Below are 288,358 nucleotides of genomic sequence, written 5' to 3'. Positions count from 1 at the left end.
GCTGCCCTACCTCCAGGCCGCCTACATCCATGGCTTCCTCTTCCATTGGCATCAGGAGCACAAGATATGGCACATTGCCTCCAGTCCTCCTTCTCTCACGCGCATTGTGAGCTTTCTTCTTGTGCAAGCGCATAAATTAGCATTGTCACTTGCCCATCATAGACATACACCATGCCTATTCGTGGGAGCCTCACTGTCCATCATGGCACCACAGGGATGCCTTCTGCCTTTGGCCATTCAGTACTGACAGTGCAGGGGTCAATTCTGACTGACCAGTGTCCTCCACAGAGAGGCTATCATGCATCTGGCAGTCAATGCTGTTGCCTGGGCATTGCTACTGACTGGGTGGGCACCTCCTTCTCCAAATTCATGTTCATCTTTTGTGTCATTTAAGGCTGTGAGCTTAATGTATTCGCTGCACTCACCTTGCCAGACTGCATCAGGTCATTAATCCTCTTCCTGTGCTGCAGCCATGTACATGTGAACACCGATGGCTGCTCACCTCCAACTTGATCTCCTGCCATGCCCCCTTTCTCTGCCTAGTTGGCCTCCTCCTCTCCCGGGGGAAAAGGAATTCCTTCTGAACCCTTGCTGCTTGCAGGAGCACCTCTAGGGAAGCATCAAAAAACTCGGGCGCCACCCTTGCTCTGGCTGCTGCCATCTCCCAAACACACTAGTTGTTAGACCTGCCTCTCAACCTCCTCCAGTGCTCCTGCCTTTCAATCAGTTTCTGGCTGACTTTTAAATTTGGCATCTGCCTGACATGACCCAGTTCTTGCCCCCGCCTGCGCTGCCTAATTGGCCAGCTCCGACATTGCTGGCTGTCAATTGGGTGGCCCCGACGATATCACTGTTTCACTTCCGCCCCTTGCCCGAGTGGGCATGCCACCCGCTTTACGTCCTGGTATTGGGATTTTGTTGTTGCGGCAAAAACTAGCCCTCTGGGCTGAATTTTACGCCGCCCCAGAGGGGCAGATGGTGGCTTGGGGGCAGATGGGGTGGTGTAAAATTAAGCAGGAGGCTCCGGGAGGCCTTCTGCCCTGCTCTTGCCTCTGGCCAACTTTACGGCGGTTGCATGGGGGAAACGACGTGCCCACCCAAGGCCAATCAAGACCTTTAAATTACCACTTAACAGCCACTTAAGGGCCCTCGCCCGCCTCCACGGGTATTTTACCTGTGGCAAGTGAGCGTGCTGGGAACGTGAAGGGCCGCCCAGCAATAACTGCCAGCCTTTCCGCGCGCCGGGGAGGTGCCATGGCAGTTGGCACAGTGTGCCCGATTGAGGGCTGCCCCCACCTCCCATGCCACCCCCAGGACCCAAGACACCCCACCTCCCCCCAAACACCCACCCTAGCCTCACCAGGGCACAACCGATACACCTGGTGAGGCATGACCAACTTACCTTCACTCCTGGCTCCATGTCGTCGGCTGGGCTGCAGTCCCAGCAGTGGCCACCGCTCCCGGTGGCACTGCTGGGACTAAAAGCTGCCAGCTCGCTGATTGGCCGGCAGCTCACTGAGGCGGGACCTCTTCCCTCAAGCAGGTAGAAGTCCCGCCTCGGGACATTTAAAGCCCGGGGACCCATAAAATGGGCTAGCTGGAAGCAGGTTCGCCACCGACTTTTACGTCGGTGGAAAATTTCCGTCCACTTTAGGTAAAATCCAGCCCACTGTATCTGATTCTGTACCTCAGTCTTTATTTACGATGGCAGCCAAAATGTATGAATGGCAAATGTGAGTACAGGGATCAGTTGGAGACAGGGTAACTGGAAATATTTGGCTGTGTGAGGAAGCCTGGAGTTGTGAACTCTCAGGGCTGGAGAATACTGGACCCAGAAGTTGAGCACAGGGCACTAGCAACAAATCACAGCAGAGAGTAGAAATTGGGAAAGTACCATAGAATGGAAGGAGAACACCAAAATATTTCAGGAGGTGGGAATGGATTTTGTTATGGGCCTGGAAAATTGTGCTTCTTCACAGCACAGGAAGATAGTGTATGTGCACGTGATGCAAAAATTACACAAAAGGAAGGAAGATTTGTGTTTTATTTCAGCACATCCCAAAGAACTTTATAGCCAGTGAATTATTTTTGTGTGTCGTCACTTGTGTTTGTGGACAAATGCACCAACCAGTTTGGACACAGCAAGGCCCCACAGATGGTAGTGTGATGTACGACCAGAGGAGACCCCAGTCAATAAAGGACCCGTCAGAAGGGAGCAAAATGCAAGGCCTATAATGATGGAGTAGCGGGATAGTACAAGTGGAGGAAATGGAAATTTGTTGTAAACATGGCAATTTTTTTGCACAATGTACCTTTTCATTTTTTGTGAATGGGAATTTTATTACAGCATTGTGGTAATGAATATTTGTGTTTTTGATTGGTTGTATTTTAGTGGATTAGGAATTTGAGCCAATCATCAAATTTTATGCATATGTGTAACACTTTTCAAATCGTACCTACACACCACATGCATACAAGGCACAAATGGTAATTATATAGATAATAAATGATTAGGTTTTTGTCTAATGATAGAGATGCATGGTCAAAGTTCAGTTTCCTGTATCAAATCAATAACCCATGTTATGCACAAAGCAGCATTGGTGTTACTAGAATATGGAGAAATCAAGCAAACCCATATATTTATTCTGATGTATGAACATGGAGTCAAAATGACCATCAATAAATGTACCTCACTAACAAATTGTGTGCAAGGTAATGAATGACAATCCATCAGGATTATGAATTTTATTATCTTCAATTGTCTGCAGTAAAGCAAATTTATATGCATGTGTAAAATATTCATTATTCAGCAACTTTAATAACTTACTTTGGAATTCATTTAGATTGAATAAGTAATCAATTTATTGTTTTTGATCTGACAGTCTAGACAATAATATTTGAAACAAACCAAGCTGAAGTAAATGTTACAGCCTGAAGTACAGTAAGTATATTTTTATATATGCCTTTAACATGTAAAGCAGTCATCTATTGTGATTGCACCTGACTCATTCCACATTCAATCTATCATTATCATATGGAAGAATCAACTATAATGTCATTTATTCCAATATGTTTGAAGCTTAGTTTGACTTGTTTTTCTTCCAAAAGATGAGATATATTTTCCCATTGAAAGTTGACACGAATGACAATACACTATATTTTCGGAGAAGACATTCTGTATTTTTTGCGGAATTTCACCTTGGTGCAGAAAGTTGGTCTAAACTTTATGAAAAATCAACATCAGGAGAAATGTTACAAGCAGTGATTTATAATGACATGGAAAGCCCTACCAGAAGCAGCGGCAGGAATAGAATCGATAACTATTAAAAAAGAAGTGGATAAATATTTGATAATAAAAAATGTAAATGACATTGCTGTTGTGTCAGAACTCTGTCCAGTCCACTGGAGAATTTCCCTAGTTTTTTTTAGATTAGGGATACAGCACTGAAACAGGCCCTTCGGCCCACCGAGTCTGTGCTGAACATCAACCACCCATTTTATACTAATCCCATATTCCTACCACATCCCCACCTGTCCCTATATTTCTCTACCACCTACCTATACTAGGGGCAATTTATAATGGCCAATTTACCTACCAACCTGCAAGTCCTTTGGCTGTGGGAGGAAACCAGAGCACCCGGAGGAAACCCACGCTGACACAGGGAGAACTTGCAAACTCCACACAGGCAGTACCCGGAATCGAACCCAGGTCACTGGAGCTGTGAGGCTGCGGTGCTAACCACTGCGCCACTGTGCCGCCCTAGGTTATTACATCAACACTGGGGATGTTTAAACTGTGGCCCATAGACCAATTCAGGTCAATGAGCCAAAATATGGTCTGCAAAGTCCAGGCAACTCCATCCATTCGACTTACACTCCTGCTTTTTACTTTTTAGGTTACCTTGTTTGAATATTGTGAGTATGAAGGTTTGGAAAGACATGTTCTGAATGCTACTGCTTGATTAGTGGAGATTTTCTGCATCAACACCCACTTTAAAGGGCTATGGGGAACGGAACTAAATGGATTGTTCTTTCAGAGAGCCAGCACAGGCACAGTGGGCAGAATGCATAGTTTCCAGAATAGTCTTGTATTGCATAGCCCATCTCCATCTCACTCAGCTGTTATCCTTTCTCCTCATTGTTAAGTTGAGGCTGAGTGCTCGAAATATATATTTAAAAAATAGTTTACTCAGAAGTAAGTAAAGCAGATATTTCACATGATGTGAAACAGAGCCATTAGGCTGGTTCCTAGTGCTAGTGGTCTGAGCCCTGAGAAAAGACCTGGGCTTTTCTGCCTTGAAATGAGGCAGCAAAGAGATAAACTTATAGAAGATAGTAAATTATATTCAAAACATAAATCTGGATAATCACTTAACATTAATTTTGAGAATAAAACAAGGGGCCATAAAAGTTCTCCACTAAAGGACAAATTGAGGACTGATATCAATATTTGAAGTTGGTTCTGGAATAGGAATACCCTGGAATCATTTAATTGGATGCCATGATAGGGGACTTTAGAGTCATTCTGAACAGATAAATTAAGATATGCTGAATGGCCTTCCTAAATCATAATCATCTTGTGGCCTTATGGTAAAAAGAATCATGTTTCAGTCATTCAAATATAAGCCTCATTATTTCAACAATACAAGCTACAATTTGAGAAATGTCTGAGTTGCAAATTCATCCATTCCACAGTTTGCTACTCTTTATGTAGCTCATGATAATAACATCCTGAAATATGGACAGCACATTCTTTACCTTGTCTCAGGTAGAGTTGAATAATTGCATGCCCCACTACAGTGCCACATAAGTCATCAAAAGTACCATGAGTCCTATTTCACAATGACATATCTGATAATTTAATATACTCTTCATATCTTCATACATTTGGCTATATCAAATGCAACACTGTTAACAGGTACGCCATCAGATTTCTTTATTCTCAAAGACATAAAATATAATAGCTGATTAAGCTTGTAAGGTCAAGCCAGAATCATTGTCCCCCATTATCCTTCAGATCCGCTGGTTAGGATGCCACACCAAAGCAACGGGCTGCAGAAAGTTGGAGCAGCCAGACTTAGGCAGCAGACTTAATATGTTTACTAATTCTTTCAGAGACCTTTGGAAAAAAGAGTAAAGATTTTTATCTTTACCCTTTGGGTGGAGAGCAGAGAGGAAAACTGGGTGGGGAGGATGGCACAACTGAAACAGAAGACTTCTAATTTTCCTTCCATTAATTTAACTGGAAGGAAAATCAGGCAGGTTCTGTTAGGGATGTGCAGTCATTCCCACCGCCATGTGCGCTCCTCCCAAGCAATGCTTAATATCCAGGTGGTAAATACAAAAATTTACTCCCAGATGCTTTCAGTCAGTCAGACTGTTTCAAAGAGGCTTTTGCAATGCTTTACCCTCCTCCTCTCCTATTTGATCTTCCAAATCCACGATCATGGTGACCATCAGAAGTAGAATCATTTCCAGGAAGAATAAAGGCACTGACAGAAAAGTAATTAACTTTTTCTTGACACAATAAAAGGAGGAAACTCCATTAATTGATTCTGTTTCCTCTCTTTTAGCCTTAACCACTAAAACTTTCAGTTTATTCTTTTGCAGAGGACAAAGATTAACACACCATCCTTTAATTATAGTAAATCGATCCAGCCTTAATAATTGAGCCATCTTTGCAACCAATCACATGATTAATGGTGATTAGTGAATTGATGGTTGAATTATGACAGCACTTCCTTGTCAGCATTGGAAAAGGAGATGCTTAGTGCCGGTGAATAATGTGAAGCAAAATTAATTTTGACAGATTATGCAACAAATCAGCAGGTTTTTTATTGCACAACATTTGTTTTGTAGATCCTGCAGAGAAAGGCTGGGAGGATTATCAACATAACCTCGAGATCTTGATAGGTTCTGACCATCCTTCAATCTGTCCTCCACTCATCTACTGGTCTGTAGCTTCTTGGGAGACACAACATGAAAAATAAATAACCTTTACGCACATTTGACCTTAATAAATTTATGACATTATTAGAATGATATTCTGATGAGTGGAGACCAAGGCAGGAATTTTACCAGCTCCTTGGCGACGAGAGGCGGGATGGCTTGCAAAATGGTACGGGAAGGCGTCGGGGTGTATCCGATGTCTTCTCACCGCCATGCCATTTTGCCAGCGGTGGGAAAGTTGGCAGGAATGCCACCCATCAGGAGCCCAATTGAACAAAGAACAAAGAACAGAACAGCACAGGAACAGGCCATTCGGCCCTCCAAGCCTGCGCCGATCTTGATGCCTGCCTAAACTAACACCTTCTGCACTTCCGGGGACCGTATCCCTCTATTCCCTTCCTATTCATATATTTGTCAAGATGTCTCTTAAACGTCGCTATTGTATCTGCTTCCACCACCTCCCCTGGCAGCAAGTTCCAGGCATTCACCACCCTCTGTGTAAAAAACTTGCCTCGCACATCCCCTCTAAACTTTGCCCCTCGCATCTTAAACCTATGTCCCCTAGTAACTGACTCTTCCACCCTGGGAAAAAGCTTCTGACTATCCACTCTGTCCATGCCGCTCATAACTTTGTAAACTTCTATCATGTCGCCCCTCCACCTCCGTCGTTCCAGTGAAAACAATCCGAGTTTTTACAACCTCTCCTCATAGCTAATGCCCTCCAGACCAGGCAACATCCTGGTAAACCTCCTCTGTACCCTCTCCAAAGCCTCCACGTCCTTCTGGTAGTTTGGCGACCAGAATTGCACGCAATATTCTAAGTGTGGTCTAACTAAGGTTCTGTACAGCTGCAACATGACTTGCCAATTTTTATACTCTATGCCCCGACCGATGAAGGCAAGCATGCCGTATGCCTTCTTGACTACCTTATCCACCTGCGTTGCCACTTTCAGTGACCTGTGGACCTGTACACTCAGATCTCTCTGCCTGTCAATACTCCTAAGGGTTCTGCCATTTACTGTATACCTCCCACCTGCATTAGACCTTCCAAAATGCATTACCTCACATTTGTCCGGATTAAACTCCATCTGCCATTTCTCCGCCCAAGTCTCCAACCGATCTATATCCTGCTGTATCCTCTGACAATCCTCATCATTATCCGCAACTCCACCAACCTTTGTGTCGTCCGCAAACTTACCAATCAGACCAGTTACATTTTCCTCCAAATCATTTATATGTACTACAAAGAGCAAAGGTCCCAGCACTGATCCCTGCGGAACACCACTAGACCCATCCCTCCATTCAGAAAAACACCCATCCACTGTTACCCTCTGTCTTCTGTGACTGAGCCAGTTCTGTATCCATCTTGCCAGCTCACCTCTGATCCCGTGTGACTTCACCTTTTGCACCAGTCTGCCATGCGGGACCTTGTCAAAGGCTTTACTAAAGTCCATATAGATAACATCCACCGCCCTTCCCTCATCAATAATCTTCATCACTTCCTCAAAAAACTCAATCAAATTAGTAAGACACGACCTCCCCTTCACAAAACCATGCTGTCTCTCGCTAATAAGTTCGTTTGTTTCCAAATGGGAGTAAATCCTGTCCCGAAGAATCCTCTCTAAAGATTTCCCTACCACTGACGTAAGGCTCACCGGCCTATAATTTCCTGGATTACCTTTACCACCCTTCTTAAACAAAGGAACAACATTGGCTATTCTCCAGACTCTGGGACCTCACCTGTAGCCAATGAGGATGCAAAGATTTCTGTCAAGGCCCCAGCAATTTCTTCCCTTACCTCCCTCAGTATTCTAGGGTAGATCCCATCAGGCCCTGGGGACTTATCTACCTTAATGCTTTGCAAGACACCCAACACCTCCTCCTTTTTGATAATGAGATGACTGAGACTATCTGCACTCCCTTCCCTAGGCTCATCATCCACCAAGTCCTTCTCCTTGGTGAATACTGATGCAAAGTATTCATTTAGCACCTCACCCATTTCCTCTGGCTCCACGCATAGATTCCCATCTCTGTCCTTGACTGGGCCAACCCTTTCCCTGGTTACCCTCTTGCTCTTTATATATGTATAATAAGCCTTGGGATTTTCCTTAATCCTGTTTGCCAATGACTTTTCATGACTCCTTTTAGCCCTCCTAACTCCTTGCTTAGGTTCCTTCCTACTGTCTTTAAATTCCTCAAGTGCTTCATCTGTTCCTAGCCTTCCAGCCCTTACAAATGCTTCCTTTTTCTTTTTGACTAGGCTCACAATATCCCGTGTTATCCAAGCTTCCCGAAACTTACCAAACTTGTCTTTCTTCCTCACAGGAACAATTAAGGGATTTTGCCAGTAGTTGGGGGCCCAGCACCAAGCTGGCAGATCACACAGTTCAAACTGGCGGCCTCCCAGTGGGTTCCAGTGGGGTGGGAGCACTCCTTTAGGGGCAATCCATGGCCCACGGAGAGGCCCCCCAGCGGCAATGACCGCTCCTGTGGCAGTGATGATGCCGCGTGCCCTCATTGACCAACTCTCCAACCCCCAATTGCTGGCCTGCCTGGCCATCCGTCCCCAGACCCCACTTACTTGTCTTCAAGTGTGCAGAACCATCGCAGCACCCTCATCCTACAGATGCAGCCCCAGTAATGACCACCGCCAGCAGTGGCGCTACTGAGGCTGCTGAACTGCCGGCAGCTCTTGGGGGCAGGCCGCCGTCCTTAATAGAGACAGCAACCCTGGTGGCGGCCACTTAATTGGCCACTGCCAGGAAGAGGCCTCTCTGGGTCCTGCTGCCGGCCTAACTGTGGTCGCCTCCCGCTTTCGGCCCCAGTGGTGGGGCCTCAGCTGTCCTGGTAAATTTCAGCTCCAAATCTTCAGCCTGTTTATGATGAGTTATTTCCAAAGGTTCATGTTAAACTGAATGATCCCTTGCAAACAGGCTACAGTCGCTTAATGACACCATTCAAAATAAGCCTGAATTTCTCTACAGTGTCTTCCTTCCATATATTGCTCAATGGTCTGTTGAAATATTATGTTCATTCACAGGCAGAGGCACAGCCAGGCATAGACAATCCACACAATAAGATACCTTTTTATGCAAGGTGGCAAGGTGCTGATTCCGAAGATTCCTTCTGAAAGAAAAGCTTGCATTTACACAGTGCCTTTCATATCCTCAAGACATCCCAAAACCCTCACGGCCAATGAAGTACTTTTGAACTGCAATCATTGTTGTTAAGCCGCAGATCAGCCATGATCTCACTGAATGGCAGAACTGGCTTGAGGGGCTGAATGGCCTACTCCTGTTCCTATGTTTCCAATGTAGGCAAGCATGATGGCCCATTTATATGCAGTAAGGCCTCACAAACAGCAATGAGATGAATGACTAGTTAATCTGTTTTGCTGGTATCAATTGAGGGATGAATGTTGGCCAAGGCACTGGAGGCACTCACTCCTGTTCTTCAAAATCTGCCACAGAATCTTTTATGCCCACTTGAATGGGAAGATGGGGCCACTGTTTAACATGTAAACTGGAAAACAGTACCACTGACAATGCAACAGTCCTTCAGTACTGTACTGAAGTGCTAGTTTAGATGACATTCTCAGGTCTGTAGTGGGTCTTGAACTCAGGACATTGTGATTGAAAGAAGAGCATGTTACCAATAGGCCAGGCTGAAAGAAGTTATCTGAAAGAAATACATACACATAAATATGTGTTATGACAACACTGTGGTCTCTCCCCTGCCAGGTATGTGAGTTAGGTTGACTTGGGGCTGACAAAAGCCACTGAGCGCAGTCTCTCCCCTGCTAGACTACAGACAGTGAAACCCACTCATGAGCATCAAATCGGTGCCTCCAAAGGTAGATACAGCACATTGCTCATACTGTATGACCCATTTCATGGTGGATGTACCCCACTGCCTTATGGGCGTCTCGGGAGAGACCAAGGCTAAGGGAGTAAACCCTAACAGAAAATCCGGAGCGGAACCCCGTAGGCGGTCATGTGTCACCTTTGGCATGTTTCCGGCAGTTCCTGCAGCCATACTGGTGCCAAACGTCGTGTCCTGCACTCCTTTGGACCCCACCAGAAAGGCCGAGAGGGGGGTTTTGACGACTGGGCAACTCTCAACCTCCATAAATTTGCCCAGGCATGCGCCATGGAGAGGTCACTCCATAGTTGCCTCACAGCGACTGAAACAACACGGAAGGCGCTGCTTCACAAACCACTGACCACCTCCAGTCGCTTACCCATTGTCTCTCGAGACAAGGAGGCCAAAGAAGAAGAAGAAGAACACTGTGACAGTCCTACATAGAACTACTATTGAATTTATTTTGGGATTGAAATATCTCACAAAATAGTCTTGATTGATACAAATCCAGAATCATTATACTACTAATGCTATCATTTAAAAGCAGATAATAAATTCAATTAAAAGAAAATTTTAAGTAATTAATATACTATGCCATTATTATTAGTGATATCCATAAATGACAAAGCTTCTCACTATAGTTGAGATGGAATAGATGAATGGAAGATGACAGATTGTAATAAAATGAAATTATTACATTTCTGATCTTTAAAAAGCACATAATTGGTCTACTGATGACTGATCTTACAAGGCATTCAACTGCAACACTTGAGGCCTGATAATTGTCCAATTCATTGGTGCATATTGTAACTTTGATAGCTTATAATTATCAAGAGCAGATGTTATCTGATAGTAATTATTTATGATCACAATACTTTCAAATCATAGAAAGAGATTCAGCCATCATTAACATCCCTTTTAAAAATGACAAGGAATTGTACCGATGTTAATTTTTTGAATTTTTTATTTAAACAATGGTTATTGCTGACTTCATCAAAAGTGATGTTGAAGGTGGTATTAAACATGACAGCATCAGCAAGCTGAATTAATAGGCACATTGAAGCTGGAGTGCCTCATTGTTAATGATTATGGGCCCTTTGTGCAAGCATAGGGGTGAAAAGGAAGTTGTGCAAGTAAATAGGCATTAACTCTGTTCAGTTACTCAACTTACCTCAAGCAATATATTAAACCTATCTTGCCTGCGGAAAGTTGAATAACTGGAGACTGATGGTGAAATAACACAAATTTGCAATTCTAACAACTGAAAATGAGACACTTGACCTGACTAAATGAGCAACATAATCTTTTTTCCATTAAAGGACATAAATTAGCAATTAAAGTCACAATGTAAACCACAATTCACTGAGAATGAATTATTTGTTTCAATTAAGTAATAAATGAAACGGAAAGATGTGTCTTTAGGAAGCATGAAGCCCGAGGGTAGAAAGCATTATCCATCTGTGTCCAGTCTTACTCCAACCATTCCTTCAAAATTGAATTACTGAATATTAGAAAATGAGCAATCTTTGCTTGTTTATGCCCATCTAAGGTCATTAGTGAAGAAGTTGTACATTACTCCATAACTGTGCAGTGAAAGCAGGTTATGAGCATTTTACATCAGGCTTGAGGCTAGGAAATTTGTATCTTCAGCCTACAGACTGGTTTCCTGTGGACCTACAGCTGGTAAACTGTCTAGCACAGTGGTAGAGGTGGCTTGTGGGTCTCAAGTAAAAAAAACTTGATGGTTTTACTAAACCCTCAAAAAGTATTCCACTTAGACTATTACTTTCTTCAAGAACATGAAGGTTTACCTTGAACACAAAGGAAACCCCTGGACTTTTCTTTTCCTTTAAACATAAAACTACAAACATGTACTTGAACAATCATATGTTTCCTACATTACAACAGGGACTACACTTTAAAGTACTTCATTGACGAAAGGGATTTGTGCTGTCCTGAGGTCATGAAAGGCGCTATATAAATGCATGTCTATCTGTATGGCTTTTATCCTTTAGTTGTTTAATGTTTGATCATATTATTGGTGGTGCCTTACATTTTCATGGCAATTATTACATTTACAAAATACTGTGTTATAAACACTGATAGTATATTATATTATGTTATACAGCCCAGTGACATCGCAGGGTGTCTTCAGGTCTGCTTTTCTTTCAGAAGTGAACTGGGCTTTCCTGAACAGAGCTAGATCTTGAGTAGTGTGTCCAGTTCTGGTCATTGAGAAATAAGAAGGCAGTGCAGAGAAATGCAACAAGGCTCAAGAGTCTGAATTATGAGGAAAGACTGGAGAAATCATAGAAATTTACAGCACAGAAAAGGCCATTCAGCCAATTATGTCTGCACCGGCTGACAAGTAGCCATCCAGGCCAATCCCACTTTCCAGCTTTTGGTCCATGGCCTTATAGGTTACAGCACTTCAAGTGAATATCCAAGTATTTTTCAAAATGTTATGAGGGTTTCTGCCTCTACCACCCTTTCAGACAGTGAGTTCCAGATTCCCACCATCCTCTGGGTGAAAAAACTTTCCCTGGAACCCCCTCTAACCCTGCTACCTCTTATCCTAAATCCTGGTTTTGGACCCTAATTATGGACCTAATAGACCCTACTCTTTCTTGAGTTATCCTCTAGTTCTTTATGTATTTGTAAAAAATCTTTGGATTGTCCTTGATTTTACTTGCCAATATTTTTTCATGCCCTCTTTGTTTTCTTAATTTCCTTTTTAATTTTACGCCTACACTTTTTACACACTTCTAGGCTTTCTGTGGTATTGAGCCCTCAATATCTGACATAAGCTTCCCTTTTTTTCTTTATCCTCTCCTTTAAATCCCTTGACATCCAGGGGGGGTCTGGATTTGTTAGTTCCACCATTTTTCTTTAAGGTAATATACTTGCTCTGAACTCTCACTGGGCTGAATTTTACCAGCCCCTTGATGCTGTGGGTCATGGCAGGGGGGGCCGGTAAAATTCTGCGTGGAGAGGCCCGCCTCGACCCACAACATCGAGAAGTGCCCACTACATATTTCCGGTGACGGGGGAACCTCAGTGCGACTCCCCCCACCACCCCCCACCCACTGTCTGGCGGCGGACCCTTCATCTGCATATTCAAGTGAACAATAAAGACATGTAAATTAACCTACCTGCAGGCGGTGGCCAACCCACGCCGATTTTACAGCTGCCGGTCGTCCTTCACGTGCCTTTGGAACTCTGTACAGAGTTCTGAAGCGAGAACCTGTGGGGAGGGGGGAGGAATATAATTTTCAGGGTGGGAGGGGTGGGGAGCGGGGAAATCACTTTTTATTGGATGTGGGGATGGTGGGAAGGGATTGAAGGGCAAAAGTTAGAAGGTTGGGGAGGGGGATAAGTTCAGGTAGGAAAAAAGGCAAATGTTGGTCATTTCAGGCATTGGGGAAGGGCCTCCATATCTTTCTTATTTGGGAACTAAAAAATCCTAATACTTTACCTTTAAAAATTAACCTTACTTCTAAGGGTTTAAAGCCCTTTAAAAATGGCGCCAGGTGCCGTTACTGGGGATGCGGCGGCCGCCCGCTCTATGACATCGGGGCGGCCACTCCTCCGCCTCTATTTAAATCAACCCCCGTGCATAATAGTGTGGGGGGTCAGGGATGGTGCATCCGCGCAGGATGAATGCCACCATCGGAGTGCGGCGCCGCAAACTGCGGCAAACTCGTAAAATTCAGCCCACTATCTCTTCCTTGAATGCCTCCCACTGATCTGGCACTGATTTACCTTCAAGTAGCGTTTCCGGTCCACTTTAGCTAAATCACATCTAAGCTTAGTAAAATTAGCTTTTCCCCAATTAAAAACATTTATTCCTGATCTATCTTTGTCCTTTACTGTAACTACCCTAAATCTAACTGAATTATGATTAATTCCACCAAAGTGCTCTCCAGCTGATACCCCTTCGACTTGCCCAGCTTCATTCCCTAAAACTAAGTCTAGAACTGTGTCCTCTCTTGTTGGGCTTGCCTACGTACTGGCTAAAAAAGTTCTCCTGAATGCATTTTAAAAATTCTGCTCCCTCTGTGCCTTTCACACTAATTTTATCCCAGTTAACTATTAGAGCAGTTGAAATCCCCCACTATTAAAGTCATAGAGTCAATTTACGGCATAGAAGGAAGCCATTTGGTCCATTGTGTCCGTGCTAACTCTCTGCAGAGCTCTCCAGTCAGTCTCACTCCCTCGCTCAATCCCCATAGCTCTGCAAGTTTAGTTTATTTTGGTGGCCATCAAATTTCCTTTTGAAATCCTTGATTGTTTCCACTTCCACCACCCTCGTGGGCAGCAAGTTCCAGACCATTACCATTCGCTGCATTAAAAAAGTTCTTCCTCACATTCCACCTGCAACTCTTCCAAAACCTTCCAATTTTATCCCCTAGTCCTTGTACCAATGGTTAATGGGAACAGTTTTTCCTTGTCTAACTTATCTAAGCCTGTCATAATCTTGTGCATCTCTATCAAATCTCCTCTCCACCTCCTTTGCTCCGGGGAAAACAACCCAGCTTTTCCAAACTAACTTTGTAACTAAAATCCCCCATCCCCTGAACTGTTCAGGAAATCTTCTCTGCACCCTGTCAAGGATTCTCACATCTTTCCTAAAGTGTGGTGACCAGAATGGGAGCAATACTCTAGTTGGAGCCTAACCAGAGCTTAATAAAGGTTCAGCATGACCTCCCTGCTCTTGTATGCAATACCTCTATTTATGAAGTCCAAGATCCCATATGCTTTTCTAACCACTCTCTTAATATGTCCTGCCACCTTCAAAGATTGATGCATATGCACCCCCAGGTCCTACTGTTTCTGCACACTCTTTAGAACTGTGCCTCACCCTATTCCTTCTGCCAAAATGCATTACCTCACACTTGTCTGTATTAAATTCCATCAGCCACTTGTCTGTCCATTCTGCTAGCCTAGCTATGTCCTGTTGCAGGCAGTTTGTATTATCCTCACTGTTTGCCACTCCTCTAAGTTTGGTATCATCAGCAAATTTTGAGATTCTACTCTGTATTCCAAGATCCAAGTCATTTATATATAGCAAAAAAACAGCCGTGGTCCTAGCACTGAACTTTGGGGAACACCACTGTCTACCATTGTCCAGTCTGAAAAATAACCATTTACCACGACTTGCTGCTTTCTGTCCTTGAGCCATTTTGTATCCAATTGTACACTGATTCTCCTATTCCATGAGCATCAATTTTTTTTAACAGCCTTTAGTTTAGTTTAGAGATACAGCACTGAAACAGACCCTTCGGCCCACCGAGTCTGTGCCGACCATCAACCACCCATTTTATACTAATCCTACACTAATCCCATATTCCTACCACATCCCCACCTGTCCCTATATTTCCCTACCACCTACCTATACTAGGGGTAATTTATAATGGCCAATTTACCTACCAACCTGCAAGTCCTTTGGCTGTGGGAGGAAACCGGAGCACCCGGAGGAAACCCACGCTGACACAGGGAGAACTTGCAAACTCCACACAGGCAGTACCCAGAATTGAACCCGGGTCACTGGAGCTGTGAGGCTGCGGTGCTAACCACTGTGCCACTGTGCCACCCATAATGGGGCACTTTATGGGGCACTTTATCAAAAGCTTTCTTAAAATCCATACAAACAACATCCACCACATTCCCTTCATCAACTGTCTGTGTTACTTCATCAAAAAATTCAGTTAGATTAGTTAAGCATGATCTGTCTTTTAGAAATCCATGCTGGCTATCCATAATTAATTCAAACCTCTGCAAGTGCCTGTTGATTTTTTTCCCTGATTATTGTTTTGAAAAACTGCCCTATTGTTTTTGCACTTCTCAGAACCTTAGGCTTTTCTACATAGACAGGTGTTTGAGAGATGATGACACATAATTTGCTGCCAAAATAATGGCAAGGCTAACAGTACTTCCATTATTTATGTGCAAATACTGCAGCAATTTCGGGCAAAGGGCAGGTGCAAGGTTAAATGTGGAAATCCAATAGCTGCTAATCAAGATGCACCACTCCGCTGTCGGTTCTGCGAAAATGGCATCTCACTGTTTGCCTTACCATTGAACTTGCTGTACTTGAGTGTAGGATATAAACGAAACTCACCACAGATAGTTAAGTCTTTTCATTTCAGTCGAAAATCCTTTTAACGGTGTGATAAGTGCTAATTACGGCCAATTAACCTTTCTAATGCTGAAAATGAACTATTTCATATGTGAAGTCTATTGCTTCACGTTTTAGTTATTATTAAATATTTTTAAAATGTCTAATTTTATTTTTTTTTAGTTTTCCTTTCTGTTTCTTTCTCTCAATCCAATCTTTCCTTCCATCTCTTTATTTCTCTTTCTGTACCTATTTGACATTGAATTCACCCACTTTAATTTACACTTCCTTGACAGTCCTTGTGCAGCTAATATTACGATCCTTCAATTTGATCGGATAAGGAGATGCAGAATTGCTTGCCCTGCTCAAAGTCCCAGATTCCTAGTTTGCCTCACTGTGAAGTGATCAGCTCACACTTTCAGCAACTTGTTATGCAAAAAATGTAAAAACCTAAACACACAAGCGCAAGTCTAACTAATGGCTGATGCCGTTAGATTAATTCCTACAGCAAATTATGGGCCAGTCTTATCGAGATATGGAAGATAGTATCTGTTATTTCTTTGAGATCTTCTTGTATCAGATCAGGGGTGTCAAACTCATTATATATGGTTGGCTTAATTCACTATCATGCCATTTGGCATGGGCCACATTTAACAAAAGTTATTAAAATAGAAAGAGATAAAAATAAATCATGTTGGTACCTACTTATATTTAAGATTTGATTTACTGCTATTGCTGCTCACTGATACCAGGAATCAGCCTCTTCTCTGTTCTGCCACCATGCTTGAACATCTCTCACTTCTTGACAACCAGAACTGGACACTGTATTCAAGGTGTGGTCAAAGCAGAGAACAATAAAGTTCAGTCATTAGCTCCTCTGCATTATTTTGGCTCTTGTGTTTTGTTATTCTATTGGCATTGTTGATTGCTCATGTTTAGCCTTGGTTTACCAAGACTCCAAGATCTCTTTTAGTTTCATCCTTCAACACCAGTCACAGAGTGCCCATGTCATCCATTCTTCCTTCTATGTAGCACTTTGCATTTGTCTGTATTAAATTTCATCCACCGTTGTTCTGTTTGCTTACATATTTTGTTCAACCCATTCTGTAATTTCTGAGTTGTTTCTTCTGGTTCCACTGTGCCTCCTAATTTGGTATTATCTGCAAATTTGATCACTTTGCATTGAGTTTCTGAATCAGGTGGTTTATATAGGTTGGAAAGAGCAGCGGTCCCAGCACTGAGCCCTGAGGTACCCGACACAATTCTGGCACTCTAAAATAACATCTTTAATACATACACCATGTATTTGATGATTCAACCAGTTCCTTCTCTATTCCCAAGATTTACCCTGTATTTGCACAGTTTTGTGTTTAATTAATCTCCTTTCCTTCTGGAACTTTGTCAAAAGCCTTTTGGAACTCAAGGTACACTATGTTGTTCCCTTGGGTTGTCATTTCCTCAAAGAAGGCAACATCAGTATGGAATGTCATTGTCTAGATTTCTTATATTTTGAGCACCAGAATGAGTTGTATTAACCATAAAGTAAGTAATATTGTAACAGAATGAGAGCAGGACGATGTGTGTGAGCTTTAGGCTTCTGACAGCCATTTATCTGCTACAGGGGTAGAGCTTCAAGAAATTGTATAAAATGTCAGAATGACCAAGGCAAGGCGGTATAGTTTTAAGAAACTGTTGCCCTTACTTGCCATTAATCAGGAATGAGTCCCAGCCTGCAAGGGAAAATGGCAGGAGAATAGCTCAGTTCAGGAGGAGGTTGGAGACGGGGGAATTGAGTGTGTGAAGGTGTAGGCTGGAAAGTAATCTTTGTTACTGTTTTGTTCATTGCTGCACTTAAAGACACAACTGACATGGGTAAATAACCCTCACTTGTTTTATGCTCTATTCTGTGTGGCTAATTGACAATTGGGTACAAGGCCTGCTTTAGTTTGTTACAGTATATTCTGTCCACATATATATTTTGTCCAACTCATTTTGTATTTTTCAAGTTACCTCGTCAGAATCAATTTCTCCTCCTGCATTGGAATCATCTACAAATTTGACCAATTTGCATTCTGTTTCTATATCTTAAGTTGTTGATATCAATTATAAACAGCAGTAGTCCTAATATAGATCTCTTGTCTACATCATTCATCACTTCCTCCTACGTACTAATTCCACTTTCAATTAATTTCTTAATCATTCCCAAGGTTTATAGCATCCCCACCAGTCTGAGATTAACTAGCAGCTTTTCATGTTGAACTTTGTCACATGCTTTATTGAAAGTTCAGGTAAACTGCAGCTTTTCACAGTCCGCATGGAATATTACTTCCTAGTACCTTCCTGGTGTTCATTGACTCCCTCACAAAGGCCATCAATGCCTCATTTCTTCAGCATAGAAACAACCCTCCTTTGCAATAGACTGAATCAAATTTAGCCATCGTTCCAGATTTCTTCTTCCTGTCATGTTGACTTTTACTAGAACACTAATTAATATCGGATTTCCAATAGTTCTAAACTTGAAAAGAAAACGACAAAGATAGAGGGCTGAATTTTACCTGCCCCCCGACGTCAAGGGTCATGGTGGGAGGGCCCAGAAAATACTTCCGGGAGAGGCCTGGCACGGGCCTCGATGCCGGGAAGGCCCTTCCCCATATTACCGATGGCAGCAAGACATCTTGGTGGCCCCCCGCTGCTCGGCAACGGGAACATCATTAAAATATGTTAATCTTTTTAAATTAACAAATAAATACTTACCTCATCACGCCAGCCATCCTGCTGCAATATTCTGGACGGTTAACGGAACTCCTGCACCTTCGGAGCACTGTTCGGAAATCCAAGGCGGAACACTGGTTGGGAGTGGGGAGCAGGTAAGTTATCAGGTTGGGGGGTGGGAATGGGGAAAACCATTGCAATTGGTGGAGGGGGTGGTGGGAAGGCGTTGAAGGTAAAGGGATATAAATTTTGGGGGTGGGAAGGTCAGGATCACAAAGTAATCTTTTTGGGAGGAGAGGGCAATTAATAAATTGTTTAGTAATGGGGGGGTAGGAGAGGGGATTGAAACTTTTATTCAATTTTGCACTTTAATTTTAGCTTTAAAATTTAAAATTAAACTGAAGGGCATGAATCCCTTTAAAATGGTGCCAGCGCCGTATGCCATGGCCAGGGACGGAGCGCCCACCCGCTCCACATCATCAGAGGCGGGCAGACTGCCCCGGCCATGTAAATGAGCCGCCACGCTAAATATCACCAAAGTAGAACAAGAGACAAGGAGCCAGGAAATTGGTTGGAGGTTCCTCTCACTGAATCTCTGCCGAATGTGCACTGTGCATAGCCTTTGACCAATCTAGAATGAGATAGTTTCATTTAAATATTACAAGGACTGTCAATAAGATGTAAATCCACTCAGAAGGTTTTTTGTGCTATGTGACCAAATATACTTATAGAATTCAGGACCAACCATGTTATAGGCTGACAAGATAACAGTTTTTAAAGGAGAGCAGTTGATTTGGGCCATATATTGAGTGAAACTTAACTTTTGGGCTTGTGACAGATAAGGTTTTTGTTATAGATTTTTTGCAAATCAGATTTATCATTGCTGAAATCAAGTTTCTGGATGTGGAAATTCCAGTGGGTATTTATCTCTTTTTATGTTATTTGGAGGACGGAAAAAAAGTATGAAAGGAGGAATACAACTATTCTTCATTCACACCAGAAGTGACTCTCTACAAGTTGAGTTTATAGATACAGGCACACCTAAGTGGAAATGTCAAAGGTGAACTACCATAAGCAGGGAGATTGTGGCAGGATGGTGCAATCTGCTTGCAGGCAACATCCACTATCGTGAGGATACTGCCAATAGCTCATTCAAAGCTACCATTTGGGACTTCAACAAGATCAATCAATCCACAGTGCAAAAAATTTACATTCAGATGTAGCATTAGGACTTGACTTTGCTGCAGATTATTGGAGACCACACAAAGGTTTGGAAAACCAAAGGCACTCAAGTGGATTAAAACTGCCCAATCCCATACCTGGCAAGAGTTAACAGGCAGGTTTTATATATAACTTTATCCAACTGTTTTTAACAACTGCCACTTCTTTTTCCAGAGATAAACACAGGCAATTCTTTTTTTAAGCCCATAAGCCATAAAGCTTTTCTTTGTTTCATTCAGTAAGTTGAAACCATATGCAGTAGCCCACACAAATCCAACAAAAGCCATATTTTGCATCTATAGAAGTTCAATTGTTCTATTTAAAAATAAATCATGGTTATAAAATTAAGTAATGGCGTTTGACCAACTTTAGCTTATATATTGTATATCAAAATCTGAAAGGAGAACAAAAGTTTTCCACAACATTTGACTCTACATTATTGTATTTAGCAGCAAAGTTGCTAGAAGAGAAGATTTCAGCAATGTTTCACTGTTACCAGATTGGGTCAAGTCAGCAGATCACCTGTATGTTTCAGAGGCACTTGAATAATTAATATGAGAGTCCATACATGCGCAAATACTGTTCACAATTATCCAATTTAATTATTTGCAGAGCTTATAACTTATATAATCTTTCTATTTAGGGAAAGGGAGATGTTGTGATACTGCTTTAATTGCTTTCATACTGATTAACCTATGACTGAATATGTAAATAGTTTAATATATATCATCACAGGAAGTGTTGCAAGTAGACATGTGCTACAATAGTTGGAGCAGTGTTAGTCAGCAGGTATCATGTGTATTGAAGAGTTCTCCTGGAGTCCTGCTATTTTTTTATTAAAGAACCCTTTGTTTAGTTTACCAATCGTTGTTATCGTGTTTGGTACATTTGCATTAACAGCCAATAACACAACACAAAGTAAAACAGCAAAAGTGGCACCCAAGCTGATCTGATGGATCGGAGCTCCAAAGTGGAGATCAGATGTACAAATCTCAAAAGTTGTCAAAGGTACCTCTCAACACAAGTACTGTGAACAAAGCCTTTCACACCAGCAGACAAGAAAGCAGCTGTGAGGTTTCAATACATATTGCCCTGCATACTACCCCATCTCCAATGTCCCTTTAAAATTAAATAAAAGCAAATACAAAGATATGGGCTGGAATTTGACGGGCGAAAGGCCCCATCCACCTGCCGAAAAGTCGGTGGCAGGCCCGCCTCTGCCGGTCCTGGGGAGCCACTGCTGGGACTACAACCAGCTTCAGCAGGAAGAGGAAGGACGGCCCATGAAAGAAGGCAAGTTTTGGGGCCTCGCTGGGGATGATTGGCTGTACCCTGGCGAGGCAAGGGGGGGTCAGTTGGGTGGGTGGGGGAATGTTGTGCATTGGGGACCGTTGACCTTTGGGGGCAGCCCTCCATTGGGCACAGGGTGCCCAACCATGAGGGCCCCCATCCCGTTTTACCCGGCCATGTTCTTGGGGCCTTTGCCACCCACCCACCGCAGGTAAAATACCAGCGGTGGTGGGTGGAGGCCCTTAAGTGGCAGTTAATTGACCACTTAAGGGCCTTGATTGGCCTGGGGTGGGTGGGCCATTTCTTGCTGCCGCTACCCCATGTAAAATTGCAGCGGAGGTGGGAAGGCGCCGGGAATGGCACCCCCACCTCCCACTCAATTTCCCCCCCCCCCCTCCTCCCCGCCACCAGCCCACTCATTGGGGGGGCCATAAAATTCCAGCCATGAAAGAGTTAGGTAAAATAGACAGGAAAATTTGGTTAAAAGGTAAGGTGGTAGATAAGCAGTGGCAGACATTTAAGAAGATATGTCATAACTCTCAACAAGATATATTCCATTGAGAAAGAAAGACTCTACGAGAAGGATGCACCATCCATGGCTACCTAATGAAGTTAAGGATGGTATCAAATTGAAAGAAAAAGTGTACAATGCTGCAAAGATTAGTGGTAGGCCAGAAGATTGGGAAAATAATAGAAACCAGCAAAGGATGACTAAAAAAAAGAGGGAGAAATTTGAATGAGTGTAAACAAGCAGGAAAAATAAAAACAGATAGTAAGAGCTTTTACAAGTATATAAAAAGGAAGGGAGTAGCTAAAGTAAACATTGGTCCCTTGGAGGATGAGACTGAGGATTTGATAATGGGAAACAAAGTAACAGCAGAGGTCTTGACCAAGCCTTTTGTATCTGTCTTCATGGGAGAAGACACTGAAACCATCCTAATAATAATAGAAAATCAAGGGGTAAAAGGGAGGGAGAAAAAGTACTAGGAAAACTAATGGGACTAAAGGCTGACAAGTCCCCTGGACCTGATGGCCTGCATCCTTGGGTCTTAAAAGAAGTGGCTGCAGAGATAGTGGATGATTTGGTTGTACTGTTCCAAAATTCCCTGGATTATGGAAAGGTCCAAGCGCATTGGAAAACCACAAATGTAACGCCCCTATTCAAGAAAATAGGGAGACAGAAAGTAGGAAACTATAGGCAAGTTAGCCTAATGTCTGTCATTGGGAAAATGCTGGAAAACATTATTTAGGAATTGTAGCAGGACATTTAGAAAATTATAATACAATCAAGCACATTGTTTTTTTCAACATAGTTTTTTGACAGGGAAATCGTGTTCGACAAATTTATTATAGTTCTTTAAGGACAGTGTGGACAAAGGGGAACCAGTAGATGTAGTGTATTTGGATTTCCAAAAGGCATTCGATAAGGTGCCACTTAAAAGGTTACTGAACAAGATAAGAGCTCATAGTGTTGGCGATAATATATTAGCATGGATAAAGGATTAGCTAACTACCAGGAAACAGAGATTCGGGATAAATGGGTCATTTCAGGTTGGCAAACTGTAACTAGTGGGGTCCACAGGTATCAGTGCTGCGGCCTCAACCATTTACAATCCATATTAATGACTTTGCAGGGGATTCTCTTCTTCACTCAAAGACACCCCACTACACTTGAGTTCATGACACCAGAATTACAAATATATGATTTGAACAGAATAACCAGCAAGACAAGTTTCTTCTGATAACTCACAATCACTTTATTAAATTGTCAACAATCCTTACAGAAGGGTTACACTCAGCAATCACAAGTTACAGTTACAATTACAATTACGTGACCCAGGACTCTGTCCTGCTAAAGGCTAAACATAGGTTAAATTCCCTATTCCTAACTTAATTTCCTGACTTAATACTTACAATTACCCCTCGGTTGGTCTGCTGATGGTGTTTGTAGGTCCCTCGGTGGAGTTGACCAAGCTCTACCATCTTCCTTGATCGCCTGCAGGAACAGTAACATACTCCAATCGCCGTGTACATTTATACATTTCTTGCTGCTGACTGAGCCATCTCGTCTCCAAATTTGGCAATGCTACAACCCTTTAGTTCTGATTGGCAACTTATGTCCTTCTTGATATTCCTTTTTTTGAAAAAAAAGTCTTCAGCGAAAGACACCTTTACCTGCTGATAATCGATTTCAGGAAGGCCAGTCTTTCACACCTCTTCAGTCCTTAGATTTACACAGTACTTGAGCCCGTCTCCTTCTATTGTCTGGTCCTTAAGGTCATTGGGTGCTAATCCCTTCTTCTATTGTGGTTGCAAGACATATATGCTTATTGTGCCCTTGATTTTTGACTGGGCTATCTGACTGTCTGTTTCCACTGAAACTTGTAACTTCAGCAGAATCTCAAACAGGAGTTAACCCCTTGTTGTCCTTCAACTTGGATGAAGGGACAGAGTATATTGAGTGTATTTGCTGATGATGCAAAGATAGGTGGGAAAGCAATTTGTGAGGAGGATGCAAAGAATCTGCAAAGATAGGTTCAGTGAGTGGGCAAAAATTTGGCAGATGGAGTATAATATGGAAAAATGTGAGGTTATCCATTTTGATAGGAAGAATGGAAAAGCAAAATGTTATTTAAATGGAGAGAAACTACAGAATGCTGCAGTACAGAGTGTTACAACCAGGTGAGAAAGGTGTCCAGGGGTTCTCTCTGGTTTGGCCGCGACAGGGTTTAATTTTTAAAACACCATGTTTTAGCTTTCCCTCAGTTGGCTAGAAAGCTGGAGTGTGATGCAGAAAGATGCCAATAGCATGGGTTCAGTCCCCGTACTGGCTGTGGTAGTTCATGGAGGCCTGCCTCCTTGCCTTGCCCTATGCTTGCAGAGTTGTGACCATCAAGCTATATATTACTCTGTCGCTCTCTAGTGATGAGAGATGCCTATGGTCCTTTCAGGCAACAGCTAGAACAACAACAGGGCATTGGTGAAACCACACCTAGAGTACTGTGTCCAGTTTTAGTTTCCTTATTTAAGGAGGGAGACACTGCAGTGAAGACAGTTCAGAGGAGTTTCACTAGGTTGATTCCTGAGATGAAGTGATTTGCCTTATGAACAGGTTGGGCCACATACTCATTGGAGTTTAGAAGAATAAGAGGTGATCTTATTAAAACATATAAGATTTTGAGGGGTCTTGACAGGGTAGATGCTGAGAGGATGTTTTGTCTCTTGGGGCAATATCGAACTTGAGGGCACAGTTTCGGAATAAGGGGTCTCCCATTTAAGACAGAGATGAAGAGGAATTTCTTCTCTCAGTGCATCGTTAATCTTTGGGATTCTCTACCCCAGACAGCAATGGAGGCTGGGTCATTGAATATATTCAAGGCTGAGTTAGGCAGATTTTTGATCTACAAGGAGCCAAGGGTCATGGAGGACAGGCAGGAAAGTGGAATTGAGGCCACAATCAGCATCCATGATCTTATGAAATGGCAGAGCAGGCTCGAGGGGCCAAATGGCCTACTCCAGCTTCTATTTCTTATGTTCTTATATTCTTTCCTCTCCAAAATACTTGAACATATTGTCATCTCCCAAATCTGTGTCAATCTTTTCCAGAACTCTATGTTTTAATCCCTCCATTCAGGCTTCTGGCCATGCCACAGTACCAAAACAACTCTTTGCAAATTCACAAATGACTTTGTAACTGTGACAAAGGTAAACTATCCCTCCTTGTCCTTCTTAACCTTTCAGTTTTTGACATGGTTGACCACAACATCCTACTTCAACACCTCGCCACTGTCGTCCAGTTGGGTGGAACTGCACACGCCTGGTTCCATTCATCTGTACTGGCTTTTCTTACTGGTCCCAGACCATTACCTCTGGTGTCTCCCAATGATTTATCCTTAGCCCCATCCTATTTATCACTACATGCTGCCCCTTGGCAACATAATCTGAAAACACAGTGTTAGTTTTCACATGTACTCTGATGACATCCAGCTCTACCTCCTGCTGCACCACCCCCCACCCCCCCACTTCACCCCCCCAACCCCCACCTCTCTCAACTCCTCCACTGTTGCTAGAGACTGCTTGTCTGACATCTAGTACTGGATGAACAGAAATCTGCTCTAATTTTTTTTTGATTCATTCATGGGATGTGCCCGTCGCTGGCCAGGACAGCATTTATTACCCATCCCTAATTGCCCTTGAGAAGGTGGTGATGAGCTGCCTTCTTGAACCGCTGCAGTCCATGTAGGATAGGTACACCGACAGTGCTGTTAGGAAGGTAGTTCCAGGTTTTTGACCCGGCGACAGTGAAGGAACGGTGATACAGTTCCAAGTCAGGATTGTCATGCTAGGCCCCCACCTGCCAAGAATGAGGCACATTAATTTTGTAATGAGCATTGATTTTAAACTGGTACTCAAATAAAGAAAGGAGTTGTTAAACAGATCATCCGTGACTGAAAAATACATTTGCATATTAACAGATGGCGATTGGAACGACAAAGGACCATTCCCTGACACGTTCAACCCACAATGGACCTTGATCACCAGATATTATGTGTAAGAGCAGCATTCCAGAGACTGCTAAGGTGATACAATCCAAGACATGGTCAGACCAGTTAGTCACATGACTAACCTGCTGGGCAACCTGGTTTTTCTGAATTGTACAGTTTGAACTGAGAATGTCTGTTTGCTCCTGGACTGAGAAGATCTCTCCTGTCTGCTCCCATTTATTTCTCACAAGCCTCTGAATCCACTGCAGACACATGAACTCCAAGAGAGAAAAGTCTCCTAAAGCGAACAAATTTTAAGAAGAATACTGGACCCCAACGAAAAGCAAGATCTACCTGCAATCAAGGACTCTACAGTGAGCTCAAAGAACCGTAACAAAAACTCTTCAGATATTGCCTCAAACTTTTCCACTTTATTTTTCTTCTGCTCTTTTCTGTCTCTATTTGCATTGGAGTGCTGAGTTGGGTTGCATTGGAGTGCTAAAGTGGAAGTTTTGTGACTGGGGAAGTTCGGTGAGGAGAGAGCGAGGAGCTCCTTTCATTTCCTACCTGTCCTCAGAGTGAGGGGAGCCGAGAGTTTCCAAAGAGCACAGATGACTGGTGAGTAAGTCCTGGTGGGTATTTTTCAAAGTGGATTGAATTGTAAGTCATTGTTTAAGCAAGACTTAGTTTTTAAAAAAAAATTATAATAATCTTCTAAAGTTTTAAATGTAAAGGGTTTAGTCATGGCAGGAGAGCTTAAAGCCGTGGTTTGCTCCTCTTGCTGCATGTGGGAAACCAGGAACATTTCCAGTATGTGTGCAGGAAGTGTGTCCAGCTGCAGCTCCTGGAAGCTCGGATTTCAGAGTTGGAACGGCGACTGGAAACACTGTGGAGCATCCGCGAATCTGAGAGCATTGTGGATAGCATGTATAGAGAGGTGGTCACACCGCAGCTCAAGGGACTTGAGGAAGGGAATGGATGACCACCAGGCAGTCCAAGAGAAACAGACAGGCAGTTCAGGAGTTCCCTGGGGTCCTGCTTGCAAATCGGTATTCCATTTTGGAGGCTGATGAGGCTGGTTCCTCCAGGGAGTACAGACAGAGCCAAGCTTCTGGCACCACAAGCAGCCTATCTGTACAGGAAGGGGGAAAGAGAGGAAGAGCAATAGTAATAGGGGATATAGTCAGGGGAACAGATAGGCGCTACTGTGATCGTCAACATGACTCCAGGATGGTGTGTTGCCTCCCTGGTGCCAGGGTCCGGGATGTCACTGAACAGCTGCAGGGCATCCTGAATGGGGAGGGCGATGAGGCAGAGGTCATGGTACGTGTTGGTACCAATGACATAGGTAGAAAGAGGGGTGAGGTCTCGCATCAAGAATTCAGGGAGCTAGGCAGTAGACTAAAAAGCAGGACCTCTCGGGTTGTAATCTCTGGATTACTCCCAGTGCCACGTGCTAGCAAGTATAGAAATAGGAGAATAGCACAGATGAACATGTGGCTTAAGAGTTGGTGCAGGAGGGAGGGTTTTAGATTCCTGGACCACTGGGACTGTTTCTGGGGAAGGTGGGACCTGTACAAGCGGGACAGTCTACATCTGAACCAGAAGGGACTAACATCGTTGCTGGTGGGTTTGCTAGTGCTGTTGGGAAGAGTTTAAACTAATTTGGCAGGGGGAGGGGATGCAGACTCCTAGCAGAATAGGGACACAGCTAAACACAGGAAAGCGAACAAAGCAGAGGGAATACAGCGGAAGTAAGTTTCAAGGGAGTAAGACCAGGATGGATGGCCTCTACTTTAATGCCAGGAGTATTGCAGGTAAAACGGATGAGTTAAGGGCAAGGATTGACACGTGGAATTGTGATATAGTAGCTATCACGGAGACAATGTTGAGGGAGGGGCAGGATTGGCAGCTCAATATCCCGGGATATAGAATCTTCAGGCGAGACAGAGGAGGGGATAAAAGAGGAGGGGGCATTGCAATATTAGTTAAGGAGTCAGTTACTGCAGTAAGGAGAGATGATATCTTGGAGGAGAGATCAAATGAAGCTTTATGGGTAGAGTTTAGGAATAAAAAAGGGACAGCCACATTGCTAGGTGTTTATTATAGACCCCCAGATAGTCCGCGGGAAATTGAGGAGCAAATATGTGCGCAATTTGCAGAGGTGTGTAAAAATAATAGGGTAATTATATTAGGTGATTTCAACTTTCCCAACATTAATTGGGATAGTCATCGTGTTAAGGGATTAGATGGAGTGGAGTTCTTAAAGTGTATTCAGGAGAACTTTTTAGCTCAATATGTAGAGGATCCAACCAGGGAGGGTGCAGTGAGGACCGAATTCTGGGGAATGAAGCCGGACAGGTGGTTGATGTGTTGGTGGGGAAGCATTTTGGTGATAGCGACCACAACATGTTACAATTTAAGCTTGTTATGGAGAAAGAAATAGACAAGTTGCAAAAAAAGGTTTTGGATTGGGGGAGAGCGAATTTTAGTAAAATAAGGCAGGATCTGGCCTAGGTAGACTGGAAAGAGTTACTTGTCGGGAAATCTACAGAAGAGCAGTGTGGGGCATTCAAAAAGGAAATGGGGAGGGTACAGGCCCAACATGTTCCCTCTAGGGTAATAGGTAGGAGCAACAAGCCCAGTGAACCATGCATGACCAGAAACATTCAGGGTACGATAAGAAGGGAAAGAGAGGCTTTTAGCAAATACAAGGAGTGCTAATCAATGGAAGCATTAGTGGAGTACAGAAAGTGTAGGATGGAGCTTAAGAAAGCAATTAGGAGAGCAAAGAGGGGATATGAGAAAGCTCTGGCTGGTAAAAGTAGGGAAAATCCCAAGATATTCTATAAGTATATCAATGGGAAGAGGATAACCAGGGAAAGAGTAGGACCCATTAGGGACCAAGGGGGAAATCTGTGGGTGGAGCCAGAGGACATTGGTAGGGTGTTGAACGAATACTTCACATCTGTCTTCACCCAAGAGAATGAGGATGTAGATATGGAACTTAGAGAGAGAGACTGTGAGGTTCTTGAGCAAATTGTCATAGGGAGTGACAAGGTATTGGAGGCTTTGGAAGGCTTAAAAGTGGACAAATCTCCAGGTCCAGACGATTTGTATCCCAGGATGCTGTGGGAGGCGAGGGTGGAGATTGCAGGGGCTCTGACCCACATTTTTAATTCCTCTCTGGCCACGGGGAAGGTGCCAGAGGACTGGAGAACAGCTAATGTGGTCCCACTATTTAAGAAAGGTTGTAGAGATAAGCCAGGGAACTACAGACCAGTGAGTCTCACATCAGTGTAGGGAAACTATTGGAGAAATTTCTGAAGGAGAGAATCTATCACCACTTGGAGAGGCAAATTTTGATTAGGAATAGTCAGCATGACGTTGTCAGAGGGAGGTCATGCCTTACAAATTTGATTGGATTTTTTGAGCATGTGACCAGGTGTGTAGATGAGGGTAGTGCAGTTGATGTAGTTTACATGGATTTCAGCAAAGCCTTTGACAAGGTCCCACATGGGAGACTTATCAAGAAAGCAAATGCACAAGGGATACAAGGTAACTTGATAAGGTGGATTCAAAATTGGCTTAGCTGTAGGAGACAGAGAGTGATGACAGACGGCTATTTTAGTGACTGGAAGCCAGTGTCCAGTGGCGTACCACAGGGATCTGTGCTGGGTCCCCTATTGTTTGTCATTTATATAAATGACATAGATGACTATGTGGGGGGTAGGATCAGTAAGTTCGCGGATGACACAAAGATTGGCCGAGTGGTTAGCAGTGAGGTGGAGTGTCTTAGGTTACAGGAAGATATAGACAGGATGGTCAAATGGGCAGAAAAGTGGCAGATGGAATTTAACCCTGAAAAGTGTGAGGTGATACACTTTGGAAGGAGTAATGTGACATGGAAGTATTCAATGAATGGCCTGACACTGGGAAGTTCCGAGGAACAAAAGGACCTTGGCGTGTTTGTCCATAGATCTCTGAAGGCAGAAGGGCAGGTTAATAGGGTGGTGAAAAAGGCATATGGGACAATTGCCTTTATCAATCGAGGCATAGATTACAAAAGCAGGGAGGTCAGGTTGGAGTTGTATAGAACTTTGGTAAGGCCACAGCTGGAGTACTGTGTGCAATTCTGGTCGCCACATTATAGGAAGGATGTGATTGCATTGGAGGGGGTGCAGAGGCGATTCACCAGGATGTTGCCTGGGATGGAACATTTAGGCTATGAAGAGAGGTTGGATAGGCTTGGGTTGTTTTTGCTGGAGCAGGGAAGACTGAGGGGTGACCTGATCGAGGTGTACATGATTATGAGGGGCATGGACAGGGTGGATATGGAGCAGCTGTTCCCCTTAGTTGAAGGGTCAGTTACGAGGGGTCACAAGTTTAAGGTGAGGGGCGAGAGGTTTAAGGGGGATTTGAGGAAGAACTTTTTTACCCAGAGGGTGTTGACGGTCTGGAATGCCATGCCTGGGAGGGTCGTAGAGGCGGGTTGCCTCACATCCTTTAAAAAGTACCTGGATGAGCACTTGGCACGTCATAACATTCAAGGCTATGGGCCAAGTGCTGGCAAATGGGATTAGGTAGACAGGTCAGGTGTCTTTAATGCATCAGTGCAGACTCGATGGGCCGAAGGGCCTCTCTGCACTGTATTATTCTGTGATTCTGTTTGCACATGTGTATCACATATGCATGCTAGCGTGGGCACATCGTGTATGCGTAGGCGTCAACCGAATTAGAGTTTAAGTTTAATAAATTTCAACTTTTCTTCTTTAAACCTAAGAAAACCTGTTTATGCTGGTTTCTTTGCCTGATAATTGGAAAGCGGTGACAAGGATTCACCAAGGGGGAGCTAAAAACAGTGTGTTTAAAAATAAAACCCTGTTACAGTAAGACCAGGTGAAGGCTGAAAGGGAACCCTAGACCTCTTTCTCAACTGGTCGTTACAGGATGGTGTGTGGCTTGGAGGGGAACTTGCAGGTGGTGATGTTCCCATGCATCTGCTGCCCTTGTCCTTCTAGGTGGTAAAGGTTTTGGGTTTGGAAGGTGCTGTCAACGGAGTCCAATTAAACATCAGGAGGATTGAAACCATTGTGTTGGGTCCCTGCTACAAGCTCCATTCCATAGCTACCGAATGCATTGCTCTCCCTGACAACTGTCTGTGCCTGAACCAGACCGTTAACAACCTTCCTGTCATATTTGATACCGGAATGAACTTCCGACCACATATCTGTGTCATCACTGGGACTGCCTATTCCCACCTGCACAGTGTTGCCTGACGCCACCTCTGCCTCAACTCGTCTGCTGCTGAAAAAGTCATTCCTGCCTTTGTTATCTCTAGACTTGACCGTTACAATGCACTCCTGGCTAGCCTTCCACATTCTACCCTCAATAAACTTTCCATCATCCAAAACTCTACTGACCATGTCCTTACTCATTCCAAGTCTCATTTACCCTCACCGCTGACCTACATTGGCTCCCAGTCAACAACTCCTCTTTTTAAAAATTTTCATCCTTGTTTTCAAATCTTTCCAAGGCCTTTCTATCTCTGTAATCTCCTCCAACCCCACAACCCTCCAAAATATCTGCGCTCCTCTAATTCTGGCCTCTTGATCATCCCCAATTTTTATTGTTTCACCATTGGTGGCCATGCCTTCGGCTGCCTGGGCCCTAAGATCTGGAATTCCCTCCCGACACCACTCTGCCTCTCTACTTCACTTTCCTCCCTTAAGACACTTCTTAAACCCTACTGCTCAGCATGGTCTTATGTGGCTCGTTGTCAAATCTTGCTTTATAATGCTCCTGTGAAGCGCCATGGGACATTTTATTACATTAACAGTGCTATATCAATACAAGTTGTTATTTTTGTCATATCCTCAGCCCCCTCAATAGCCACTGTGTTCTCATCTTGCTTTCACTGATCCAGGAAACCTAGGAAACCGATACTCATAGTTAAACTGCAAAAGCCACGTTAATATCACTGTAATTCAGCAATTAACATATTGAAATTGACAACCCACCTCTCTCGAGGAGCTTATTTACATGCAGCCTAGCGCTGCAGTTAAATGCAGAAATCGTCGGTTTGGAACCGGCAAATATTTGGCCTGTGACTTCTTCCCTTTGGACAGAGGGATCGTCATGGCCAGCACATTCGTCTCCTTTCTCAGTGAATAGTAACAGAAGCAGGAAACATTACCACACTGCAATATTTCCCAAAATAGAGGAGTCATTGATAGCAGCCGTGTGGCTATTCAAGCAGCAGCCTCCACACCTCTCCTGACACACCACTTTTTGACCAGTGCACTGTCAATCACCCAGTGCTACCTCTGCAAACTCACTGACTGCTTGCTCTGGGATATGTGTAGCTATGCTGTTGCTTTGGCAAAAGAGACACAGGGTGCTGTGAGGTGCTAGTTTCTCCTGCATCAGTGACAGTGCTAGCATGCTCCTGTTATGGGCTCACAATGACAGAAAAAAGAATACATTGTTAAAATATTGGCTCCAAGACACATCTTCCAAACAACCTCACTTTACAGCATAATGACCATGTGTGATGTTTGTGTGATTGTGAAGTGGATGAGAAGGAAAACAAGACATAACAATGAAATGGTACTAGCCCTGAGCTTGGGAGAGGTCTGACACATATTTTCCCTCATCTTTCCATGCCCTTATATCTAAGGATATCAAGGATGGCTTTCTCTAAGGGAGTACAAAGTTTGTCACTTCTGAGCCCAACAGTCGTTCTGGTCTATTCCTCTGTATTATGTGCCATCTTGCCAGGCAAGCACAGAGTGAATCTTCAGATGTTGTAAGTTGAAAGAGTATGTACCTAGTAACAGATGTCCTCAGCTGTAACCTCTCCTGTATATCAGTGACTAACATTGCATTATTCAGCCACGCATATTAAAGTACTTTCATGTGGGAAGCCCTTTGACAGCAGAGTGTACTAAGGCATGCAATTGTAATCTGCAGCTGCAGTATGGATATGCACAATGATGAAACAGCTGTAAGCAATGCTTCATGTCATGCATTCTTCTGCTATATACCTATCAATGGTACTGTTTCTCTACAAAACAACAGTTATTACACTTCTAAAGTATTTCATTTACTGTGAAGTACTTTGGGATATCCTGGAGTTGTGAAAGATGCTACATCAATGCAAGTTCTTTCTTTAACAATTGGGAGTCTTACATTGTCAGCTTTTTTTTAGCGTGTTATCTTCGTCTACATCTGTTCTAGGATCCTGTAAGTAGTTCACACAGCATTGACTTCAGCCACCACCTCCTGCCAGATATACTGTTCTGGGAAGGAGCAAACAGGGCGACTCGCTTCACATGCCCTTCATGCTGCAGCACCTCTATTTTGCCGGTCATCTAGCAGAGTATTCAGATACAGAACCGCTCTTATCACTTGGCCCCAAACTCTTCACCTGCCTTCACGTTTATTTTGGCTGCCACTGAGTTTTTTGCAGCCCTTTATTTGCTCCATACTGTCTTTGTAAAGCAGAAAAAAATAATTTCAATTTATTGAGAGCCTTTGTAAAGGGTGAGCGTTAACTTTAAAGGGTCGCATTACTTTAATTTTTACCAGCAATAGTTTAATGGTTGCTGAGGTGCAATTTCTCACTCATCTCTTTGACGAGCTCCTAGAGTCACACCTATTATGAATCAGAAGCTCTTTATAAGTATTGACAGAGGCCTGAACATGGACAATTTGCTATAATTAGATTTCCCCATTCCACCCTGTGTAAATCCCTCTCTGTTCTGTTCCTGCCTGTTTTGTAGCTATTATGGAAAATCTTACCCATAGAGCAGCTCTCAAGCCCATATAAAATAGACTTTGATGGCAAGCAGCACAATCACAATTCAAAAGGTAGGAGATTGCACAAGATATTCATGTGAGTAAGTGCCCACAAATTCTGGAGCCTGAAAAAAGCTGTGGCATGAAATGTGCACAAAATACAACTAGCTCATTGAAAGAAGGAATTGGATGAATATCTTACCAAAGGCCTCTTCATCCAATTTTCCAGTCCCCTGTTCCTGATCTGTATCACAGCTGATTAGAAAGCCTTCCTATATCTCTCAAAGCATAATCCAATTCAACTGGATAATCACACAGGTTTCATCTTGCTTTCATGTTGTCCAGGCCTCATCCTTATTTTTTTGAAGATGGATACTCATGTACAGTTCAGTAAGTGACACCTGACCTCTGACATCTTGCCCAAGTGACAGTTTATCATGTAATGTTCTAGATAGTGGGTACCACTGATCTGCCACACTGCTTTTAAGTACACACTTCCAACTGTTGAGCAATTAGGAGCTGCTCCTGTCCTAGTTCTAGTACAACAATGCAAATTATCATAGCCACTACTGTCAACCTGTGACGGGCTAGCTCAACATATACTGATTGAATCTGGGATCTTCCTGTTCTGTACAGATCAATACCACCTAGTGCTTTTTTAATTATTTGTTTGTGGGATGTGGACATCACTGACTAGGCCAGCATTTGTTGCCCATCCCTAATTACCCTTGAACTGAGTGGCTTGCTAGGCCATTTCAGAGGGCATTTAAGAGTCAACCACCTTGCTGTGGGTCTGGAGTCACATGTAGGCCAGACCAGATAAGGACGACAGATTTTCCTTTTCTAAAGGACATTAGTGAACTAAATGGATTTTTACAACAATTGACAATGGTTTCATGGTCACCATTAGACTAGCTTTTTAATTCCAGATTTATTAATTGAATTCAAATTTCACCATCTGCCGTGGTGACATTCGAACCCATGTCCCCAGAGCATTAGCTCTGGATTACTAGTCCATTACACCACTGTTGATCTATCAAGACTTTCTGTGCTCGTTTTTTGTCTGGAATACCAGAATATTTGTCCAACGCTATCCTGGTACACTGACAAAACAAAATCACCTCATCATACAATAGAGAAAATAGGGTTCATTTTACAATTCCCCAAGCCACCTGTGGGGCCTTGCCTGCAACCAGGACATAGCTGAAAATTGACAGGTGCACTGCTCACAATTCTCCATCCATTAATTTCGACAGGCAGAAATTTGTGGGGACTTTAATATCTAAATACAATGGTGCTTATTGAACACTGGCTAGACTGAATAGGTATCTCTTTAGTGAGGCTTCATATCACTGATTGTCCATCTAGAAACATGAATATTTAGTATACTCTGCAGATACTTTGTTCAAAATTTTAAAAAATTAATCTAAGTGGAGCAATTACTGAAGTTCAGTACTACATTTATGATAATCAGCATACTTATAACTCTCATTAAAATACCAGATGGTTAGTTGGATGTTGGAGCACTTGAAACCCATTAAAATTATAGTGTGCAGGCTTGTCTTTGATATCAATATAAATATCACAATAAACCAAATGGGATGTCTTTTTAGCCTTTCATGTTTCCCAGGGAGGATATATCCTCACAGTATTTTCCAAATGTTTTTAGTACAAGCACATGCCACATTTCTGCTGTAGAAAGTAACAAACAGATTATTCAGGCTTCCTTGCTGTAACTGTAGATCTGGGATGAAAGAAACAGTTTTTTTTACAATTTTCTGTTCTCAGTTTCTTTGTTATTTTCTCACCTCTTTTAGATTCCCTTCTATGCTTGCAAAATTCTCCTTTCCCTCTTAATTAAAAGAGTTGGGTGAGTGATAGAGGGGTGACAATGTGGGGGCAGTGGGCCCCGATCTGAAGGTTGTTTGAAGTAAAGAGAATTTGCTTCAGTCTGCTCCTAATAATGTCTGCAACATTCTCAGTTAGTGAACAGCCCCCAGTGTAGAAAATAACTGTTAGGAATGAAACCTCTGCAAGGCTTATTTAGGTAATAAATACTTTTTTTCATTTTTAAAATGTTTCTTTTTGATTCCATTTGGTCATTTACTGGAACGAGCCTCTGACGAACTGGCCTTTTCAGTGACTTCTTGGTGTAAGTTGCACAGCTTCCCACCCTCCTTTAATACTAGCATTTGATATCAGTCCCAAACCTCTCATTTCTGGCAGTGAAATATAGAGTTGGCCCAGCACTGAGAGCAGCTGCTGCCTCTGCGTGCCTTCAGGCTACAGGAAATGTTACGTGGCTGAGAGTTGGCATCACTGCTTTTTTTTTGCTGTACACCTGTACAATTGGATTTGGCCTAAGCTCCGCACTGCTTTTTTGTTCTGTTTTCTACTTTTTTTTATTTTTACCACTTCTAAATTACTGTCACAGTTTCCTTTACTTTGATGTGATGATGACCGACTTTCAGGTCTCCGCCAATGTTGGATTGGGTTGCTACTGGGGAGCTCGTGGGAGGCCTGGAATGACTTGCACTCTCATTCTTCCTCTCTCTATGTAAATACTTAGCCTTCCTTTGGCACCTTCCCTGCAGAGATGAGCTACTTGCTTCAAGGGGAACAAGGACACAAATTTACAACACATACTCTGCCACTGTACCAGCAACGAAAGTCTGGAAGCACAGTAAATGCTGTCCACTTCAAATTTGCACTCAAATATAGCTAATCTAGTGTCGTAGTGTTTTGAAATTGCAAATGTATTGTACTTTGTGTACTCTAGCTCCTGTAGAACACACATGTTAGCAAACAGAAAGTGAAACTAAGGGAGAATAAAACAGGAGCCTTTGTGTTCAGCTGCTGCAGTCTTTGTCTCTCCGTTTTTGCCTCATACCTTATACTAAACTCGGCTAAACCTCACTCCAGTCCTGAGGACATGACAAATGCCACATAGCACTGCAGTAGAGCATTCAGTTGTTCTCTGGCTGTCCAATAGGTCAGCCTCTCTGCATTGCAGCTACTCCAGATTCATTTGAGAGCAAATCAGTAATGAAATTTATCCCAGATTTACTCAGGAATAAAAGTTTATTCTGGGAGAACAAAAGCAAAATACTGCGGATGCTGGAAATCTGAAATAAAAACAAGAAATGCTGGAACCACTCAGCAGGTCTGGCAGCATCTGTGGAAAGAGAAGCAGAGTTAACGTTTCGGGTCAGTGACCCTTCATCTGAGAGATTTGTTCTTCAATGTAATGTTTTATTTCCTGGAGTTCCTCACTATTTATATTTCAGGAATGGGTACATAGATTTATAAAACAATAAAATAAATAAAAATAAGACCTCTTCCCTCTCTACTTTTCTTTCTTTTAAGTTGCTCCTTAAAACCTATTTCTTTGAAAAAGCTTTTGGTCATCTGCCATAATATTGCTTTATGTGGCTCAGTGTCAAATTTTGTTTTATAGTGCACTTATGAAGTGCCTTGGAACCTTTTATTATGTTAAAGGTGCTATATACATAGAAGCTGTTTTGTTCTTGTTGCATTTATATAGCACCTTTCATGACCTCAGTATGATTCAAGCACTTTGCAGCCAACGAAGTACTTTTGAAATGTAATCATTGTTGTAATGCAGGAAACATTATCTAAAAGCTACACAAAATAAGTATATTTGTTCCAACAGCATCCTGTAGGTTTCTGGTGCCTTTACATTTGTATGGGTGATGTTTGGTGAATGTGCTTTTACACATAAGTTATGTAAAATTATATTTTTGTATTATTTCGCAGATACTGAACCATCAAAGTTGGACTGGATTTAATCTAGCCAGCAGGAGCAGGATTGGAGGCAAGGGGAGGCTGAAAAATTGGGAGGGGAGACACTTGCCCAGAAACCTGACGTTGTGACCTGGGTTCTGGGTTTTGTCAGCGGTGGGAAAGGTCCGAGGCAAAGTTGTCGCTATGATGTACTGGGAGTGTAATTATAATTGCTAAAAAGGTATTTACCATATATTTGCATTGGCTGGACTGGGATTAATTGAGGAGGTTTCCTATTCAGTGAACAGCACAAGGGGATCGCATGCCTTCAGATCCCCAACCATTTCAAGGTGGCAGCATCAAGGCAAGGCCTTGGTACCGCTACGGGAAGGCAGCCATTAGCAGTGTTGCATGAATCCAGAAAGGGGAACAGGGGGGTGCGGCAGTCATTACCAGACAGCGGTGCAGCCTTCACGGAAAGTGTGGGTGCAAAAGGGGTGCAGGCCTCAATGCAAGGCACCCGAGCCATCTTCCGCTTAATATGGAGATCCAAAATGGACCGTGTCCAGAGGGACACGATGTTCAAACCTCTAAATAAAGGGGGAAAAAACGTACCCAACGTCGCCCTCATCCTGATGGCCACCTTTGTGTGTGGCTGCATCAAGCTGCGTGTAGAACCCCAGTACGCAAACACCAAGTGTTACTGCGTGCTGAGGTTCTACCTGTCCCCGGTGTTACAAAGGATGGGTCTGGCCACATTGCTGTGGAACGCTCCATTCAGTTGGTCCGTGCTATACCACCTATTCTTCATGGAAAAGTATGTGCAGAAAAACACCTTTGACTACGAATCCATCAGGCAGTGGTCTGTGCGGAATGTCCTCAAGGCCCTACTGGAAAAGGAGACGGTGGATCCTTTCGGATGGTTCCCCGAGCAGACTGCCAAAGTCATTTGGCGGAATGCCTCATCACCAGAACTTTCAAACAAGCACCAAGACGTAGCTTGGCTGGTGGTGAGAAGGGCCCGCCCGTCAGATCCTTCTTGCACGCCCAGAATCCCACCGCCTCCGCACACTGCCGTTGAGGTGGGTATGGTGGGTAAAAGACTGTTCCCCACCTCCTTCTGGATTGTGCTTTTGCAAAGCAGGTGTGGAAAGAGGTGCAGTGGTTTTTGTCGAAGTTCCTCCTGAGCAGATCTGTAACACAGGAGTCTGTGCTCTACGGTCTGTTCCCAGGGACGTACACCAAGATAAACATCAACTGCTGCCGGAGGACCATTAACTCGGTGAAAGGCGCCCTTTGGTCTGCCCGAAACTTGCTGGTCTTCCAGAGCAAAGAGTTGTCCACGACCGAGTGTTGCAGACTGGCACATTCCAAGGTCCAGGACTATGTGCTGGGGGACGCACTAAAGCTTGGAGCAGCCACCGCAAAGGCTCAATGGGGAAAGGCCACTGTATAAGGCCCTCCCACCAGAGTATACCGAGGGTCTGGAACCTGTGCAAAACCTCTAGGGTATATGCACTAAAATATGGTTTCGCTCTGTAATGCAAATGTACATTGCATGTCAAATCAAATGGTAAGATTTGTGAGGCAACTCACTTTCTGTATCGAAGGAAACTGATTTCTTTTGCACTTTCCGGAATGTTACCTTGGAACTGGTTTGTATGTATTTTTCTTTGCAGATTTTTATGAATAAAATGTATTTTTGGAAAAAAAAAGGTGGGTGCAAAGGAGCATTAGCCCATGATCAGAGTGGAGTGGCCAGGGGAAGGCTCCAAATGCAAGGCCCTCTCTCTAGGTTCAGTGCACAGGAAGGGGAGAGACCAGCTGGAATGGGTCTCATACATAGTCTTTGTAGATCCCTGCGCTGTGCAGCAGAGACACAGAAGGAGGCAGGTGCCAGGCGGCTGCTGGACAAGCTGGTAAAGATTGAATAAGGGAGCCGCAGCAGCCAGCCTCGCTATGAAAGGCTTATCCACAGCAGAGAGTGTACCAGAGTCACCTCAGTTACCTCCGGATTTCCAAGCAGCAGTGTCAGCGAAGACGGTGGTTCTCCAGGGAGGCTGTCACCGACTTATGCACCATACTGCAGGATGGCCAGGCTTTGATGGACATCCTCTGCCCATGAGCCTGAAGATCACCGTGACACTCAACTTTTATGCCTCCGGCTCTGTCCAGGGTTCCACTGGGGACATGTGTAGAGTTTCCCAGGTAGCAGCCCATTGCGGCATCAAGGAGGTGACCAATGCCCTGTTCAAGAGGGCTGGCGACTATGTGCAGTACTGGACAGACCCTGACAGTCAGGCAGAGAGGGCCTTTAGCTTCAGGACCATTGCTGGATTCCCCCGGGTGCAAGGTATGATAGACTGCATGCATGTGGCCATCAAAGCTCCCATGGACCAGCCAGCTGCCTTCACCAGCAGAAAAGGCTTCCATTCCATCAACATTCAACTGGTCAGTGACCACCGAAAGCATTTCCTGCAAGTGTGTGCCCACTTCCCAGGAAGCAGACACGACACCTAGATACTTTAGCAGTCCCCGCTGCCACAGCTTTTCCAGCCCCCACTCGCCTTAAGGAATGGATTCTTGGGGATAAGGGCTACCCATTGAAGACATGGCTACTGACACCTGTGAAGAACCCTCGCACTGCAGCAGAGGAGAGGTACAGCACCTGGCATGGCTCCACCTGAGCATCCATTGAGCAGGCCATTGGGATGTTGATAAGATTCTGTTGCCTGGATCGATCTAGTGGAGCCCAGCGAGGGTGTTGAGTATTGCTGTGGTCTGCTGTGCTCTGCACAATCTAGAACTGAAGCGAGGGGAATGCCTTGCATCAAGATGAAGCCCTTGCACCAGAGGTGAGGGCCATTGAGAGATGTGCTAGGGAGGCTCGGGACAATCCCATACATACCCGTTTCTGCTACCATGATGCCCATTCCAAGGAACTCGGTTCATCATCATTGTATTCTGCATGTCATTTCTTTCTTATCACACTCCCGTGCCTTGCGCCGAGGTTCACTAGGCACATGCACAAAGCTGAGAAGGTGACCATACGTAGCCTGCCCCTGCATTGGCAACACATTGAGGGAGCCAGCATGAAGATGGCATCTGACAGGGCAGCAGGGAAAGCATGAGAGATTCTCAGCAAGGAAAGTGACCTCCATTTATTTGAACGTTTCAATACCCAATAACAAGATCAAGTTGCACACACCTGTGAAACTCCAAGTGTGTCTAGGTGCTCTTTTTCATTCGCTTTGGTGAGCTTCTATGATGTGCTCCCCCTGCACTGGCAGCTGAGGTTAAGGTAGGCTGCTGAACGCGCAGCCCCGTGGCCTGGGATGACTTTGGTGGGCATCCACTGGCTGCCTGTGGCTTGGAGGGCCCTGTCTGGCTGAGGGATTCCTGGACAGGTGCAGGAGCTTCCTCAGTCATCACAGCCGCTGGAGCTGGGGTCAGAGGCGGAGGAGCTGAGGAACCGGTGTCCACACTCAGAGCACCCTGAGGTGAGCTCCCAGATGTGGAGTCAGCCTCTCCTCATCCCTTGCATGGCTCACTTGAACCCCCCTGCTGACCATAGATGTCCCCCTCTTGCCTTGTCACTGCTGCGTTGAACTCATGGTCAAGGTGAGTGTATGCAGGTCTGCGTGCATCTCTGGGATCTGGTTCTCCAGGAGGATCGCCAACCTCTCAATGGAGGAAGCCATATGCTATCACGCCTGAGACATGGCAGCACTCGTGGCGTGGATGGCCTTTTCCACTGCCCACATCTGTCAGGTGTTCCCTTACCTCTCTCTGCTACTCCAGCATCTTCTGCACTGTCAACGCCATAGGCTCGTCACCAGCTCGGGGTCAACATGGGCAGGTCTCCCACAGTCCTCCAAATGTCAGTGGCCTCGCCTGTCAGAGCCTCTGTCGGCTGCTCGGACACATATGTGGTGCTTTCACCTGCTTGTGACCCTGCATCTAAGCCCAAGCACATACCCACTGAGGTGATAGTATCTGCGCTGGTGGAGGGTGCAGGGGAAGACTGTGATGGTGCACCCTCTGAGATTCTTTCTGTTTATCCTCAGAAGACAACGGGATCCCAGAGGCACCAGCAGATGATCTTCCCTTCGACATGCCATGACCCATATGAGAAACACAAACATTTAGGGGCTCTGCCGCATGGATTTGCCGATGCCAACCATGCATGTTGTGGTTTCAAGAAGGGCGTTGGTAGGCACATGAGCACAATGGGCGGACATTCCAGTGTCTCAGTCTGCTATGGATCGGCTGACCTGGGAGCCCACTAGTTCCAGGGCCTCTTCCTCTGCCGGATCCAGTTGTGGGATGTCCTGGATCCAACCACCAGACTTTGCCCTTTTCCTAGTGTTTTGGGCCATTTTCTCTTGTGACTGAAAGACGGACACTGTTTGTCTTCCGATGGAGACCAACAGGGCACTTGATAGAAGATCGCTGGTTGGCAAAAAGTCATAGAGTCATAGAGTCGTACAGCATAGAAACAGGCCCTTCGGCCCACTGCGTCCATGTCGACCACAATGCCTATCTATACTTATCCCATCTGCCTGCATTAATTCCATATCCCTCTATGCCTTGCTCATTCAAGTACCTGTCCAGATGCCTCTTAAATGTCGCCACTGTTCCTGCCTCATGTCCCCTCTCAGCCTCCTTCGCTGCAGGGAAAACAGACCCAGCCTATCCAATCTCTCTTTATAACTCAAGCCGTCCAAACCAGGCAACATCCTTGTGAATCTTTTCTGCACCCTCTCTAGCTTAATCACATCTTTCCTGTAGTGTGGCGACCAGAACTGCACACAGTACTCCAAATGCGGCCTAACCAACGTCATGTAACAACTGTAACTGTTACAAAAGCAGAAAGTATGCATAAATGGGTCCTGTTCTGCTTGGCAGAATGTGACGAGTGGAGTCCCGCTGGGACCTCAACTTTTTACAATTTATATCAATGACTTAGATGAGGGGAGCAATGGCATGGTAGCTAAATTTGCAGATGACACAAAGATAGGTAGGAAGGTATGTTGTGAAAAGGACATAAGGAGGTTACAGACTGATATAGATGGGTTGAGTGAGTGGGCAAAAATCTGGCAGATGGAGTATAATGTGGGAAAATGTGAAGTTGTTCACTTTGGCAGGAAGAATAAAAAAGCAGAGTATTACTTAAATGGAGAATGACTGCAAAATTCCAAGATGCAGAGGGATCTAGGTGTCCTAGTGCAGGAGTCACAAAAAGGTAGTATGCAGGTACAGCAAATAATAAAGAAGGCTGATGGAATGCTATCCTTTATTATGAAAGGAATTGAAATAAAAGTAAGGATTTATGCTTCAGTTATACAGGGCATTGTTGAGACTACATCTCGAATACTATGTGCAGTTTTGGTCTCCTTATTTAAGGAAGGATGTAAATGCTTTGGAGGCGGTTCAGAGGAGGTTTACTAGATTGATACCTGGAATGAGCAGGTTGTTTTATGAGGAAAGGTTGGACAGACTGGGCTTGTTTTCACTGGAGTTTAGAGGAGTGAGGGGAGACTTGATTGAAGTTTATAAGATCCTGAACAGTCTTGACAAGGTGGATGTGGAAAGGATGTTTCCTCTTGTGGGTGAGTCCAGAACTAGGGGGCACTTTTTTAAAATTAGGGGATGCCCTTTTAGGACAGAGATGAAGAGAATTTTTTTTCTCTCAGAGGGTTCTGCGACTTTGTAACTCTGTGCCTCAGAAGGTGGTGGAGGCGGGGTCATTGAATATTTTTAAGGTGGAGGTAGATAGATTCTTGTTAGGCAAGAGAATCAAAGGTTATCGGGGGTAGATGGAAGTGTGGAATTCGAGACACAAACAGATCAGCCATGATCTTATTAAATAGCAGAGCAGGCTCGAGGGGCCGAATGGCCTACTTCTGCTCCTAATTCGTATGTTCATATGTTCTGGTGGCAGCACTTTGGCCCCTGTTGGGGGCTCCTGAATGCCTCCTCCTCACATCTGCTCTTTAGGGATGTCCAGGGGGCAGGCAAGGACAGAAGGCCGGCTGTCTTGGAGATGCAGCCATGTATCTGACATAATCTGCTGTTGCCTCAGTCCCTCGACAACCACATTGCAGCCACTCCCTGAACATGTCGTGCTCTCTCTCATGTGACCACATGCAAGCCCCAAAGATGAGATGGTTATGGAGGACTCACCTTGGCAGAGCAAAGGAGCTCATTTGCCCTCTTGTGGCACAAGAACACAAAAAATAGGAACAGGAGGAGACCATCTGGCCATTGAGCCTGCTCTGCCATTTAAAACAATCATGGCTGATCTTAGGATTCAATTCCACTTTCCCGCCCACTCACCATACCGCTTGATTCCCTGCAAGACCAGAAATCTGTCTATCCCAGCCTAAAATGTATTCAGTGATGGAGCATCCACTACCCTCTGAGGTAGAAAGTTCCAAAGATTTACAACCGTTTGAATGAAGTAATTTCTCTTCATCTTAGTCCTAAATGATCGGCCCCTTATCCTGAGACTGTGCCCCCGTGTTTTAGATTCCTTGACCATGGGAAATAAAGGCTGGAATTTTACACCCTGGAGTGGGAGGCTGGGGGGGGGGGTCCTTCCTGACCCCCTCCTGCCTCCATTGCAAATTTACGCAGGACAGCGGTGGCAAGAAATGGCCTGCCCGTCCCAGGCCAATCAAGGCCCTTAAATGGCCAATGAGCTGGCACTTAAGGGCTTCCACCCGCCACCACGGATATTTTACCCTTGACTGGTGGGCGGCTGAGGTCTCAAAAAGCCCGCCTGATGAAACAGGTGGCCTTCTTGTGGGCTGGGGGGCCCCTCCTGATCGGGCACCCTATGCCCCATGGAGGGCCGCCCCCGAAGCCACAACCGCCCCCAATGCACAACACGCACCCGCCCTAACTGACCGCCCTTGCCTCGCTGGGGCCCGACCAATTGTCCCCGGTGGGGCCCTAAAAAATTACCTTTTTTTCCAGGGCCGTCCTTCACCTTCTTCCAATAGTTGGGTGTAGTCCCAGCAGTGGCCACCGCTCCCAGTGATGCTGCTTTGGCTGGCAGCTCCATTAGGCAGGACTTCCTGCCTCAATGAGGTGGAAGTCCCGCCCAAGACCAATTATGGGCCTGGGCATTGTAAAATCTGATCTGGCTCCCCAGGCCCAGTGGAGGCGGGCTCGCCACCGACATTTTGGCCAGTGGATGGGGCCCCACCGCCCAACAAAAAATTCCGGCCAATCTTTCAGTGTCTACTCTAACTAGCCCCTTTAGAATTTTATATGTTTCAATTAGATCACCTCTCGTTCTTCACAACTCCAGAGAATACAGGCCCAATTTACTTAACCTCTCTTCACAGGACAATCCCCTCATCCCAGGGACCAATCGAGTGAATCTTCACTGTACTACCTTCAATGCAAGTATATCCTTTCTTAAATGTGGAAACTGAAACTGCACACACTATTCCAGATGTGGTCTCACCAAAACCCTGTACAATTGTAGCAATACTTCCTTATTCCTGTACTCCTTGCAATAAAGGCCAACATGCCATTTGCCTTCCTAATTGCTTGCTGTACTTGTATGCTAACTTTCTGCGTTCCTTGTACAAACACACCCAAGTCTCTTTTAACATCGGCACTTACAAGCTTCACACCTTTTATAAAATATTCTGCTTTTCTATTCTTACGACCAAATTGCTACACTTCACACTTCCCTACATTATACTCCATCTGCCATCTTGTGGCCCACTCACTTAACATGTCTATACCTCTTTGCATTCTCTCTGTGTCCTCCCCACAGCTTACCTTTCCACATACATTTGTATCATCAGCAAACTTAGATACATTACTCTGTCTCTTCATCTAAGTCATTAATACAGATTGTAAATAATTGAGGCCCCAGCACTGATCCTTGCAGCACTCCACTATTTACTGCCTGCCAACTTGAAAATGTCCCGTTTATACCCACTCATCACTTCTTGTCTGTTAGTCAATCATCTATCCATGCTAATATATTACCCCAACTGCATGAGCCCTTATCTTGCCTATTAACCTTTTGTGTGGCACCTTATGCCTATTGGAAATCCAGGTATACTACATCTACTGGTTCCTCTTTATCTAACCAACTAGTTCCATCCTCAAAAAACTCTAATACATTTATCAAACAGGATTTCTCTTTAGTCAAACCATGTTGACTTGTTCTAATCGTACTGTTTTTCTAAGTGCATTATTAAGACTTCCTTAATAATAGATTCCAGCATTTTCCAAACGACCGATGTTAGGCTAACTGGTCTGTAGTTCCCTGTTTACTCTTTCCCTCTTTTCTTGAAAAGCGGTGTAATATATGCCAACTGGACCCAGTTTCGGAGGATGACCTCATGGCTGCTGACCTCCTCAGCAATCTCCATCCAGGCTTGCTTGGTCAGGCAGGAGGGTCTCTTCTGCTGGAGAATCCACAGGCAACCATCACTGAACCATGGGGCCACCCAGCACCTTTTGCCTGACATGCCTCTTGGCTTCCACTCAGCTCCTGGTCGCATGAGGCCATGGTCAGCAGCCACAGGAGTAAAGCAGCAGAGGGACTCCAGGCAGGGATTGCCAGCAGCACAGCAGCAGAGGGACTCCAGGCAAGGGGGACAGCAGCACAGCAGCAGAGGGACTTCAGGCAGAGATTGCCAGCAGCACAGCAGCAGAGGAACTCCAGGCAAGGGGGTCAGCAGCACAGCAGCAGAGGACTCAAGGCAGGGGGGACAGCAGCACAGCAGCAGAGGGACTCCAGACAGGGACTGTCAGCAGCACAGCAGCAGAGGGACTCCAGACAGGGACTGTCAGCAGCACAGCAGCAGAGGAACTCCAGGCAGGGACAGTCAGCAGCACAGCAGCAGAGGAACGCCAGGCAGGGACTGTCAGCAGGACAGCAGCAGAGGAACTCCGGGCAGGGATGTCAGCAGCACAGCAGCAGAGGAACACCAGGCAGGGACTGTCAGCAGGACAGCAGCAGAGGAACTCCAGGCAGGGGCTGTCAGCAGCACAGCAGCAGAGGAACTCCAGGCAAGGGGTCAGCAGTACGGCAGCAGAGGAACTCCAGGCAGGGACTGTCAGCAGCACAGCAGCAGAGGAACTCCAGGCAGGGACTGTCAGCAGCTCAGCAGCAGAGGAACTCCGGGCAGGGATGTCAGCAGCACAGCAGCAGAGGAACGCCAGGCAGGGACTGTCAGCAGCACAGCAGCAGAGGAACTCCAGGCAGGGACTGTCAGCAGCACAGCAGCACAGGAACTCCAGGCAGGGACTGTCAGCAGCTCAGCAGCACAGGGACTCCAGGCAAGGGGAGTCAGCAGCTCAGCAGCAGAGGAACTCCAGGCAGGGACTGTCAGCAGTACAGCAGCAGAGGAACTCCGGGCAGGGATGTCAGCAGCACAGCAGCAGAGGAACTCCAGGCAGGGACTGTCAGCAGCACAGCAGCACAGGAACTCCAGGCAGGGACTGTCAGCAGCACAGCAGCAGAGGAACTCCAGGCAGGGACTGTCAGCAGCACAGCAGCAGAGGAACTCCAGGCAGGGACTGTCAGCAGCACAGCAGCACAGGGACTCCAGGCAAGGGGAGTCAGCAGCTCAGCAGCACAAAGGCACAGCAGCAACAAAGTCAGTCAGTAAAGCAGCAGTTTGAGCAGAGCTGGTGGTGCTTTAAATATGGTGCCAGCACCTGCATTTGGTGTCTCGCCGCCTGCAGCCGTCCTCCAATGGGACGGGCCCCGTGTCTCCTGCAATCAAATGGGCCGGCCACCGTGTGATCGCAGTCGGCTAGCTGCACACATGATGAATGGCGACGCCACCTTCATCCGGTTCTGCCGCCAGGACCCGCGACAGGCTGATAAAATTCAACCCATTAGGAGCAATGGTGCAATCATAATGGCTTTTATCCACAAATACATACAATGATCCAGGTGTCAGAATTGTAGCTTCTACACTGGAGGGTCTGGGACCACTGACAGTTACATTGTAGGTCAGGGACTTCCCTGTAAATGAGAAGCCGTGCTGGCAGGGCTGTAGTAACTTGTCAAGTGGCCATTGTTTAAGTGCAAATCTACAAAATGAGAGGGAGCATCGTTTTTGACTGTTGGGAACAAGGCAACTACAGCTACTCTTCACCAGACATCTACCCACAACCTTGTTAATTGTAAATCAATTTGGTGTTAATCAGGTGGTGGATACTAACTGGGGATTCACCTGTGTTCATATATATAGGAGCAGGCTGAAATTGTGGTTGTTGGATTGGAGGTGTATGATATGTAACGTGTGTCCCTGAAAATCAAATTTGAAAGTGGACAAAAACTGGACTGCAGTTCAATCCTTCACCAACTTGCTACCTGATTTCTAATGCACCCTCCTCTGCAGGGGTCATTACAAACTCATAGGCCTTGGGTTTCTGTTACATTGTGTTGGTTTTCTCAGCAAAACATCGAGGATTTTTAAACGGAAATTATGTTCAGTGTAAATCGAGTTCCAGCCCCATCCACAAAATTGGCGCCATCCCCATATCAAATTAAACAATAGCAAGTTTCCGCTAATTGCATCTGTTTTCAGGCTTTTGAGAAGGCTTTTAAAATTTAACTTTTTTGGGGCACAAAGACATTAAAAGGCACATTTTAAAAGCTTTTCAATACTTTTTTAATTTATGAGGAAACTGACTACTGTGCATCAATGCAACGAGTGTGTTGTTCTGTATAGTTTTTTAAAATCATTTTCACTTATTTAAAATCCGGTTACTCAGCATTTTTTATTCGCTCATGGGATGTGAGTGTCACTGGCAAGGCCTGCATTTGCTGCCCATCAAAATTGCCCTTGAGAAGGTGGTGGTTAGCCATCTTCTTGAACCACTGCAGTCCATGGTACACCCACAGTGGTATTAAGAAGGGAGTTCCAGGATTTTGTGACAGTGACTGTGAATGAACGGCGATACAGTTCCAAGTCAGGATGGTGTGTGACTTGGAGGGGACCTTGCAGGTGGTGGTGCTCCCATGCATCTGCTGCCCTTGTCCTTCTAGGTGGAAGAGGTTATGAGTTTGGAAGGTGCTGTCGAGGAGATTTCGTGAGTTGCTGCAGTGCACCTTGTGTATGGTACACGCTGCTGCCACTGTGGTGGTGGAGGGAGTGAACGTTGAAGGTGGTGGATGGTGTAAGAAATGTGGATTCTGTCATTTTTATTGGCCTTTTTATATTTTTTTTGTATTACGAATTTTATTTACTTTCATACATATATATATGTATATGTTTTGTGTAAGCTTTTGGTAAATGAAGAGTTAACTTTAGCTGTGTATCTTACTGGAAAAAACTGCTGCTTGTATAGTTTGAGTTGACCAGAATTACTTCATGATTACTTTGGTAATCACAAGATATCGAAAACTATGTAACAAGCTGTGATCAAACTGTGACAGAAAAACAAGATGAGACCCGTCGGAAATGCATGACTTAATAACATGAACAGTTAAAGGGAAAGAAAAGAACAGATATTTAAAACTATGTAACAAGTTATGATCAAAATGTAACAGAAAAGCAGGATGAGTCCCGCCAGAAATGTGTGATCTCAAGGTTATAATGAATTGTTTGTACAGATTAACCTCATGTTTTGTGCACATGATCATGATTAATATACAAATGGAAGTACTGACAAATGAAATGGCAGTACCAATCAAAACAGTGATATGTATGAACCTACCAATCAGTGCACAGGAGGAGCCATTGGCTACAACGAATAAAGGACAGACCAGGAGGGGTTTGGTGCACAGATTTGAAGAAGAAAAAGGGAGAGACAAGAGGAGTCACGAGCTGTCTGTGCCACTAGAGCCAGTGGAGAGTAAAGGCCATCTGGACTAGGATATTAACTGCTTTGAATTTGTTAAGTATTGTTTTTAGCCTTAATAAATCATCCTGATACCACGACATCTGGTGTCTCCTTGTCCAAAGTCTTATTGTCTGGTCCAAGACCAAATTATAAGTAAAGTCCTTAATCTTACATTGGCACCCCAGATGGGACCAGACTAGGACTTGGAATATTTGGTGTTAGTGGGTAGGGACCTTGGTAGTGTTTGACAGGCCATCATTCACGCCAGGGAAGGAAAGCCTCCGGATTGTGGGATCAGTAGAACCTGCCAGTCAATTAAAGGCGAATGAAAAGATGTTAGGGAAGAACAAGAATAATGTTCTGTCGACATACAAAGAGAAATTAGATAATGCGCCAGATAGTGAGATCCAGATTTTGTTGACAGAATGTTTAACAAAGGGAGAGAGCGCTCCCTTCGATGAAGTAGTTGTGTTCATTCAAGGGAGAGTGGACAACAAAAAGTTGAAAGCAAAAAAGGCAAGAGATCTACTTGCCTACGGAACATTTCATTACGCTAATATAAGTGACAATTGGGCACAACCAAAGCAAACTGAAATAGAGAATTTGAAACAACAATTACAAGACTTACAAGTGCAGAAAAATCAGGAGATTAGTCAGTTGGAAAAACAAGTCCAAAGTTTAATAATAGACAAGCAGCAAAACACAGCGATGTTGCAGCAGCAAAGCTTTACTTGATAACAGGTTCATTCACTAATGGTTAAATGTGAGCAGCAAGAGGAAGAATTGAATACTTATAGTAGGGAGAATGTAAAGCTTAGACATGAATTAGAGGATGCTCGGGGTGCCCTAAGAGAAGCTGTCAGGCAGCCATTTAAGGAGGCTGACCACTCCCATGCCAACTTAAAATCCTGGAACTGGAGGGATAATTAGGGAAACAAGAAACCTACATCTCCGCGGTGACAATGGCAGACAAAGTGGGAGATGATAGATTGGAATAGCTTAGCCAGTAAGGCAGCCCAATACAGCCATCGTGATGATTGGCTCAAACCCGAGACATCTGCTGGATCCCAGGTTTACCCTGGCCCTCCAGTGGCAGTGGTAGCAACCACAATCACTTCTGGCAGAGATGGTGATGTAATCCTTAAAGAGCGATGCTCTGCTCCATTGACCCATACCTAGTTGCAAGCCTGTGTACATGAGTTAGGGGCCATGCAAGATGGGGGTGATCCCCTTGAGGTTAATAGACACTGGGCATATTTCCTACAGGGTCACTCAGAATTAGAAACGGGAGATTGGAAGCATATCCTGCTTCCTGCATGTGACCCAAAATTGGAGTCCAATCTAGAGCACGCTGTCTATGATGCTTTGACTAGCCCCAATGCCACATTGACCCATATCCTAATGCCTTTGGTCAAAGAGCTATTAACATGGCCGAAGCATTGCATCAGACCAAAAAAAACGTGGGCTGTTTTATCCTGAATGGCATTGAGCTTTTTGAGTATTGTTGGAGATGCACGCATCCGGGCAAGTTGAGAGTATTCCATCACACTCCTGACTTATGCCTTCTAGGTGGTGGACAGGATATGGGGAGTCAGGAGATGAATTATACACCACAGAATACCCAGCCTCTGATTCTTGTAACCACATTTATTTATATGGCTGGTTCAGTTAAGTTTCTGGTCAATGGTAACCCCCAGGATGTTGATGGTGGGGTATTCACTGATGAACGTCAAATAGAGATGATTAGATTATTGTTGGAGATGGTCATTGCCTGGCAATTGTGTGGCGTGAACGTTACTTGCCATTTATCAGCCCAAACGGAATGTCATCCAGGTCTTGCTGTATGTGGGCACAGACTGTTTCAGTGTCTGAGGAATTGTGAATGACACTAAACACTGTGTAATCATCAGTGAACAGCCTCACCTCTGACCTTATGATGGAGGGAAGGTCATTGATGCAGCAGCTGAAGATGGTTGGACCTAGGACACTACCTTGAGGAACTCCAGCAGCGATGTCCTGGGACTGAGATGATTGGCCTCCAACAACCGCAATCACCTTCCTTTGTGCTAGGTATGACTACAACCAGTGGAGAGTTTTCCCCAATTCCCATTGATTTAATTTTGCTAGGGCTCCTTGAAGTCATATTCGGTCAAATGCTGCCTTGATGTCAAGGGCAGTTACTCTCACCTTGCCCCTGAATTCATCTGTTTTGTCCATAATTGGACCAAGGCTGTAATGAGGTCTGGAGCCAAGTGTTCTTGGCAGGATGACACTTTCCATCACTTTGCTGATTCTTGAGGAGACTGATGGGACAGTAATTGGTCAGATTTGATATGTCCTGCTTTTTGTGGATAGGACACAGCTGGGAAATTTCCCCATTGTCAGGTACACGCCAGTTTTGTAGCTGTACTGGAACAGCTTGGCCCAGGGACATGGCTAGTTCTGAAGCAAAAGTCTTCAGTATTACAGCCCGGATGTTGTCAGCGCCCAAGGTCTTTGCTTTATCCAGTGCAATCAGCCGGGTCTTGATATCACGTGGAGTGAGTAAAATTGGCTGAAGACTGGCATCTGTGATGCTGGGAACCTCAGGAGGAGACCGAGATGGATCATGGACTTGACACTTCTGGCCGAAGATGGTTGCAAATGCTTCAGCCTTATTTTTTGCACTGACCTGCTAGACTCCACCATCATTGAGGATGGGGATTTTTGTGGAGCCTCCTCCTGCTGATAGTTGTTTAATTGTCCACCACAATTCACGACTGGATGTGACTTCAGAGCTTTGATCTGATCCATTGGTTGTGGGATCACTTAGCTCCATCTATAGCATGCTGCTTCCACTGTTTAGCATGCATGTAGTCTTATGTTGTAGCTTAACTCAGTTAGCATCTCATTTTTAGGTATCCTGGTGCTGCTCCTGGCAAGCTCTCCTGCACTCCTCATTGAACCAGGGTTGATCGCCCAGATTTCTGGTAATGGTAGAGTGAGGGATATGCTGGGCCATGACGTTACAGATTGTGGTTGAATACAATTCTGCTGCTGCTGATGGCCCACAGCGCCTCATGTATGCCCAGTTTTGAGCTGCTAGATCTGTTCTGAATCTATCCCATTTAGCACAGTAGTAGTGCTACACAACATGATGGAGAGGGTCCTCAATGTGAAGACAGGACTTTGTCTTCACAAGGACTTTGAGGTGGTTACTACTACCAATACTGTCAGGGACAGATGCATCTGTGACAGGTAGATTGGTGAGGACAAAATCAAGTGAGTTTTTCCCTCTTGTTGGTTCTCTCCCCACCTGCGACAGGCCCAGCCAAGCCGACGTGTCCTTCAGGACTCAGTCAGCTCAGTCAGTAATGGTGATACTGAGCCACTTTTGGTGTTGAACATTGAAGTTTGCCACTCAGAGTACATTCTGTGCCCTTGCTTCTTCCAAGTGGTGTTCAACATGGAGGGGTACTGATTCATCAACTGAGTGAAGGCAATACATGATAATCAGCAGGAGGTTTCCTTGTCCATGTTTGAGCTGATGTCATGAGAGTTCCTGGGGTCTGGAGTAAATTTTGAGGACTCCCAGGGCCACTCCCTCCTGACTGTATACCACTATGCTGCTACCTCTGGTCAGTCTGTCATGCTGATGGGACAGGACATACACAGGGATGGTGATGGAGGAGACTGGGTCATTGGCTGTAAGGTATGATGGTGCATATGACTGGTGGACAAGACACTCTGATTAGAAATGCTTAGTTTTATGATAAACCCATTTTCAGCTTTATTAATAAAACTCCATGTTACTACTCCTAAATATATCAAGGCATATTTTTAATACTAAAGATTTTTTTTGAAAGTTATTTCGTAAAGTGCTGCCCGATTGTGTTGGTGCATGGAAGATATGCAAATGAGTTTGAGCAGAAACTTGTGTAAAAAAAAATGGGCTTGATGGGCCGAATGGCCTCCTTTGGTGCTGTAACGATTCTATGACTTCTTAAAACTAGTACAATTTTCAGTACAATTTGCTCCTGGCCAGATTTGCTTTTTTAAGAACATATTTGCTTCATTACAGAGAGAATGAAATTCTAACCATTAACATTTTAAATAAGATTGAATCTACTGTTCTGTGTTCTGGTAAATCTCCCAGGCCTGTGCCCTGGAGGCTTCCATCCAACAAAAATTATGTTTAACTTTTATATTCAATGAAACAGAGCTGCTTTTGTTTTCGACCATTTGTAGCCATTGGTAATTGACTGATAGACTGCAAGTGTTCGAAATATGAAGTTATTTTGACTATGTCCTTTTACTGGGCCTGTAGGTTGCTCATCCTTGGGTTTTATTGCACCTAAGACGATACAGGCCAGGCCCTGTCCAGTACCACTTTGAAATCTGTCACGGGGACATGTGCACAAAGTGGATCAGACTGTCACTGTGAGGAACTGGCTAGTCTTTTCTTGGCACGTCGCAAAGATGGGTAGTGGAGGGGAATTTCCTCAGTGGTTTCTCCCACTTTTTGCTGTGATTTCAGGAAGTCCAGCGAAAACCTCGTTTACAAAGTAAACCAGGTTTCCACCGAACTTCCATCCAAATTACATTAATGATTCGAGCCCCAAGTTTATTCACCCTAGTGTAGTTGGGCTGAAAACATAAAAATAATTGAGGCAGACTTCTTTCTTTTGGGCCTCCTTATCTCGAGAGACAATGGATACGCGCCTGGAGGTGGTCAGTGGTTTGTGAAGCAGCGCCTGGAGTGGCTATAAAGGCCAATTCTGGAGTGACAGGCTCTTCCACAGGTGCTGCAGAGAAATTTGTTTGTCGGGGCTGTTGCACAGTTGGCTCTCCCCTTGCGCCTCTGTCTTTTTTCCTGCCAACTACTACAGACTATGAATCCATATATCATAATAATCTTGCAGCACTGCACAATGCCAGTTTTTCTGTACGGAAGTTGTTATGGCCTGGATCTTCATTAATTCAATGGGCCGGATTTTGCTCCACTGAGCCCTGCTGTTAATTAAGCTTGCACTTTCCCATAGACTTTCTGAGGGTCTGTGCACTGCAAGTTGCTGTCAGTGGGACATCAGGGTGGTGATAACAGACTTCTTACAGCCCACCATGTTACATGATCATAAATCATAACTAACATCATCTCAAAGAAAATTGAACTTCTTGTTAAATCGACCTCCTGGTGCAGGGTGCAAGTCAAGTGTAGTGGGAGATCAAATTGGCATCTGGGACCTGTGCGAACAGGGCAAGCAGTTGTGTGTCTCTTTAACTAATCAAATTGAAGAACCATAAATGAACAGTACAGAACCTGAACTGGGAAGTGTTAGTCAGAATAGTGAATTCAAAGTTAAATCATGTATAGAAAGAAAAATTTAGAGAGGAAAAGAAAAATTGGATTATGTGAGAGAGATAAAAGAGAAGAAAGAAAAAGTTTTAAAAAAGCCTGTTATTTATATTAGCTTTTTAAAAATCTCTAACAAAATTAAAAGCTGAAGGAATGAGACGCCACACTTGTAAAAATTAATTTTCAGCAGCAGAGAGATTGTTTGGCAGTAATTAAGACTCATCACTCTTTTAAAAGGGTACTTACACTGCAATGGACAAGCCCCAATTTTATGTGGTGAGTTTAATCTGTATCTATGACATCGGTGGATTTGAATGAGGAGTCAGATGGTGAGATGCCTTTTCCGCACAGCTTATGGAGGACCGTTTCAACTTCGACAGCAGCTTCTGGATCTTCATATTTAACTGTGCATGTGTGCTCTCCAGGTTGGCGTGTAGGTAACAGTAAGGGCTGTTCATATTGATATGCCACCCTCACTTGTTAGTATCAACAATTGTAGCCTACAGTCATGGACTGTTGGATTCTCAAGGGCAATTAGCGATGGGCAAGAAATGCTGGCCTAGCCAGTGACACCCACATCCCATGAAGGAATAAAAGAAAATACATGCAGGAATGTAAATAACTCAAGTTAAAATATAAGTATATGATCATGAAACCCATTGTTCAAATAGATTGAATCTTGCCCATCAATATATGGATGGAATTTTACTCTTGTGGACGGGAGCCATCCACTGACTGAAAAGTTGATGGCGAACCCGCCTTCGCCTGGTCTAGGGATCCGCTCCGCATTTTGCGCTGCCAAGCCTTTAATTGGTCTGAGGCAGGACTCCCATCTCATTGAAGCAGGAAGTCCCGCCTAATGGAGCTGTCAGACAATCAGAGGGCTGGCAGCTCTCTGTCCCAGCAGCGCCACCGGGAGCAGTGGCCACTGCTGGGAGTGCAACCCAGCCATCGCAAAGACAAAAGCAGGTGGCTCTCTGACGATCAGGCGCCCTGTGCCCGACGGAGGGCCACCCCCACTTCCCCAACGGCACCCAGCACCCAACACGACCGCCCCCCCAACACCCGTCCCGCCCAATCGACCACCCGTGCCTCACCAGGGGTCACTGACCTGAAACCTTAACTCTGCTTCTCTCTCCACAGGTGCTGCCAGACCTGCTGAGTATTTCCAGCATTTCTTGTTTTTATTTCAGATTTACAGCATCTGCAGTATTTTGCCTTTATTATTGCAAAGAAGATGTTTGGGAGCCCCAGAATCAAGATATGTTTCTGATGCCTCGCCGGGGTGATCGGTCAGGCCCCGGCAAGGCAAGGGTGGTCGATCGCTGGGATCGGGGGGGGCCGTGTTGGGTGCTGGGGATGGTTGGGGCAGTGGGAGCGGCCCTCCGTTGGGCACAGGGAGTCTGATCATGATGGCCCCCCGCCCCCAGGCTGTCAGAGAGCCACCTGCTTTTGTCAGGTGGCTTCTCTCAGGCCTGGGCCACCCGACCGGCTACGGGTACAATCCCTGTGGCGGCGGGCGGAGGCTCTTACATGGCCACTTAAGACATGATTGGCCTGGGGTGGGCAGGCCATGTTTTGCTGCTGTTCTGCATAAAGTGGCAGCAGAAACGGGTCGGGAAGGGCCCCCCGAGGCTCCCGCTCCATTTTATGCCCACTCCCCGCCTACGCCACCTTCCCGCCCACCCCCGGATGAGGACAGAATTTTAGTCTGCTGTCGTCCCATCACCTACCTCTACAGTTAACTGAGACAAGGCCGGTATTCTTTGCCCATCTCTACTTGCCCTTGGGAAGTGATGATAAGCCCCCTTCTTGTACCATTGCAGTCTGTGTGGTGAGGATACTCCCACAGTGCTGTTGTAGGATTTTGACCCTACTACGATGAAGTAAAGGTGATATATGTTTAATCAAGGTGGTGTGTAACTTGGAGGGGAGCTTGTAGATGATGGTGTTCCCATGCACCAGATGCCTTTGTTCATTAAGCTGGTGGTGCTGTCCAAAGAAGCCATGAGTTACTGCAGTGCATGCTGTAGATAGTACATACTGTAGCTACAGTGTGCTACAGTGGTAGAGGGAATGAATGTTTAAGGTGATGGATGGGCTGCTGATCAAGCAGGCTGCTTTGTCCTGGATGGTGTCGCGCTTCTTGAGTGTTGTTGGAGCTGCACTCATCCAGGCAAGTGGAGAGTATTCCATCACACTGCCTTGTAGATGGCTTTGGGAATTCAGCAGTTGAACCACTTGCCACAGACTACCTATTCTATTAGAATCAACATTTATGTGGCTGATCCACTTGAGTTTCTGTTTCAGATTTCCATGATAAACTACTGCTTGGGTGAGGTAAAGAAGAAATTGTTTACCATTAGAAACAACTGGACAAAAGCAAGGAGGAACACATTGAGGAAGATAATTTTAGGATTCATTGCAGATTGGAGTTTCATAGATAATTTCAGTTCCTGGAGGCACGAGGAAAACCTGTTTCAAAAACTACTCTCAACCTCCTCTGTGTTCCTTCTGGGGAATGTTGATGGCCCTGATATTTATAGGGAGATGGGAAGGGAGTGATGTGGGGGCTCAGGGCAACCAAGAAACCTGGATATGCAGGTAACATGGAGGTCCTGAAACATTTAGCATCAGGACCTCATTCTTTTCTCTGTTTCTCGGCACACAGTCAGTCAGATTGAGAGCTGGTTGCCTGTTGGGCAGAAACGCCCATGCTGATAGGCCACAACAGGGGAATGGAGAAGAGGGAGGAAGCAGGGTGAAGATTGCAATGTGGGAGAAGATTGTGGATGGATGGTCTGGGGATGGGGGGGTGGTGGCGGTAGATTGTGGATGGATGGTCTGTGGGTGGGGGATTGTGGATGGATGGTCTGGGGGTGGGGGGGTGGCAATTGTGGATGGATGGTAAGGGGGTGGGGGATTGTGGATGGATGGCCCGGGGGTGGAGGATTATGAATGGATGGTCTGGGGGTTGGTGGGGAGGATTGTGGATGGATGGTCCGGGGGTGGGGTGGGGGCAATTGTGGATGGAAGGTCTGGGGGGTGGGGAGGGGGGATTGTGGATAGAAGGTGTTTCGTCTTTATGTTGTTTCTGGTTCCCAGATGTTGGAAAGAATCACACTTTAAACTGGTTCACCAGGATGTTGCCTGGTATGGAGGGCGCTAGCTATGAAGAGAGGTTGAGTAGATTAGGATTATTTTCATTAGAAAGACGGAGGTTGAGGGGGGACCTGATTGAGGTGTACAAAATCATGAGAGGTATAGACAGGGTGGATAGCAAGAAGCTTTTTCCTAGAGTGGGGGATTCAATTACAAGGGGACACGAGTTCAAAGTGAAAGGGGAAAAGTTTAGGGGGGATATGCGTGGAAAGTTCTTTACGCAGAGGGTGGTGGGTGCCTGGAACGCATTGCCAGTGGAGGTGGTAGACGCGGGCACGATAGCGTCTTTTAAGATGTATCTAGACAGATACATGAATGGGCAGGAAGTAAAGAGATACAGACCCTTAGAAAATAGGCGACAGGTTTAGATAGAGGATCTGGATCGGCGTAGGCTTGGAGGGCCGAAGGGCCTGTTCCTGTGCTGTAATTTTCTTTGTTCTTTGTTCTCCCGAATTCATGATGGGCTGTAGCAGTGCATTCATTCCTGTGCCAGCTGACATTTCGATCTTTTTTTTTAGAGTTTTCGTGCTAGTCACTCAGTTTTTCTGTCTCTCTCTCTAGCACTATATTAGGTTGCTTTTCTCAATCTGATGCTTTTAAAAATGTTCTAGGTTTACTCACAGACACTCGCTGCCACCATGTTTCATCTTTATATTGTTTCTGGTTCCCAGATGTTGGAAAGAAAGACACTTTAAACTTGGAAAGGCTAGAGTCAGTCTTGTTTATTGCAGCACCAGGCTTTGTGCTGCAGAACCTGATTCCACTGGTTCTTGTGTTACATATAACATGACTCCCCAATGCAGCCATGAATGAGGTCCCCCACTGGAATGCTTACACATAGCTACTAGTTCCTAGCTTATTAGTTCCTAACACTTTACAGATAGTATAACAAGATATATTTTGGATGGTTTGGGGGTGGGGGAGGGCGGGACAGTAGGGTGTGGATGCATGGTCTGGGGGGGTTTGTGGATAGAAGGACAGGGGAGATTATGGAATGTGGGGTGGCATTGTGAATGCAGGATAAGATCGGGGTACAAGGCAGGGAGAAATCAGATTGCAAGGGAGATGGAAGCCGATTGCGAGGTAAGATGCGGGTTTGCTTCAGGGACGGTGGGGGGGGGGGGGTGGGGTGGATGCACTCCTGCTCCTCCTGGGACATGAGCAGCACTGGGAATGCATTTACCTACTGGATTCAGCCCTTCTCTCCTCACTTCAGTTGCTGGCTGTCCCATGCACATGGAAACCATGCTGGGGATGTTAAATTTAAAGGTAAGTAAAATTCAATTCAAAATGACCTCATTAACAGGTCGTAAGGACGTTACTTGCTGTGAAAAGTACCTGCCTTTAATTATTAATTTAATTAATGCTCCAACTGCATCGAGTAGTTTACTTGCAGGATCCAAACGTGCCACCACTAAACCTGGAAGTGGCCATGTTGAAGCCAGGTTGCGGTCGCAATCTAAAAGTAACTTATTTTAACTACTCATCCATGGTGCCCCCAACCCAATAGTGTTTGATAGTTAAATTCCCCCTTGATGTTTCATTAAAAAAATTATCATTGAATTTACTCACATCTTCCTTTCTAATACATACCGAATGTTTCAGCAATGACAGTGATTTACAGTAGCTATTTTAAGAAGTATGATAGACCCTTAACTCATGAATGCTTCAGGGTGTTTGAGTGAAAGAAAGCCTGGAACTCAATGATAGCATTAATGAGATGTTCTATTTATTTTATCACTGGTAGAAGCTGAGCATGCTTTCAAATGAATTCTGGAGCACTTTAAATTAACATCTCTGATTTTCACACGTGAATGATCAGTCCTCAGTGATCACTAACCACATCCATCAAACACTAGTATTACCATTTTGCACCTTTGTTTTATGTTATGTGTTGAAAAACATATTTGTAGCTACCAGACTGGAAGAAATTATTACCAAGAGAATTAAAGATCAAACATTCTGAAAGCAAAATATCCACACTTCACCTTTTGATATTACTAACATTATTATTTGACATATCCTTTAATATTAAGTAATAAAATACTTCATTTTCACATATTACGTAACAAGGGTGGTTAATTATTAATAGAATTAATAACATCAAAATTGGAAACCTTTTGCATCCCACACTGATAATTGCTATCACTATTTTGCTCTTCTTCATTCTCACCCTAACATTTTTCATATTCTTTTCGCTTTGCTTAGTTCAGTACTGCATCACATCTCTACCCACTGAGGCACTGGGGAGTACTTCTTAGTAATTCCATTCTCCAATGAAGGAATTATTGATAAAATATGTAGCTAACTCAAACTTACTTGAGAAAGAATAATGGGTTAAATATTGAAACTCAAACATGGGAAGAATTAATTATGGGCAAAGTTTCTACCTAACTTAAACTTAGGTAGCCAAGCAGCACAAAAAATGACGTAACACTGAAAAAAAAGTCATCTGGTTATTTACCCAAACTATCAGATAAAGGAAGGGGGTAACTTTAGTATTTTAGCAAAGAAGTGTGAAAACAAGAAAGCTACATTTTATGAATATAAAAATAGTCTTCTTCATCCCGGAGGTAGTGTGCAGTGTTATACTCCAGAAAGTCCGGTGGTGAGGGATAGAAGTGGAGCCGATCTTTAGGCACTTTATAATCATTTATTTACCAAGATACACATTATAAACATGCACCTCCTCCACCAACAACCACAGTTTCAGTCAGTTCCTTTTTATAAGAGCACAAATGAATCCCCAGAAATGCCCACCATCTGCCAACAATGAAACACAATTATGATGCAGGAGGATGACAGTCTTCAACACAGAAATACAATGGGCTGAATTTTCCCAGTCCTTTGGAAATGGGCTAGGAGGTGGGAGGGCTTTCAATATGGCGGGGGAAGGATCACATCTCACATCCGCCAGCATTTTACCAGCATCGGGAGGGGCTACCACCACATGGGACATCGCCAGGTAAACGCTGGCAACCTCCAAGTGGGTTCTGTTGTACACACAGAGCTGAACAAAGTTAAATATAGAACAGAAAGCAAAAGAACAGCAAAAGGATGGATATCAAATTTTACAACATGAACTGGAAGGCCATTGATATCCTATTGGAACTGAAACTTTTTAAATGAAGAATGCAGTTATGCTTCATAGACCAAGTGGTTACAGAACCAGAGAAGCAGGCTGTGAAAGTACTGATAGTAGTTGAAAATGAGGGGTTATACAAAATCAATACTTCTGGCTTAACTGAAGAGGACCAAAAAGATCCCGCAAAGATATGGAAAGTGAAGATCAGCTTGGACAAGAGTGAATTTTAGAATTCATCTCCCGGAATTGATGTCCTACAGCCATCAGCCACAGGAATCAATAGATCAATTTGTCAGTAGATGCCGTTGTAAGGGCAACAAATGTGATTTTTCAGAAACTGAGCTGTCTGAGCGAATAATGGAGCTGGTGATTGTCTCAACACCTATTGAAGTGTTCCAAAAAGACTGCTTTGGGAAAAAGAAAGGTCACAGCATTGATGCGTGGCTAGAAGGTGGCAGGAAATACGAAGCTATTGTAGCTAGACAACAGTATCTGCAACCATGAGGTGCAGCCAACAGTATTGCCACGGTAACCAGATCAGAAAAAGTAAGCAAGCTGTCAGGTAAGTGTAGTTTGTCCCACTCACCGCGAAGTTGTCCTTCATTTAAATGCAGGGGGTGGAATGCCCACCCCTGTTGATGTAGAGTGGCGGGTGCTCCATCCCCAGCAACGGCGTCCAGTGCCACAGCACAGGTACCGGCGCCATTTTTAAAGGACTTCAAGCCCTTCAATGAGATTTAAATTTTTAAAGGTCCAACTGTCCAAAAAATGAAATTAAACTTTTAATTGCACTTGGAATTCCATCTCCCATCCTCACAATGATTAATCAATGTGTAAATTGCCCTCTCGCCCCAAAAGAAACTTTTTCTCAGATCTTAAACTTCCCCCCCAAACTTTACTAACTTTGACCCTCAACCCCTTCCCACTATCCCCGCAACCAATAGGAGGAGTTTTACCTGTTGCCCACTTCCCCCGCCCCGAGAACGTCACTCCTCTCCCATCCCCATCACGAACCGAGATCCAAAGGCGCAGGAGTTCCGGCCATTGGCCGGAATATCGGCGTGGGGCAGCTGTCAATACAAGGTAAGTCATTAGTCATTAATTAACATTTATTTGAATATTTAAATTAAGTCTCCATCGCTGTGCGGCGGGGGGTCGCCACGAGGCCTTGCTGCAGCCGGTAAAATAGAGTGGAGCCTTCCTGATGTCAAGGCCTGAGGCGGGCTTCTCCTGGAGTATTTTCCAAGCACCCCGCCATGACCCCAGACGATGGGGGGGCTGGTAAAATTCAGCCCATTGTGTTGATGAAGAACTGGAAGGTTTGGATACTATTAAATCATGTGCCCAAAGAAAGTTAGCAAACACGCACTCAGGACTAAGATTGACATGGGAGCTAGTGCAAATAGCCTACCAGTGCAAATCCTGAAGGATATATACCAGGGTCGTTGGAAATTAATGATGCAACCGACAACTGCAAAGTTAACTGCATACAATGGGTCACCCATCCCTTGCAGTGGCACACTAACAATGCAATGCAGCGATGGCAAGTCAGCATGGAAACCATAAATATTTTACCTGGCAGGCACGAGCAGAACAGTAGTGGCAGGACTACCAGTGTGTAAGGATCTCAGCACGTGACTATGCACGAGATCACTGAGGTACCCATTACAGCAGAAGAGACCAAGGGTACCTGCATTGAGTCAGTCCACGACCTACAACAAATGTACCCGGACAGGTTCGATGCCATAGGAGATTTCAAAGGTGACGCCATACTGCACCTCAGACAGGATCCAATTCCGTCAATCGACCCTCCCAGAAAGTGCAGCGTGTGCATACGAGAAAAGCTTAAGCGCGAGTTAGGTGACATGGAACACAATGGCATCATCCATCGCGGGCAACATCACACAGACTTGGGCAGCTCAATTACGTGCGTACTGAAGAAGGATGGAGCAATCAGGGTATGTCTAGATCTGAGGCATCTAAACCTCTCCCTAAAGAGATGCCCCAACACTACAGGAATTGAATCCCAAGTTCACAGGAGCCAGATTCTTCTCCAAGTTGGATGCTAAACATGGATATTGGTCAGTACACCTAGCTAAGGAATCTCAGGAAGTCACCACCTTCAGAACACCATTTGGAAGATATTGCTTTCAGAGACTACCCTTTGGCTTATCTGTCAGTCAAGATCTGTTTCAGCAGCATATGGACAAAATTATAGAAAACATGTATACATGGATGGAAAACATGGATGCATATGCATTGCTGATAATATTGCGGTAATGGGCAAAACCAAACAAGAGCATGATCGAAATCTTCACTCACTGATGGTAAAAGCTCGTCGCGAAGGGATTGTTTTTAACAGCAAGAAGTACCAGTTGAATGTAAGTCAGATCAATTTCTTTGGCTCCGTCTATTCAGATTGCGGAATCCATCCTGACCCAGGCAAAGTTGAAGATGTAAGGCATATGCCTACACCACAAAACAAAGAATATCTACAGAGATGTCTAATTTATCTGACAAAGTATCATCACTGAGAGAGCTCTTAAAGAAAGACATACCATTTGTATGGCAGGAGGACCATCAGCATATGTTTGAGTCTCACAAACAAGCATTGTCAGCAGAAACCTGTAGCCTGCAGTACTATGGGCTGAGGAAGAAGGACAATCCTGGAAGCTGATGCATCACAGAAAGGGCTAGGAGCGTGCATCCTGCAGGATGGCACCAACTGCACTCGGGTCCAAAAGTTTATCCTCAGCACAATACAATTACTCTGGTGTTTGGGATCACCAGGTTCCACACCTACCTGTTCAGTAAGCAGTTCACTGTGGAACTGACTACAAACCACTGGAAATGATCTGGCGCAAATCATTAACAAGCACACCACCTCGACCACAGCGACTTTTAGTGAAAGTACTGGGGTATGACTTTGACATCTGCTGCAAATCGGGTACCAAAATGGTCACCTCAGACACACTGAGCAGATTGCCAAATCCGAACAAGAATGAAGAAGTCCCACTGGATCTACAACTAGACAGGATGGACATCGAGGTGGAAGATGTGCTTGAAATCGATTTATTGCATTTTGGTCAGCACAAATGTGACCAACTACAATCAGAAACAGCCAATGACCCCCAACTGAAGGCACTGTGGAGAGTCATCATAGAAGGTTGGCCCGATACAATAAAAGAGGTGCCAGAAACCCTCAGATGCTTTTGGCCTTATAGGGATGAACTCGGTATCTCGAGAGGCGTCACCTTCGGAGGAAAACAAGTGATTGTGCCCAAGGCTCTCCGACAGGACATCTTGTCACAATTTCACCAAGGCCATATGGGTAAAGAGCGAATGAGATGACTGGCACAAGGTACTGTTCTTTGGCCAGGGATTAACGGTGACATTGAAAGATTAGTGAGGATGTGCGAGGCATGCCAGAACCACCAGCCACAACAACACAAAGATCCTCTACACGCTCACGAAATTCCGTCAGTCCCTTGGTCCAAAATCACCAATGATCTATTTACCATGAATGGAGATGACTATCTTAGTCACTGATTATGTCACCAAATTTCCAATTGTCAGGCAGGTAAAAGACTTCTAATGTAGTTGTCACAGACCCATTGAGTGCCATATTCAATCTGTTCGGTGCACCTGAAGAAATGATTTGGGCCACAGTATACCGATAGACCTTTCAGGAAGATATGTGCCAAATGGTACGTAAACCATGTGACATCCTCACCACAGTACCCTCGATCTAATGGTCTTGTCAATGAATGGGTCACACAGTTAAATTGCTTATCCTGAAGCGTAGGACAACGAAACAAGATTTTCGTGTTGCCAGGTTATACCTCAGAGTTATACCTATGGATATGGGCTCACGTATGGGATCATGTTTGGCAGACAGGTGAGAACAATTCTTCCAAGCCATCATCTGTCCAAATTCTCTGAGACACTTCTCAAAAAACAAGGGAGAATGAAGATGGTGTATGTCTGACATGCAGGGGCGGAACTACCTCAGCTACACGTAGGACACAAAGTCAGGGTCATACATCCCACAATGAGAACATTGTTACCTGCAGAGGTATCTAAACTATGCAGTGAGCCTAGGTCGTACAAGGTTACAACATTTAACGGAGCAGTGTCGAGAAGGAACCGAAGCCAACTAAGAGAAGCGTGCAATACTCCAATTGCACACAGTAGACTCGAAAGAACACACTCCAGCGATGCGGATGTGACAGAACAACAGGACAACAACAAACACATTGACAACCCATCTGCAAGCCAAGAACAGCCAAGGGTGAAAACCAAACCTCCAGAAGGTTATACCGTAACAAGGTCTGGAAGAGTCGACAAACCACCAAAATGATATATGGACTCTTAAGCTTCTGCACTCATAAATTTCACAATCCCTATCCTTATACATGTAAATTTTGTAATCTATATCCCAGTATAGCTAATTTGATATTATCCAATTTTATGTTTTTACTTGTAGCATACGAGACATCTTTGGAAAGAAAGGGGATGTTGTATGATCGCTTTAAGAGTGATGTCCCTTTAAGAACTCAGTATGCTAATGAGCTAAGTACGAGGATGTAGTCATGTGACTAGAAGCCATCTCTCTCTGCACTGTTATACTCTGGACAAAGTTTCTGTATATAGATTGCTCTGTATTGTGTGTATTAATTTAGCTATAAACAAATCTTCTCGAGATCTTCAAGGAACTGGAATCCACGTACCTCATGGTGTTGCTCAAGATAACACAAAGAAACCCATGACAGGTTCCCAGGGCGAGGTGCCCTCTCCTTTGTGATGCAACCTCAGCAGCGACCACCGCTAGTGGTGGCACTGCCAAGTCTGTAGAGCTGCCAGCCCTCTGATTGGGCCGGAGCTCACGGGGGCGGGTTGTTGTCCTCAGTTGGAAGGCGGTCCCAGTGGCAAACTGTTAATTGGCCTCCATCGGCAAAATGCTGCCGCAGGGTCCCGCTGCCCTATGGGGCATGGTCGTGTCCCACTATTGGCCCCGGCGGTGGGACTTGATCGTCTTCTGCCAAATTCAGCCCAACCTCTCTTCCAGGAAACAGGTGTGAGGAGGTAACAAGTTGGAGGAAAACCGTCTCCATCAAGCAAAGAAGTTGACACAAGTAAAGAGAGGGTTGCACAATATTAAGAACAGAGGGCAAAGGGTTGAACCACCATGAATACAATGGTCTAGAAATTAATGTCAGTGGGTTTTGAACAGGAAACCATGCTGCCAGGTTAATTTTTCTGGCAGGATGAGGCCCAACTGATTTTAATCACTGGACCTCATTTAAATCCTGCTGGCTGACTTCCCACCCAGAATGGGTAGGAAATGGTGGAAGGGGCAGTTAATCACTGACAGCGGGTATGTGGCATTGCACAGGGGGCCTCATGATAAAGTGGGAGGATGCCAGATCCCAGCATCGCTCTCGCTTGGCCTGTTCTCAAAAAGAAAGTGAAACATCTTTTTTTTTTAATTGCCTTTTTGGGCCTATTCTGACCCTGATTCACTTCAAGGCCTGATGATGCCATCAGGATCCAACATATATATATTAAAACAAGAACAACTTGTATTTAATGTAATTCAATGTACTGTATTCAATGTAATAAAACATCCAAGGCACTTCACAGGAGCATTCTAAAACAAATTATGACACTGAGCGATATAGGGAGCTATTAGGTCAGATGATTAAAAAAGCTTGGTCAAAGAGGTAGGTTTTAAGGAGCATCTTAAAGGGGGAAAGTGAGGTAGAGAGGCAGAGGAGGGAATTCTAGAGCTTAGGGTCTTAGCAACTGAAAGCACAGCTAGCAATAGCGGATCGATTAAAATCGGGAATACTCAGGAGGCCAGAATTAGAGGAGCCCAGGTATCTTGGGGGGTTGTGGGGCTGGAGGAGATTACAGAGATAGGATAGGGCAAGGCCATGGAGGGATTTGAAAACAAGGATGAGAATTTTAAAATCAAGGCATTGCTTGACCCATAGCCAGGGTAGGTCAGCGAGAACAGCGGTGAAAGAAGAACGGGTGTGAGCTAGGACATGGGCAGCAGAGTTTACAAAGGGTAGACTGTGGGAGACCAGCCAGGAGTGCATTGGAATAGCCAAGTCTGGTGGTAACAAAGACATGAATGAGGGTTTCAGCAGCAGGTGAGCTGAGACAGGGATGAAATAGTGGTAATAGGTAGTCTTAGTAATGGTATGGATATGTGGTCGGAAGCTCATCTCAGATCAAATATGACACCAAGGTTATGAACAGACTGCTTTGGTCTCAGACTGTTGCCAGGGAGAGGGATGGAGTCGGTAGCTAGGGATTGGAGTTTGGAGCGGGGACCGCAAACAATGGTTTCAGTCTTCCCAGTATTTCCTTGGAGGAAATTTCTGCTCATCCAGTACTGGATGTCAGATAAGCAGTCTGATTATTTAGCAACAGTGGAAAAGCCAAGAGAGGTGGTGGTGAGGTAGAGCTGAGTGTTAAGTGGGTAGGGTTAAAATTGGCCCCATTGACTGCAGTGCCAGTGGTGGTGGATGGATGAGCAGTAAAGAGGACATTGGAAAAATAGACTCTGGCGCTGGCAAAAGCATGAGTAAGAGTTTCCACGATGGTGTAACTGAGATACAGTCAACAATCTTGTTGATGGATGGGAGATGGGGTTTGTAGCTCAACTCTGAACTGAACAGAACACCAAAGTTTTGCAAGATTGACTCAATTTGAGCAAGTGACTGGGAGAATGAGAGAAAGTTGGTCGTAAAGGCACACAATTTATCTTGGAGCCACAAACAATGGCTTCCTTGCAGGCACAACTTTACCAACTTCATGTCAGACAGGCAGTCATGAAACTCTTGCCTATTTTATATGAGAGCTATTTGTACCAGCAGAAAATAGCACAGTGCATATTTGAAATGGGAAGATCTTGCGACTTCAGTGCCTGCTTACAAGGTTACGGCTAGTGGAACCATCTCCACCAATCAGAAAAGTCACTGCATTTGCCAGTTGACCCATTCTGAAAATGAAGTAAATAACCAGAGATGCTATTATTACCAAAACCATTTTTAATCGTGCACACAATTATAGTACACAGATCCCCATAAGTGTTGCCGTTGGTATAGTATCTGTTTTATCTGTGCACCAACACTCCTGCCAGCCTTGAATGACTGAAGATTTCTCCTAAAGTCATGAAATATGCTTCTTTTTTTAAACATTAACAATCCACTTAACTCAAAGGATGGTGTAATATTTAAAGAAAAACACTAAGGAGTACCTTTCACACTGCAACAGAAATAGTCTGAAATGAATAATTAGAATGCAAAATGCAGATGCATTTTAGAACCTAGCACATGGCTGCACTGTTACTTTCATCAGCTTAGTTTATCAGGAATGCCACATGCAGTTGTTTAATCCCTCAGTGGCATCCACCAATGTTTGTTTAGCAACAAAGATCTTACTGTGGATTTTGAACAGCCTTATTGAGTTTCTCAGATATGACCGCTCTTTTCGATTCAAGTAAACAGAAACACGTTCTTTGTGTACCTAACCCTTTAGTCCTGAGTCTCACAAATGACTACTTAGTGTCAAGTATCTCCTTTCTTATGTCACATCTGAAGTGGGTTTCAATTCTGTTTGGAAAGAAACCAGATATGTGGGAGATCCGAATAAGACAAACCATGCTGAAATAATTTTCACAATCAAAATATATTACATAAAGCTTTCTTGGCATTTTAAAAAATAAATAGGTGTTCTACTTTCTCAGATGCGTGTGATAAAGTTGGAATGTTGATTGGCAGTAATTAAAACTCTTGTTGCTTTGGACTCAGAAAGATTGAACAAACGGAAATGGAGGAATAATTCTACCCCTCCTTTGGTCTGCCACACAGCCTGAATTTTAATTTCACAGAAATCGGACCATAATTGTTTCCACATGAAGTCATGGAAATATGTGAAGAACAGAAAAATTAGGAAGGGTTAAAGGTTGACAAAAATACTGCTTGTTGGGCCTCTCATCACAGGCTCATGTGGCTCTTGTTAGTTTTAGGAGTTGCTCACAGCAGGAGGCCATAGATCTCCAGCACCATCTCTATATTTTATGGATGTACTGCTTCTGCATTTAAAAGAGAAATGTTTGTGTTTTTACCTTGGGATTAGTAAGGTTCTGGATCAGTCCAGAAAGCACATTTTATTGTGTTTTATGCTAGCGGTCAAAGATTCTGCTGCAGCAGAGGAGATGGCTTAGTGAGTTTTGAGAGTGGGTAACTGCTTTGCACTGCTCTTTGAGAATCTTTGCACTGCTCTTTGGGAATTTCAGACCTCAAGGTGAACCATAGTAAATAATTATATCTTTTCCTTCTCCAAATTTTTAAAAATATTAAAACATGAATTGCAATTTGGAAAAAAAAAATCAATTCTCAGTGAAATGAACCTTTACAGAACTTGCCCAGATGGCTCAGTTGGTTAATTGTTTAGCCTCAAAGACCAGGAAGTTCCCAGGATTTGTTCCCCAATCAGTGCTGAATTAGTTAACCTTAACCAATGACGTGGTAGAAGGTGATAATATTGTCCTCGGTGCCCCCGGACAGGGAGTGGGGGGAGGGGGACAATCAGCCAGTGATCCTGCTCCTAATTGCTATCCAGTAAATCGATGAGCAAATGGACATCAGGTGAGGAAGGGGATCAGGTCTCTGTTTTAATAGAAGTTGACAGAAATGAAGATTGGGCAGAGTGTAAAACAAGCTGTTGATTGTCAATCACCCATTTTGCACTACCACGCAAGATGGAAGTATACCTTGCTGAATCCAAGGTTGACACACCTGAAACTTTGTTTTCGCTCTAGTTCTTCTTGTCTCCAGTCAGCTGAAGTTTCAGAAACTATACAGAGACTATCACTTCCCACCGTCCTTTACCAACATATAATTTGAAGTTGAATTTTACTTTTAATAGCCACTTTCATTGGCTATTTTATTTCTCTTTCATTAATTGTGCTTTGCTTGCTGGGGAGCTTCTTTACTTTGTGTAAGATTTGAAATTGATACATTATTGAAGTTGGAGCACTCAGTTGTGTTAATTCACTTACTCCTCATATAATCATGGTACCAAAATTAACATGTTAAAAAGCTTCCAGTACAGTTGTATTCTCATGCAAACTCTGTAGGGTTTATTTCATTTGTTACTTGTTTCTGACTTTGTTGCGCATGAATTACCAGGGGAACATGATACCACCAGATGAAAAATGTGGTGGTTGGGGGCTGACTTTCGTTGTGTGCCGGCCATTCACCTGTGCTGGATGCGAAGAGGCTCCGCCTCATTTAAATAGAAGCATGGAGCTGCCCACCCTCAATGGACATGCTGAGGCAGCTTGCAATATCAGGTGGGTCAGGGACCGCCCAGCTGGCAGCAAAATAAATCCTGGGAGTGGGAGGGGCGGGGTTTGAAATTGGTCAAGGGTTGTGGGTGTGGTAAGGAAGCTTCAGGTGACAGCAACCCAGAATATATTTGAGGGATTTAGAGGTACACACTTGTAAGTAATGTTCCCTCTAATTTTTCTTTGTTGTGCATAGCCTGTTTGTTGCACTGTGCAGTCCCTTTAAGGTTGCTGTGCAGCCGCACAGTTGTGCGCAGCCTCTTTGTTGCACTGCAAGGTACATTCCAGACTGTTGTGCTTCTGCACACCCAATGTGAACTGATGAACAGGTGAAATACCATCGACGGGAATGGAGATGGGTGGATGGGGTGGTGGGGGGGATGAGTGGCACACAAAATGGCATGGGGTGGTGTCGGGCTGCGTGCCCAATGTTGTCCTGCCCCCATGCAGGACAAGTTTAGGGGGGATATGCGTGGAAAGTTCTTCACGCAGAGGGTGGTGGGTGCCTGGAACGCGTTGCCAGTGGAGGTGGTAGACGCGGGCACGATAGCGTCTTTTAAGATGTATCTAGACAGATACATGAATGGGCAGGAAGCAAAGAGATACAGACCCTTAGAAAATAGGCGACATGTTTAGATAGAGGATCTGGATCGGCGCAGGCTTGGAGGGCCGAAGGGCCTGTTCCTGTGCTGTAATTTTCTTTGTTCTTTGTTCATGCCATTTTATCTGCAGTGGGGAAGTTGGATGACTTCCCTCCCCCGCCAAGGCCAGCTGAGCCAGTTAAATGGCTAATTAATGAACACTTAAGGGAAGCTTCCTGCCTCCACTCCCAATTCACTAACGTCGGCGGGGCCTGCTGCCTAGTGGTCTCCTATCGGGTTCAGTTGGGGGTTTGTCCCTCTTCTGAGGGCAGTCAATGGCCCACAGAGGGCCTGCCCCAGCAGCGATGGCCATCCCGGCAGCAGGGCACCCCCTCCACCCCCCCCACCCGACGTCGGGGTCTGTCTGACTGGCCGACCCCATTTACCCTAGTGCCGGGGTCTCCTCCATGTTTGCCACTGTAGGTCTCCTGCAGTACCAGTAGTGGCCACTGCTCCTGATGGCGCTGCTGGTACCGCTGAGCTGCCGGCCCTCTGATTGGCCAGCAACTCTGGTGGCAGGTGTTTGCTCCTTAAAGCTTTAAAGCTGACTGCTATAGAATTCCACTGGGCGGGGGGCAGGGGCGGGGTTCTATGTCCCAAGAGGAAGCACGGCAAGAAAAACCATGCGGGTTGCTTGCTGGGTCTGTCGGGGGGGGAGGCGTTCCTCGTTAAAAGGCACTTAGTGCCTAAATGAGGGACCCGGCATCGGGAACGAGGGGCTCGCTGAGAACCCCCCACCGTCCTTGCTGCTGTCCCCCTACACCCCACTCCCCCATGACCCCCACCCCGCAAAACCCCTCCCGCCCTGACCTACCTGTGGTCTGGGTCCAGCGCCGCTCCTCAGCCTTGGGTGGGTGCTCCACGGGCAGCAGCCACCGCCTCTGTGGTGGTGTTGCTCAGTTTAAGAGCTGCCAGATTCTGATTGGCCGGCAGCTCTCAGAAGGTGGGACTTCCATCGCCGGTGTCCTTGAATCATGTGGAAGGCCCGCCGCTGTCCAGTTAAGTGCCTAATTGGCACTTGATTTGGCAGGCCTCCCACAGAAGGGGTGACATGGGGTTCTCGGCGGTGCTTTTGCCAGAGGTTGAGAACCCCATCGCCCCGATAAAATCCCAGCTTCTGTTTCTTGCTCTACAGATGATGGCAGCATCCACACTTTTTTTCTTCTGAATAAGGGAAGCTTCCTCATAGCTGATTGTGTCATTAATATGGAAGATCATCATTTTCCTGCTGTGGCTCCCAGCTCCACATCCGCCTGCGTGTTGCTTTCATTCATTCATTCCTCTTTTCAGATAACTCATCACTGTGTAGTAGCATCTCACCCATCTAATGTGTTCAGGCACTTTGCCCGATCAGAGCTTAAACAGATTCTGTAACAATTGAGATCTGCAGTGGAGTCAGAGAAGCTTTCATCATTCATGTGCACAGCATGTCACAGACTATGCCCAGAAAGAGGTGGTTTAATAGCTCCAGAGAAGATTGCTAGTTTTTGCTGGACAAAATGAAATGAAATGACTGAAAAGTCAGGGGAAATGTTAGGAACTTTCAACATTTAATATGAATTCAACTTGCAGTGTCTATCACAGTTTGACAGTCAGTGTGTTGGCTCATTTTTCCAGGATGGATATTTTTAAAATTTTTTGGTTTTTTTACTCAGTTGATTAATCTCAATATTTATCATACAAATAGAACTCAATCTTTGCATTTCTATTTATATATTAAACAAATCCAAATCTCATTAGCCGTTAGCTGCTTGCCAGCAATCCTGTTTTTTTTTAGCTCTGTAGAAAATGCTGCAATCTGCCAATCCCCAACTAATGTTAACCATCCAGCCAGATGGAGATGGTGGCTAAAGTCTATGGACAGACAGGCTGCACCCCTTATTTGTAACTCCCTGTCTCCTTAAGTGTGGATTAACACAATACCTCTAATCCAACTTTGTTTTGGCTATGGTTCAATGTTTGCTAATGTATCACAAATCATTCAAAACCACATGAGAAGCACTTCCACAATGGTTACTTTGTATTAGCTACATTGAATCCTTTAAGTAAACTGCTGAAGGCTTGCAAATGAAACATACTCAGCGACAACGTGATTATGACAGCTTTTATATTAGAAGGTTGGTACAATGCCATATGTTATTGCATATGAGAGTTCTTATTAGCAGTTTAATTTCTAGCTACAAGTGCCAGAACAGCAGGAGGTACAGCAATAACATTGCAGAAGGGTTCAGGTGTATTTACACTTGTGATTTATGTACTGATGATTCTTTCACTTAAATCTTGTTCAAGGATACTGGAATGACAGGCAATGTTTCCTCTTTTATTGATTTCATTTTTATCCCTCTTCATTTCCTGAGAGTAATGCTCATGCCTCGGTTTGGTTCCAGCCACTTTCCACTAGCTCAGCCAAGCAGCCAGTCTTTGTGTACAAGCCTAGACTGTGTACATTGGCTGTTCAAGTGTCCCAGCTGGGGCCGATTCTGGCCAGTGCCACTTTGCCCACACAAACACATTTTCCAGTGGGAACCATGGCTTTTCCTCTCCTGGGCCCAGAGACACTTAAACCAATTCTTAGGCCTTTGTTGACAGGTTGTCTAAGACAGTTTCACTCAATACAGACGAGGGGCTCAAGCTTGGGACCTTCCTGGGCCGTGTGGATCCATGTCAGGCTACGTGGTTCTATTCTGTGAAATGGTGCGTTCACTCATTGAACAACTAAAGGAATCAAGGTCAATACTTCCAAACCCTCAAATTTATGCATTTCACAAGTAAAGAAAAATTATTGGAACACAAGAAAGTAAGGAACAGTAACGCTGTTTGGCCCATCAAGTCCATTTGTTCATGTAGACAAGCTGCATTATCACAGACTTCGAGTTATCTAATCTCCTGAGGGAGGTGAAAAACCACAGATTGTTTTATCTTAAAGGTTGTGTGAAAGAAACTTTAATGGCCCACTCAAGTTCACAATATAGTAATGAGATGCATTATACAAAATGATATTAAATATGTAAGGGTGTATCCATCTCAGCATTAACTCAACAAAAGAGGTGTCAATTTAGGCAAAGATCCAGCAATTGCTGCGTTGTCATAGCTACAAACCTTCAGATAAGGTAGTAAATCACGGTGCCGTCAGCCTGTTCACAACAGTGGGGGAGTTAGGATAGCTCTAAAGGAATTTTTATTTTGGTTGAAAAGACTTATCTTTCATTGCTGGACACCAGTCTTTGAAGAGCCTAAAGCCCAACAAAAATTTATTGATCTCAATCTTGAAAACTACAATTGATCTGACATACCCAGCCTTTTTGGGGAAGAGAGTTTCAGATTTCAACTACCTGCTGTGTAAAAAGGTGCTTCCTGATTTCACTCCTAAATAGACTAGCTCTAATTTTAAGATTCTCCCATCAGTTGGAAGAGTTTCTCTCCATCCACCCTGTTGAATCCCTTCAATATTTTCAGCATCTCGATTTTCAGCACCCCTCAACCTCAAAACTTTAGGGAATGCAAGCCAAGTTGACGGTACATGTCCTCATAACTTAACCATAGCATTTGTTTCATTCAACAACAAAAAAATCTTCCCTGAGATTCATTGCCCAAAATTAAAAACAATACTCCAGATAAGTCTAGTCAAAACTCTATACTTTCTCACTTTTATATTCCAACCCACTGAACACAAAGCCCTACATTCCATTAGCCTTTATGATTACGTCTTGTACTTGTGCACCAGCTATTAGTAATTTGTGTACATAGACCCCACATCTCTTTGCACCTCCACAGATCCTAGTCTTGCACCAATAAGAACATATTCAAATTTAACTTTCTCAGATCAAAAGTGGATGAATTCACATTTCTCCACACTGCACTCCATCTGCCACAGTTTTCTGCACTCACTGGGCTGGATTTTATGGACCCTCTGCCAGGAGCAGCGGTGGGCGAAAAAAATGCCACTGCAATCTTCCTCAATACGGCCCACAATAATATGCTGGTTGGTTTGCTGCCCCCGCCCCCCATCACATGGAGGGTGCGGGCTCTCCGACCCTGGCAATGACATCAGCTGCCTGTGTGTAGGCATTGGCGCCATTTTTAAAGTCCTGCTGGCTAATTTAAATGTTTAAGTTATACCCCCATGCCCCACTGTAGTGATTAAAAATCTGCCTCCCCTTTCCCGTCCCCCAATAACAATAAAATTAACTATTTGCCCTCCCCCCCCCGCTCCCAAACACTTACCTTCCACACCTTACTCTTCCCCCCCCCCACAAACTGAACAAAGTGCACAGGTCACCCCTTCCCACCATCTCTACACTAATGATGTCGATCCCCCTTCCCCACCACTGCGGCGCCTGCTTACTCCAGACGGGAAAGTGAAGGCGTGTGAGTGCCGGCCACCGCTCAAAAGATCGCTGCCCGACGGTAAGGTTGGAGTCAATTTTATTTAAATATATGCGTTCTGCTCATTTGAATAATTTAATCCAGGCCCCGTTGCCCAGAAGTGGCCGGGGGGGGGGGGGGGGGGGGGAGCCGCTATGGAGCCTCGCCGCCGCCAGGAAGATCGGGCCCGGCCCTCCCGGCATTGGGGTCCGTGGTGGGCTGCTGCTGGAACAATCTTCTGGCCTCCCCGCCATGGAGCCCGACGTTGGGAACTTTGTAAAATCCCAGCTCCTTAGTTTGTCTACATCCCTGTAATTTCCTACTACCATCTGCATAACTTACTGTGCCCCTAATTTAGTGTCATCTTCAAACTTTCATCCAAGTCATTAATATATATTGTAAACGGCTAAGGCCTTGGTATAGATCCCTGGGGTACACCACTTGTTCCCAATCAGAAAACGTTCCAGTTAGAACATTCAGAGAAATACACTCTGTCTCCTATCTCCCAACCAATTACTGACCCATGTCACAAGGTTATCTGCTGCTCTGTGCTCTTTCATTTTTACTAATAATCTTTTGTGCAGAACCTTATCAAATGCATTTCCCGAAATCCTTATAGGCAACATCCAAAGATGCTCCCCTATCCACCATGCTACTGACCTCCTCAAAACATGCACCTAGATTAGTCAGACATAACCCACCCTCCACATATCCATACGGATTCTCTTTGATCAGTTTATACTTATTCAAGTGCTCAGTCACTTTGGGCAAGATTTTGCAGAAGCAGTGGCAGCCCTGCTGTCGGGTTGGTATTCGGGTGGCCGGCGTGCTCAGGCAGGAGGCGAGACCTCCATCGCAATATTGCCAGGAGGAGGCAATTAAGAAATGCAGGCAGGCCTTCCATGTGCCAGCCCAATCAGAGGGCCGGCAGCTCTGGAGCCTTGCCAGTGTCACTGAGAGAGGTTGCCGCTGCTGAGGCAGCAAGGAGAACGTGAGGTGTGCCCTCAGAAAGGGGAGCATTAAATAAATCTTTACATGGGCCGAGCAGGCAAGGCCCAGAGAACAGGGGGGAAACCCCTGCAGCAGCAGTGTTAGGGCTGCAGGGGCATCATTTGCCACTGGCGGTCCCCTCCCTGCATCATGGAGCCTATGGCTTCAATGGCCTCCCTGAGAAGCTGCTAGGAGGTTGTCACTATGCAGCCTCCCTAAGCAGCAGGGTCCGCCCTGCCCCGCCACGGGCAAAATGACACCAGCAGGAAAATCAGCTTAAATTGGCCATTAATCATTCAAATTGGCTGCCTGCCTCTGTTCAGAGGGCAGCTCAGTCGCTGCCGTTCCCACCAGAAGGAACCTACCCCGGCGCCGGAACTTCATCGGGCAGCTGATCCAACCTGGCTCACCGTCACTTTACCGGCCACCCTATCCCCGTACCCACCATCCAGGGGCCGGTAAGATTCCACTCAGGTTCTTTCTTGATAGGTTCTAGTAATTCCTCATAATTGATGTTAAACTGACAGGTCTGTTGTTTTTTGGTTCCTCCTTCCCTCCCTTCTTAAATAATGCAGTGACATTGCAATTTTCCAACCCAAAGGCAGTACTTATGAATCTACAAAGCTTTGGAATATTATGACTAACGCATCTGTAATTTCCTCACCTATTTCTTTTAATACTTATGGGGTAGAACCCATCAGGTCCTGGAGATTTGTCTATCTGAAGACCCATTATTTACTCCATTACTTTTTTTTTACATATGTTTTAAATCCACTAAGTTCCTCTGTTTGACTTATTTTAGGTTCCTTTATTTCACTGGCATTTGTCCTCTTCCTTCACAGTTGAAAATGGATACAAAGCACTAATTTAACAAGTTTGCCAGTTTCATATTTGCATTGTAGTCTGACCTGCATTTGTCTTCAATGGGCCCACATTCTCCTTTCCCACTCTCTCACTCCTATTACATTTACAAAAACATTTGCTGTTAGCTTTTTTTTTCATGTGCCCTCATTGCACCTCTTATTTTCTCTGTATTGCTTTGTTGCTTTTTATAGCTCTCCCAGTCCACTGGCCTTCTACTTTTCTTTGCATTTATGTAAGCCTTTTCTTCCAGCTTGATACTGTCTGTTACTTCACTGCACAATTGCAGCCTTTACCTTTGAGATCACCATTGTCAGGAAGAAAGTCTGTACACAATACCTACCAGAGACCTACAAGTTCTGCTGTTCCTTAACTCTACCCATAGCTTTTCTCCTGCCAAATCATCCTTACTGAATTATAGCTACAATATCATACTCTTGAAGCTGAATTTGTGCTTCTAACTCACATTTTTATGCTGCATGCATTAGTGTATCGAACTCTTATTTGGGTAACTCAGGTTTTTGATGGCATGTTTCTTTCCTAGCAGTGAGAAGGGTAGGCCATCCCATTTGTTTAGATCTGCATATTTGTTGGAAATAGGAAAATATTTTTTAAGGCTTTGAAGGCTGCGGTTTTTTGAAAACATTGAGGTATTGGCAGAGCAGTTAGAAAATAAAGCAAATGCTTCTATTTATATAACACCTTAGCACATTGAAATATCTCAAAACTATCCCTCCTCATCCTTCTCGAGAGCTCTGCAACCTTTGACCTGGCCAACTACACCAATGTCTCTCCTCCATTGGCCAGCTCTGATTTTTACCTATCTGATCATAGCCAAAGCATCCCCACACCATTATTTCTTCTTTCGCATCAAAATGCGACAACTTGACAACATTTAAGCCATGAGGTCAGCTTCTGCATGTATGCTGATAACACCCGGCTATACCTCACCATTACCTGTCCCAAAGCCTCCACTTCCTCTGTGTTCCCAGATTGATTTAATGACATATAGAGCTGAATATTTTGGGGCCCCCACCCCTCCTTCCCTGTCCCCCTTGCCCCGCCAGCATGGCAGTACCCCAGCTCCATCCCTTGTGGAGGCAGGATTGGGGCCAGCAGGACTACCCACCCACACACAGTAGGCAGCCGATCATGCTCAATAAGGGCCCAATTGAGGCCAATTAAGGAGGGCAGCTGGAATTTTCCAGTCAGCTTCCAGGTTCCTGGACTGGTGGGGGCCAGTTTAGGTGCCTGGAGGCAGAAACCTGGAAGGCCTAGAGGCCTTCCCTGCCTGCCTGGGTGCAGGGAGAAGCCAAAGGTCTCCCTATAGAGAGGTTCTCCGTCCTCCCCTAACCCAATCCCCAACACCACCCCACCCGCACCCCCCCTCCGCCCCCCTCCATTGGTGCCCCACTGTGGTGGCCTGGCTGCTGAATCTATTTTGAATTAAAAATTTGAAGAAGTTGGAGCGAGGGTGCCTCCATGTTGAAGTGCCCTCTAGCTTACTTACCTTCCATTGCAGCCTGCTGCTCCTCTCGAGCTGGAAAGCCTCAGATTGACCCTCCAACTTTGAAAGCCTGCCTGCCAGCCTTACTTGGATGGAGAACTGTCTCCATACCAATTAAAGGGACACATCGAATCTCCAAAGGAGCAATTCGCTTAGTGCCATTCCCCCATCTTCTCCCCATAACCCTGCACATTCTTCCTTTTCATATAACAGTCTAATTCCCTTTTGAATGCTTCAATTGAACCTACCTCCACCACACTCTCAGGCAGCGCATTCCAGACCTTAACCACGCATTGTGTAAAAAAGTTTTACCTCATGTTACTTTTGCTTCTCTTACCCATTACTTTAAATCTGTGCCCCCTCGTTCTCGATCCTTTCATGAGTGGGAACAGTTTCTCTCTATCTACTCTGTCCAGACCCCTCATGATTTTGAATATCTCTATCAAATCATCTCTCAGCCTTCTCTTCTCCAAGGAAAACAGTCCTAACTTCTCCAATCTATCTTCATAACTGAAATTCTTCATCCCTGGAACCTTTCTCGTGAATCTTTTCTGTACTCTCTCTAATGCCATCACATCTTTCCTAAAGTGCGGCGCCCAGAACTGGACGCAATACTCCAGCTGAGGCTGAACTAGTGTCTTATACAAGTTCAACATAACCTCCTTGCTCTTGTACTCTATACCCCTATTAATAAAGCCCAGGATGCTTTATTAACCACTCTCTCAACCTGTCCTGCCACCTTCAAAGATCTATGCACAAATACACCCAGGTCCCTCTGTTCCTGCACCCCCTTTAGAATTGTATTGTCTCTCCATGTTCTTCCTACCAAAATGAATCACTTCATATTTCTCTGCATTGACCTTGTCTGTCCTTTCCACCGACTTGTCTATGTCCTTTTGAAGTTCTACACTATCCTCCTCACAGTTCACGATGCTTCGGAGTTTCGTATCATCCGCAAACTTTGAAATTGTGCCCTGTACACCAAGGTCTAGGTTATTAATATATGTCAGGAAACCCCAACCCAGAGCTTTGGATGAATTACAATTTCCTCCAATTAAACATTGGGAAGACCAAAGCCAATATCTTTGGCCCTCACCACAAATTCTTCTCACTGTCCACTGCCTCAGGTTGAGCCAGATTGTTCACAACCTAAGTGTTCTATCTGATCATGAGCTGAGCTTCCAACTCCATACGCTCTGCATCACAAAGACTTCTTTTTACCAGCACCATAATATCCATCTAGTTCCACCTCTGTAACATTGCCTACCTACACCCTTACCTCAATCTATTTGCTGCTGCACCCCTCATTCATGACAAATGGTCATCTCTAGACTCGATTATTCAAATATTTAACTCTGTTTCTCTATCCACAGATGCTGTCTGTCCTGCTGAGCATTTTCAGCATTTCTGTTTTCATTCAAATGGTCTAATATAAGAAACAGTATCAGGAGTAGACCATATGGTCCCTCAAGCCTGCTCTGTCATTCAATAAATTCATGGCTGATCTTCTGGCCAGTCTCCTATCCTCCATCAGCTCTTCAACATGTTAAACGTTGCTGCCCATATCCTACCCCACACCAAGTCCCACTCACCCTGTCCTTGCTCACCTGCATTGGCTCCTGGTCACCCAACATCTCCAATTTAAAATTTTTATCCTTATGTTTAAATCCTTTCATGGCCTCTCCCTTCCTTATCTCTGTAACCTCTTCCAGCCCTACATCCACCCAGATCTCTGCATTTCTCCAACTCTGGCCTCTTGTGTATTCCACCTCCCTATCCCATAACCATTAGCAGCCATGCCTTCAGCCATCTAATCCCGACACTCTGAAATTCCCTCCCTAAGCCCATCTACCTCCTTTCGGACCCTTTTTGAAACCTAGCTCTTTGGTCAAGCTTTTTGCAGCCCCTCCTGATATCTCCTTCTTTGGCTCGGCATCCACTTTTATCTGATTATGCTTGTGTGAAGCTCCTTCGGATTTACTTAACCATTTGAAGTGTTATGTAAACACAAGTTGTTGTTGCTGTTATTCAGACTGGCACACAAAGTATTATCACAAGGATAAGGTACCGCTCAGAATTAAACAGTGGGTCATCTTCAAGCTGGGGGAGGAGTGGTCATCCTTGAAGCAGAGCATTGTGGGGCCCACAGGTCATCTGGCATCAGCTACCTCACCATACAGAAGGTCCTTGGGAATACAACCATCTTCCATCCTGTGGACGTGTCTGATCCACCGAATAATTGCAACACACTTAAGTTGTTTCATGAAAATAACAGCTCTGCAATAAATTAAACTTTTACACTAATAAGTTAAAGCAACAGTAGGTACTTTAATAATATGAGCAAAAGTACATGGTGCTTGCTGCAAATTGGACATTTAATAAAATAGTTGCACTGACATATGACTGAGTATTAAAAATTGCAAACAATGCATTGGAGTTACAGATTGGGAATAACAGCACTGAGAGCAATAAGTAGTGACAGTGAAAATATAACTTTAGATTCTGAATTGCACTCAGCTTGGGAGTTCCTTGAAATGGTAGTTTTGAAAGTTTACAAACTATGAAGACATTATGGAAAGATGTTTGTGGTACCTTGGGGCCACTACTAGGCATAAATCTTCATGTTACACACAGTAGGTTGCAATCTGCGTGTCCATAGCCCCAGTGTGGTAATACTTATTAATGTAAAAACTTGTATACATTAGAATTTTATTTTAAACCTACTTCTATATATGTGCATGTAATAGTAGCATGTATATGTAGGACTACAAAAGGACAGCTAATCTTGCTCAGTTTGCAGAACAATCCCATCCTACAACAGTATCTAAACTGACCAGTAGAGGACAGTAGAGGGTAAGACCATGTTGACTCTTTGGTATGTGAGGTACACACCCGTTCTGTTTAAGTTAATTTGTTCTCTCCTTTTCAGCTCACACCAAGCCATAGGGTAACTACAGCCAAAGATAGTCAACCTGCTCCCAGACTTTCGTCTACCAAATTGACTCCTGACAACGCAGAGCGATCACAGACGCCATCAGTGTGTGAGAACATTTGCCAGCCTGCCAGTATGAATGCATGCATGACGACACCACACAATGATGTCCTCACCCGTCGATAGCCATCTCCATTCACCCGAACCAACAGTACCACCCTGCTCCCTCCCACCATCCCTGCTTCAATTGCCACTTCACCCTGTTCGATCTCCGCCACACTGCTGCCTTCCCTCAGCCACTTGTTCCCCCCCGCCTGCTTCCCCCCCCCCCACCCAGCTACTCGCTCCCGCCCCACTGGCCACTCTCCAGCCACCAGCAGCTGATCAGAATTGGGTTAATCTTGACTGCTTCTCTAATTAACAGACCTCCACTGCTCCCCAAATAAAACATTTTGCCTTCGCTCTATATGTGGCATGGCTGAGATTGGCAATGCATGAGTAAGCATGCTTCAGCTGAGATTTCTCATCCCATAACTTCATGCCACGGTTCATCAGAGCTTTAAAGTAGCATACACCACTCCATCCTGCAAATTTTGGGACATGTCACTTTTGTAAATGTTAGAATTCTGGCAACAGTCTGCAGATGGGATTCCAGAAGGTACTGGGGATAAAATTAAACTTCAATGAGGATACAATATAGGCGTTAAAGGATCACCCATCTGTTATACACTGGTTTTCCTCTCGTTTGAAGTCAATCGAAGTTAAACACCACCCTCACTTAATTCAACATCCTCATGAGCAGATGCTTCAATTCACAGAATATAGCATCTGAAATCCTTGTTGAAGGAAGTTTCACTGCACCTAATTCCCAGTCTTTATTAAGTAAAAATCCTGCATAAATGAACTTCCCATTGCTTTAAACCCTCAATCTCTAATTCTGCAGTCTTCTGGGATCCATGCTACATCTAAAACAAGTTGCTGGTGATGACCTAAATTCTATGATCTACTGCATTCAGTGCTGTTCCCTGCACTTCCACCTGTCTGAAGGGACCTTAAATTTTTTGAAATGAATTACTCTATAATTACTTAGTAAAGTAATTGAGAGGCAGTTGCATAATGTAACATTGAAGCTTTCACCTGCATCACAAGTTGAGATGTGGGAGATATCTGAAGGATAGCATAATGTAAGCAAAGCTAAGTACCTTCAATTAATGCTATTAAGACATTATAAATCATCAATCTATTTTGGGGAATGGGGACCATTTTGAACACTGACAGATTTAGCATCTATATTAAGTATTCCTATAAATGTTTAATCAGCTGGCTTTTGTTCCAGGCTGTTGATAAGTTTTGGGACTCAGGATTTTAGAACGACCTCAACAACCGCACTAACAGTTTTTAGGCCACGTATATTTTGATATTCGTTTGACATTGTGCTTCGAAGGCATGTTTTTAATTGTGATCGATAAAACGTCTGCCATGCCCACCCTCAGTCAACACACGTTTCAAATTCTAACTCTACTATTTTGCTCTTCAACTTTTTGGAACCAAAACTTTGCATTATTCAGTTTAAATATTACAGTGGCACTAACTAATCTACATGTGATCTCAGTTCACATTTGATTTTTTGATGATATGCAGAAATTTGATTTGGATTAGAACAATTTGGATTTGCAGCACATTCAGATTTTCAATTTGACAAGTATGAGAGGTTGGTGGCACAAATATTTTTTTGACATTTCTCAAAGGTACAAATGCCAGTCATTGGCTCTCGTCTTTGGATCCAAATTCTAATTTGGTGTGAGCATGAAATTTGAATTGGGCCTGCAGGCTGTCCAGTTTATGTTTTTAGTCCAAACGTAGTTTGAACTGTCCTGGCAAAGGGGGTGATTCCTGACCTTCACACCTATGAGCCAGGTCATTCCTGCCTGGTAAACATATCATCATTGCATCTCACCTGTAACTGTAAATTTAAATGTGAACCTGCTTCCGTTTGTGGTTTGTTTTATGCCATGGGTTTGGTCTATTGGATCTGACGACCTGGAAAACTGGTGAATTTATGGTTTATTTACCAATGACAGAGTAGTGCTGAGACCAAATTTCTCAGAACCGTCAAGACCATCCAACTGAAACAAGTGAACTTAGCAGCAAGGAGGAATAGCACATTGTATCATGTTTTCTATAAGTTGTTTTGCAAGTTCAAGATAGGTATATTTGTGCACTACAACTGCTATGTGTTTGAGGATGAGTTTACAATCCCAGGCTGAGGCTAGAATTGAGGTGGAGACCCCAGGTAGTAGAGATAAGAGGGATCTCAGAGTGGAATTGAGAGTGTGGAGATTTGTCTTGAGGAGTTTAAGGTGGACATAATATCAGATGCATTTTGCTGTCTCAACATGCATTCTCTATTACATGCCCACTTAGTCAACTATTGATGCACTCATGACTTCTACCTAGTCAGCAGAAATGTAATTTTTGGTCATTGAAGTCATAAGTAGACAAAAGGCCTGGATTTTCCTATGTTCCCAATCAGGTGGGATATTGGGGGAAGGAACTAGTGGAAAAATGAGGCAGTGAGGAGTACCACTGCCTCTCTGCCCCAACCTGGATTTTCCTCCAGGTGCCCCACCATGACGACTTCTCTAATCCTGCCCTTTGCAGGTAGATTATGGCAGGAAGCGTTGGGTCCTGACTTTTGCCACAGCTTCAGTCACCTCAGGGAGCACCAGAAGTGGGGTGGCAATAATCCCTGGGTCAGCAGCTCTCCCTCACCCCATCACTCTTTTTGGGGGAAAGTGCCCCTTACTGGGTGCCTGTCTCTCCTTCCAATTAGGCTACATACCCCTACCTTTGTAAGGACATAGCTCAGTCTGAGGCCGAACAGTAAAATGTACCTCAGATCTCTGTGGCTCCTTTAACCTTGCCTACACATTTGCTGGTGCTGCAGAGGCGGTCTCATTTCCGAACCACAGGAATTTTCCTCCTTTGCGGTGGTAAAGGGGCGGGAGTGGCTCCCACTTGCTGATAGAGATGCCACCAGGAGCCAATCCTGAAGACATAATGACCCCTGACCCAGGAAATTGGGTTGGATTCATGACATGATTGGAGCATTGGGTGGAAGTCCTCCTCTGGCAGGAAGAGGAGAATCCAGGTTCAAATCTTCTGTCTTTTTGCTGTTCAGAGGACTTGTTAAATCTCTTTGGCCTCCTTATCTCGAGAGACAATGGATACGCGCCTGGAGGTGATCAGTGGTTTGTGAAGCAGTGCCTGGAGTGGCTATAAAGGCCAATTCTAGAGTGACAGGCTCTTCCACAGGTGCTGCAGAAAAATTTGTTTGTCGGGGCTGTTACACAGTTGGCTCTCCCCTTGCGCCTCTGTCTTTTTTCCTGCCAACTACTAAGTCTCTTCCACTCGCCACATTTTAGCCCCATCTTTATGGCTGCCCGCCAGCTCTGGCGAACGCTGGCAACGGACTCCCACGACTTGTGAGCAATGTCACAGGATTTCATGTCGCGTTAAATATCTGCATAGAAAGTAGCTGTTACCTGTATAGTGTAATAACATAACACTGACACAAATTTGTACCATATGAATCTATATACTGAAGTGTACATGTGTTGAATACAATCTACCCTGATGTGATACTATGATGCACAATATAAAATACTGCTATTAAGTACATTTACTAGCCTTCAACATTGCCACCAAATTATAAACACACATTCTTTTTCCAAAATGGAAATGTGTGTGTATGTATATACAATTAGATATATAATTATGTACATATATGTAAAAAAAAGATTTTACTAGTAAATTGGTCCTTTGAAAAACCTTACTTAAAAGGTGAAGAAAGGCCCAAGGGGAGTGCTTTTCATTCAAAGTGTTCCATCTTTTGCAGAAGAAAATAATACTCACCATAAACATTTTGCTTTAAAACAAAAAGTATGATTATTGCTGGCCTGGAACTTGACTCCTCGTGAGCAAAGAGCATTCCCTGTAACTTCCAAAGCTGCTCTAAAGTGAACAACAGAAGGCATGACTTCAAACCAGCTTAAGAGGTGCCCCAGAGCCACCAGCCCCAGGAAAACAAGCGACTGGCTGCTTTGTAATCAATTCATCTTCCTGTCCCGCCCCACTCTTTGCTATGGAGCCATTCCAGGATGCTCCCCATCAATGATGTCAATGATGAATGGCCGAGCAAGCAGGAACATCTTCACCCAGGATTTCCATTTATTCTGAAGCATCAACGATATTTACGGCGCGCCTATTCTATAAAATGAGGGCGGCTTGAGTAGGGAGCACTTTGAACAAAGAGGACTTGTCCAAGACTTTCCTTCCTCTTTAATGATTTAAAAGGCTTTGACACTATATATCCTAGAAACAAACACTTAAAAGAAAAAAAAAATCATAAATCCAGACCATATGTCTTTTGTTCAGATTCATTTTTCAGTTTGCAATCTTCTCATTTCAGATTTTGAATGCGATTAGGAGCAAATTCAGTGAGGAAGCATTGGAAAAGTTCCATAAAATGTTTTGCCTGTGATGTTACTCCTCCACAGCTCTCTTGCTCAGAGCTGTTTCTTTGTCCTTATTTGGGGTTTCAGTATGGATACTGTTTCTGTTTTTTGCCAGCAAAGCAAGCGAGCCAAGTGCAGAGAAGCATTGCAGCCGCTGCACCTCCTCCAGTACAGTAATAGGCCCATCCCAACTGACATGTACCTACAAATAAATAAAAACTGTGTTAATTTGAGTATTGTCGCTTTGCTTCACATTCAGCTTTCTAGTTAAAGATGTACACCTTCTAAAACAGCCACAGCTGACATGTTCTTCATGGACTTTTTAAAACTCCTATTTCAAGGTCTGCCCACAGAACTGAGCTTTCCAGAGAACCATGGGGCTTGTCACATGCTAAGTTCCCAGTCACAGACACAGAATCCTGGATAAGTGCAGAGTGAGGGAGAGGCCAAACACTTCCTCATAGGTAGGGAAACTGGAGCCTACAAATTACTGTTGGAAACATTATTGTACAAATACTTAGCACACTCACATCAAGTTCTTCTCTGTTGTCCTAATGGAAGAGGTTACTCTTTATTTTACATAGGCTAATCCCTTTGTTAAAATAGCAGATAGAGGCATTAATATGATTGTGTTAAGCAATCTTGCATTACATTACCATGAGGAAAAACAGGAAAGGTTGCAGCTGGGCAAATGAACTCACTGGTGGCCCCTGGAAGCTGAATAGCAATGAACTCACCCACGGTGTGTTAAAGGTTAACATTCCAGATCAAGGAACTAACAAGAGGAGCTTCTAATAAGTATTAGTGTCAGCTTGGCTCAGTTATATGACTCACCTCTGAACCAGAAAGCAGTGTAGCCTAGTTCTACCCCAGGAACCTACAAACTAGTCTAACACTTCAGTGCTCCATTAAGCGAGTGCTATATTGTTGGAAGTGTTTTTGATCCAATCTTATGTGAAGGCTTGGCCTGCCAATTCAATTCATTTCAATTTTTTGCTGTTCCGATACCCTGGCCAAAATTCATCCCTCAAGCAATACCACCAAAATAGCTTAATTGATCATTCAACAACAGCAACTATTTTCATTTAAATAGTGCCTTTAAAGTAGAAAAACATCCTAGGAGAAGATATAGAAAAAATGGACCAAAGGAGGTATTAGCAGAAGATAACCAAAAGCTTGGTCAAAGAGATGGGATTTAAGGAGGGTTTTAAAAGGAGGCACTGGAGGTGAATAGCTAGAAATGTTCAGGGGTGGAATTTCAGAGCATGGGACCTTGTCAATTGATGGACAGCAGCTATTGGTAGGATAAAGTGAGAAGGCATGCACAGAAGACTGAATTCAGAGGAACAGAGAGTGGTTGTAGGGCTGGAGGAGATGACAGAGGTAAGAAGGGGTGTGATTGGATTTAAACACATGAATAAGAACATAAAATTTTAGACACTAGGGAAACTGCGAGCCAATGTATGTCAGCAATTTAGGCCATTTAGAATATCTCAATGCAATCAGGCAGAGTCAACATGGTTTTGTGAAAGAGGAATCATGTTGAACTAATTTACTGGAGTTCTTTGAGAGGTAACAAGCAACGTGGATAAAGGGGACCCTGTGGATGTGGTGTACTTGGATTTCCAGGAGGCATTTGATAAGGTACCACATCAAAGGTTACTAAACAAAATAAGAGCCCATGGTGTAGGGGTAACATATTAGCATGGATAGAGGATTGGTTAGCTAACAGGAAACAGAGAGTAGGCATAAATGGGTCGTTTTCGGGTTGGCAAGCTGTAACTAGTGGAGTGCCACAGGGATCAGTACTGGGGCCTCAACAATTTACAATCTATATCAATGACTTGGATGAGGGGACAGAATGTATGGTTGCTAAATTTTCTGATGACACAAAGATAGGTAGGATAGAAAGTTGTGAAGAGGACATAAGGAGTCTACAAAGAGATATAGATAGGTTAAGTGAATGCGCAAAGATATGGCAGATGGAGTATAATGTGGGAAAATGTGAACTTGTCCACTTTGGCTGAAACAATAGAATAGCAACATATTATTTAAATGGAGAGAGATTGCAGAACTCTGAGATGCAGAGGGATCTGGGTGCCCTAGTACACGATACACAAAAAGTTAGCATGCCAGTACAGCAAGTGATTAAGAAGGCAAATCCAATGTTGTCGTTTATTGCAAGGGGAATGGAATATAAAAATAGAGATGTTTTGCTAGAGTTGTACAGGGCATTGGTGAGATCACATCGAGAGTATTATGTACAGTTTTGGTCTCCCTACTTAAGAAATGATATAATTGCATTTGAAACAGTTCAGAGAAGGTTCACTTGACTGACTCCTGGGATGAGAGGGTTATTTTATGAGGAAAGGTTGGACAGGTTGGATCTGTATTCATTGGAGTTTTGAAGTATGAGAGGTGATCTTATTGAAACAGATAAGATCCTGAGGGAACTTGACAGGGTGGATGTTGAAAGGATGTTTCCCCTGGTGGGAGAGACTAAAACTAGGGGGCACAATTTAAAAATAAGGGGTCTCCCATTTAAGACAGAGATGAGGAGAAATTTTTTCTCTCAGAGGGTTGTGAGTCTGTGGAACTCTCTTTCCTGGAGAGCAGTAGGTAGGGGTCATTGAATGTTTTTAAGGCAGAGGTAGACAGTTTCTTGAAAAAACAAGGGAGTTAAAGGGTATCAGGGGTAGGCAGGAAAGTGGAGTTGTGTCCACAAACAGATCAGCCATGATCTTACAGAATGGCTGAGCAGGCTCGAGGGACCGAATAGCCTACTCCTGCTCCTAGTTCATATGTTCGTATGTATGTAGCAAAGGACGTGGCTGATGGAAAGATGGGAGTAAGTACAGGATAGGGCAGCAGAACTTTGGATAAACTAAAGCATAGGGAGAGTGGAGGTTGGGTGACCAGTCAGGAGAGCAGTAGATTACTATAGTCAGGCATCAATGAGGGTTTCAGTGGTAGATGAACTGAGATGGAGATAGAATCAGGTGATGTTTGAAGAGGTGAAAGTTGACACACTTTGTGATGGAGAGGATATGGGGTGGAAGCTCAGTTCAGGGCTGAATATGCTGCAAACAGTCTTGTGCAGTCTGAGATAGGAGGGAATGAAGTCAGTAGCAAGTGGACAGCTTCAGTCTTCTCAGTCTTTGGAAGCAAGATATTGTGCCTCAACCAAGACTGGAAATCTGATAAACAGTCTGACCCTACAGAGGCAATGAAGGGGTCAAGAGAGATGGATATAACATAGGGCTGGGTATTGTTGGTGTACGTGTTGAAGTTGACCCCATGTCTCAGATTTAACTAAGGTGCAGCATGTGGATAAGGAAGAGGAGTGGCGGACTCCTGAGGTGATGGTGTGAGGATGGGAAGAGGAGCCATTCATCTCATTGCTGTTTGTGGAAGCGCAGTGTAAAATTTGGCTGGCCCATTTGCGTACATAATAATAGTGCCTACATTTTAAAATCAATTAATTATCTGTGTATTTCTTTCAGATATCCTAAGGATGTATATAAATGTGAGTTCTTTCTTCCCAATAAGGAACACATTCTAGACTATCAACTCGGTTCAAGTTTTAGTTTAACTAATGCAATCTTCATAACAGATAAATCATAGTCAAGAAGCACTAACTAACCAGGAATATTTTGTAATTGTTTTGTTACCACACCTACTCATATCATGACCTCCCATATAATTGGTAAGTTTAGGCAATCCAGACATGCTACTAATTAAATCCTCCATTTGGAAAAGTTCTACTGTACTCTATTCAAGGTAGATTAGCTGAAGAATTAAACATATCTTGGACCCACTAACGTTAAAGTCCAGATTTGTTGGGGTGTTTGTTGCCTCATTGTTCACTCACAAAGTGTTCCTGGGTGAGAGATCAGGCAGGTGAGCCAAGCCCTGGGCTCAGCCAGTGCTGGTCAGTAACTGGAAACCAGGGTATGTGTGGGAGCATCTTGTCACCTCACCACTGGGTCAATCCCCATCACGGTACTCCGAACATAGCTTTGCCTGTCAGGAGTACATAACGGGACCTTGGGTATGTAACAATCACAATTTTTAAAGAATAGAAAATCATGTCGGTGGGAGTTCCTTTCACATTTCCAATCTGCATTCTTTGTGGGCAAAAACTTACTCCTATGAATCCTCCCAGAAAACAGCTATGATTTCAGAGAAATAAATGTCGCCTATATTTTGACCCCAACATGCAATGGGATTTGAAAATGGTTTATAGCTATGCAAAGACTCTCTGACTGGAAGTTCAGTCTTCTTACCTAGCTCGAACTGATCTGAGAGATTGCTGCAGGTCTGCTGCACCTCTTCACTATTCCAACCCAGGGGATAAAGGGCACAACCCGAGCCAATCAGCAGACCTGGTGAATAAAAAGGATAAATGTATTGGTTAAACATTTAAACTGGGGGATAAATACGCACTGTAATATCGATACCATACTGAAAACCCAACAGCACACAGCATAAATACGCTCATCATAACTAGTACCTGTTACGTGATGCACCTCACTCCATTTGCATTGATGCTGCCAAGCTTCAGACCATCAAGTGACAGGACAATCAAAACAAAATGGTTGGACATTGGCAATTAGTGAAATTGTCACCCAGCAAGTTTGTTAGAAACAATGACATCAAAGGAGATATCTGGGAACTGGATTTGACTCTATCCACTTTGATGGAACAAAATTCTGCTCTAAGTGTCTATGCAAATTAAATGCACGATCTCAATTCAGTACCCTTAGGTTTCAGCACAAAGTTACCCTCACAGGATTGATAGATCAGTTTTCCAAGAGGAGATTCGTTGCTTTGGATTGGCGTAGCCAAAGCAAAACCAGATGTCAACTGTGTTCGAAGTTTCCTTGGGTCCCCCTTTAAATCTATCTTCCGTTAATTAAAATCTTCAGAGAATGGGGGCTCTTTTTACCTGTTTATCTCTGAGGGTCCAGGCTGCAATACCACCCTGGACCCTAAGATGAGCCTCACTAATGCCAGATGTAGCTTGGCAAGACATATGCCAAGTATTTGAATAGGCCAGGGCATGGAAACTCCAATGTTCAAAATGTTCTGCACTTCACCTCCTTATGTTGCTAGACTTGTAAGGGGCAGGTGGAGGGTCTGCTCTTTACTAGGCTGAGCAGGATTTCCAGCCTCTCTGAATCCCATCCTAGGCTGGGAAATTCCTCGGTGCTGCTCCCACTCCACCAGCAGAATGGGAACAACTCAGAGGAATTTTCTGGCCATAGTCTCCAACCATTTTGGTGCACACCTGCCAAAGTTATGTTGGGAGTCCACCAAGATGGCCACAATCTTCGGCCCTTTAATATTTAACTCCAGATAAAGTGCAAGCACACTTGTGCAGAGTTCTCTTCTGGGCAACAGAATTGAAGTATCAGGCAACAAACCCAGTTAGTGCAGTCTAAATGCACCCTGTTTTATACCTGGTACTGCTCAATGCTGACTTTGGGTGCGTGAAATCTCTCACCTTGATCAGCACAAAATTGACCCAAAAAACCAAGGGAACTCCCATTGATCATTTTTAAATGATTGCACCATCTGTGCTGAAGTGTGCCGGGAATTCCAAGAGGGGATTCATTGTAAGACTATAATCAGTCCCTGTATATATGATACGCAAGCCACTTTAGACACACTACTTTAAGCAGCAGTGACAAACTAATTCAATTCAGTATGCTGTGGGGAAGCATCCTCCTCTCTAGCCCTTATCAGCAGGCTTCATAGTGAGTGACGCTGTTAGGTTGTCTGAACTATTGTCAATGTTTCACCCCCAAAGATTTGAGCACTTTCCTGCACTAGCATCTTTGCAGTAATACTTTTTGCTGACATGCTCAGCTTGCAAAAATATCATTACTGTGGAAACAGCCAATTAAGAGGGTATTTGTAGAAGTGGAGGTGAATTCCTGATTATAAATTTAGCACACGCTACCGCCATTCGTAAAAAGTTACTTTTTACGGAAAAATAAATAATGTAATAGCAACTTGTTGATGACGGATCAGAAGTGCATATATCCATTGTGTTGGTAATACGAACAAAAGAACAAAGAACAAAGAAAATTACAGCACAGGAACAGGCCCTTCGGCCCTCCAAGCCTGCGCCGATCCAGATCCTCTATCTAAACATGACGCCTATTTTCTAAGGGTCTGTATCTCTTTGCTTCCTGCCCATTCATGTATCTGTCTAGATACATCTTAAAAGACGCTATCGTGCCCGCGTCTACCACCTCCGCTGGCAACGCGTTCCAGGCACCCACCACCCTCTGCGTAAAGAACTTTCCACGCATATCCCCCCTAAACTTTTCCCCTCTCACTTTGAACTCGTGACCTCTAGTAATTGAATCCCCCCACTCTGGGAAAAAGCTTCTTGCTATCCACCCTGTCTATACCTCTCATGATTTTGTACACCTCAATCAGGTCCCCCCTCAACCTCCGTCTTTCTAATGAAAATAATCCTAATCTGCTCAACCTCTCTTCATAGCTAGCGCCCTCCATACCAGGCAACATCCTGGTGAACCTCCTCTGCACCCTCTCCAAAGCATCTACATCCTTTTGGTAATGTGGCGACCAGAACTGCACGCAGTATTCCAAATGTGGCCGAACCAAAGTCATATACAACTGTAACATGACCTGCCAACCCTTGTACTCAATACCCCGTCCGATGAAGGAAAGCATGCCGTATGCCTTCTTGACCACTCTATTGACCTGCGTTGCCACCTTCAGGGAACAATGGACCTGAACACCCAAATCTCTCTGTACATCAATTTTCCCCAGGACTTTTCCATTTACTGTATAGTTCACTCTTGAATTGGATCTTCCAAAATGCATCACCTCGCATTTGCCCTGATTGAACTCCATCTGCCATTTCTCTGCCCAACTCTCCAATCTATTTATATTCTGCTGTATTCTCTGACAGTCCCCTTCACTATCTGCTACTCCACCAATCTTAGTGTCGTCTGCAAACTGATTTGGAAGTAATTGGTACCAGGACAACAGGAGAACAGTTTATTTCTCCCTCGGTGCTTGAAGATTTGTCAGTTAAGTGCTAGCACTGAACATGTCTGTTTCTGCTCACCAGCAAGCTTTCTTTGGTTTTCCTTAACTATTGAGTTAATTGATGTTATTTATATCACCGCAGTAACCCAGTGTTAAAAATAACAGCTGCTGTAAAGTCCAACATAAAATGGCTGAGACAATTTATACTGGAGCTTACTTTTAATGTTATTTTTAACACTATGCTAAAATCCCAGCTTTTATGTCCTTGTATAGTCACTCTTGCTGATCTGTAAGATGTTTACTGCATTCCCCTCTTCAGACATTATTCTTGGACGATACAGTAAGCAATCTGTTCCAGGGCTCAGCCAATGCCACTCTGTAACTGGCAATCAGCATGTGTTCAAGAGCAGCCTGGGAGACATTCCCTTGAATTCTCTGTGTCTCCCTACAGGGGAAGTCTCTGGGCTTCGCTCAGTATCTCTTTACAATAGCTTGAATACAGCTAAAACCTCAAAAGTATGGAGAACTGCCGTTATGGAGTATGTTCTATAACTTCACCTTCTAAGTTACATGTTTGCCAACATTGTCAAGTTTTCCTTTTCATCTGACCACTTTAATTACCTCACTGCCTCAAGACATCCAACTTTAACACATCCATTTTCTCCAAGTAACACTCTTTCTCCATCCTTTAGTTGCTTTCCGCAGCCTTGGAACATGTTGTTGCCTCAAAACCATGCTGTCTCCCACTATTTCCTGTTCAAAATCCTCTAATCCGGCTTCTGCCCCGTCACAATTCTGAAGTTGAAATGGTCTGAGTCACAAATTTCATTCTGTGCAACTACAATCATGGCTCTCTGTTCCTCCTCAGCTCCTCAATAGCTTCATGCTCCATACTACCATCTGCCAACATCTCTTCTCTGCAATCCATCCCATGGTAATGCTCCCTCCTCATTCCAATCTTACCTGTTGAATGTGGGAGTTGTCTCACCTCCAGTAGCTTCTCTTCCTGCTTAGTTATTTCTACTGTGCCACTTCCTCCTCTGCTTTCAAGACCTTCCTCAAAACCCTGCTATTTAATTCGGTTTCCAGCCCTTCCCAAACTAACTCTCTCTGTTGTACCTGTTTCTTTTCTGCATGCCATCCACTGTTTTTCCTCCTTAATGTAAAGCACATCCTATATATGAGGAATGCTCAGTAATGCAAGTTGTGTGGCACATCAGAACTACGTTACAAAGCATCTTACATCCTGGAAGGAGGCCATTCGGATCATTGTGCCTGTACTGTGTCTTCGAAATAACCTATCCAATTAGTCCCATTGCCCTACTCTCTCCCTACATCCCTGCAAATTGTTCCTTTGTAAGTAAATACCAATTTCCTTTTGAAAGTTGCTATTGAATCTACTTCCACCACCCTTTCAGGCAATGCATTCCAGCTCATAACAACTCACTGTGTAAAAAATAGATCTTCATCATCAACCCGGGTTCTTTGGCCAATTATCTTATTATCACAGTACTTCAGTACGACTGAAGTGTAATTTTTATTTACGAGCACTTTAACTTTATTTGAGATTGGTGTTTGTTATAAATTGTACAATACCCCATCAGTGATTAAACACCAATTAATTTCAAAATATCAAAGCTTGGTATCTCACCATATCTCTTTATTGTGTTCACCTCAGACAAATGGAAAAGTAGCAGAACAAGCTGAGAATTATAAGGTTCCTCTCTGTAACCTTGAAGCAGACACATTAATCTAATGATGTGTATTCCCCAGAATGCGTGCGCCTCCAATTTCTGCTCCAGGTGACAGTATTTCTATTAACTTCTTCATTGCCTCGAAGGGAAAGCTGGTGGGGCTGGGAAAGTTTCAGTACTCAGTTATGCACTGGCCTGACAGCTATCAGCTAACTATGATCTCTTAAGGTACAGTTCTATTTTTAGGCTGTTTAAAAAATGTGAGATACCAGAAGAGAAAAAGGACAGGCTTGTAGCCTTAATAGTCTATTCCTGTTCCTAAAAGATCTTAGAGTTTTTGAAATAATTGAATAAATTTGACTTTTTCCCTCTCTCTCTCTCTCTTTTTCTTCACTGCACAGCAGCACCGAATGTAGCCACAAAGCCCATAGTGAGCCTTCGGAAAATCTTCCTCTGTTCGATGTCCCATCCATAAATCAAACAGAATTATTCCCAACAAGTGCAGGTCTTGAAAATCATGTCATTGGTGCAAGATTGAAAAGAAATGTGTGACCCAAAAACACCATTCTTAAAAATTAATGGCAATTAAAGTGTAAATTTTTTATTGTTGTGAACCAAGTGAAATACTTCAGGGAACATTTTCTTGGTACATCAACAGATTGAAATATCTTTGGAACATTCAAATCACAGTGAGTCATGGGTTCTTGCTCTTGTAATGATTAATGAGGCTACTATATGGATAAATGACAGCGACACAGTGCAAAACCCAAGTGCTGAAACATGCCAAAATGCTTCTGGCCAACTTCATTTCTCTTTTAGTTTTGCAGTCGGTAGAGTAGGCTCGAATTCGAATTAACTATCTGCATTAAAAATTGGGTAGAAGGGGCATGATTTTCTTCAGGGCTGATGTGCACAGATTAGAATTCAACAGCGTCTGCAAAAATGTTTTAACCTCATGGGTATAATGAATGGCCTTTATAAGTGAAATGTCCAGCGGGCACATTTCACACATTGCACTAGCCATATTGTTCTTTTTAAAGAAAATATCTTACCCCGTGCACAGCTGAATTAATGTCCTTCTGAGGACAGGCAAGAAGCCACATTCAGAGGAGAGCTTTTCAATGGATTGTAAAGTTCAAATTAGTTTTCAACAGGCCCTAACCTACTAAAAGCTCTCTTATCAATTGACCTGTCCTCTTATTAACCAGTCTGCCCCCACCTCCTGTAAACTAGCCTCTCCTTTATCAAATGATCTATTCCTTTCTCAGTCAGTTCACGTCGCAACTTGTCTGTTCCCTTAATAACCAGCAATTCCTTTGCTGTTAACCAATAGTGATTGTTTAGTTTAGTTTAGTTTAGAGATACAGCACTGAAACAGGCCCTTCGGCCCACCGAGTCTGTGCCGACCATCAACCACCCATTTATACTAATCCCACACTAATCCCATATTCCTACCACATCCCCACCTGTCCCTATATTTCCCTACCACCTACCTATACTAGGGGCAATTTATAATGGCCAATTAACCTATCAACCTGCAAGTCTTTGGCATGTGGGAGGAAACCGGAGCACCCGGAGGAAACCCACGTAGACACAGGGAGAACTTGCAAACTCCACACAGGCAGTACCCAGAATTGAACCCAGGTCGCTGGAGCTGTGAGGCTGCGGTGCTAACCACTGCGCCACTGTGCCGCCCCTGTTTCTTCTCCTGTTTTAACTAGCCTTTCCCACTGCTCTGCTTATCAATCAGTTTGATCCTTTACAGTGGGGCTTCCAGGGATAGGGGGCTGATGCCATGCTTGTTAATGCTAATAGTTTGACAGACGCAAACTGTAAATATTTATAGGTGTAACACTGCTCCTAATTCTCGCTTGTGGGGATAGCCCTCTTGCACATGCTATTAGTAAATGGAACCATCCCAGTTTGTGGTGCTGAAGACTTGTGCTCCAGAACCAGCGGAACCTCTAACCAGGCTATTCCAGTACAGCTACAACACTGGCATCTACACGACAATGTGGAAAATTGCCCAGATATGACCTGTCCATAAAAAGCAGGACAAATCCAATCCGGCCAATTACCACCCCCTCAATCTACTCTCAATCATCAGCAAAGTGATGGAAGGTATCTATCAAGCAGCACTTACTCAGTAATAACCTGTTCACTGATATAATAAGAGCAAAATACTGAAGATGCTGGAAATCTGAAACAAAAACAGAAAGTGCTGCAAATAGACAGCAGGTCTGGCAGCATCTGTGGAGACAGAAACAACGTTAACGTTTCAGTTCTGCGACCTTTCATCTGAACCCTGGTTCATCAATGCTCAGTTTGGGTTCTGCCAGGGCTACTCAGCTCCAGATCTCATTACAGCCTTGGTTCAAACATGGACAAAAGAGCTAAATTAAAGAGATGAGGTGAGAGTGACTTCCTTGATATCAAGGCAGCATTTGACCCAATGTGGCATCAAGGAGCCCTAGCAAAACTGGAGTTAATGGAAATCAGGGGAAAACTCTCCACTGGTTGGAGTCATACCTGGCACAAAGGAAGATGGGCATGGTTGTTGGAGGTCAATCATGTCTGCTCCAGAACATTGCTGCAGGAGTTCTTCAGGGTAGTGACCTAGGCCCAACCAGCTTCAGATGCTTCATCAGTGAAGTGACCTTCCCTCCATCATAAGGTCAGAAGTGAGGATGTTTGCTGAAGACTGCGCAATATTCAGTACCATTCACAACTCCTCAAATACTGAAGCGGCCTGTGACCACATGCAGCATGACTGGACCACATTTAGGCTTGGGTTGATACGTGGCAAGTAATATTCATAGAGACTTACAGCACCGAAACAGGCCCTTTGGCCCAATGAGTCCATGCCGACCATCAACCACCCATTTATACTAATCCTACAATAATCCCATTTTCCATCTCACATCCCCACCTTCCCTCAATTCTCCTACCACCTACCTACACTCGGGGCAATTTTTACAATGGTCAATTTACCTATCAACCCACAAATCTTTGGCATGTGGGAGAAAACCCACACGATCAAAAGGAGAACTTGCAAACTCTGCACAGGCAGTACCCAGAACCAAACCTGGGTCGCTGGAGCTAGAGCTGTGAGGCTGCGGTGCTAACCAATGTGCCGCCCCACAAGTGCAAGGCCAAGATCATCTCCAACGAGAGAATCTAAACATCCCCCCTTGATGTTAAATGTCATTAACATCACTGAATCCCCCACCATCAACATCTTGGGGGGTTACCATTGATCAGAAACTTAACTGGACCAGCCACAAAAATACTATGACTACAAGAACAGGTCAGAGGCTGGGGATTCTGCGGCGAGTAACTCAACTCCTAACTCCCCAAAGCCTGTCCACCATCTACAAGGCATAATACAGGAGTGTGATGGAACAGTCTCCACTTGCCTTGAAGAATGCAGCTCCAACAACACTCCAGAAGCTCAACACCATCCAGAAAAAACACTCCAATCATCACCTTAAACATTCACTCCCTCCACCAACAACACACAGTGGCAGCAGTGTGTACCTTCTGCAAGATGCACTGCAGCAATGCACCAAGGCTCCTTAGACAGCACCTTCCAAACCCACGACCTCTACCAACTAGAAGGACAAGGGCAGCAAACACATGGGAAAACCACCACCTGCAAGCTCCCCCCAAGTCATCGCCAGTCGGGTCAGGTCTGCTGTGGAGTTAGTGATTCACCCTGACCAGACCTGCACTGTACCCGGCAGGAAGATCTCTGATAGTCTCATGCTACTCAGGGATACGATCGCCTATGTACGGGACAGGAAGGTGGACACCTGCCTTACCAGCTTGGACCAGGAGAAGGCTTTTGACAGGATATCACACACATACATGATGGACGTGCTCTACAAAATGGGATTTGGGGAGGGAATTTGCAATTGGATCAAACTGCTCTACACAAACATCAGTACCGCAGTCTCAATCAATGGATGGGAATCAGAAAGTTTCCCGATCCAATCTGGAGTCAGACAGGGCTGTCCTCTCTCCCCTGTCTTGTTGTTTGCTGTATCGAACCTTTTGCTGAGTCCATTAGGAAGGATGTGGGCATAAGAGGGGTAACAATACCAGGCAGAGGAGGCACTCAGGTAAAAGCCTCCCTGTATATGGACGACGTCGCCGTCTTCTGCTCGGACCCCTGTCCGTTCGCAGACTGATGAGCATCTGCGACCAGTTCGAACTGGCCTCGGGAGCCAAAGTCAACCATGGCAAGAGTGAGGCCATGTTCTTTGAGAACTGGGCCGACCAATCCTTTGTCCCCTTCACCGTCCGGTCAGACTACCTGAAGGTGCTGGAGATATGGTCTGGAAGGGCGGGGGAATGTGCCAAAACTTGGAAGGAGCGAGTAGCCAGGGTACACCATAAACTGAGCATGTGGGAGCAGCGATCTCCATTGTGGGTAAGAACCTGGTCATCAGGTGCGAGGCGCTCATGTTGTTGCTGCATGTGGCGCGGGTCTGGCCCATACCCCACTCCTGCGCCGTGGCGGTCACCCAAGCCATTTTCCTCTTTATCTGGAGATCTAAAATGGACCGGGTCCGGAGGGCCACAATGTTCAAACCTCTGGATAAGGGCGGGAAAAATGTACCCAATGTCACCCTCGCCCTGATGACCACTTTTGTGTGCGCCTGCATCAGGCTGTGCGTAGAGCCCCAGTACGCAAACACCAAGTGTCACTGCATGCTGAGGTTTTATCTGTCCCCATTGTTATGAAGGATGGGCCTGGTCACATTGCCGCGGAACGCTCCATCTAGTTGCACCGTGCCATACCACCTATCCTTCGTGGGAAAGTTTCTGCGGGAAAACACCTTTGACCACCAATCCATCAGGCAGTGGTCTGCACAGAATGTCCTCAAGGCCCTACGGGAAAAGGAGATGGTGGATCCGGTCGGATGTTTCCCCGAGCAGACTGTCAAAGTCATTTGGCTGAATGCCTCATCACCAAAACTTTCAAACAAGCACTCAGACGTAGCTTGGCTGGTGGTGAAAAGGGCCCTCCTTGTCAGATCCTTCCTGCATGCCTGGAGTCCCGCCCCCTCCACATGCTGCCCTAGAAGTGGCTGTGGTGGGGAAGAGACAGTTGCCCATCTCCTTCTGGAATGTGTCTTTGCAAAGCTGGTGTGGAAAGAGATGCAGTGGTTTTTGTCGAGGTTCATTCCAAGCAGCTCTGTAACAAAGGAGTCTGTGCTCTACGGGCTGTTCCCAGGGACGCACACCGAGATAAACATCAACTGCTGCTGGAGGACCATCAATTCGGTGAAAGACGCTTTTTAGTCTGCCCAAAACTTGCTGGTCTTTCAGCGAAAAGAATTGTCCACGACCGAGTGTTGCAGACTGGCACATTCCAGGTCCAGGACTAAGTGCTGAGGGACGCACTAAAGCTTGGGGCAGCCGCTGCGATGGCTCAATGGGGAAAGACCACTGTGTAAGGTCCCCCCACCAAGCTGAACTGAGGGGCTGACTCCATGGGAAACCCCTCGGGCTGTATACACCAAATATGGGTTTGCTGTAAAATGTACATGGCTTGTAAAATGGAATGGAAGGGTTGTGAGGCAACTCACTCCTGTATCGAAGAAAACTGATTTCTTTTGCACTTTTGGAATGACAACTTGGTACTGTTTCGAACTGTTTTGTAATGCATTTTTTACAGAATTTTATGAATAAAGAATATTTTTGGGAAAAAAAGAACAAAGCAATTAGAAAGAAAGGCTTATCATCTGCCCTCTTGAAAACAGCAAATTACAGACATTTTGGCTTACTAGGCACCGATGTAATCCATTATTGTAGTTTAACATAAAAAGAGCAAGTGTTGGAAATTGGAATGAAAAATGGGCAAAAAATGCTGGAATTTTCACAGGAAGTCAATCAGCATCTGAAACAGAAAGATAATGTTATCTTGATTGAGTCCTTCATAGTGATGAAATAGTGAAATATTGTCTACCATTCTTCTTTAGATATTGACTGGCCCACTGTCCATTTCCAGATTATATTTAGCATGCTTTGTTTATCACTGGTCAGTAAATTAGTATTTATTCTGGTTTACTTGTGAAAATGTTGCAATAAAAAGGGAAAATAGAAATTTCTATATGATATAAATTACATATATTTATTCCAATGATATAATGTAATGATAGGTGGCTATAGAGGCACATGGGATACATTACACAAGCATGAAGGGCTGCAGGCGCTTATCCATTGTCTCTCGAGATAAGGAGGCCAAAGAAGAAGTAAGGGCTGATGCAGTAATGGGAGGATGCAGGTCTCGAAATATCAATTGTCACAAATCAAGTGGCTGACCTCAGTCATGTCAGCAGAGGCAATAAGCAGAAGTGTCACTGTTCTAATGTTTCACATTGTTATAGAAAGTGTTCTACAGATGTCAATGGGTGCTTGTTCCTCCAGAGTATTCTGCAGACTGATAACATGGTCTGCGTAAAGTTTTCTGGTAAATAATGAACAAATACTGGGGGAGGAATTGGTCCATGTTGCTCACTTTTCTGGGCAGAATATAGTGACACAAAGGAACAATTTTGAGCCATGACATCCTGCACCAGCATTAGGAGTGCCGCCATATTGGTTTTCCAGATGTCAGGAATACATGCAGGCAAGGTTCTCGCTGCCTGTGCGTAACTGAGGCAGCGTTTTGGGCAGCTCTCGTAGAGCTGGCCTGCCCACCACACGGGTTGCAGCACTTACTCCGCTTACAGACGTTTGTCTGATGACCTTCCTGCTTGCAATTCTTGCAGAGCACTGTGCTGCAGTGGCCGCCACATTTGGGGGTGTGGTTTTTTGAGGTTCTGGTTTATTTTTCAGGGGGTGGGGGGATAGCTTCAGTGCCGATTTTGGCTTTTCATCCTCTTGGTGTGGAGTTCTCCTGCGGTTGTTGTTTTCATGCTGGTTTGGGTCTTGGTGCCTGTCCAGGGAAGACTTTAAGCATAGTGGCTGCAACCAACACTAGAGCTCCAGGGCAGGGGATGCGTAACACCATTAAGATGGCGGTGCAAAATAGCGAAGGAGGTGCACCCATGGACCTGACCATCTTCATTAAGTGAGTCCTTTTGAACGCTGTGGATTTGAAACTGCAGATATCTTCTGCCTGCAGGACTTCCCCAAGTGGGGGCTACCTCATGTACTGTATTGAAAGAAACTGAACTGTATGGCACTTTATGAAATGCCCCATTTGAATTGTTTTGCAGTGTATTTTTACAAGTTTTATGAATAAAATATATTTTTGGAACAAAATAATGGAAAGAGCAGGCGTGCTCCTTCTGGCTCCTCAGCATTATGGTGAGCTACAGCTGGCCTGGGTGAGCCTCCATCCCTCCACTCTCCCAGGACAAGTACTGGCATGGCAGTCAGCCCAAATCAAAGTGGAGCAACAGCCAGCAGCTCCGCACAATTATCAAAGTGTAGCCAGTGACCCAATTTTGGGCAGGCCTCAGGCAGTTTCTGGAGTGCGCTCTGTGCACTGATTGTTGTTCACCTGAAGATGGGCCTAAAATCAATTTCTAGGCAATTGTGTTGGGAGCTGTTTAATACTTTCTCCCAGCCACTTCTGTGTTTTATGCTGAACAGCTGATGAGTGTTTAGTTTGCCCAAACTAATCATATTCATGACGCTGATTGTAAAGAACCTCGTGGTGCTGTTGGGACTTTTAGCAAACAGTATATGTGCAGCTTCCCTGTGGCTTCAGACATCATATCCCAGCTGTTTTGATGCAATTCATGTCTGAGAGGCAATCAGCGAGACTGCTGGCGGCTGCTTTCTGCACACCTCACCAGCAATACAGAGCAGGGGTCAGGGAGAGAGGGAATTCTCCCACCTGGCAATATTAGTGTTCCACTCTGAATCCTGGACAAATATATTAAGCTAATACATTGCTTTGCTAACCTGTGGACCATTTCAACATCCTGGTGACTGTCACTGCCTGTTACAGAACATACTCTTAAAAGGTCTGCTCTCAATGACAGTGTGGCAACAATAAAGCTTCTTGTCTCCGCTGAATTTAAAAAAAAAATCTTTCTTTTATGGTGAATTATGTTTTGGCTTCTTTCTTTTTGTGACGGTATATACAGGGTTAAAACCATTCTCACTTACAGAAAAATGGCCTGCCAACCTGGTTGGCCCCGAAACAGACAAGGGTCTAGAAATTCAGGTGCGGCAATATTTGGGAGCAATCCCTGTACCTGAATGATGAGGCTCGAGGTGCCCTCAATATTGGGCTTCAGGCCTCAATACCATTCGAAGTGCGATTGAAGATTAGGCTGCCACAACATCAACAACAGCCCTCAGGTAAGTGTTGAAGGTAGGGGGTGGGTGGGAGATGGAGATGGGAGGGAAGCGTTGGCCTGGGGGTGGGGAAGGGGTTTTTGGGAAGATATCAGTAGTGATCAGGAATGGAGGTGAGGAATCGATGCTGATCAGCAGGGGGGGGGGGGGGGGGAGGTTGCAGTGGCTGGCAGCAGCCTACATTTTATAAATATAGAATCACTCCTGTTCCACCTGGCTCCACATTCAGGTAAGTATATTTTAAAACCTTACCTCACCCAGTGTCCTGGCCAACCCTCAATCAACATGATAAGAAAACAGATTATCTGATCATTATCACATTGCTGTTTGTGGGAGTTTGCTGTGTGCATACTGGCTGCTGCATTTCCTACATTACAACAGTGACTACACTTCAAAAGGTTCATTGGCTGTTAAGCGCTTTGAGACTTCTGGCAGATATGAAATGCGCTATATAAATGCAAGTCTTTATTTTCTTTCAGCTGCATCAGGGTAGTCTTGTAATAGGGATCTCAAACTGGCAATGGGCCCCTTATTTGCATGTACACAGGGCCGACTGTATGTTTTAGGTATGGTTAGTGAAGCTGATTTTTTGGGCTTTACCAATATGATGAGTGGAGTAATTCTGACTGATAATTTGCATGTGCTTCCTGTTAACCATATTGGAGGCTTAGGAGGCCATTTGGCGCACAAAAAATGGGAGCTGCATGGCCAAATTTCTAGGCCCATATATTTAATATCAACATCAGGAGATATGCAATTACTTTAATTTGAAACCTCATTAACCGATTTCTTTGTTCATTGTGTTCAAAGTACGGTTAGCAGTATGGGACAAGTATGTTCAAGCATTTATTAGGTCAGGATTGTTCTTTAGTGAGGAAATGTTTGTCCAAAATGTTTGCAACTGATTAGTTTTGCTTGTGGAAAGCTGCCAATTCAAACATAATCCTCCTGAGGGCCTTTTTAAGTATATGTTTTACTGACAGAGCTACATGAGTTTAAGAGATGTGTTTTCAATTTCCTTTCTCCCAGTCAATCCTCAAGGATTTTTAAAGTTTATCTTGAACTGACTACCTCCAAGCCAGCATTGCTCCTGAAGCCATACGAGAGAGAAATAGGACGCAACTCTGTGAATAGTTAGCAATGAACTTGCACTTAAAGTCATGGTCAGGGAATTTATTTTGGTTCCGGTTTTGCACTGCGTGTTAGTGCAGGAGATGCAACTGTTGTTTCTCTACATTGTGAAGAGAAATAGTAACGTCTGTAAATTACTGCAATTTGACTGTTTATTTTTTCTACTTATCTATAAATCTGTTTGGTAGTTTTGATTACACATGCACACTAGTCTTGGAGGACAGTATAAGTTACAAACAGGCTTTATAAATGTGACAGAATCAGAGCTCCATCTTGCTTCAAGCTATAAAAGTTCTGCATTTGATTTGCTTCATATGAGATTTATAACTAGGTCAAGTATAATAAATTCAAAATCAAACGCAGTCACTCCTGAAAGGAATGGTTTTTTTTTTATTTCCAAAATATACTTTATTCATAAAAATCTGTAAAAATTACATTCCCAAACAGTTTAAAACAGCATCAACTCAAAAAATACAAACAGTGCAAAGGTGATCAGTTTCCTTCTATACAATTATGAGTTGCCTCACAACCCTTCCATTTCATTGTCATGCCATATACATTTTTACATTTACAGCACACAAAATTTTCCCGATACAGTTCGAGGGGTTTCCCATGAATCCAGCCCCTCAGTTCAGCTTGGTGGGGGGAACCTTACACTGTGGACTTTCCCCATTGAGCCTTTGCTGTGGCTGCCCCAAGCTTTAGTGCGTCCCTCAGCACGTAGTCCTGGACCTTGGAATGTGCCAGTCTGCAACATTCGGTCGTGGACAACTCTTTGCGCTGGAAGACCAGCACGTTTCGGGCAGACCAAAGGGCGTCTTTCACCGAATTGATAAGTCCTCCAGCAGCAGTTGATTTTTGTCTCGGTGTGCGTCCCTGTGAACAGCCCGTAGAGCACAGACTCCTGTGTTACAGAGCTGCTTGGGATGAACCTCGACAAAAACCACTGCATCTCTTTCCACACCTGCTTTGCAAAGACACATTCCAGGAGGAGGTGGGCAACCGTCTCTTCCCCACCACAGCCACCGCAGGGGCATTGCGCGGAGGGGGCAAGACTTCGGGCGTGCAGGAAGGATCTGACGTGGAGGGCCCTTCTCACCACCAGCCAAGCTACATCTTGGTGCCTGTTTGAAAGTTCTGGTGATGAGGCATTCCGCCAAATGACTTTGGCGATCTGCTCGGGGAACCATCCGACAGGATCCCCCGTCTCCTTTTCCCGTAGGGCCTTGAGGACATTCCGTGCAGACCACTGCCTGATGGACCGGTGGTCAAAGGTGTTTTCCCGCAGAAACTGCTCCACGAAGGATAGGCGGTACGGCACGGTCCAACTGCATGGAGCGTTCCGCGGCAATGTGACCAGGCCCATCCTTCGCAACACCGGGGACAGATAGAACCTCAGCACGTAGTGACACTTGGAGTTTGCGTACTGGAGATCTACACACAGCTTGATGCAGCCGCACACGAATGTGATCATCAGGATGAGGGCCACGTTGGGTACATTTTTCCCGCCCTTGTCCAGAGATTTGAACATCGTGTCCCTCCGGACCCGGTCCATTTTAGATCCCCAGATGAAGAGCTCTCTCTGTGTACCTTTTGGAAGAAGTAACGTGAGCATGTCTCATCCTGCTCGATGGAGCGGACTCTGGATCGGATGATGATCTTGGAGGCCTCCTTGGCAAAGAGCGAGGCCTGCTGGCTCTTCACCTCTTAGAGATCCTCCTTGACCTCAACCCCCATTGACTGCAACCGGAGCAGATTTTGCATACTTTTCTGGAGTCGGGACATTTCCCTCTGTCTCTCTCACGCCCTCTGAACACCTTTGTGGATGAAGAACCTCTTGATGTTCTCCTTAATCGCTTCCCACCAGTGAACTGGAGACTCAAAGAGGGGTTTCACGGTCCTCCAACCTTTGTAATCCCCGGAATGGTTATGTTTTCACCATGCAGCCTAAGTGTAAACATCTAAGAAGATTTGCATTTATATAGTGCCTTTCACAGCTGCTCAAAAGGCTTTTCAGCCAATAAAGTACTTTTGAAGCACTGTTGTGATGTAGGAAATGTGGCTGCCAATTTGTGCACAGCAAGGTCCCAACTAACGGCAATAAGATAATGGCCAGATAGTCTGTGTTTGGCGTTGGTGCAGGGATAAATATTGCCCAGGGCACCAAGGGAACTTCCCTGCTCTTCTTCAAAACAGTGTCATTGGATCTTTTTACATCCAGGGAGAGGACAGACGAAACCTCAATTTAACGTCTCATCCAAAAGATGCCTCTGAGAGTGCAGCACTGAGATGTCAGCCTGGATTATGTGCTCAAGTCTCTGAAGTGACACTTGAATCCACAACCACACACAGGTGGGAGTACTACCACTGAGCCAAGGCTGACAACTGGAATAACTATAATCTAACAGCTAGTGTAAACGATTTGTGAAGATTTGTCTGCTTCACAAACCACTGACCAGCTCTAGGCTCTTACCCATGGTCTCTTGAGACAAGGAGGCCAAAGAAGAAGTATAAACGATTGACGCGGCTTTGGCTGCTCTTTCCAGTCATAATGGTTTCTTCCACTGCTACAGTATATCTTACACAAATCAGTATCTATTTTCTCTGCAGGTCTTTAAAAGTGCAAAAGGAACATTTATGTTTTTAGAAATGCTGTGTTTAGAAAAGTCTTTGATTTTTAAAAATTTTAACCTCTTCAAGGCACCAACTCTGGGTTATGGTCACAAGTGGTCATTCTGGTAACTTGTACAAATGGATAATGGCAGCCTAATAAGCCATAGGTGCATCACATCTGAACCTTATCCTCATCTAATCTTCCACACATTGGTTCTTTCCAGCAGGGTACCTGGATAACAGTCAGGAGTGGGAATCCCTTGTAGCAAACATCTGTTTTTCATAATCCATTAACTTGACCTATTGCCTTCATATATATGTATCACATAACGCTTCTATGGCTCTACAAGATGGGTTTTGCATCCAATTGTTTATGTACTCCACCCTTCGGAGATCACCATCATAAATCTGTGAATCTCAAGGGAGATGTGTGAATGAAAACCACAGTCTTGAATCACATATTAATTATGTGTTATGTTTGCTTTGTATATTTGACACTAAAGTTGCAGAAGTAGGCCTCAGAATTTGCATCAATTCTAAAATCAGGGCTCCTTTGTGGAACATAGCAAAGTGTTCATGTCCTCCATGGTCCATTCTTTGTTGAACTCTGTCTGAAAACATGCATGCAAAGAATGAATTATCCAATTTCTTTCATTTCATCTTGGTCTCAAATTTTCTCTCCAACTGTGAAGGCAATCGTAGCCAAGCCCAATCTTGTAAGCACTCCAATTCCACATGCATTCAATAACTATCACTGTATAGCAACATGGGAATGGGCAGTCTGCCCAAATTTTCTTTCTGGCCTAATTCAGGATTGCAATATGCCCAGTTGCTGTGCACTTGCCATCTCCTCCGCTGCGATCACCTAACTGAGTTCTAGGACTTTCCTGTTCTCTGTGCCTCCTAGATAGTTCTCAACCATTGGGACGATTAAATAGGAAAGTTTATCAACCTTTTATGAGGTGTTTCACAGTCCTGCTCGTCCTCTGGTTTTCATTCTATGGTGGAGCAACTAGCAGCTTACGTTAGAAATACATATCACAAATATTTCAAGTTTTCAGAAGTTTGTAGTTCAGATGTATTTTTGTTTGAGAGACACTAACAGGATGAGTCAAGTGAGATATCAGGGAGGGGATTTTATGCACTCACCCGCAGCGAGTTTGGCCTCCACCAAAATTTAGGCCAGGGCGGGAAGGCCTGTTGAACGGCCTTCCCACGGCGCCACCAATTGAGGCCCTTAACCAGGCAATTAATCCCCAATTAAGGGTCTCTTCCTGCTGCAGCCACAATTAGCCATGCAGCAGGCAGGCCTGTCGCCACACGGGAAGCACGGCACGAAAAACCATGCAGGCTGCTTCCTGGCTCCGGAGGTGTCCCTCATTAAGATGCACTTAGATCCTGAACAAGGGACCCGACATTGGGAAGGGAGGGGGGTGCCCACTGAGAGCCACCACCCTACCCTTGCTGCCGACTCCCATCCCCCACTTCCCCGTGAACCCCACCCCACGAGATTCCTCCCGCCCTGACCTACTTGAGGTCTGTGTCCAGTGATGCTCCTCGGCCTCCGGTAGGTGCTCCTCCAGCAGCAGCCACCACCTCTGCAGTGGCACTGCAGCTGCCGGCCTCTGATTGGCAGGCAGCTCTCCAAGGGCAGAACATCTGGAGACGGGGTCCTTGATCCTGTGGAAGGCCCGCCGCTGTCCACCTAAGTGCCTAACTGGCACTAGATTTGGTGGGCCTTCCAGAGAAGAGGCAACGAGGGGTTCTCAGCATCACCTTTTCTGGACATCAAGCCGCCTGCCACCAGAATAAAATTCCCCCATCGCTTTTACACTTCAGTGTAACCTGATAATTCTGAAGTTGAGGACATTTTTTCCGGCAGGAACAGGATTTTGGATGGGAGCAGCAGCAGAAATTAATTTTTTTTAAAGAGTTTTATACAAGCAACTGTAGCTCAAATACGAAAGGGGCAGAATTATATCTTTGGTGCACATCATTGGATTTCCAAATCTACACGATTGAATGAATACATGCATTTTGATTTGTAATATTTTTTCCTAGGTCTGTTCACGACCCATTACATTTGTCTTTTCTGGCTGTGGCTAAATTATCAGACTGTTTATCCGAAATCCAGTACTGGATGTGCAGAAATTTCCTCCAATTAAATATTGAGAAGACTGAAGGCGTTGTTTTCGGTCCCCACTCCAAACTCTGTCCCCTAGGTACCGACTCCATCCCTCTCCCCGGTAACAGAATAAGATTAAGCCAGGCTGTTCACAAATTTGGTGTCACCTTTGACCCCGAGATGAGCTTCCGACCTCATATTTGTGCCATCACTAAGACGGTCTACTTCCACCACCATAACATTGCCCGACTTCGCCCCTTCTCAGCTCATCTGCTGCTGAAACCCTCATTCATGCCTTCGTTACCTCGAGACTTGACTATTCCAATGCATTCCTGGCTGGTCTCCAACATTCTACTCTCTGTAAACTTGAGGTCTTCCAAAACTCTGCTGCCTGTGTTTTAACTCGCACCAAGTCCTGTTCCCAGATCACCCCTGTGTTCCCTGACCTACATTGGCTCTTGATTTTAAAATTCTCATCCTGGTTTTCAAATCCCTCTATGGCCTTGCCCCTCCCTATCTCTGTAATCTTCTCCATCTCCACAACCGTCCAAGATATCTTCTCTCCTCTAACTTTGGCCTCTTGTGCATCCTTGATTTTAAGCGCTCCACCATTGGTAGCTGTGCCTTCTGTTGCCGAGGCGCTAAGCTCTGGAATTCCATTCCTACAAGGGGGCAATTTTATGCCGGTGGCGAGGGTCTCAGCTTTTCACCTGGTGGGCAGGGCTTCCTGCCCAACATAAAATTCCGATCAGTATTTTCCCTGCTGTGTGAACCATCTGCTACCAATACCCTGCCCATTCCACTCTCGGACTTGGTCTTAAATGTTTTAATGTGGGAGAATTCTTATTCTCTGCCCTACCCCATGGGGAGGCACCTGGCCTCCATTCATTGCCATTTCCACTGCCCTAGATGAGGTCAGGAACCCAGTTGTTGGGGTAATATGGTCCTGACTGTGGGGCACAATCATGCTCAGCTGAATGAACAGTATTGATACTGCTCTAAGAGCAAACATTTGCAGATAACAACAACAGCAACTTGCATTTATATAGCATCTTTAATGTAGTAACGCGGTCCAAGGCGCTTCGCAGGAGAGTTAACAGACAAAATCTGACACCGAGTCACAGAAGGAGATATTGGGGCAGGTGGCCAAAAGCTGGGTCATCAAAGAGGTAGGTTTTAAGGAGCATCATAAAGGAGGAGAGAGGTAGGGAGGTTTAGGGAGGGAAGTTTAGAGTTTAAGACCAAAGCAACGGAAGGCACGGCTGCCAATAGTGGAGCAATTATAATCGGGGATGTGGAAGAGGAAAGAAATAGAGGAGTGCAGAGATCATGGAGGGCTGAAGGAGGCTACAGAGACAGGCAGGGCAAGGACATGAAGGGATTTGAAAACAAGGAATGCTTAACCAGGAGCCAATGTAGGTCAGTGAGCACATGGTGAATGGGACTTGTGTGAGTTGGGTCATGGAAGCCGAGTTTTGGATGCTAGGACAGTATCACAGCCAAACAAAATCACCTTTCACTTTATTTGTTCTTATTTCTTATCCAATCTGAAATAAGTTAAAAATAACAGCAAATAAAGCCCTTGTCACATGAAAATATAAACAGTGAAGTATGACAAGAAAGAGGTGAAGATTTAGTTCACTTGTAAGGAAGCCATAGCTCACATTTATGAGTAATGATTGTTTTTATGCAGCAAGAGAGAGAACAAAATACAATCAAATGTTTTCACTCTGTGGGTCATCTGTGGCTCATTTGGTCAGAAAAGATGCTATATGGATGCAAGTCTTTCTGTTTCTCTTGTTATGATCAACCGCTCCAGTCAAAGCCCCCAATCAAAATATATGATTCTGATTGTGGTGGGAGAAACACACTGTTAATTCAATCCCGTCGCTCTATAGATCGCCTAACATATCATTTAAAACTTTCCAAATGAAAGAAACACCCAGCCAAGTTGTACCATCTATTCACCCCCGAATGAGGCTAACCAAACCAGGTTTCTTTAAATCAATAAATTAACTGTTTAATTAGAAAAACTAAATTCTTAAACACTATGAAGATATAAACAACATTTTAAAATAGAAAAAAATATTAGAGTCTTTGCAAATTTACAGTCCAATGTTGCTTGAGGTCCTCACTGCCGTCCGATGGGAAAAAAAAGGTTCTTCCACAGTAGAACAGTCCGTCATCTAACTCCAGCAGTATGTGATGCTTTCCTTCTCCAGTGGATTTCAACAATTAATGACTTGCAAACGCTTGCAGTAGAATCAATCTGACAGAGTTTTTGAGGGATAAAAGGTTGTCACAGTCTAACTACCTTTCCTTCGGTTTAAATTAACAGAGATCTCTGTTTTGGCTTGACTTTTTTTTAAAGAATTTTATAATAATTAAACAGACTAAAATTCCCTTCCTTCAGTTTAAATAGTTGAGAGCTCTTTTTCAGGTGCTAAATACCACAGCTGTCTGTGTGAGTCTGTTAGAACAGACTGTCTTCAACTAAAAAGCCAGTTCAAAACTGAATTCTAACAAATGTATTGCATGCTGCTCAATCCAAGTGGCTATATATATGGTAATGAGAATGCATCCTTTGAATCGCAGTCTCCAAATGGCTGTATCCAAGGCAACAAAAATGGTAACTCCGGAGGCCTGTTGGTTTTTAAAGCAGTACTGATCCTTGCAAGCTGAAGGCAAACCGCATATTCCCCAGAGAAAAACTACAGGCCCATGACACTCTGTAGGACCCCACATTTGCTCATTGTTACGCATACTTGAATATATTTCCAGAGAAAAGCTCCTGTCAGGGAAGTTATCTTACTCCAGAATATCTTACAAGAAACATGAACTGTATAAACTTCACAGGCTTTCTCACTTGGATAACAGCTAAACCTGCTTAAGAAGTGAGGTGAAGCTCCGCCAATCTGTAAAGCAATACTTGCGTTGCGGAAGCTCGACTCTGAGCAACACTTCACTGAAATATGTGATCCATCCAAGGGTGAGTTTGCATCGCAGCAGAAATATGAGCACAACGATTTTATAGCTAACATGGTGTAGCATTCATTTCATTTCTTTATAATATAAAACAATACTGTGGAAATTTAAAGAATGTTTCTGCTTCTTCCATCTTGCCAACTTGGAATCGTGTAGGTTTGAGGGAGCTGCAGCTGTGCGTTCTGACCAGCTGCAGTCTCATCCCATTTCCCAGCACTGTGTAGGCCCTGCCCCTGACTTCTGACCCTGCATGACTCTGGAGGCTGGTAAAAGTGAATATCAGCAGGGGTTTGCTGTGCTTCACAATAAAACTAATTACATTTTTAAAGAATGACATTATATCAATTCTTTTATTATTGATATGAAATGGAAGTTGGAATATCTCATTCTGCTCCAGCGGGACATACTAACTTGATCTGTGTTCAGCAAAGCAATGGAAAGCAAATAACTGTAGAATAAGAAAATAAGAGATTTGATGGGTGTCAGACTTTATAAAAACAGATAGTATGTGCAGTCATGCCTCTTGCACTAAAGCTCCTTACATTTCAGACAGGCCCCTGTAGTTTTATTTATTGCCAGGAAATCAAATCCAAGTGTAAGCAGAGCGTAGCAGACTGTCATTTTCCTGTCATCTCACTGTGACATTGTGTCAGACTGCTGAACAACAGCAGCCTGGCAGTGGCTCCAATTGTCTCCATCAAAATGCAGATAAATACTCAGTATTATTGGTGCAGGAACCATGAAGGGCCTGACAGCACCCTTTAGAACTTCCTCCATAGTCACAAATCTTCCAGTTTTCAAAGCAATGACACCTCAAAAGCCAGGAGGCAGTAAAAGGGATAAAGGAATGCCTTACACCCCTCTCCTGTGACAGCCAGACCTCAAATCCAAACAAACTGCCTTTGTATTTACCGATTGGCAACCTACACCTAATCAAGCATCATTTCCAGGCTGTATGGTGTCACTTACATGATGCATCAGCATATTTCCCTGCATAGAAAGTAGGTACGTGCATTGCAATAAACTGCTGCACCATGGAAAAGAGGCGAATGCAACCTTACATCTTTTTTCTTTCTCCTCCTCTTCTCCAGAAAGCCCCGACTAATATTGGGGTTGAGTTACATGGACACCAGCCATTCTTTGGTTCCACAACCAAACGGTCATTCTTAACATGTAAACCACAACAGTGAAGCTATTCAACTGCAAGGATCATCATAGCTGTGCCTGATTCTATCCCTCTATCCCCTTGTTATAAGGCACTTAGTGCCTGAATGAGGGACCCGGCATCGCAAAGTGGGGGCCTGCTGACAGCCACACCCCCTGCCCTTGCTGCCGACCCCCAAAATCCCCCTTCCCCACGAGACCCCTCCAGCCCTGGGTCCAGCGCCACTCCTGGCCCTCGGGTAGGTGCTTCACCGGCAGCAGCCACTGCCTCCACAGGGACGCTGCTCATTTAAAGAGCTGCCGGCTTCTGATTGGCAATCAGCTCTCAGAAGTCGGGAGTTCTGTTGCCAGGGTCCTTGATCCCGCCACTGTCCAGTTAAGTGCCTAATTTGCACTTGATTCGGTGGGGCACCCACAGAAAGAGCAATGTGGGTTCTCGGGTGCTGGACGTCGAGACCCCCATTGGCCAGATAAAAGCCTGCCCTATGTGGTTAACTCTTAATGCCTTCAGGGAAACAAGGGATGGGTAACAAATCTGCCTTGCAAAAAGAAAGAAGGAACACTCGCATTTATAGAGTGTTTTCACAACTTTAGGATGTCCCAAAGGACTTTACAGCCAATGAAATACTTTTGAAGTGTAGTCACTGTTATAATGTAGGAAACATGGCAGCCAATTGTCACACAGCAGGATCCTACAAACAGTAATGTGATAATGACCAGCTAATCTGTTTTTGTGATGTTGATTGAGGGATAAATATTGGCCAGGACACCGGGGATAACTCCCCAGCTTTTCTTTGAAATAGTGCCATGGGATCTTTTACATCCATCTGAGAGGGGAGATGGGGCCTTGGTTTAACGTCTTATCTGAAAGACGGCACCTCCAACAGAGCAGTACTTCCTTAGTATTGCATTGGAGTGTCAGCCTTGAATTTTGTGCTCAAGTCTTGAAGTAGGACTTGAACTCACATCCCAAGAATGAATACAAAACTGAGCACTGACCATGGATTAGTAATCTTACTTCTATAATGACTTCTCCATCTGATGAGATTTTATTGGGTGCTGAATTCTCAGAAATAAAGGTGCATTTATCGACACGAGTATATTGTTATGACTGAGGCGGGAGGAATACACTGTTTTTTCTAGTACCACTTCTCCATATGTCACAGCATATATTTAAATGTTTACCTAGTTACCGACATAGTCAATCATATACTGTACTCTTTATCCCAGAATAAAATACACCAACCAGGTTTCTTTAATAAACAGGAAGTTCCCTTTCAAAATACCCCACACCCAAACTCTCACACACTGAAAAAAATACAGAAATTCTCTCTGCAGAGCTTTGTTATAAAAAAGACCAAAAAAAATACTTTGGCCAAATACTTGCTATTTTTTGAAGAAAAAAAAGAGAAGATATGGAAAGATGTCAGCTGTCCCTTTTGGTCTGGCGACCGGGTATACGGTGATGGGTCACTGGCATCTTTTCTGGAGCAGTTCTTTTCAGGTGGCATTAAGGAATGTCGTAGGAGCCTACGTAAGGCCTTCCAGGAATGTCATAGGAGAAATGCTGCTTCAGATTCTCTATTTCTTACGTTTGATTCTCAGGGTTTCTCAAAGAGATGGAAAAGGATGAGCTGGTGGTGGCTGCTCTCCGGTAGATTTATCTCCAACTGCTTTCAAACACAGTCTACACCCCAACTGAACAAAAACAATATCTCAGAAGTGAAATCACAAAAAGCCAGTCAGAACCTCCTGACCCTCATAAATCTTGACATGTCACTTCTTTGTAAACACCTGCCCCAGGTCACCAAGGTTTCTGTTGTTTATTGAGCTTTAGGTATGTGACTTCCAGTAAAAGGTTGTGGTCAAGCAAGACCTGTCAGTGACCCTTGTAAAAACATGTCCATGGAGTCTTTTCACCAAAAACAAAGTCCAGCATCTATGAAATCTTCAATCTTCCAAAAAGTGAATCGACTTCCACATTTAAATATGAATCCTCAAAAAACTTTAACAAAAAACAGAAGCACTTTCATAACAATATAAAACAAATACCTGGAAAGCTTTCATTCCTGGATTAGGAATTCAGTAAAATAGGAAAGAGATCAGTACAATGGAATTATATCCTCCAATTACAATTATGTTTGGATCAGTGTATTTATCTGACATTGACTGCCTTTGTGTTTTTATGACATGTTGATGCCCAATTCTCTTATAGATCCATGCCCAAGGCACAATCCTATTTTGCATCATCAGTGTTAGCTCATGACAGCACTGCTGCCTTGTAAAACTCAGTCAGTAAATTCTCATGAAGAGAATGATACACAGTGCTTTCACTTCCACAGAAAATGCTGTCAGATGCAGCAGAGCAGGGCCAACCATGGCAGAGACACTCAATCCAAATTATCATCAAATTCACTTCTGAGATGCCAGTTTTGTGCCACCATATTCATGCCACTGTGCGACAAAGTCCTTTCACAAATATAGCCAGGTTAATGACTTGGTATCATTCTGTTTCCTCTTTGAGAAACCATTTATTATAACCGTATTAAAAAGATTTGCAGTGCGATATGACCTCCTCAAAACAAAAACAATTTCACAGTACCCATATCAAGAACTCCATAATACTTTGCTCCCCATGTGACACTGCAATTTATATTAACCGTGAATATGTTTCCCATCATATAAATCTGAACACGTATTACATTAACCATGTGAAAACCTTTGGACCCCTTTTGTATTTTTACAATAGCCATGTTAAAAACTCCACACTGAAGTCCAAAGCAAAGATCATCCATCATCTGGCTAGTGCTGTGAGTACAGACGGCATTGCAGGTTTTTGGCCAGGATAGATTTTAATGTCATTCAAGCCTTTCGAGCTGTTTGTCAGGAAATCATTTACACTGTAGCCACTTTGTTTCTGTCAAGACCAACACATTTATTTGTGTTAAAGAAAGCCTGAGAACCGGCACAAGGCAGACACAACTGAATTCCATTCTTATTTTAAAGTTACTGATACAGGTTCACAGTAATTTGCAACAAAGTATCAACCACCCATATACAGACCATGAATAGCTACAATGGCTGTGAGCTAGATCTGCTAGATGATGCTGAGGTGACTTCAAAAACAGATACTGACAGTGCAGTGCTCCCTCAGTATTTTGCCTCCGACAGTGCAGCACTCACAAGGTCGTGGTAGACTCCTCGTTGTTCGAGTATGTCCAAACTGTAAATGATTTCATTGTCTTCTGTGGTTCCTTTCATGACTGAAGAGTCTGATGCGGGATTGGCATGGACATCCACAGAATTGGCAGTTCATATTATCGTTGTTTGGTGCTTGGGGGAACTTCTGCAGCTGCACCACCTTTGACCTTCCTCTGGACACCTCAGATATTGCGAGTTTGGCGTAGATGGTCCTCTTTATATGCTGAACCAAATTACAGTGCTTGCCTCCACACGGGCCGGTCGGCTGCAGTGTTTTCCAAAGACAGGTGGTCTGCAATGCAGAAGTTTGTAAGGCTCCTTTTTAGGGTGTTCTTATATCGTTTATACTGACCACCTTGTTGCTGTTTGCCCTGAGACAGTTCCCCAGAGAAAAGCTGCTTGGGGATTCTGTAATCATCCATGCAGGGGATACGGCCGGCCCATCTAAGTTGTATTCTCTGGATGGTGGTCTCCATGCTGGTGAGCCCAGCACGATGGAGGACCTAATTGTTTGTGATTTTGTCCTGCCATCGAATTCTCATGATGGACCTCAGTTGCCTTTGGTGGACACGTTCCAGAGCTTTGATGTGGCTCCTATAGCAGACCCAGGATTCTGCTCCATACAGCAGGATGGTAAGGACAATGGCCTGGTAGAGTTTGATTTTAGTCTTCAGCTTAATACTATGCTGCTTCTAGACAGGATCATGGAGTTGGCTGTAGGCAGAACTTGCTTTCTGGATGCGTTCACTGATCTCTTCATCAATAGTGGCATCCCTAGCACACTTCCAAGGTATGAGAATTTTGCTACAGCCCTGAGACTGGTGCCATCAACAATTATGTCTGGTTATGTCTCGTGCATTAGTTCCCCTTTGTCAGTGCAATGCTCCCTCAGTGTAAAATTCTAAGAGGTTGCAATTTTCCTTAAACTAAGTTGGATCAAGCTGAAGAAAATCAGAGAATGCTTTATCATAATAAAATTGGTCAACTAAGCATAGGAGGATGTAAACACATCTTGGGTGCTGGGCAGTCCTGCTGTCAAAACGAAACCCATAGTTTGCTCACTTACACCTTAACCACTAAAGCTCGGGAAGATATTCAGAAATGTCAGCCCGAGGGATTAAAAATATGCTGGCTAACTTTTTTAATGGCCCTAAATGTAATCTGGGTAGTACTAAAGCCATAGAGTCATAGAGTTATACAGCACAGAAACAGGCCTTTGGCCCATTGTGTCCATGCCTGCCATCAAGCACCTATCTATTCTAATCCCATTTTCCAGCACTTGGCCCGTAGCCTTGTATGCTATGGCGTTACAGACCAGACCAGGAAGTCACAGGTTCATTTACCAACCTGGGATGAATGAATTAGTTTCAGTTTGGACAGCAGTATGAACACTGCAGTTAGCTTCAGGCTAGGGTGAAGAAAAAACAGGCAGATTTCTCACTCTGGATCGCTACCTAGTGACACATGGTAGAAAGCATGTGCACATGTGATTGGCATGGCTGATATCCTCCCATGAGTTCTGTTGAAAGGTCATTGACCCGAACATTGGGCTGAATTTTACTAGCTCGCTGTCGAACTGTACTTCGCGGAGCCGCCACGATGTTATACATGGCCGATGCGTACAGCCCCTCCCCACCGATGACATGGAGTGAGTGTGCGATCCGTCCCCGGCAATGGCGCCTTGGTGCCACTGCGCAGGCACCAGTGCCATTTTTAAAGGGCTTCCGGCCCTTATATTTCATTTAAAGTTTTAAAGGTATATTGCTTTAAAGTTTATTACAAATTATTAAGTTAATGTTCCCAGCCCCTCTCCCACCCTCCCCAATAAATTTACCTTTCATCCCTTGCCCTCTTCCCCCGTCCCCAAAATACTCACCTTGTGTACCTGATCTTCCCCCTCCCTCAAAGGTCAGAAACTTTTAACTTTACCCCTTCCCATCACCCACTAGACCAGATAGGTTTGATCCCACTCCCCAGCTCTCGCACTGATAAACTTATCTCCTCCTCCCGTCCTACCAATGTTCCGCCATTCCTCACTGCTCGGAGATCGGATGGTGCGTGTGTGCCGGCCACTGACCGCAATATAGGAGCAGGACGGCTGGTGGCACCAGGTAATTCATTAATTTATATTGATTACCATATTTAAATGTGGCTCCCGTTGCCCAGCGGCAGGGGTTGGGGTGGGGGCTGCCATGAGATCTTGCCGCTGCCGGCAAAATGGGGCTGGGCCATCTCAGCGTCAAGGCCCATGGCGATCCTCTCCCAGAGGCTTTTTACACCCCCCCCCCCCCACAACCCCTGACATCAGGGGGTCAGTAAAATTCAGCCCATTAACTCTGTTTCTCTCTTCACCGATGCTGACAGACCAGCTGAGTATTTCCAGCACTTTCTGTTTTTATTTCAGCCTTCCACCCCTTACTGCCTATGCTCATAGGAAGAATGGACATCTGCTGCAGGCACCCATGGAACTGTACTATAACAAAGGGTCAGCCTGTTCAGAAAATTAGTAAAGGGATTGGAAAAAAGAGAAAGAAAGAAGTGAATACTTGACAAAGTAAGTCTACTGACAATGGCCTCTAAATATTTGCTGTTTTTTGGGTTTTGCATTTAACATTAACAGCAGTTTGAACAAAAAATGTACTGGAAAAATAATTAAAACTTGTTTAAATAACCCTTATTGAAAATCTGCCTTCTCTCTGGCTCTGTGTCTATGCGATATCCTAATCTGCATTTGAATACATACACTTTAGATTTCATTAAACCAGAAGAATTTTAAAATGTGAACGCAGCTAAGCATCTCCTGCAGAATATTTTATGTAAATACAATTTGTGTGAATCCACATGATGAGCATGCGTAAAGCAGGCAACATCTACCCACCCCCCCCCCACCCCACCCCACACACCTCTGCATCTGGTGAACAATGAGTGACAAATCATTAACATTATCCACTGTTTCCACAAACACTGATGGTCATCAGCTCCCTTTTGCGTGCCTGCCATCTGCGGGCTCTGTCTAGGGCACCAGTGGTGTGTGCTCTGAATGCCAGCTGCACCGGAAGTCCAATCAAATTGTAAGCCTCAAGTGACTGCTTTGCTGCTGCTGCCCTGTCTCAGCAAAACTAAGGAGCCTTGAAAGCTGCTCCCCAATGGCAATATGAAATTCCACAGAGCTGTGTTAAATTTATGGCCCGAAAGCAGGCAAAATAATCCTCTAATACAATGCAGGGGATTAGGCCTGAAGCAGGAGTCAGAGCATTAGAGGGAAGAAAAGGCTGTGTAATTAGAAGACCTTTGACCTACAACTGTTTGTTCCACTGCTTTCAGCTGGGCCCATTTTAATGTCTGACAGCTCATTTTTTATATTCTTGTTAAATTCCCCATTACAAAGTCCTCCATCCATCACACAGACAACAAAAAGGTCCATGCTTTATTCTGAGAGTTCACACAAGCTTTTTTCTGTACCTGATTCAGGGAGCAGACAGTTTTGCCATCATGAGGGCTCTCATGAGCTTTGAGTAATAATCTGATCAATCCTCCTTGGAAATGGTACTGTTCCTCCTTGAATAATTCAAGTGGAAGTGGAAATGCCAGAAAGAACTCCGTTTCCCCACCCCCACCCCCCTCTTTTTGTTCTTACAGAAACAACTCCCTCTCCTCCCTGCACTGCTCGGTCTACAAGTGACCACTAAATCCTTGCCTAGAAGTGGGCAGAGACAATTTAATCCTTTTCATTGTCTGCTCGCTATTTTGATTTATTTTTTCTTTGTGGACAGCAGTAACAATTTTACAATCAGGCCAAAGAAATGATTTGTAAATTTACTGCAAGAATAATGGTCTCAACATTACTAACTCCTGAACACTTAAGGTAGGAATTTCAGATGTACACATTAATAGTGCGAGTTGTTAACCCATTGGACCATTTTCTTTTAAGAACCCAGGTAGAGGCCCAAGACCCACAGAGCAAGTGGACTCTTCAGGCAGGATTTTCCCGCAGGCTTCAGGATCCGGCGGTCAGGCTCAAATGGGGGTCAGAAGCCAGCAATGTGTGGGGAACAGTCACTCACAGTGATTTCCCCCGAATTGGCCAATTAGTGGCCAGAGGGCAGGCTCGCCATCCTTAAGGCCCTCCAGCACTGAAGCAGCAGCAGGATACCATGGCAGGTAAGCGGGGAAGAGGGTGTCCCAAAATGGAGATGCCCTCTCTCCAACTTTTTTAAAATTCCAAAATAAAAAAGGCCTTTGCAGCTGGGCCACCATAGTAGGGTGGGGGAACCCCTTCTTCACAGAGTGGACTGCTGCTGATGCTGAAGCCAGACAGGCAGGGAGGGCTTCTAATCCTGCCTGCAGTGCTGGTCTGCTGCCAGAAGGCTACCTCTAGACAGCAGCCCTCTTGGCTACGGAGACCTTAATAGGCCTTTACTCACCTTAATTGGCTACCCACCAGGCCACACCGCTCTCGCAGCCCCCCACCCCCGATCCCAGCTTCAGGAAAATGGCCAGTGGACAGGATGGAGCTTGGGAACCAGTGAAATTCAATGCCCTCTCAACACCATGCCTGCTTCTATCGGGGAGTAAAAATTCAGCCCTTCCAATCTGGGCCTCCGTTTTCAGGTTTCTAATAAACCATAAAATCTGCACTGCCTCACCCAATGAAAAAATGCCAAAATTTCTTTCTCATAAGGAAATTCTCCTTTTCAAAAATAAATCTATAATACCAACCATTTTTCTACTTCTACTTTTTAACATGCATCAGTTTTAATAGTAGTCACATGATAGGGGAAATTAATCAAAATTTGAAAGAGAAGCTCAGAATTTTCAGCACAACAAAGCTATAAGAGTTGCATTGCACCAGTTTTGTCCTAGGAAATTTGCACATCCGTGATGTATGACAGTTCACTGTGGAACTTCATGATGTGCAAATTTCCTCAATCACTTGCCTGGCTCCTGAGTTATACCAGCCGAACGCCTATTTCGCGCATGAACATAACTCCACCCCATGAAAAAGAACAGAGATCGCGAGTTGCCTGCTAACTGAGCAGGTGTAAATATGTGGCTAAAATCTTGCCCTCGCCTAACCCATAATCAGCATAACTAGGAAGTGTCAGACTTTGAATATCCTAAAGTTTTATTTGTGGAGTTTGCCAGTGAATTTCTTACCAATTTCATCTTTGAACTTTTCTCGCTGGGACCATATTGTATTTGTATCTTTATAATAATGCTTTAAAATGTCATTAGAGTCTGTAACATCGAAACAACAGAAAGCTTCCGCATTTGGCATTTGCATTTTATTCAACATGCAGCAGTGCTTAATGTGCATAAATGATGAATTGATGACTTCAAACTAATTAGATAAAGCAGGACTTAAAGAAGGAAGATGCTCCACAGGTGTCTTCAGGCCCTTAATGGTTACGCTGAATTTTTGTTTGTTTTGTGTTGGTTTTTAAGTTCCAGCGCATGCAATTGAGATCCTCAGGAAATTTCGGCATAGGTTACTAAAGAATGGTGTCAATTTCAGCATAATGTCTGCATAAGTCGGGTAAAGGAAATTCTGGGCAAAAATCATTTTATTTTGCAGTCAGAAAAAAAATGTGTCAGGAGAGAGACCCGAAATTTCTTAAATAAAAAAAATTATATATTCCAGTCAAATCCTGCCATGCAGCATAACAAAGTCCTGTGGTAATCCAATTGATGGATTCAGATGGTTTATGAAAACAATAATAGATGCATGGGACTGGGTGGTACCTTGGGTGAACACATTTTTCTGCTGCAAGCCAAGTTTGAATCCAGCCCTGACTGAGCAGATAAAAGTTTTTCTGTCTTTAACAACTGTAAGGATTCTAAGGCTGCTTTTACATTGATCAGAGAATAGGAATAGGAGTTGGCTATTTCGTCCCTCGAACCAGTTCTGCTATTCACGGAGATCATGGTTGATCTGCTACCTAACTCCATATACCCGCCTTTGACTCATATTCCTTAATACCTTTGGTTAACAAAAATCTATCAATCTCAGATTTACAACCAACAATTGATCTAGCAACAATTCCCATTTGCAAGAGAGAGTTCCAAACTTCTACTATCTGTTCTGTGTAGAAGTGTTTTTAAATTTCAGTCCTAAAAGGTCTGGCTCTAACTTTTAAACTGTGTATCCTAATCCGAGACTCTCCAAGCAACTAGAGAAATAGTTTTTCTCTATCTTCCCGATCTGTTCCCCTTAACATTAAAACTTTGATCATATTACCGCTTAACCTTCTAAATTCCAAGGACTACAACGCTAGTTTGTATAATCTCTCCTCGTAACTTAACCTGTGGAGTCCAGGTATTCTGGTAAATCTATCTATGCTGCACTCCCTCCAAGGCCATTATATCCTTCCTAAGATGTATTGCCCAGAATTGCTCACTGTACTCCAGGTGTGCTCTTTCTTTTCATGAGTTCTCAGCATTTGGCAATACTGTCAAAGGTGCATTTGTTGCCTGTCCCTTGGTTCCTGAAGAGGCCTTGGTGGGCCTGTTGCTTGAAACACTGCCGTCTTTTGGTGATGGTGCTAGGTAGGGAATTGCAGGACGGCAACCCAGCAACAATGAAGGAATGGAAATAATCTTTCCCTGAAATTCCTATGTGGCCAACAACTGAATTAAAATTCAAGTTGTTTACTATTTAAACTTAACAAAATATTACAACACTAAAAAAGATTAGAACGCTTATCATGTAATGAGTCAATTCACTGAGTTTACAAAGCACTGTAGAGATGAATTTACAATCTACGTCTGTTAATTTAAAGTCACAATTTGAATAACTAAATAATTGCGCTAGAAGTCTAAGTGCTGTTTTATTCCAACTAATTACTGATTATTTTTAGCATAAAAAGCAATATTGAATTTGCAGAAGATAGCATACTGCACCCCTAAACATTTCAAAATGTTAACCCCTCCTGTTACAGATTTATTTCAAAAGCAAAGCTCCTGGAGTTTCACAACAGATTAATGAGTACGTGCAAAACCTATATTCTACTGAACTAAAAACAAGAAATGCTGGAACCACTCAGCAGGTCTGGCAGCATCCGTGAAAAGAGAAGCAGAGTTAACGTTTCGGATCAGTGACCCTTCTTTGGAACGTTCCAGCATTTCTTGTTTTTATTTCAGATTTCCAGCATCCGCAGTATTTAGCTTTTATTCTACTGAACTGTTGGCTGACTAGCAGGAAGTTATCTGCAATGCCTTAGACAAGGCAGCACGAATCATTTGTCAAGTTACCAGGAATGCAATCTCTTCAGCAACCAGACGTGTGAGAAGTGACACATCTACAGAACAACTTGCATTCATATAGCATCATTACCATGGTAAAATGTCACAAGGTATTTAACGGGAGCATTGTCAAGCAAACTTCGATACTGAGCCATGCAAGGAGAAATTCAGACAGATGATCAAAGGTTTAGGTTTTAAAGAGCATTTTAAAAGGAAAGAGAGGTACAGAGGTTTAGGGAGGGAATTGCAGAGCTTAGGGCAAGACAGCTGAAAGTACGGCCGCCAACCGTGGAGCAATTAAAATAGGGAATGTGCAAGAGGCCAGAATTGGAAAAGTGCAGAGATCTCAGAGGATTGTAGAACTGGAGGTGGTTACAAAAATAGGGAGGGGTGAAGCCATGGAGGGATTTGAAAGAAAGATGGGCATTTTAAAATTGAGGTATTGCTGGAACAGGAGCCAATGTAATTCAGCGAGCACAGGGGTTTTGAGTGAATGAAGCAGTGTGAGGTAGGAGGCAGTGGCGGAGTGGTAATGTCACTGGACTAGTAATCTAGAGATCCAGGCTAATGTTCTGGGGATATGGGTTCAAATCCCACCACAGCAGATGGTGAAATCTGAATTCAATTAATAAATCTGGAATTAAAAAGCTAGTCTGATGGTGACCATGAAACCATTGTCGATTGTTTTGGTTTACTAATGTCCTTTAGGGAAGGAAATCTGCCATACTTCCGTGGTCTGGTCTACATGTGACTCCAGACCCACAGCAATGTGATTGACTCTGAAATGACATGGCAAGCCACTCAGTTTCTCAAGGGCAGTTAGGGATGGGCAATAAATGCTGACCGAGCCAGTGATGCCTACATCTCATGAACGCATAAAGAAATAAAAGGACATGGGCAGCAGAGTTTTGGATGAGCTGAAGTTGATGGAGGGTGGAAGGGGGATCCACATATGGATTACCCTTGAATCCTGGTATCTGCTGGTCTATAAGCCTGTGATTGTGTACTGCAGCTCAGCAACATGATATTTCATTCATTAAAGATTTTGATGCCTTGACTTTAGAAGGTGCAGGGCTGATTATAATTGAAGTCTTTCAAATAATAATAAACATCAATAGGATAGATGCAGAGAAACTAGTTCCACTGGTGGGGCAGTGAAATCCAGAAAAAGGGGGCACAATCTTAAAATTGGAGCTAGACCATTCAGGAGTGAAATCATGAAGCACTTTTGTTCACAAAGGGTATTGGAAATCTGGCTGTGGAGCTTTCAAGATTGAGATCAAAAGATTTTTGTTGGGGAAAGGTATCAGGACATATTGAACTAAGGCAAGTAAATGAGATTGAGGTATGGATCAGACATGATCCAATTAAATGGTGGAGCAAGCTCGATGGGCTGAATGACCTGCTCCTGTTCTTAGGGTTAACTATGTGTTATAATTCAGGGCTTTCCACCAACAATTCCTTTTTGTTCCCATAAGCAGACCAAATTATCTTATGAATCAAAACCTGCGATCTGGAATGCACTGCCTGAAGGGGCGGCGGAAGCAGATTCAATATTAACCTACAAAAGGGAATTGGACATGTACATAAAAAGGAAAAAAAATTGCAGGGCCTAGGGCAAAGAGCAGGAGAGTGGTTCTAATTGGACGGCCCTTTAAAGAGCTGGCACAGGCATGATGGGTCAAATGGTCTCCTTCCGTGCTGTATGATTTTTGCTGAACCATAAAGAGCAGAAAGGGCTCAGGCTAAATCCACTGGTTTACTCTGTTCTAACTGATTGGAACTGTAGCAGTGATAAGGGTGGGATAATTGGCCTGAGGGACCCCCGGACCCCCCCCACCCCCTCACTGCGGGGATGGGTGCTGAAAAGTGCAGCGATGTAGACTTCAAGTGAGGAGAAGATTGTTTGGGTCTGTTTTGCCGACAATGGTTGAATCAATTTTCAGCATTTACTGGCTAGATTCACACATGAGGCACAGCCACTTGAGACACTGAAGGGCTGTTGGTAATAACTGAATGATCAGAGATCTGTGGATCTCTGCCCAGATGTCAACAGCTTCAGAAGACGTACATTTGGGCTGGAGGGTAAGAAAATGTAGCTTGTTTATTGTACCACACTGTTGCAAATTGCCTCTCTAATAGAAACCAGTTACATCGACAACAAAGGTAAGCGGCATCTTTAAGAAGGTAGTTTGTAAATGAAAACCTAATGCTGTGTCTTACTTGCTTACAGAGCTGTCATTGCTTTTTAATATTATATACTAAGTTACTAGTAGTCTTTAAATCATTAGTAACAATTTCTGACTTGTTGACTAGAGTAACACTTCTGCTCTGTATTCTAACAGTTATAGGCATTGTACATATTTTCACCATTTCTCATTTATAGTACCACACAGCTAATTATTGTGTAAAATAACATTGTCTAATTACAACAAAAAACACCTCCTTCAGTAACTGCACTTTGGATAATGAATCAGGGGACAAGCTGGTCATCAGCAATTGTTCCTTGACCTTCAGGAAGTACGCACTTGCTCAGATTTCACTCATAACTGAGGAGAGCGAGGGGTGATGGAGCAAGACGAAGCCATCTGTTTCCAGTTAGCCAAATCATCAGTACTACGGGAGAGACTTTTAAAGGGATCACTGGGAAATAGTGTGCCTTCAGTCCTGCTGAATGAGGACTTGTTAACAAGAAATGTAAAGTTGCCATTTGTGTCGGGGTGCAGCTTCACTTTTTATTCCCCAAATCTTCTTCCCTCCTCTCTTGAAGCCACTGACTGTCCACGGGGAACAGCTCCAGCAGCCTTGGTAGCCCTCCTGTGCCTCACCCAAATGGCCATCCTTCATGTACGGGTCCAGAAGACAAGCAATAGCAGGCTTTTTGACCATGGGATGGGAAACATCAGCAAGTGAGCATGTGCCTGAAATCTACAGGCACACAACGTTGGGAGGAGTCACTGAATGGCAACCAGGAGTCAGAACACTGGCTGAGTTTTCTATTCCCAGGCCGATGGGGCCTATTGTACAACCCTACTTGCTGCTCAGCCTGAGATCAGGGAACACAGCACAGAGCTTCTGATCTGTACAGATGAGCAGAACATAATTCAGTGGCTTTACCCACTGTGCCATCGGGGTACCATGCTGAGTTCATTTCAGCTGTTTGCACTGCTCTATTTGTATTCTAGTCTACAACATGAAACTGCATCTGCTTCAGAATATTCCATAAAGTGAGGATGCTGAATATTGTGGAGGAAAGTAAGCTGTCAAGTACACTACAGATAACAATATTTATTAAGAGCTTATTATCATTTAGACATGTAATTACTTTCATGACCTTAATCCACTTGTTTAGTTTACAGGAATCTGGCATCCATATACCAGCAGAATCAGAAATCCATGGAAAGCTGTAAACCTTGAAGCCGATACAGATAAGGGCTTTCCAAAGTCCAAACTAAATAGTTGTAAAACACCTTTAGGTATAGAGTTAGGTACCATTATGCCCTCATCATCCTAATAACAGTCATTAAAGGGAAAGGCAATTTAGTGAGGTCAAATGTTAACAGTAAAATAAAACAATAATTCCAATTACTGTGTCAGGATATTTTTGGGCAGTATCATAAATTTAACACTGATGTCCCATTCCCAAGGACTAAAGCAATCCTGGGCAATTCTAAGAGGCAGTCTCACATTGATTAGAGTTTGGACGAAATGCAGTATAATTCCAGCTTTAAAAAAGGAAAGTAACAATCAACTCTACAGATTATACTTAACGGAGAATCATCTTCATGAAAGAACTATTTAGGAATTACATCTTACATGCTGCCATTCTCAGCAACATGTAAAAGTTTATCAGTCTTTCAAGGAGATCAATCCCCTTTCCACAAGAGGCCGCCAGCCAAAGTCTGTATGTGGCCATTTTGTAAATGATCAGCATGTGATTTAATTAGCAAGTACAGCACTAAGCTAGGTCAAAGAAGAGGCACTTTCCCTATCCCCAAAAGCACAATGCTATCTTATCAAAACATTCCTCGATGTCTCTCCCTCCCCCATGAACTAGCAAACTAGTTCACTGACAGACAGCTGAGCAGTGGGAAATAAAGGTCCCATACATTTTATTCATTTATTTGTTTTTCACTTCAGAGGCATATTTGTTTAATTAGAAATGATAGTTTGATAGAATTATATGGTAGAATATTTAAGAGGGAGAATGTTCAGTTTTAGTGCTCCTGGCAATGTGCTGAGTGCATTGGGAGCATATTAGAAATTTGGAGACACTCCCAGTTTACAGGCCCCCAATTTGTGCGTTAAAATGAAAGTACAGAAAATCAAGCCCTCCAGCATCTCGATACGTGCGCTGAACTACAATTTACTCCAAATACTCCAGCAAAATGATTCCCTAATCGGTAAAAGTAGCAGTAAACAAACAGGTCCGAAGGCCCCAGGCTTTCTTCTTGGTCTATGCCAAATTAGGCTATCTCACCTTGGCAGCAGTTGGGGTCCAAAAACTAGCCTCAGTACCATTGTACAAGGGAAGGAAAAGAAAATCAATCATATTCCCAAGCTGTAAGTGCCAATGAAAATCAATGGTTATGGGAGAATGCAGAGCAGTCAAATTAGATTTGGCTGCCTTCTGTGTTGCAAATGTCTACAATTCTAGGCTTTAAAATTGCATGGACTCAACTCATGAACGAGGGAAAGCTTGCCGCAGTAGTTTCCGGCTACAGACGGTCAATTGAATGGGAATAGGGATAAAATAGCAGGAAATGGCTTTAACCAGCAAATGCTAATTCTGACAAACTAGGCGGGGTTTTAGCCCTGCCCGCCCTGAGTGCAGGTAGGGCAGATGGGCGGGCAGTTAAATTCACTCAAAGGACCCACAGGCTATAATTTTAACCTGCTCTTCTGAGAAATGAGACAGACATCTGCCAGAAACCAGCTGGGTCCTTCTTTAAATAATATGTAAATCATGTGCCAATGATGCCATCAGATCCATATTGCTATGTTAACATTCAGGTCTAACCGGGGAAGTGATTGTGGCTTTCCCGCCCGGTCCAACTCACACCCTGTCCTGAGCTCACCCCTTGCCCTGATCAACTTACCTGAGTGCCAGGGTCAGTTTTTTCAGTGACTATCATTTGCCGCCCAATGCTGTGCCCTTGTCACTCAGTCAGCGGCCACTTCTAACCAGATTTGGACGGGAAACTGGCGGGGGCCTTGCAGATGAGACCCAGGAGTTAAAATCTCCCAGGTCTCGTGCTGCCAAGGTAAGGACGGTTTGCTGCCTGTCTCAGCCCTGCTCACCTGAAACCCACCCAGAGTAAAAATCAGGGCTAACGTGCTCCCCGCCGGCTTTTGAAAATTAAAGCTTATTTGCCATGGTTGAACTGGTCAAGATAACAAGACGTCTCCTCTTGTAGTAGCAGCCATATTAACAAGCCTTTCAACCAATCAGGACCTGATGAGGGACTGTTTCTAAGGAAGTACACAAAAGGCAGACAGACACTGCCCCACACCCCAATGTTTAACCCAGGTTGTATTTCTCTCCTTGAAGACATCGCAAATCTTTCCTAGAAAACAGACTCTGAAGCTATTTTGAAACTGTTACAGTGCAAGAAATAATTACAAATTCCTACATAAACATATGGGCCAGAATTTTACCTTTGATGGACGGGAGCCGTCCACCGACTGAAAAGTCGGTGGCGAATCCGCCTCCACCTGGCCAGGGAATCCGATCCGCATTTTGCAGTCCCCAGGCCTTTAATTGGTCTGAGGCGGGACTTCCACCTCATTGAGGGACAATCAGAGGGCCGGCAGCTCTCTGTCCCAGCAGCGCCACCGGGAGCAGTGGCCACTGCTGGGACTGAAACACAGCCATCAGAAGGAAGATGTCGGGGAGCCCTGGAATGAAGGTAGGTATTTGGGGCCTCGCCAGGGTGATCGGTTGGGCCTCGGCGAGGCAAGGGTGGTCGATTGGGGGGATGGGAGTGTGTTGGGTGCTGGGGGTGGTTGGGGCAGTGGGGGCAGCCCCCTATTGGGCACAGGGTCCTGATCATGAGGCCCCCTCCCTCAGGCCATCAGAGAGCCACCTGCTTTTGTCAGGCAGCTTCTCTCGGGCCTGGGCCGCTCGACCAGCCACAGGTAAAATCCTCGTGGCGGCGGGTGGAGGCCCTTAAGTGGCCGTTATGTGGCCACTTAAGGGCCTTGATTGGCCTGGGGCAGGCAGGCTGTTTTTCGCTGCCGCTGCCCTGTGTAAAAAGGCAACAGAGGCGGGAGTGGGTCGGGAAGGGCCCCCTGAGCCTCCTGCTCCATTTTACGCCCCCCGCCACCTTCCCACTCTTTGTGGGCGTGTAAAATTACGGCCATCATATAGATTATCCACTGATCCCATGTCCCTCGACTGGGGGGTAATTTTAACACTCAGCGATTAAGTAAAATGACTAATATTGGAACCAATGTCAAGGAAAAATCAGGCAGGGTGTGAAATGGATGGCCAATCTAATATCTTTATCATTTAAAGTTAAAATTACCTTCACTATGTTCAAATCTAGTTACCATATTACAAAAGACATAACATATTCATACTGCAGAGGATAAAATTATCAAGAAAGGTTACAGAAGCTCATGGGGTTGGATTCTATAAGCCTGCCACCCCAAAAAAATGGCAACCCGCCCATGTGGGCCACACGCCAAAGAGCTGCCACAATTCCAAATGCGGCGGCTCATTTAAATAGCCAGGACAGCTGCGCCCCCTCCCGAACCCCAACGATCACGTGGAGAGGGCTGGCTGTCCATCCCCGGCAAAGGCGTCTGCTGCCTGTGCACAGGCAGCCCTCTCTGTTAGCCCTACCAGCAAATTTAAATATTTAAAGTTAAATGGCTTTTAAAAAAATAAATACCTCTCTTTTGCCCCTCTCCCACCCCCAATAATAATTAAATTTGCCCTTCCCCCGATACTTGCCCTTGCAATCCGACCTACCCCACCCCCCCACAAAACAACTGCACAAACTTTAAACTATAACCCTTTCCACCATCCCCTACATCCATGAGATTAATTTGATCCTGTTTCCCTCCCCCGCCACACTGAGAAACTTACCTCCTCCCCCCTCCCCACCAGCGTTGCGCCTCATTTCCCCGGATGGGGATGCAAAGGCGCAGCAGTGCCGCCGCCAGGATGAAGATCACAGCGGGGCATTAGGAGGCAATGGGAGAGTAATTAATTCAGGTTTTTTAATTTATTTAAATTGCGGTCCCGTTGCCAAATGGCAAGGTGGATGGGGGGGTGCCGCCCCGAGGCCTCGCCACCATCAGCAATATCGAGCCAGGCCCTGCCAGCGTCAAGGTCCGTAGCGGGCCTCACCCGAGGCCATCTTCCAGGCCGCCCCCCCTAACGATGGATCCCGAAGTCAAAGGCTCTATAGAATCCAGCCCATGGGCGGCACAGTGGCGCAGTGGTTAGCACCGCAGCCTCACAGCTCCAGGGACCCGGGTTCGATTCCGGGTACTGCCTGTGTGGAGTTTGCAAGTTCTCCCTGTGTCTGCGTGGGTTTCCTCCGGGTGCTCCGGTTTCCTCCCACAAGCCAAAAGACTTGCAGGTTGGTAGGTAAATTGGCCATTATAAAATTGTCACTAGTATAGGTAGGTGGTAGGGAAATATAGGGACAGGTGGGGATGTTTGGTAGGAATATGGGATCAGTGTAGGATTAGTATAAATGGGTGGTTGATGGTCGGCACAGACTCGATGGGCCGAAGGGCCTGTTTCAGTGCTGTATCTCTAATCTAATCTAAATCAAGATAAAACGAAACAGGGCCCTGATTGAGGTCTAGATAAACCCACAATATTATTTCAAAGTAAGCCAGGAAAGTTGGACTAGAAGACATACATTTAAATGATTGAAATGTAAATTTAAAACAGGTATATTGAAATAGAATCAAAGAAAGTTTAAGGCACAGAAAGAGGCCACTTGGCCCATCGTGTCTGTTCCGGCTGAAAAATGAGCCAGCCAGCCTAATCCCACAGAATCATTGGCACGATGTTCTTTTCGCATTGTGATAAAAGTTTGGAAGAATCTACCAGAGTAGTCGGGATATAAACATTAGAGATGGTCTGAATATATTTGGATACCATAGGTGAAATTTTAACTCATTCGAAATCCATCCACTTGCACGGAATTAAAACTGGGCCCTATAACAGCAGGCTTGGATACTGGAGGAGCAAGCTTCAATGGAGCAATGACCTTTTCTCATTTTACTTTTCCAATGATCTGACTAATTATTTGATATATTTTAAAAAATGGTGCCCCTGGCCCAGGCAATATTATTGGCTGGCTAAGTAAAATAAATGTAATTTAAGTCAACCACGGCCTTGATAAAATAATAGCCCTGACAGTTAGTTGCCTTCAATCTTTTGACTAAAAAGAGTCAAGTCTGAGAACAGCAGAACTGATTCTGCAGTTTGTCTCTTGCTGTTGTTGGTCAGATGTTTGAATTGTCTTCTTTTTTTCCCCCAGAGTGAACATTAAGGTCATGGGAAATGATCCAGCTCAATGCCAAAGGCAGTTTCCTCAAGTTAAAGCCCTGGGACTGCTGCCTCCTCAGATTCTTCAGCAGGCTGATTTCACAGAGTGGAAAGAAGCCAATAAAAGGCAGATTAGCCAATGGAAAGCCATAAATGGAAAAGTTATTTGTAAATTACTCTGTTGGCAAGCCACGGCTTTCCTTAACCCAACCACCGTGTAAACAATGAAGTCCTACATCTGCAACTCCAGCTCTCACTAAATAAAATGACGCTGAATGTGTTGAACTGAGTTCAATGTACCAATGCATGCAGCATACTAACACTCCCATTGACTGGATAATCGATTTCCCACAATCTATCATCCATTTATCAGGATTAAACACCAGAGAGAAGTCCATATAAAATATTTGCAGAACAAAATATAATCTGTTGTATGGATGGATACACTCAACACATTGATTGTCACAAATTTTAATGTGCAGCTTTCAAACATTCATTTCCACTGTGTACTATGCAGGTTTTGGTGGATTTTGATGGTGCTAATTGTTCTGCCTGTTAGCACCTATTCCAAAATGTTGTTTTTACGACTGCTCAAAAGTGTGTGTAATAATGTTAGTGCCAACAAGACCCACATCTTCAGCATGAATTAAAAAAGGGAGGCCACACAGTTTATTCCACAAGTTCAATACACTTTTGAGGTAGCTCTGAGGGTCTCTGCTCAGCTTTGAGAAGGAGACATTAAGAATACAGATGACAGATGCAAGCACATCTGTTAAAGCAAGTATGGAATTACTGATAACAAAGGGATCTGCCTAATATAATTTAAAAACTCCCACTGTCTCCACTTGCTCTAATTAAGCTTTTAAAAGACAGATATCTAGAAAGTCGATTCCATGACCTGTTTTTATGCTGGAGATGCACTGCGCGTTTAGCATGCGCCCTAACTCAGGTGCTCAAGAATCAATGGAAATTGGTCCTCAGGCCTCATCAGTATACTCAGCATGAGCTGCCAGTGCTGATTGTGTCTCCACAGGCAGCTCATCCATGCAAAGTGATCAATGCCAGGCTGCCTATGAAAAGTTACTCCCATTTCACACCCGAAAAGCAGGCACAATGCATACCTATTTCGACCCCTATATATTCCATTTTATGTAATGACCATGGGACGAGGAACAGATTACGTTCAGTTTTCATGGTCCAAGAGCCTGTCAATGGTCTCTGTACAGGTTCACACAAGAAAGGCTACAAGAGCATGATACTGGAAGGCAACTGCATCAGTGGAGCCATAGCATATTAGCAGTCAATGGTGGAGGTGAAAGTATTGGCCAAACAACAAACCAAATGCGACTTTTCATAGGCAGCTTTTCAGAACAAGCTACTGTGCGTGCTATTAATTCTGAGCATCAAAAAGCAGGAAATCAGAGTCTATGCTCAATAACCTTTTTTTAGGAAGTGGAAAACAGGCTGTCAGTGATTGCTAACATCTCTATTAATGCTACAGTATAGGAAGCACCTCAAAGCCCTGGAGTCAATGCTGCCTGTGGAAGATTCTACATATCAAGTGGGAGGTTAGGCACACCAGCATCAGTGTCCTCTCACAAGCAGGCACCACAAGCATCGAGGCTATGATTATCCACCATCATCTTCGTTGGGTTAGTCATATAGTTCAGATGTCAGGTACAAGACTCCCAAAGCAGGTATTCTTCTCCCAGTTCAGTCTGGCCAGACACACCAGAGGAGGGCAGAAGAAGTGCTTCAAGGATGTGCTGAAAGCCAACATGAAAAAATACTACATTCACATCATCTCCTGGAAGACCATCGCCCTGGACCAAACCAGATGGAGGCAGAGTCTGTGGGAAGCCGTTTGAGACCCAACGACGACAAAATGAAGAGGAAAAGCGAGAGTGGCAGAGAGAACAAGCCATGACCCGAGCTAATAATACTCGACCAGACATCCCACATGATCATAAATGCCCTACATGCCATACAGTCTGTAGATCCTGAATTGGACTCATCAGCCATCTTCGGACTCACGGAAGACAATTATCCTCGCCTGCGAGGGATAGCCAATAATACATTAAAGCTATTATTTCACACTGAGAATTGTGCATATGCACTTCCAGCAATGTGAGAGACAGTTTTACAGTGACCTAGTAAAGCTACATACTCCTATTGATTCAAACAATCCCCTATTCAGGACCTATAGTTCTCATGTGAAAGGTCTTTGTTTTGTGGTTATAGATCCAAACAAGATTCCTGTGTCAGTGCTTAACTGCAAGAATGTGATTTACAAACAAGGTTTCTAAGGAGAGCTTGTGAATTAGAATCCGTTGAGGCTTGCAGGTGAGATTCATTTTTTAAAAAAATCAGTCACAATTTCAAATCCCCTCCATTTTCTGATTGTAATAGCATTTAAGCCTGCAGCTCCTTTAATTCCAATGATGACGTTGCAGGGGAGGGGGTTGGGGGCAGGAGCCAATGCAGGTTAGCAAGGACAGGGGTGATAGGTGAGTGAGTCTTGTTGCAGGTAAGGATACCGATAGCCGAATCTTGGGATGAACTGAAGTTTATGGAAGGTGGAGGATGGAAGGCTGCTTGGGAGAGCATCAGAATGGTTGTCTGGAGGTGACAAAGGCATGGTTGATGGTCACAGCAACAGATGGGCTGAAGCAGCAATGGAGACTACCAATGTTACAGAGTTGGAAGTACACAATCTCTGTGATAGATAGTACTTGCAGTCAGAAGCTCTGCTTACAGTCAAATAGGATCCTGAGCTGAGCTTCCAACATCTTCTGTTGTTGAATGCTGATACCTGTTGTCCTTTCTAACTCACGGATAATGGCCACTTGGGTGAGGTACCAGGAACAATTATCTCAACATGATTCAACATGTTCTTTACCCAGACTGGATAGTGTGTGTAATTTACTACTTCATGGAGTAGTTGAGGCAAATAGCATAGATGTATTTAAGGGGGAGTTAGATAAGTACATTGGGGAGAAAAGATTAGAAGGATTTGCTGGTAGGATTAGAGTAGGTAGAGTAGGTAGGGTAGGAGGAGGCTCGTGTGGAGCATAAGCACCAATATAGACCAGTTGGACCTATTTGTTCTGTAAATTCAATGTAGTTCTATCTTACACTTTCTGGAAAGGTGTGAAGAATCCTGAAGAGGGGAAGGATCAAATAGGCTCTCAATTTCCTTGAAGCCTGGGGTGGACTTGCAAGCTAATTGGATAGATGGGGCTGGGAAATAGGAAAACATTTGGTAAACCCAGTCTCTGCCCTGAAGGTGCTTCCACAAGGATTTTCTCTGTGTCAGGGACAGGCAGTAGTTGTGTTCATCTCCTTGTGGTCTGATATATCAAAAGCAGAGCTGGGCTGAGAAGTGACAGATGGAGTTCAACCTGGAAAAGCGTGAAGTGATTCATTTTGGAAGGTCGAATTTGAATGCAGAATACAGGCTTAAAGACAGGATTCTTGGCAGTGTGGAGGAACAGAGGGATCTTGGGATCCACGTCCATAGATCGCTCAAAGTTGCCACCCAAGTTGCTAGGGTTGTTAAGAAGGCGTATGGTGTGTTGGCTTTCATTAACAGGAGGATTGAGTTTAAGAGCCGCGAGGTTATGCTGCAGCTCTATAAAGCCCTGGTTAGACCACACTTGGAATATTGTGTTCAGTTCTGATCGCCTCATTATAGGAAGGATGTGGAAGCTTTAGAGAGGGTGCAGAGGAGATTTACCAGGATGCTGCCTGGACTGGAGGGCATGTCTTATGAAGAAAGGTTGAGGGAGCTAGGGCTTTTCTCATTGGAGCGAAGAAGGATGAGAGGTGACTTGATAGAGGGGTACAAGATGATGAGAGACATAGAAAGAGTGGATAGCCAGAGACTTTTTCCCTTTCCGCCCTAGGTTCTTTACACAGAGAGTGGTGGGTGCGTGGAATGCACTGCCAGCGGTGGTAGTAGAAGCAGATACATTAGGGACATTTAAGCGACTCTTGCATAGGTTCATGGATGATAGTAGAATGTAGGGTATGTAGGTAGTTTGATCTTAGAGTAGGTTAAAGGGTCGGCACAACATCGTGGGCCGAAGGGCCTGTACTGTGCTGTACTGTTCTATGTTCTATGTTCATGTGGGACAGATGGGAATGGTGTCATCCACCAGTATTCCCACTGCTCCTGCCTCCTGTGCTTATACGTACTGGATGCTGGCAAGATACCAGCAGCAAATGTAGTGAAGCAGTGCAAGAGGAGCCATTCTAAGAAGAGGTCATAGCTTCTCCTGAAAATATCTGGCCTGTATTGGATTCTCTGCGCCCCTCCTCCACACAGCAGAATGCAAGGTATGCTGGTACTGATGTGGAATATGTAAAATATTGGTGGAGCAAGATGATTAATTTTCAGCCCCACGGAGTTTCATTGCTGTAGTTTTTTTTAAGGAGTAAACGGCAAGCTGCGGAATTCTAGTTGAAGTTTTGAAAAGAACCAAATGCACGAAGAATCAAAGTCATATCAAGCCGTTAGCAGATTCTGCACCTAGTTTTGGATAAGTGCTTAGGTTGTAAAAGAATTACAAAAGATCAGTTCCCCATATAGCACACTTGTAGAAATCAATAAAGGAAACATCTGTTGTACTATACATGTGTTATAATTCATTAGCTGCAATGGGTTGGTATGCAGTGAGGACACAGAGAGGTAATTAGTTCCTATTTGAGACAAGTCACTGTCTAGACCAGTGCTGGCTTTGAGGAGCTCAGTCAATACCAGCTCACTACAGTTTTCCCAGGATTTAACATGATTGACTGAGAAAAAACTACTCTATTCAGTTAGGGGTTGTAGCAGTACATCAAACAGCTGAATGTCAAAGCCGTTCCATTCTTTAGTGTCTGACAATTCCTTCTAATGCAATGTATTCTCATGACTGGGACACTGCTGATTGTATATCACAGTTACTTCTGCTGTATCAATACTGTCCAAAGCAGCCTCAACTCCAGGGGCAAGAGTGTACAATATAAACTCCCTGTGCTGCAGGAGCCACAACTTCTGTCAGCAGCTCATACAAATGGCCATCAATGACACTGCAGACCACAGGCTGCCATTTTGTTTCGGATGTAGGCAGGGACCACATTTTTTATCCCTCTAACACTGGGAAAGTTCCAATGACTTTGTGAACAACAACACATGTGCAATCTCGCAGCCAGTACTCTATATTCTGCTCCATAACATAAATGAGGTGAAATTAGAGAGCAGGAGCTGAATTACAGGGCCAGACGTTCTCAGCCAGATGATGGGTTTTGTGGCGGACAGGAGTGGAGAATTGGAGGGGCAGCAGCCACCACGGAACTCCACACCAGGATTGCTGGGCCCGATCTTGCCGGCTACAGAGAAGCTCCGAGGCAGTCCCTCCACTGCTCTGCGACAGGACCCTGGTTTAAATATTTCAAATACCCGTCTGCATACATTACCATGTAATCCACCGCGATCTTCCCATCCATTCCCAATCTTCAGCGTGATGTGCGGCACTCACGTGCATACGCTTTCCCATCCAGGAGAAGCTGGTGCCACAGAGGAGGGAAAGGGGTGTCTGCTGCATTCTGAGTAATAATGGGGGCGGGTGGTGAAGGGGTCAACTCTGCATCGTGTGTAAGAATAAGGGGGAGACAGAGTTAACTCTGCATTATTTAGTGTATGGGGCAGGAGGGTGGGGGGGGGGAGGAGTCAACTCTGCATTATTTTGAACTGTTTGCAGGGCTGGCAGCCTTTCAAAAATGATGCCAGCACTTGCTCTGGCATCAGATGACACTGTGAATGGCATTGCCAATGCTGCCCCTGATTGGGGGAGGCAGCCGCTATCAATATGTCAAGTGGCCGCAATGGCGTAGCTCCTGTGCGGAGCAACCACTAATGTGTAGCCCTTCAGCTAGGCCTCACACTAATTCCAGCAAGCTTGTAGGAAGTTTGGATTGTTGCTGAAAAAAATTTCTGCTTACCTTTGAGTAATATAGATATGTCTATTAACATAAATTGTCTCAGTGATGGTGCTAAATACACTTAGCAGCGTAAACTGCCCAGAAAGGCTTCAAACATGGTTTAGTTTTGGTTTTCTTTAATGTAAAAAAAAATCAGTGAGCAGTTGTCTCAGGCATCAGTTCCAAGTGCTTTAGATAAGACTGCAGTAGTTACCAAAGTATGGAAAGTCCTCATCAGGGGAACTCCTCTTTGCTGATGATGCTGCATTAACATCCCACACAGAAGAGTGTCTGCAGAGACTCATCGACAGGATTGCGGCTGCCTGCAACGAATTTGGCCTAACCATCAGCCTCAAGAAAACGAACATCATGGGACAGGACATCAGAAATGCTCCATCCATCAATATCGGCGACCATGCTCTGGAAGTGGTTCAAGAGTTCACCTACCTCGGCTCAACTATCACCAGTAACCTGTCTCTCGATGCAGAAATCAACAAGCGCATGCGAAAGGCATCCGCTGCTATGTCCAGACTGGCCAAGAGGGTGTGGGAAAATGGCGCACTGACACGGAACACAAAAGTCCAAATGTTTCAAGCCTGTGTCCTCAGTACCTTGCTCTACGGCAGCGAGGCCTGGACAATGTATGTCAGCCAAGAGCGATGTCTCAATTCATTCCACCTTCGCTGCCTCCGGAGAATCCTTGGCATCAGGTGGCAGGACCGTATCTCCAACGCAGAAGTCCTCGAGGCGGCCAACATCCCCAGCATATACACCCTACTGAGCCAGTGGCGCTTGAGATGGCTTGGCCATGTGAGCCGCATGGAAGATGGCAGGATCCCCAAGGACGCATTGTACAGCGAGCTCGTCACTGGTATCAGACCCACCGGCTGTCCATGTCTCCGCTTTAAAGACGTCTGCAAATGCAACATGAAGTCCTGTGACGTTGACCACAAGTCGTGGGAGTCAGTTGCCAGTGATCGCCAGAGCTGGCGGACAACCATAAAGGCGGGGCTAAAGAGTGGCGAGTCGAAGAGACTTAGCAGTTGGCAGGAAAAAGGACAAACCACTGACCACCTCCAGGCGCTTACCCATTGTCTCGAGACAAGGAGAAAGAAAGCAAGAAAGCATGAAAGCAAGCAAGAAAGAAAGTTACATACAATTATGGTGTAACTGCAAGCACGCAAAAATATTCCTTTTTGAAAGTGCCCATTTCTGGTGGGATATGGCTTCACGAGCACGAACAGAAATCCAGTACCTCAGTCAACGGACCATCCTTCATGCAGGTGACAAGGTGGTGGAGTGTTGATGTGCTAGTTGCTTTAGCATTCCATGAGTAGACAGCAATTAGGAACAGGAATTCAAATTGATTTATTCCACCTCCCTAGCTCAGGAGCATTGAGGCGAACTATGTGCCCTCAACACTGCCCCAATTCAGATCAGCTAACTTGGGACAGACTGCCTGGGGCCTTTCTGGATTGTGTGGCTGACTGCCGATGAGCTAATAGGGAAACTCGATGCAACCTTAATTAATTTCTTACTTTTGCAGATGGAAGAGTAACACAAGTAGAGGAAATGCAATTTACTTTCAGTGTGCCCTATTCTCACAACTACTCATTTAACAGAGAACCACTCTTACCAACAGGATGAGGCCATTCATCCCCTTCCAGCCATGATTCAATTAGATCATGGCTGATCTGTTTCTTAACTTCATCTACCCACTTTGATTCTATAACCCTTACTCCCTTTACTGAACAAAAATCTATCCATCTCAGTTTTTAAATTTCCAATTAACCTAGCCTCAGCAGCTTTGATTGGTTACAATGCATCAGCAATATATTAAAGGCTGTTGTCAACACTAGATAATTTCTAGTTTTGTAATTATTTGTCTTAAATAATGTAACAAATTTTAATGAACAGCAAAAGGCCATTACACTCAGTAAGTCCACCTCCTGGCCTTCTCATCATAGCTCTCGCTTCCTCTTACTGCAAAAATTGCATCCAACTGCCTCTTAAACCTATTTTTACTGTTCATTTCCATGTCATTCCCTGACATCTTAGTCCACAACTCAACCTGATTTCTTTCTTAACTTCTTAAATTTTTAATTTGTGTCCTTTTTTATGAACCAGACACCATAAGTGACTAATAGCCTGGATCAAGTTTGTCAATCCACTTGGCTATTTTTTTAAGCTCTTCTATCTGCTGAAACAATCCTGTTAACTAAACTTGTTTACAGCACCTCAAGTTTTATTTAGGAACAGATTAAACCAAATAAAGCTCATAATCCAAGCAAAACAATAGACCAGCAGCATTGGCATGTCTATGTCAGGTGAACAGGATATTACTTGAAACCACATTACAATTATCAGCTCAAAGTAGGATCTAAACTGGCACTGGCGTGTATAAAGACACAATTTAAAGATTTAATTTAGCTGAGACTCCTTTAAACTGAGTTCTGTGGTTTGTGTGTGCTACATTTACACAGCAACAAAGGGCGGAGATATAATTTATGTCAACAAACAAGGACAAGACAAAAAAGGTCAATACTGCTATGTTAACTATCAACTGTTCACTTCTCATTTTATGGTGTTAAATGCAGCCGAGTTATAAATATGAATCCATGCTTCTCTGCCACAGCTTAGATGTCCTTGGTTTTTACACATTAATCATTAGCAACGTCAAAAAATAATGAAACTTATGGCAGAATCTGAATTGATGATTAAACTGACTTTGGTTTGTTTTAACCTTCCAACTATTTCTCATTGCTGTATTCTAAGTCTTTTCGCAGATCTGTCTGTCTTACGGATTTTTACAAGTGTGGGAAATTACCTGGTCCCCAGTCTGTAACTGCCCCAGTTGGCTTGTTTGAAATGAGGAGCTCAACATGGGGGAAATCGTACAGCTAGACACGTCATTCAATGGTACAGTCTGATGGAGTGTTCTTGAGAATGGGCCTCCAGCAAGACAATGCTTGGGGGATTGTTCCCTTTGACCAAGGTCAGTGAATAAAAAACAGCACGCAGGATTCTTAGGCCTGTGCGTCACAAATTTCTAATGACAAAACCCTTTAAAAGCAGTAAGGTTTGTCACAACAAAATGTAAGCCTTACTCTTTTCATCTGCTGAATGCTCATTTTTGGAGTCCATATTTGCATATCGAAAAGTTTTGTATTTTATAATTCCAAACTGTTGTGACACAGTACCAGAAATTTTAGTGGACATCTACCTATTTTTAAAAGGGATTTGCTCCTTGCTTTACGTTGTTCACAATGACATGCACAATCCCTGACTCGATAGGCATGCAGACAATCTCTTTCCATTTGCTGCATCTTCCAGGCCATACGATTAGCATCAGGAATATATGGTATTGCGGAGAGACAACAGCAGATGAGAACCTGCATCCTATCAGTCTGAGATGCACATGTTAATGGTCTGTGCCACCAGCCAAACCTGCTCATCTCTTTTTCCTTCCTCCCCACTCCCAATTTTCTGCCCTCATCTCCTGAAGGCACTGACTCTTGCTGTGATACTGTTCCACAGATAATGATAATACTCCTCTACCTGAAACAAGAAAGTGAGTTCCAGCAAACTATTCAACTATGGGGAAAGTGCCTGATCTGATCCTCACCTCATGTCCATAACGATGCACTTATAAGCAGAGTCACTGGCTAGCGATCAGGAGCATGGCGCTGGCTGATTATTCCCTTTCCCAACCCAGGACACTGAAGCCATTTGTAGCATCCCTAATGAAGCCATGGCTAAGATCAACTAAACCAACATGGTATTGTCCTGGGTCGTGTGATGCTGTACCACACTATGAGGTGAATTTATCAACTGGGCCTTTGCGGTAGTTTTCCTCATATTTCTATTTAAGTATTACGGAAAGTCCTCATCAGAGAACTCCTCTTTGCTGACGATGCTGCTTTAACATCTCACACTGAAGAGTGCCTGCAGAGTCTCATCGACAGGTTTGCGGCTGCCTGCAATGAATTTGGCCTAACCATCAGCCTCAAGAAAACGAACATCATGGGGCAGGACGTCAGAAATGCTCCATCCATCAATTTCGGCGACCACGCTCTGGAAGTGGTTCAAGAGTTCACCTACCTAGGCTCAACTATCACCAGTAACCTATCTCTAGATGCAAAAATCAACAAGCGCATGGGTAAGGCTTCCACTGCTATGTCCAGACTGGCCAAGAGAGTGTGGGAAAATGGCGCACTGACACGGAACACAAAAGTCCGAGTGTATCAGGCCTGTGTCCTCAGTACCTTGCTCTCTGGCAGCGAGGCCTGGACAACGTATGCCAGCCAAGAGCGATGTCTCAATTCATTCCATCTTCGCTGCCTCCGGAGAATACTTGGCATCAGGTGGCAGGACTATATCTCCAACACAGAAGTCCTTGAAGCGGCCAACACCCCCAGCTTATACACACTACTGAGTCAGCGGCGCTTGAGATGGCTTGGCCATGTGAGCCGCATGGAAGATGGCAGGATCCCCAAAGACACATTGTACAGCGAGCTCGCCACTGGTATCAGACCCACCGGCCGTCCATGTCTCCGCTATAAAGACGTCTGCAAACGCGACATGAAATCGTGTGACACTGATCACAAGTCGTGGGAGTCAGTTGCCAGCATTCGCCAGAGCTGGCGGGCAGCCATAAAGACAGGGCTAAGTTGTGGCGAGTCGAAGAGACTTAGTAGTTGGCAGGAAAAAAGACAGAGGCACAAGGGGAGAGCCAACAGTGCAACAGCCCCGACAAACAAATTTCTCTGCAGCACCTGTGGAAGAGCCTGTCACTCCAGAATTGGCCTTTATAGCCACTCCAGGCGCTGCTTCACAAACCACTGACCACCTCCAGGCGCGTATCCATTGTCTCTCGAGATAAGGAGGCCCAAAAGAAAAAGAAAGAAAGAATTACATAGAATATACAGCACAGAAACAGGCCAGTGTTTATGCTCCACATGAACATCCTCTCACCCTACTTCATCGATTACTGTGCATAATCTTCTATTCCTTTCTCATTCATGTGCTGATCTAGCTTTCCCTTAGAGACATCTATATTATTCACCTCAACTAATCCATGTGGTAGCAGGTTTCACATTCTAACCACTCTCCAATAAAGAAGTTTCTTCTGATTTCTTTATTGGATTTATTAGTGACTAATTTATATTTATAGCCCCTAGTTTTGGATTAGTGGAAGCATATTTTCTACGTCTACCTTATCAAAACCCTTCATAATTCTTAAGTCCTCTTTTAGTTTAGTTTAGAGATACAGCACTGAAACAGGCCCTTCGGCCCACCGAGTCTGTGCCGACCATCAACCACCCATTTATACTAATCCTACACTAATCCCATATTCCTACCACATCCCCACATTTCCCTACCACCTACCTATACTAGGGGCAATTTATAATGGCCAATTTACCTACCAACCTGCAAGTCTTTTGGTTTATGGGAGGAAACTGGAGCGCCCGGAGAAAACCCACGCAGACACAGGGAGAACTTGCAAACTCCACACAGGCAGTACCCAGAATTGAACTCGGGTCGCTGGAGCTGTGAGGCTGCGGTGCTAACCACTGCGCCACAACCCTTCTCTATTCCAGAGAAAAGAGCCTCAACCTGTGCAGCCTTTCCTGACAGTATAACCCCTCAGGTACACAGCTTTACATCAGTTCATAGTGTGATGAAGCTTTATGTGCATTGCTGCCTCTCACTTCATCTTTATTAAAAATGTCTTGAAAGAAAATTCCAGATCAACTTTCCAGCCTAAGAAATGGAGCAGAAATATTGCAAAAGTAAACGCAGGAGCCCACAGAGCAAGCCTTCTCATTTCAGTCTACTCTGGAAAACCTAACTCTGAAAGAAATTATGAATGATTTATTATAATAGCTTGCCATTTATTCAACAAGAGTTAAGGAATCCCACAGCAATAGGGCGGCGGAACATTAGCAATGGAAACTGCAAAGCAGACCCAGCACCAAATAACGACTGTAAATCATTGCATTGGCTTCCAGCGGCAATAAACAGTTTATTAGAGTTCCACAGTTGGCACATTGACTGCATTCTTTCATTCTGCTGTGGGACTAGTGAGGGTGCTAATGTCACCGGCAGGCTTAGTTTCCCAGAACTGAACACTAGCTCTGTGTAATGCTGTTGCTGCTCGGTGGCCATTTATATGAAAATTAATCAGCGAACATTTGAAGAAGAAAACACTGGTAATAGGATGATGAATCATATGGGGCAGAAGTCCACTGCAATGCGCTTGTTCTTGATGAAATGACTAACCAAAGTAGACATAATCCCACACTGCAGCAAGATCATCAGAAGTTTACAGTTTAAGTTCTACAGACTTCGCAAACACTGCTTTGAAGATTTTGCCCCACAGAACCGTGACGCTTGACATATACAGCTCCCCATATTTCACACAATTATTGACAATAATCAAAGTAGGTATCAGAAATAAAGGTTTACGCAAACCCGATGTATAAATTCAAAGTATGATAAAGAGGATAACATGAGCAGTACAGCAGGAAAACAGCTTTTTCATTAAAACTAGGTAGGCAAGAACTTTAGGCTTGCAAGGAGAGAAGTTGCTGCTTGTAAATGGGACGCTTAGAATATCCATGATGGCAGCAGAGTGCAACTGCTCGTCACAACAACAGCCTGCATTTATGTAGCACCTTCAAATTAGCAAAACATCCCAAGATGCTTCACAGGAGCATTATCAAACAAAATTTGACACCAAGCCATAAAAGGAGATTTTAGGGCAGATGGCTAAAAGTTTGGTCAAGATCAAGATCAGTTTTAGGACCTTTTAAAGGAGGAAAGTGAGATAGAGAGGGGCAGAGGTTTAGGAGGAATTCCAGAGCTTAGGGCCTTGGCAGCTGAAGGCGTGGCCATCACCGGTGGAGCGGTTAAAATCGGGGATGCACAAGAGGTCAAAATTAGATGAGTGGAGGTATCTCAGTTATAGGCTAGAGGAGATTACAAAGACCAGGAGAGGAAAGGCTGTAGAGAGATTTTTCCACCAAGAATGAGAATTTTGAACATTGCTGGACCAGGAGACAATGTAGGTCAGTGAGCACAGGGGTGACGGGTGAACAGGATTTGGTTTGAGTTAGGCTACAAGCAGCAGAGTTTTGGATGACCTCAAGTTTGTGGAGGATGGAAGATGGGAGGCCGGCCAGCAGCACACTGGAATGGGAAAGTCCAGAGATAACAAAGGCATGGAAGAGGGACTCGGCAGCAGATGAGCTGAGGAAGGGGCAGAGTCGTGCAATGTTACGGAGATGGAAGTGGACGGTCATGCAATGGTTTGGAAAAGTAAAATTGGCTCAGAATACATGAGACAAAATTGCTGATTATAAAAGGTTCCAACACAAAGAGGCTACTGACCGAGCTGATTGAGTCCTAAAGGACATAGCTGCTAGACTGGGTCTGTGGCAGGCGGTGAGGGAACCAACAAGAGGGAAAAGCAGACTTGACCTCATCCTCACCAATTTGCCTGTCGCAGGTGCATCTGCCCATGACTGTATTGGTAGGTGTGACCACCGCACACTCCTTGTGGAGACCAAGTCCCATCTTCACATTGAGACTACCCTCCATCATGTCGTGTGGCACTACCACCGTGCTAAAAGGGATAGATTTCGAACAGATCAAGCAATGCAAAACTGGGCATTCATGAGGCACTGTGGGCCATCAGCAGCAGCAGAATTGTGTTCAACTATATTCTGTAAACTCATGGCCCGGCATATCCCCCACTCTACCACTACCATCAAGCTGGGGGATCAACCCTGGTTCAATGTTGAGTGCAGGAGGGCATGCCAGGAGCAGCACCAGGCATACCTCAAAATGAGATGTCAGCCTGGTGAGACTGCAACACAGGATTACTTGCATGCCAAACAGCAGAATCAGCATGTGATAGACAGAGCTAAGCAATCCCACAACCAATGGAACATATCCAAGCTCTGCAGTCCTGCCACATCCAGTCGTGAATGATGGTGGACAATTAAACAACTGACAGGAGAAGGAAGCTCCTCAAATATCTCCTTCCTCAATGATGGAAGAGCCCAGCACATCAGTGCAAAAGATAAGGCTGAAGCATTTGCAGCAATCTTCAGCCAGAATTGCCGACTAGATGATCCATCTCAGCTTCCTCCAGAAGTCCCAGGCATCACAGATGCCAGTGTTCAGCCAATTCGATTCACTCCGTGTGATATCAAGAAACGACTGAAGGCACTGGATATTGCAAAGGCTATGGGTCCTGACAACATTCTGGCAATAGTACTGAAGACATGTGCTCCAGAACTAGCTGCACCCTTAGACAAGCTGTTGCAGTCCAGCTACAACACTGGCATCTACTCGGCAATGTGGACAATTGCCCAGGTATGTCCTGTACACAAAAGGCAGGACAAATCCAACCCGGCCAATTACCGCCCCATCAGTCGACTCTCAATCAGTAAAGTGATGGAAGGTGTCGTTGACAATGCTATCAAGCAGCACTTGCTTAGCAATAGCCTGCTCAGTGACGCTCAGTTTGAGTTCCGTCAGGGCCACTCAGCTCCTGACCTCATTACAACCTTGGTTCAAATATGGACAATAGAGCTGAACTCAAGAGGTGAGGTGAGAGTGACTGCCCTTGACATCAAGGCAGCATTTGACCGAGTATGGCATCAAGGAGACCGAGCAAAACTGGAATCAATGGGAATCAGGGGGAAAACTCTCTATTTTCTATTGGGGCGAAAGCGGGAACAGGCTATTAAGTTGGATGATCAGCCATGATCATAATGAATGGCGGAGCAGGTTCGAAGGGCCGAATGGCCTACTCCTGCTCCTATTTTCTATGTTTCTATGTTTCTCTGCTGATTCGAGTCGTACCTAGCACAAAGGAAGATGGTTTTGGTGGCTGGAGGTCAATCATCTCAGCTCCAGGACATCACTGCAGGAGTTCCTTAGGGTAGTGCCCTAGGCCCAACCATCTTCAGCTGCTTCATCAAATGACCTTCCTTCAATCATAAGGTCAGAAGTGGGGATGTTCGCTGATGATTGCACAATGTTCAGCAGCATTCACGACTCCTCAGAAACTGAAGCAGTCCATGTAGAAATGCAACAAGACCTGGAGAATATCCAGGCTTGGGCTGATAAATGGCAAGTAACATTCGTGCCACACAAGTGCCAGGCAATGACCATCTCTAACAAGAGAGAATCAAACCATCTCCCCTTGACATTCAATGGCATTACGATTACCAAATCCCACACTATCAACATCCTGGGGGCTACCATTGACCAGAAACTGAACTGAAGTAGCCATATAAATATCGTGGCTACAAGAGCAGGTCAGAGGCTAAGAATCCTGCAGCGAGTAACTCACCTCCTGACTCCCCAAAGCCTGTCCACCATTTACAAGGCAGAAGTCAGGTGTGTGATGGAATACTCTCCACTTGCCTGGATGGCTGCAGCTCCAACAACACTCAAGAAGCTCGACACCATTCAGGACAAAGCAGCCCGCTTGATTGGCAGCCCATCTACAAACATTCACTCCCTTCACCACCAATGCACAGTGGCAGCAGTGTGTACCATCTACAAGATGCACTGCAGCAACTCACCAAGGCTCCTTAGACAGCACCTTCCAAACCCGCGACCTCTACCACCTCGAAGGACAAGGGCAGCAAATACATGGGAACACCACCACCTGCAAGTTCCCCTCCAAGTCACACACCATCTTGATTTGGAACTATATCGCCGTTCCTTCACTGTCGCTGGGTCAAAATCCTGGAACTCCCTTCCTAACAGCACTGTGGGTGTACCTACCCCACATTAACTGCAGCGGTTCAAGGAGGCAGCTCACCACCGCCTTCTCAAGGGCAATTAGGGATGGGCAATAAATGCTGGCCTAGCCAGCAATGCTCACATCCCACGAACGAATAAAAGAAAGAGCCCTGCTGGAAAGTAGATTTGGGATGATGTACCAAAATACGGCATATCCTAGCATGTGTGACTGCTTATCATAAGGGGAAAAAAGTAAGTGCAGGACATTGGAGAACCAGGAAAATGGAATTTGGTATTTCTTTATACACAGGGAATATTTGGACCTATCCATGTAAACTGTAACCAGCCCTCTTTATAAAATAAAATCCTTATCACAGAGCATAGAAAATGGGATTAATATGAGCAATGCAAGCATTGGATCTCTAAAGAAGGAAAATATTTACATGACTTGAAGGGATAAAACAAAAATTGAGTCCCTATGTATTTTCTTTACCACAATGTAATTCAACTATTTTCTGCTTGTTTCCTAACTGACTGTATGTGACTATACAAACAGAGGTACGTTAATATTTAACTGGGAGAGTCACTATATGGAGATCAGAGCTTTGTACTGTCTCTGGTATTAGTCGAGCAAATTTTCTGATTTGTTTTAGCTATGGGCATTTTACTAACAGTTTCTGCTGCTTTAGAAGAACAAACAGTTCGAAAGTTATTACTCAACCAGTTAAACACAATCAGTAGGGTTGGAATTTTTTCATACAATGGAGCAGTTTCACAGTGCAGACTAGGACCAAGTAAAGTCTTCCAGTACAAAAGAATTGTTGTGCAAATGATTGTTCTTATCGAATGCTTAATCAAGCCAAAACAATGCACAAGGGATCCTTTTCTCCTCTGTACTCATTCCTTTAAAGCTCGTTTTACAGGCCACGCATTATTTCCTAAAGTGCTTTCTGTTTCTCACCTTTGGCACAGCTGCTTGTCTGTCTACTTGGCACTTTCTAACGAGGACAGGATTTACTGTCCAGAGGCACACAACAGTGTGAGCAATTTTCCAAAGCTTGTTGAACAAGGCACTGGCTCAAATATTAAGTCAAATGTACTGTTGCCCGACAGAAGGACTGAATGTAAAACTGCTCCTTCCGCTACTTGGCACTGACTGGCATGAGGTGGTGTGGAAGCCACAACAATACATGAATCTGGTCTTCCTGTGGCACTTTCTGCTACCTCTGTACCTATACTACATGTGTCTCCAGAATGAATTGGACTTGAAATTAAAGTATGACTTCCCCCAGTGTACCAAAATTCCTTTTTTTTTCCTCTATTAGTCCCTTTGCTGGTCTACACATGCTACACAGTATCATAGTGGTGAAGACAGTCAGGCAACTGGTACCCACCCCTCAGCCAATGCCACCCGATAATGAGGCTTTCGGGGAAATGCGAGGAAAAATAGCTCATGTGCTCCCTTAGAGAAAACTTGCCTTGGAAAAATTAAGTTTTATGTTCCCAAATCTGCCTACATCTTTCTTTAAAAAAAAACTTTTTTTTGCCAGTTCTCTCCCCTTTCCCACCTTATTGAACACAGCCTTCCGTCACCTCGCCCAAGTAACAATTTTTTACGTGAGATCTTTGACGGTGAGTATGAGCGGCGATATCAATGCCAATTCTCATCCCATCCTCACTCTCCGCACGTACACACACACACACACACACAGCTTTCTGGATAGCAATCAGAAGCAATTTCCCCTCTTTAACCCAGGAGCACTATCTTTCTCGATTTAGCTAACTCAGAACTGGCTTGGAGTTGATCCTGGCGCCTTCCAGGACTGTATGGTAAAGCTAATCAGTGGTTAAGCTCACTGTCACTGAGAGAGATGTTTGCGATCTCTTGTACACAAATGTTCAAATAAATCCCAGCAGCAAATGTGGAATGCCCAAATAAGTGCTCGCTGAAACAAAAGCTGGGATTTAACAAGAAGGCAGTGGCCCCACCCACTGGTTGGAAAGCCGGGGCGAGCCTGCCTCCACTGGCCCTGGCACTAATTTGCGTGGCTCAGGCAATTTATTACCCAAGGTTGTGGCTTCTACCCTTCTGAGGGAGGTCGTCCTGCCTCCAAGAGCTGCCGGCCAATCAGAGGGACTGCAGCAGACCCCGGACCCAGCTAACGATAGAGGCCGGAGAAGAAGTTAAGTGGGGTTGGGGCTTGCCAGGACCAATCAGCTATACCCCGGCGAGGTGGGGTGGGGCATCGATCACGAGGGCAGGGGTGAGTCTTCCAGTGGGGACGACCCATGCTGCTGGGGGGAGTCCTCCGTGGGGCACAGGCTACCCGCAAGGAGGCCGCCAGGTTTCAATGAGGAGGTGCCCATCTACCACTGGTAAAATACCAGCAGCTGTGGGAAAAGGCCTTTAAGCAGCCATTAATTGACCACTTAAGGGCCTCAATTGGCCTATGGGTGGGTGAACCTCCCACCAACAAACCCACTGATGGTAAAGTACCAGCTGAGGCGGGCAGGTGATGAGCATGGCACCCCCTGCCATCTACCCGATTTTACATCACCCCTCCCCCCAACCCTCCTCCTGGAGCAGATGTAAAATTGCGGCCAAGCATGCAGCATGAGTAATGTTGACTAGCTCGGTGTCCAGTTGGCATGCTCCCCTTCTAAGTACCTTGGCACAAGTAACACATCAAATTCAAAGCATGTGTTGCCTCCTCTCTCTGTCATTAGAAAGAGTGCTGGTACTCTGAAATGGAGAATTGTGGGGATAAGGTTCCCATCACAAAGTGCCATCCTTACCTACATTAATGCTGTTACATGTGCACAGACATCTGAAAACCAGCATGATGTTAACATCAGTTACCAATACTGATGTCTACTGCTGCTCAAGTCTGTGGCAACAAAACAAGTACTTTTTGTCACAAAGTTGAGCTACTTTCCTCCTGTCTCTTTTCTTTCCAGTCTCTTTGTGCCTCCCGTTATCTGAGAGAGAATAGGATGGGAGTTTTCCATTCAGGCCTTTACCGGCCTTGCTTTTGAGTTGTTCTGCAGCTACCTATCAGTGGCCTGCGATTACCACTTCACCAAAGTTCATGTGTTCACTTGCTCACTCTGCTGCCAACCTGTCATGCTGTTAGCAAATTACAAATGCCACTGGCAGCTGCCATGGAGAAATCTTGCCTGAATGCAGATGGCTCCCTACCCTCTGCTATCTGCATCTTCTTGCCAGAATGGTTATGTTTGCGAATTGGACAAGTTGGGAAATCACAGGCATAAAATCGTGCCCTACCATTCCACAACACAGCCGATTTGCTGTTTAAAGCACCACGTAGGAATTATTCTCTGAGTCTACACTTCCAGCGGGAAGCCAAGAGTTTCAGGAAATCACAAGCCTGGTGCCACTGAGTTTCCATCCACTGATTTCAATGTTTGGAAAATATTTTCCAAAATGTGTGCCCAGCAAGCCGGGTTTCTAATAGCACCTGGAAAATTGGTCCTTATATCTACTGAAACTTTTTACTTCATTCACAATATAATTGTATTTGTTTGGCTGGCCAAAATTCCTAGGGTTGCCTAGGAATGCTCCTAGACTTGCCCCTAAATTTGCCCTCTACCATGGGGAAGAGAATCAGAAGATCCGTCAGCTCCCTGGGCTGCTCAGAAGTGGTAGAAAACTGGTGGATTTGGATTCTGCCCCAAATTGCCCCTCCCCTCACAGTGAGCATTCAGCCTGCTCTCCGCATTCTCTGAACCCAGGAATTTCAGCTGCTATCAGTTCTGCCTCCACTCTCCCCTCCCTAGCCAAGATTCAGGGTTCCATCAGACCATGGTATTCCATCAAGGAGCCAGGTTAGGAACTAGTTAGGAAGCTCAGTGAAATGCTTCATCAGAATACTCTTAAACTTGAAGTCTAGCCATGCAATACAATTGGATTTTGTTTTACTGCCCATCATAATTGTTACCAATTCGAGAATATACTTATCATATTTCAAACTATTCGGTAGGGCAGGACTCCCGGAAGTTCGGGTTAATATAGTCAGCTTGTGGTGTTAGCAGATTACAGAGTACCATTGCCAACTGGCACAGGAGAGATTTAGGGCCTGAGTCATTCTGGCTGGGCTGAATCAGGGGATCACATGGAAAAAAGTGAAAGGGATTAAAAAAAAATTACGGTTGGTTTATTGGAACAGGAAGCAGAGGGGCAGGAAACAAATACATGAGAAATATTCCATTCACTTAGAATTGATTCAAAAGCAATTATACAGAGCATCCAGTCTAGATCTTGAAAATCACAGTCTACATTAAGTGCACTTCTGAATACTGCAGTCGATAGCCTGCATCAGGTTAAATCTTCTTTCAACAATAATCCAATAATGTGAGAATATCCAACTTGTGTTTAGAATATGGACTTTGAAATAGCCGATTAGACATGTAGATATTGATTCATAAAATTGCAAGAATATATAAATCAACAGATTCTTCTCATTTTTACAACAAATCTTTACCTGTTGCTGTTTTTCCATTTTCACGTATTCTCCATTGATTTTTTTTTAGAAAAGGTCACATCACAATGGCCCATAAGAGGCAAACAAATAACAGACCAGTATCCAAACTGGACCTCCAGCATCTTTTCAGGCTGCAAAAGGCAACTTGAAACTATATCAGTACAGCCAATAAAGAGAGATGCAGTTGGTCTCTTCCCATTGGCTGCATTCTGTACGATAAGCACACCTGGATCCCTTATCCTGATAGCATTATAGATCCACATTATGATATCGTCAGAATAAAGGAGTCAATTGTGATAATGTAAACATAGGGAACTGACTCAATGGCCCAAATTTTGTAGTCAGTGGTGAAGCAAAAGCTGTTCAATAAATATCTAGTGATCGCTGTGGCATGGATTTCCCCTTTTCCGGTATTAGTTTGAATCTGGTGACGAGTCTAGGGGATCTCCAGGCATCCAGCAACAGTGCTGTCATCAAGCAGGGTAAATAGCCAATCACACTGAAGCATTCTCACAGACAGCAAAACAAGATGTAAAATGCACTGATTATCCTTCACTTAATTATCATTTTATCGGGAGCAAAATAAATGATTGGAACATACACATGGGATTAAGATAGAAGGTGAAAAATCATAAACAAACATTAAGAATGTATTATTTTATAAATATTTGGAATTTATAATAGAGAAACTTTACATTTCACAAATATAAAATTCATTTCTCAGGGCCAGAGAGGTTCTTCAGCAGTAATTGTGAACTTAGTATGCAGTTAAAAATCCAGTGACACGTCATTCAACAAAGGGTAACTTTTTCAAGGGTTTTAAAATGAGACTAACAGCATAAAATGGCAAGTTCTCTTCAGTTCAACGATTACTAATTGATTGCAGTTTCCAGGGTCTTCAACAGCCCACCGTTTGGGGAAGCACAGAATTACTGACAACAACTTCTGGAGTTCTGCATTTAACTGCACGTGTGTGGACTCCAGAAATTGCTGTGACTTTCAAAGGAGTATTGAAAGCGACCATTCATAATTTTGGCATTATTACTACCACAAAATCCAGGCCATTAATACTCCTTTTCCATGAGCCCATCTAAAGAAACATGGCCATAAACATGCTTAAAGTGGTTCCAGGACAGAACATGCAAACATTTAAAAACTTAATTTCATATTTTTGGTTTTCTTATTTTGTTTATGGTGTACAAACTAGAGTGCTAGGAACAAACTGCATTCCCATAACTGCACTGAACACTTCATTTTGTTTATCCAGCCGATTAATGTTGTGTTTAGATTACAGAACCACTTCAAATAGAATTTATCATGTAATAGCATTTAATTTGTGGTGTGGTGGAATCTGTCATGACCGTGACAAAAATCCATGCATGTGCTGTTTACATCTCTGCTTCAGTGTTACTGCCATTGGAGAAGTCAGGAGAAAGCACCCCTCAGACTTGATTAATTAAATTCACCTCACTGGGGGCTATTGTCACTATTACAATTCAGAATGGTTCAGAGCCTCAGACAATTCCAAAGGGATCCCACCAAAATGTACCTGAGCCTCCAATTCTGCTAGCTAACACAAGCTTCGTCAAACCAGAATTAAATTTAGTTGGCAGCCTTCAATATTTCTTCTTTGTAGCTCAGTAGCAGAAAGTGCAAATATAGTTTAGTGACAGCAAATAAAACAAATCAGATGAGTCAGTTCACTTCTACCGATACACCAGAGTTCCACTAACAGGGGTTTGAGGGTTGGATTTGTTCCTTCTTTCCATCATCGACATGGTACAAGTACTTCAGTTGTACTCTCCCAGCTGTTGCCTTCAGATTAGTTGATTTAAAGAACAGGAAACCTATGGCTTAATGCACAGTGACAGTGAGGCACATGGAGCAGGAAGGTTTGTGGTACAATCCCTACCATGTGTTCAGCTTGTTGAGCACAGCTGGGCAGTAGTGGGGGCAGTAATAGTGCTTTCATATTCCCTGGGCTTGGAAGATAGAAAAAGCCATCAGCTAAGGTTTGCATTCCCCATTGATGTCCAATGGTCTCTACTAGAAAAAGCCCAGGTGTGGACTGCAGGGCTGATTCCATGTTCTTATAGTCACAGTAGGGAGTCACACTTGTAAGGAAGTGTTGGTTGGAGACTCAACACTATTTGCTGTGTTGTAGCTTCCAACCCACACCTGCTGCAGATGTGGTTTCTCCCGCTAGAGTGCAGGAGAGGGTAATTATGGAGCAAGACTGGCAACCCAGAGGGTTGAGTTTAAATCCCATTATGGCGAGTTGTGAAATTTAATTCAATAAATCTGGTAAAATTTTGCCTGGTATCACAAAAGAAAATTACCATGAATGGCTGTGGTTAATAACCCAACTAGTTCACCAATACCCTTCAATAAATGGAACTTGCCACCCCTACCCAGACTGGCATATAATTGGTTCCAGTCCCACATAATATGGTAGTTTCTTAAAGACTCCTGAAGTGGCCTCACAAGCCAACCAGTTGTGAAAAATAAATGCTGTAAATTCAACACATCGCACCACTGCCTTGACAGAGGAGCTTGGATGGTCAGTAAATGTGGTCCTGCCAGCATTGCCCATATCCCAAGTATGAAGTAAAAAAAGATTCACCCCTTTGAGTAAGGGATGGAATCAGGCTGAGGTGTGATGCCCCCAGCAGTCAAACAGCCTTTTGATACTAAGTGTGAAGGCTCCAACTGGAGAATGGCCACTTGAGCACGCTACCAAAAGGTTGCCAGCTCCCATGGAACTGTAGCCCAGCATTAGTCACAGCCTTCAGAAAAAAAAAGGGTGAAAAGAACGAACAAAAACCCAGGGGTGGGGGAAGTAATCGAGAGAGACTTTCTCTGGGGTTTTTTCTGTATATACATCATATATACATTCACAGTTAAGATTTTACTCCTTATGGATTGACCCATGAAATAATAAAATTTCTTTTAAATAAATACATCACTGTTTTGACATTTCTCAGTATTTTTTCAAATACTGTCTGATTCTGACAGTTCTGTTCAGAAGGCAGAAGCCAGTGGCCTGTTTCTGAATTCATAAAGCATAACTTTCAGCTAATAGTCTACTCACAGAGATCCTCAGAACAGCTCCATCTCATCAATTATCTAATAATTGCAAATTTCAATTCCTGTTCGCTCATATTTTTCAGATGATAAAAAGGAATATTTTGGCTCGGTGCACAAAGTCAGATTTGATCCAGATCCCCAAGGATCTGGATTTTATCTGTTCTTGTTGTAATTCATTAATTAGGAGGTTCAGACAAAGTTTTATCAAAGTATTAAGTGCAGATCCTTCTTTGCCACATATGTGATATGTGGCTCAGTCCAAGTTTCTCCATTACCCAAATTTGCTCCTACAACACTAGAAGCAGCTGTCTCTTTCTGAAATGAAATGTAGTATTTTTGTATGTGTTGTATAATTCTTCACTGGAAAAAAAAGCTCTGTGGAGAGGCCTCCTACCTTCAAGTTCCCTAAAGGTCCAACATATTACTGACCTGTGAAGGAACAAATGAATCTGCTGTGACACTGTCAACTCAATTCATCAAATATTTAACAGACACTAGCCTTTATGAGACGGTTGAAAGAGCTGAAAGAGGATATTGTGTAAAATGAATTTCATGACTGGTGTCTGCATTGGCCAATTAAAGATACGGTCTGGAATTTCTGCACTGGAACTAGGTTAACTACTTCAACTCCTAATCTTCTCACAGAAAAGTACGAATGATGATCAAACAGTACAGGACCTATTTGTTTTGCGATATCATGCCAGCATTATTGTGACACCAATACAGGTACAATTGGTTTCAGGAATGCATTTGCATTTTGGTGCATGGTATTGGATCTCCAACCCACAATGCCGCCATTGCATCACCATGCTCAAGTCAATTTTAATTCTTTCAATCATAATGCTCTTGGTTCCCTGGTGGCTCAAGTGGTAAAACACACTGTTTGCTGTGATAATATGCTTTACAAATGAGATATGTCCCAGTTCAAAGCCCAGTCTATCCTCAGTGAGTTGATCTCAGATGGCATGACAGTAGAACATTTGATTTGAGTGAGGTACCAAAGGACTACTGGATCTCATGAAACCATACCTCAATGCTGCTCTATGAGAGAGAGACTCACTTCCTGACTCCCCAAAGTCTGTCTACCATCTGCAAGGCACAAGTCAGGCTAGCGATGGAATATTCTCCACTTGCCTGGATGTGTGCAGCTCCAACAACACTCAAGAAGCTTGACACCATCCAGGACAAAGCCGCCGCTTGATCGGCACTCCATCCACCTCTTTAAAGGTTCGCTCCCTCGACCACCGGCACAGTGGCAGCAGTGTGTACCATCTACAAGATGTACTGCAGGAACTCTCCGTGCCTTCTTCAACAGCACCTTCCAAACTCGCAACCTCTACCACTGAGAAAGGCAAGGGCAGCTGACACATGGGAAAAACCACCACCTGCAAGTTCCCCTCCAAGCCACACACCATCCTGACTTGGAACTATATCGCTGTTCCTTCACTGTTCCTGGTTCAAAAACCTGGAACTCCCTTCCTAACAGCACCAGGGGTACCTACACCCCAAGGACTGCAGCGGTTCAAGAAGACAGCTCACCACCACCTTCTCAAAGGCAATTACGGATGGACAACAATGACCTAGGCAATGACCCTCACATCCCTCAAATAAAATTGAATCATAGTAAGTATCTTATAGAAGGAGACCATTCAGCCTGCGGTGCCTGTACTGGATCTTTGAAAGAACTGTCCGATTTAGTCCCACACCCCAGTTTTTTCTCCCTAACCCTTGCTTTTGTATTCAATGCCCCATTTACAAACCCACGTATCTAATATGCTTTCTTAACCACCTTATCAACTTCCCCTGCCACCTTCAAAGATTTGTGAATAAGCACCCCCAGGTCCCTTTGTTTTTGTACTACACATCCCACCCCAATTTGCACCATTTAGATTGTACTGCTTCTCCATGTTGTTTCTCCCAAAGTGCATCACTTCACACTTGTCCACATTAAGTTGCATCTGCCATGCGACAGCCCATTTCACCAGTCTATGTCCTCCTGAAATCTGATACTATCCTCTTCACTATTTACTACATTACCAAGTTATGCATCATCTGCAAACTTCAAAATTGTACTTCCTATATTCAAGCCCATGTCATTTATATATAACAAGAAAAGTAATGGTCCTAATATCAATGCCTGAGGGAACGCAACAGCATTCTTTCCAGTCAAAAAAAATCCATTCACCACTACACTTTTCTCCTAACCCTCATCCAATTATGTACCAAAGTTACGACTATCCCTTTAATCCATGTGCTTCTATTTTTGAATAAGTATATTATGTAGTACTTTATCAAAGGCGTTTTGAAAGTCTTTATAAACAACATCTATTGCAAATCTATTCCTCAACTCTCTCTGTTATTTCTTCAAATAATTCATTCAGATCAGTCAGACACAATTTTCCTTTAACAAATCCTTTATTAGCATATGCTTCTCCAAATGAGAATTAATTTCGTCCTTGACAACAGTCTCTGGTAGCTTTCCCACCACTAATGTTAGACTGACTGGCCCTTAGTTACCAGGTATTTCCCTTTTCTCCTTTTTGATTAGGGCTGTAACATTGCACATTCATCCAGTCCTCAGGCACCATTCCCATATCCAAGGAGTATTGGAAGACTGTGGTCAGAGCTTCTGCTGTTTCTACCCTTACTTCCCTAGCAACCTAGGATGCATCCCATCTGAACTGGGTGATTAGTTAACTTTGATTGTCAACCTCCTTTCGATCAATTTTTATCCCATTCAATATCTCTACTCCCTCCTCCTCTTGTTTTGTGAAGACAGATGCAAAGTATTCATTCAGAACCTCAGACATGCCCTCTGCCACAACAAGCAGATTTTAAAAAAATCCCTAATCATCCTTATAACATATCTTTAGGTTCCATTTTATATTACCTAGAAATCCTTTTCCATATTTTCTCTTTGCCCTTAAGTCCTTTTTCAATTTCCCCTTGTATTCGGCCTGGTTTTCAATTGCATTCTGTACCTTACATTTGTCAAAAGCTCTTTTTTTCTGTTTTATTTTAAGCTCTATTTCTTTTGTCATCCAGGGAGCTCTAGCTTTGGATATCCCTTCTTTCCTCCTTGTGGGAATATGTTTGATTTGTACCTAAGTCATTCCCACCTTGGTGGCCTGCTGTTGTTCATTTACTGTCTTCTTGGCCAATCTTTGTTTCCAGTCTACCTTCTCAAATCATTAAAATTGGCTCCCTTCCATTTGGGCATTTTCACCATTGATTTTTCTTTGTCCCTGTATGGACTAATTTTAACCTATTTATATTAAGTTTGATATTATATTTAGTATAACCTACTAAAACACTTGTCACATGCCCTACTTCATTACCCAGAACTAGACCCAGCACTGCTTCCTGCTTCCTGCTTCAATGTACTAGAAATCTACTGGGCTGGATCTTGTTGCCACCTCCCCCCCCCCACCCCACCTGGTGTCGTGATCCATGGCGGGCGGCCTGAAGATGGGTGTGGAAGAGGCCCACCATGGACCTCGACACCGGGAAGGGTCGAACCAATCCTCCCGGCTGCAGCGAGGCTCCGTGGTGCCCGCCCCCTGCTGCTGGGTGACAGGACCTGAATTTAAATATTAAAATTAATAAAATGAATATATTTAAATGGACTTACCTTCAACCATCCGGGCCCGCCACGATCTACAGCGCGGCGGCCAGCACTCCCCATCCGGGGAAAGGCGGTGTGACACTGATGGGGAGGGGGAGGAGTTAATATTTTCTGTGGGGGTGGGGATATGGGGTCAAATCTATGTAATGGGTGTAGGGAATGGTGGGAAGGGGTGAGCTCTAAACTTTGTACAATCTGGATCGGGGATAGGAGGAAGGTCACATTGAAAAGGTAAGTGTTTTGAGGGGGGAAAAGAGCAAATAATTAATGTAAATATTATTGGGGGTGGGAAAGGGGCATACTTCTTTAAAAATTTAAATGAGCCTACAGTGCTGGCTGCCCTTTAAAAAAGGCGCCAGCGCCTGGGCACAGGCAGCTGATCCCATTGCTGGGGATGGGCAGCCTGCCCCCTCCATGTGATTGGGGGAAGCGGACCACCCCATCTATTTAAATGAGCTGCTGCGTGGGAGATCGCGGCGGCTCTTCGGCATGCGGCCTGCATGGGCAGGCTGCCTTCTTTGGAGCTCGCTGCTGACCTTGGTGGCAGGCTAATAAAATCCAGCCTGTAAATATTTTTGGAATTCTTCACTCTCCTTGCCCTTTGCCTTTTTTCCCCCCCCCCCACTCTATATTGGTAATTGAAGGCCCCGACTAAAAATACTCATTATTTTTACATTTCTCTGAAATTTGCCTATAGTACCTATGGTAAACACCCAGCACCTTTGCTGTACCTTAAGTCGAGCCAAATAGGTTTCGTATTTGAACCCTCCAGTATATCAGCTCTTTGCAGAACTATAATAATATCCTTGATAAATACTACCAACCCCCTCCTTTTATTTGCACTTCCCCTGACGTGTTATCACTCTCATTGGTAGTCAACACTGAATACCGGTTTGTGAGTGCCACAACCCCAGGAGATTCCTGCACTGCCTGCAGGAAGAAAGAAATTGATTTTAATTGCCTACTTTCTTTTTTATCTTCTTCTTTTGAAATCTGGTCAGCTTTAAAAGGGTCAGTCTAAACTTTTGACAACATGAATTTATACTCAATTTGCTTTACACAGAGTAACATCCACCATGAAATGGGTCATACAGTATGAGCAATGTGCTGTATCTACCTTTGGAGGCACCGATTTGATGCTCATGAGTGGGTTTCACTGTCTGTAGTCTAGCAGGGGAGAGACTGCGATCAGTGGCTTTTGTCAGCCCCAAGTCAACCTAACTCACATACCTGGCAGGGGAGAGACCATGATGCCGCAGGTGCTGTTTTTGTATTTTTATTTTTTTGGGGGGGGTTTCAGCGCCGTTTTTACAGCATTTCTCCATTTGGGATTGGAGATCTACCGTAGTGGTTGTTTTCCTGTTGGTTGGGGTTTTAGTACCTGTCCCAGGAAAGCTTCAAGCAAAAAGTGGCTCCAACCAACACCAGAACTCCAAACCCGGGGGTGCGTAACACTGTTAGGGTGGTGGTAAAAGATAGTGAAGGAGGTGCACCCATTGACCGTGCCTTCTTCATTAAGAAAATCCTGATTGAATGCTGTGGATTCAAAGCTGCGAACATCTTTTGCCTGCAGGACATCCCCAGCAGTGGATATTTCAACGTAACGTTCAAGAATATGGCAGGATGCATCAAGTTCCTGAAGGTGTTCAAGAAGCAGGGAAACCAGGCGTCGATGTCCATCCTCACAGTGGAGCCTCTCTTCACGTTGCTGTCTCAACGGAACCAGCTGGTGACAATCCACCTGTACTACCCCCATGTTCCTGTCGTGGATGTGCTCACCTTCCTTGCCAGGTATAAAGATTGTTTCTATTAACGTGCGTAGCATTAAATCCACTATGCAATGTGTTTCAACCTTGGGTTACCTCGCCAAGGTCAAAGCCAAGTTACTGTTTCTGCAGGAGTGTGGGATACCGCACCTCAGCACTTACAGGCAATGGTCACGATGATGGTCCCACAGGCCATCCATCTGGTAAGGTGGACATGATTCCCGTTCCTCTGGCCTGGGTATTCTGCTGCGGGGAGGCAACTTCACCATCTCTGAAATTAAGGAGGTGATGGATGGTCACCTCCTTGTAGCAAACGTAATGTACAACAATGCTCCGCTCCTGTTAATCAGTGTGTACATATCCAAATGAGAACGGGCAGAGACTGCTCGAGTTGTGTACCTATCATAACCTCTGCATCACCAACTCGTTCTTTCACACTAAACCCTGTCACCAGGTTTCATGGAGGCACCCAAGATCACGTCGTTGGCACCAGCTAGACCTCATTGTCACAAGGCGAGCCGCCTTAAACAGTGTTCAAATCACACGCAGCTTCCACAGTGCGGACTGCGACACCGACCACTCCCTGGTGTGCAGCAAGGTTAGACTCAGACCAAAGAAGTTGCATCATTCCAAGCAGAAGGGCCACCCGCGCATCAACACGAGCAGAATTTCTCACCCACAGCTGTTACAAAAATTTCTAAATTCACTTGTAACAGCCCTTCAAAACACTCCCACAGGGGATGCTGAGACCAAGTGGGCCCACATCAGAGACGCCATCTATGAGTCAGCTTTGACCACCTACGGCAAAAGTGCGAAGAGAAATGCAGACTGGTTTCAATCTCATAATGAAGAGCTGGAACCTGTCATAGCCGCTAAGCGCATTGCACTTTTGAACTACAAGAAAGCCCCCAGCGATTTAACATCCGCAGCACTTAAAGCAGCCAGAAGTACTGCACAAAGAACAGCTAGGCGTTGCGCAAACGACTACTGGCAACACCTATGCAGTCATATTCAGCTGGCCTCAGACACCGGAAACATCAGAGGAATGTATGATGGCATGAAGAGAGCTCTTGGGCCAACCATCAAGAAGATCACCCCCCTCAAATCTAAATCGGGGGACATAATCACTGACCAACGCAAACAGATGGACCGCTGGGTTGAGCACTACCTAGAACTGTACTCCAGGGACAATGCTGTCACTGAGACTGCCCTCAATGCAGCCCAGCCTCTACCAGTCATGGATGAGCTGGACATACAGCCAACCAAATCGGAACTCAGTGATGCCATTGATTCCCTAGCCAGCGGAAAAGCCCCTGGGAAGGACAGCATTACCCCTGAAATAATCAAGAGTGCCAAGCCTGCTATACTCTCAGCACTACATGAACTGCTATGCCTGTGCTGGGACGAGGGAGCAGTACCCCAGGACATGCGCGATGCCAACATCATCACCCTCTATAAAAACAAAGGTGACCGCGGTGACTGCAACAACTACCGTGGAATCTCCCTGCTCAGCATAGTGGGGAAAGTCTTTGCTCGAGTCGCTCTGAACAGGCTCCAGAAGCTGGCCGAGCGCGTCTACCCTGAGGCACAGTGTGGCTTTCGTGCAGAGAGATCGACTATTGACATGCTGTTCTCCCTTCGTCAGATACAGGAGAAATGCCGTGAACAGCAGATGCCCCTCTACATTGCTTTCATTGATCTCACCAAAGCCTTTGACCTCGTCAGCAGACGTGGTCTCTTCAGACTACTAGAAAAGATCGGATGTCCACCAAAGCTACTAAGTATCATCACCTCATTCCATGACAATATGAAAGGCACAATTCAACATGGTGGCTCCTCATCAGAGCCCTTTCCTATCCTGAGTGGTGTGAAACAGGGCTGTGTTCTCGCACCCACACTTTTTGGGATTTTCTTCTCCCTGCTGCTTTCACATGCGTTCAAATCCTCTGAAGAAGGAATTTTCCTCCACACAAGATCAGGGGGCAGGTTGTTCAACCTTGCCCGTCTAAGAGCGAAGTCCAAAGTACGGAAAGTCCTCATCAGAGAACTCCTCTTTGCTGACGATGCTGCTTTAACATCTCACACTGAAGAATGCCTGCAGAGTCTCATCGACAGGTTTGCGGCTGCCTGCAATGAACTTGGCCTAACCATCAGCCTCAAGAAAACGAACATCATGGGGCAGGATGTCAGAAATGCTCCATCCATCAATATTGGCGACCACGCTCTGGAAGTGGTTCAAGAGTTCACCTACCTAGGCTCAACTATCACCAGTAACCTGTCTCTAGATGCAGAAATCAACAAGCGCATGGGTAAGGCTTCCACTGCTATGTTCAGACTGGCCAAGAGAGTGTGGGAAAATGGCGCACTGACACGGAACACAAAAGTCCGAGTGTATCAGGCCTGTGTCCTCAGTACCTTGCTCTACGGCAGCGAGGCCTGGACAACGTATGCCAGCCAAGAGCGACGTCTCAATTCATTCCATCTTTGCTGCCTTCGGAGAATACTTGGCATCAGGTGGCAGGACTATATCTCCAACACAGAAGTCCTTGAAGCGGCCAACATCCCCAGCTTATACACACTACTGAGTCAGCGGCGCTTGAGATGGCTTGGCCATGTGAGCCGCATGGAAGATGGCAGGATCCCCAAAGACACATTGTACAGCGAGCTCGCCACTGGTATCAGACCCACCGGCCGTCCATGTCTCCGTTATAAAGACGTCTGCAAACGCGACATGAAATCGTGTGACATTGATCACAAGTCGTGGGAGTCAGTTGCCAGCATTCGCCAGAGCTGGCGGGCAGCCATAAAGACAGGGCTAAATTGTGGCGAGTCGAAGAGACTTAGTAGTTGGCAGGAAAAAAGACAGAGGCACAAGGGGAGAGCCAACTGTGCAACAGCCCCAACAAACAAATTTCTCTGCAGCACCTGTGGAAGAGCCTGTTACTCCAGAATTGGCCTTTATAGCCACTCCAGGCGCTGCTTCACAAACCACTGACCACCTCCAGGCGCGTATCCATTGTCTCTCGAGATAAGGAGGCCCAAAAGAAAAAAGAACATATCCAATACAGTGAGCAGCTGACCATCCTTCAGAAGCTCTCACTGTTGCTGGCGACATCCAGGCCGGTCATTCTAGGTGGTGACTTCAACTGCATCATTGATGCAGCTGGATGATCTGGCAGCGACGACAGCAAACTGGACGCTACGTAAAAGATGCCAAGCTGCACAACGTCTTCAGCAACCCTGCAGACAGAGCGCAGTGCAGATACACCTGGTCAAGACTGGACGGGTCTGCCCATTCCAGGATTGACTTCCTGCTTGTGTCCCATGCATTCATGGTCAGATCGACCGACGTCAAGCCGGTGTTCTTCTCTGACCACTGCCTCCTACTGGCCAACAGTCACCTATCGAACAACCAGCAGGTTGGCAGGGGGACATGAAAGCTGACCCCAGAGAACATTGAGGAATTCAAAAGGAATTACAAAGGTTGCAGAACCATAAAACCCAACTTTGAATCTCCAGTGCACTGGTGGGAAGCGATCAAGACAAACATCAAGAGGTTCTTTATCCTCAAAGGTGTTCATAAGGTGAGAGAGAGACAGAGGAAAATGTCCCGACTCCAGAAAAGAAAGCAGAATTTCCTGCGGCTGCAGCCAGGGTTCGAGGTCAAGGGGGATCTCCAAGAGGTGAAGAACCAGCAGGCCTCGCTCTTTGCCATGGAGGCCTCCAAGATTATCTACCGGTCCAGAGTCTGCTCAGTTGAGCAGGATGAGACATGCTTGTGTTTCTTCTTCCAAAAGGTACACAGAAAGAGCTCTGTGTTCAGCAGCCTGAAGGAAGAGGCCGGCTCGATGATGTCATTGCAGTCTGACATACTAAGGATCAGCAAATCTTTTTATGCTGGGCTGTACGACGTGAAGGCCACGGACAGCACAGCCTCCCAGTCCTTCCTGTCGTCTATCACGGAGATCTGAGATGACAGCACACGGGAGAGACTGGACAAACTGTTAACTCTGGATGAGCTGACAAAGGCCGTCAGGTCCTTCGAGATGTGTAAAACCCCCGGAAGCGACGGTTTACCAGCTGAATTGTATTCAACTCTGTGGGACTGGATCAGCCCAGAACTGCTGGAAGTTTTACGAGAGTATGCTTCTGGCCGGCAGCATGTCAGAATCCATGAGGAAAGGCATCACCACCCTCATCTACAAGCGGAAGAGGAAGAGGGCGGAAATCAGAAATTGGCAGCCCATCTCACTGCTTAATGGAGACTACAAGATTCTGTCCAAAGTCATCGCCAGTTGGATCAAATCTGCTCTGGAGTTGGTGATACACCCTGACCAGACCTGTACTGTACCCAGCAGGAAGATCTCTGATAGTCTCGCGCTACTCAGGGATACGATAGCCTACGTACGGGACAGGTAGGTGGACACCTGCCTCATCAGCTTGGACCAGAGAAGGCTTTTGACAGGATATCGCACACATACATGATGGACGTGCTCTACAAAATGGGGTTTGGGGAGGGAATCTGCAATTGGATCCAACTGCACTACACAAACATCAGTAGCGCAGTCTCAATCAACAGGTGGGAATCAGAAAGTTTCCCAATCAAATCTGGAGTCAGACAGGGCTGTCCTCTCTCCCCTGGTTTGTTTGCTGTATCGAACCTTTTGCTGAGTCCATTAGGAAGGATGCGGGCATAAGAGGGACGACAATCCCAGGCAGCGGAGGCACTCGTGTCAAAGCTTCCCTGTACATGGACGACGTCGCCGTCTTCTGCTCGGATCCGCCGTCCGTTCGCAGGCTGATGAGCATCTGTGACCAGTTCGAACTGGCCTCAGGAGCCAAAGTAAATCGTGGCAAGAACAAGGCCATGTTCTTTAGGAACTGGGCTGACCGATCCTTTGTCCCCTTCTACCTGAAGCTGCTAGGGATATGGTTTGGAGGGGCCGGGGTGTGTGCCAAAACCTGGAAGGAGCGAGTAACCATGGTACACCATAAACTGAGCATGTGGGAGCAGTGTTCTCTCTCCATTGCGGGTAAGAACGTGATCATCAGGTGCGAGGTGCTCACATTGTTGTTGTTCGTGGCGCAGGTCTGGACCACACCCAACTCCTGTGCCGTGGCTGTCACCCGAGCCATTTTCAGCTTTATCTGGAGATCCAAAATGGACCGTGTCCAGAGGCACAAGATGTTCAAACCTCTGGATAAAAGGGGGGAAAATCGTACCCAAAGTCGCCCTCATCCTGATGGCCACCTTCGTGTGCGGCTGCATCAAGCTGTGCATAGAGCCCCAGTATGCAAACACCAATTGTCACTATCTGCTGAGATTCTACCTGTGCCCAGTGTTGCGAAGGATGGGTCTGGCCACATTGCCGCAGAATGCTCCATCCAGTTGGACTGTGCTGTACCACCTATCCTTCATGGAAATGTTTGTGCGGAAAAACACCATTCACCACCAATCCATCTGCACAGAATGTCCTCAATGCCCTAGGGGAAAAGGAGATGGCGGATCCTGTCGGATGGTTCTCCGAGCAGACTGCCAAAGTGATTTGGCAGAATGCCTCATCACCAGAACTTTCAAACAAGCACCAAAACGTAGCTTGGCTGGTGGTGAGATGGGTCCTCCCCGTCAGATCCTTCCTGTACGCCCGGAATCCCACTGCCTCTGCATGCTGCCCCCAAGGTGGCAGTGGTGGGGAAGAGACTGTTGCCCGCCTCCTTCTGGAATGTGTCTTTACAAAGCAGGTGTGAAAAGAGATGCAGTGGTTTTTGTCAAGGTTCATCCCGAGCAGCTCCGTAAATCTGTGCTCTATAGTCTGTTCCCAGGGACGTACACAGAGATAAACATCAACTGCTGCTGGAGGACCATCAACTCGGTGAAAGACGCCCTTTGGTCATCCTGAAATTTGCTGGTCTTCCAGTGCAAAAAGAGTTGTCCACGACCGAGTATTGCAGACTGGCACATTCCAAGGTCCAGGACTATGTGATGGGGGACACACTAAAGCTTGGGGCAGCCACCACAAAGGCTCAATGGGGAAAGGCCACTGTGTAAGGTCCTCCCACCATAGTGAACCGAGGGGCTGGATCCCGTGTAAAACCCTCAGGCTGTATGCACCAAAATATGGTTTTGCTGTGTAATGCAAATGTACATTGCATGTAGAATGGAACGGTTGTGAGGCAACTTAAGTGCTGTATTGACGAAAACGGATTTCCTTTGCACTTTCTGGAATGTCAACTTGGAACTGTTTTGTAATGTAATTTTTTTTTTACAGATTTTTATGAATAAAGTATATTTTTGTAAAAAGAAAGTCCCCAGCTATAAAGTACTACCAGTGACACTTGGCATTGGGTCTGCCATTTCATTTCAGATCATGAGCTGCCTGAGTTCTCAACCCATTATATAGGCGAGAAGTACATTTTTTGTCAAAATGGTCTTTTGGACTTACTCCTGACGTCACAGAGTGCCTGTAGCCAGAACAATAAAGGTTGAAAAAAATCAACACCAAAGGAATAAATTCAGTGAATGCAGATTGTTCTTGTATCATTCTTAAAGCTCGTATGATTACCACTGTTTAAGGAGAAGAAGTAAGGCATATTTTGATGCCAGTTTAGATGGGTAAACTAATTTAAATTGCAATGTAAACTGCAGGGACTTTCGGTTTCTGTACTGCAACCGTTATGACAGTTAACTATTAAATCTGTCTGGAATCATGTATATTATACGGATGCAGCTGGCAGGAATATATTGTTATTGCCTAGATTCTACCCATTTATAGTCATTGGGCAGAAAATTTCAGCTTATGCTCTGTCGGCTATGTTGAATTGAGTGAGTCGGAGCTACCGGCCTTGAAATGGTGCCACAGGGTACTAATGTGCAAGCATTTAACATGTTCATCTGAAATTAAAATAATGAGTTAATGCCTAGCATAATTTAAGAGTCATTGTCTATTTGCCTGGGAAACCATCCACAAGCAATTCCCTATGCAAATCAGGCTGCACAAGTAATTGGAAATCTTGACTTCAAAAGAAATATTGAGATAAAATTTGGGAGGTTTTTGAGTTTAGCAGATCATTCTGAGTTCTGTGACTTGGACAGATGAAGATGACAATAATGTAAGATTACATTACAAACCACCTCCAGGCGCGTATCCATTGTCTCTCGAGATAAGGAGGCCCAAAAGAGGAAAGAGACATTACAAACATCAAATTTCAGTCCAATGATGCTGGTACTGAAAGGGATATACAAGATCAAAGACAAGAGGATTTTACCCATCAAGACCTTTGGTTAATGCCTCAAGACATTTTTCAAAAAGGGTAATAAATAACAGACTTTGTTCATTATATTTATCTTTATTTATTTATATTTATATTTACTGCCTAATTCTTTTCTACTTATAATATCTCTTAATTATAAATTATTACATTGGATGCTTTACACTGAAGGCTAATTTTTTGGATCCCACAAAATGTCCACCTATTTGAAAAAAGTGTGCATCATAGCATAAGACATGTTAACCCAGCACACACAGCAAGATCCCACAAATAGCAAGTGAAATAAATGACCAGCTCATCTGTTTAAATGGTGTTGATTAAGGGAAGAATGTTGGCAAAGCCATCAGGAGGAATCTCTGTTTTTCAAATAATGCTGCAGGATCTTTTACATCCTCCCAAATGTACTATCTTGTTAGTGTGCTATTAGTATTGAATGAGGGATGTATACTCTGGGTCAAAGTAACAGGAGTTAATTTACAGGAGTCTTCTTACTAGTGCTGTATCTCTAAATAAATAAAATAAAAATAAAATAGAGTATCTACATTAACACTGAGCAGCACGAGGTACAGACTCATGACATCACATCTCTTGTGATGATGCTTAAGGTCTATATACATAATCTACCCAGCAACAGCTTATATACATTATACTATACCGAACACACAGAGGTTTGGTTTAACACCTCATCTAAAAGGCAATGGGTGGAATTTTCCCAGGGAAGGGGAGGTGAGTTTGGGCGCGTGCAGGGAGTTAAATGCACTATAAGTGACATCAGGTTGGGATTCCGTCATCATCATTCCGGGTTTCACCAGGGTGGGATTGGAACTCTGCCTCAGAAGGTGGCGGAGGCGGGGTCATTGAATATTTTTAAGACAGAGGTAGATAGATTCTTGTTAGGCAAGGGAATCAAAGGTTATCGGGGGTAGATGGGAGTGTGGAATTTGAGACACAAACAGATTAGCCATGAACTTATTGAATGGTGGAGCAATCTCAAAGGGCCGAATGGCCTACTTCTGCTCCTAATTCATATGCTCTGTGTTCGTATGAAGGCGAATGGAGAACTCCTGTGCAGCTGTCTGGTAATCCATTATTATAATAGGTACCTAACTGCTGTTTTAACCTCAGTCACTTGCCCCTCCACTGTGCAGAGGAATTGACACCAAGATCCAACTTGAAGGTGATGAGACCCCCCAACGCAGAGACAGTGGTGAGGATCAGCTCTCTCAACTTGTCTAAGCAACAGTACCTCAGGAGGCCAAGGTTTTTATGGCAGATCGCTGCTGACATCTGCAGCCTCCTGGAACATAGTCTCCTTCTGAGTGGAGCTAGTGAACACATATTGCCTATAGCCAATAAGGTGCCTGTCACTGGAGGGCCACCCCACCATCCTCCACTGCTATGCCTCTTCCTGAGGTTGTGTACTTTCTTCTCCTGCAAGGAAAAGGCACAGAGTTGTGAGTGTTTGTAATGGCTTGTGTGGATAGCAGGGAAGGGTCAAATTTAGTTGAAGCTAGAACAGTTGTTAATTTTAAATCTGAGATAGATAGATTTTTGTTAAGCAAAGATATTAAGGGATATGGGCCAAAGGCAGGTATATGGAGTTAGGCCGTGGACCAGCCACAATCTCATTGAATGGCGGGACAGGCACGAGGGGCTGAATGGCCTACTCCTGTTCCTAACTTCCTATGTTCCCAGAATGACTATGAGGAACGGGTGCGAGACAGCAATAGGCTGAGTATGTGTTGGCTGTTCAGATGGGGATGTGAGGTGCCTGGAGAGAGAACAAACAAAGAACAAAGAAAATTACAGCACAGGAACAGGCCCTTCGGCCCTCCAAGCCTGCGCCGATCCAGATCCTCTCTCTAAACATGTCGCCTATTTTCTAAGGGTCTGTATCTCTTTGCTTCCTGCCCATTCATGTATCTGTCTAGATACATCTTTAAAAGACGCTATCGTGTTCGCATCTACCATCTCCGCTGGCAACGCGTTCCAGGCACCCACCACCCTCTGCGTAAAGAACTTTCCACGCATATCCCCCCTAAACTTTTCCCCTCTCACTTTGAACTCGTGACCCCTAGTAATTGAATCCCCCACTCTGGGAAAAAGCTTCTTGCTATCCACCCTGTCTATACCTCTCATGATTTTGTACACCTCAATCAGGTCCTCCCTCAACCTCTGTCTTTCTAATGAAAATAATCCTAATCTACTCAACCTCTCTTCATAGCTAGCGCCCTCCATACCAGGCAACATCCTGGTGAACCTCCTCTGCACCCTCTCCAAAGCATCCACATCCTTTTGGTAATGTGGCGACCAGAACTGCACGCAGTATTCCAAATGTGGCCGAACCAAAGTCCTATACAACTGTAACATGACCTGCCAACTCTTGTACTCAATACCCCGTCCGATGAAGGAAAGCATGCCGTATGCCTTCTTGACCACTCTATTGACCTGCATTGCCACCTTCAGGGAACAATGGACCTGAACACCCAAATCTCTCTGTACATCAATTTTCCCCAGGACTTTTTTCAGAGAAGGCTGAATGGAGCTGCAAGGTGTGTTGTCTTGAGGCATGCTGTGCAGGAGAATGCTGGGCAAGTCGGAGTGTTGGTCTTGACACCTGAAGGTGACATGACTCACCCGTCATACTCTCCTGAGGTCCTGCGACCTCTTGGTACAAAGTCTTCAAGTTGGAGGGACCACACTTCTGCCAGTGACTTCCTCAGCCACTTCTGATTGGTTGGAAGGGCTGTCCTCTTCCTCCTGTTCTTGGGAGAGCTCTCCTCACTGCAGTCCCTTAGACCCTGTAGCAGGACCTCCAGGTAAGAGTGAGAGACCCAGGGGTCAGCCTTCCCAAGTCACCTCTCAATTCACGTTGTTGCTGCAGCCTCAAAAATCTAAGTGCTGGCGAGCCATTGTAACTCAATGATTTTTCAACATGCAGATAAGGATCAAAGACTTTGGGACACCCTGGAGGTAACATAATGGGGGAGGGAAGAGAAATCACTTCTTTTAATGCTCTGGCTACAAATCAATAGGTAAACGTCAAACCAATGGTAGTTACATGGAGCTGAACAGTGGAGGAGAGGCACTGGTGGAGGATGGTGGCTGACTTATGTTGAACGCTGCAGATATAGAGGAGAATGAGGAGGCATAATGCACCATGGTCACAGGAACAGAATATGTGGTTGGTGACTTTGTTTGAGGTTTGATTACTTAAAGGGTGTACCTTTTGAATCATAGTGGACAAAGGCTTCTTAAAGAAATTGTTGTAAAACCATTGAAAGAGAAATAGTTCTATCATGCAGCAAGGTGTAAACCTAAATTAGTTGTCCCCACCTATGAGAGCTTTGGTTCCTATATCAATCTAAACAACTCATTCCATACACACTTGCACAGAAAGAATTAATCCTTCAAACGTCAGTGGCCTGGACCATTTTCTTCTCCACTGCATACTCAGATTTAGTTTTGCAAAGTAATTTGGCTCTTGATGGTGTAGTGTCGCCATGGTAACATGTAGAAACTCTACCATGTTTTTACAGAGATAAAAATAACAATTCAATGGTGTAATGATGATGTCACTAAATAGCTGACAATATATCTATTGTTCTTCTATTTCTTTTTTAAAAATTAAAAACCATTTAGAATTCCATCAGAAAAGTGCACAAACAGCAAACAGAACATATATTGCACTGCAAGCTTGCAGCACCCAACATGCAGTAGGCAGACAAGTCCTGGAGTTGACCTCTGGAAGATTCCCTAATATGGCATGTTTACTGTCGTGTGATTTAAGGTTCAGATTATTCTTTCTTGGCATTTTTCATGATGCAGTGAACCACCTTGAATCCATTGAAAAATTTACTGGGCCAGCATTCGAAGGTATATCCAACTTTGAACAGCTGGATAACTTTATTAAACATTCTGTCTTCTACCAGAGCCATCAAAAAAGTTGCAACAGTTCACTTAAACTTGCGGAAACAGACCTACCATTATTTCCATCTCCCTTAACCACTGTTGTTCCCATTATGATTGTGCAATGAGGAAATGTTATTGACTCCCTGTTCCACTGCATGGATAAATTTGATAACTAGTTTTTTTGTTGTTGTAGCTTTGTGCTGTTCCTTTTCTCCTTTCTTGAAGGTGCTGAAACATGCTGCAGTTTGGTTCCACAGGCTGCAACCACCCACTAGTAGGTAGGCGAAGTTTTGTTCTTTATGTTTACAGCAAAACATTGTTAAGACCAGGATGATGCTGATATTTGTGCACTTTTCCCAGTAGAGGGGTCACAGAATGGCTGTCAGAAGTGGGAACCTGCCTGATTTTCCTCTCCCCTGGCCAGGGGTACTGAGGCCAATTATATTACTCTACCAGTACCCAGGTTGAGATCAGCTTACTCTGCACAGGCCAGGAATTGAAGATGGGAACTTCCTGGTCCGCACTGGGTCAGCACCATATTTGGTGGTCTTGTTTGACTAGATTTTCACTAGATGCAGTTGTTAATTAAGATGATTTAATAGGACGGCACAGCATGGGTCTAATGCTATTTGACAATAAAAGGAATATTTGTGATCAGTTTACCAATCTCTCTTCTTCTTCTCTGGCCTTCTTGTCTCGAGAGACAATGGGTAAGTGCCTAGAGGTGGTCAGTGGTTTGTGAAGCAGCGCCTGGAGTGGCTATAAAGGCCAATTCTAGAGTGACAGACTCTTCCACAGGCGCTGCAGATAAAATTGGCTCTCGGGGCTGTTACACAGTTGGCTCTCTCCTTGCGCTTCTGTCTTTTTTCCTGCCAACTGCTAAGTCTCTTTGACTCGCCACACTTTAGACCCGCCTTTATGTCTGCCCACCAGCTCTGGCGATCGCTGGCAACTGACTCCCACGACTTGTGATCAATGTCACAGGACTTCATGTCGCATTTGCAGACGTCTTTAAAGCGGAGACATGGATGGCCGGTGGGTCTGATACTAGTGACGAGCTTGTTGTACAATGCGTCCTTGGGGATCCTGCCATCTTCCATGCGGCTCACATGGCCAAGCCATCTCAAGCCCCGCTGGCTCAGTAAGGTGTATATGCTGGGGATGTTGGCCGCCTCGAGGACTTCTGCATTGGAGATATGGTCCTGCCAACTGATGCCAAGGATTCTCCAGAGGCAGCGAAGATGGAATGAGTTAAGATGTCGCTCTTGGCTGACATACGTTGTCCAAGCCTCACTGCCATAGAGCAAGGTACTGAGGACACAGGCTTGATACACTCAGAATTTTGTGTTCTATATCAGTGCGCCATTTTACCACACCCTCTTGGACAGTCTGGAAATAGCAGCGGACGCCTTTCCCATGCGCTTGTTGATTTCTGTATCGAAAGAGAGGTTACTGGTGATAGTTGAGCATAGGTAGGTGAACTCTTGAACCACTTTCAGAGCATGGTCGCTGATATTGAAGGATGGAGCATTTTTGATGTCCTGCCATCTGATCTTGTGTGGAGGAAAATTCCTTCTTCTGAAGACTTGACCGCATGTGAGAGCGGCTGCTTGGAGATCAGGGTCATTGCCTGACAAGTGGACTGTAACACTGCACCAAACAGCACAACAAAAAAAGGAAAGAAGGTACCAGCCCTCCGTTTTGCAAGCCGGAACGTCAGAACTACGTGTCCTGGCCTGTCAGAAGACTTTACACAAATCAACGTCTCTCGGAAGACCGCCATCATTATCAACGATCTCAGTAGACTCAATGTGGACATTGCAGCACTTCAGGAGACACGCCTCCCTGCGAGCGGATCTCTAACAGAGCAAGACTACACCTTCTACTGGCAGGGTAGGGATCCTGAAGAACCAAGAAGGCATGGAGTGGGCTTTGCCATCAGAAACTCTTTGCTCAGCATGATAGAGCCACCTTTAAATGGCTCAGAACGCATACTGTCCATCCGACTGCTCACCACCTCTGGTCCAGTAGGCCTACTCAGCATCTATGCTCCAACACTCTGCTCCCCACTTGAAGTTAAAGACCAGTTCTACGAGGAACTCCATAATATGATTAATAGCATTCTTAATTCCGAACATTTGTTCCTGCTGGGGAACTTTAACGCCAGGGTTATGGCGTTCTTTCATACTAAACCCTGTCACCAGGTTTCATGGAGACACCCAAGATCACGTCATTGGCACCAGTTGGATCTCATCGTCACAAGGCGAGCCTCTATAAACAGTTTCCAAATCACACGGCGCTTCCACAACGACCACTGTGCAGCAAAGTTAGATTCAAACCAAAGAAGCTGCATCAGTCCAAGCAGAAGGGCCACCCGCACATCAATACAAACAGAATTTCTTATCCACAGCTGTTACATAAGTTTCTAAATTCACTTGAAAGAGCTCTTCAAAACACTCCTGCAGGGGATGCAGAGACCATGTAGGCCCACATCAGAGACGCCATCTATGACTCAGCAATGACCACCTTTGGCAAACGTGAGAAGCAGAATGCAGACTGGTTTCAATCTCACTTTGAAGAGCTGGAACCTGTTATAGCCGCTAAGTGCATTGCACTGTTGAACTACAAGAAAACCCCCAGTGAGTTAACATCCGTAGCACGTAAAGAAGCCAGAAGCGCTGCACAAAGAACAGCCAGGCGCAAATGACTACTGGCAACACCTATGCAGTCATATTCAGCTGGCCTCCAACACCGGAAATATCAGAGGAATGTATGATGGCATTAAAAGAGCTTTTGGGCCAAACATCAAGAAGATCACCCCTCTCAAGTCTAAATCAGGGGACACGATCACTGTCCAATGCAAGCAACTGGACCGCTGGGTGGAGCATGACCTAGAACTGTACACCAGGGCAAATGTTGTCACTGATACCGCCCTCAATGCAGCCCAGTCTCTGCCAGTCATGGATGAGTTTGACGAACTGCCAACAAAATCGGAACTCAGTGATGCCATTGATTCTCTAGCCAGTGGAAAAGCCCCTGGAAAGGACGGCATTACCCCTGAAATAATCAAGAGTGCCAAGCCTATACTCAGCACTCCATGAACTGCTTTGCCTGTGCTGGGACAAGGGAGCAGTACCACAGGACATGTGCGATGCCAATAGCATCACCCTTTATAAGAACAAGGGTGACCGCGGTGACTGCAACAACTACCATGTAATGTCCCTGCTCAGCATAGTGGGGAAAGTCTTCGCTCGAGTCATTTTAAACAGACTCCAGAAGCTGGCTGAGCGTGTCTACCCTGAGGCACAGTGTGGCTTTCGAGCAGAGAGATCCACCATTGACATGCTGTTCTCCCTTTGCCAGCTACAGGAGAAATGCCACGAACAACAGATGCCCCTCTACGTTGCTTTCATAGATCTCACCAAAGCCTTTGAACTCGTCAGCAGACGTGGTCTCTTCAGACTACTAGCAAAGATCAGATGTCCACCAAAGCTACTAAGTATCATCACCTCATTCCATGACAATATGAAAGGCACAATTCAGAATAGCGGTGCCTCATTTCCTATCCTGAGTGGCATGAAACAGGGCTGTGTTCTCGCATCTACACTGTTTGGGATCTTCTTCTCCCTGCTGCTCTCAAGTATTCAAGTCTTCACAAGAAGGAATTTTCCTCCACACAGTTTACCAATCTAATTGATAAAATAGTCATAACTTTAATACACTAAGATCAGTTTGGTGATGTAGCATACCGATACATGGAACCCCACTGCTGAATTCGGGAGAATCTGTTGAGCAGATGCCAAGCACTGCCCTGTAGAAGGAAAATGGAGGGAGAGTATCCTTGGGCTGCTGTGGTGCATCCCTCTGCAGTCTGCTGAGCAATATTAGCAGAGAACTAGGTGCCGCCTATCCACCCTTCTAAATGCTGGATTTGCATGGCTTCAGAAAGATAAGAATAGAAGTGGGAAATAGACCATATTATACCCTTCCAAAGATGGTAACTGTCATAGTCATTAAGTAGAAATAAGATAGGAATTGCATTTTAGATTGAAAACAACCAATCATTTGAATATTAAGACTGAGAAGCATGACATTGATAGCTGGAATAGCGTATGTCCTGTATCAGAATAAATGGAGGATTAAAACCTCATTGCCATTCAGTGCTAATTCTCACCCTCGGCTTTGAAATATTTAATTTCTTTTACATATATATTGAAAAATTCCGAGCTATGAAGCTGAAACAAGATGAGTTTGGACTTTATATTCGTAACGATATACCTCTCAAGATAGAGCTCATTCATTTTGGATTAGGCAATAAATTTCCTCAAGTTATTGACTGCAACTTGCAGCCCAAGCACCATGACTAATTAGTCCCGTAGCAAACTAGCAATGTAAAAGAGGGCATTTCAATCTACTGTCTTTAATCCAGTGTGTACATAAATAATAATTTGCTTTCATCTACATAAGCATCATTACATTCTCATTCACTGTGAATTTATGATCCCCAGAGAGGATTTCACAATAACTATGCTGGATCTGATTTCTTCATTGCTGACCATTATTCCTCTTCTTTTATTTATATGGGGGAGGGGAAGGGGGTTGATTAGATCATGTGTGCTGAAGATGCAAATGTGTCTTACAATTTGGCTTCACCTTCCCAGTTGCAATTTTTCCTTCCACTCCTCCACCAACATTTTTTAAATTATACATGGGATCCAAATGTGATTATAAAAAGAGAGATACAGTCATTAGTAAGGACTGCAGAAAGCCGATTATACATGTGCCCATCATTAATCTGCCGCTCCATGATGTGCACTGATGGAACAAATGGGCTTTAAATGTTGCATGTCACAAAATGTTGTGTGTTGGCATGCCACTCTTTACTGAAACAGCCCCAGCTCTGCATGTTGCATTTTAAAATATTGATGTATTTGACTTATTAAAAAAATAAATCCTTTATCACTGAAGAAAGGTTTAAAAAATCATTTATTTCCCACTGTAACAGGTAAGATTAAGGAGGGTCTAATTGAGATTTTCAATAATGAAGGGATTTTCAGGATGAAGAGTGAAAGATTGGTTTTCACTGGGGGACAAATTGTTAACAACTGGGAGTAGGATAGGGATTATAATGAAAGGAGCAAATGGCAGCTTCAATCAGTTGTTTGCACTGTTAACAACTACCAGAGGCAGTCTGAAAGTGTAGACTTTGGGCAGTGTTATTCACATGATATTACCATCCACTGCGTACAGCAGGCAAATTACATTAGCACAAGCATGTCCTCTATAGGCAGTGGGGACTGTAGAGGTGATCTGCGCTCAAAATTGGTATGTTGTGGACTCATCTTGTGTCCAGATAATGGGTGAAGAAAGTGAACTCTATTTTTTCCCTCTACATGTTTTTCTCTGGCTCACAAAGACAAAACATCAGGTACTTCTTATTTGAAAGATGATACAGTGAAATGTCAATATTCAATGCAGTCAGTGTTATGACTGCATGAAGGAAACTACTATGTTTAAACTACTGCACTATAACCCTCTGTTTCCTGAAACCTTCAACCCTTTAGAAACGCTGTTCATAATTACCCATCAGAGACTGTGGTTAAAGACTTAAGTGCTCCCTTTATTGTTGAGAAATGTTATTATACAGGAGAGCATTAAGGTTGCTCTTTGATGACAGATTTTCAGTGCACATGAGGGATGATCGCAGACTATGAGCTATCTGCGATGAATGTCAGTTTGCAACAACAATCAGAAATTCAGCCACTGACTGGGCATTTTCAAAATGTTAAAAAGCTGGTTTTCACCATGACTGTTCTGCAAATACTTTCTCTGAATAGGTTCATTATTTTTCCCTGTCTTGTCCCTTCAACAAGTACTGCAGACTTCAGTGGTTGTATAGAATTTCGAGTTTAGTTCTAGCGGTTGAATTTGCACTGAGGAATCAAATTGAAGGAGTTTTCACCTCCATTAAAAAAGCAAAGAAAGGAATTTCATACGACACAATGTGTTGTTGCAGAATATTGTATAGATTCTTGTTTTCTTTTTTCTTGTGAATTTTAATTTTCTCTCCACCTTCTTGTTTCCTGAAGTGCTGCAGTACAGAACTATCTTCTTCATCTCTTGTGTAGCCACTATTCATTTGGGAGAGATGAAAGATATTTCTCCAGAGTGATATCTGGGCAGATGAAGAGTGGAACGCACCTGCCAGTCACCCCACAGCCCTGCTAGGAGGTCCACTCAAATTTGAGGACGCAAACTTGATTTGTGTTAGGCTGGCAGGCTGCGGCCTGAAATTGAGCATACTGAGCAGCTTGCTGGATCTTTTTTTTTTATTCATTCATGGGATGTGGGTGTCACTGGCCAGTTGAGCATTTATTGCCCATCCCTAATTGCCCTTGAGAAGGTGATGGTGAGCTGCCTTCTTGAACCGCTGCAGTCCATGTGGGGTAGGTACACCTACAGTGCTGTTAGGAAGGGAGTTCCTGGATTTTGACACAGCGACAGTGAAGGAACAGGATGGTGTGTGACTTGGAGGGGAACTTTCAGGTGGTGATGTTCCCATGCATCTGCTGCTCTTGTCCTTCGAGGTGGTAGAGGTCGCGGATTTGGAAGGTGCTGTTGAAGAAGCCTTGGTGCCAGAGGGGCCAGGCTCTGAGGGAGGATGGAGCCAAAGCAGCAGTTCTCCACACTGGGGACGGAAACAGCACTCCAGCTTCTCACGGCATCACCATTCAGGTACTCTTTGCCTTGCCACCACCTGATGCTGGTCAGACCTTGTGAGCCTGCACGATGCACATCCCTGGCTAGATGAGGCTAAAAAAGCCAAAAATGCCAGGATCCTATTGACATCAAAGGACAATGATTTGCATTTTCAAAAGGTCAATTCCATGACCACAGGGGTCTCTCCAGCTGTCCAATGGGCATTGCCTCTGCCATGATAAGTAGCAGGAACCCCAGCCAGATTTTTTCTTCCTAACCAACAGGACTGGACACCACTTATCTCTATCTAGGTAGAGGCCAACCAATGCCAGCACCGACCAGGGATCAAACCTTGTTCCTTTCTGATTTGCTAGATAAGGTTGCTGATCCATCAGGGGAATTGTACAACAGACTTTTATAAGTAGTATCACAAAGCCTCAGCTATGAGAGCAAAGACCCAACTATTGCATAGAGTAATGGAATGGCTAGGTCCTAATAGTTCTCTGCAATATTGTGTAAGGACAAGATTGGTGCTCTCTGTGATGCCCCCATATGAATAGGCTTAAATATGAATACATGATAAAGAACCACATGAATGAGGAAATGGATGGTAACCAGCACCCATAGAAACTTATGCCAATGAGTTAGCACCTTCAGGAAGAGGGGGCAAGACTGGATGAAAAGAAACAAAAAGATGGGCCAGTTCACTGATGTATTACTTTTTACACTATGAAATATTAGGAGTGCTTGGTGACACAAAAGGTTAGTATATCAACCCACCGCAGCATGCAGTGCCAGGAAGTTAGGCCTGGCTTTAGTCTACCAACTTGATGAGCTCCCAGTCTCATTCCATGTATTAGAGGAATGCATTAAAGCTAAACATTTTCCTAACAGGAAATAGAGAGAAATTCAGGCAAACAAGCCACCCAACATGAATTTCCCTCCTAGCACCTGGTTAAACAGAAATATTTGGAAGGTCTGACAGATAAAAACAAAATGAAAATGAAAACCTAACTGTAGTCAAAGTAATTGTTTTAGCAACTTTCTAAGGATATATTAACTGGCTACAGGCAGCTGATGCAGATCTCATAGCAGGGTGTACATTGACCATTTCACCAAATACTTACCCTATTATTGAGAGGCTTTTTTCATAGGGTTCCTTAACTTGTGCTGTCAGGGTTTTTGAGAGACATTACTAAACAGTAAAAAAGATCAATTCTCTGTATAGAGCTGAATTGATAACGCACAACACTCCTCAACTTTGGCTAGTGTTAATAACCAAAAACAAAATCCTGCATTCATATAGCGTCTTTAATATAGTAAAACATCCCAAAGTGCTTCACAAGCATATTATGAAACAAAATCTGACAACAAAACTATCGTGCAGGCCCCCACCTGCCAAGAATGAGGCATATTAATTTTGCCACATGGACATTAAACTTCAAATATTTGCTGGGAAGAAGAGAAGGCCTGTTACAAGGACTGCCAGACCCTGGCTGGAAAAAATAAAACATTTACATATGAACAGACATTGAAGGCAGGGAAGCGCATTTCATTCCCTGCTAAGATGATACAATACACAGAGCCAAGACATGGTCAGACCAGTTAGTCACATGACTAACCTGCTTGGCAACCTGGGGGTTTCTCAATGGTACAGTTTGAACTGAAAGCCTCAGAAAGCAGAATGCTCCTGGACTTAAGAAGACCTCCTGTCTCTCCTGTCTGCTTCCATCTCTTTCTCACAAGCTTCTGAATCCACTGAAGACACATGAACCCCAAGAGAGAAAAATCTCCTACGACAAACAAAGTTTAAGAAGAACACTGGGCCCCAACAAAAAGCAAGATCTACCTACAGTCAACGACTGTACAGTGAGCTCGAAGAACTGTAACAACAACTCTTCAGATATTGCCTCAAACCTTTCCACTTCACTTTTCTTCTGCTCATTTCGGTCTCTATTTGCATGTGTGAATCGCTCTGCAGTCCTGCCACATCCAGCCGTGAATAATGGTGGACAATTAAACAACTAACTGGAGGAGGTGGCTCCACAAATATCCCTATCCTTAATGATGGGGGAGCCCAGCACATCAGTGCGAAAGATAAGGCTGAAGCATTTGCAACAATCTTCAGCCAGAAGTGTCGAGTTCATGATCCATCTCGGCCGCCTCCTGGAGTCCCCAGCATCACGGATGCCAGACTTCAGACAATTCGATTCACTCCGCATGATATCAAGAAATGACTGAAGGCACTGGATACTGCAAAGGCTATAGGCCCTGACAATATTCCGGCAATAGCACTGAAGACCTGTGCTCCAGAACTTGCTGCGCCCCTAGCCAAGCTGTTCCAGTACAGCTACAACACTGGCACCTACCCTGCAATGTGGAAAATTGCCCGGGTATGTCCTGTACACAAAAAGCAGGACAAGTCCAACCCGCCCAATTACCGCCCCATCAGCCTACTCTCAATCATCAGTAAAGTGATGGAAGGTGTCATCAACAGTGCCATCAAGCGGCACTTGCTCAGCAATAACCTGCTCAGTGACGCTCAGTTCGGGTTCCGGCAGGGCCACTCAGCTCCTGACCTCATTACAGCCTTGATTCAAACATGGACAAAAGAGCTGAACTCAAGAGGTGAGGTGAGAGTGACTGCCCTTGACATCAAGGCAGCATTTGACCGAGTATGGCATCAAGGAGCCCTAGCAAAACTGAGGTCAGTGGGAATTAGGGGGAAAACCCTCTGCTGGTTGGAGTCATACCTAGCGCAAGGAAGGTGGCTGTAGTTGTTGGAGGTCAATCATCTGAGCTCCAGGACATCACTGCAGGAGTTCCTCAGGGTAGTGTCCTAGGCCCAACCATCTTCAGCTGCTTCATCAATGACCTTCCTTCAATCATAAGGTCAGAAGTGGAGATGTTCACTGATGATTGCACAATGTTCAGCACCATTCGTGACTCCTCAGATATTGAAGCAGTCTGTGTAGAAATGCAGCAAGACTTGGACAATATCCTGCCTTGGGCTGATAAGTGGCAAGTAACATTTGTGCCACACATGTACCAGGCAATGACCATCTCCAACAAGACAGAATCGAACCATCGCCCCTTGACATTCAATGGCATTACCATTGCTGAATCCCCCACTATCAACATTCTAGGGGCTACCATTGACCAGAAACTGAACTGGAGTAGCCATATAAATACCGTGGCTACAAGAGCAGGTCAGAGGCTAGGAATCCTGAAGCGAGTAAATCACCTCCTGACTCCCCAAAGCCTGTTCACCATCTACAAGGCAGAAGTCAGGAGTGTGATGGAATACTCTCCACTTGCCTGGACGGGTGCAGCTCCAACAACACTCCAAAAGCTCGACACCATCCAGGACAAAGCAGTCTCCTTGATTGGCACCCCATCTACAAATATTCACTCCATCCATCACCGATGCACAGTGGCAGCAGTGTGTACCATCTAAAAGATGCACTCCAGCAACGCATCAAGGCTCCTTAGACAGCACCTTCCAAACCCGTGACCTCTACCAACTAGAAGGACAAGGGCAGCAAATGCATGGGAACATCACCACCAGCAAGTTCCCGTCCAAGTCACACACCATCCTGACTTGGAACTATGACGCCGTTCCTTCAGTGTCACAGGATCAAAATCCTGGACTCCCTTCCTAAGAGCACTGTGGGTGCACCTACCCCACATGGACTGCAGCGGTTCAAGAAGGCAGCTCACCACCACCTTCTCAAGGGCAATTAGGGATGGGCAATAAATGCTGGCCTGGCCGGCGATGCCCACATCCCATGAATGAATTTTTAAAAATGCATGCTAGCGTGGCCACGGCTTGTATCTGTAGACGTTAACCGAATTAGAGTTTAAGCTTAAGTTTAATAAATTTCAACTTTTCTTCTTTAAACCTAATAAAGCTTGTTCATGCTGGTTTCTTTGCCTTATAACTGGAAAGCGATGAACAAGGATTCACCAAGGGGGAGCTAAAAACAGTGTGTTTAAAAATAAAACCCTGTGACAGTAAGACCAGGTGAAGGCTGAAAGAGAACCCTAGACCTCTTTCTCACTGGGTCATAACAGAGACACATAAGGAGATATTAAGGTAAATAACCAAAAGCTTGGTCAAAGAGATAGGTTTTGTGGAGTGTCTAAAAGGAGAGAGAGGTCGGGAGGTGCAGTGATTTAGGAAGAGAATTCCGAAGCTTAGGGCCTAGGCAGCTGAAGGCAAACAATCCCAAAACAATGATCTGAAATGTACAGCTTGAAAGAGTGGAGGAAACAAATTCAATAGTAACTTTCAAAAGGAAACTAGATATCTATTTGGAAAGTAAAAAAAAATGCAGGTCTATGGGGAAACAGCAGGGCAGTGGGACTAATTGGATAGCTCTTCCAAAGAATCGGTACAGACATAATGGATCAAATGGATTCCTTCTATGCTATATGAAAGTACAATTTCAGTATCTGAGGTTTTCCTGCAATACAAACTAAATACAATATAACACAACATATGTTCGGAAAAAAGAATCAGTGTACTCACTGTATATTAAGCACAGAGCTTAGCTTTTCAGAGAGGTCAAGTGCAAATTGGGAGACCTCATCTCAAAATTGGATGGAGATTCACAGCACCATGTCTTTGACCATCTTGGGCATTACATGCATTTCCAGGGGTGGAAAAACAAGGGCTATAAGTGCCTCCTCGAAACTGGTGAGACCTTCATTGCAGAATGAGGCATGGAATGTACATGCAGGACAATCAATAATGTTCCCCCCTTTAAATAATGGATGTCCAGGATTGTTAAAGCATCAGCCGTGAGCATTGTGTCATCTTGAGCACTACGGCATGTTGACTGGGCTGTTGTTGTACAGATGATCAAGTTTACTCCTGATAATCAACTTCACCACTTTTCATGGAATGGAAGTGAGACTAATGAGCCTATACATGTCTGTGTATGAGATTGGAAACTTAACGTGTTAGCCTGTCACATAGTGTGGTGCCTCAGCCCCTTTGCATGCTACTGTTAGAAGACATGGAAACACAAAGGGCTGAATTCATAAAGCTGTGCTTTGTGTTTAGCCTGTAATCAAGTTGTGAAGCCGTTTGATTCAATTTATGGGTTTTTAAGTTCCTGTGTTTGAAGCCAGTCTGGATAGTGCAATCCCTTTCATACCAAAATTTGTATCACACTACATGCCCAATAGAAGAGGCATAGTTTGCCTGGGGCAATCACATCCTATAAAGCAAAGGCCAAATCTCTTTAAAGCATATCTAAACTGTACATACTGCATAAAAAGCATGTAAACAAAAAGGTGCTGTAATTTCCAGTTTTTGCAATGAAGTGGAAGTTGCTAATTCTCCTTCCAAATCCCCTGGCACTGATTACAATTTAAGCCTTGTCTACTGGTGAACACATGGTTAAACAAATCATTATGGATTGACCTCACATCAGCAGCTTCAGGGACCTCTGTCTACTGTGTCATGAGAGCCAGTTCAATCTGCAATTCCTGCTGCCTTCACTTACCAGAATTTCTGTTGCTATTGGATTCAGCAGGGGAAATATTATACTAGTGGTGGGGGTCCCGATGTTGGAGGAAACTGACGCCGAGATCCACGCGTCGCCTCTTTTTCCAGAACGCCCGCTGAATTTAGTGCCATCAGGCACTGAAGTGGCCATAGGCAAACTTTCCATAGAATTTAGGGCCCTCATCAGCTGAAGTCCTACCCTTGCAGAGCTTCCAGCCAAATGAGAGGCCAGCAGCTGCAGCGCCAGCACAGAGGCGGTGCAGCTGCTGCAGGTGCACCAACCAGAGGCTGAGGAACATCACTGGAACCAGGCCTCAGGTAGTTCAGGGCGGGAGGGGTCTTGCATGAAGGGGGTTGTGGGGGAGGGGGGGTCCTCATCAAGGTTAGGGGGATGGCCTTCAGCGGGTACCCCTCTTCCTGATGCCGGGTCCCTTGCTCAGGCAATAAATGCCTTTGAATAAGGCCCACCCCTCCCCTGAAGCTGAGAAGCAGCCCGCTTGGTCCCATGCGGCGACAGGGCCGCCCGCCGCACGGGTGATTGCGGCAGCGGCAGGAAGAGACCCTTAATTGGGGATTCATTACCCACGTAAGGGCCTCAATTGGCGGCAGGGCAGGAAGGCTGTTCACAGCCCTTCCCGCCCTGGACTAAATTTCAGCGGAGGCAGAATAGTGGCAGCAACCCCCACCCCACCCCCGCCACCGTCCCACCTTTTATGCTGTCCCCGCCTCCAAACCTGCCGTGGGGGAGAGCATACAAATTCACCCAACATTTCAAATAGGTCAATCTCAGGACAAAACAAAGCAAAATTCTCCTTGTTCTGACTAGACTTACCATTTAATTCCCCACTCTTAGCTGCTTTTTCCCTTGCTCTATGTCAAACAGCTATAGATGTCTGTGGATGATCAACTGAGGGGCAAAAACAGGGACCAGAAAATATATTCAGCTCTCACGCTAAAATATATATTTGATATCATTAGAAGTCATTACAGAAAAATGCTACAAACCACTATACTTATTTTCATGAGGCTGTCACCAATTATGATCGATGATATATTCTGCTGGATATTGTATTCCCGCTGCCAGGAGTGGCAGTGGGTGCAAAACATGGTGGCCATCCTCCATGGGACCCTTATTGCCACGCCAACGCAATCACGTGGCGGGGACGGCCTCAGCGATGCTGTTCATGGTGTCACCTGTTGAAGGAGCAGGTGCTGGCACCATTTTTAAAAGGCTGCCAACCCTGCAAACAGTATACTGTAATGTAGGGTTCACCTCTCCCCACCCACCTATCAGAGTGCAGAGTTCACCCCCTTCCCCCTCGTACCCATCAGAATTCATAGTTTATCCCTCCCTCCACCAGGGTGCAGAGTTCACCCCTTCCCCCCCACTCACACCCTCCCTGCCATACTCAGAGTGCAGAGTTCAACCCTTCCCTAGCTCAGTGGCGCCAGCTTTCCCTGAACAGGAAAGTAAAGGCACGTGAGTGCCGCTCGTCACGCTGAAGATAGCGAACTGAAGGTAAGATCACTGTTGTTTCTATTTTAATTCAAGCAAATGGGTTATTTAAATATGTTAAGTCAGATCCCTTTGCAGAGTGGTGGAGTGGTCTCCACGGAGCTTCCCCGCCGTCGGGAAGATCAGGCCCGGCAATCCCAGCGTGGGTTCCATGGCAGCCGCTGCCGCTGATTTTCCAGCTCTCCCCGCCACGGAACCCAACATTGGGCTGGGAACAAAATTCAGCCATAATAGTCATATCCTGCAGGTTGCAATTACAGAGTAATAACAACAACTACTTGTTTTTATTGTGACTTTAGCATAGTAAAATGCATTTATACGTGCAAGGTAGAAAAAGTCAGATTTGGAAAACGAAAGACTGGAACAAACATTTGAAAACCTGCAGTTTTTCCAATTTGTTTTGTCGAGTCATTTTTCCAGTTACCCAACCTTCCATCCTCAATTTCCTCCCCTTCTATCTTAAAAGCAGTGAGTTATGTTGGAGCTGTAACTCCACGCACAGTGCGGATCCTCCAGTATCCTGACCAAGTGGCTATTCTAAATGATGAGTGTTAGTAGCTAATTGTAACAGCGGAGCAGAATCTAATGATGTGTTCACTCAACGTGTCCACGCACACAAACTTTTCAGCAGGAATTGCTGGGTAGCAATTTTAGAGGTACAGCACTGAAACAGGTCCTTCGGCCCACCGAGTCTGTGCCGACCATCAACCACCCATTTATACTTCTTTCTTTTGGGCCTCCTTATCTCGAGAGACAATGGATACGCGCCTGGAGGTGGTCAGTGGTTTGTGAAGCAGCGCCTGGAGTGGCTATAAAGGCCAATTCTGGAGTGACAGGCTCTTCCACAGGTGCTGCAGAGAAATTTGTTTGTTGGGGCTGTTGCACAGTTGGCTCTCCCCTTGCGCCTCTGTCTTTTTTCCTGCCAACTACTAAGTCTCTTCGACTCGCCACAATTTAGCCCTGTCTTTATGGCTGCCCGCCAGCTCTGGCGAATGCTGGCAACTGACTCCCACGACTTGTGATCAATGTCACACGATTTCATGTCGCGTTTGCAGACGTCTTTATAACGGAGACATGGACGGCCGGTGGACGGCCCATTTATACTAATCCTACACTAATCCCATATTCCTACCACATCCCCACCTGTCCCTATATTTCCCTACCACCTACCTATACTAGGGGCAATTTATAATGGCCAATTTACCTACCAACAAGTCTTTTGGCTTGTGGGAGGAAACCGGAGCACCCGGAGAAAACCCACGCAGACACAGGGAGAACTTGCAAACTCCACACAGGCAGTACCCAGAATTGAACTCGGGTCGCTGGAGCTGTGAGGCTGCGGTGCTAACCACTGCGCCACTGTGGGGTGGGGATATTGGTTAATTTTTCCCTTCCCTAACCTAAAGGCATTGCAAACCAATTGTTCTTGTCCTATTACCATATTGGCTGAGAACTGCTAGCACAGCATCAAAAAGAACATGGAAATTCTTGGTCTGTGTGTCTCAGCTGCAACCGAGTCATCAAGGGAGCTGATTATCCAGACTCAGACATAAACTATTACCAATATTTGTGAGGTGGGGAACCATTGCTATGCGTCTGTACCTTAAGGAGATGAGCAATAAAGGGCATTGTTGACAGATTGGAATCAGTTTGATGATCAGCAGCATAGCAAATTCAGGGCTGTAGTCTCGGTTCCAGCCAATGCAGTGTCTCTGTGGCCATGGGCTCCAGCCATGATCTAATTAAATGGCAGAACAGGCTCTATAGACTGACTGACCTACTCCTGTTCTTTATGTTCTCCCCTACCCCCACAACCCCATGCCAAGTCCCTTCTATAATCAGTTCTTTTGCCCTCTTCTACAATTCCAGCGATTGACTGCTGCTATAGAAATTTTTATTTAATTTGTTCAGGTATGTTTGCAGGCTGTATTCCACACAATGCTCTAAATGAGACAGCTTGGTTGCGTAGTGCTCTTGGGCTTGAATGGGCTGCACCAGGAAATAGAGGAAAAACACCTTATGGGTGATTTGATTGAGGTTTTTTAGGATTTTGAAAGGTAGGGTAGAGAGGAATTTTTTCCACTTATAGGGGAGTCTTGGACAAGGAGATGTAACCTTAAAGTCAGAGTCAGGCCATTCTGGAGAGAAAAGTTGGGAAAAATTTCTTTGCACAAAGTGTGGTAGAAGTGTGGAACTCTCTCCCAGAAAAAGCAGTAGGGACTAGCTCAAATAATAATTTTAAAATCAGAGATCAATAGATTTTTGCCAGATAAGTGTATAAAACCACATGGAGCCAAGACAGGTGAATGGAGTTAAAATGCAGATAAGCTTACTGAATGGTGGAACAGGCTTGAGGGACTGAATGGTCTACACCTCTTCCTCGGTTCCTACACCTGATAGCTTGGGGGAGGTTGGAGGGGCAGCAACGTTACTGATTTGTGTTGTGCCGTGCTGAATACCGACCCAAGTGGAGGCCGGGCACTTCACTACCAGCAGGGCAAAACACAGAGAAGGTCCAGTGGGGTTTTTTTATTATTCATTCACAGGGTGTGGGGATCGCTGAGAAGGCCAGCATTTATTGTCTATCCCCAATTGCCTTTAGCTGAGTGGTTTGTTAGGCCATGTCAGAGGGCAGTTAAGAGTCAACCACATTGAGGTGGGTCAGGAGTCACATGTAGACCAGGGTAGGGATGGAAGATTTCCTTCCCTAAATGACATGAGTGAACCAGATGGGTTTTTACAACAAATCAGTAGTTTCATGGTTACCATTACTGATACTCACGTTTAATTCCAGATTTGTTTAATTAACAGAATTTAAATTCCACATCTCTGAATCATTAGTCAGGCCTCTGGGTTACTATCCCAGTAACATAACCACTATACTACCATACCCAGTGTGATCTTAAGTCACCCTCATAGATAGGGTCAGTGCGTGGAATGGTGAGATGAATAGAAAAGGGAGTAGGAGGAGAAAAGGTGAACTTTAGCAAAAGAATAAAAGATGACAATAGCATTTTTACATTAGCTTTCCTAATACCATTGGACCTTGCAGTGTTAGACACTGAAAGCATTATAGATTGGAGAAGATGCAGGTATACAAATCTGATGTTGGGTTAACGCCTCCTGTTTTAATGGAGTAAATACGAAGAGCTGGTCCCATCCATTTGTACTTGGGATCTCATTGCACCGTGGGGCCTAGAACAGTTATGAAGACCAGTCCCGACATATGAACATACAAATTAGGAGCAGAAGTAGGCCACTCGGCCCCTCGAGCCTCTCCGCCATTCAAAAAGATCATGGCTGATCTGATTGTAACCTCAACTCCACATTTCCGCTTACATTGAAGGCAGAGAGAAACATATGAAGATCATTGTCTCAAAATAAGAACAAAGAAAGCCAGTAGTGCAAAAGCACTTAATATGAAAATTATTATTTTCTTTTAGCTTCTATTAGTTTCCTCACTCAGTACAAAGTGATTTTTTTGATGAAGAAGACCAGTGTATGTCATGGAAATTTTACTTTACTCTATTTTCTTCAACTGTCAAAACAGATGGGTAGATAAAAGGGAGCATATCTCCTCAAATGTTATTGTGTTCATTTTCTGTGTTTTCAGTATGTTAAAGAATTAATCAGGACAAATAGTCATTGGAAGAGGCTGCAAACGAGTTTAAATGCACTGTGGGGTACAAACACTCTTTTAAATCTCTCACAATCTATACTCAACAGGAATTGACGGAGTCTTTGTTACTAAATCCACTGCCCCTAGGGCAAGCCTCTTGTCCTTCCATTGCATTCAATCATAGCTCAACAACGGGTGTTTAGCTACAAGGTAAATACAGTTTGTAAAAATGAACAACAAAAGGCAGCTGAAGAAGGAAACAATTAGAACATTCTTCCAAGGCAATTCAGCAATTAATTCAAATGAAATGTCAACTAGGCATTGTAGGTTTTTGACTGAGCAGTTGCAAGCCATCAGGGAAGTCTACTGTGACCAACATGCCAAAGTCATCCCAGCACCAGTTGTCTGTGCTCATCCCCCCACAACTCTTCAGTTTGTGCACACCACTGGGATGGGGCCCTAACAAATGACAACCAAGGTGTGATATTCAGCAGCTTGCAATTTGATTTTGTCACCTTTTAATTAACAGGATCTCCCAGTCTGGTGATAGCTTAGTCAGCTGCTTTTGTCGATAGTGACAGACTGTGCAAGATGAAAGCAGATCCTAATCGGAATGTGAGAAAAATACATCTAAATCTCATAGAAGTGGCAGTAACCCTACAATTACCTCAGCGGGTATTTTATTGAAAGTATGACCGAAAGTGCAAGAGAAAGAGGGAGAGATGCTTTTCAAGGATGTGCCTTCGGAGAAAGAAGGGATGAAAGCACAAATTATTTGAAGACACCCCATCTGCTATTTGATGTGTCAAAGTGCTTCCTCATACTATTAGGAAGGAATAAGAGATAAAAAAATATATAATTTGATGAACAACACTGACAAGTCCTCTGGGAATGAAGGCCTTTCTGAAGCTCACATAATCATAAACCATTTAAAGTACTAACAAGGGCAGCAGTGCTATCAGTCATGTAAATGCACTGTCTCCATTGAGATTAGATTAGCGTGCTCATTTAAAAGATTAGATAATCTCATTCATTTCTGAAAGGCTTTCGGTGTGCTGATAAATGATTATTCAATATATAAATTATAGCCTGCTCGGAGGTTTGACAGCATTAAAATAGGCTCCATTTTATTGTTGAGGCAAGGAAAAATTTAAACCTTGATGACATCTGACTTGGCTTCCAATCTGAAAGTTTGGCATAACAAACTAAGATGCTGCCTTCTCCAAAATGCATTAATTATTGCAATTTTCTGGAAGTCAGATTAAAATTATTTTGTCAAGTATTCACATGGGCAATAGTCACCTATTTAATATAAGCCACATAAGAATGATCAGAGAGCTCCAGACTGTAGGCTGAGCATCCTCCATAATAACCAATGTAAATCTGTTGTATTATTTGTCTATTAACACCTGTAACTATTGTCTAAACATCGCACATTCTGCCGCAGCAGACAGCACTTATTAATTACCGATTATAAACTGAGCCTTCAATCAGAATAGATTTCAAATTAATTAGTACACTAGCACTGCTACAGAAACAGAGAAAAACTTTTCATTTAGTTGTTTATTATCAATTAATTATGCATTCCAAATCACAAAATAATTACACATAAGGAAGGCCCTCAACCATCTAATTTATCCATCGAGGGAGATCCTAAAATCCCTCCACAGGAGCATCGAAGTGTTTCCTGAATGATTCCAGGGATTTTGCTTCGATTATTATATCTGGAATATCCAGAATAGGGGCGGCACAGTGGCGCATTGGTTAACACCGCAGCCTCACAGCTCTAGCGACCCGGGTTCAATTCTGGGTACTGCCGGTGCGGAGTTTGCAAGTTCTCCCTGTGTCTGTGTGGGTTTTCGCCAGGTGCTCCGGTTTCCTCCCACAGCCAAAGACTTGCAGGTTGATAGGTAAATTGGCCATTATAAATTGCCCCTAGTATAGGTAGGGGAAGGTGGGGATGTGGTAGGAATATGGGATTAGTGTAGGATTAGTAGAAATGGGTGGTTGATGGTCAGCACAAACTCGGTGGGCCGAAGGGCCTGTTTCAGTGCTGTATCTCTAAATAAATAAATAAATAGAAGTTTATTCCACATATTGATCCCTCTTTTCATGAAGAAGAATTTCCTGATAGATTTAAAAGTTGTATTTTGGTAGTTTGAATCTGTGTCCCTAGTTCTACTCCCACCATTTAATTTGAAGTAAAATTCAGGGTTCGCTTTTTCTATAGTTTTAACAAACTTTATTTATCTTGATATGATCACCTCTCAGATCCCTCCTTTTCAATCTGAAAAATCTGAGTCTATTCAATCTTTGCTTATAACTGAAACATTTAACAATAGAGATCAGACTTGTGGTTCTTCTCGGCACTGCTTCCAGTATTTCTTTGGGTGGAGTAATCAAAGTGCGGTCTGACCAGAACTGAAAGGTGCAGTTTGACCAGAACACTATAAAATGTGATCATTACCTTCACTGATTTACATACTACCATTTCAGCTCTCGTGTTCAACATTCCATCAGCTTTGCTGTTTGCTTCCCTGGTTGGACATATTTAGCGATTAGTCAAACAGGACTCCTCGCTCTCATTCAACCCTATTCTTAGATTTTCCAGCACAACTCATGGAATATTTTCCAAGCAACACTTTTCTGTGTTAAATTTTAGATACATTTGTTCAGCCTACTTGCATCATTAGTTCAACTCACTCTATAGTTTCTGGGATGTCTCCACTGATTCTATCATCCCTCCTTTTACATCATCTGCAAATTTGGCCATGTTGCATTGAGATTCTGAATTCATGTTATTTATTTAAATTAGCAGTAGTGGCCCCAGCACTGAGCCCCACTGACCACCACAGTGACAGGTTTCCATCAACCCTTTATTTTTGTGCAGGTTTTCATTTAGCTGATTTTTCTAGCTAAAGAAACCTAATCATAGTCTAAAGCCCCTTTCCAGGAATAGGAAAAGGTCATTATGCCTCATTTTTGACCGATTTCAACTATGCCCTGCCCGTTTCTCAGCATTTGCGTCAATTCCTAGATATATTCAGTGAAGAAATGCGAGGCAAAGACGCTGGCCATTTGGCCAAAGACTGCACTCCACACTGTGCATCACAATTTTGTTTTACCCAGGCTCCATTGTTATTGTGACCTAGCTTTCAGTTTAAAAAAAAACTGAAAATGTTTGGCATATAGACAATTAAACTATGGAAATTCAGAGATAGTAATCATACTACTAACATCATAGGAGCACTCTAGGTTAAACTGTTTCATTGGTGGGCAACATGACCCTTTGTAGGTTTGTTTAGAATTCAAAATCCTTAGGTGTGTCATTTTAGCGAGCCCTCACAAGCAGCCTTGCAGTAACAAGGGGCTATGTCCCACAGAAAAAAACTATTCCTATTGCCCTGGAAAATTCATCCGTGTTAGAACAACTAGTTCTACCGGAGAAGATGGCAATAATCCCAGTTAACAGAAAAACAGAATGAGGAGGAAAGCATGGGAAAGCAGTTAAAATAGGGCTAAAATTTCAGAAAATGTTTCTCCTCCTTGGGTTGGAAAAGATTAACCCCAGTTTTCACGTTAGACCATAGCCACTATTCTGTGGGAAGAACACATTTCATTGTGTCAAAGGTTTAAAAAGTAGCTCACCATGTGTGAAATCATCAACCACATTGTACTGTGTGTGTTGAGGTTTGCATGGGGAAGGGTGAGGAGGGTATGGTTTAAATCTGAGTTGAATCTAAGAAAGTGCTCACAGTCACAGTCAAACAAACAAATCTTGTTACTGGATAACATTCATACTCCAAACTCCTTTAAAACCTAACTTGTAATTTTGCTTGGAGTCACCACAAGAGGACCAATTAAATTTAACAATTTAGTTGTCTCAGATATTAAAGAATTCCTTGGATTGTGCTATATACTAAGTTGGTTTCCCAACAACTCTCATTGCCTCGATCAGAAAATAGGAACTAGCTTAGGATAGTGCAGACCAACCATTGAAGTACTTCTTGGATCCTACAGGACATGTTTACATAGAGAACTAATCTTCTATAACACCAGGAGATAGAAATTACTGCCAGTGATGTCAGCATACAAACACTTTAACATGCTCATGTCACATTCCTGTCTGCTATTTTAGTGGGGACGCGAACTCACAAGCAATTTGAAAAGAACATGTTAAGTACTTGTAGGACAGCATCATAATTCCTATCCCAATATGATTCCATTTCTGCTGAATTGCAGAGTTGAATAGTTTAGTTTTAGATTTTATTTGGATTAATTTTAGGCATTTGTGTCGTGCCCCGTTGGTAGTTTGCCAGTTTTTATTTACTTCTTTCAGGAAATTGGAAAAGTTCATGACAGTACAGATTATACTTTGTCTAAAGAAGAAACAAGCTTAATGGATCAAATGGGCTTTTCTCCATTCACAGCTAAGCTCTTACTTCTAGTCTTCTGGGATGGCTCTGCGGGTAAATGAATTACTCAGTATGCTGTATAGACCAGGGAAATTGTAGGCTCAGTTCTTATGTTGCCCTGAGTTACCTGCTTTCAGCCTGGAAAACAATGGAAGGTTACAATTAAGTTCCAGTGTCCTGTATTAAGGAGGGAAAAAAGCAGCCCGAGTTCCCAATCTTGATTTCCTAACTTCAGATTTAGCTGTGGCATCCCTAACATAACCTGCCATGCTCACAGTCAAGGCTCACACATGAGGATTGGCAGCTTGGTGAGGTACTGGAGAGCTGCAAGGGTCCAAACCCTACCCCAGAATGAACACAGTATTCAAGACAGAAGTGAAAAAATTAGAAAGAAAAATATCCATCATTAAACTGAACTGATTCAATATTAGCAAATTAATAAGGCAATATTTAAAATATGATTTTTTTTTGGGTATAATTGCTAACCTTTGAAACAGCCTCAATTTTTCTAACAGGGTGTGTATCATGGACTCTCCAGGAAGAGGTGACTACGCATACTGCTTCCCAAAGGAAAACTCCCCGACTCTAAAGACAATCAAGTGAAAAATTTAGAGTTAGCTGTGTAACATCCATCAACCCAGACGCTCACATTCCAAAGGTCAGAAAAGACCTGCGGTCATGGTGTTTTCTAAAGTATCTGATAACTATAATCCCTATAACTTTCAATGCCTTTCATAATTAGGCACCTAGCTCCTTTCAAAAGGATTTGCCATACTATTAATAATCAGCTTTCATCAGTGTCTATTTCACTTTCTGATATCACCTCTGAATGGCCTAGCTTTAATTTATGTCCATGCTCCCTTGTTCCGGGTTCCCCCACTAGTGGGAATAGTTCCTCTCTAGCTACCCAATCAAGTCCTTTAATCCCTTACAAATGGGTCAATGGGGACACACCACAGTTCCTTCGGGTACAGGGGATCCAACAAACACACCAGAAATAGTAATAAGCTGTGGTATGTGTGAACTGTTGGAGATTGCAGGCACTATACATGCACCTCGAGGGTCAAGGGCAACTGTCACTTGGATGCTGATTACAGTATCTCCACCTGACCTCATGAATTTTGGCAGGGTCAGGGTGGACATCCCAGACGGATGCATTCTTGCAGTTATGCTAGGTTGCGCCTCCCACCTTTGCAGACATTCAGCCGCAAGGAACCTTAACACAGACCAGGTGGGTGCTTATTTAATGGAAAGTGTTGCTGATGATCTTGATGGATCACAAAGGCAGGATCATCTTCACTGACCTTGGGCAGCCTGATGATCTATCAACAATCTTGACTGGTCAAACACTAAACAAGTGTGATATTTGATTGCTGGCACCAAGTCAGAGCTCTCAGACAAGCTTCCAAGTTCACTAAAACCATTTGTGATATTGCTATCTCTTCCAGTCAGAAATGAACTGTTCATCCATGTCTGACTCCGCACTATTTAAGATCATCCTTTAAATGCTGCCACAGTCTTTCCACTTCCACCTAGCTGCAAATTCTCACTGCATATGTGCAATGATTAGTGCAATTACCAGCCCCTAAGACAAAGACCCACAGAGACTAAGTTGTGCTGCTGCACAATTAAACTACAAATATTTCAATACCACAGACATTAACTCCCAGATACAGGACCAAAAAGCTTTGTAACCTCAAATTCCGGCCCACCTTAGATCGCTAGAGATGGCTTAACTACAAACCATTCGAGTTCAGCCAGCTTTTACATTTCCTGCAAAGCAACTGTAAGGCAAGCACTACATTCTAAAACAAAAGCAAAATACTGCAGATGCTGGAAATCCAAAATAAAAACAGAAAGTGCTGGAAATACTCAGCAGAGCAGGCAGAATCTGTGGAGAAACAGAGTTAGCAGGGGAAATTTTATGTTCTCTCCCACGGCGGGTTGAGCATAAAATTGGGTGAGATGGTGACAGGGGGAGAGTCCTGTGAACAGCCTTCCAGCCCCACCAATTGAGGCCCTTAGGGTCTTTACCCACCACAGCCACAATTAGCCGTGTGGCAGGCAGCCCTGTCACCACCTGGGAAGCATGGCATGAAAACACTGTGGGCTGCTTCCTGGCTCCGGGTTGTTTGTGGGGGGGGGGGGGGGGGTGGGGTGTGCGATGGTGCCATCCCTCAATAAAAGGCACAGTGCCTGAATAAGGGACCCAGCATCAGAAAGTGGGGGGGGGGGGGGGGGGGTGCCACTGAGAGCCAACCCCCTACCCTTGCTGCCAAACCCTTACACTACCCTCCCCTGTGACTCCCACCCCATGAGACACCTCCTGCCCTGATCTACTTGTGGCCAGGTCCAGTAACGCTCCTCAGCCTCTGGTAGGTGCTCCTGCAGCAGCAGCCAACGCCTCTGATTGGCAGGCAGCTCTCCAAGGGCAGTACTTCCGGAAATGGGGTCCTTGATCCTGTGGAAGGCCCACCAGTCTCCACATAAGTGCCCGAATGGCACTAGATTCGGCGGGCCTTCTGGAGAAGAGGAGACATAGGGATCTCGGCATCGCTTTTTCTGGTCAATGAGACCCCTACCACCAAAATAAAATCCTGCCCAGCATTTCAGGTTGCTGACAAACTTTTGGTTCTGATGATAGCTCATCGACCTGAAATGTTAACTCTGTTTCTCTCTCCACAGATGCTGCCAGACCCACTAGCTTCTAAAGCTAATTAAACAGCCTGTGGAATAGAAAGCCATGGTGCCTGTTGGCTTCGCCTTTTAGAAAAATAAACACTTAAAAAGAATTTTAAAACAAGGTTGCTTTTGGAACAGATGGATTTTTGGCTTTGGTTTCAAATCATCAAGTTGTATTATGTCTGCATTTTAAATTAATCCGAAGCAGGCCATTGTTTAGACAGATTCTGAATCACAAATCTCTGTAAAGTGTGGAAGCTGTCTACAATTCTGATTGTATAATTGTTGATTATCTCTTTTTTCCTCAAAATATCTTTGTGTCGCATCTACATAAACACAGCAGGGTAGAAGACCAGAAAATGTTCCACACTGGGAAAAGGAGAGAAAAATCATTCTTCTGCTAGGTAGCATTACTGAAGGCTATTGCATGAAAACGTCTTTCAGTACTGTTGTGGGACTTGGAAGCTTGACAAAGAAGCATTGATTACATTAAATTACAGCACCTGCATCCAACACAGCAAGACTTTCCTTGTTAGTGCAGAAGTGACAACCTCTAGCCTTCTTTTACACTCAATGAAATAGATTACAGTAGGTTTCAGAGCAGCATTCCTCTGTGGGCTTTTCAACAGAAATCAAACTTGCTTGCTGTCAAGCGATTTCTAAATAAGTGAAGTTAATTGAAAAGCTGCTTTCAAATTAGGAAGCAGTTTATCCCACACAAAGGGTCGTGGTGGTCTGTAACTCTCTCTCCCAAAAGGCTGCAGATGCTGGGTCAACTGATATTTTCAAGACTGAGATTGACAGACTTTTATTGGGCAAGGGTGTCGAGGGATATGGATCAAAGGTGGGTAAATGGGTACAGATCAGCCATGATCTAATTGAATGGTGGAACAGGCTCGAGTGGGGTGAATGGCCTCACTATTGTATTTTCCTAAATTGAATGTATAAAATTATTTTCACACGACATGTTAGTGTAAAAGAAAGCCATTTGATCGATATATTCCTCTGGGGATAGAGGTCCCTGATAGTAAGCTCCACTGGGACATAGTGCATTTTAAGCCATTCAATGCTCGTTTAGGCAATGGAAAATCAATTGTAATATAATACGGATACAATCTCTTTTAGACAAGATAGCAGGGACACTTCTGCAACATCAGTATTAATACCACCCTGCACCACCATCGTCCACTGCCCACCACCACCACCCCCCCCAGCCCTTTGTCCGATCCTACAGAATCTACTTGCTATAAAAACTGCGTTTGGTAATCTGTCTGGATTATTCTGAAGTTTTCTGAAAGAGATACTCCTTTGTTAAAGAGCCTTGGAGGTTTTAAATATGAATGTCAAGATGATTACATATAAATACTCACAAAACTCTTATTACAGTTCTTCTCATTAAGTCAGGGCTTTAGATAAATTGTGGGGTGTGGTTGTATTTAACACATACATTTACGAATGATTTACTTCTTAATGCAACCCTTCTTTATGGTCTCAGCACTTAGAGCTTCCAGGAGTTTCTTTGCCTTTTTGAGAGGTTGAGCTGAGATTGTTATATAAAATGTGCTTTTAGGGGTAAAAATAACAGTGACTGAAGATATAGTATTTCACAAATATTAGTAAAGTCTTCAGTATAACAAATCTCACCCTCAGCTGAACTCACTTGAAATCTCATCGGGAATACATGACCCCACTGGACTGTCTCCAAGATCTAAGCCTGGCAGAGTGGTGAGAAATACTTCTTTTATACAGTAAACTTGTTCCTGGAACCAGTTCAGTAATGTTGCTTGAATGCAATAATGGCTTTCAAGGCCACTTGAAACTGGTAACTCGCAGATCTACCGGGCAATTTCACTGGACTGTGCCAAGCGTCACTCCATCTGCTGAAGTCGCATCCTATGCTAAAATTGAAACTGCGGCATTTAAAAACAACAGGAAGTTAAAATGACCCGATTGGTACTGACCACCTCACAAATTCAATGCTCACATGCTTAAGTTGCTTGTGCAGCATGTTTTGTATCATCAACACCACATGTTAATCTTGTTCTACATTTGTGTGTGGACAGGAGGAGATGAACATTTTCAAAAGCTGTAAGACATTACAAATGTTTGTGTGTTATAACCAAAAGAATGACGAGGCCATTAACTTATCCCACTATTGACCGCAGGCAAAAGAAAAATCAATCCTTTAAAGATTAAGGTCACAGCTAAAATGATTACTACTGACTGAATGAACAAAATAAAGCAAATGCTTTCTGCAATCAAGGCCCCAGTCTACATTACATCCTGGAAGGGGGAAGGATGGGGGTTGTGGAGGGGGGTGGGGGGATGGTGGGAATCTCAGAATGCCATCTAAAAACACCAACATATGTTTCCTCAGAAAAGCAGACCTTTTAATATTTCCCATCTCAGGATGGAGGCCCTCAGTCAGGGAATCCAACCCAGACGGCACAACTACAGTGATTGCAGATGTTTAAACAAAACAGACTCTCCCTAAAGGAGCCACTGTCATCAGAGATTTCTCTCTTGCAAACCAGAAGCTGTTTGACTGTATCCAAATGGCGGCACTACACTTTTTAATAACACCGTTATTTTTTTGTTGATTATAGTTTAGAAAAGAGGAAAAATCTCTGTCATTGTTTACTGAGCTGTGGCATCCAGTTAGAAATCTGAATAAAGACTAAAAATATAGCTTAAGTAGTTTCATGTTCATCATTTGAATCCCAACTTTGTTCCTTTATCTTAATCTCAAAGACAAGCGTCTCATTATTTACCATATAATATTTTCAAGGTCCCACAATGGCTCTGGAACTCAATGCACCACCCATTTGGCAGTGCTGAGCCATTCTGACCAATACTCATTTGCAGACATCAGCTAAGAGCAAGATTTGTTTCTGCTGTGATACCTTAAAAAACGAACAGCCTGCTCATACTCAAAGTCTGGGTTGACACATGAAGCATGGTCCCTAGGACAAGGTCATAAAGAGCTGCAAGCGTACATGGAACCATCAGAATACAATGGGAGAAACATGGCGAGGGTGGGGAGGGGTGTTGTGAATGTTTATTACAAACGTATCTTACTGCTGTAAAAATATGCTTTACTTCTATTGCCATTTCAAAATTCTATATTATTAGGTGGGCATTTTGTGATATTTTGAGCTTGTAATGCAAACCCGAGGTACGTTTAATTTATGCAGTAAGACCTGAGGTATCATTCAGTCATGCTTAACAGTGAATTAACAGAAATGTTAGTTCCTGGTATACATTATATTGCCATAATTACTCACTTCTATCTTCCTGTGGGGACAGCAATGCCTTTTCTATTGATTGCAGTTTAGCTTATTCTAAGACATCAATTACTGACCTCCCCACTCTCCCCCGACAGTAGTAACACCCATTTAAAATAATATATCGTACACATTACAGCCTTGTTTCCTGATCAGAAAATCCCAGAAGATTTTGAAATTGCTGTGTAAAATCCAGAAACATTAACCCTCTGATTGGGGCAAGTCTGGATTTCACAACTTCCTTTAAATCAAGTCTTTAAAAGATTGCAACGCTTGTTTACTTTGTTCAAACTGTGTGAGTGCCAGCCCTGTTGGTCACCTGGAGCTGAGAAACCCTGGGAACCAAGATTAGTTCTTGTCAATATTAGTTAATGCAAGGCCCGATAACATTTCTGACTTGTATAGCATTCTAAATCAAATAAACATTTTTTTAAAAAGTGCCACTAATTTGAAAATGCCAAGACATTTATCAAACCAATGTCATAATTTAATAAGAAAGCCAACAGTGCAAGTTAGTTTGTTGCTCCTGCATGAGTGTGGTAAGCCAGTGGAAGGATCAAATACTAGAAGGTTCTGTAACTACTAAAGGAGTTTAAGCTGCAGTTATACCACAGTTAGTGTTTTTGGGGCCTAGCGAGCTTAGAACAGTGGAGAGAGAGGCTGAAGAGCTGAGTAAAACTCACAGCTGTACCTTGCTTTCTTGCAGAATTCTATGCACACATGGTTACATGGGTGTGCTGTGGACCAACAACCGGCATCCAAAAACTAGTTAAATTCTAATCGTAGTTAAGAGTTGGCAGGACAATTACTTCCCCACTACCATCTAAAAACAGTTAAAAGGTGGAGTTTAATGAGCTCCCAAATAACCATTATACTGCAGCCAGCACCAAGCTGAAGCATTGCAAAACTACCTGCTCTAAGCCAAAACTGCATTCATTTGATGATTGCCCATTTTTAACCCCACCCCATGACTTCAATGGAACAAAAACTGGATGAGGTGTAATATGAGCATCTGGTCCAATTCTGTCAGTTCTTCGCCGGGTATGTTAGGTTAAAATTACCATGTTATTTTTGTCCAAGATTTTCTATGGGATGTTTTAGTAAACAGGAGCTTAATAGCACAACTGAACCTTCTGAAGGCCAGTCGTATGATCAGTGACTGAGCTTCGAAAGCTATAAGCTCTGTCTCATTATCTCACAACCATTTCATAGGTTGTAGAAAAAAAGCTGCACTCCTGGAAATCTGAGATAAAAATAGAAAATTCTGGAGTTCTGACAAGAGGATTACATCAAAACATCAAGTTCTTTCTCTTTACAGATGCTGATAGGCTGCTATTTTTCTATCATTTTCTGTTTTTATCCAGATCTTAGACTTCCTTTGTCCTTCCCAGCTCATATTAAATACACAAAAAGTGTTTTTTAAGATATACTTGTTTCTGTTTGGACTTTTAGCCGACTCGTGACTGTGAGCCAGCTTTCCATGGGGTTATAAGTCTGCCACCAGGATCAGAGATGTAGTTGGAGCCAGATCATAGAATCCCAACTAATTCCACCAATACTAAAGTAATTTCTGTGTGCCTGGAATTGAGTCTCCCTCCAAAAACTATACAGCTGCTATTAGAAAAGAGGAAACGTCCCAATTGATGTAGTTGGAAACTACCTCAAAAGGTATTTATAAATGGCACATGTCTGTCATCGACACATAGAGCAAATGTCGCTTCCCAAAAGTATTCATCTCTTAATTGCAAAAGTTTTTACATTCTCTAGCTCGAACAGCAGATGGTGTAAGCAACTGGGGGCACAGGCTAACGTGTTAAATGATGCCTTTTTAATGAGGTAAAGCATTCAGAACTGACCTCACCCTTTGCCATGCCCATCTGAGATAACAATCATGAACTAGTTTGTCAAATTCAAGTTTGGTGGATTACCTTCATCTTGCAGGTCTGTCAAAGAGCCCTTGATTTTAGTGACATGGCAATGCATCGTGGGAATTCCAAACAGCCACATCCCCGTTAGTCTTTGCGATAACAGAAATGCAAACACTCCTTTGCATATGTGTCAGGAAGATTAGAATAAGCCAAGCCTAAGAACTTGAGAAGTTTTTTGTTTCAACATTTCTTTATTTCTGAAATTATTTGTTTTCTTTTTCATTCCTTCATAATGATTGCATCCAGATTATCCTTTACCGACAAGTATATAGCACAGAAACAGGCCATTCAGCCCAACTGGTCTGTGCTAGTGTTTATGCTCCATACAAGCCTCCTGCTGCTCTATTTATTTCATCTCACCCTATTGACATATCTTTCTCTTCCTTTCTCCCTTATGTGCTTATCAAGGTTCCTGTTAAATTCATCTATGCAATTGGCCTCAACCATTCTATGTGGTAGGGAGTTCCAAATTCTCACTATAAGTATTGGGACAATCTAGGCGACTGGCATCTCCAAGCGATTGACATCTCCAACAGTGACCAGGCAGTGAACACACTACAAATATTGTGGAACACCAAACCCACCATGCAGTTCTTCCTATTTTTCTCCCAATCTCCATAATTCAGTAGAGTCCAGCAGACTCATCCCAGCAAGAACTCCTTGCAAACATCCAGTGCTGTCCCTAACAGCTCACCTTTAGGTTTTTCTGAGAACACCTTTGCTATACGTGAAAATACTTTCTATATTTAAGGTATACCATAGGCATATTTAACAGTGAATAAAAAATGACTAAAGACAGCAACTCATAAGATTAGACGAGACGCTTAACTATCTCAAAATCAATATTTGAATCCTCTTCTTTCCTTTCTAAGTATGGATAATTCTACTTTCCTTAATAGTTCAGACTTTCTGAAATATCAATATTGCAGCAATATCATCCTTCCAACCCCTTAACATGTAGAAAAGGCTTTATTCCAATCAGTGATAGTAGTGTCAAACCAGTGAAAAAACCCACTTAGATTTAAATCAATATCAATTTGTGGTAATGTGACGTTTCTCAATATTAAAACATATCAAAGTTCTGTGGATTGTTTTACCTCCAATAATACTGCTTAAAAACAGCACTTGCCTTCTCTGATGGCCACGTGGGTTAACAGATTCAGCAGCTGAGCCATTTGGACCGAGAGTTGATCCCCAATCTTTGTTAAATTAGCTGACCTCAGCTGGACAGTGATAGGTATAATTACGCTCAGTACCCTTGGTTAAGGAGGGGAAATCAGTCTGAGCTCCTATTGCAGATTATATTGAGTGGTTCCAACTGGAGGTATTTGTGGATGCAGGGTGAGGACAGGATAGGGTTTGGCTTTGATGCTTCAATAGTTGAATAGTTTGCCAACTCTTAGCATCAAGGCTCATATATGAAAAATGTCCTTGCGAGCAAGGTATAAGTGAAGGAACTATTAAAACCTTTCAGGAATGGTGGAGAGAAAATTGATGAGAAGTTTGATGAAAGCTACAAAGAAGCATTCTAGTTGCTGAACTAAGTCTGACCAATATAGACTAAAAGATTTCATATTTGAAACAAGCTGTCGTCCCCCTTTGCAAGGGATTCAAATTTAACCTTACATTTTTCCTCTTTCTTTGGCAATCCAAACCATGAACCAAATCTGTAGCCAAAGTAGGCCCCAAATCCATCATTCAGCAGATACATCTGATGTTTCAACCTGCAATTGTGCCCTAACTTCCTCTTAGATTGCGAAAGAGGAACTTCCAAATGTAGAATCCTCACCCCAGGCTCCACCATCCTCCAAGTCAAAGACCGAGCTTATGGTTGGTGGCAACCCCACTCAAAACAAATGCTAAGCATCCATAAGGTGCACTTAATTGAAGTGAACTGGTTAATGCAGTTGGTCTGTAGCCAAAGGTTTTCCTGGTGCCAATCTTAACCAAATGGCCTTTTTTTATATTGAATGGTTGTTGACAATGGATATATGATACTCCCATTGTCAATGCTCCCCCTAATATAAACAATCTGACCTCTGTGATCCTACCCAAGCTGTTAAGGGCCTGCATTTTCCCAGATTCAGTAATTCTGAGGCATAGGAAAACAAGTGCCTTATTTCATCGCCCTGCCAGCAGGGCCCATAGTCACAGGTGAGCTCATTAGAAGGTCCAAGTTGTGACACCTTTTAAGAGCTACTTGACTTAACCCTTTTTTTTTTTTACACACCTCTATTAAAATAAGGAGAGCAAAGTGTCTTTCAAAATATGTTAAGCATTTGTCTATTTTTTTATTCTTTATGGGATGTGAGTGTTCTTGGCTAGGCCAGCATTTGTTGCCCATCCCTAATTGCCCTTGAGAAGGTGGTAGTGAGCCATCTTCTTGAACCACTGCAATCCATCTGGAATTGGTACACCCACAGTGCTGTTAGGAAGCAGGTTCCAGGTTTATGACCCGGCAACAGTGAAGGAATGGCGATATAGTTCCAAGTCACGATGGTGTGTGGCTTGGAGGAGAACCTTCAGGTGGTGGTGTTCCCATGCATCTGCTGCACTTGTCCTTCTAGGTGGTAGAGGTCGTGGATTTGGAAGGTGCTGTCGAAGGAGGCTTGGCAATTGCTGCAGTGCATCTTGTAGATGGTAAACACTGCTGCCACTGTGCGTCGGTGGTGGAGGGACTGAATGTTTAAGGTGGTGTATGGGGTGCCGATCAAGTGGGCTGCTTTGTCCAGTATGGTGTCAAGCCTCTGACATGTTGTTAGAGCTGCACTCATCCAGGCAAGTGGAGAGGATTCCATCACACTCCTGACTTGTGCCTTGAAGATGGTGGACAGAGTTTTGGAGTCAGGAAGTGAGTTACTCACCACAAGGTTCCCAGCCTTTGACCTCCTCTTGTAGCCACAGTATTTATATGGCTGGTCCAGTTAAGTTTCTGGTCATTGGTAACCCCCAGGATGTTGATGGCCGGGGGAATTCAGCAATCCTAATGCCATTGAATGTCAAGGGTATATGGTTAGATTTTTGCTTGTTGGAGATGGTCATTGCCTGGCACTTGTGTGGTGCGAATGTTACTTGTCACTTATGAGCCCAAGCCTGAATGTTGTTCAGGTCTTGCTGCATCTGGACATGAACTGCTTCAGTATCTGAGGAGTTGTGAATGGTATTGAACACTGTGTAATCATCAGTGAACATCCCACTTCTGAGCTTATGATGGAGGGAAGGTCATTGATGAAGCAGCTGAAGATGTTTGGGCCTAGGACACGACCCTGAGGAACTCCTGCATTCCCTTAGATGTTTGGCCTCGAACAACCACAACCTTTGTGCTAGGTGTAACTCCAACCAGTGGACAGTTTTCTCTTTGATTCCCATTGACTTCAGTTTTGCTAGGGATCCTTGATGCCATACTCAGACAAATGCTGCCTTGAAGTCAAGGGCAGTCACTCTCACCTCACCTCTGGAATTCAGCTCTTTTGATCATGTTTGGACCAAGGCTGCAATGAGGTCTGGAGTCGAGAGGCCCTGGAGGAACCCAAACTAACCATCTGTGAACAGGTTATTGCTGAGTAAGTGCTGCTTGATAGCACTGTTGCCGATACCTTCCATCACTTTGCTGATGATGGAGACCAGACAGATGGAGCAGTAATTGGCCGGATTGGATTTGTCCTCCTTTTTGTGGACCATCAGTAACAATCAAATTCTAAATAATATGTTTGATCAATAGAACCAAGAGTTTTTGAAATTCAAAATGAAAACTGAAAGGATAAAGATTTTAAAAAACTGTAGTTCTTTCAGGCTTCTGAATATGGTCAACCAAGAACATATCAGCCCCATATAACTGGTATACGGTTTTAATATTATTTATCAGCTATCTTTCAGCACAGCTTTCAAAAATAAATGGAGGCTATTTGATGCCCAACCATTATATTTTATATAAGGACCAACGTCTAGGAAATAGCAAAATCCAATACAAACAAATAGAGTGAAACAAAGCTTTATTTGAAAACATACAAAAGCCACTTACATACAATGGTTATTTGAAGCAGATGGCAAATCACAAAGAGGCCTTTATTAGGAATGTATAATGAACCTATGTGGTATACATGTCATACTCAATTAACAGGCTGACTTTATTACTGTTTATTAAATGTGCAAAGAATGGGAGAATTCGGGCTATTTTATCCACATTTAAATAAAGTGAGGAATTAATACTTTATTTCTCATTTTGTCTCTTGCTAGTTCTCCACCACTTTCTCCAGCATTTTCCTGATGTCATTGTTGAAGTATAGCAGGTCTGCTGCCATTGTTGAACATAAAACTCAAACTAAGCAATGTGCAAAACAAGTACATGACAGTGAGAATTTTTTGTGCAGGTTTAAATTATTTTCTTCTCTTTCATATCTTGAAACCAGGTTCTTGGAACTCTCCATCCAATTTTACCGATAGCAATGTGGCTGTGATCAAGAATTCAGTATTGTGGGGAAAGCACAAGAGTGACCCTATCGCACGCTATTTGATTTATTTACATAGATTTACGTAGCATTTACAGCACAGAAACAGGCCTTTTGGCCTAACTGCTCTATACTGGTGTTAATGCTCCTCCTACCTTACTTCATCTCACCCTCTCAATACAGCCTTCTATTTATTTCTCAGTAATTTGCTTATCCAGCCTTCCCTTAAAGTTTTAAAACAGCATTTCCTTAAATACATCTATACTATTCACCTCAACCATTCCATGTGGTAGCAACTTCCATATTCTCGCTTTTGACCACCGGTCCATCAGGCAGTGGTCTGCACGGAATGTCCTCAAGGCCCTACGGGAAAAGGAAACGGTGGATCATGTCGGATGGTTCCCCGAGCAGACCGTCAAAGTCATTTGGCGGAATGCCTCATCACCAGAACTTTCAAACAAGCACCAAGACGTAGCTTGGCTGGTGGTGAGAAGGGCCCTCCCCGTCAGATCCTTCATGCACACCCGAAGTCTCGCCCCCTCCACACAATGCCCCCGCGTTGGCTGTGGTGGGGAAGAGACGGTCGCCCACCTCCTCCTGGAATGTGCCTTTGCAAAGCAGGTGTGGAAAGAGATGCAGTGGTTTTTGTCATGGTTCATCCCAAGCAGCTCTGTAACACAGGAGTCTGTGCTCTACGGGCTGTTCCCAGGGACGCACACCGAGACAAACATCAACTGCTGCTGGAGGACTATCAAATCGGTGAAAGACGCCCTTTGGTCTGCCCAAAACTTGCTGGTCTTCCAGCGCAAAGAGTTGTCCACCACCGAATGTTGCAGACTGGCACATTCCAAGGTCCAGGACTACGTGCTGAGGGACGCACTAAAGCTTGGGGCAGCCGCAGCAAAGGCTCAATGGGGAAAGACCACAGTGTAAGGTTCCCCCACCAAGCTGGACTGAGGGGCTGGATCAATGGGAAACCCCTCGAACTGTATCGTTAATATTCTCAATTGCTGTAAATGTAAAACTGTAATTGACATGACAATTGTGAAACAGAAGGGTTGGGAAGAAACTCATGACCGTATTGAAGGAAACTGATCTCCCTTGCAATGTTTGTATTTTTTGGTGCTGTTTGGAAACTGTTTGGCAATGTAATTTTTACAGATTTTTATGAATAAAGTATATTTTGGAAATAAAAAAAAATATATTCTCGCTACTCAAAATTGCAGGTGGGGCATTTGCAAATAGCTTCAAAAGATTCCTTGAGGAGAACCCTATTCCTTTCATAGCCACCATTCATCAAGTTGTAACCCTGCCCAGTATTACCTGTAGTGGTGTTTGGGGGCAGAGCCTTGGCCTGGAGGAGGCAAGCTGAAAGCAGAAATTCCTTATACTGGAAGTTCCCATATCCCCAGCCTCTCGGGGGCCAGACAAAGTTGGAGGCCACTACATTGCATGTACAAATCTGCTGAAAGGCAAAAATGGCTCCATGAGAGGGGTTCAAGCAGGATCTTTCACCGGACCCTGATGATCGCAAGGCAATAATTTTATTGAATTTCAATGCGGGCCCCTTTCAAAGGGGTTCATGCTGGAGGGCAGTGGCAGGTGCAATCCTGGCGAAAGTGCCAGGATTGCAACCCAAGGAGTTTTGGGACCTATGATAAAGCAAAAAGGACTTGGTTTGAGGAGGGGAATGGATGGACTGAATTGCCTTTTCTACTTTCTAAAGTGCTAAGAGCAGACTGAGTATGCAGAGCAGTACTCAAGAGAAATACTGGATCTTTGCTGCTAATAAAATTACAGAAAGTGGTACTGAGTACTGAGAGTGGTACTGGATGTGGTCAGAATGGTTGTAAATATCCAGCGTTGTATAGAATGATTAGTAATTTTGAAAATAAGTCAACATGATACTGTGGATAAAAATGGAACTACAATGGTACCAGAAACAGTCAGAATGGTGCTGAGGCACAGATTGCTAATGGGGGTAATTTTATGCTCTCCTCCATGGCAGGTTTGGCACCTGCCTCCACCAAAATCTAGTCCGGGGCGGAAAGGCCTGTAAACGGCCTTCCCGTCCAACCACCAACTGAGGCCCTCAATTGGGCAATTAACCAGAATTAAAGGCCTCATCCCGCCACTGCTGCATTTGCACGGGAAACTGTGCAAGCTGCTTCCTGGCTTTCCGGGGGGATGGTTGGGGAGTGATGTGGGGGTGTGGTTAGGGGGGTCCCTCATTAAAATGCATGGTACCTGAACAAGGGACCTGGCATTGGGAAGGAGGGGCCCACTGAGAGCCACCTCACTGCCCTTGCTAGTGACGCCCCCTACACCTGCCCCCCGCCCCCCCCCCCCGTGGCCCCCACCTGTGAGACCCCTCCCACCCTGACCTACCTGTGGCCTGGGTCCAGCGCCACTCCTGGGCCTCTGGTAGGGGCTTCTCCGGCAGCAGTCACTGCCTCCGCGGTGGCGCTACTCAGAGGCTGGAAGCTCTCCAAGGCCGGGACATCTAGCGACGGGGTCCTTGATTTTGTGGAAGGCCCACTGCTCTCCACTTAAGTGCCTGATTGGCACTAGATTCGGCAGGCCTTCCAGGGAAGAGGTGACGTAGGCATCGCTTTTTCCGGACACATGGACTCCCGTCACAAGCATAAAATCCCAGCTACTGTGTCAGTAGCAGTAAGCTACTTAGCTTATGCCTGTGCCACTCTGAATCCTCGCACCACCTCAGATTATTCTGAAATAGGCTCTGAAAAATTGGCACAAATATGCAACACAATTAACAAGACACACCTCAGTTTCCTTAAATTCAATATATTTAAAAATGTTCCTGTGGTCTTTAAAGGGTTATTGGGTAAAAAATTTTAAAATACACATTTCCTCTAAACTACATCCACTGTACCCTAATTTTGCAAAATGACCACCAGGATGTATTTTTAATGAACAGGAAAATGCAGCAACAGCCTGTGACCATGGTATTATTTCTAATTATTGTGGCTGTCACCTCTTGTGCAATGACTAAAGAAACCAGTGTCTGTGCATTCCCATTGTTACTTCCCAAGTGAATTAAGGAGATCTGTCACACAGAGAAAACAATGATGAGAACACATGGTTACCCTGTATAATGTCACACTAGTCAAGACTCCCACTGAGCAAAGTCAAACAGAATAAAGCATGACTCATGCCGCAAGACTGCTGTATGATTACAATCAGTGCCAGTCAAAGCATTAACAGCAATGATGGAATAAATGCTAGGTTTAAAATTAGGTTTTCTGGATAAAGATACAATGCAGTATGGAGCTATTCTCCCAGTTTTTAATTCTTAAAAAAAATGTGTGCATGAGCCATGTTAGCTGATCTCGGCCAAAGAAGCAGAAGGGACTCTACACGGGACCACATCATCCTCGAGTTAGGGGAACAAAAAATTGGAGTCTTCCTATGCTTCAGCAATACCACAAACACCACAGTCATGTGAGAAATTCCTTATGCACCAACTTTAAAATTAAGCTCAAAGTTGGGAAACATTCTCTACGATAGCTTCAAAAGCTAACTACACAAATATTGACATCATTTACATCTCTGTTTTCTCACAATGTTAGTTTCTATTTTTTGTAAGCACGATAGATCTGACGTGAGCTTAATTATATTTTTATCTGCGGTTTATCTGCAAATAATTGACACAGTTACAGATTGTAGCCAGCTGTTCTGTGACAGGAATCTTGCCTATTTAAAACGGCAGCATTCCTGAGAATGAGATATGAATCTTGATTTGGTTTCACAATCTTCTAACAAGAATCCAGCTAATTCCATTGCTTTCTTATAGAAGTAAACCATTTTATTATAGCTAGTGCTGGTCCCCATTGCAAACTGAGCGCTTCCCTGCACAGTGAACCAAAGGCAGCAGCTGAGTGTCCCTGGAGGACTCTTCAGCACTCTCGAAAAAGGCAGATTACCAGCATTTTGTCAGAGAATTAACAATAAGGGCCACCTTCCTGCTCTTGGTTAATGATTAGTAGATGACACAGAGGTGGATAAAATGCAGACATTAATTGGACTAAAAATGGGAATAAGAAAAAGCTTTCTTGATGGCATCATATACTATTGGACTGAATTATGCAGATTAGGAAGGCCCCAAACTCTGGTCTATGCCAAATTATCTGCCCTCAGTTAGGGCAGCATTGGGGCTATTGTCCAAGCATTCCCATGCTGAGGTAAAATCACCCAGCCTCTGCTTTCTATTCAGTGACATTGGCCTGCTTATAATGCCTCCATTGTCGAATAGCCTTCCAGCACTCTCTGTCTAGCTCAATACATGATGCATGGTTACTTGTGTGTTGGAACCTCAGTATGAATCCAATCTTTCAGACAAGGCTTGGAGAAAGGGAGAAAAAGGTCGGGGGAAAAAAGCTACAAGAAATGGAATGACATTTGGCAGTTGTCAGGAGAGCTGCTTAATGAAGTACATTGCAATGGTAGGCCTCTCTGACCAGGGTAAAAATAGAGAGATACTTCATTAGAAAAACCTACCCTGCCTCACTGAGCAAATCTATTATTGGCCACTGTTGAACAGCATGCAGACCATGGAGAACATGCAGAAATCTACAGCTCAGATCATATCACAACTTCCTGAGTGATCAAGTAACATTATAACAACGAAATATAGTGAAAAGAGCACAAGACTGAGTACCAAGAACCAGTGCTGGAGGGATTAAATCAATACACCTATATACTGAGTTTATTGCTCTCTGTAGCCCACAGAGCTTGATGATGCAAATGGGATACATGCACTTCTCATGATAACTACATTCATATAGAATAAAAGGAAGAAAAATTGACAGAGTAGGCTTCTAGTAAAACCTTAAAAGTGTTATATATAGCTGCAAGGTTTGAATAGGGTCAGTGGGTCATATTAACACAATTGATTTCTGTTCCTAAATAAGATGTAGGTCATGCAGAAAAACAGTTTCAGACAAGTAATCAATGATGTTAGTGATGGTGTAATTGTCAACATGCTATAATGTATTCAGTTCATTAGTTCATGTAAGGATATCTAATATTACTCTGAGTGGACTTTCAGCAACAAAATCCCAGGTCAGGAGCTTAACAGTTCACTTAAATGTGTTATATACTTGTGGAGTCCACTGCCACAGGCCCAGGATGACCTGTTAGCCATGACAGTCATTGCGTTGTTTGACTCCAAGTAATATTGTATTTTGTATTAAGTATTTACATACTTGGTGCATGTTTTAACTATGTAACGAAAGGTTCTAAGATGTTGCACACTGATTAGCAGAAAGATTTCCCACAGATTCTGGAAACATAAAACCTTGTAGCAGAGAAGGAGGCCATTCAGCCCATTGTGCCTATATCAGCTCTTTGAGCTATCCAATCAGTCCCACTCTCCTGCTCTTCTCCACAGTCCTGCAAAATGTTCCCTTACAAGTGTATATTACTGCAGTACTTTTGACAGCAAAATACTGTGGCTGCTGGAAATCTGAAATAGAACCAGAAAGTGCTGGAAATACTCAACAGATCTGGCCTCATCTGTGGAGTGAGAAGCAGAGTTAACGTTTCAGGTCAATGGCCATTCATCAGAACTCTAGAGTGCTAACAGTTGTGGTGAAAGACAAAGCATTAATCCAGAGAGAGTGTTAATGGCAGAATAGTGAACAGCTCTGTCCAAAAGTACAGACATGAAAAAACAAGCTTAAGGCAGACACATAGTTAAAAAATAATAAAATAAAATATAAATAAAAAAGAGCCAGTCATGCTCTGAAATTGTTGAACTCAATGTCGAGTCCGGAAGGCTGTAGAGACCCTAATCGGAAGATGAGGTGCTGTTCCTCGAGCTTGCATTGACATTCACTGGAACACTGCAGCAGGCCAAGGAGAGAAATGTGGGCATGAGAGCAGGGTGGTGAATTGAAATGGCAAGCAACCGGAAGCTTGGGGTCATGTAGCGGATTGAGTGGCGTGTTCCACAAAGCGGTCACCCAATCTGCATTTGGTCTCCCCAATGTAGAGGAGACCACATTGTGAGCAGTGAATACAGTATACGACATTGAAAGAAGTACAAGTAAATTGCTGCTTCACCTGGAAGGAGTGATTAGGGCCTTAGATGGTGAGGCGAGAGGAGGTAAAAGGGCAGGTATTACACCTTCTGCGATTGCATGCGAAGGTGACGTGGGAAGGGGACGAGGTGTCGGGGGTGATGGAGGATTGGACCAGCGTGTTACGGAGAGAACGATCCCTTTGGAATGCTGACAGGCGAGGTGACAGGAAGATGTGTTTGGTGGTGGCATCACGCTGGAGGTGGCAGAAATGGCGGAGGATGATTCTTTGGATGAGGAGGCTGGCGGGGTGGAAAGTGAGGACAAATGTGATTATTTTATTTTATTATTTTTTAGCCATGTGCCTGCCTTCAACTTGATTTTTCATGTTTGTGCTTTTGGACAGAGCTGCTCACTATTCTGCCATTAACACTCTCTCTGGACTAATGTTGTCTTTCACCACAACCATTGGCCTTTGTCCCATGATAACTTGGTCATTTAATCTCACCTGCCCTCTGCCCTATCACAAACCTTTCCTTCTGTTCTCTTGCCCCACTGTTCCCCCCCCCCCTTTACTTGCTTAAACCTATTACATTTCTAACCTTTGTCAGCTCTGATGAAAGGTCATAGACCTGAAACATTAACTCTGCTTCTCTCTCCACAGATACTGCCAGACCTGCTGAGTATTTCCAGCATTTTGTTTTTATTTCAGATTTCCAGCATCCACAGTCCTTTGCTTTTATCCTGGGAATAATGTGGTTAATTAGCTGTATTGAATCACAATGATCTCCCCTGCTATGGGCCAGCAATATTGTCTGTTGGTTTAGTGGTGTGCTTCTCCTACAGAGTAGGAGAATGGAATGTTAATATTCTCCCTTACGTTAATTTCTTGATCAAAGTCAGGTTGTCTGGATTGAGAATCTTACTGTGGGAGTGAAAACAAGGGCAAGCCTACCCCCAATTTCTACTTTATGCGCCTCCCAGTGCACACAATGCTGGCAGAGGCCTGGGAATGGAAAGGCTAACTTGTCCTGTCAGGCGGGAAATGGTACATGAAGTGGGGGAAGTGGGTAACTTAAAAAAAAAGCTGGCTGAAACTTTGACAAAAAGGTAATTTTTTGGTTGGATGGCAGCCTGCTGAACTGGGTATCATATTGGAGAGCCTCTGGGACCAAGTTCAGCTTTGGCAGAGGTGCTAGTTAAGAATAAGGAAAATGCGAGAGAAAGCCCCAGGAGAGGAGGCATCATCAAATGTATGCTCAGCAAAGCATGCTGTGCTCGACCAGAGTCTTCATAAAGGCAGTGCTGGGTCATTTTCTGAAATTACCTGTGGCGAAAAAAGTCATCAACCAAGCAAAAACTTTTGTGACCCTAGCAATTATCTGCCTAGTAGCTTGCCGAGCTGCCTTGGAAAGGTGTTCGATTCATCACATACTGTCTCCAGCATTACCTCGAGGGAATTAACTTTTTCAACTCAAGTCAAGCAGGGTGCAAGAGAGGAAGAAGCACCAGTGGCAACTTGTTACAATTGTACATTCTCCTAGCTTTTAAAGCGAACCTGTATGGGCAGGCCTGCCCATGACCTGAAAAATTGGCAGCCAGCAGTGTTCAGTAGCACCTGCGGTAGTACTCCAGCCTGCAGAGGAGCTTTGGGAAATCAGTTCGCGGAGTACTTTGTGTTGTCCCCAGTTGCAATATGGCCACCTCATTTATGTTACAGCAATCCAGTTGACGTTGGGGCTGATGTAAGTAGGCAGCAATTTGATACAAGGGTACAAATCAACAATTTCACAATAAAAATCTATTAATACAAAATCCAAGCTAAATAAATCAGATGCTGTAATGTTTTCCTTTTCCTTCTCTCTCCAACTTTACTCCTCTTCTTGTCCAAGTGACCATTATTTATATGTGAACCTTGGTGGTGAGTGCTGACAAGCTATGTATGGAACCAGAGTGGGATTTACAGTTAAACCAATTCCTTTCTCATTTGATTCCCATACATACATACTTCCATCATGACTCACTGGACAGCAGTTAGCAGTGATTAATAGCATTAATGATTTTTTTCTCTCTCTCATCAGGGGTGCTGAGGTCAACTGTAGTATCACTTCCACACTTCTTCCCCCACACCCCCAGACAGCAGTCAATTCATTCACTACAGGCCACAAATCAAACCTGTCTCCTTCCTGGTCTTTATGGGTCTGTTACTCACTAGATAAGGGGAGACACTCTTGTATTTCTTAATTGCACATTGAATTAAAAGAGACTTGTGAACACCTACATACCTTTGGCATGGGGAACAAAACATTTTAAAAAAAAGCTAGCATGAGCAGGAATCATTCCTTACTTCTTTCAAACAGTGTTGACAGAGAAGAATGTGCAGTTCAGTTAAAAGCAGTCGACATGGTAGTTGTGACTCAGTCAGGAGATTGTAGGTTTGAGTCTAGACTGACAATTGGAGAGCTACATTGTAGGAGGTGCCATCTTTTAGAAGAGATAAGAAACCAAGCTGTCCACTTAGCAGAATGTAAAAGATTCCATGGCACTATTTGAAGAGCTGGTGAGTTCTCCCTGGTGTCCTGCTCAATGATTATCCCTCATCCTAAATCACTAAAAAAGAGATTATCTGGTTCATATCTCATTGCTGGTTATGGGACCTTGCTGGGCACAAATTGGGTGCTGTGTTTTTCTATGTTACATTAGTGCTTTGGGACACCCTGACGTTGTGAAAGATGCTATATAAATAAAAGTTTTTTTTTCTATTTTCTTTAACATGTCATGTCAAACAGGCATAGCAACATAGGAGCAGGAGTAGGCCATTCAGCCCATCGAACCAGCTCCGCCATTCAATTAGAACATGGCTCATCATCTACCTCAATGCCACTTTCCCACGCTATCTGCATTTCCCTTGATGTCATTAGTATCCAGAAATCTATCGATTTTTGTCTTGAACATGGTCAATGATTGAGCTTCCACAGCCCTCTAGGGGAGACAATTCCAAAGATTCACCACCCTCTGACTGAAGAAATTCCTCCTCATCTCAGTCTTAAATAGCCTACTCCTTATTCTGAGACTGTGTCCCCTGGTTCTAGACTCACCAGTCAGGGAAACATCCTATCTACATCCACCCTGTTATGCCCTGTAAGAACTTTGTAAGATTTAATGAGATCACCTCTCATTCTTTGAAACTCTAGAGAATACAGGCCTAGTTTTCTCAATCTCTCCTCATAAGACAATCCCGCCATCCCTGGGATTTGTCTGGTGAACCTCTGTTGCACTCCCTCTATGGCAAGTATATCCTTCCTTAGACAAGGAGATCAAAACTGCACACAATACTCCAGGTGCAGTCTTACCAAAGCTCTATACAATGCAGCAGGACATTTTTACTCCTGCACTCAAATCCCCTTGCAATGAAGGCTAACATACCATTTGTCTTCCTTATTGCTCACTGCACCTGCTTCCTAGCTTTTATCACAATCTGGAAAAAATATGCAAATGAAATAGTGACAATGGACTGGAGTGTGAATAATGTGACGAAAACCACACCTGCCAAAATGAGACATATTAATTTTGTCATTTGGAACATTATTTTTGAACTGTTACAGGACTTGAAAAGCTTGTTTAAAAAGACCACAACAGTGGCTGAAAACATGGCTGCACATTTGCATTCTAAAATACAATTGCAGGAAGAAGACAATGGGAGTGCCTCCCTGAATCAATTAGCCAGATGGATTTTGATCAAGAGACACAGAGTGTGAAAGAGCCAGCATTCCGCCACCCCACCCCACCCTACTGAGAGTGTCTGCTAAGCTTGAAGGAATCCACAAAATCTCATAGGCAAGGCTTATCTAAATACGGAGCCAGTTACATGACTAACCTGCTGCCAACCTTGGGGTTGTTTGAATTGTGCCACACAGAAAGGAAGAGACTGCAATTTGAAGACAGAAGAGAAGGAAGGTCTCTCCCTGTCTCTCTCTCACGCAAAGTTTCAGGGACCCACAGAAGTAACTCAAGCCTCAAGACAGAAGTGTGCACTGGGCCCCAACGAGAACTGCAAGACTTAACTTCAATCCAAGACTTTACATCAAACCCAAAGCCAGTAACTGAACTCCAGCTTTACTTCAAACCTTTCCTCTTCTTTCTCCTCCTCTGTCTCTATTTGCATGTGTGTTTATTGCCTATGCTTGCTAGCATGGTTGCGTTGCATATTTTTATTAGTTTTAACTGAATTAGAGTTTTAAGGTTAATAAACTTATACCTTTTTTGTTTAAATCTGAGAAAACATGTCTCGTTGATTTCTTTGCCATTACAATTAGAGAGCAGTGAGCCAAGACTCACTGAGAGGGAAGATAAAACACTATGTTTTAAAAGTTAAACCCTGTTATGGCCAAACAAGTAAAAGGATGAGGGGGGAGCCTTAGACCCCTTTCTTGCCTGGTCTTAACAATAAACAACGAGATTACATCTGCAAAAGGAGCTGGAAGTAACAATGCAATACAAGGATTAAAACAATGCTAAAAGCCCATGAAAAGTCATATCTTACACTGTTACATATTTGAAACATGATAAGAGGAATGGAATACTGTCTAAATTGGCCTTCCTCCATGTTGGAGCTTCTATTTTGTGCATGGCATGACAAATAGTAATGGAATACAGCAGTTAATCCCCTTTGGACTTGCTGATTTGAAACATCAGATAACTCTGTCTATCACTACATTCTGTGCTGCATCCTTAACAGCTTACGACTGTAAATTGGCAGTTTGTAATTACTGTATGGCAGAGGCTCTGCAGATGAACTATAAACCAAATTATCTGGAAGTAACATGTTACTCCCAGTCCTTTTGGTCAAAATACATCAAAACACACTTGGCACTTCAGATAGTATCAATAAAGCACTAAAACACACACATTCCTATTGATTAGAGCCATACAAAGATTATTTCGTAGACAAAGTGGTATGGCTGTAAAACCAGTAGGATAATCAAATAGTGGGTTAAAAACTCCAGTTTCAGATTGGATGTCTGTTCGGTGAACATGATATGTCCATTGTATGTAAACTAGATAGTGTGGTAGAAGCTAACATCCTTGGAGTGGATGATTCTGCTATTACATATTAGACTATAAAAAGACTAAAGATATAATATTCTGTCTTCATGTTCCTGGAAGTGAGCCTTGTCTGTGGAAATGCAGGCACAGCTATTCATGATTTCTGACTATTCAAATTAATGGTCAGAAAATCATATGCTACGTTTGCCCTGATTTCCCATATTTCCAGGAGTGAGGCTCCCTGTCAGGAGCACAGTCAGAAAATTACCCCTTAAGAATCAGGAAAATTCATTTGACTCAATCCATTTCACTAAGTTTGTGAATTGGCTTGAGTGGAGTCGCCATCTCTGATGAGGTTTTCCTGGAAATTTGATTACCTGAAATTGAATCACATGACACTTGCCCACTGCTTGCAAATGCTACTGCATTTACCTTAATTGAGTATCACCAAGCCCCGAATAAAATATTTGACATTTTGGTTTTATAGTGAGAAGAATAACATAATTTATAAATCAAAGTAAGAGTACAAAAGAATAGAAAGATTCAAGGACAAGTAATGTTTAAATAAAAAGTACTTCTGTGATATTTCCACAGTTTCGACTGCAATGAGGATTCAACAAAAACATCATTGGTATCAATAACTTCTAAGCTAATTTTTCATACAAATTTTGACTTTTCACAATATACAGCAAGTTGTAAAAACAAAAATGAAAACCAAAACCAAACTTAATTCAATTCACTGACTCCCACACCCTATCGCAGAAGCCCAACTTCAGTGAGGTGAGGGTTAGTCCTTCGGAAGAAGCACCAAAGCTGCCTGGCTCCTGGAATAAAACGCATTATATAACTTCTTGTATTTATATAGCGCCTTTCACAACCTTAGGATGTCCCAAAGCACTATACAGCCAATGCATTACTTTTGAAGTTATCACTGTTGTAATGTCGGGAACACAACAGCAAATTTTCACACAGTAAGCTCCCACAAACAGCAATATGATAATGACAAGATGTTGTTTGAGGGATAAATATTGGCCAGGATACAGTGGATAACTCACCTGCTCTTTTTCAAAATCATGCTATAGGAACTCTTATATCCATCTAAGATGGCGGATAGGAGCCTTGGTTTAACATCTCATCATAAAGGCAACACAGCACTCCCTCATTACTACACTGGAGTGGTAGCTTTGATTTTTGTGTTGAAGTTCTAGAGCAGGACTTGAACTCACAACCTTCAGGCTTAGAGATAAGTGTGTTACTAACTGAGCCACAACTGACACACCAGATAAAATATAGGAGTTCATATACCAGAATTATGAGGGGCATAGAATGGAGTGTGATAAAAGTATGCCTATACAACACCAGTTCATCTTTATGATTTACATACAGAACAAATAGATTGAATGGATTTTTGCTCATAGGTCTTGTATTGAGGTTTAGTGATGCTGACAAAAGCATGATGTTTGGATGCACAAATTTATTAAAACTACAGATCTCAATTGACTGGTCTGAGGGAGCTTTTGATTCTGTTGATCCTTGGATTAAAATAGTTCCCTTCATTCTGAAATAATTTGGCTCCCCACCAATAGACCTGCAATTCAATATCAATTGCATTTGCCTCCACACAGACTTGACCCTTTCTACTGCTTTCAACTTTCTTCTGTGCCACTGGTCCAATTTATCTTGATGTCCTCTGTACTGAAATAAACTGCTATTGATGTCATTCAACTGCTGGGAGACATAAGCCCTGATACTTGCTCAGGGCTGTTAAGAGCACGGAGGGAGGATCTGGATGGGAAGTTAGGTCATCTGGGGCATCCTGCTGAAATTAAAAGCAGGACGCCTTTTAAATTTTTTCTACAGGTTTCTACAGGGCGGCACAGTGGTTAGCACCGCAGCCTCACAGCTCCAGGGACCCGGGTTCGATTCCGGGTACTGCCTGTGTGGAGTTTGCAAGTTCTCCGTGTCTGCGTGGGTTTTCTCCGGGTGCTCCGGTTTCCTCCCACAAGCCAAAAGACTTGCAGGTTGATAGGTAAATTGGCCATTATAAATTGTCACTAGTATAGGTAGGTGATAGGGACAGGTGGGGATGTTTGGTAGGAATATGGGATTAGCATAAATGGGTGGTTGATGTTCGGCACAGACTCGGTGGGCCGAAGGGCCTGTTTCAGTGCTGTATCTCTAATCTAATCTAATCTAAGGTTTCCCACCAAACAACCTAATTGACAGACTGGCTAACTGTCAGGAAGGAAAGCCTGTGGCACAAAGCCGTAGCCAGGGAGTGGAGAGAAGAGAGGGAGAAATCGGAGGGGGATTGAGATTGCTGTGAGGGAGAGCACTGGTTGGTGGGGTGGGGGGAAGGGGAGGTAATATCACAGCAGGGGAGATTGCTGTGGGAACATGGAGGTCGGGTGTAGATCATGGAAGTTGGGGGTAGATTGTGGAAGTGAGGGATAGATTAAGGAAATTGGGGGTAGATCATGGGGGTAGAGTGTGGAGGTCAGGCGTAGATCATGGAGATCAGTGGGGGAGATTGTGGGGGAGATGGAGGGAAGGTCCATTCATCGCCGGGTCTGTGAAGAGGTTTGCTTATTGGGCCTGAAGGAAGCACTCCTGCTCCTCCTAGCCCACAAACAGTCTGTAAATGCACTTACTTATGGATCCAGCCTTTCCCACTTGCCAAGTTTCCAGAGCCCTGGGAAATAAAAATCACGTAAAAATGGTGGCATGTAGCCTCCTTAAATGATTTCAATGACCGACATGCCTCCTGAGAGCAGATTGGTTGCTCACCCCAATCGCAAAATCATCTCCGCTAAAACTGGAAGTGGGATTTGAAATTTTTCAATTTTTACTTCCCCTTAAACAAAATCCACCCATTCCTGGAGGCTAAAATTATCCCCATGTGCATTTAAAGGAGCAAAAGGCAAAGCCATGAAAATGGTTGATTTTATTTCTACCACTTCTTCATATTTGCAAGAAAGAGTCAAGGGAACATATGAACATACATAAAAGGAAAGACCATCAGGTTTGGCTGTGCTCACCCAACCTTTTAGAAGCACCAACTCATGTATTACTCTCCCTAATTTCTAGCAATGGCAAATTCTGAGAGAGGCAAGCCAAAACTGTGACCAGCTTCAGGGAAAACTCTTGAAAAATTCCTCCTTGATTCTGAGACAATCAATCAAATATCAGGAGGCCTACACACACCTTCCGATACGTCACACTGTCCCTTGGAAAATAGGACTATCCAGGACTAGGGAGGGCCATTTCTATCCATCAGCACAGGCCCAAAGATCACAGACTTCATACCTCATTTTATCTCATTCACTGAGTAACATTCTCCGCTTCTACTGTCTCCATGGGTAAATTATTCTACATAAGCACCATGTAGCAAGTATACATTAACTTCTGTCAGTGGTTAAATCTATGTCACCTTGTCCTAGAGCTTATTGGAATATTGAACATCTTGAATCTAGTTTATTTATTCCTTTTAAATTATCGATAAGATCACTTCCAAGTGCCATTTCCAGTACTCTTAGTCTTTCCTCACAGCACAGGTACTCAATTATAAATACAGCTTGGTTGTCTAGTCTTTGTACTCTCCCTAAAACTAGCAAGGGTTCTTCACTCCCCTACCCAACATTCTAAATTCTTATCTTCACATTTAAATCATTTCATGGTCTTGCCCTTTCCTCCTCTTCTATAATGTCCTCCAGCTCCAAAACCCCACCCAACCTACCCTGAACTCTGCATTCCTCTGACTCTGGCGTCTTGTGCATTCCCCTCCCTCCTTTTGCCCCACTATTGGTGTTTGTACCTTCAATTTTTTTTAGGTCCTTCCCTCTGAAATCTCCTCCATACCTGCCTCTCCACCTCTCTCTCTTCAATTAAAACCTTCTTTAGAACCCACCTGTTTGACCAAGCTTTTAATCACCCATCCTAATATTCCCTCCTTTGGACTGGCACCCATTTTTGGGTTACGCCTCTATGGAGTACTATGAACAATTTTCTGCATTAAAATTGCTATATAAATGCAAGTTGTTATTGTTCTTGTTACAGATTCTGACTAATCTGTATATTTTGATTTTGTGCTTTACTGCAGCATTTATCGTAGCATTGTAGTTTTATTGTAGTATTTTAAGAAAACATTAATAACTTTGGGATGAGTATCAATGACCCTAAACCTGGCTCAACTTGTACTAAGTTTGGTTCAGTTTGAATAAGGAAGCTCTCTCCCTGCCAGCCTTCCTGAAACTATTAGCTTTGCAGGACCAGATGATAGACAAATGCACCATACCCCAATATAATGGGACAGAATTTGCTGTCAAAGTAGCTGTGAGACTTAATGGCGCTTGCATTATTTATGCACAAATGGTACAGCAACTTAAGTCAAGGGGCAGATGTGCAGTTAAATGCAAATGTTAAAAGGTTGATGTCCAAGATGCACTGCTTTGCAAAAACCCTGCCTCGCCACTGAAATGCACTGAATGGTGCCAACTTGCTGTATTTGCGCAGTAAATTTATCATAGTAAAATGTCCCAAGGTGCTTCACAAGAGCATTATCAAACAACATTTTGACACTGAGCCACATAAGGAAATATCAGGACATATAACCAAAAGCTTGGCTGAAGAGGTAGGTTTTAAGGAGTGTCTTAAAGGAGGAGAGCAAGGTAGACAGACAGAGAAGTTTAGGTAATGAATTCAAGATCTTAGGGCCACCCAGTTGAAAGCATGGCCACTGATGGTAGAGTGATAAAATCGGATTTTAATTTTGTTGGAGATTTTAAAAATGTAAATCTTCAAATTAAATTTTGTTTTTAACTTTTCCTTTCTATCTCTCTTTCCTCTCCCCCTCTTAATCCAATCTTTCTTTCTCTCTCTTCATTTCTCTTTCTATACCGGATTTAACATTGCACTCACCCACTCTGATTGACACTTCGTTGCACTAGCTTCAATCTATTTGGTTATGGAATGTAGGAATAGGAGCAGGAGTAGGCCATTTGGCCCCTTGAGCCTGCTCCGCCATTCAATTTGATCATGGCTGATCTTCTATCTCAACGCTATTTTCCCGCGCTATCCCCATATTCCTTGATGCCTTTAATATCTAGAAATCTATCAATCTCTGCACGGAACATACTCAATTACTGAGCCTCCACTGCAGAGAATTCCAAAGATTCACCACCCTCTCATCTCAGTACTAAATGGCCTACCCCTTATTCTGAAACGGTGTCCCTTGGTTCTCAACAACCCCGCCCCCACCCTGCCAGCCAAAAGAAACATCCTTGCTGCATCTACCCTGCCACACCCTGTAAGAATTTTGTAAGTTTCAATAAGATCACCTTTCATTCTTCTAAACTCTACAGAATACAGGCCCAGTCTCCTCAAGCTCTCCTCATAAGACAATCCTGCCATTGCAGGGATCAGTCTGGTGAACCTTGGTTGCACTCCCTCTAAGACAAGTATATCCTTACTTAGATAAGGAGACCAAACCTGTACACAATGCTCCAAGTGCTGTCTTAGCAAGGCTCTATAAAATTGCAGCAGGACATCTTTACTCATCTACTCAAATCCTCTTGCAGTAAAGGCCAACAAACTATTTGCCTTCCCAACAGCTTGCTGCACCTGCATGTTAGCCTTCAATGACTCATGAACAAGGAGCCCCAGGTCCCTTTCAACATCAACATTTCCCACTCTCTCACCATTTAAGAAATACTCTGCCTTTCTGTTTGTCCTACCAAAGTGGATAACTTCACATTTTTCCACATTATATTCCATCTGCCATGTTCTTGCCCACTCACTTAGCCTGTCTAAATCCCTTGAATCTCTTTGCATCCTCCGCACAACTCACATTCCCACCTAGTTTTGTCACCAGCAAACTTGGTCCCCACATCTAAATCATTGATATAGATTGTGAATAGCTGGAGCCCAAACATTGATCCTTGCAATACCCAGCTAGTCACAGCCTGCCAACCTGAGAATGACCTGTTTATTCCTGCTCTGTTTTCTGTTCATTAACCAATTCTCAACCCATGCCAGTATATTACCCCCAATCCCATGTGCTCCAATTCTGTTTACTGACCATTTGTGTGGGACCTTATCGAAAGCCTTCTGAAAATCCAAATACACCATATCCACTGCTTCCCCCTTATCTATCCTGCTAGTTACATCCTCAAAAAACTCCAACAGGTTTGTCAAACATGATTTCCCTGTCATAAATTCATGTTGACTCTGCTCAATCCTACCATTATTTTCTAAGTGTCCAGTTATCACATCCTTTATAATAGATTGTAGCATTTTCCCTACTAATGATGTCAGGTGAACAGTTCTGTAGTTCTTTATTTTCTCTCTCCCTCCTTTCTTAAATAGTGGGCTTACATTTTCTACCTTCAAATCTGCAGGAATCATTCCAAAATCTGTAGAGTTTTGGAAGATGACCAACAATGCGTCCGCTATCTCTACAGCCAACTCTTTCAACACTCTGAGATGTAGATCATCAGGTCCAGGGGATTTATCAACTTTCAGTCCCATTAATTTCTCCAGTACTACCTATTTGCTAATACTAATTTCTTTCAGTTCCCAATTTTTGCTAGTCCCTTGGTTCTCTAGTATTTCTGGGAGGTTATTTGTATCTTCCTCCTAAGTATTTGTTTAGTTTCTCTGCCATTTCCTTATTCCCCATTATAGGAGATACACAGTTGTTTGCCCTGTTCACTCGTGTCTCAGATACCCTGTCTCCTTCGCTGCAATGTTATCAGCTCACACTTTCAGCAACTTGCCAGACAAAATATGCTAAAACTTAAATAGACAAGGGCAAGTCTAACTGAGTCTAATGGCAGATGTCATTAGATTTACTCCTGCAGCAAATTATGGCTCAACAGCTTTACGACAAAAACCACAAACATTTGGCCTTTAACTGAGATACAAATAATATACTATCATTCTACTTGCAGCAAGCATGACTTCCAAAGCATATTATTAACAATACATCACTGTGCAACACAGAGATGGAACTCACTGATCACTTTTTCATTGAAACAAGCTTCTAAGACATGCTCCACTCTCCCTGAAGGCTCATTGAGCCTACTTAGTGCATGAAGCTGAGCCATACAACAACTTGTATCTATATAGCACCTTTAACATAATAAAACATCCCAAGGTGCTTCACAGGAGCATTATAAAACAAAATTTAAAGCCAAGCCACATAAAGTGATATTGCGGCAGATGATTGAAAGCATGGTCAAAAATGTATGTTTTAAGGGACATCTTAAAGGGGGACAGAGAGATAGAGAGGTGGAGAGGTTTAGGGAGGGAATTCCCGAGCTTAAGGCCTCGGCAGCTGAAGGCATGGCCGCCAATGGTGGCGTAATTAAAACCGAGGATGATCAAGAAGTCATAATTCGAAGAACACAGATATCTAGGAGGACTGTGGGACTAGGGCAGATTACAGAGGTAGAGAGGGATGAGGCCAAGGAGGGATTTGAAAACAAGAGCAAGAAGGTCCCAGTTTCAATGCCAGGACTATGCTGATGCAGCTGATCTCACACAGGGCAACAGTATGGGCCCTCCAATCAGCCCCAGCACCCCTTGGTTAGGAAAGGGAGTAATGGACACTCTGGTGAGACACTAGGTAATGACCCAAAGTATTTTTTTTTAATGGAATAACTGTACTTAAATAAAAGAACCTTTAGGGATAAGTGACCATTATATGATAGAATTTTACATTATGTTTGAAAGTGAGGTAGTTCAATCTGAAGACAGGGTGCTATATCTGAACAAAGGAAATTATGAAGATATGAAGGGCAAATTGACTGAGGTGGATTGGGAAAATACATTAAAAAGGTATGACAGTACATAGACAATGGATAGTCTTTAAAGAAATATTACATAGTTTACAGCAACTATACATTCCTTCAAGGCACAGTGGCGCAGTGGTTAGCACCGCAGCCTCACAGCTCCAGCTCCAGCGACCCGGGTTCAATTCTGGGTACTGCCTGTGTGGAGTTTACAAGTTCTCCCTGTGTCTGCGTGGGTTTCCTCCGGGTGCTCCGGTTTCCTCCCACATGCCAAAGACTTGCAGGTTGATAGGTAAATTGGCCATTATAAATTGCCCCTAGTATAGGTAGGTGGTAGTGAAATATAGGGACAGGTGGGGATGTGGTATATGGAATTAGTATAGGGTTAGTATAAATGGGTGGTTGATGGGCGGCACAGACTCGGTGGGCTGAAGGGCCTGTTTCAGTGCTGTATCTCTAAAAATTCCAAAAGTAAAGGCAGTCAACAGTGGATAACAAAGGATGTTACAATTGTATAAGATTAAAAGAAAAGGCCTATAAAGTTGCTAGAAATACTAGTAAATCTGAGGATTGGGAGGATTTTAGAAAACAACAAAGGAGGACGGAGAAACTGATAAAGAAAGGGACAATAGAATATGAATGTAAGATAGCAAAAAATATAAAAACGGACTGTAAAATCTTCCATAGGTATGTAAAAAGGAAACATTTGGCTAAGACAAATGTGGGTCCATTACAGGCAGAGTCAGGAGAATTTATAATGGGGAATAGAGAAATGGCAGTGAAGCTAAATGATTACTTTGTATCTGTCTTCACTGAGGAAGATACAAGAAATCTCCCAGAATTAGAGATCCAAAGGATTAGGGGGAATGAGGAATTGAAGGAAATCTGTATTAGTAAGAAGGTAGTATTGAAGAAATTAATGGGGCTGAAGGTTGATAAGTCTCCAGGACCTGATATTCTACATCCCAGTGTGTTGAAAGAGGTAGCTATGGAGATAAGTGAATGCATTGGGGATCATCTTCCAAAGTTCTATAGATTCTGGAGCGTTCCTGCATATTGGTCGCAAACGTCACCCCACTATTTAAGAAGGGAGGGAGAGAGAAAACAGGGAATTACAGACCTGTTAGCCTTACATCAGTCGTTGGGAAAATGCTATAATCTATTCTAAAGGATGTGATAAATGGACACTTAGATAATAATGATCTGATTGGGCATAGTCAACATGGATTTATGAATGGGAAATCATGTTTGACGAACCTGTTGGAATTTTTTGAGGATGTTACTAACAGAATTGATAAAGGGGAGTTGGTCGTCATGGTGTACTTGGATTTTCAAAAGGCCTTTGATAAAGTCCCCCACAGGAGGTTGGTTAGCAAAAATAAAGCACATGGGATAGGAGGTAATATACTGGCATGAATTAAGGATTGGTTAACATGCAGAAAACAGAGAGCAGGAATAAACAGGTCATTCTCACGTTGGCAGGCTGTGACTAGTGGGGTACCATATGGATCAGTGCTTGGGCTCCAGCTGTTCACAATATATATCAATGATTTGGCTGTGGGGACCAAATCTGGTATTTCCAAGTTCACGGATGACACAAAACTAGGTGGGAATGTGTGTTGTGAGGAAGATGCAAAGCGACTTCAAGGGGATTTGGAAAGACTTTGTGAGTGGGGAAGAATGTGGCAGATGGAATATAATGTGGAAAAATGTGAGATTATCCACTTTGCTAGGAGGAATAGATGTGCAGAGTATTTCTTAAATGGTAAGAGATTAGAAAGTGTAGATGTACAAAGAGACCTGGGTGTCCTTGTCAAAAATTCATTGAAAGCTAACATGCAGGTGCAGCTAGCAATTAGGAAGGCTAATGGTATATTAGCATTTATCGCAAGAGGATTTGAATACAGGAATAGTGAAATCTTGCTTGAACTGTGTAGAACCTTGGTTAAACAGCACCTGGAGTACTGTGTGCAGTTTTGGTCCCCTTACCTTAGGAAGGATAATATTGTCATAGAGGGAGTGCAAGGATGGGTCACCAGACTTGTTCCCGGGATGGTAGGAGTGTCCTATGAAGGGAAATTGGGGAAACTTGGCCTGTATTCTCCAGAGTTTCAAAGAATGAGAGGTGATCTCATTGAAACCGACAAAATACTTAAAGGGATAGACAGGGTAGATGCAGGTAAGATGTTTCCTCTAGTTGGGGAGTCTAGAACCAGGGGACACCATTTCAAAATAAAGGGGAAGGCACTTAGGACAGAGATGAGGAGAAATGTCTTTACTCAGAAGGTTGTGAATCTTTGGAATTCTCTACCCCACAGGGCTGTGCAAGCTCAGTCATTGAGTATGTTTAAAGCAGAGATTGACAGATTTCCAAATACAAATGACATTAGGGGATATGAGGATAATGTGGGAAAAAGGCATTGAAGTGGATGATCAGCCATGATCGTATTGAATGGCAAGCAGGCTTGATGGGCTGAATGACCTACTCCTGCTCCTACGTTCCTAAATAGTGAATAAATGCCACTAATCCAAACATCTCAGAGAACAAACCTTAATGGAGAAATTTATGGCCATATAGATTTGTGACATTCATGACTTGAGACTGCAGTAGCTCATGTTTTGGATTTTCAAGCAATTTGAAATTGTGGTGTAAAGAATGGTTTTACTGGTGCTTTTTTTCTTGATTGATTCGATTAACCAATGGGTGGCATAATGACTCAGCATGGATAACTCCCTCCCTGGTCAAATAGTCTGTTGGCACTGACTGTCTGTGCTCATACAAGGTCACTTGGGCAAGGCACGGCTGAGCAGTTAGTACTCATGAAGCCCAACCCCAGCATGAATAAGCTTCGGAACAGAAGGGGCAGAAATTAAAGAACAAAGAGGAGCAACCCATGTAAGCATAACAGAACAAGAAACTGGACAGATCTTTCATTTCACACAGCATCCACAGATGGCATGCAAACTACTTCCCATCTCCTTAACTGCACAGTGCCACTCTGAACACAAACAGTAAAAGCTATCCATAGAGGCTGCATTCACTCAGTGAATCTTGGCAACTCTGCCGAGGGGTATTCCTAGGGGTATCTAAACATTAATTAGAAAGTGTGAAACAAATTAGAAGCTGCACAAATATTACTTTGAAATGATCTACAAAATCATAAAAAGAAACACATTAGTATTAAATTAACTGGTGCAGGGCTCCCTTGCTAATGTCTTCCTGATTACTGCGAGGTCAGACTTCTGATATGCAGCTTGAATGATTCATGGCTCAATATAGTGAACTTGCTATAATAATAAATAAAAACAAGAAATGCTGGAATCACTCAGCAGGTCTGGCAGCATCTGTGGAAAGAGAAGCAGAGTTAACGTTTCGGGTCAGTGACCCTTCATCGGAACTGACAAATATTAGAAAAGTCACAGGTTATAAGCAAGTGAGGTGGGGGTGGGGCAAGAGATAACAAAGGAGGTCTGGATTGGACCAGGCCACATAGCTGACCAAAAGGTCACGGAGCAAAGGCAAACAATATGCTAATGGTGTGTTGAAAGACAAAGCATTAGTACAGATTAGGTGTAAATACACTGAATATTGAACAGCAGCAAGTGCAAACCTGAAAAAAATCAGTGGGTAAGCAAACTGAACAAACTAAGATGAAATGAAATAAATGTAAAAAAAAAGGAAGAAAAAATAACTAAAAATGAAAGTAAAATGGGGGGCTGTCATGCTCTGAAATTATTGAACTCAATGTTCAGTCCGGCAGGCTGTAGTGTGCCTAATCGGTAAATGAGATGCTGTTCCCGAGCTTGCGTTGATGTTCACTGGAACACTGCAGCAATCCCAGGACAGAGATGTGAGCATGCTGTTTGGGTAAATTGGTGCGTTGCTAACTTTTCTTCGCATTTTGTTTTTCACTCAGCTGAAAATAAATTAATTTTCCTTACAGATTCCTCAGCAACTTGTGTGGTACTAACTTTGACTATCTAAACTTTGTTGCTTCAGCAAAGTAAACGTCAAAGTGGATATGGAAAGGTGATTGAATCTGTGTGCTGCTCCTCCAGTCTGTGATATGTCACATTGCTGCTCCAATGCATCCAAATAGCCTAAGAATTTTACTTATGAGGAGATTAGATAAACTGGGGCACTTTTCATTACAGCCGAGAAGATTGAGGATAGATGTGTTCAAAATTATGAACAGTTTTGATAAGGTAAATAGGAAAATTTATTTCACCATGTAGTGAGTCATTAACTGGAGGACATAAATTTAATATATTCACTAAAGAACAAAGGGAGGGGTATGAGCATTTTCTTTTTACATAGAAGCTTTTTAGAACATGGAAAGCCCCACCAGAATTAGTGCTGGAAACAGAATTCATAATAGCTTTTAAAAGGAAACTGAATAAACATTTGAAAAGGTAAATTTAAAAGGGTACAGTGAAAAGCCAGGCAAATGAGACGAAATGGACAGCTCTTTCAGAGAGCCAGCATAGGTGCAATGGCCCGAGTGGACTGCAAAGTGGTTGTAAAATTCTATGATTCTACATGAAAATGTATAGGAAACCTCAGTGAAGTCAGACTGTTGAAGTACTGTAATTCAGAAACCTTTTTTGATCTATAACTCCTATAGGAAAATGTCGTTGCCCGATTCTTCTCATTTTATTTCACTTAAGTTTGTCACTTTAAAAAGGACCTCATTCTTAATTACACTGAGGCTGCTAGTACACAAAGGTTCAAGTCTCCTCTCACCATCTTGTGCTGCTGCTAAAAATATCTTTAAGCAATCGATTAAAGAGATTAGCAGGAACTCCCATGAAATGGAGTCAACAGCATTTGCAATGTTTGCCTTGAGTTTCTGCCGATTTTCCGCTGAAGTTACGATGGACAATTGAAAAAACCCATGGAAATTCCAGACAATTGTGTTCGGCCTTTCCCCATTTCCAGTTTCTAACTCATACGTTAGGGGTGGTGACCCTTGGAAAATCTGACTTTATAGGAAGTTTTTACAGTACAGAGATGCAACTGGAATTGCTGCTGCTGGCTGTATTTCTAAATATGACTAATGGTACAACTGTAAAAATGGGGATTTATGAATCTGAAAGGAGCACAAAAGGAAGTAACATGATAAATCATTTAAAACATTCAAGCATAGGGAAGAGGGACTTTTCAATTACATCTTTAGGCCTTTTTACTTTTTAAAAAAAAAATCAGATCTCAGGAGAGCAAACCCCTTGTGTCACAATGCCACGTTTAAAACTGTGCAGTCAGCATCAGAACCACAAACTATTTGGTCGGCACAGAACCAACAGCATTGTAAAGAAAGAAAAAGCTTGCACTTGTATACTTCCTTTCTTGAGTCAAGACATTCCCAAGCACTACACAATCAATGAAGTACTTTTGAAGTGTAGTCACTGTTGTATTATAGTGACGCAGTAGCCAATTTGCACATTATAAGGTTCTACAAGCAGCAATGTGGTAATGATCAGATAGTCTGTTTTAGTGATGTTGGTTGTGGGATAAATATTGACCCAGAACACAGGAGAGAATTTCCCTGCTCTTCTTTGAAATAGTGCCTCGGTTTAACATCCCAGCACTGCACTGGAATGACAGCCTGGATTATATGCTAACGTTTCTCGAGTGGGCCTTGAACCCACAATCTTTGAATTTAGAGGCAAGACTGCCACCCACTGAACCACATAACATGAGTCTCTGAAATCAGCTGTCAAGACTGTGCACCTCCTGTAATCCACAGTTAGCCTTATGCAAGTGCACACAACAATCAGGTTCACTGCATTGTATATTGGAGCATAGCCAGTTTACAAAGACCAATACCCAGTGACAAGTATAAATGGAAGAAAGTGACACCTGGAAAGTGTTCTCTTGAGATCTGATTTAAAAAAGGCAAGAACCTAGAATTTCACCAGGAGTATTCCAGCAGAAAATCAGGGGCACTCTTTTCCCAAGACATGACATAATTGTCTGCTTTAATCAATTTCTCCTAGAGTTTGACTGAGGTTCTAGCAGAAGATCAGATGAAGCCTGTGGAAATTCTCCCTCACGGCAAGGATATCAAGTTACACTCAGAATTTTGTTGAAAAAAAAGATTTCTCATCTTGATTTCTTTTGACATTCGGCTGAATTTTACCAGCCCGGGTCACGGCAGTGGGGGGGAGGTGGGGGGGCGATAAAATTCTGTGGGGAGAGGCCCACCTTCACCCCCGACGTCGAGAAAGGCCCTCCGGATATTACCGGCGGCAGGGGATCCTCGGTGCGGTGGGGCCTTCATCTAAATATTTAAATTAACAAAAATTAGATGCAAATGAATTTGCCTGCTTGTGGCGACAGTCCCACATTGATTTGATGGCCGCCGAACGCAACTCGCACGTCTTCGGAACTCCATACGGAGTTCCAAGGTGAGAAACTGGTGGGGAGGAGGGAGGAGTAAAGTTTTCAGGGCAGAATGGGTGGGGGAGCGGGGAAAGCAATTTTTTATTGGCTGTGGGGATGGTGGGAAGGGGTTGAAGGGCAAATGTGAGAAGGTTGGGGGTGGGGTTTGGGGGTGGGGGGGGAAGTTCAGGTCAGCAATAAAATAAGTTCTGTTAATATAGGGCAATGCAAAGACCATTGTGGGGGTGGTTGGAAAGGGCCTACATCTCCTAAGTATTTATTTTAAAAAAAATTTCCTAATATACCTTTAAAAATGCAAATCTTTGCTAAGGGGCTGAAGTACTTTAAAAATGGTGCTGGTGCCTGCGCGCTGGCGCTGGACACCATGTCGGGACACAGCGGCCGCCCCATGACGTCATTGAGGGCAGCCGCTCTGCCCCCTCTATTTAAATGAACCCCCGCACGTAATATCATGGGGGGTTTGCAGCTGCACTTCCCTGGCGGAAGGCCGCCGCTTTCACAGCACGCCACTGTGGCGCGTGGCGCGCTGATAAAATTCAACCCACTGTTTCCTGTTAGTAACCTCCTGTTTCCAGTGTGTTGTCAAAACCCATGACACGCAGGTCTAAGTGCAGTTCTGCCCAGTTCTCTTCCCCTACTGAGGCTGATCCCAGGCAGTTTGTGCATCAGGGTGGTCTAAAATCAATTAGTTACCGAACATGAATTTGCCGTCTTCTGGTTTAAATCTACAAGAGATTTACATCAGCTATTTACAGGAACCTGTTGTGAACCTCCTGCTTCACGTCTCCCAAACAAAGCAAACAGAAAGAGGTGGGAGTCTTTATTCCAGATCCCAACCAGTTATTAACAGTCAACATCGTTCTTCTTCAATTGCTGCAGTTCACAATAGTCACACTCCGGTTTTTGCTGCTTCCAGCCAACATTGTTATTAGAAATAAAAACAAGAAATGCTGGAACCACTCAGCAGGTCTGGCAGCATCTGTGGAAAGAGAAGCAGAGTTAACGTTTCGGGTCAGTGACCCTTCTTCGGAACTCCTGTTTCCGAAGAAGGGTCACTGACCCGAAACGTTAACTCTGCTTCTCTTTCCACAGATGCTGCCAGACCTGCTGAGTGGTTCCAGCATTTCTTGTTTTTTATTTCAGATTTCCAGCACCCGCTGTATTTTGCTTTTATTGTTATTAGAAACCTGGAAAAGCTGGAAATCTGAAATAAAAACACATCCGCCTAGGCTGTGCCCCCGAACTTCCACACCCTACTGAGATCTATGACCTCCAGGCTGATGCTAACCCTCGCATTCCCTACCACCAACCCCCCTGCCCTCGGTAAAACCAGTGTCACACCCTCGCCCACCAATCAACACCTTCAATTCCTCCCAACGTCCACATTACTCCAAAGCCCACCATCAATCACTTAGCTGTGTGGCCCTCTCCAGCAGCACCATTGATATGTGAATGAGTTCCAAGGCCCAATATCCAGGGCACTACCATTCATGTGCAGATTAAATACCTTGCTGCGGGGAGAGCACCCAAGACTAGGCCTTCGCAAATTACTAGTCCGTAGCGTTTCCAGCATTTTGTGTTTTCACTTCTGACCTTGAAGATAAAATTCAACTCTGGCAGGGGTGGAAATAAGGTGTTAGCGGATCAGCTGCCCATTATACATCCCTCCCGGTTTTCCTTTGTATTGACTTCAATGCGTAGAATAGGCAGCCAATTCATTACCGGCAGATTTCCACCCCTATCAAAGCTGAATTTCACTCTCTTTGTACCTTTCTCATCCTTTTCACCATGAGTGCTATGTGCACAATCTTTTGTTCTTAACTCTTTTAATGCCGCACTTATATTTAATTTAACAGGTCCCTGCCTCTGTATCTAAACGTATATAGTACTCTTGCTCACTAAATTATATTGGCTCCCAGTCAAGCAACATCTTGATTTTAAAATTCTCATCCTTGTTTTCAAATCCCTCCATGGCCTCGCCCCTTCCTATCTCAGTAATCTCCTCCAGCCCCACAACCTTCCAAGGTACCTGTGCTCCTCTAATTCTGGCCTCTCGTGCATCCCTGATCTTAATCGCTCCACCATTGGTGGCTGCACCTTCAGTTGCTAGGCCCCAAGCTTTGAGTACCCTTCCTACACCTCTCCGCCTTGCTTTATTTCCTTCTTTAAGACAGCCACTCATTAAAACTTACCCCTTTGACCAAGGTTTTGGTTATCTGACCTAATATCTCCTTATGTGGGTCGGTATCATATTTTGTTTTATAGTTCGCCGTTGAAGCACCTTGGGACACTTTATGTTAAAGGCACTATATAAATATAAGTTGTTGTTGTATTACAAGTGATTTATTACCAACTTTTTCTGTGATTGCAGTATTTGATATCTCTTCTTTCAATCTTCTGTTTTTTTTCTTGCTTCTACCCTACCAAGGTGCTTGCTTATCTTTCAGCTTTCTGTTATAATAAAGCCTACACAAGCTGACTTGCTGTGCATTTTCAGCATTTTGTGTGTAGCATTTTTATTGGTAAGTTAAACAGGAATCAGAGCCCCACTATGCCTGAATGTGGCCCATTTACAGTTGGAGGTCAACTTTAACTCCACAATGTCATGTCAAGAGTAGCCTAAATGTGATTTTTGCCTTTGTTTTCCAACAATTGATTTCTGATGTGTGCGAGCGTGCGTGGGTGTATGGGGAGGGTTGTCAAATCACCTGCCAATGCTCACTGTTTTGGCTCACAATGTATCAGAAGGCTACTGCCATCTGTTAAAACTACCATTGCAAGATGCACTCAGAAGAAGCAAAGTAAATTAAAGAGAAGCCTAAATATATTTATCCTCTACCACAATTCATTTTGATGTCTGCAGAGTTAAAATCAGCACTGCTTTTGAAATGTCTCACTGGGACTGCCCAGCAACGAGCAGGATGTGAACCAGACTTCAAGATTCAGCAACTTTTTGGGTCGACTTAATTGAAGTTATCAAGACCAATAAACATTGACTTCATGATTGAATCACTGTTCAAACAACTTCCCTCAAGTACCTTCAGTCAATTCAGGAACGAGCAGGTGCTAAAGGGAGATGAATTTGCAAATGTCAAGCAGCGTTAACAATTTTGACTACAGGATGGGGCTTTGAACAGTAATTTTTGCACTCAATGTTAAACAAGGCCCTGTGATCAGACAGACATCAAAGCTTATGCAGATCTGCACTCCTCCTTCATTTACATAAAGGTTTTCACCGAAGATTTCTTTATGCAGAAAAGCAGTTACAATCAACGACACATGTATCTGGAATTCATTTTACTTTCAAAACTGATATAAGGTAGATAAGGTTCCATCAGCTCTTCGACTCACCACGATGGCACTTTGACAAAAAAATAGATTATACAGGTAAACCCAATTTATTCATCTATGTGATAATGGTCTTCATATTTTATTCAACAATTCATAATTCATTCAAAGATTAACACTGCTATTATTCACAAGATCCGGATCCAACACCAAACACTCTGCTGCCAGTAATCAGTAGAGCTGCCTGATCTATAGTCCTGGGTGACCTGCCTTTCGGATGAGACGTTAAACTGCCGGCCTGTCTACTCTCTCAAGAGGGCAGAAGAGATCCCATGATAGTATCTGAAGCAGAGCAGGGGAAATCTTCCAGTATCCTGGCTCACATTTATCTCCCAACCAACACCTAAGGCAGATGATCTGGTCTGCCGTGCACATGTTGCCTGTGGCGTTTCCTATATTATAACCAACTTTCTATCCATGCTGCTATATTTCCTCCTATACTGTACACCTACTCTCTGTAACAACTCTCTTGTGACACACCTTACAGAATGCTTTCTGAAAATCCATATATAGTGCAACTAATGTATTCCCTTTATCTATCCAATAAAATTCCTCCAAAAAATGATTACATTTGTCAAACATAATTTGTCATTAATAAATAGGTTATCTCGTGCATTTCAAAATGCTCACTAATTTGGATTCTCTTTATTTGTGCCTATGCCTTTGTTCAGAAATTAATTAGGTTAAAAAAAAGTAATTTGGTGGCTGGAGCAGTTTAGGTGGAATATTAACTTATGCAGACTATACAGTAGGGAAATTCAATTTCATGCTGAACTATTAAAGTGAGATAACAATATGTAGATATGAACATCCCACCTCACAAGTTGTGAGAGATAACTTTGAAAGTCTGACTGTAACAAGAAAGAATTGTCATGACATAAATGATTATTCAGATTGCTCAAGTTTTTAGTCAACTGGGAATCACGTCACCCAAATACATCACATCATGAAAAAGTGTACAAAATACTGTTTAATCAAAACTTCCTGCCAATGATCAAGCTGTGTATGAAATACAATTTTTAAAAAAAAGGTATTTTAACCCAAATTCTATGTTTATTCTTCTCTGTGTTTTCAATGCACTCTAGGTAATTCGGTATGTCTCATTGCTTCTGTTTCTTATATTGTACCTGTAAATATATCTGATCATTTCAGTCTGTCCACATTGGTCTAATAATGTGGTATCTTCTGTCTTTTGATGGAGAATGCAGAGGGCATTCCATGTGGTCTGCAGGGGTCAATGCCACAATTAGGGATAATTATTAATGATATCACACTCATAACACATTTAATATTGCAGGTTTTGCTCCATGGGAAACTGGGTCTGTTTATGGAAATCATCTTTTATTTGCCTTGAGCACAGGGTAAAAAAAGTGTTTGGAAAAAGCCTAAGCCAAAAACAGACTGCAGTGTGCTGAGTGAGCCGATCTTAGCCAGGATGGCAGCAGGGCAGTGGTGCTTTTTTCACATTTGGCCGTATCAGCCTCATGATAGAAAGAGCAAAGAGAAATGGCCATGGCTTCAGCTCCTGATTGCCTCCCAGCAATCTGTGTTGACAATGTGTACATCTGGATGTCAGGTTAGGATCAAAACAGGTCTTGATGGGATGCTCACACTGTAACGCAGCCTGCTAAAACCAGTGGTCAGGCATACAAATGAGCAATGGCCACTTGCATGAGATGCCAGGTAGCTGTTATGGAGCTGTACCCTAACGAGTTCTGTTTTTAAAAATATTTATAGAGTCATAGAGAGATACAGCACTGAAACAGGCCCTTCGGCCCACCGAGTCTGTGCCGCCCATCAATCACCCATTTATACTAATCCTACATTAATCCCATATTCCCTACCACATCCCCACCTTCCCTCAATTCTCCTACCACCTACCTACACTAGGGGCAATTTACAATGGCCAATTTACCTATCAACCTGCAAGTCTTTGGCTGTGGGAGGAAACCGGAGCACCCGGCGGAAACCCACGCAGTCACAGGGAGAACTTGCAAACTCCGCACAGGCAGTACCCAGAACCGAACCCGGGTCGCTGGAGCTATGGGGCTGCTCTTGGGATGTGAATGACATGGCCAAGCCCACAGTTATTGTTTATCCCTAATTGCCTTGAGGAAGGTGAGGTTCTTTCTAAGGAATTGTTTACACTATTGTATCACAACAACAACAACATGTATTTAAATAGCACCTTTAATGTAATAAAATATTCCAAGGCACTTCACAAAGGCATTATAAAGTAAAATTTTACCCTGAGCCTCTTAAGGAGATATTACGGCAGATGACCAACAGCTTGCTCAAAGAGGTGACTTTGGGGAATGTCTTAAAGGTAGCAAAGCAGAGAGGTTTAGGGAAGGAATTCCAGAACCTTGGGCCTCGGCAACTGAAGGCATAGCCATCGCTGGTGCAGCAATTAAAATCAGGAATCCTCAAGAAGCTCGAATTAGAGAAGCGCAGATATATTGGGGGGTTGTGGGGCTGCAGGAGATTACAGAGGTAGGGATGGACAAGGCCATGGAAGGATTTGAAAACAAGGATGAGAATTTTAAAATCGAGATGTTGCCTAACTGGGAGCCAGCATAGGTCAACGAGCACGTGAATGATGGGTGAATGGGACTTGGTGCGAGTCAAGTAACGGTCAGAAGAGTTTTGGCTGATCTCGAGTTTAAAAAGGGTAGAATGTGGGAGGCCAGCCAGGAGTGTGTTGGAATAGTCAGGTCTAGAGGTAACGAAGTTATGAATGAGGGTTTCAGTAGCAGATAAGCAGAGGCAAGGTGGAGTTGACCAATGTTACAGAGGTGGAAATAGGCAGTCTGCCAATCTACCACAAGACAAGACCAATTGAAAAAAACTGCCCCTGGTGTATTAATACCTAGACAAATGAATCCCTGGATAAACATGCATCTCTGGGCTGATTAATGATATTATATATTATAAATAAGTTCCACTCTTTCCACCTACAATGTACCCAGGATTGCTCTACTCCATTAACCTGGCAGCACATAGCATAAGCAGACCAGCCCTGTTACACCAGCCTCAGGGAGGACGCAGTATAACCAAGACAGCTTCACTCCATCCACCTGAAGAGAGCACACAGTGCACATAGAACACTTCCACTTAATCCCCCAAGAGAGTGCACCGTCTGCATAGAATATTTCCACTCCATCTACCAACAGAGCATGCAGTGTGCCCAGGACTACTTCATCCATCTTTTGACAGTACACAGTATAACCAGGACAACATTATTCCATCAATCTCTGAGAGCAAGATAATCATGACAGCTTCATTCCATCCAACCGTGAACAGTGCACAGCGTAGCCAGGTTAGCTCCATTCAATCTGCTGACGGTACAAGGAATGCAACAGTTCAAGAAGATGGTTCACCACCACTTTCTCAAGGGCAGCAAAGGATGGGCGATAAAATCTGGCCTTGCCAGCGACCCCCACATCCCATGAACAAATGAAAAATAACTTTGTGGAACCAGGGCAGCCTCATTCAATCTGCCTGCTGAGGGAGCACAGTTTCACCGTAGGAAACAAATTTCTAGGCCCACAAATACTCATTAAAATGATGAAATCATGAACAATAACTTCAATCAAAATTTAATTTGACAGATAAAGGATCTTAGATTAATAAAAAATAGCTTTATTTTATTTAATAGCCAATTAGTGTGATTTCTCCTAGCATGAATTTGGCACTTAGAGGTCAACTGAATTGCACAGATCAGAGATAGGCCATCATTACAAAAACCCTCCTCTCAAAATGTGCAGAACTCTAGGATACAAGACCTTCCACAGGGATACAGTTTATTAGCTGGAATCTCTCTTTTGTTTGGTACTGATATTTTCAGGAAGACCCTGGCCCCTGTCACTCAAACTCAATCTTCCAGCGCAAAAACAAAATATTGCGGACACTGGAAATCTGAAATAAAAACATGAAGTGCTGGAAATACACAGCAGATCTGGCAGCATCTGTGGAGAGAGAATCAGGGTTAATGCTTCAGGTTGATGAACTTTCATCAGAACTGGCAAAGATTAGAAATGTAATAGGTTTTGAGCAAGTGAAAGGGAGGGGAGAGGGGGGGGGAAAAGAAGAACAAAAAAGCAGGTCCGTGATAGGGCAGAAGGCGGGAGAGATTAAATGACAAAGATGTCATGGAAGAAAAGGAAAAGGGGGTCATAATAGTTGTTGTAAAAGACAAAGCATTTGTCCAGAAAGAATGTAAATGGCAGAATAATGAACAGTTCTGTCCGAAAGCAAAAACATGACAAACAAGTTTAAAACCAGCACATGGTAAAAAAGAAATCAAAATGGAGGTCATGATCTGAAATTGTTGAACTCAATTTTGAGTCCAGAGGCTGTTATGTGCCTAAACGGATGTCCAGGCCGGTCATTCTAGGTGGTGACTCCAGCTGCGTCGATCCAGCAGGGCCAACAGCAAAATGGACGCCATGTCCAGAATCCTGATGGAAACAGTTAAGGTGCATGACGTCTTCAGCAACCTGCAGACAAAGCACCGCATAGATACATTTGGTCAAGGCCAGATGGGTCCATCCAATCCAGGATAGACTTCCAGTTTGTGTCCTGAGCATTCACGGTCAGATCCACTGACGTCAAGTTGGTGTTTGTCTCTGGCCACTGCTGACTGTCACTTACAGGAAGGCCAGAAGGTTAGCAGGGGGAGCTAGAAACTGGACATGAAACTGTTGACCCTAGAAAACACTGAGGAACCTACAAGGGATTACAAAGGTTGGAGAACCGTGAAACCCCTCTTTCAGTCCACGATGCACTGGTGGGAAGCGATCAAGGTGAACATCAAGAGGTTCTTGTTAATGTTTCAGGTCTGTGACCTTTCATTGGATGAAAGGTCACAGTCCTGAACCATTATCTCTGCTTCTCGCTCCACAGAAGCTGCCTGACCTGCTGAGTATTTCCAGCACTTTTTGTTTTTATTTCAGATTTCCAGCATTTGCAGTATTTTGCTTTTATCAAGAGGTTCTTCATCCTCAAAGGTGTTCGGAAGTCAAGAGAGAGACAGAGTGTAATGTCCCAACTCCAGAAAAGCACGCAGAGTCTACTCTACTCCTGCTGCAGTCAATGTCAAGGAGGATCTCCAATAGGTGAAGAACGAGCAGGCCTCGTTCTTTACACAGAGGCCTCCAAAATCATCTTCTAGTCCAGAGTCCACTCCGTGGAGCAGGATGAGACATGGTCATGTTTCTTTTTCCTAAAGGTACTCAGAGAACTCTGTGATCGGCAGCCTGAAGGAAGAAGACCTGTCACAGCCTGACATAGTAAGGATCAGCAAATCCTTTTATGCAGGACTGTACAATGTGAAGCTCACAGACAGCATGGCCTCCCAGTCCTTCCTGTGCTCTATCATGGAGGTCTTTGATGACAGTAGACAGACAAACCACTAATTCTGGATGAGTTGACAAAGGCCATCAGCTCCTTCGAGACAAATAAAACTCCTGGAAGGAACAACTTTCCAATCAAGTTGATTCTGATTTGATTCTGTGGGACTGGATTGGCCCACGTGCTGGAAATCTACAAGAGTATGCTTCTGACTGGCAGCATGTCAGAATTCATGAGGAAAGGCATCATCACCCTCATCTACAAGTGGAAGGGGGAGAGTGAGGAAATCAGAAATTGGCAGCACATCTCACTGCTTAACGTGGACTATAAGATTCTGTCCAAGGTTATCACCAATAGGGTCAAGTCTGCTCTGGAGTTGGTGATTCACCCCAATCGGTGTATTGTACCCAGCAGGAAGATCTTTGATAGCCTCGTGTTACTCAGAGATACAATCACCTGTGTGCGGGACAGAGGGATGGACACCTGCTTCATCAGCTTGGACCAGGAGAGGGCCTTTGACAGAATATCGCACATGCTCTCCAAAATGGGGTTTAGGGAGGGAATCGTAATTGGATCCAACTGCTCTACACAAACATCAGGAGTGCAGTTTCAATCAATGGGTGGGATTTGGAAAGTTTTCCAATCCAATCTGGAGACAGGCAGGGCTGTCCTCTCTCCTCTGTCTTGTTCCTGTGCTGTAGTGAACTTTTGGCCGAGCCCATCAGGAAGGATGCGGGCATAAGAGGGGTGACAATCCCAGGCAGTGGAGCCACTCAGGTCAAAGTCTTCCTGTACATGGATGACGTTGCCATCTTCTGCTGTTGGTTCGCAGACTGATGAGCATCTGTGACCAGTTTAAACTGACCTCAAGAGCCAAAGTAAATCGCGGCAAGAGCGACACCATGTTCTTTAGGAGCTGGGCTGATGAATCCCTTGTCCCTTTCACCATCAGACTACCTGAAGGTGCTGGGGATATGGTTCAGAAAGGCTGGGATGTATGCCAAAAACTGGAAGCAGCATACAGCAGGTGAACCAGAAACTGGGCATGTGGGAGCGATACTCCCATTGCAGGTAAGAACCTGGTTATCAGAGGCGATGTCGGTGTTGCTCTACATGGTGCAGCTCTGACCCCTACCAGCCCCTGAGCTGTGGCGGACACTAGAGCCATCTTCCACTTTAACCGGAGATCAAAAATGGACCGTGTCTGCAGGGACACGATGTTCAAACCTCTAGATAAAAAGGGGAAAAATGTACCCACTGTTGCCCTCATCCTGATGGCCAGCTTTGTATGTGGTTGCATCAAGCGGTGCGTAGATCCTCGGTACGCAAACACCAAGTGTCACTATATGCTGAGGTTCTATCTGTCCATCTGTCCCCGGTTTTGCGAAGGATGGGTTTGGCCATGTTGTCATGGAACACTCTATTCAGTTGGACCGTGCTCTACAACATGTTCCTCATGGAAAAGTTTGTACAGAAAAACATGTTTGACCACCAATCCATCAGGCAGTGGTCCGTACGCAATGTCCTCGAGGCCCTGCAGTAAAGAAGATGGTGGATGCTGTCAGATGATTCCCCGAGCACAGTGTCAAACTCATTTGGCAGTATGCCTCATGACCAGAACTTTCAAACAAGCACCAAGACATAGCTTAAAAGCAAAATACTGCAGATACTGGAAATCTGAAATAAAAACAGAAAGTGCTGGAATTACTCAGCAGGTCAGGCAGCATCTGTGGAGAGAGAAACAAACATTCCTTCCTGGTGAAGCAGCGATTTACTTGTACTTCTTTCAATTTAGTATACTGTATTTGCTTCTCACAATGCGGTCTTCTCTACATTGGGGAGACCAAACGCAGATTGGGTGACTACTTTGTGGAACACCTCCGCTCAGTCCGAAAGCATAACCCCAAGTTTCCGGTCGCTTGCCATTTCAACAACCCCACTGCTCTCATGGCAACATTTCTATCTTTGGTCTGCTCCAGTGTTCCAGTGAACATCAACGCAAACTCAAAGAGCAGTTCCTGATCTTTCAATTAGGCACTCTACAGCCTTGCAGACTGAACATTGTGTTCAATAACTTCAGAGCATGACTGGCCTTTATTTATATTTTATTTTCTTTTTTAACCACGTGCCAGTTTTTCATGTAGTCAGCATTGCTCACTATCCTGCTATTAACACTCTCTCTGGACTAATGCTTTGTCTTTTACCACAAGCATTAACATACTCTTAGCCTTTGTCCCAGGACAGCTTTATTATTTAATCTCTCCTGCCCTCTGGCCTATCAAACACCTTCCCTTTGTTCTCTTCCCCATGCTCATGCTCCCCCCCCCCCCCCCCCACCCCACTTGCTTAAAACCTAATTCTTTACTAATCTTTGCCAGTTCTGATGAAAGGTCACTGACCTGAAACGTTAACTCTGTTTCTCTATCCACAGATGCTACCTGACCTGCTGAGCAATTCCAGCACTTTCTGTTTCTATTCCAAGACATAGCTTGGCTGTTGCTGAGAGGAGCCATCCTGGTCGGATCCTTCCTGCATGCCCGGAATCTCATCGTCTTGGCACGCTGCCCTCTAGGCAGCTGCAGTGAGGAAGAGACTGTCGCCCACCCCCTTCTGGAATGTGCCTTCACAAAGTAGGTATGGAAAGAGATGCAGTGGTTTTTGTTGAGATTCATCCTGAGCAGCTCCATAACACAGCGCTTAGTGCTCTGCGGGCTGTTCCCAAGGGTGCACACCAAGATAAACATCAGCTGCAGCTAGAGGAACGTCAACTCAGTGGAAGTTGTACTTTGGCCTGCCCGAAACTTGCTGGTCTTCCGGTGCAAAGAGATGTCAACAACCGAGTGTACCAAACTGGCACATTCCAAAATCCAGGACTACGTGCTAAGGTACACACTAAAGCTTGGGGCAGCCACTGCGAAGGCTCAATGGGGAAAGGCCACTGTGTAAGGCCCTCCCACCACAGTATACCGAGGGGCTGGAGCCCGTGCAAAACCCCTCAGGCTGTATGCAGCAGAGAATGTTTGACAGGAAATGTAAATGTACATAGCAAATATAACATGTAATGGCAAGTGTAGTGATGCACCTCATGTACTATATTGAAAGAAACTGATCTGTACTGCACTTTATGTAATGTATTTTTACAAATTTTATGAATAAAGTATATTTTTGGAAAAAAAATGTTAAACAACTTCAGCTAGGCTTGGTGCCAACTGAAATTAATTTGCATGCTATTACTTGAAAAGAATATACTAGAACCCTTTAAATGCAAACAGAGGAAAGCTTGATTATGCCAGGTCTCAACTGGGGAGGTGAGCAGAGAGTTGGGAAGTAGGGGAGTTTGACTGGTTAGATATAGAAGCCGTGTTTCCTAGTGCTGGTCCAGCTTTTGGATCTAATGGTAAATAAAGAATTCAAGAGAAACCTCTTTAACTGTGAGCGTGGTTAGAATGTGGAACTTGTTACCATATGGAGTTGTTGAGGTAAATATCCTGGATGCATTTAAGAGGAAGCTAGATAAGTAAATGAGCTAGAAAGTAATAGAAGAAAATGCTTAGAAGGTTAGATGAATTCGGGTGAGAGGAGGCTCATGTGAAGCACAGACCAGCATAATTACCAGCATAGACCAGTTGTGTCACATGGCCTTTTTTTATTTGTTCGAGTGATGTGAGCGTCGCTGGCTAGGCCAGCATTTATTGCCCATCCCTAATTGCCCTTGAGAAGGTGGTGGTGAGCTGCCTTCTTGAGCCGCTGCAGTCCATGTGGGGTAGGTACACACACCCACAGTGCTGTTAGGGAGTTCTAGCATTTTGACCCAGTGACAGTGAAGGAACGGCAATATAGTTCCAAGTCAGGATGGTGTGTAGCTTGGAGGGGAAATTGCAGGTGGTGGGGTTCCCATGCATCTGCTGCCCTTGTCCTTCTGGATGGTAGAGGTCGCGGGTTTGGAAGGTGCTGTCTAAGGAGCCTTGGTGCATTGCTGCAGTGCATCTTATTGATGGTACATACTGCTGCCACTGTGCGTTGGTGGTGGAGGGAGTGAATGTTTGTGGATGGGATGCCAATTAATTGGGCTGCTTTGTTCTGGATGGTGTCGAGCTTTTGGAGTGTTGTTGGAGCTGCACCCATCCAGGCAAGTGGAGAGTATTCTATCACACTCCTGACTTGTGCTTTGTAGATGGTGGACAGGCTTTGGGGAGTCAGGAGGTGAGTTACTTGCCGCAGGATTCCCAGCCTCTGGCCTTCTCTTGAAGCTACGTTATTTATATGGCTACTCCAGTTCAGTTTCTGGTCAATGGTAACCCCCAGGATGTTGATAGTGGGGGATTCAGCAATGGTAATGCCATTGAATGTCAAAGGGAGATGGTTAGAATTTCTCTTGTTTGAGATAGTCATTGCCTGGCACTTAAGTGGCAAGTAACATTCGTGCCACACATCAGCCCAAGCCTGGATATTGTCCAGGTCTTGCTGCATTTCTACACAGACTGCTTCAGTATCTGAGGAGTCGCGAGTGATGCTGAACATTGTGCAATCATCAGCGAACATCCCCACTTCTGACCTTATGATTGAAGGAAGGTCATTGATGAAGCAGCTGAAGATGGTTGGGCCTAGGACACTACCCTGAGGAACTCCTGCAGTGATGTCCTGGAGCTCAGATGATTGACCTCCAATAACCACAACCACCTTCCTTTGCGCTAGGTACGATTCCAACCAGTATTTATAAGCTGTAAATTCTATGTAAAACTCTAATATCCTGAAATCAATCTAGAAGCAACAGCAATAAGACAACATTTATCAAGTGAGGTTAAAGTGCCAAGGTTAATATCAACATGTTAAAAAACAAACTGATGTATGCTGTGTTAATTATTAATTGTTGATGAGATCACACACAAACTTCAAACTGACAAAGACTCTTCCAGTTATCATCTGGAGATTGTTCTCATTTGTGTCTGTGCCCTATCATTCAGAACGCATCAAAGAACTAATATGACTGGACAATTTTATTTATGTGCCACTTGTAGTAAAGCACTTAAAATGATTTTCCAGATCAATAAGAAGCTTTATGTTATGTCTGTTGTACAACCACACACAGTGATTCAGCTGTCTTACCAACTGTTTAATGTAGCGTCATACATAGGCTTTGTGCACACTAAACATTAAGGGAGCTGTATTGTCTTTCAGGCAAAAACTATGATACCGAGTCAAGGGTACCCAACATGCAGGAGTCTTTAAATCTGCCACAATCTTCAGAACAACATTTTACTGAACAGTTTCATATATAATTCAAATACTGAACTTATCAACCTCCAGAGGGTTGCTATTGTTAAATGTATCCATCATTTACTCAAAAAGACTTTTCCTCTCAAGATTCCTTAGCAAAGCTACTTAAAATCCAATTAACCACTGGATTAATGTACAACAGTATGGGCCCTTTAACCAGTTGAATACTCCATGACAATACACATTATTCTCCAAGTACTGAACAGCAGTATGAGCCCTTGAAAAATCCAATTAACCCTGAATACGGTAAAGCAGTGTGGCCCCTTAACAAAAATTAATTAACCACCTGAATACTGTAGGGCAATATGAACCAATTATACAAGATGTAATAAACCCTCTGCATAATGGAAAACAATCTAGGCACTTTAAAATTTCATCAACCTCTGAATGTTGAATGTCATTTGCTACTTTCAAAGGACAATGCTTTTGTGAATTTTTCTCCTCTTCTCCTCAAGTTGCTGACTTTTGGTGGGCTACAGTTACAAGGATGCCATTCTATGATGACGGTTAAGGCATCACGGCTGAGACCAATCCCACCCTCACTCAATGTCCACATGTGTGCACTAATCCACTCAGTCAAATCCTAATGTTTTTGCTCTCATTTGGGCCCTGATGTTGCTCCCTTCCTATCATACAGAACTGCAGAGACATTAACGAGAGAAAGGTAAGAATTAAATGGAAGTGAAAAGAGTAAAGTAAATGAGCAGATTGGAAGGGAAAGACAGAACTGAAGAAGAAAGACAGAAGTGAACTAGTAAGGCAAAAAGACAAAAGTTCAGGAGACAGAGACAGGCAGAAAAGGACAGCCAAAAGTAAAGGCCAGAGAAACACAAAGTCTAGAGAAAGAAAGAAATTTAGGAGAGGCAGACAGACAGCTGGAGGTGAAAGACAAAAAAGGATGAGAAACAAAAGTGAAGGCAAGAAGAAAGAAGCAGACAGATAGATGTGAAGGAAATTTAAATGGTGTGGTCCAAAGATTCCAAGACAATAAATAGACTGGGATTTGAAGGTCGAGTTTAGATATGATTATGTCTGAGTCAAAAGCGATTTAATCAGACATGGCTCATTCAAAAGTTGTCACACGGATGCAACTCACTGCTCCAAAAGGTCAGACACTCCCGCATGAGGCCAGCGGGACAGCAAGGCAAATGTTTTAAGTCACACACACTACAAAGACTTTGAACTATTGTCAATAGTATACATTTTTTGTATATTTTTTTGTAAATTGAGTTGATATTGTGCCCTGATCCATCCAGATGCTTCTTTAAATAGTTCACTCACTGCTTAGTTCCAGCTCCCTCTAGGTCAGCTGTGGTGACAGACTTGATAATGTGAGTATCGCATCTGACACTATGCCATGTGCTATGTGAGAAACTGTATTAGAAAGCACAGCTGCAGTCTGTATTCAGTCTCTCTTCATTCAAAATAGTAGCCCCAGCAAGTAATACTGTAATTGAAGATTGATTTTCTTTTACAACTATAAAGCCTAGAATGACAGTTTTTGTGGTATTAGCATAAAAACATTTAATATGTTTATATGACAATCCTTTGTCCAATGTTTAAATGAAATATTAGCTCATTTATTTTAAATGGTCTAATGCCTTCCATTAAAACAGTGCACAAAGGAATGTCATCCAAACATGTAATGTGCCATGCACCAATATAGCAAGTGATAATTTCTAGGCTAGTACTTTTAAATGAGAATTTAGGGTTAGTACCAAAGCCAATTCTATCACTGCCAATAACAATTATATAAGATGGGCTCTTTAAACCAGAAACTGAGATATGTAAAGTACAGAATCATACAACACCTTTTAAATCTGTTTTCTAGGAACAAAGTGTTCAGACTTGTTACAGATTGAGTTTGACTTGTAAATCCTCCTTTACATATTCAGAAGATTAAAAGCAAACTGAAGCATTTTAATCTGTAAATCCTTTGAAGTGTGATGAAAGGAGATGGGTTCACAATGAACTGATACCTATGGACTGAGTGAAAACAGATGGGTGTAACTATATCATGCAGCAGCAACCATGTACAATAATCCAACTTCGCTCTGAGACAAAGGCAAAATAGAACAAAAATATTTTAAAACACCAGAACAAGATAACACAAACTGACTTACTGGTGACAAATTTGTTAGTAAACCATGGATTTACTCCAATGATACCTGGTAGTTCTCCATGTTGAAAACCAATAATTCCAGCATCACTAAAAATTGTGAACTTAAAACTCAAGTGATTCAAGACTTATTTATGAAGTTCATTTTAATACTTTAGCTACTTTAAATAAAACTGCAATACAATAACATATGTAGGGTTTGAGGTCCATTGGCTGTTGCAATGTGTTATCACTGATCCCTGCTCATTGATACTCCATGTTGTTTTTATGTGTTACATGCTGTCGCATGTTACTGTTTTGTGTATGTCCTTTACAATGCCTCTCTATTAATTGTTCTATTCTGCTTCACTTGCAAAGCTTTGCATAAAAAGTATCACGTCTGTGACAAGCTGATGTCTTACAAAGTGATCCTGATAAATGGTTGAGAGCACAAAGACAATTGTACTGGCATGCCAAGGAGCAAGCTCAAAGCTGAGCTTTCCTCTGACCACCGACCTTTAAATTGTGACATTTTATTGATTCTCATCCATGCTCCTTCATCGCACCCAAATGTAAAATTTATTTTCTCCATGCCTTTCACCTTTTCAATGCCACAACCAACAGAATAAACAGATGGCCTATTGCAAATGTAAGCCCACTATTTAAGAAGGAAGTGTAAGAGAAAATGGAGAACTACAGACCTGTTAGTTGATGTCAGTAGTAGAGAAAATGTTAGAATCCATTATAAAGGATGAGATAACTAGACACTTGGAAAATAATGATATGATTGGGTAGAGTCAACATGGATTTATGAAAGGAAATCATGTTTGACAAACCTGTTGGAGTTTTTTGAGGACGTTACTTGTAGCATAGATAAAGGAGAACCAGTGGATGTGATGTATTTGGATTTTCAGAAGGCTTTTATAAGGTCCCACAAAGGGAGTTAATAAACAAAATTAGAGTGCATGGGATTGTGGGTAATATAGTGCAATGGATTGAGAATTGGTTAACTGACAGAAAGCAGACAGTAGGAATAAATGGGTCATTCTTAGGACGGCAGGCTGTTACTAGTGGGGTACCACAAGGATCAATGTTGGGGCCACAACTGTTTACAATCTATATAAATGATTTGGATATGGGGACCATTTGTAATATTTCCAAATTTTCAGATGACACAAAACTAGGTGGGAAGGAAAGTTGTGAGGAGGATGCAAGGAGGCTTCAAGGAATTTGGACAGGCTAAGTGAATGGGCAAGAACATTGCAGATGGAATATAATGTGAATAAGTGTGAAGCGATCCACTTTGGTAGAAAAAACAGAAAGGCAGAGTATTTCTTAAATGGTGAAGTTGGGAAGTGTTGACATCCAAAGGGACCTGGGTGTCCTTGTTCATGAGTCACTAAAAGACAGTATGTACGTGCAGCAAGCAATTAGGAAAGCAAATGGTATGGTGGCCTTCATTGCAGGGGTTTTGAGTACAGGAGTAAAGATGTCTTGCTGCAATTGTATAGAGCCTTGGTGAGACGGCACCTGGAGTACTGTGTACAGTTTTGGTCTCCTTACCTAAGGAAGGATATACTTGCCATAGAGGGAGTGCAACAGAGGTTCACCAGACTAATCCCAGGGATGGCAGGATTGTCTTATGAGGAGAGATTGCAGAAACTAGGCCTGTATTCTCTAGAGTTTCAAAGAATGAGAGGTGATCTAATTGAAACTTACAAAATTCTTACAGCGCGTGACAGGGTAGATGTGGATAGGATTTCTTCTGGCTGGTGAGTCTAGAACCAGGGGACACAGTCTCAGAATAAGGGGCAGGCCATTTAAGACTGAGATGAGGAGGAATTTCTTTACTCAAAGGGTGGTGAATCTGTGGAATACTTTACCCCAGAGGGCTGTAGAAGCTCAAATCATTGAGCATGTTCAAGACAGAAATCGATAGATTTCTGGATACTAATGACATCAAGGGATATGGAGATAGTGGGGAAAAATGGCATCGAGATAGATTATCAGCCCTGATCTGTTTGAATGGCGGAGCAGGCTCGATGGGCCAAATGGCCTACTCCTGCTCTTATTTCCTATGTTCCTAAGTACAATCTACTGCTGATAAATCAACCATTTATTTTCATTAACAATTTTGAATTATATAATAATCTGTGCTAATATCCCCTTATGTGGCTCGGTGTCAAATTTTGTTTGGCAATACTCCAAAGAAGCACCTTGGGCTATTTTACTATGCTAAACGTACTCTATAAATACAAGTTAGTGTTTATTTATTTATTTAGAGATACAGCACTGAAACAGGCCCTTCGGCCCACCAAGTCTGTGCCGACTAATAACCACCCATTTTATACTCTCTTCTTTGGCCTCCTTATCTCGAGAGACAATGGGTAAGCGCCTGGAGGTGGTCAGTGGTGTGTTTTATACTAATCCTACATTAACCCCACATTCCCCTACCACCTACCTACACTAGGGGCAATTTACAATGGCCAATTTACCCATCAACCTGCAAGTCTTTGGCTGTGGGAGGAAACCGGCGTGTTGTTTTAATTTGAATTAAGCAACATAAATAACACAGAAATGTTGTAATTTTGAGCTATAACAATGAATTATCAGCTAATTTGAGTTCAGAAACTTTGAATTAAGAGTAAATTGTACCTAATACAAACATACGAATTACGTGCAAAAGTAGGCCATTCGGCCCCTCAAGCCTGCTCTGCCATTCAATAAGATCATAGCTGATCTGTTTGTGTCTCGAATTCCACATTCCCATCTATCCCGATAACTTTTGATTCCCTTGCCTAACGAGAATCTATCTACCTCCTCCTTAAAAATATTCAATAACCCTGCCTCCACCACCTTCTGAGGCAGAGTTCCAAAGTCGCACAACCCTCAGAAAAAATTTCTCCTCATCTTTGTGCTAAAAGGGCGACCCCTAATTTTAAAACTGTGCTCCCTAGTTCTGGACTTTACCCACTAGAGGAAACATCTTCTCCACATCTACCTTGTCAAGACCGTTGAGAATCTTATAACCTTCAATCAAGTCTCCCCTCACTCTTTGAAACTCCAGTGAAAACAAGCCCAGTCTGTCCAACCTTTCCTCATAAGACAACCCGCTCATTCCAGTTATCAATCTAGTAAATCTCCTCTTTCCTTAATTAAGGAGACCAAAAGTGCACACAGTATTTGAGATGTGGTCTCACCAATGCCCTGTATAACTGAAGCATAACATCCTTACTTTTATTTTCAATTCCTTTCCTAATAAAGGATAGCATTCTTTATTACTTGATGTACCTACATACTAACTTTTTGTGACTCATGCACTAGAGCACCTCGATTCCTCTGCACCTCGGAATTCTGCAGTTGTTCTCCATTTAAGTAATACTGTGCTTTTTTATTCTTCTGCCAACGTGAAGAACTTCACATTTTCCAACATTATACTCCATCTGCCAGATTTTTGCCCACTCACTCAACTTACCAATGTCAGTCTGCAACCTCCTTATGTCCTCTTCACAACATACTTTCCTACCTATCTTTCTGTCATCTGCAAATTTAGCTACCGTGCCATTTCTCCCTTCATCTAAGTCATTGACATAAATTGTAAAAAGTTGAGGCCCCAGCACAGACCCCCTTGTCGCATCCTGCCAATCAGAAAAGGACCCATTTATGCATACACTCTGTTTTCTGCCAGCCAGCCAATCTTCTTTCCAAGTTAATGTGTTACCCCCTACACCATGTGCTCTTACTTTGTGTAATAACCTTTTATGTGGCACCTTGTCAAATGCCTTCTGGAAATCCAAGTACGGTATGTCAATGGGCTCTCCTTTATCCATAGTACATGTTAGTCCTTCAAAGAACTCCAATAAATTAGTTAAACATGATTTCCCTTTCACAAAACAATGTTGACTATTCCTGATTACCTTGAGTTTCTCGAAGCGTCCAGCTATAGCCTCCTTAATGACCGATTCTAACACCTTCCCAACAACAGACGTCAAGCTAACTGGCCGATAGTTACCTGTTTTCCTCCTTCCCCCCACCCACCCCCTTCTTAAATAGAGGGGTCGTATTTGCTTCTTTCCAGTCTGATGGACCCTTTCCAGAATCCTGTGAGTTTTGAAAAATTAACACCAACGCATCTACTACCTCATTAGCCACCTCTTTTAAGATCCTAGGATGAAGCCCATCAGAACCCGGGGACTTGTCAACCCGCAGCTCCATCAGTTTGCTCAGTAACTCTGTACCTCAGAGTCAGAGTCATTTACGGTACAGAAGGAGGCCTTTTGGTCCATTGGGTCCAGGCTGGCTCCCCATGGAGCAATCCAGTCAATCCCACTCCCTCGCTCAATCCCATAGCCCGTTACGACCGAGGCTGGAGAAGTGCACTGTCTTTCTCTAGTTCCACATCTCCACAACATATATTTCAATGTTTACCCAGATATCAATATGGCCAATTATATACTCTATTTTTATTTCTGAATAAAATCCACCAACCAAGTTTCTCTTTCTGTGCAGTAACTTTTCAATGGTTCTATAGTTATTCAGTAAAGATGCAAAGCATTAACACACCTGGTCTGTGTGTGTGGCCTGGTTCTCACTTGAGAATTCACTTGACATGCATCATACACCATCTTTTTTTGTTTCATCGTAATCTCTATCTCCCTCATCATCCAAGGAGCCCTGTTTTTGGTTCCCCTACCTTTTGCCCTTGTTAGAATGTACCTAGCCTATACATGAGGCATCTCTTCCTTAAAGAGAACCCATTGTTCCATTATAGTTTCTCCTGTCAGTGTTTGGTTCCATTTTTACCCTGGCTAGATCCCTTCTTATCGCTTTGAAATTAGCCCTTTTCCAATCTAGACATTTTTACCTGATTTCATTCCTTACATTTCTGCTTTACTAGTCTAAATCTTATGATACAACGATCACTTTTCCCAAGTACTCGCCGACACACTTGGTCCACTTGGCCTACCTCATTTCCAAACACCAGATTCAGCAATGCTTCCTTTCTAGGAAGTTCTGAAGAAGGGTCACTGACCTGAAACATTAACTCTGCTTCTCTCTCCACAGATGCTGCCAGACCTGGAGTATTTCCAGCATTTCTTGTTTTTATTTCAGATTTCCAGCATCTGCAGTATTTTGCTTTTATTATCATGCTTCCCTTCTAGTTGGGCTGAGCACATACTGATCAAGGATGTTCTCCTAAACACATCTCAAAAATTCCTCCCCCTCCTTATCTTTTACTCTTATATTATCCCAATTGATATTTGGGTAATTAAAATCCCAAAGTCCACTACAGTTTTTGCACATCTCTGATTTCCCTGGAGATTTGCTCCTTTATCTCTCTCTCACTATTTGGAGGTCTACAGAATACCCCCAGTAGTGTGATCATACCCTTTTTGCTTCTCAACTCTAGCCAAATGGATTCTGTCCTCACCCCCTCAAGGACATCCTCTCTTTCCAACACTACAATGTCTTCCCTAATCAATACTGTAACCCTACCTTCCTTTTTTCCTTCTTTATCTTTACTGAACACTTTATATCCTCGTATATTAACTGCCCAGTCCTCCTATTTTTAAGCCACGTTTCCGTTATTGCCACAACATCATATTCCCATACTGCTATTTATGCTTGTAGCTCACCAACCGCCTAAGGGCGAAGACCAAAGTACGGAAGGTCCTCATCAGGGAACTCCTCTTTGTTGACGATGCTGCATTAACATCCCACACTGAAGAGTGTCTGCAGAGACTCATCGACAGGATTGCGGCCGCCTGCAACAAACTTGGCCTAACCATCAGTCTCAAGAAAACGAACATCATGGGACAGGACGTCAGAAATGCTCCATCCATCAATATCAGCAAGCACGCTCTGCAAGTGGTTCAAGAGTTCATCTACCTAGGCTCAACTATCACCAGTAACCTGTCTTTCGATGCAGAAATCAATAAGCGCATGGGAAAGACAGTGTGGGAAAATGGCACACTGACACGGAACACAAAAGTCCAAGTGTATCAAGCCTGTGTCCTCAGTACCTTGCTCTATGGCAGCAAGGCCTAGACAACATATGTCAACCAAGAACGATGTCTCAATTCATTCCATTTTCGCTGCCTTCGGAGAATCCTTGGCATCAGGTGGCAGGACCATATTTCCAATGCAAAAGTACTCAAGGCGGCCAACATCCCCAGCATATACACCCTACTGAGCCAGCGGGGCTTGAGATGGCTTGGCCATGTGGGCCACATGGAAGATGGCAGGATCCCCAAGGGCACATTGTACAGCGAGCTCATCACTGGTATCAGACCCACCGGCTGTCCATGTCTCCGCTTTAAAGATGTCTGCAAATGCGACATGAAGTCCTGTGACATTGATCACAAGTCGTGGGAGTCAGTTGCCAGCGATCGCCAGAGCTGGCGCACAGCCATAAAGGCGGGGCTAAAGAGTGGCAAGTTGAAGAGACTTAGCAGTTGGCAGGAAAAAAGACAGAAGCGCAAGGAGAGAGCCAACTGTGTAATAACCCCGACAACCAATTTTATCTGCAGCGCCTGTGGAAGAGTCTGTCACTCTGGAATTGGCCTTTATAGCCACTCCAGGCGCTGCTTCACAAACCACTGACCACCTCCAGGTGCTTACCCATTGTCTCTCAAGACAAGGTGGCCAAAGAAGAAGCAGCTCATCAACCTTATTGATCACACTTTCTTCTTTTACACACATGCATTGTAACCCAGTCTTTGCATTCTTCATAGTCCTTCTCAAACTATTCCTATCTCCAGTACTGTCCTACACTCACATTATGCACCTTATTCCTCTTTTCTACTTCTATATGTTGGTGCCCATCTCTCTGTCAATTTAGTTTGAACCCTCCCAATCTCACTTGTTAATCTTTCTGAAAGGATATTCGTCCCAGTCCTGTTGAGGTGCAACCTATCCATTTTGAATAGGTGCCTTCTACCCCAGAACTGGTCCCATTTCCCCAAGAATGCTGAAGCCCTCCCTCCTGCACCGTGCTACAAGCCGCACATTGATCCTCCCTATCTTCCTATTTCTATTCTCACTAGCGCATGGCACTGGGAGTAATCCAGTGATTACTACCTTTGAGGTTCTATTCTTTAACTTCCTCCCTAGCTCCTGAACTTCTGACTTTAGGACCTCGATACCTAACATTGCTATGTCGCTGGTACCAACATGTACCACAAGTTCTGTCTCACTCCCTTGCCCCTGCAGAGTATTCTGCACCCTCTCCATGATGTCTTGTACCCTGGCACCAGGGAGGCAATATACCATGTGGGACTCATGATAACGGTTACTGAAATGCCTGCCTGTCCCTCAGACTACGGAATCTCCTATATCAACTGCAATTCTGCACTTTGCTGTCCCCTTCTGTAGTTTCCCTTGCCCATTGAGGCCATGGACTGGACTGCATTCTTCAAGGTGTCATCACTCTCAGCAGTCACCAAATCTGAGTACCAGTTTGAAAGTGGCACACACCCCGAAGACTCCTGCATTTTCTGCCTCTTACTACTGTTCCAGAAGGCCACCCATCTACTTTCCTGAACACCTACTGCCTGTGGGTGATCACCTTCTGGAAAGTACCATCCAGTTCCAGGAAACTCTCTTGCTCCCCGATGCTCTGCAGTGATTTCAGTCAGTACTAGAAAGTTCATGATAATGATTTGACTTGGTTCTCCCTTTGGCCTTTCTCCCTTGCTGTGAGGAGATTCCAGGCATAAATTATTGGGCAAAAAGTTAATTGAAACTTATATAGCTGCTCCTCCAATTGAGTGAGTAGCAGAGTCATACTGAAAGTCCCAAGTTTGATCGCCAACCTGTGCTGAGATAGCTAATTTCTGTTAGGACAGTCTTACGGACATTACAATTCATTTAGAATGCTGACTTCATAAAGGAGACAAGCATCCTGCTCTACTCATGTACAACAGCCCATACTGTAAGTACGTGCATGTGGTAGAAGATAGATGAAGGCAGGATTAAGGATGGCAGTGGTGTCCCCTTGGTGACTAGCCTGTTATTATTCAGGCATGAATAATAGCCACTTGGTCAATGTATCAGACAGTTTCCAGCAACCATATGAAAGAACCTGCATTTATCGAACACCTTTCACATCCTCAGGATGTCCCAAAGTGCTTCACGGCCAATGAGCTACATTTGAAATGTTGTCGCTGTTTTAATATAGGGAACTATGTCAGCCAATCTGCACACAGCAAGGTCACATACAAGTTAATTAAATAAACGACAAGGTAATATTTTTAGTAGTGGTGTTGGTTCAGAGATAAAGGTTGGCCAGAACACTGTTGCTCCTCTTCAAATTGCGTCTTGGGATCTTTCACATCCAGACAAGACAGCAGACTGGGCCTCTGGTTAATATATTTGAAAGGCAGCATCACTAACAGTGTAGCATTCCCTCAATGCTGCATTGAATTGTCAGCCTAGATTATGTATTAAGTCTCTGGAGTAGAGCTTGAACCCAAACCTCTGACTTTAGAGGCAAGAATGCTACTACTGAGCCAAGGCTGACACCATGGAATCACCAAAAGGTGGATTACTAATGGAGAGCTGAGATACTTGCCATCGAAAAGTGACCTGGAAGGAAAAGCAAAAATAAATCTATTTATCTGGAATGCCCAAAATGTCTAAAAAAAACAATGCCTGTTATAATGCAAAAATAAATCTATGTGGATGAAGTTGAGATATACATATACTTTCATTTTTGCTTGACTAGTTCATAAAATGAGATTGTCTGAAAAAGTACAAATACCTGAGTCACAAAGACTGAAATACCATTAAACCATAAAGAGCCGAGAGCTAACTCCAATCAAATCTAATGACCCCTGCCAAGTGCATAGATCACGGTCTGCCAACTTGAGTTAAAGAGGAGATGCCATGGAAGGAGCCATTATGTTGACTGGACATCATTTTGTGGAAAAGCAATAGCAAAATGAAGTCAAGGTCATAAGCTTTGTCTGCCAACGCAGCTCAAACTTTCATGCAACTGATCAGAACTGAAATATGCACATTATGATGCGCAGCATCCTGTTTCTGCTGTGAAATCCCTGCTGATTAGTGGCCTTCATGACCCAGTTCTGGCAAGTAACCCCCCTCCTCCACACTAGATCTGTCCCATCCCCTCCATATCAATGCTTTCAAACATTCCTGTGCACAGCTTCACTGAAATAAATAGGATGTGCTTCTGTAAGCGGTGTCTAAAATGGATTTTCCCAACAGTCTGTGTAGCTTCATTAGAAGGTGGGCATTATAGTTCTAACATTACAGAATTTTGGTAGCAATTAAGTTGGCAAATAATCATTACATGAATATGGATGAACATACATTTTCATAAATGGATATGCATGAAAGCCAGACAGGTACGTATGCATGCATACACAGATTTCCCTAATTATGTAACATTAAGAATGGAGGTTTTAATGCAATTAAACAAAGTAACGATTTCTACTGAAATAGCCAGTGAGAAATCAGTCTCGCATAGAAATCCCTCAGCCCATTTACATTCCTGTTTTTGAACTATATTAAGGAATAGCACAAAGCAATGAGATAACAAAGTTTTTTTTGGTTCTCTGGTGACCTTTCATTCTTTTTTAATTTCATACAGTAGTGTAAGGGCAATGTTTATCATACTAACAAGTGACTTATGCATATAGACATGCATAGAGGAAATAACGGGGTAAATTGGTTCTTGAGGTAATCATGCAAAGAAGCAGAAACTGTAATGACTAACACAACTAAGCAAAACTCGTGAGATTGCACTACAACCATCAAATCATAATTGCTGTTATAAATGGTGTAAAATCTACCCTCTCTGATTCCAGGTTTCACACTGGATTGGTGTAAACTGCCTAATGAAAATCTCCTGTTCATCTCTGCCGCAAATCATAAGTTAGCCACGTTGCTTGGCACGGGAAGTGGACTGGGGCAGAGAGTGTTCAAAAATGGATTAAGTCAAAGCGACTTTGTTCAAAACTGAATGTGATCTTGTGATATAAACACAGCTTTGGAATCAGAAATTCTAAGCTCATTCCAGATCAATGGAGAGGCACAGCTGTTCGTGCAAGATTCAAGTCTCAAATCAGCACATCTCTGTGAAATCAGTATAGTCACCGTCATTGTTGCATATTCCACTGTATGACAACATGCAGATAAAGTAAATGCTTTTTCTAATAATTGCAGTATATATGAAATCAACACAGGAAGGGACTGAGCTAGACATATGGCAGTCATTTATAAATCGTTAACATATGTTATAGTGTAGTCCCTCAGCTCCCTTCTATTGGGGTAAGTGCCTCAAGGCTACAATCTTGAACTGTCTCCAACCTTGGCTATAAATATGAGAAACTCAGACTGCTGTATCATCCCATTGTACTATGTGTTAGACTTAAATCCAATTTATACTTTCAGCCCTGCAGCATGGCACAAACTGAATATGATATTCCCCACAGGCCTTATACAGAGGACTGCCCGAGTCAATTCATGGGCTGCAAGGCATTAAATTACCCGCGCAATGCATTCAAGGCATTTCAATTTCCAGCTAAAGTCAGCAGGAAATTCAGACCAGGTGCTTACACTGGCCTAGTGCAAACTTCTTGCTTTATAGCTTCAAATAACTGAGGTCAATCAATGGGAGTTTTTAATCTGAAATCTAATCAAAGTCAATGACTTTGCACCATTTCTATCGGCTCACTTGCTGAAATTCTGCTGCAGATTCACAAGATTTGCAATCCTGTTGCACAAATAAATACTGTACTTACATTACTGTATGCACAGGGAATTTTCAAAGTAGATGTTTGTACGAAATTAATCGAATGAGATCACCAGCAGCACATCAATGAGACGTGTGGTCTATTCACACAATGTACAGCAATACCTAGCAACAGTCATTACAAACCAAGTTATTGGAAAAAAAAGCATCACCTCATGACATTACATCCAACACTGTATAGAAAAGATATTAAATGTAGCTTCAGCCTAAACCGCATTATCTGTCAGTTATGAAAAGCCACTGAATCCCATTCTACCTTGTATCTTCTTCCGAACTCATGCAGTGTTCCCAAATCATTGTTTCCTTTTCTTGTGAACTACACTTACTTTCCTGTATTTCTTTGTGTGTTTCCCTTTCTGTGCAATCACCAGATTGAAAATGCAACAAAATTAGAGACAATGAAATGATAAATTTTGCTGAATTGTAAGAAAAAAACAACAGTGCCACCTGGTTAATACTGGGGAGTTCATTAACCCACTTGCGAATTTACTGACAAATTGCTAATTTTTTAGTGCCTGGCTACATCGGCTACAGCGGAAATGTGAATGTGTCACCTACCTGTAACCATCTTGTAACTGTCCAGTTTTGAAATCAGTTATCGGAATGCCAGGATACACGCACTTCCTTTCTCTCAAATCACTTTAAATTGCCACCTTTCCTTATCTTTACATCGTTATTTGGATAAATCTTTTGTATGGAACAGGAATTCTCATACATATTGGTTCAATCCCTGAATTCCAAACTCCATCCTTATCAAGGGCCCCCACAAGATATCCAGGTTAATCCTTACTTGGGCAACAGCTGCTTTTTTTCCCCCAAAAAATATACTCTATACATGAAAATCTGTAAACAAAAAACATTATAAACCAGTTCCAATCTGACATTCCAGAAAGTGCAAAAGAAATCAGTTTCCTTCAATACAGAAAGTGAGTTCCCTCACAACCCTTGCCATTCCATTTTACATGCAATGTACATTTGCATTACATAGCAAAACCATATTTTGGTGCATACAGCCTGAAGGGTTTTACATAGGTTCCAGACCCTCTGTATACTATGGCGGGAGGACCTTACACAGTGGCCTTTCCCCATTGAGCCTTTGCAGAGGCTGCCCCAAGCTTTAGTGCATCCCTCAGCACGTAGTCCTGGACCTTGGAATGTGGCAGTCTGCAATACTCGGTCGTGGACAACTCTTTGCTCTGGAAGACCAGCAAGTTTCGGGCAGACCAAAGTGTGTCCTTTACCGAGTTGATGGTCCTCCAGCAGCAGTTGATGTTTATCTCAGTGTGCATCCGTGGGAACAGGTAGAGCACAGGTTCTCGGGATGAACCTCGACAAAAACCACTGCATCTCTTTCCAAACCTGCTTTGTAAAGGCACATTCCAGAAGGAGGTGGGCAACAGTCTCTTCCCCACCACGGCCACCTCGAGGGCAGCATGAGGAGGCAGAGAGATTCTGGGCATGCAGGAAGGATCTGACGGGGAGGGCCCTTCTCACCACCAACCAAGCTACATCTTGGTGCTTGTTTGAAAGTTCTGGTGAAGAGGCATTCTGTCAAATGGCTTTGGCAGTCTGCTTAGGAAACCATTCAACAAAATCCACCATCTCCTTTTCCAGTAGGGCCTTGAGGATATTCTGTGCAGACCACTGCCTGATGGATTGGTGGTCAAAGGTATTTTTCTGCACAAACCTTTCCACAAAGGATAGGTGGTACGGCACGGTCCAACTGAATGGAGCATTCCGCGGCAATGTGACCAGGCCCATCCTTTGTAATACCGAGGACAGATAGAACCTCAGCACGTAGTGACACTTGGTGTTTGCGTACTGGGATTCTACGCAGAGCTTGATGCAGCCACACACACAGATAAAGCGGAAGACTACCACGGTGCAGGACTAGGGTATGGGCCAGACCTGTGCCAAGTACAAAGAACAAAGAACAGTACAGCACAGGAACAGGCCATTCGGCCCTCCAAGCCTGCGCCGATCATGATGCCTGTCTAAACTAAAACCTTCTGCACTTCCGGGGACCATATCCCTCTATTCCCATCCTATTCATGTACTTGTCAAGATGCCTCTTAAACATCGTTATCGTACCTGCTTCCACCATTTCCCCCGGCAGCAAGTTCCAGGCAGTCACCATCCTCTGTGTAAAGAACTTGCCTCGCACATCCCTTCTAAACTTTGCCCCTCTCACCTTAAACCTATGTCCCCTAGTAACTGATTCTTCCACCCTGGGAAAAAGCTTCTGACTATCCACTCTGTCCATGTCACTCATAACTTTGTAAACCTCTATTATGTCGCCCCTCCACCTCCATCGTTCCAGTGAAAACAATCCGGGTTGATCCAACCTCTCCTCATAGCTAATGCCCTCCAGACCAGGCAACATCCTGGTAAACCTCTTCTGTACCCTCTCCAAAGCCTCCACATGCTTCTGGAAGTGTGACAACCAGAATTGCACACAATATTCTAAGTGTGGCCTAACTGACACATTGTACAGCGAACTCGCCACTGGTATCAGACCCACCGGCCGTCCATGTCTCCGTTATAAAGACGTCTGCAAACGCGACATGAAATCGTGTGACATTGATCACAAGTCGTGGGAGTCAGTTGCCAGCATTCGCCAGAGCTGGCGGGCAGCCATAAAGACAGGGCTAAATTGTGGCGAGTCGAAGAGACTTAGTAGTTGGCAGGAAAAAAGACAGAGGCGCAAGGGGAGAGCCAACTGTGCAACAGCCCCAACAAACAAATTTCTCTGCAGCACCTGTGGAAGAGCCTGTCACTCCAGAATTGGCCTTTATAGCCACTCCAGGCGCTGCTTCACAAACCACTGACCACCTCCAGGCGCGTATCCATTGTCTCTCGAGATAAGGAGGCCCAAAAGAAGGCCTAACTAAGGTTTTGTACAGCTGCTGCATGACTTGCAAATTTTTATACTCTATGCCCCAACCGATGAAGGCAAGCATGCCGTATGCCTTCTGGACTAACTTATCCACCTGCGTTGCCACTTTCAGTGATCTGTGGATCTGTACGCCCAGATTTCTCTGCCTGTCAATACTCCTAAGGGTTCTGCCATTTACTGTATACTTCCCACCTGGATTAGACCTTCCAAAATGCATTACCTCACATTTGTCCGGATTAAACTCCATCTGCCAGTAACAACGTGAGTGCCTCATACCTGATGACCAGGTTCTTACCCACAATGGAGAGAGAATGCTACTCCCACATGCTCAGTTTATGTTTTACCATGGCTATATGCCCCTTCCAGGTTTTTGCGCACACCCCAGCCCCTCCGAACCATATCCCCAGCACCTTCAGGTAGTCTGACCTGATGGTCGTATCAATGCAATTATACTGGTATGTTTAGTAGTGCACTTCTGTTTCCTCAGTTCTGTGATTGACTTTGTATGACCATCTTTTTTGCATGTTTTGATTATACAATACAAAAACTAAAATATTGAAATTTCATGAGTGCCGCAAATGGAAGAAGCTGAAAAATCCTGCGATGGGAGGTTGGTGTTGCAAACCAGCCTGCTCAAGGAACACAACAAAGTTCTATTGCTGATTTAAACCTATGCAAAATCAAGCATAAAAGGTCAAATGCCTGCCCAGCTGAATCTGACTATGGCAGCAACAGCGGAAATGGGAACATAAACAATAAGCATCATCCATTGTCATTAATCCCCCAGCACAAAGGTTGAGAATGAGAATGAATGAAACGGAAATGCTTGCAAATCAACCACAATCAGACCTACACTGCCCAAAGTGTACTTGACAGACCAAGTTTTCAAAATGAAAATCATACGGTAATTCATTCTGTTCAAAAAGGGAGTACAATTAATAAATTTTAATATAGGAATAATTTTCAATATTTATTGCATCATCTGTATTGTTAATGAGGTAATTTTCAAAGCTGCAGTGATTGGCATTTGATTTTTCCATAAGGAAATAGCATTGTATTGCCACAGTATTTGTGGTTTTTGAAGCTGAAGATCAGTTTAAGTTGTATTGTGATATTGTAACAGTGTAATTACGATTTTATTTAAAACACCACAGTGACAAACTGACATCTCTGTGCAACGTAAGCGGATTTTCTTGAGCTTTAAAAACTACAAAAATAATCTTTTTTTATCAAAGCAATGCCATGCACAATTTCCCCAAATGTTCAGCAGGTAAATGTTTCACTTAATGTGATGCTAAACCATACAGACCCAGTTTGTTGATCTCACCTGGGGTGATGGTTGGAATGTTACAATGTACCTCAGTGTCTCTGGACGAGATGTCAGAAATATTAGCCAGGGTTCTTGCTCCTAATTGCTTAAATAACTAACTGTCTGGCTCACATGTGAAAAGCAGCCACTTGATTCAAGTACCATGAGGCAGGTGGCACCTGTAGAATTATAAACTGTCACACGTCAGAGCCTTGGGAAAGTGGCGTGAGAAAATTAGGTGGCAATTTTTTGGAAGCGAACTAGGTGACCTTATCAATGCCCATGAAGCAGATTTATATCTTACTTGTAGATTTGTCACTTGTATGTTATCTAGTCAGTTTGCCATGTGAGAATACCTATTTTATCATTTAACACTAACAGATAAAATTTCATTGGAGTTTTGGAAAGACATTCAACAGCAGTGTCAATATACATCTGAATCTTTCAAAACCTTTGACATATTTGCCAACAAATAAACTTGGAGGAAAACTCATACGTCAGAAGAGTAATTAGCTACATCAGAATTCTATGCTGTGATCTTACATGTGTTTATGCCGGATTCAATCTACTACACATAACCACAGTGATAGGTTTTAAGTGACCTCAAGCCATCTGTACCCATGTAATTCTGTCCACAACCAGACATAATGGTGAGTGCTATTTGTGTGTCAACATTGGAATTTTCAGTTTGGTATAACTTTGTTGCAGAAACTTATTGCTTGCACACTTGTGTTTCTTCATGTTTTCCATAGAATTTTGATGAAAGTCATATATCTAAGTTGCTTTCAAATGCAATGAAAATGCAAGGATATTGCTTATACCATCCTTTGGGAATCAGTGTGCTTCCTATATCTGGCATCATCCAGTTTCTGAAGGATAATATAAGCAGTTTAGATTCTTCCCAACCTAGATAATCTCTGTTCCTCAGTGACCCATTCTCATCAAATCAACTACAGTAAAATTGCTATTCAGTTTGACCATACTAGTTCACACCCCATAATGCTTTTCAGTAATGTTACACAAGAACACAAGTAATAGGAGCAGGAGTAAACCATATGGCCTGTCAAGCCTGCTCCGCCATTCAATACGAGCATGACTGATCTTTGGGCTTCAATTTCTACTCCCACCTACTCCCCATATCCCTTGATTCCCCGTGAGACCAAAAATTTGTTTATCCCAACCTTAAATGTATTTAACAAGGGAGCTTCCAGAATCCTCTGGGGTATCTTATGAGGAAAGATTGGACAGGCTAGGCTTGTATCCACTGGAATTTAGAAGAGTAAGAGGCGACTTGACTGAAACATAAGATCTTGAGGGGTCTTGACAGGGTGGATGTGCAAAGGACGTTTCCTCTTGTGGGAGAATCTAGAACTAGGGGGGCACTGTTTAAAAATAAAGGGTCACCCATTTAAGACAGAGATGAGAAATTTTTTCTCTGAGGGTCATGAGTCTTAGGAATTTGCTTCCTCAAAAGGCGGTTGAAGCAGAGTCTTGAAATATTTTTAAGGCAGAGGTAGATAGATTCTTGATAAGCAAGGGGGTGAAAGGTTACTGGGGGTAGGTGGAAATGTGGAGTAATCAGTTCAGCTATGAACTTATCGAATGACTGAGCAGGCTGAAAGGGCCGAGTGGCCCACTCCTGCTCCTAATTCATATGTTCGTAATGAATGCAAAAATAACTGTTAATGAAGAAACGCTGTATCTCTGCCTTGTGTTACCAGCATTTGCTGCAAGTGTTATATTGTTGCTGAAAAAAGAAACATTTTGTCAAAGCTTCTCAGCTTGCACTCATCAGGACAAATCGCAAGAGTACCAATGTAACAGAAGCAATAAATGTATACTATGAGAAGAGAGTGCTGATTGGTTGGCAAGTGGACTCTGATTGGCAAGTCTCTACCAATCAGCACTCTTTCTCATATAGCAATAAATTTGTTTCTTCCCTTACATTGGCATTCTTGCCAATTGTCCTGTTGAGAGCAAGACGAAAAACTTCGACCAAATGTCTGTTTTCAACAATATTCAAGCTCTGTACTTCCAAACGACTACTTGTTATATTGTTATGACCATTCAAACGTAAAGCAGCCCACCTGAGAGCAGATGGCATAGGAAGGGCTTCAGTGTACATTTGTTCTGCAACTGATGGCTGAGGGTACCGTCATGGAAGAATTAGAGGCCCTCACTACAAGTTTATGAAGTGATAGTCTGCAGCTAACTAAATGATGCATCATATAACGGAAGTGCAGCTAAACAGTAGATAGTGATGATTGGTGCACCCTAATTGAGGCCCGTTTTCTAAAAAAAAAAGAAAATTAACTTGCAGGCACTTACCTCCCACGAACTGGATGCCTCCAGCCACCCTGCCCACCGCCCTGGAGATGAGTTCGGATACACAGCAGCCCATTAACGCGGTGAGCGCCACCAGCAGGAGGAGACCGCATCCCACCCCGGTCACCACCGAGCAAATCTTCCAAGCCAGGCTGGGGATGCCCTGAAAAGAGGCATATCTACCGCACTGCTCCACCATGACCACCGACTGCAGCTGACCCTCCTGGCGCACCGGGTAGGTGCACCGGCGGAACACGCCGAAACTAACCGGCTTGTCGAGCTGGGAGCCCAGCAGCCAGTAGGGCATGAAGAAGCCGGTGCAAGACGCGGCGGCACACAGCAGGGACAACACAGCCCACAGCAGCCCGGTACAAGTTAGACTTGAAGACATCTTCCCAACAATCCAGAGATTTTCCGGCAGACTTTAGATCGGCGTCTTTTGGTTCTCCTTTTGTCTGCCTTGGACTTGTAATGGTTAATTATTCCATTGAACTTCTGCAGAGGGGTTTAAAGCAGATTTTATTCATTCTGTCTTCCTCCCTTTTGATAACCCCTGTTGGAAAGTAGAAAAATAAAACCCTTTATTATATTGGAATTTTTTTTAAGTTCCCTTGTTAGGACTGTCCAGTTGGAGGATGGTTTTTGCCATGATGCCCCTCCACCCCACTTGAAGCTGCCTTTCCTGCAGAACCATTATGTGCCCCAACTGTGTCTGAAATCCCCTTTCTGTCTTGTCTCTCAAAACAGAACTTGACAACAATCTCAAATAGAAACGGAATCACGGATCCTTAAACAAGAGAATGTAAAACGCCGTTTCTTGATAAATTATTGGATAACAAGTACTTAAAACTGTGGTTTCCACGATTACTTTGGAGATACGATCGTCCCGTTGAACACTTCCAATTTCACACTAGGCTATAAGTTAATAAAAACTGGAATTGTATTCATCTGTAATTGTTTCCCGTAATAACTATTCTTATCTAAAAGAAAGAGAACTTGGCTTGTCAAACTTCTGCTTTAAAGTGGCATTCCACTTCACCTAACTTCAGGTTATTACTTACATCTTCCGCAGGGATCCTCGAAATCTCCCTGAAATCCGAGGAGATTTAATTTAAACACGAGAATTTCCCTCCAGGAGACGATGGCTCCGTGTTGCTCCGAGTATCCAAACGGGGTCGCTTTACTCTTGCTGCTTCTCGCGGATTTAAAACGGCTGAGCAGTAGCAAACTCTGCTCAACACTGCCCATAAATCCTCAACCCGTGGCTCAATGTAGCGCTCGATTGAACCGCGATCCTAGCAGGAAATGTCCACACATTTCCGAGGAGGAGAGCTAGACTGAGAGTGGAATGAATGTTCTTGTCAGCTCAGACCCTGGAGCCGTCAATCACACATGAACTCCCAGGGAACACTCCGCCCCCAACTCCCCGCCCATTTAAATACATTTGTTCACATTTTTAATGTGCATAGCAAGTCAGAGGCACATGCAGGAAACCATCCCAGCAGAGTCAGAAATAATAAAGCTGTGAGCCCAGGATATAACCATTCCTATCCCTCACTCCCAATAGCGGTATCATTGTACCTAACAGCGCAAAGAGACCATTCCGTCTATCGTGTCTGTACCGGCGAATGAATCATTGTGCACTTATTGTGTAACTGAATGAATATTTGACTGCACTCAGTCAAAGACTTGCCAAAGACAGCCAAAGACTTGCAGGTTGATAGGTTAATTGGCCATGGTAAATTGCCCCTAGTGTAGGTAGGTGGTAGGAGAATTGAGGGAAGGTGGGGATGTGGTAGTGAATAAGGGATTAATGTAGGATTAGTATAAATGGGTGGTTGTTGGTCAGCACAGACTCAGTGGGCTGAAGGGCCTATTTCAGTGCTGTATCTCTCTATGACTCTTATTGTGCAGGAAGTGAGTTTTTTACACACTTATTGCATAGTGAATAAATCCTTGACCCTACATTTATTTAGGAACATAGGCGCAGGAGTAGGCCATTTGGCTAATTGAGCCTGCTCCGCCATTCAAACAGATCATGGCTGATCATCTACCTCAATGCCATTTTTCCCCACTATCCCCACATCCCTTGATGTCATTAGTATCCAGAAATCTATCGATTTTCTGTCTTGAACATGCTCAATGATTGAGCTTGCACAGGCCTCTGGGGTAGAGAATTCCAAAGATTCACCACCGTCTGAGTAAAGAAATTCCTCTTCATCTCAATTTTAAATGGCCTGCCTCTTATTCTGAGACTGCATCCGCTGGTTCTAGTCTCACCAGCTACAGGAAACATCCTGTCCACATCTACCCTGTCAGCCCTGTAAGAATTTTGTAAGTTTCAATGCGATCACCTCTCATTCTTTGAAACTCTAGAGAATACAGGCCTAGTTTCTGCAATCTCTCCTCATAAGACAATCTTGCCATCCCAGGGATTAGTCTGGACAAACTTTGTGATGCTCTATTTATATTGCCTTCATATAACCTGGTTCCCTCACTGCTAACTCTGCTCTGTTTATACTACAAGGCATATTTGGCAACGGACCGTCCGTGCTGCTGCAAAGTCTCCCCTTGGACCGTCTTCATTTTTGATGGGCAGGTTTGAACAGTCCAGCAGTGCGAAAAGTGCATTGCTGGCCTGTGCTGATGGGCAGGCAGCTCAGCTCAGTTGTGCTCAGATTGCAAAATGGTCAACCCAACCACGTCTTGCCAGTGGCAGGAGGCAGCAGGCTAAACTTCCACGTAAGAGGTGTATCTGATAACACTGACATTGCTATTGCAAGAATGTTGCCAGAGGCATCAAGACTCCTCTGGAGAGGGAATCTTATCGATGTCACGGAGCAAAACAGCAAACAGTAACAAATATAATCACCTCAGGAAGAATATATTGGCCTTGGAGGGGGTGCAGTGCTGAGTCACCAGAATAATATCAGCGCTGAGAGGGTCACATTATGACCCTCGCTTCGTATTCCCTTAAGTATAGAAGATGGAGAGGTGATCTAAATAAGGTGTTTAAGATATTAAAAGAATTTAATAGGATGGATACAGAGAAACTGGGCTGGATTTTACCAGCCCCCTGGAGACAGGCTGGGGGGTGGGGGCCTCACAAAATGGTGGCAGGTGTTGGTCTACGATGGGAATGACGGTGTTGTTGCTGCCAGCCTGCTACTGACCGCCCCCGCCGGCACTTTACTGGCCTCGAGACAAGCCCCTGCCACGTGGCAAGACAGCCAGGTAAACCGTGGTGGCATCCCACTGGGTTCCCGGGGGAGGAGAGGCCTTCCTTTATGGTCGCTCCATGGCCCACGGTGGGACCACCCCCGGCGGCAATGGTTGCCCGCGTGAATCTGCCACTGGAGAATTCACCCCTCCGATCACCAGGACCTGCCTACCTGGCCTCAGCACATTAAATAAAACAGCATCTGTGGAGAGAGAAACAGAGTTAACATTTCAGGTCAGTGACCCTTCATCAGAACTGGCAAAGGTTAGCAATGTAATAGGTTTTAAGCAAATAAAGCAGGGGTGGGGCAAGAGATAACAGAAGTAAAGGTGTTGATAGGACAGGGTCATAGAGTATAACTGACCAGAAGGTCATGAAGTAAAGGTAAACAGTATATTAATGGTGTGTTGAAAGACAAAGCGTTAGTGCAGAGAGGGTGTTAATGGACAGAAAAATGAACAGCCTGGCCCAAGGCACAAACATGAAAAAAACAGTGGTGGGTTGACTGCTTTGTGGAACACTTCCGCTCAATCCGAAAGCATGACCCCGAGCTTTCGGTTGCTTGCCATTTCAACATGCCCCCCTGCTCTCATGCTCACATATCTCTCCTGGGCTTACTGCAGTGTTCCAGTGAACATTAACAAAAGCTTGAGGAACAGCACCTCATTTACCCGGTTAAGCACGCTACAGCCTGCCAGACGGAGCATTGAGTTTAATCATTTCAGAGCATGACGGGGCCCCCTTTTTATTTTCAGTTATTTTTTATTTTCAGTTATTTTTTATTTTTTCTCTTTATTTTAGTTTGTTTCATCATGCATTTTTCTTACCATGTGCCTGCCCACTGTTTTTTTCATGTTTTTTTTCTTATCCGTTCATGGGATGTGGGTGTCGCTGGCTAGGCCAGCATTTATTGCCCATCCCTAATTGCCCTTGAGAAGGTGGTGGTGAGCTGCCTTCTTGAACCGCTGCAGTCCATGTGAGGTAGGGACACCCACTGTGCTGTTAGGAAGGGAGTTCCAGGATCTTGACCCAGTGACAGTGAAGGAACGGCGATATAGTTCCAAGTCGGGGTCGTGTGTGACTTGGAGGGGAACTTGAAGGTCGTGGTGTTCCCATACATTTGCTGCCCTTGTCCTTTTAGTTGGTTGAGGTTGCGCGTTTGGAAGGTGCTGTCTAAGGAGCCTTGGTGGGTTGCTGCAGTGCATCTTGCAAATGGTACACACTGCTGCCACTGTGCATCGGTGGTGGAGGGAGTGAATGTTTGTGGATGGGGTGCCAATTAAGCGGGCTGTTTTGTCCTGGATGGTGTTGAGCTTCTTGAGTGTTAGAGCTGTACCCATCCAGGCAAATGGAGAGTATTCCATCACACTCCAGACTTGTGGACAGGCAGGAATTGAGTTACTCGCTGCAGGATTCCTAGCCTCTGACCTGCTCTTGTAGCCACAGCATTTATATGGCTACTCCAGTTCAGTTTCCAGTCAATGGTAACCCCTAGGATGTTGATGGTGGGGGATTCTGCGATTGTAATGCCATTGAATGTCAAGGGGAGAGGGTTAGATTCTCTCTTGTTGGAGATGGTCATTGCCTGGCACTTGTGTGGTGCGAGTATTACTTGCCACTTATCAGCCCAAGCCTGGATATTCTCTAGGTCTTGCTGCATTTCTACATGGACTGCTTCAGTATCTGAGGAGTCGCGAATTGTGGCGAACATCCCCACTTCTGATCTTATGATTGAAGGAAGATCATTGATGAACCACAAGCATCTTCTTTTGTGCTAGGTATGACTCCAACCAGCGGAGAGTTCTCCCCCTGATTCCCATTGACTTCAGTTTTGCTAGGGTTCCTTGATGCCATACTCGGTCAAATGCTGCCTTGATGTCACCTCACCTCTTGAGTTCAGCTCTTTTGTCCATGTTTGAACCAAGGCTGTAATGAAGTCAGGAGCTGAATGGCCATGGCAGAGCCAAAACTGAGTGTCACTGAGCATGTTATTGCTAAGCTATTGCTGCTTGATAGCACTGTCAATGACACCTTCCATCACTTTGCTGATGATTGAGAGTTGACTGATGGGGTGATAATTGGCTGAGTTGGACTTGTCCTGCTTTTTGTGTACAGGGCATACCTGGGCAATTTTCCACATTGCCGGGTAGATGCCAGTGTTGTAGCTATACTGGAACAGCTTGGCTAGGGGTGTGGCAAGTTCTGGAGCACAGGTCTTCAGTACTATTGCCGGAACACTGTCAGGGCCCATAGCCTTTGCAATATCCAGTGCCGTCAGTCGTTTCTTGATATCACATGGAGTGAATCAAATTGGCTGAAGTCTGGCATCTGTGAGGAGGAGGAGGCCAAGATGGATCATCAACTTGGCACTTCTGGATGAAGATTGTTGCAAATGCTTCAGCCTTAGCTTTTGCACTGATGTGCTGAGTTCCCCCATCATTGAGAATGGGGATATATGTGGAGCCACCTCCTCCTGTCAGTTATTTAATTGTCCACCACCATTCACAGCTGGATACGACGGGACTGCAGAGCTTAGATCTGATCCAGTGTTTGAGATCGCTAAGCTCTGTCTATTGCATGCTGCATACGCAGTTTGGTACATAAGTAGTGCTGTGTTGTAGCTTCACCAGGTTGATACCTCATTTTTGAGGTATGCCTGGTGCTGCTCCTGGCATACCCTCCTGCATTCTTCATTGAACCAGGGTTGGACCCCCGGCTTGTTGGTAATGGTAGTGTGGGGGATATGCCGGGCCATGAGGTTACAGATTGTTTGTGCTTTGGGCCAGAGCTGTTCATTTTTCTGTCCATTAACACCCTCTCTGCACTAACACTTTGTCTTTCAATGCCCCATTAACATACCATTTGCCTTTGCTCCATGACCTTCTGGTCAGTTATTCTCTGTGACCCTGTCCTATCAACACCTTTACTTTTGTTATCTCTTGTCCCACCCCCGCTTTATTTGCTTAAAACCTATTACATTTTTAACTTTTGCCAGTTCTGATGAAAGCTCACTGACCTGAAACGTTAACTCTGCTTCTCTCTCCACAGATGCTGCCAGACCTGTTGAATATTTCCAGCATTTCTTGTTTTTATTTCAAATTTCCAGCATCTGCAGTATCTTGCTTTTGAATTAAAAAAAAAGCTTACCTGTCTTTCAAGGGTGCCTCAACATGGTGGCTCCCTCCTCTTCTTCCGGCAGCCTCAGCAGTGGCCACCTCTATCGGTAGCGCTATCAAGGCTGCCAAGCTGACAGCCCTCTGATTGGGCCACCAGCTCTGAGAGGCAGATTGCTATCCTCAATTGGACAGTGGTTCTGGCAGCAGCCAATTAAGAGGCTGCCGCCGATAATATTCTGCTCAGGGTCTCTCCATCCATCAGCATGGACGAGGGACCTGCTTTTGGTCCCAGTGGCGGGACAAACTGGGATTTGGGAAAATTCAGCCAATTGTTTCCTCTGACAGGGAAATCAAAAATGAGGGGATATAATCTTAAAATTATAGCTAGGCCCTTTAGGCGGGAAATCAGGAAGCATATTTTAACACAAAGAGTAGTAGAATTCTGGAATTCTCTCCTCCAAAGGGCTGTAGATGGTGAAATAATTGGTGCTTTCAAAATAGAGATCGATAGATTTTTGTTAGGTAGGTGTGTCAGGAGATATGAAGGTAAGGTGGCTAAATGCAGTTGAGGTAGAGATCATCGATGATCTAATTGAATGGCAGAGCAAGCCCAAGAGGTTGAATGGCTGACTCCTGTTCCTATGTTCATATGTTCCTATATGCCAGAGGATGATGGTCAGATCCACCATTATGTGGTATGTCTGCAGATGTCTCAGACTGTTACCCCACCCCCTGTACAGTTTATCAATACAGTCTCAGAATGTCCATAGTCAAACTGGCAAAATGATAATAGTGACTTTGCATGAGACACATGCATGTGCAGTACAGCTCAAGTTGTGTTTGCAACTTCGGATAATTTGCATCTGTATTGTTGCCAAATCCACCCTGCACTATAAATAGGGCAGCTTTGACAGCAAGCCAACAAGGTTATATTATGTAGTCATTTCCATTAACAAAGACGGGGTATGAGAGCTATTTGTGGATATTCAACATGTTTTTCCATCAATTTTATTCCCCCCTCCTCTTTAGAAGGCATTTAATACTTCTTGCATTATACCCTCCTGTGTCAAAAGGCAATGTCTAGTACCTCACTCAATTGGTTATTTTCCATGTATGAGACTAGACAACAAATGCTAGCAGGCTACTCAGCTGCAGAGGCATTACAGTCAAATCCAATCCTGCTCGAACTGGGATCCGCATATGCTAAGGTCAATGGATTGTTTGATCTTCAGTCTGTGTTGTGTTAGTTGACCTCTGCCAAGGAAAAGTGGTTAGGGAGTGAAAAATCCATCAGACTGCCTCCATAACCACTGTCTCTCTGGCTGATGCCAGCTCATGCAATACATACTGGAGATCAAAATTGGCACGCCCCCCCACCCTTGTCTGCATGTTTCATTTACTAACTTAACCAGCTTAGTCATTATATCAATCATTTTTTAACATTTGGTTAATTTTCTTTATTTACTATTTTGGAATTGCTTGTCCCAAAATTTGTGGGCTGGATGCAGACTGCAACTATGGTGTAAATAGGGCAGGAAAGAATTGGGTTGAGATCCAGTTCTGTGTGGTCTCTTCAGCAGATTCACCGAATCATAGAATCTTACTACACATAAAGGAGGCCATTCAGCCCATTGTGACTGTGTCGGCTCTCAGTAAAAGCTATTCAGTTAATCCCACTCCACCTGTTCTATTTTACCCATAGCCCTGTAAATTTTTCCTTTTCAAGTATTTGTCCAGTTCCTTTTGAAAGTTATTATTGAATCTGCATCCACCACCCTTTCAGCAGTGCATTCCACATCATAACTTAACTGCATACAAAAAAACTCTCATCTCCCCCTGGTTATTTTGCCAATTATCTTAGAGCAGATAAGAGGACACAGATTTATCAAAATCTTTCATAATTTTGAACACCTTTATTAAATCTCTTAAATTTCTCTGCTGCAACAGGGAACAATCCCAGCTTCCCTAATTCCTCCACATAACTGAAGTCCCTCATTCTTTGTACCATTCTAGTAATCTCCGCTGTACTCTTTCCAAGGCCTTGACATCCTCCCTAAAGTGTGTTGCCCACATTCAGCACAATAGTCCAGCTGATCCCTATCCAGTGATTTATAAAGGTTTAGAATAGCTTCTTTGCTTTTGTACTCTGTGCCTCTATTTATAAAGCCAAAGATCCTGTTTGCTTTTTTAACAGGCCAGTATTTATTGCCCATCTCTAACTGCCCTTGAGAAGGTGATGGTGAGCCACTTCTTGAACCACCACAGTCCAGTAGGGAGTTCTACGATTTACCCCAGCAAAGATGAAGGAACAGCGATAAATCAGAATGGTGGTGGTGTTCCCACATGCCTGCTTCCCTTGTCTTTGTCCTCCTCTCTTAGAGATCATGGGTTTGGGATGTGCTGTCAAAGGAGCCTTGGCGTGTTGCTGCACCACATCTTGTAGATAGGGCTCCTTGTTGTCACACTTGGTCAAATGCTGCCTAGATGCGAAGGGCAGTCATTCTCACCTTACCTCTGGAATTCAGCTCTTTTTTCCATGTTTGGAACAAGGCTGTAATGAGATCTGGAGCTGAGTGGTCCTGGCAGAACCCAAAGTGAGCATCGATGAACAGGTTTCTGGACAATAAGCCTAGGTCTCTGAATTCCTAGTCCAGTAACATAACCCAATGCTACTGTACCCTGTTGTGTAAACGAACCTCTAGGTTCCTGCTCCTCCGCCCCCTTTAAAATTGTACTATTTAGTTTATACTGCCTCTCCTCACTCTTCCTTCCAAAATGCATCACTTCTCTGCATTAAATTTCATCTGCCATGTGTTTGCCCATTCCACCATTCTGTCTATATCCTCCAGAAGTCAGTTACTATCCTCTTCACTGGACAGTACCTCAGTAGTAACTTTCGAAAGAGAATTGGATAAGTACTTGAAAAGGAAAAATTTGCAGGGCGGTAGGGGATAAACGGGAGTGGGACTAATTGGATAGCCCTTTCAAAGAGCTGGGACAGACATAATGGGCTGAATGGCTTCCTTCTATGCTGTGTGATTCAAGAATTGGATGATTTATATATTTCAGTGTCTCACTATCCACACTATTCATTACAGGATCAAGTGTGACAACAATTCGTGTAATGCGGAAAGAAGTTACAAAATGGCATAACATTGGACTGCTTGCTGGCACTTCAGATCCTGATCGTCTAAATCATTTTATAGAACAAAAAACAGCTCAGTGCCAGCTCTGTTACAGATTTCAAATAACACAGACTGCATTAATAATCATCTCCTTTTCTCAAATCCTTTATTTGGTGATAATGCTGTGAAAATTTCAAGTAAAAATGCGTGACACTATTATTTTACTAGAAATTCATTGTATGTCAAATTGTTGAAGATGTTTTGTGAGAGGTTTTATAAAGTACTGTGTAAATTTCAGCCGTTATATTTTGTACATTCCAGCTGATTTATTGTCTTTGATATCTGCATTCCTGAGCAGCTATTCTGTCAATATTTTCCAAAATGGCATTGTTTTACAGATTCTTTTCTACCAGATTCATTCTACATAGTTAGTTTGTTGTTGCTTGTCTTGTTGCAAGATAATAAATATTTAAATAAAAACACTGCAGAGTAGTCATCATAAAAAGTCATCAAAACAACAAGTACGTTGACACTGGGGTAGGCCCTGAGTTTTAATGGAGTTCTCACAATCTCCTGCTGTAATTTTGTGGGAGATTTATAGAACCCCTGAAGAAATGATCCATTTGCTTTTAGCTATTTCTATAGCTTATCTGGGAGTGGGGGACAGGGGAGTGCCAATCTCCTGCAAGGGAATAATTAGAAATTCTAGGCATAAAAATGTAAGTTTATATTCATAAATATATGCTTACTAATGTACCTTTTTTCCAGTTTTCATCTTGTTACGATCAGATGAAGAGGGGGTCTTAGGTTCTCCTCTTGTCCCTTCCTCAGGGTGCAACAGGGCTTATTCCTTTTAAACAGTGGTTGTGCTTACCACCTCTGAGTGTTTTACCTTTTTCCTTTATTGTCAGGGGACATAATCACTGACCAACGCAAACAAATGGACCACTGGGTTGAGCACTACCTAGAACTGTACTCCAGGGAGAATGTTGTCACTGAGACTGCCCTCAATGCAGCCCAGCCTCTACCAGTCATGGATGAGCTGGACATACAGCCAACCAAATCGGAACTCAGTGATGCCATTGATTCTCTAGCCAGCGGAAAAGCCCCTGGGAAGGACAGCATTACCCCTGAAATAATCAAGAGTGCCAAGCCTGCTATACTCTCAGCACTACATGAACTGCTATGCCTGTGCTGGGACGAGGGAGCAGTACCCCAGGACATGCGCGATGCTAATATCATCACCCTCTATAAAAACAAAGGAGACCGCGGTGACTGCAACAACTACCGTGGAATCTCCCTGCTCAGCATAGTGGGGAAAGTCTTTGCTCGAGTCGCTCTAAACAGGCTCCAGAAGCTGGCCGAGCGCGTCTACCCTGAGGCACAGTGTGGCTTTCGTGCAGAGAGATCGACCATTGACATGCTGTTCTCCCTTCGTCAGATACAGGAGAAATGCTGTGAACAACAGATGCCCCTCTACATTGCTTTCATTGATTTCACCAAAGCCTTTGACCTCGTCAGCAGACGTGGTCTCTTCAGACTACTAGAAAAGATTGGATGCCCACCAAAGCTACTAAGTATCATCACCTCATTCCATGACAATATGAAAGGCACAATTCAACATGGTGGCTCCTCATCAGAGCCCTTTCCTATCCTGAGTGGCGTGAAACAGGGCTGTGTTCTCGCACCCACACGTTTTGGGATTTTCTTCTCCCTGCTGCTTTCACATGCGCTCAAGTCCTCTGAAGAAGGAATTTTCCTCCACACAAGATCAGGGGGCAGGTTGTTCAACCTTGCCCGTCTAAGAGCGAAGTTCAAAGTACGGAAAGTCCTCATCAGGGAACTCCTCTTTGCTGATGATGCTGCTTTAACATCTCACACTGAAGAGTGCCTGCAGAGTCTCATCGACAGGTTTGCGGCTGCCTACAATGAATTTGGCCTAACCATCAGCCTCAAGAAAACGAACATCATGGGGCAGGACGACAGAAATGCTCCATTCATCAATATTGGCGACCACGCTCTGGAAGTGGTTCAAGAGTTCACCTACCTAGGCTCAACTATCACCAGTAGCCTGTCTCTAGATGCAGAAATCAACAAGCGCATGGGAAAGGCTTCCACTGCTATGTCCAGATTGGCCAAGAGAGTGTGGGAAAATGGCGCACTGATACGGAACACAAAAGTCCGAGTGTATCAGGCCTGTGTCCTCAGTACCTTGCTGTACGGCAGCGAGGCGTGGACAACGTATGTCAGCCAAGAGCGACGTCTCAATTCATTCCATCTTCGCTGCCTCTGGAGAATACTTGGCATCAGGTGGCAGGACCGTATCTCCAACACAGAAGTCCTCGAGGCGGCCAATATCCCCAGTTTATACACACTACTGAGTCAGCAGCGCTTGAGATGGCTTGGCCATGTGAGCCACATAGAAGATGGCAGGATCCCCAAAGACACATTGTACAGCGAGCTCGCCACTGGTATCAGACCCACCGGCCGTCCATGTCTCCGCTTTAAAGACGTCTGCAAACGCGACATGAAATCCTGTGACATTGATCACAAGTCGTGGGAGTCAGTTGCCAGCGTTCGCCAGAGCTGGCGGGCAGCCATAAAGGCGGGGCTAAAGTGTGGCGAGTCGAAGAGACTTAGTAGTTGGCAGGAAAAAAGACAGAGGCGCAAGGGGAGAGCCAACTGTGTAACAGCCCCGACAAACAAATTTCTCTGCAGCACCTGTGGAAGAGCCTGTCACTCTAGAATTGGCCTTTATAGCCACTCCAGGCACTGCTTCACAAACCACTGACCACCTCCAGGCGCGTATCCATTGTCTCTCGAGATAAGGAGGCCAAAGAAGAAGACAAAGAAGATCGTGAAAGAACCAATTGGACAGGTTTTCTTGAGTTTAGACAAGAAAGAGATAACACACTAACCCGATTTAAAAATATGCTGCACATTCATGCACACATTCACATTCACACAAATAGATTACAGGAGGGAAAATAGATTTGGTGGTTGGATTAAATTCCAGAATAAATCGAATTTAAATACAGTCTGTAAAGTGGATGATCCAGCAGTCCATGGCTGAAACCGTATTCTTGAAGTTCTTGGTTGGTCAAAGTGTATCTTGGCTGGCTTGCTTTGCTCAGGGTTTTCCTGAAGGCAGAATCTGTAGTTGGCTCTCTTCCCCTGGTTGCTGGCTATAGTGGTCTGTAGGCTTGGAGGACCCCCAGTCGCAGACGGTTTTCAAACTTGATGTTTTCTGGGGAGAAAGAAATAGAGAGAGGGAAGCATGCATCTTTCTGCTGCAACACACTCAGTTACTGCTCGTCTTCTGTCTGTGTAACAAAACTTCTAGTTTCTTCAGAGATGAACAGGCGATCACATGGTTCTCTTAATCCCCTTTGTTTCTAATGAGGTTTTCTGAAATATTCTAATTAAATTCAAGGTTCTACATGCCCTAGGATGCCCATTCACACTTGGAGGGGGTTGGTTCTTTCAAAGACAATGTGTGAGGATGGCCTATACTGCCATGCTAATGAAGCCATTTTGGGTACTTCAATCACTTCAAGCAAGCCATTGTCCTGGCTGGGATTCTTGTTAGACTTTTTATCTCTAGTTCAATCTCCTGGTATTTCAGATCTAAATGGAAGTGGCCATCTTGGCTGCTAGTTTTTTTTTTAAGTTACTGTAGAATATTTTTCCCACTAAAAGTCTAAGGTAAGTTTTCAAGTGATAAAATTAATATTTCTCATTTGGCATATAGGGTTTTCTTGACATTCTTAATTTGTATTTCATTCACGTGCACCAAATCATAATGCAATGTTTACAGTGGCAAATCAAAGGAAGAAGAAATCAAGCATTGTAAAGTTTTATGAGAAAAATGGTTAAAATAGACGTTGGAATTTATAATGGAAAAGTTGACAGGAAGTGTATGCAGACATAAGATTTTTAATGCATTATAGTCAGATGTAGATAAAGGTATAAGACTTTTTTTCAATATAAAACTGTAATTAGTATGGAAAAAGAAAATCCAAAAATTACTCTAAAATAAATGGTGAGAGTAGGACAAGGCAAGATGAGCTGAAAGTAATAAAGGGCAAACTTACTAATATCAGAAAAGTTTCGCACAAACATGAAATGGTTTACTAGAGGCAAAAACCCTGGAATCATTTAAAAATGAATTGAATGCATGAGAGCATTTTAGGGTCTTTCTGGACTGATAAATTAAGATGTGCTGAATGACTTTGTTAACAATCATCATTTTGTGATCTTGTAAATCTAGTCATGTAAATTGCTCAATAGCCTTCAGTCAATATGTTTTTGTTACAACTTAAAATCCAGAAAAGCCTTCTATTGAATATATTGCATCTATAAGGAGGATTAAATAACTGAAAAATTAAATTTGAATTTATATCGATTAGGGAAATTTCAAAACAAAGAGATAGTGTGATGAGCACTGGATTGGCGGTATGAGTGAAGTTAGATGCATGTATGTCAACCTGAAAAACTCAGGAGAGTTATGAACAGGTTCAAACAAAAAAGGCACAGCTCCCAAAAAAATGGCAAGTCAAAAGATTATGTGTAGTTGAAAATCAGCCCAGCATAAAGGTCCATGACCAAAGCCACTGCTTCAAGGTAACCAAATAAAATAAATTTCTTTTTATGACACTGGATTTTAGGATTTTTATTAGTGGTGTGGGATAATATTCCACAATTCAGTTCATATTTCTGTGACAACTAAAACTGTTACCACCAAGGTGGGAGGAGTGCACTATCTTTTCTAGTTCCACTTCTCCACAGGTCACAACATATATTTAAATGTTTACCCACTAACCAATACGGTCAATCATAGATTCTACTCTTTAACCCAGAATAAAATACACCAACCAGGTTTCTTCAATAAATAACAAAATTATTGGTTTATTATAAAACAAGATATAACCAATAACAAAGCAAAGCATTAAAACACAGAGTGAAATATGAAAGTTTCCTTTTTACCTGAGAGACACAGGTAAAAGGGGAGGTGGTGGTGTAGTGGTATTATCACTGGACTAGTAACCCAGAGACCCATGGTATTTCTCTGGATACATGAGTTTGAATCTCACCACAGCAGAAGGTGGAATTTGAATTCAATTAATAAATGTGGAATGAAAAAGCTAGTTTAATGATGGCCATGAAACCATTGTCGATTGTTGTAAAAACCCATCTGGTTCAAGAATGTACTTTAGGGAAGGAAATCTGCTGTCCTTACCTGGTCTGGCCTACATGTGACTCCAGTCCCACAGCAATGTGGTTGACTCTTACATGTCCTCTAAAATGGCCTAGCAAGCCACTCAGTTGTATCAAACCACTACAAAGTCAATAAAACAGAATGAAACCAGACGGACCACCTGGCATCGACTAAGGCACTGGAAACGACAGCAGCAAACCCTGCCCTGAAAAGTATTCCTTACTAACATCTGGGGGCTTGTGCCAAAGTTGGGAGAGCTGTCCCACAGACTAGTCAAGCAAGAGCCTGACATAGTCATACTCACAGAATCATACCTTACAATGTCCCAAACACTGCCATTACCATTCCCAGGTATGTCCTGTCCCACCGGCAGGACAGACCCAGAAGAGGTGGCAGCACAGTGGCATACAGTCAGGAGGGTGTTGCCCTGGGAGACCTCAACATAGACTCCGGACTCCAAGAAGTCTCATGGCATCAGGTCAAACATGGGCAAGGAAACCTCCTGCTGTTTACCACATACCGCCCTCCCTCAGCTGATGAATCAGTACTCCCCCATGTTGAATACCACTGGGAGGAAGCACTGAGGGTGGCAAGGGCACAGAATGTACTCCGGGTGGGGGACTTCAATGCCCATCACCAAGAGTGGCTCGGTAGCACCACTACTGACCGAGCTGACCGAGTCCTAAAGGACACATCTGCTAGACTGGGTATGCGGCAGGTGGTGAGGGACCCAACAAGAGGGGAAAATATACTTGACCTTGCCTCACCAATCTGCCTACCATAGATGCATCTGTCCATGACAGTATTGGTAGGAGTGACCACCACAGAGTCCTTATGGAGACGAAGTTCCACCTTCACATTGAGGATACCCTCCATCATGTTGTGTGGCACTACCACTGTGCTAAATGGGATAGATTTTGAACAGATCAAGCAATGTAAAACCGGGCATCCATAAGGTGCTGTGGGCTATCAGCAGCAGCAGAATTGTACTCAACCACAACCTCATGGCCTGGTATATTCCCCACTCTACTGCTACCATCAAGCCAGGAGACCAACCCTCGTTCAATGAAGAGTGCAGGAGGGCATGCCAGGAGCAGCACCAGCGTACCTCAAATGAGGTGTCAACCTGGTGAAGCTACAACACAGGACTACTTGCATGCCAAACTGCTTAAGCAGCATGCAATAGACAGAGCTAAGTGATCCTATAACTAAGGAATCGGATCTAAGCTCTGCAGTCCTGCCACATACAGTCGTGAATGATGATGGACAATTAAACAACTAAATGGAGGAGGTGGCCCAAAAATATCCCCATTCTCAATGGTGGGAACTCAGAACATCAGTGCAAAAGATAAGGCTGAAGCATTTGCAACAATCTTCAGCCAGAAGTGCCAAGTTGATGATCCATCTCAGCCTCCTCCTGAAGTCCCCAGCGTCACAGATGCCAGACTTCAGCCAATTCGATTCATTCCACATGATAGCAAGAAACGACTGAAGCCACTGGATACTGCAAAGGCTATGGGCCCTGATAATATTCCGCCAATAGTACTGAAGACCTGTGCTCCAGAAATTGCCGCGCCCCTAGCCAAGCTGTTCCAGTACAGCTACAACACTGGCATCTACGCGGCTATGTGGAAAATTGCTCAGGTATGTCCTACACAAAAAGCAGGACATGTCCAAAATGGCTAATTACCGTCTCATCAGTCTACTCTCAATCATCAATAAAGTGATGGAAGGTGTCATCAACAGTGCTATCAAGCGGCACTTGCTTAGTAACAACCTGCTCAGTGATGCTTAGTTTGGGTTCCACCCGAGCCACTCAGCTCCTGATCTCATAACAGCCTTGGTTCAAACATGGACAAAAGAGCTGAACTCAAGAGGTGAGGTGACAGTGACTGCCCTTGACATCAAGGCAGCATTTGACTGAGTATGGCATCAAGGAACCCTAGCAAAAGTGAAGTCAATGGGAATCAGGGGGAAAACTCTCTGCTGGTTGGAGTCAAAGCTAACCAAAGGAAGATGGTTGTGATTGTTGGCAGTTAATCATCTCAGCTCCAGGACATCACTGCAGGAGTTCCTCAGGGTAGAGGCCAAGGCCCAACCATCTTCAGCTGCTTGATCAATGATCTTCCTTCAATCATAAGGTCAGAAATGGGGATGTTCGCTGATGATTGCACAATGTTCAGCACCATTCATGACTCCTCAGATACTGAAGCAGTCCGTGTAGAAATGCAGCAAGACCTGGACAATATCCAGGCTTGGGCTGATAAGTGGCAAGTAACATTTGCGCCACACAAGTGCCAGGCAATGACCATCTCCAACAAGAGAGAATCTAACCATCTCCCCTTAACATTCAATGGCATTACGATCGCTGAATCCCCCACTATCAACATCTTAGGAGTTACCATTGGCTGGAAACTGAACTGGAGTCACCATATAAATACCATGGCTACAACAGCAGGTCAGAGGCTAGGAATCCTGCAGCGAGTAACTAACTTCCTGACTCCCCAAAGCCTGTCCACCATCTACAAGGCACAAGTCAGGAGTGTGATGGAATACTCTCCACTTGCCTGGATGGGTGCAGCTCTAACACTCAAGAAGCTCGACACCATCCAGCACAAAGCATCCCGCCTGATTGGCGTCCCATCCGCAAACATTCACTCTCTCCACCACTGACGTACAGTGGCAGAAGTGTGTACCATCTACAAGATGCACTGCAGCAACGCACCAAGGCTCCTTAGACAGCACCTTCCAAACACGCCGCCTCTACCAACTAGAAGGGCAAGGGCAGCAAATGCATGGGAACACCACGACCTGCAAGTTCCCCTCCAGGTCACACGCCATCCTGACCTGGAACTAAATTGCTGTTCCTTCATTGTCGCTGGGGCAAAATCCTGGTACTCCCTTCCTAACAGCACTGTGGGTGTCCCTACCTTGCATGGACTGCAGCGGTTCAAGAAGGCAGCTCGCCACCACCTTCTCAAGCAATAAATGCTGGCTTAGCCAGCAATGCCCACATCCCGTGAATGAATGAAAAAAAACACACACACACCAGTTTACCAAAAAAAAATGTTTTTTAGAGCTCTGTTACAAAAAAGAATACTTGCTAATTTTTGAAGAAAAAAGAAAAGGTGGAAAGGTGTCAGTTGTCCCTTTATTGGTTTGGTGTCCCAAATACACATTTACTGTTACTGGGATCTTTCTCTGGAGCAATTCGTAAAGGCGGCGTCGAGAATTTATCCAGCAGGTTTTTCCAGTGTCTCAGAAATGCAGCAACAGGGTTTTCAAAGCAGGCCTTTCAGGACAAATATAGCATCAATTTCTCTATTTCTTACACTCACTTCAAAGAGCTTTTCAAAATCAAGCCTCTTGAAGCCTATAAATCTTGACCTGTCACTTCTCGGTAAACATCTTTTTACGTAACTGTATTTTTTCTCCTCTGTTTGAAACAGTGTGCCTTTAAGACAGAGAGAGAAGCTTTTAGATTTCTCAGAACAGTGTGCCACACCTGCAGTTGTTACCTAGGCAACCGCAGGAAAGTGAGGAGGTCACATGGTACAATACAATTTAACTATGTGGAAAAACCAGCTAAAACCAGTTTAGAGACACACCAGCGAAGCGTGCTTACTGAAGGAAGGAGCTGTCTATTTCTCTCAGTAAAAATTCTACAATGAACTACAGGCCATGTTAAGTGTCTAAGGAGGAAAAAAACATTTGAAGAGACTATTTGTATTGCTGGAGATAGCAAAATTATTTTTCTTTACTTCCAATCACAGAGTCTTTGCTTTAAGATTGACCCTCTTGACTGATTGTGTTTGCTGGAATTCGCAGTAAAGTTTTGACTGAGAGACTGTTCGTTTTAAAATTCAAGTGGACCTATTGTTGTGCTCATCGTTGAAAGAACTGTGTGACACCTGATACAGCCATAGTGTTTGAATGCCTATCTACTGAAATACTGTTTCATCAAGTCCGTGTGGAGACTGAGTGGCATTTGATTATTTTTACACTAGGATACCTCACCCATCAGGAAGGTAACACACAAAGACTAACAAACCAGTTATTTATTTATTCTTAAGAAACAGCTAATTTTTAAAACATCATTTTTTTAAATAAATGGGTTAACCATTGATTTTTAACAAGTTATAAAGTCTTTAAGACATTGGTTTATCTTAATAGTGTTTAAGATTTCCTGTTTCATAAATAGTCAATTTGTTGTTATCTAAAGATACCTGGTTTGGTCTGTTTTATTCTATGGGTGACTAGAGTGTTTTAATTTGGCTGTTTTCAGGTTGGGTGGAAAAACTTCAATTATATGCTGTGACCTCTGGAACGATGGGACTGAATTGACAGTGCGTTGCTCCTGCCTCGGTTGTAACAATCTCACCCAAGTCAAAAAGCCCTTGCGGGTAATTATCTGAAGACAGGTGACTTCCAGTAAGGGCTGTTTACCAACCAAGTCCAAAAGACTTTACGATGACCACTTTTTAAAATGAACACAACGTCCAGCATCTATGGAATCCTTTTATCAGTTTTAAAACACAAGTCCTCAAAATTTAACAAAAAATGGAAGTACTTTCGTAACACCTCCACCCTTGGAGGAATGAAACGCTATTTTTAAACACGTTTCATTATAAAGTGTGGAAAAAATAGATGAAAAAGTATTAAAATACATTTACACACTCATTCTTATTCACTGTTTACCTGTTGCTAATACAGTTCTGCTTTGTACCATTCTTGCACTCAGATAATTCAAAGCAAAGTTAAATTCTAGACAAAGCATCCGCCATTACATTATTTTCTCCCGCAATGTGGATAATCTTTAAGTGACAAGGTTGCGATGGTAAACTCCATCGGAATAGTCTGGCATTCTGGTTTTTGAATTTTTCCACAAAGGCTAGGTGGTTATGATCAGTATATACCAGTGTCTCTCTGTAGTCGTGGTGGACATAGACCTCAAAATGCTGAAGAGCTGGTAATAAACCCAGGGTTTCTTTTTCCACTGTTGAATATCTTTTTTGGTGTCGATTTAGCTTTTTGGAAAAGTATCCCACTGGCCTTTCAATGCCTGATTCATTGTCTTGTAATAGGACTGCACCAATCCCAGGTATCTAGCATCAATTGCTACTTTGAAGGGCTTTGTGAACTTTGGAGCAGCCAACTCTGGTTCATTAATCAAAATGGTTTTCAGCCTCTCAAAAGATGTTTGGCAGTCCCCTGACCATACTACCTTGGTTTTCCTTTCTTGTGGCAAAACAACACTGAGGCACTAACACCACTGAGGAATTCCAGCTGCTTTGTTTGGGTTTAATTAGGTCGTTTTTCAGCATGTATTGGATTTCTGCTTTTACCTGGGCCTGTTTCTCTGGATTTAAGCGACATGGATGCTTTTTTATAGGAAAGGATTCCCCTACATCCACATCATATATGGCTAAGGTTGTACATCCTGGCTTATCCCTACAGACTCTTTTAATTGCCGTGAGTAACCTTGTTAGGTCTTCTCGTTCTGCATCTAAATATAAAAGCATAGTATCCAATCTTCCTAACAATTCAGTATTAGCGAACCAGATAGTAGATTCAATTTGAGAATTGTCTAAGTTTCCATTTGCCTCATCATTCTTGGACTTCTTGGAACAACTAGAAGCTCTGTTTAGAAAATTATAGCCAGCTGATTTAGTGATAAACCTTGCCAAAACAGAATTTGCAAAAGCCAGAGTAACCTACCTTGGGTATATAGTAGAGCCAAGGACAAGTGTTGCCAAGAACAAAAGTACAAGCATCCTCACTATCCCTTTCATCTTTCACTATCCCTTTCATCTTTCACTATCCTTACTAGCTGACATAATCGTGTTTGCTTATCCTTCTCTCGGCGATGATATTGTTTCAACATATTAATATGGCACAGCCAATTCTTTTTCTGGCAATCTGGGGTGTCAGTCAAATAATTGACTTTACCAATTCTTTTGACCACTTTATATGGACCACTGAACCATGGTTCTCCCTGTAAAGGCAGTAATATTAACACCTCATCCCCTGGTTGAAATGTTCGGGTCTTGGCATGCTTCTCTGCCCATTTTTTCATGGTGGTTTGGGAAGCTTTAAGGTGTTCCTGAGCCACTTTGCAGGCTCTCGTGAGCTGTTCCTGGAACACAGATACATAATCTAACACAGAAGATTCGTCCCTCTGTACTAAAACCCTTTCTTTAATTAGTTTTAGAGGACTTCTTATCTCATGTCCATAAACTAATTCAAAAGGACTAAAACTAGTAGATTCATTAGGTGAATCCCTAGTGGCAAACAAAAGAAATACAAGCCCTTTATCCTAATCATGGGAATATTCATGACAGTATGCCCTGAATATTGTTTTGAGGGTCTGATGGTACCTTTCTAATGCCCCTTGTGTCTGTGGGTGGTATTCTGAAAACTTTAACTGTGTTATACCCAAATTACCCATAATTTCCAGAAAAATACTAGACATAAAATTGGAACCTTGATCTGACTGAGTCTCAATCAGTAATCCACATGCAGTGAAGAACTGGGTTAACTTATCTACCACTACCTGCGGAGAAAATTTTCTCAAGGAAATGGCCTCTGGGAACCAAGTAGCCACATCCATGATCGTAGGTATATATTGGTGTCCCGCTTTTAGTTTCGATTAAGGTCCCACACAGTCTACCAACACCCTATTAAATGGTTCCTCAAAAACTGGTATGGGAATTAGAGGTGTTAGTTTTATGGCAGGATGTGGAATTCCCACAATCTGGCAGGTATGGCTTGTTTTACAAAACTGTACCACCTCCTTGGAAAAACATGGCCAGTAAAAATGTCGACTTAGACATGATTGGGTCTTCCAGATCCCCACATATCCCGCTATAGGAATTTCATGATCTATTCTTAATATTTCTTGGCAATACTTGGGCGCTACCACTATCTGGTGAACAACTGTCCAGTCTTCATCTGCAGGTCTGTGAGGAGGTCTCCACTTTCTCATCAGAATCTCATTTTTAATATAGTATCCTTCCGGAACTGCGGAAAAATTTGTTTTTTCCATGACTACCGGAGAAGCTGCTACCTTCGCTCTGGCCAAATCATTCCCCAGGAGTAGGTCATCTCTGTTTACTGGCAAACTATGGGCAACTCCTACTGTTACCATTTCAGACATTAGGTCACACTCTAGGTGCACCTGATAAAAAGGTATGGGTATATACTCCCCGACAATACCATTCACTAAAACCTTGGCATTCAGTGCACTCTCTGGTGGAAAAGTCATGCCTCTTCCCAGCAAAAGAGTTTTGGTGGCTCCTGTATACCTAAGTATAACTATAGGTTTATCTGCCTCACTTAAGGGATAAGGAGTTACTTTTTCTTTTGAGAAGAATTCCCTGTAACTCTCAGGTATCTGACTCATGACTCCCACACTCAGAGCGGTTTTTGTACTTGGCCTTACAGCTGCAGTCAGAGCTACAACCTGATCTGTCGTACTCCCTGTCAGGGCCCCTTTCTCTACATTGACCTTGTGTACCCCAATAAGTCCCATGGGTGTTCCCTGCAACTTCCAGCATTCTGCACAAAGGTGTCCCACCTTGTGGCAATACTAACACTTAAACTTTCAGACCTCACTTCCACCCTCAGCATCTTCCTTTCCGCCTGAGGAGGAGATCCTGGGGCATTCCCAGCTGTCCCTTCTTGTTCTCAGCTACTTACCTTGCTTTCACCCTCTCACCTTCTGTCTTTCCCAGGTTAGTGGGGGTGACTGACAAAGTATTTAGGCTTGTAAACTAACTCGTAATCATCAGCGATTTCCACTGTCTGTTTGGCTGTTGAATCTTTCTGGTTCTCTACATGGGGTCTTACTAATGGAGGGAGTGAATTTTAAAATTGTTCCAAGAGAATTAGTTCCCTAAGGTTCTCATACGGCGCTCTACCTTTAATGCCCACATCCAACGATGAAAATTAATTTTCTTTACCCTCTCAAATTCTGTATAAGTCTGCCCAGACTGTCTCCGGAGGTTCCAAAATTTCTACTGGTAAGCTTCAGGGACAAACTCATAAGCCATGAGAATAGCCTTTTTTTCCATCTCTTAATCTGCAGACGTCTCCTCAGAAAGCATGGCATAAACTTCATGAGCTCTTCCCGTCAAAGTGCTTTGCATAAACAGTGTCCAGCTTTCCTTCAGCCACTTCATCTGTCTGTCTATCTTTTCAAAAGAAATGAAAAATGGCTCTACGTTCCTTTCCTCAAATTTTGGGAGGGCTTGTACAAATTTTAACAGCTCTCCACTGGGTCCTGGACCGGAGACAGGTCTGTCCCACTGTTACGACCAGGTGAGAAGGGGTCTAGGGGTTCCCTCTCAGCCTTTGCCTGGTTTAACCCATAACAGGGTTTAATTTTAGAAACACTGTTTTTAGCTCCCCCTTCACTGAATCCTTTTTCACTGCTACAATTGTAAGACAAAGAAATCAGACAGATTTCCTTAGATTTAAACAAGAAAGGCAGAAGTTTATTAATCTTCAACTCAAATCCAGTTAATGACCATGAATATGCGATGTGATAAACACATATGCAGATAGAGACAGAAAAAGTAGAAAGAATAAAGGGGAAAAGTTTGAGGCAATATCTGTTAGTTATTTACTGTCCTTTGAGTTCACTGTGGAGTCTTTGGTTGCCTGTAAGTCCTGCCCAGTTGGGGCCTAGTTCACGCTTCAACTTGTTTCGATGTCAGAGTCTTTTCTCTCTTAAGGTGTATGTGTCTTCCGTGGGTCCGGTGGCTTGGCAGAAGCGAGAGACAGCCAGGAGAGAGGCTTCCTTGTTGCAGCTTCAGTTGCAAAACCTTCTGAATTCTTTTCTGTGTGGCACAAATAAAAACCCAAGTTGGCCAGCAGGTCAGTCATGTGACTAACTGGCTTAACTACTTCTGCATTTGTGTATTGTATTGTCTAAGCAGGCCTTGGAATGCACTTCCTTACATCTTCAATGTCTGGTGATCAAAATCATTTGGGTTAATTGGAGCAGGGAATAGTCCTTTGTCTCCACAAGCAGCGTCTCTTAGTATGCAAATATCCTTCCAACCCAGTGTCTGGTGATCTTCATACAAGTCATTTCCTCACTCCAGCAACAGTTTAAAATCAATGTTCATTTGACAAAATTAATATGCCTTATTCTTGGCAGGCGGGGGTCTGCATGACACCCACCAAACTTTTCACTGGAGTCAAGACCACCCCTTCATCTT

General features: G+C 43.8%; 1 protein-coding gene across 1 annotated transcript; it reads right to left on the bottom strand.

Moving 5' to 3' along the window:
- Nucleotides 1–81,605: 81,605 nt before the first annotated feature.
- On the bottom strand, nucleotides 81,606–265,814 carry LOC137371231 (lipoma HMGIC fusion partner-like). The gene is made up of 4 exons (XM_068033440.1): nucleotides 265,517–265,814; nucleotides 264,459–265,008; nucleotides 90,060–90,158; nucleotides 81,606–85,975 (listed from the first exon to the last, which is right to left on the bottom strand). The coding sequence occupies exons 2-4, from the start codon at nucleotides 264,844–264,846 to the stop codon at nucleotides 85,857–85,859; spliced, it is 606 nt and encodes a 201-aa protein (XP_067889541.1). The 5' UTR covers nucleotides 264,847–265,008; nucleotides 265,517–265,814; the 3' UTR covers nucleotides 81,606–85,856.
- Nucleotides 265,815–288,358: the final 22,544 nt, after the last annotated feature.

The sequence above is a fragment of the Heterodontus francisci genome, chromosome 6, assembly GCF_036365525.1.
Source record: "Heterodontus francisci isolate sHetFra1 chromosome 6, sHetFra1.hap1, whole genome shotgun sequence".
NCBI lineage: Eukaryota > Metazoa > Chordata > Chondrichthyes > Heterodontiformes > Heterodontidae > Heterodontus > Heterodontus francisci.
The sequence above is the reverse complement of the archived record's forward strand: the minus strand, read 5'-3'. Positions and strand labels throughout refer to the sequence as shown.

Coding starts and splice junctions, on each gene's coding strand:
- LOC137371231 (XM_068033440.1), bottom strand. CDS start 264,846: ATGTCTTCAAGTCTAACTTGTACCGGGCTGCTGTGGGCTGTGTTGTCC. Junction 90,159..264,458: donor AGGCATCCAGTTCGTGGGAG/GTAAGTGCCTGC, acceptor TTTATTCACCAG/GTCTGCTGATTGGCTCGGGT. Junction 85,976..90,059: donor CTCAGATCAGTTCGAGCTAG/GTAAGAAGACTG, acceptor ATTTATTTGTAG/GTACATGTCAGTTGGGATGG.